The 288,358-nt window shown below is 38.9% G+C and overlaps 2 protein-coding genes across 2 annotated transcripts; one reads left to right on the top strand and one right to left on the bottom strand.

The window, feature by feature from the left end:
- Positions 1–93,516: 93,516 nt before the first annotated feature.
- Positions 93,517–182,263, top strand: CTTNBP2 (cortactin binding protein 2). The gene is made up of 23 exons (XM_051636337.1): positions 93,517–93,638; positions 106,059–106,166; positions 126,470–126,694; positions 131,912–133,574; positions 140,013–140,216; positions 145,495–145,594; positions 149,606–149,756; positions 150,888–151,142; positions 154,168–154,285; positions 156,702–156,977; positions 157,800–157,895; positions 158,314–158,393; positions 159,513–159,599; positions 159,683–159,782; positions 164,731–164,883; positions 165,154–165,341; positions 168,178–168,356; positions 171,812–172,017; positions 172,241–172,426; positions 174,193–174,253; positions 175,158–175,290; positions 177,213–177,314; positions 180,698–182,263. Exons 1-23 carry the CDS (start codon positions 93,570–93,572, stop codon positions 180,941–180,943), a joined length of 4,986 nt encoding a protein of 1,661 aa, XP_051492297.1. The 5' UTR covers positions 93,517–93,569; the 3' UTR covers positions 180,944–182,263.
- A 5,880-nt stretch (positions 182,264–188,143) lies between these two features.
- CFTR (CF transmembrane conductance regulator) lies at positions 188,144–275,728 on the bottom strand. The gene is made up of 27 exons (XM_051623145.1): positions 275,675–275,728; positions 264,966–265,076; positions 263,579–263,690; positions 256,565–256,780; positions 255,575–255,664; positions 254,046–254,209; positions 253,451–253,576; positions 249,533–249,779; positions 246,744–246,836; positions 246,031–246,213; positions 243,244–243,435; positions 231,989–232,083; positions 229,259–229,345; positions 227,802–228,534; positions 227,016–227,144; positions 225,147–225,184; positions 223,678–223,931; positions 222,543–222,622; positions 217,078–217,228; positions 215,753–215,980; positions 213,509–213,609; positions 205,636–205,878; positions 203,557–203,712; positions 194,593–194,682; positions 191,316–191,488; positions 190,854–190,959; positions 188,144–189,414 (listed from the first exon to the last, which is right to left on the bottom strand). Exons 1-27 carry the CDS (start codon positions 275,725–275,727, stop codon positions 189,208–189,210), a joined length of 4,458 nt encoding a protein of 1,485 aa, XP_051479105.1. The 5' UTR covers position 275,728; the 3' UTR covers positions 188,144–189,207.
- Positions 275,729–288,358: the final 12,630 nt, after the last annotated feature.

The following is a 288,358-nucleotide window of genomic DNA, read 5'->3' as shown; positions in this document are numbered from 1 at the left end:
AAAAGTTGTGATAAAAGAACAGGTAGTGTCACTGCCTGATAAAACCTATGTTAAAAAAACTACTATTCCTTCAAACCCAATTCATTCCAATAATTACACAGTCATTAAAAAACAGTGTAAAGGGAAAAATACCTTCATGGAAGAGTTCATGTGAACATTTATTCAATCTGGTTTTTAGTATATCTCGATGAAGTGCTTTTTTGCTGAATTTAGGACAGTCTATTATCAGACCTCTGCAGTCAACTATACTTAATTACTTTTCTGCCAGGATAATTTTTACTCCTAGATCTATATATAAGGATAGAGGGTGAAATTTTATTTTTGCAGCTGTAGGAGAGTCATTCTCATCATTTTGTGAGTGGTTTCACTCTGTATTTTCCTCACATTATCCAGCATTAAGTAGGCAACTTAATTTCCAAGTAGCCTCCTCAGTACTGTCTGAGAACTGCTGCTACAATCACATCTAAGCATTCAAATGCTGTCTTACAGCTGGTGTGAGCATCTCAGCTGCAAAAACAGATCATCAACACCCTTGGTCTGTTACTGCTCAGCCAGGTATGCTCTTGTATTCCAAAATATGTTCCTCTTACCCACCTTCCCTGCTGAGCACCCTAACAATCCAGTTACAGATGCATTTTTGCACTTTCATTCTCTCACGAGTCTAATGAATATTCATTCCATGAACAGTTTGAAAAGAAATAATGGGACACCTCACCCTTGGACCTTAAAATAGCCGACCTTTAGTGATCAGCATTTTCAACTCGAGCTGGGAGATGTCAGGTCAGATTCCCTCAGGCAGCAAAACTAATTTAACCCAAGCCTCCCACAGTCTTGCTGGGATATTTACCAGTGATAGGACAAGGAGTAATGGACACAAATTGGAGCGTAGGATGTTTAAGGTGAATATCAGAAAAATTTTTTTTACTGTGAGAGTGACAGAGCACTGGAACAGGCTGCCCAGAGAGGTTGTGGAGTCTTCTTCACTGGAGACATTCAAAACCCGCCTGGACGCATCCCTGTGTGATGTGCTCTGGGTGATCCTGCTCTGGCGGGGGGGTTGGACTAGATGATCTTTCAAGGTCCCTTCCAACCCCTAGGATTCTGTGATTCTATGATTCTGTGATTCTATGATAGGTAGGCTTTACGATGTGAGCTTGTTCTTCGTATCTTTCTAGTTAGCTTATCTACTTGTAACTGTTGATCTCTTAAATTATATTGGTAGTTTATGAAAAATTAGTATGATCACCTCTGTGATGCTCAGTTGGGCTTCATTTCAGTGTAAAAGAGGGTGCACAAAGCTGAGCCCCTAGCCTTGCCTTAGCAGGATACGGATACATACTCAGACCCAAGGATGTGAAAGTGGTCATTCTTTGCATGGTCTGGATGTTGGCATTAGGTAACCCGACATGCTGGATACTCTGGGAAATGCCTCTATTTCCTCATGTTGTGTGGAAACCAGAGCTTCACAAGCTTTTTAAACTGGAGAAACTCGTGACTTTTTGGAAAGAGGTCTGTCTTGTAGTGTTGCCACAACTATTTTAATTCACAAATACCTGCAAGTAGTTTTAGCCTAGAATGGTTATTTATTCCTCTTGCTCTCTTCAACTGTCCTTGTTTGTTTGCTTATGTGTATAACACTATATATACATGTGGTAGCAGAAGGGGTTCAGTTCTTGCACTGGTGTTGTGCAAAACCTTGCAGACTACCAATTCAGAGTTGTGGATCCTATACTATGATAGGGCACCTGAAAGCTAATTGTTCCACTACCAACATCTCTGCAGATTAGCTCTGATTCACAAACATTAGTGAACTTGTCTTCACTGCATTCACAGGAATTTGTGCAGAAATGGTTTGTGCTAATATTCCGTTGTCAGAAATGTACGTTACTTTTTGATAGCCAGCTTGGAATTCGTGTTTCAGAGCATTTAACCTTTTTATAAAGTTCTATGCAGTGAGAGCCAGCTCCAGCTGGAATTATGAATACTCACTAGGCCTGCAAATTCATCCCCAGCTGTTTCATATTAGATACCCAGAAAATGAGGAATGTATAATTTGTGGGCACTTTTTGAAAACTGTGGCTTGGGTGACCTTCTCAGGATCATGCAGGACTTGAGGAGACATGCAGGGACACAATCCCAGCTATCCATGCAGCACTCCGATTTGGAATGTAGAGGCAGGTGTTCAGAGGGCAGGTACACAACCTTCATATGACATGGGACAACACTGACCACATACATTAGGTGTGTCAGAATTCATGTGGACTAAATAGTATTTGATAATTGAAGTAAAGACTCTGTTGTAACACCTTTTTATAAAATCAAAATACTCTATAAAAGCAACAGTAGTCCACTAGCAGCCCATCTTGTTCCTTCTGAATGGTGGGCAAAGAGTGAACAAAAGAAGTTGCTGTCACTCAACTAAACATGGGTTTATCAAATGATCTAGTAATCTAGTTTGTTTTAGGTGATGTGAGAGAGGAGCCTGGCCTGAGGCTTTTATGTATCTTCAACTTTTGGAAATGAAGCAATGATATAATGAATTAATTTGAACTTCTTTACTGGGAGGTGTTACAGGTTAACTTGTAGGAGATCTGAACAGAAAAATGATAGCAAGACTCACTCCAAAGCTTAGTTCAGGCTCAACAAGAAGAGCAAGTAGATGCTGTTAGACAGGAGGAACAGACAAGAACAGTGGCTGTTATCACATGTAGTGCTGGTCTCCAAGTAACCTGGGGCTAAACTCAATGTTACCAGGGTGGCTTGTCCAGGAGCAAGCTCTGTATGTGCATACACGTGTGTGCATTTGCATGTGAGTTGAAGGAAAAGTCTGCAAAGTACCCATAAGCATGACCAAGAGAAGCAAAACATGAGACCTTCTGAGGAATAAAGGCAGGAAAACTTTCACAATTGTTTATTCTGTGTCTAGCAAAGCAAAATTCCCTTTTTTTTCCAAATTTTTTTTCCTATTTACTTATATTTGAGTGCTGTATAGTTACTCTGACCAATGAAGCAGCAACTGTAAAAGGCTTCAAGCCTGAGACAGAATTGTGAAGAATAACTCCTTGGAACGATGCAGAAAGCAACATGGAAAGCAGAGATCACACCAGATAAGCCTCTGAATTAAGGTAGTATGTTTTGGGTTGTGGTTTTTTTTCTGTGATTCTGATTGTTTCTATTAATTTGTGTTTCTATTTATGCTTTTTTTTCTCCCCCATTTTAGGATGCACACAACAATATTAATCTAAATTTATTATAAAAAATATGCACATTTGTTTTTATTTGATTTTATATTCTTCTTCACCTTCATGATTTTTAGAAGATGGTGTAAAGTATGTAAATTTAAATAAAGTAGTGCAGTTGATAGAAGATTTAGAAAATAATCAATTTATTGGAGCTGTTGAGATTATTAGATATGCCTAGACTTAATAAAACCTGATTTTAGGTCTTTGTGAAACAATGTGGTTTAACTGGCAACTTGACTAATTCAAAACTTGACCGAGGAAAATTAATATTGGGAAAAAAACACCCTTACTGATACTACTCAATAAATAGCAGAATACTGTGATGATTTTATATATCACAGGCTGGTCCTCAGTCTACCAGAACAGAAGTGGTAGAAAATTGTTTCAGTGGAGATGCTGAAAACAGCTTTCTGAGACTTGGTTCTGCTAGTTTTTGTGCTTTCAGGACAGCCCTTGAAAACAGAGATCCCTGCAACACATACTTGAAGTCCAGAGAAGCCTCATGTCCTTGTTCCTAGTGCAAGTCACCCAGGAATATAGAGTAAGAAGACACTGCTGGTACAGAAGTTAAATGCACAGATATTGTTCCAAAAGTGATGACTTCTGAAGGCTGTGCTAGATTATGCAGAGAGAAGTCATGATACGATGCTGTAAGCATAAAAACAGTAACTTACTTGCCACTTCTGTCTTTTTATAGAAGTGCAGAGCAAACATGATTACATGATTAGGAATATTTTTTTTTCTCATAATTTGTGGCCCACAAAAGTGCTATAGTAATTTATTGTGGATGTTTGTAGAGTATTCATTAATAATTTTGTGTTGCTTCTCTTGACATACAGGGAATGGGATACTTCATGAGTGAGAACACTAATTGATACCTTTCCCAGTAAGATTTAAATAAAGGAGGCCAGGCTTCTGCTGCAGCAATATCAGCTACCAATGAGGCCCAGAAAACAACGGGGGTCAGATCTCTTTAGAAGAGGCAGTTTGCTCTTCATATCTGTTTCTGCTCACCTCAGCCAAATAAAATAAGAATGTAGTTCAAGCCTATAATAATAAAACAATAGCAAAAATCAGACATGTGATGCGTGATGTTATTATAAACTGCCTAGAACACAGACAGTACGCTATGCTGCAACCAGTGCATTTATAGAGAATTCCTACTCAAAGCTTCATCTTTAATGCTATTAAGATGAAGGCTTGAGAAATCAGAAGGTAAGAATTACACTTGGGAAATCAGGGGGAAAAAGAGCACATATGTCATTTTGTCCTGGTTTGAGCCAGGATTAAGCCAATTTTTCTTTTCACTGATTTTTTTTCCTTCAGTAAGCTTTCTTTTAACTAGCAACTGTGTGTTCTGCTAGGCTGATAAGACAGTGGAATGTTTTTCTAACTACTGAGGTTTCAAGGTTACATCTTCACTCTGCCGGCTCAGACACTACAGGGAGATCTCTGACCCCCCCGTGGGAGGCTGAGTTAGACAGACAGCAAAATTGGCCAAGGATATTCCATTCCATATATCTACGTAAGCTCAGAGGAAGGACAGAGATCTTAGAAGACAGCTTCCTTCTTCTTCTTCGCTGCTCTTCCGTCCATGGCCGGCGTCCGGGGAGGACTCTGCTCATCCATCACCGCCGACCCTTAGGCTCAAGCTCTCCTGACCCTCATAACTCTCTGCTTTCTCCAGCAGCAGCTCCGGGATTCCTCGGGACTCTTCCCAGTTCAGGGGAGTGCTGTGGGAGTTGCTGGGGTGGGGGGAGGCGAGAGGCTTTTGCCCATATCTGAATATATCTGTATATAATTGTATATATTTTCTTGTGTGATTCATTAGTGTTTTAATTAAAGCTGTGTAGTTTAGTTTTCAATCCAGCCAAGTCTCTCTCCTTTTCTCTCTCTCCTTCCCTGACTGGGTGGGGGGGGGGGAGGGGATCGAGAGCATTGTTGTCGGACCTGAGTCAAACGGTGTCACATTTGCACAAACAATGAATAGGTCTCTGGTGCAAATAGTTACAAAGATAGGACTGTGAAACTTAGACAAGAGATGGGGTGTTCAACATCAAACCATGAACATTGTTTTGTTCTACCATAGGGCATTAAATACAGTGCAAAAAGATGTGAAGCAACATTTTCAGCAGCAAAATGTATCCTTTAGATCCTCAACATATGCCCTGGTTCCTTGTCTCTCTTCTGGCTGGCTCACCAATAATGTCGTGGTTTGGGCCCAACATGACAACAAAGGAACAGCCCCATGGCTGCTCACTCAGCTCCCCACTCACACACACCGGGATGAGAAGGACAAACCTCATGGGCTGAAACAAAGGACAAGGAGGGTTCTTCACCAATTAAGGTCCCAGGCAAAACAGACTTGACTTGGGGAAAAAGCAATAATTTAATTTCACACTACTCAAACACACACAGGACACAGACAACACAAGAGCAGGGCTTGCATATGTTACCCCACCCCTCCCTTCTTCTCAGGGCCAAATCACTTTGTTCCTGGTTTCTCTCCCTCCTTCCCCCCAGCAGCACAGGGGGACAGGGGATGGGGTTTAGAGTCAGTTCACAGGCTGCTGGTTCCTGCTGCTCCTTCCTCCTCAGGAAGAAGGATTCCTCACAGTCTTTCCCTGCTTCCCCACAGGGTCCCTCCCATGGGAGAGAGTCCTCCACAAACCTCTCCTTCATGAGTCCTTCCCACAAGGTCTGGAGCTGCTCCAGCCTGGGCTTCTCACGGAGTCACAGACTGCCTTGGGAACAGCCACCTGCCCTGGCACCGGGGTCTTCCAAAGCTGCGTAATCAGAGTCCACAGGCAGCAAATCCACTGGCCACAAAATGCAAGTCCAGTGGCCAAGTTCACCCCTCCTGGCACCTTCAGGGAATGTTCCACTGTGTTCCTCCATGAGTGCAGGGGGACAGCTGCCATCTCGCCATGGGTTGCAGGGAAACTTCTGCTTGGGCACCTTCTTCCCCTTCTTCCTCACCAACCACCAGCACCGCTTCTCCCTTTCTCTGCTTGCTCTACTCATGTCTTACAGCTGTTCTTTCATATGTTAATCTCTGAAGCGAATCTATTGTCCCTCTAAAGGATCTTTGGCTGGGTTTGGAGCAGGGGGAGCTTCTCAGCTTCTTATGGGAGCCACTCCTGGGGCCCTTCCCCCACTACCAAAATCACCACCAAACCAAAGCAGAACAACATAGCATAGAGAATATCTTTACGCTGGCAACACTACAGCACTAGTAAAAGGTACATAAGATGACTTGTGATCCTTCTTCAAGAGTAGCTTTTATTTACCCAGGCAGAAGAGATTACTTGCTTCTATTTTTTTCAGTGTTGGTATGTCTCGGTGAAGAAACCACAGACAATGGATCTGCTGCAAAAGCTAAAACGAGCAGAAGGTCTTGGACTCCTTCTATTTTGTTTGCTCCATGTAGAAAAAACAGGCATGAAACTCCATAGAAGATGGGGGATGAGTATTTGATTAAAATAAAGATGTCTAATGCTATGTTAGCATAAATATTAATCAGATGGAAGATAAATCTTATTTTTACTTTGCCTTTTATGTAGTAATAAATCCTTTTCTTGAATTATTTTCCATGGATAATCCTCAGCAGTCATTGGAGAAGTGATTTGAAGAAAAACTGAGCCAGGCTGAGTTTTATCTTCCTTTTAAGAGTTCACAAGCAGTACTTATGAGAGGTACGGACAAACTGGGAGGGCAAGAGATACTGGGAAACCTAAGCATAAAGGGATATGAAAGGTATGGCAAGAGAGAGAGAAGTTTTAAGTGGAATGCAAAATTATGCAGAAATCGTGGGTTAAACTCTCTCAAAGCTGAACATTACTCATCCCTTTTAAATGCAAATAATGTAAAGATGTCTTGTATCTAAAAAGGTAAGAGTGATCACTTACTAATGACACATAATATCAAACATATTTTAATTTAGGCTATCTGGAGTGTGCTAGTCAGGAAATTGATCTAGGCAGCAGCAAAAGTCATTAGAGATATTTACAGAGATTTCAAAAATAGGCTATACATTTTTTAGCAGAAGTCTGCCTGAAAAGGTGGTAACTAGAATTAACTTCAATTTCCTTGGTGACAGTAATGGCTGAATGAAAGTGTTCCTGTAGTGAGGTGAAGCTGATGCTATGGAGTCATCTCTCCAAAAAATTATTCCTTTTAACCCAATGCTCAAGAGACCTTGGATTCTAAATGAACCAAAGTTCCAGTGTGAGGCATTGCAGTTGCTTATGCTGAAACACTAAGTGAGGAGTTTGGGTGGGATTTTTTTCCATGTAAAATGATTGACTTACATGTGAAGAGGAGAAGGGCAATTGAGGTAACAATCTAATTAAAAGATCATTTATACAAAGTTAAAGTTTGAAAATTCCATGGCTGACTTGTTTTGGCACATTCTCCAGTGAATCACGAGTGCAGTTCTCTCTAGCTAGAAAATTAATAAACCCCTCAAGTTCCTTTTGGGATACATTCATCATGGTGTTTAAACAGTTAGTCGACAGAAATATTTGCAATTGTCAAAATGTCCAAGTGAGCTCTAAATAGCCAGAAATAAAGTAAAACATCTTGCTTTCTCCATGAAGTTGTACTGTTATCCCCTATGGTACTTCATGCATATCAGGAGATTCTTTTGTTATAATAAGGTCTCTGCTCCTCCACAGCCAAAAATAACTGGGAATAATTGAATTTGAAGACTACACTGTGCAAGTGTGTCCCTGCCATGTCATGGCCCTCCACCCTCTGCTGTCACCTGCAATGTGAATGTCCTCATTTTTGATGGAACTCATTTTGGCAAAAAGATACATGTATTTCAGATACTTCCATGGTCTTTCTTCCCACAGATTTCATTCATTGCCAAAATTGCTCCAATTTAACAAAATTTCAGTGACTTAAAAGAACTATCAACAGTTGTAAGAGATGAGTGTTAAGACTGCAAGTATGTGAATGTTGTCCTCTGTAATGGATCTGACCACTTAAAATTGTTTTCTAAATTTGTTAGGGGAAGAACATTCATAACAGATTCTGCTAATAGAACAAATGTACCTGCTGCTGCTTCTATTTTCCAAGGGTCACTGACTGCAGAGAAGTGTGGAGGAAGAGGACACTTTCTCAGGAGATTAAACGTGTTGCCCACCACTATTCCTCTATGTCTGCATGGCTCTCTTTGGACAAAAATAATAGAATTATAGAACCAGAGAATGGTTTGAGTTGGAAGGGACCTTAAAGATCATCTAGTTCCAACCCCCCTGCATAGGCAGGGACACCTCCCACTAGTCAGGGCCCCATCCAACCCGGTCTTAAACACTTCCAAGGATGAGGCTTCCACGACTTTCCTGGGCAACCTGTTCCAGTGTCTCACCTCCCTCACACTAAAGAATTACCTCATAATATCCAAGCTAAATCTCCCCTCTTCCAGTCTTGATCCATTCTGTTATTGAGAGGACAAGAGGTAGTGCTCTGGCTCAGTAATTTTAAAGTCTGATCCAAAGCCTGTTGGTCAGAGGTAGTTCTTTCACTTTGAGAGGCTGAATGAAATATTTTTGCATACCAGTAATATTTTTGCATACTTAAAGTTATCAGGTATTTTGCAAAATTGTGGTGGCACAGAAGTTGCAGAGGCAGTTAAACAGCTTTTGAATCTATAACCATGACAAGTTCATTGTTCATAACATTATGTTAAATTCATTTCATTGTATGCTTTTTGAGGGGCTCCTAGTATTTATGTACTATCCAGGGAGTCAATGTCATTCAGTGCAAGTGTGTAGTATTTGAATATTAAGAGGATTCAGACTGTTTGCTTCTCTCAGTGAGACTGAGTCATGGAAGGCAAAGTTCCCTCCAGATCTTGCAATAGCATTTATTATTTAACTCAATTTCATATTTTGGTTTCTAACAAAAAGATCTTTAAAAGCTTCAAGTAGAGGGGATCTCCGTTTTTGTATGGAAAGGTGTGGAAAACTGCTTGGCAGACTGTGACTAATGCTGAGAGGACCTGTTATTGTTACTTTGCTTAAAGAGGATTATGCAGTACAATTCTTTGATTTTAACAATCAGGAAATTGGAAAAGAAGCTGTCTGGTCATGGCAGGTCTCTGTCTCTCTGGAGTTGTGATATTCGACAGTAAGACAGGGGTTGCTATGGTAATTAAGCATTTTTCAAGGTTCTGGGTTTTTTTCAGGTTTCTTCAGTTATTAATAATTTTCCTAAAACAGTTTGGAAAAATACCGGTACATTAAAATATCACTTGTTCCTCATAAATGAGCTATTTAGAGTTTAATCCTTGTCTTTTAAAAGTTTGTGGTAAATCTCCCACTGACTTTTATGGAAACATGACTCGACCTTAAATATTTGGCAATTTCTGTATTATTTCCTCCAAGTATATTTATTTTTGTTGGTTTTGGCAGCACAGTTCAGCTAACTTGAGAGACCCTAGGGCTCATTTCACATCTCCAGGTGCACAATTGTCCTTGGTGGTATTGCAGCCACCAGGCATGGCCACTCTCAGCACTCTGTATCTGAGAGGCTGTGAAACCACCAAAAGTTCTTGTAGTGATGAGAAGAAGGAAAAAAAATGAGAGAGATTTTAGGCAAAAAAATGCCATAATATGACAGCTTTCACCAGTGGTGTTCCCTTGAGCCACATCTGACCCCGGGTGCCATCCGGTAACTCACTGGCAGGATGTGATGGACCTGTCCTTCTACAAGGAGATCCCGGAGGCACCTCCCAGACTGGAGGTGAAGGCTATGTCATCCATTGCTGCATCACCCAAAGAGAAGACTCTTTGCTCCTTGGGGAGCCCACACACCCCAGAGTCTGACTGAGGACCACCAGACACCTCAGAACAAGAATCACAGTAGCCAGGCACTGGGTTAGCCTGCCTGTGCTTGGGTCAGGCTCTCCTTTTGGATGTCCACCCACTCAGATACAGAGTGACTCAATCCTTTGAAAGGACAAACTGGGCTCTCTCCCATCTTTTTTATAGTAGCTGAGTGGTTAAATGCAGGCTGGGAAATGAAAAATGTGGAGCTGTGTCTTCAGTTTCCTCTTTACTTGGCAACTGTGCTAATAGCTAAGGTGTTGTATCAACAGTGATCAGTTACTGCTGCCACTGCTGTCAATGGCAGTGACTGCTGCCATTTCATTAAATTCAGTGTCTGTGCAGTATGTGCAGATCAGACCTCCAGATGGGTCTCCTAAGAGGCATGCCTGTTTTGTGAGTCCTGTTTTGATTGTCCCACTCCATGGTGGGGAGGAGGGCTGTAACTAGATCATCTTTCAGGTCTCTTCCAAAGCAAACCATTCTATGATTCCATAATTAGGTGGAAGATAGGTTCATATTAGATGTTCAGACCAAGCAAGAAAATAATACCTCTGGCCATTTCTGACAGCACAGCATTTGTCATCCAAATAAGTTGGTTGTTTTTATTAAGACATAGTTACAGACTCTGAGGCATAAGAGGGTCGGCAAGATTTTTCTTTTTGAATCACTGTCTTGAACCTTCACATCTTCTGCTTGAACAGTGCTTTAGACTCTTAAATGGGCTTTTTTTTTTGGAATTTGTCCTTAAAGAATTGGGAGACAGACAGTCACCTCAGTTTTGCCAGATACAATGTCTATGTCTTGTGTACAGCACTGGAATCTTTGTGAAACTTCTGCCATAAGGTGAGACAAATAAAGACAAAATTTTCAGTCTTATTTTTACTGATTGAAAATTCTAGCTCTTAATAAATAAATAAATAAAAATAAATTTGAAAAAAAAAATATCAAAGAAAGGAAAGAGATTACTTGATGCAAGATCATTCCTCGAGTTGAAAGAAACCCCTTCTCTTCCTCTGTGGTAGACTCCCAAGATCTGGAGCACATCATCCTTGAAGTAACTTCAGCCCAACATGATCTTTCCAGGCTGTCTTATACAGCTGAGGACAAAAATGATTCATTAACACAATATTCATTCTAGTCTTGCATTTTCAGCTCCTTGATTTTTAACACAGGGTTCCTGCAGTATTTGCCTCCTTTTTGCTGAGATAACATGTACAAATAAGACAAGTACTAGCATAGGTCTTCTCATCTTCTCCCCTCTTGTCCCAGACTAGTACTTTAAATTACTTTGATCTAGTGTGCCTTACAGTGTATCTCCTTGTTGGCTGACTCAAGAGTTAAGTATCTACATATTTAATTGCCTACAACATGAAGGTAATTAATTATAACCTTCAAGATTCAGTCTCCCAAATGATTGCACTCAGTTCAGCTTATTAAACAGGAAAAGCATAAACAAGCATTTTTCACTGAGGTGCTGCAGAAAAAGCTGTCTTCAGAGCTCAGGCAAGGCATGGGCCTCAATATATCACTGGATTTGTCCTCAGTGTTATGGATTGTCCCCTCAGTTGATTGATGAAATGCATAGTAATCCAAAGTTTGTATGGAGAAGATGGTAATTCAGCAGAGAGATAAGAACATCTCATTGACCAATCCATGAATACATGTCAGAGTTCAGGATGTTCTTGCCTTTTTCTTTTTTGGTCTCAGTGGTTTTCTTCCTTTTCTTGGAAAGTGTAGCTATTGAAAGTGCAGCCTGCAATGGTCTAATTAGACCTCTTGTTCACAGGTATCAGTACTTTAGGTAGGCTGAAACCATAACAAGAAATGTAGCACAGTTTGCCAACAAAGGTCAACAGTCCTCGTCCATCCTCCACTGCATTTTCAGGGAAGTCATTGATCTCTGGTTAGCTGGAGCTCCACAAGACATCCTTAAACCAAATAACAAAAAAAAACCTAAAAAAAGTTAGCTGGAATGCATTCCTGTGGCATACCCTGAAAATATTTGATGTGGTTGATAAGCATTCACAAAAGTCCATTTGTTGTCTTCTGACCTAGCCACACTTGAAAAGTAGCCAAACACTGGTGATAACATTGACTAATTTAGCTAAAATAAGTCACTTCCTGCCAAGGGCATTCACTGAAGGTCCTTGTTGTGAGCAGTTAAGGTTTGCACAAATGGAGGATGAATGACAACAAACCTAATGTCACTGTTAAGCAGAACAAAGTGTCCAGTGAGGTCAGACTTAACCCCACAACATATGTCTTCACAGGAACCTTTTGGTTTTTTAAATGAAAACTGTTACATGTGAGATTCATCACATGGATAGCTGTAGATATCTCCATGTTAGATGCATGGAGCAGAATCCTGAGGACATACTTGTCATTTTTAGGAGGTTCAATGTTGTCTTGTGACAATGGCTATTATCTAATGTGGACATCAGATAATAGCATGATCATTGTCACTGGGCTTAGCAGGACCCTGCCAGATCTCTTGCTGCTCTGAATGCTGTTAACTTTCCAACCTGCTGCAACTGTTGTCATGGGTGTTGGATTTACAAGTTAGGAGAAGTATTTAAGGAGGAGATCAAATATCTATCAGATTGCCCAATGAAGTATTATGTGATTCTTTTTTCTTCCTCAGATATTTTGTTAAGGACTGTATACTATTTTGTACTTCTGGGTCAATAGAAAAGTGCCAGTCACTTCCTTTCCTGTCTTTTTTTTTTTCAGTTCTGATGCTTACCTTGAAGCCTCAGATGATATTTTCCACTTGCTTCAGTTAGAAGCAGCATTAAAAATAAACTGTTCTGGGATTGTTACCTTATAAGCAGCAACAACGGAGCCTGGAGGTCCTGCTTTGGATAATGTAAAACTTACTGCTATCAGAGCTTCCACTAGTGCCCCATCCTAACACCGGGTAACAGGTTTATTGCATGAAATAAAGATACCTTCTGTAGAGCTGCTTGATGTAATGTGTCTTTATTCAGGTATTTACACTTCATTCAAATAAGAGGTACTGAGCATGCTGTTGATGTTGTTTAGCTTGTGTAATCTAAACTTCATGTAGACCTTATGTGGGGCTCTGGCATTTCCTTTCTTATGATTTTTAATAGCTTCCAGTTCATGCAAGCTGGAACACTTAAAAAAGCTCCTGATCCTCTTTTTATTATTATTTTTTTCAGTCCATGGTCAATCACTCTCTTGGGCCTTCAGCAATATCCAAAGGACAAGTTGTGTAGTGCCTTTCTTCAGCATATGGGTATCTTCCGTAATGTGCTGTTGTGAATGCTCAGGGATTCCTCTTCCCTGGAACTCCTGCTAGCTCAAGTGCAGCTGGGTGTTACTCAGGACAAGAACTAGGAAAGGCTTGGGGGGGCAGCTGCCCCACTGCTACAGGACCAACCAAATGGCAGCAGCCAGAAGCCACTGACACTGGCAGCTCAGGTCTCAAGCCCCAGAGATCACAGCAGCAGAAGGCAAACTTTGGCCTTCCAAATCACCCAGACACTTTCTTGATCAGAAAAATTATCAAGAATAATTATTTTAAAAGTATTCATTATAGAACCTACTCTTTTCTCAGTGGAGGACCTGGCACATGCTGACCCAACAACCAAGAACCAGCCACATGGCTGCTCACTCATACCCTCCCCCCCCCCGCCCCCCCACACACACACTGGGATGCAGTGAACAAAAGCCAACTAGAAGCTCATAGGTCAAGACAAAGGACAAGGAGGGTTCTCCACCAATTGAGGTCCTGACCAAAGCAGACTCAATGTGGGGAAAAAATAATAATTTGATTTACCACTAATCAGATGCACACAGGACACAGACAACACAAAGAGCAGTGCTTGCATATGTTACCCTCACCCCTCCCTTCTTTCCGGGCCCAATTTCTCTCCCTCCTTCCTCCCAGCCGCACAGGGGGACAGGGGATGGGGTTTAGAGTCAGTTCACAGTCTGTTATCTCCTGCCACTCCTTCCTGCTCAGGGAGAAGGATTCCTTATGGTCCTCCCCTGTTTCCCATGGGCTCTCTCCCACAAGAGAGAGTCTTTTAGGAACCCCTCCAATATGGGTCCTTCCCATGAGGTGCAGTCCCTCAGGAGCAAAATGCTCCAGCATGAGCCTCACACAGAGTCATGGACTGTTTTGGGAACAGTCATATCTCCTGGCACAGGATCCTCCATGGCTGCAGATCCAAGGCTGCAGGTCCACATTCACCTCTCCTGACACCTTCAGGGGACGCTCTCCTGTGTTTCTCCTCCATGGAGTACAGGGGGACAGCCTTCCATCTCACCATAGGCTGCAGGGGAACTTCTTGGGGACCTCCTTAGCCCTTCTTCCTCACCAACCTCAGGATTTCTGCTCTGGCACTGCTGTCATCTCTCCAGCTCTGCTCTTATTCTTTGTTCTTGCTGCTTTCAGGTCTTATCTCAGTTCTATCTAATGTTAATCACAGAGGTGCATCCCTTGCTTCTCTAATGGCTCAGCCTTGGCCACCTGAGCCAGGGCAGCTTTTAGTAGTTTCTTACAGGAGTTGCCCCTGGGGCCCCTCCCCTGCGACCAAAACCATGCCAGAACCAAACCAGCATAAGTCTGAATTGAAAATTATAGACAAATTTGAATGTCTTTCTCTTTAAAATTCTCTAAATATTTTTGTTTATTTTTAACAACATAAATAATTGGAATTTCATCTCACAATTCAAGATCTGTGATCTTGAGTTGTATTTACACTTGAGCTGACTGTGAGTTATTATAATTCCTGAAAGGCTAAGGCCCAAAGGCATGATGTACTTCTAATGATGACACTATGACCATATGTTGCATAATACACAGACAGGAAGAATTAGTAAACAATGGACCAAAGTAAGTGTATAACAATTCTGTATTATGAGACAAAGAGCTCCCTGGGTTTGCAGCTGGCAATGAAGAGTCAGAAAACCCCAGCTGTGCTTCAGTCAACAGGACTGCTTGTGAGTAGGTCTATAAAGTAAAAATACACTGGACTTTTGATGTTGGCTCAAGTGTCAGCTAAATTAGAGGAACTGAGATAGAAGATGGCTAAAATAAAATAGATCAAGTGAAATTCATGTGGAGGAAGATGGTTTAGTGGCAGGATGGAAGTAAAAGGGAAACAGGTATCAGTTAGAAAGGAAGGTCTTACAATGGGAGAGAAGGACAAATGAATCAAGGCTGAAGAGTGCAGCTTGATTAATCATTCATATATCAGCACATCAGTAGGAGAGAGGATCAAATGGCAAGAGAGGAGAACAGATGAGAAATCATCAGAGATAATGCCTGAGAAATTACAGAGAGATGAAGTGGTAAGACACTGAGGGAGGAAGAGGAAATCTGAAACAGAATTAGAGAAAGGAGTAAGAGCACAATGGCCAAGTTTGTGAACAAGAGCATTGAACTGGGACTACCTTTCATTCAGAGTAGCTTCTCTTAACTGTATAGAGATGTTTTGTGAAAACTTACCTTCTTTTAGGGAAGGGAACATCCAGTGCTTAGCTTGTCATGCTCTCTTTTTTCTTCTTCTGTCACTTGCAGAGGTATTGTGCTTGTCCTCTGGAAATCATCCTTCTCCTGTAAGATACTATGCAGCACACTTTACTTGGGGCCTGATAAAGAGCTGAAACAAGCTGTTTCAGACCAAGGTATTTTTAGTGCCTCACCAGTCACTGCTGTAATAGGCTTTTATGGCTCAGCATGAATTCCCTGCAGGTAGATACTAAAAGCCTAATCCAAAATTACATAAAGACAACTAAAAGAAGTACCATAATATTTGCAAGCATATCTGAAATTCCTTTGTCCTGCAGGAATGTGATCAGAGACTTAAGCTAAAAATACATTTGTTGAGTATGCTTATCTTAGCCTTTTGAGAAGAGAAAAAAAAAGAAAGAAGAGTACAAAAATAGATATAAAAGGGATAAAACAAGAAATAAGGGAGATTACAGCTAATACAAAGTATAGCAGAAGGATGTCAGGTGCTTGTAAATGTATCCTCACTGCTAGGTAGTTTCTAAAGGGCCATTTCTTTTTGGGCAGCACATCTAATGATCTTGAAGTTTTGGTCTTAATTTTGTCTGTGGCCACATTTAGGCAGTTAGCATCAGGAATAAATGCAGGAATAATAATGAATAATAGCATCAGTAAAAAATTAATCTTAAATCTCAAAATGTCCAGGTGTGACTAATCTATTCTAAAGAGGAATTAGATGACTAGCTACAGTCATCTTCTTTTTATTCAGCAAACACCTGTTTAATTGAAACTTTTGGAGGCTGCTACCAGCTGTGTGATAACTCTTTCAGAACACATTAGGTTCCTAATGGATAAAGCTGGTCAATCCAGCTTTTTGACTCATCAAGTTGTGGCATCTCCACTAGCAGGAGAGCACAAGCAGTTGTGGATCCCTGCTCCAGACTCATTACACATCCCACTTGTCTGCATTTGCTTGTGGTGGTAGATCTTGGCCACCAGACAGTCTGGCATGGTGATGGCCCCTGCAATTAATCAAAGCTCATTTTCCCTTGAATGTACACATTCCATGTCTGTCACTCAGCCTTAGTGTATATGTTACAGGGGGTGATCAGGATCTTCTTTTGAAACAAATTTCCATTGAGAAACACCAGTCTGTTGGAAAAGAGTTCTCAAGCCAACAATTTTGCCAGTTCAGCCTTCATTTTGATTCTTAGTTGCCTTCCGTATCTGCTTGTTTCTGGTGGGCGGGCGTTGTGCTGGGGTTTCTAAGTCGCCCAGCCAGCATTGCAGGGGATGGCTGGTACGTGAGCAGTACAGAACACAAGTCTCCACCAGAGCCAGGGTTCACAGATCCCAGCTGGCTGCCTCTGCAGAGCTCATCTCAAACAATGGCTTTCCTGGTGGCAGCAGGCCCTCAGTCACCCAGGGAGAAGATTGCTAGTTAACTGGGTATCTGCTGCCCAAGGTGTCCATATCAGCCCAGGGAAGGAGAGAGCAGTGGCCCCTTGGTTGATCTCTCTTCCTGGTCCTCAGCAGGCCTCAGGTTTTCTCCCTCGTGCTCTTTAGCTGTCTCTTTCTGTGGAGCTGGTTTTCAGCTCTATGGGAGCCTGCCAACGTAGCAGGCAGCCAGAGGAGCTGGGCAGCCCAGGAAACAAGCCGAAAAAATGTCTGTGTCCTTCCAAAGTGGAATTTTTTTCAGGCTTTCCCTCCCACAAAAATGTTCTGATTGTTAGCCTTTGTGCCCCAGCTCAGCACAGCTTTGCTCTTCTTTCAAAAATAAAGCAAGTTGAAATAAAATGCAGTCACCTGGCAAGGCCCAGTTATCTTATTCCCCTTTTTGAGCCATACCTAGGTACACACCAAGATACCCTGACCCAGGAGCCAGAGGCATTAGGCTCTCCTGGAAGCTAAGGTGGAGATTTTAATTTCTGGATGGAAAACCAACCCACTGTTAATTAAAATGACCTCTCTGGATCACAATAAAAGGTTGGACTAGCAGCTCTACAGCTCTACATGAAAGGAGAAGCTTAAACCAGGCAGTATTTGAGGGGTGGTGTAAAGCTGTTTTGGTCACACTCCTCTTCGGCTGATCTAATGATGTTTGGAATAGATAATTACTTCAGCTATTGTAATGACTGTAGGTACTGCAATCCATGCTCATAACCTCAGAGAGGGAGGGAGAAAATCAGAAAACTGTAAACAATTAAAATAGCAGAGCAGCAATTGATCATTGTTAGTATGCAGGCAGAAACCATGCTAGTGGAGATCACTGGTAATATTCAGCAACACTAGCAATCCAGGCTGCATCTGACAGGCTTTGGACCCACATAAAACTAATGCTAACACTGTAGAGTCTTGTGGTTTTTATCTTTGGGTTCTTGGGGTGGTTTTTTTGGGCTTTTTGCTTTGTTTTTTACGTTATTTAACTTGGGGACGGGGGAACTTATTACATGATGTATATTATAAGGAGTTGCTTAGGTGTTAAGTGTTTGAGATGGCTCTTTTTAGATTTTTAATGGCAGAAAGAATTACATACATGTACCTGTGTGTGAACAAGATTAAATAAAAAATATTACATGCCACACTGGATTGCTTTTTTTTGAGGTTTCCATTTCTTATCTTTTTTTTTTTTTTTTTTTTAACTTGACAACCTTAAAATTGTGCTGAATATATTCCTTATTTTTCATCCTCGGTGATTTTCATAAATATAGCACTAAAATGTTTGTAATAACTCTTCAAAGATCAGGCCTAAAAATGTGAAGGAAATTTGGAGACTGCCAGGTGTTTTGATGAGTCCATTGCCTGAAAAATACTGCGTTTGACCAAGTGGAGAGGAAATGGAATGTTGTGAAAAATAAAGCATTGAGCAATGTATTTAAATGCTTGGTATAGTAATTTAATGCATATTCTCAGCACACAATCTTTGGGGAGCTTTGCCAAATACTTAACATTTTGCCACCTTAAATATAGATGCCACTATTGCAAACCATATATGGAAATAAACAGTAGCCCATTCTATAAAAAATAATTTCAAGCACCTTCCACCTGCTTTCTGGATGGTTCATAAAATCAGCAATCTCTCCTTTATTTCAGTAGAGGATCACACTGGACATCTTCTAATGGGCTAGGAAGCTTCCCTATTGAGATGTCATTGCTTATAAAATATACCATAATTGTATTTTGGTGACTGATTAGCAACTCCATAATATCTGAAATGACATTAAAGAAAAGCTATCAAATGAAATTCAGTATGTTCTGAGAAGCATAGATTTCTACTGTTTATTGCTTTCATGCTCATGAATCTGAAAAAACTTAGCAACTTCCAGTGAGTCACCCAGATTTTAGTATAAAACACACAAGGTTCAACTGTGCTTGAATAATTAATTACTTTCGTACTGGAATAAACTTGAAAGAAGAGAACAAAATACCAGTCTGCATGTAATTCTTTTAGTATTATTTGAGACTATGCCATTATCTAAAAGCTTTGATTTTTCACAGTCATGTCTTTGTACTCAACCCTGAAGTGAAAAGTGTAATCTTCTGTTTCTTGTAGAACACAGCAGGGAAGAAATGAATGTCACTAATTAATCTCAAGACTGGGGAGAAGAAGTGGGTTTACTCCTTCAGCTATCTTATTTATATAAATAATATGTAATAAATGCTACCTCCCTTTTCTCATGGTGTGTCTTTTAGCTCTCTGACCTGAAATATTTAGCAAGAAGCTGAGCAATCTATACCTTGCAGTCAACAAGAGTTATGAAAAGAAAAATGGATGCCCTGTGCCTCTCCTGTGCATGCTCTGAAGCAGCCTTGGCCACACACTGAGCTCCCCCTCCCCCCCTTGGCCAGCACCCATCACCTCCAGCCCCCACACACTCCTGGCAGCAGGATATCGCCTTCTCCCGGACATCTCACACCACCTCCTTGTCCCCTGCTCACATTCATGATATGAATGGCTCATGAAACGTCTGTGCCAAAGCACTATGTGTACAAATAAGGGACAAAGCAGCTGCCCTTCCCAAGCCCATAAATCCTCCAGTCTGATAAAATCAGACCTGACTTTTTCTCAGTTTAGAAACTCACTCCCATCTCTAATTATACAGAATAATTCAGTGCAGTCACTGGCATAATTGGCCATCTGTGTACTTTCATATGTGTGAAATGAATACTGGGAAAGGTTAAGCAGGCTGGTGCTGCTAATGCTCAAGGAGAAGTGATGGAGACTAATCTTAAGAGCTGGATTTTGGAAATGAAATGAGATTTTTCTTGTTGGCTCTGAGAGTTATGAAAGGACCAGACAGTATGACAGCAGAGCCTGATGGCAGGTGGGGGAGCAAGGGTGGCACCAGAAGGCTTGCAATTTGTTTCTGGGGAAAAACAATTGTATTTGTCATGCTTGTTGCTCAAGTTTTTGTGAACTCCTGGACAGCTTCCACTGTTAATGAGATAAAGGACAGTGTTTCAATAAGGCATTTTCCAAGTTGCCTCTCTGAGAAACCCCAATAACAGCCTTACTAACTGTTTTATCTTTTTAGAAATTTCCATAAAAATGTAAGATTAGGATGGGGAGGGTGAGCAGAGAGGGGACAGTTCTCATCCTTTTTTCAAAAGACTTGGCTGTAACAAGGAATCACTGCACAAGGCTGCCAGGCTTGAAAAGGTTGTAATGGAATAGTGATACTTTTGACATCAGTTAAGACTTGATGAACACAAAGAGTGGACAGTCACATCAGAGCCACATCTCCATCCACAAAACCAGGCACAAGCTGCATTTTAAAAAGCAAGCCTGCCTAAGCAAGAGAATCTTGCAGAAGAGTCTGGTTCCTCTGTTAACACACAGAGGAATAATGGTTTGGTATAAGGTTAAGAGAGCACAGCCAGTTGAGATGCCTTTCAGAGCTCTGCAGCAGGGCAAACAGAAGTTTTTGAAGAAGTGCTTCCTGGTATCCTCTGCTTGCAGACCTTGTTGTCAAGGCTGTCTGTACAGTGTTCTGGGGAAACAGTTTCTTTAGTTAACTCATCTTCCTGGGTTTCACACCAGACATGATGGGTGAATACTTCTCCTTGGATAGCCTTCAGAGCAGCCAGTTTACTGTGATCCATTTTCCTGGTTATTGGGTTGCTAGGGCTCCTCTGCTCCATTGTTTATCTGCTCCTTGCCAGGTCTTCATGGTTTTGCTGATTAGCCTTTAATCATATAACCTAACAACCATCTTCTCTGTATCCGTGCCAGATGTCTGTGCCCGAAAAGCCAGGAGCATCTGATTATATACTGGATGTGAAGATGACAGCAACCCCATAGTCCTCCAGGAAGATGTGCTGCAGAACCTGGGAGTGCTGGTCTTCTTTTTAAATTCATTTTGATATGTTCAAGAACAGAGCTGGGGAATATTATACTCCTGGGGGATTATTTTCTGGAGCCTGCAATCTGTGTGCAAATATGCATACAGTGAAAACCACTGTGTGCATATCATGTGACAACAATGTCATTGTTCTAACAGGTCCCAGGATATACTTGGGTTAGAGTTGTCCTACCCAGATTCCAAATGGGATTAATATATTATGTCAATGAAATACCTTCTGTTGTCTCATTGGTAAAAACAATTAGCTCTCCTTTTCTAAAAGCTAGCATAGTAATTTGCTAAATGTGCCCTCACAGCCAAGAGGGCAAATGCCATCCTGGGGTGCTGGTGTGGCATCCCTGAAGACATTCAAAACCCACTTGGATGTGTTTCTGTGTAATCTGCTTTAGGGGATCCTGATCTAGCAGAGGATTTGGACTAGATGATCTCCAGAGGTCCCTTCCATCCCCTACCATTCTGTGACCTGTGATTTTGTGATTCTGTAAACAACTCTCCCATTTTACACCTTCTGATGGAGGACCCTGGAGGTGGAGTCAGGATCTCCATCACCTTTCTGAGCAGCAAACTGGGAACCCAAGCAGGCAGATAATGTTTAGGGTGTACAAATAGGACAGTGCTAGCTAGATGCCATCTCCTGTAGTTTAAAGCTACCTCACAGGAGGTTATGAGAGGAAAACGACACTACTGTGATGTGCCTGGTACCTCACTGAGTCCCAAACCATACTCAGAAAACTGCAGGGATGATGAAAAAGAGATGATGAAAAACACCACTGTCTTTCTTGAGGCAGAAACAGCTATATATGTTCTTGAATAAATCCCTTCTATTTGGGTATCACCACTATATTTGTCTCCATACTAAGCTGCAGTAAAAACTTTTGCAAATGGAAAAATACCAAAAGGGAGCTATGTGTTTTGTTTGGTTTGATTTGGGCTGAGTTTTTTTCGATGCTATTGTGGATATGAAAGCAAACAACAAGTTTGAATTTGTGGGACAGAGGTGGCAGTGCTCCTCTCAGGTAGTGATAACAAAAAATGGAGCTTGTAAACCAAGATGAGTTTTCAAACTATCTTTTGAAAATTTCAAATTTGAAAATTTCAAAACTGAGTCCTTTAGTGGCTCACTAGTAGTCCCATTAATGGCACTGAGAAAATTAGTTTTTAAAACACTAAACACCTTGGGTGAGGGACAGTTTTCTTAAGAAGCACTGTGTGAGAGGGGTTCAGCAGCTTGCACTAAAACACCATGCCTGTGAAAGCCAGTCACTCCCTTTCTATTGCATGTGTCTTGCCCATATTCAGCAGCACAGTGCCTGAGAGGCTCTTTATTCTGCATTTTTCCAAGGTTTTGTGTGCAATCAGCTTCACTCCAGACCACTCATTACTTTTTCCTTTAATGTCGCCTTTTTATTTTAGAATGTCACTTTACATTGCACCAGCTGGAGGCTTAAATATTTCTCCAGAAACTGGATCAAGAAACCAGTGCACCTTGTGATGAATAAATTAAGGCTACAGAGCTGTCATTTTGCCACATGCATTGTCATCTCACTGAGCGATTGGACAGATATACCACCAGAGCTGAGCAAACAGTCTAAACACATCCCTATAAATAATTATGCGAATCCCAAATCAAGTTCTGAGTTCATGAACTCTCACATCCACATTTAAATGAAGACAGGCTATCAACTTGCACACTTGGTCTAGAGGGATGTTTCAGCTGGCAATAAATTTCCAGCAGTGTATTTTATGACGGGGAGGAGAGGTTGCCATTTGCCTTCCTCTGTGTCCTCTAATTCTGAGGCAAACCCAGCAATGCATGAGTTACTCAATCAACAAAGCCCAAATAACCAGTGCTTTGTTACAAAACACTCTCAGGCTCTGCACTTGGGAAACATTCTGCAAAACAATGTGAAAATCACTTTGTCTAAAAAGTGTATCTGAGGATGTCGCAATCTGCCTGCCCACATATCTCAAACAGAGGAAGAGGTGAAAGGCAACCATTTACACATGATGGATTAAGCAAGGAAAGTGTCAGGATTTAACTTGCTTGGCAATGTGTATCTCTGTAAACCCTTAGGTGTGCCTCCACTGCTGACTTTGTGCCCTGATAAGCTTGTGATGGTGGATTAAATTTGGGCAGCTGAAGTTTTTCCTGTCCTTAAAGCAGGAATGTGTAATCTGCTTTCTTAATCAGCTCTTGGACTGATACAGCTTCCAGTAGGGTGCATGAGGATAAATAAAAAATTACTTTCACTGCTGAAAACTGCAGTGAATAAGAAACTCCTGCCTGGGGAGCAACCACAGCCATGAGAGAAAGGGTTAGTTGAGAGCAAAGCACTTTAAGTTGACCGTTCTGACTCATGCGCAGTTAGAACATTTTTCTTTCTCAGCTTTTTGCTCCTACTCCTCCATTCACCCACCCATGAGGTGTTTTCACTAGGTGGCACAAATGTATGCATAAGCTTGAGGCCAAGAATGTCTTTTCTTTAGACTGGTGATTCACCTACCTTGCAGCAGCCATCAAGGCTATCACACAAGTGCTGATAACCTCCCACCTGTCTTCCCACAACTCTTTTTGCATCCAGAAAGACAGACAAGTTCATGGGGTTAGTGATATGAAGCAAAAACTCTCTTTGTGGTTGTAGAAAGAGGAGACCAGTCCAAGTGCTACCAAGAACTGCCTTATTGGAGAGGGTGCAGTGAGTGAGATGTGGAAATGATCCATTGACACTGGCCTAACCCAGGAGTTCAGAACTGGATGGCCTCCTGACCTCATGGTGAAGATCCTCACAGACACAGGCCTTATCTGCTTGAAGACCCAGCCTCTCTATGCAGAAAGGCCTGTGGTGCCTTCAATAGTTGCACTTTCTGAGCAGGGGAGCACACCTGACGCTTGATGTGTGGGTGAGAAGTGTTGTCCTCTCCTCACCTGGTCTCCTTCAAGGTGAGTGGTTGATGCATAGACAGCTGCAGGTGGTGACTCAAGTCCTAGTGATACCAAGTAGTCTTCTGGTGATGTCTTCATCTCCTCACTGACACAGGGACACTGCAGATGAGCAGGCATCTTAGGCACTTGTCCTGGTTTGAGCCAGGATGAAGCCAATTTTCCTTTTATTGATTTTTTTTTTCCTTCAGTAGGCTTTCTTTTAACTAGCAACAGTGTGTTCTAACTAAGGGTGATAAGACAGTGGAATGTTTTTTCTAACTGCTGGGGCTTCAAGGTCGCACCTTCACTCTGCCAACTCAGACACTACGGGGAGATCTGTGACCCCCCCCATAGGAGGCTGAGTTAGACAGACAGCAAAACTGGCCAGAGATATTCCATTCCATATATCTATGTAAGCTCAGAGGAAGGTCAGAGATCACAGAAGACAACTTCCTTCCTGCTTCTTCTTCCCTTCTCTCCTGTCCATGGCCGGCATCCAGGGAGGACTCCGTCCATCTAGCACTGTTGACCTCCAGGCTCGAGCTCTCCTGACCCTCATCACTCTCAGCTTTCCCCAGCAGTTCTGGAATTTTATGGGACTGTTCACAGCTAAGGAGAGGGCTGTGGGAGTTGCTGGGGGTGGGAGGATTTGCAAATACCTGAATATATTTGTATATAATTGTATATATTTTTTCTTATATCAATAGTGTTTAATTAAAGCTGTGTAGTTTAGTTTTCAATCCATCCAAGTCTCTCTCTTTTTCTCTCTCTCCTTCCCTACCTGGGTGGGAGGGGGAGGGGATCAAGAGCACTGTTGTCAAACCCAAGTCAAATGGTGACAGCACCTCAGGTGCTTAAACTTAGGTGACATTCATCTCCCACTGCTCTGTCCCTTCTTAATCCACAGTTGCCATTTGTCACATCTTTATATATATAGCCATCTTCTAAAGAAAACTGTGAGCTAAAAATTCAGAAGGAAAAAAAAAAAAAAATGTTGAAAACTCTTTCATAACTAACACTCCCACAGAGAGGTAAGAACAAAAGAAAGGCCAAGACAAAACATCTGCAAGTGGTACTGGGGAGATGGAGGAGGAAGTCACATGCCTACATTTTTATTGCCAAGCAACCAGGAAAAAACCTCATATGATGTATCACTGATATAAGGGATTTTGGCTGGTTTTGGTTTGGTTTGGTTTTAATTTTGTGGAGGCTTTTTTGTTTTCCTAAGGCTTGCAAAGTAGCAATACATTTGCAGGAAACTTGAAAGATATCGCATAGACCTACAAAAGGAATAACTAGTTTAGCAAGATACTAAATAAAAAATCTTCGTGCAAAAATTTAAGAAAAATACCTAATGGGCAAAAGAAAAGAGATTAATATACAAAAAATAGAAATCTTCCAGGAATAGGCAGACAATTCTTTGAACTAATCATCTACAAAATCATCTGCTAATATAAGCCAGATTTCTCACTCATCAAACAGTGTTAGCAAGTGACATTCTACCCTGTACAGCTCAAAAAAATTCCAGATTACGATCACTGTAGGTCTGCCTCATACCATGATTGTTTTTGACTTTCTCTGTTTCTTTTTCTCTTTTTCATGAATAAATAGTCTGACAAGAGAACAAATCAGCCGTATCTCCTCAGTATACTGCATATACTAGTAGATGTGTAGATTTTCTTTGCATAGTGTTGTGTAAGTGCATCATTTGGACAGCATAACATGCTTTATTCATTACTCCTTAAAACGAGGCCCAGAGGTTTCTTAGGCATCAATAGGCTTCTTTTGGATATTTGTGCCATTTAAGATTAAATACATTTCTTTAGAACATATCTCTTTTCTGAACTTTATCAACCTTTCCAGTGACGGACTCCCCGGACAATACTTATTGGATAGTATTTACTAGGCTCCACAGCTCCTCTGTCCTCTTTTTTACCCTAAAATATAACTTGAGTGGTCAACTGCAGCTTTGGCATTTCTGCCACAGACACAGGGCAGTTTACTCACCTATTTTTCCAATTTTTATTATGTACTTCACCAGATCAACTTTATTTTCTTCCTTTTTTTCCCCTTGCAGATCAAATTTTCTATACACCTGACTAGTCTCATTGATTGCCTTGAATGAGACCTTTCTTGAAGAGTGGAACCTGTTGCAAGACACCGCCGAGCTGCCCAACTAAGGACCTTCAAAAGTAAAGGAGATAGATTAGTGCTTGTTTTTTGCAGCTTATGTCCACTTCTCGATTATAGTTTTTTCTGATATACATTTAACATCCATGATAGTCTACTCAATTGTATATTAAAACTGTAGAATATAGAAGAAGGGCTGACTACCATGAAGAGTGACCCTCACAGTTTACTTGACACAGTAACCATGAAGATTTGCAGAGTACATTGTGATCTTGAATGTCAGATGTGTGGTAGGAGAGAGAGGCAACCAAACAAACCCATACTCAGCTTTGTTCTGCCCTGGATTATACTTTGAGATACTAAGGCTACTTTGAATAAAAATATTTAAATAAGGCAAGTTAGTTTCAAATATTAATCCAAGTTTCTAATTTCAATGGCTGTTTAGAGGGTTATAAAGGCAGACAAAATCAACGGCAGTAGAAGTGCTTTTTCCAGAACTCTTTGAATACCAACCCACCAAATAAGGGGCTCTGATTTCTGTAATACCTGAGAAGTTCTCGGTATTTCTATCTCACACTGTTCCTTATACTTTCATTTCTTTTGTCTTCTGCTGTCTTCCAGAGCAGCTCCCTGGTTTCTCTTGCCCTTGCCTTGCCGTTGACCTTGCTGCTGTGAGGATGTCTTTCCAGTAAACACTTTTGCTGCTTTTGTGCTCTCTCTCCTGGCCTTAAGCTTCTGCTCCAGCCAAGTTTTTTCATCTGCACCAAGCCAGCCATACTCTTGACTTTATACCTGTTCAAGATATATCCCAGCTTACACTCACACAGCTGTGAGTCCCTCTGTCCGACCTCCACTGTCTTTGAGGCCATGAGACCATTTGCCATGCTACCTGTCAGCTCTGACATCTGGATTTCCTTCCTCTGCTCTGGGCTGGAAGGTAGATTTTGGTGAATCAGGGAATCGTAGAATGGGTGGGGTTGGAAGGGACCTTTAATGGTCATCTAGTCCAGCCCCCCCTGCAGTGCACAGGGACCTTTGTAACCAGATCAGGTTGCTCAGACCCTTGTCAAGTCTGACCTTGAATGTTTCCAGAGATAGGGCCTCCACCACCTAGTTCCAGTGCTTCATCACCCTTATAGTAAAGAACTTATTCCTGATATTCAATCTAAATCTATTCTGCTCTGGTTTAAGGCCATTGCCCCTCATCCTTTCACTACACCTCCCTGCAGACAGTCCCTCCCCCAGCTTTCCTGTAGGCACCGTTCAAGTACTGGAAGGGTGTTACAGAGTTACCTTCAGAGCACTCTCCTCTCCAGGCTGATCAACTTCAGCTCCCTCAGCCTGTCTTCACAGAAGAGGTGCTCCAGCCCTCTGATCATCTTTGTGGCTCTCCTCTGGACTCGCTCCAACAGCTCCATCTCCTTCCTGTGTTGGGAGCTCCAGAACTGGACACAGTGCTCTAGGTGGGGTCTCTTGAGAGCAGAGCAGAGGGAGAAAATCATGTCCTTCGACCTGAGCAATTTCCCTTGCCACGTATTCACAGATCACAGATCACAGAATCACAGATTCATTCTCTTTCAAAGCAACAACACTGGGTAGCAGCAAGCTAAATATGATTCAAATTTGGTGATGAGTTATTTTTCTACAATATATATAACACTATGATCTTGGGGTGGAAAATAGGAGAAGGATGCTTATCTCTAGCTGTGGCATCATTCTTCTTAGAAGCCTGAACACAGGAGTAAAGAAACTGGTTTCCCTCCTACACTTTTCTGGCTCGACATCTCTGAAAATCTTTCCAAACAGTAGTGCTTGCCTACAAGTAATACCCTGCAGGCAAAGAAAATGCTGCAAAGTGTTAGTGACCTCACATCTGAGGACCTGAAGCTAAGAACAGAACTGGCCATCACACACCATAAATACTGTCTCTGGAAAATGAGAAAAAGGCTTAAGGACAAATAGCTCTGAAAACTGATTGATAAACACTCCTGGAAAGTCCAAAGCTGATAAAGTAAAAAGCTGATAGCTAAGCTAGTAAGAAGGACTCAATACTTGGGATATATCACAAAAAGGAAAAAAATAAAGAGCCATAGTTGTATTTACATTGTGCGCAGTCATTCCCACCCCAGAGCCTGTTTGCACATATACATTCCCTATGGGGTGCAGAGGCAGTTTGCCACAGAGTTGCCACTCAACATCTGTGCCTTTCCTGACATAGATTAAGCAATTTGGAGCAGGAGAGTCTGATTCACTAAAAGTCTGATTAATTCAATTTTATCAAGCAGGACTGTTAAACACTTGTTCATGACAAAACATCAATCTCCATTATGACGGTAGTGACAGGGTTAAAAATAGACTGTGCAGTCTAGAAGTGTAACAAAGCTCTACTGAAGAATAGAGAAGTGGTGAAAAAGATTTATAAGGGTATGACTATGGGACATACAGGTTACAAAATGTGCACTATTAACGGTGCGCTTTCCTCACACAGGTTTCAGGCAAGGCATATTCAATAAACACCAATCAGTACCTAGATGATAACACTGAAAACATATTGTCTTGAAACCTTCATCAGACAACAGATCATGTTCAAGTTTACATTGCCTGCATAATTGTCACTTTGCATATCTGAGGCCCAAAATGGCAAACAGACTGTAGTGAGTTGGATGAGAGAATGTACAGCAAAAACTTGCAATGTAGCTGCTTTTGAACTAGAAGTCTTAATCAAAATAACTGCCTGATCACCAGTACACAGTACTTCCTCTGTATTCCAATAATTTAGTGGTGTGTATTCCTAAGACCTTTTGCAAAGAGCAAAAAAAAATTTCTTAACCATGTCTTGTCTCATTTTCCTGTTGTTGGAAGCAAAGCAAAAACCCTGTGCTCAAAATTTAGGAAATGACTAATGTGGTTACTGCAAATCTTTGGCATTTGTAATTTTCTTATGATTAATGACTTTACTGTTTCCTTACCTATAGTATCACAAAGTAATATCGCAAAGAGAAATCAATTTTTTTAAAAAGCCTATAGTACAATTAACAAGTGAACTAAGGCAGCATACTGTTAACATACTCACACCAGTTTTGCACAGACCAGCTGAAATCTGGCCAAGATTATTAGATTAAATGTAGTACTAAACAAATGTGGATCTATTGCAAATGTTCCTATGCATTCACGTAACACTTGAACAAATGACTCCTCCTTGAATCAGGAGTACAGAGCAGGGGTAACTTATCAGGGCAGCAGTACTCTGTAAATTTTCCCTCTCAACTTTAATGTGGCTAGAGGAGAATTTACCTGGGTTTATTTCTATTGTTTTGTTGCCATGAACAAATTATCAATTAGTAGTGAGGCACATACAATAAGACTTTTATTTAGCTCATTTCTTCTGTCTAGCCTGAGCAGTGTCTTCATTCTGTCTTCACGTTCACAAAAAGACACTATTTTCCTCTGTTTCCTGTATTTTTGAACTGCTGAATTCTGCTGTTGAGAAAAAAAAAAAAAAGAAAAAAAAAAAGAAAAGAAACAACTTTTTTGGCTATGTCAGACTCTTTAATTTCTCTCTTTAATCAGCTTGCTCCTGAAGTTTCATCATTCTTGCCAGTCAGAGTCTAGATGTTTTGAGCCGTATCATTGGCACACAGCCATCTTTCAACAGCTTCCCAAACATTTTCATTCATGTTTTTGTCTTTCCTCCATTTTCTGCAGTGCTTCCTATTCCACAGCCTCATTTTATGGCTAAGACTTCAAATAATGAAAAGGCAACAAACAAGGCATGGCAGTTACAGCAATTAAACAAAAAAATAACCTATTTGCTCACTCTCCCTTTGCAAATGCTTTTCAGAGACTGCTTTAATCTCTTCACAGGCAAGCAAGGCACTTGCAGTTCTAGGTATTTCTATTTTTACCTTAGGGTGGGTTTTTTTGTTCAGAGAAAATGTATTTGGTTCTTTTAAAGCTATGGAAATTTTCACTCCAATAAAACAAAGTTGCCTTTCACAAGGTAACACACTTGAGGTGAAAGCTTCAAGGAGCAGAAGAACCCTCTGCAGCTACAGGAACACTTCCACAAATGGAAGTGTTTGGAAGTAGAAAGTGTTTCTCATTACTTACAGTCAGAGTGCACACATATGAAGAATATTACTTTATCAAGGTACTGTGCAACAACAGAGAGAGGTATTAATAAGTGGTCTTTCTGCACAAACTCACTGGTCTTAATTGTTAATACCATTAGTGTGTTTTCACCAGAGGGCTCCCATGCTGGCATATGTAAGACAGCAAGGATTTGCATTGCAGTTCACAACCATACTGGTGTGTCCTGGTGAAAGAAGGGGTTTTCCATCTCCTTGCATTAGCTTATTTGGGATCTTGTCTGCTCTGTAGGTTGATGAGTATTGTTTCCCAATACACAAATTTGTCAGTTGGGAAGTTCTTCAGGACCCAGAGTATGTTGCCCCATTCACATTTATTTCTAAAAACATGAATTATTGCTATATTATTGGCTGAAATCTGCTTTTTCACTTTTCTGAGAAGCTGCAATACTGCAGAAAGTACATTAATGATGCAATTGGGAGTTGAATTATCTCTTATAGACTGCCTAACTAAGCTGCTCAGATTCAGCTAACAGTGGCCAAGAGGAAGCCTCTATTTCTAACTGACTTACACAGTTAGACACTCCAACTCTTCAAGACCTCTTGAGCTAATTTTTTAATGTATTCTAGTTTTTCTTTTTATCCTACTTTTGGCTACATGTGCAAGCATCTGCTCATTTCTTTGCCCATAGCAGGCCGTTTGCTGTGTGGCTTTGGTCTGTTGACAATTTTGTGTAACAGCACAGGAGTCGAGAGAAGAAATCCCATGAAAACTGTGTATGACTTAATCAGTGAAAAGCAGTTTTTAGACTATAAGACTTCCCTTTATGACTTTGTAGTCCCGCCCTAACTGGAGGCTATGGTGGGAAGGAACCAGGGAAGCACTGTTTAAGTTGTCAAGGGCCAACCTCTGAGTAAAAAGGATGTAGGCAAATTATCACACTTAGTGGAGGTCCTGCCCCAAAGCCAGCAAGCTGGTAGGCCTGGGAATGATGACTTCAGAGAATCACTTGCTCTACTGTTAATAACAGTAATAATACAAAAAAAGAAGAACTGGGGTTTGCAGATTAGGGCAAGGAACACAGAGAGGCTGGGTAAGAGGGCTTTGAGGTCACCCTGAGCTACAGTTGAGATAGGAAAGCATATATAGCATATTTCGAAACCTGTTTTCTCAAGAAATAATACTTGGAGACAGTTGGCTTGTTTTGATCACTCTTGTAATTACACCTGGAGGGAAAGAATTTCAAGCACTGAAAATAACTCAGCCCTGCCAAGGTAATCACTGCTAGTGCTGCTCTGTGGGTTAGTTAGTCGGGTGGCTCTGCTCAGAGGTACGTGCTGGTGAGAAGGGTAAGCTCTGGTGGGAGCTGGGCTCAGAGCCTGGTTTGTAATGCCCACAGGATAGACTGGAACACGGTCCCAATCATGGCAACACAGACATCTGCAGTTTGGTGGCCAGCATACCCAGAAACTACACCTAAACTGATTTTATATGGCAGGACTGAGGCATAGTGAAAGTCTGATATGCTTCCTGACCTGTCTCTGCACATCAGAAAGAATTTTGCACCTTGGACACCCTACACATCTCATTCACCACTACAGTAGGTGATGTCAGTATCCATCCAGGTGACAGCATCACAGGGCAGGGTAGGAATACTGAGGTTGCTACCAGCCTATCTGCCTCTAGATAGGCACTAGATTTGCTCTGTAGCTTGACTATATATTTGCCTGAGTTTTCTCACTTAGGATTCTCGGAAGCCACCTCTAGCCTGTGACCCGCCACACACTTGCACCACCATCTTGCATCACCACAAGATAGTTTCTCCTTGTTACTTGGAATGGAAAGAAGACATTTCCAAAGCGTGCTGAGACAGACAATACAAGGCCTTTCTAAGAAAGCCTGTGAGTGACTCCCCTGTGCATTATCAGCCATGTGAAACTTCAGTGAGGGAGTCCTGGACATGTGCCACTACCAAGGTCATCTGTGGTATCTCCACATAGCGGGGAGCAATGCAGCTAAATCTCAATCTGCAATAACAATAATGGAAACAAATCCCTCCTTCTCCTCTTCCCCCAATGTTGAGGCGCTCGTCTTGGAAAAACGTTGATGTGCAGATGGGATAGAGATTTGTTAGAGCTGGGGCTAAGTAAGGACTGGCCTGGTTTTGAAAAAGTTGGATGAATAAGAAGTATGGCTAACCTGATAATTGTGACATACTTCTTGGTGCAGGGCTTCTTCCACAGGCATTTAGTAGCATTTTGACTAAAACCAATAGGCTGCGCTATTACAGTTTTGCTTTGTTTTCTGTTTTGTTGATAGACACTGTGATGTACAGTAATTACAGTCATACTTGGTGTATTGATTGACAGTCGACTAGATACGAGTCAGCAGTGTGTGCAGGTGGCTAAGAAGGCCAATGGCAGCCTGGCTTGTATTAGGAACACTGTGGCCAGCAGGAATAGGGAGGTGATCATCCCCCTGTATTCGGCACTGGTGAGGCCACACCTTGATTATTGTGTTCAGTTCTGGGCTCCTCACTATGAGAAGGACATAGAAGTGCTGGAGCGTGTCCAGAAAAGGGCAACGAGGCTCGTGAAGGGCCTCGAGCAGAAGCCCTATGAGGAGCAGGTGAGGGAGCTGGGGCTGTTTAGTCTGGAGTGTTGAGGGGGACAGCCTCTTCTCCCTGGTGATGTGAGATAGGACCAGAGGGAATGGATGCAAGCTGGGCCAGGGGAGGCTTAGGTTAGCTATCAGGAAGCATTTTTTCAGTGAAAGGCTTGTCAGGTATTGGAATAGATTGCCCAGGGAAGTGGTGGAGTCACCATCTATGGATGCATTTAAATGGCATGTGGACCATGTTTAATTTGCCTCCTCGTTACCTGGTAGCAGCATATTCACATTAGATTGGAACTCTGAATTGCTGCCCCTGGCAGAATTCAATTCCATCAGAAACAAACACATTCTGAAACTGCCAGTTTTGAAGGAAAAATTTCCAGCACTATTTCACAGAACAAACCATTACAATACAAAATTTTGAATTTACCTTTTAGATAATAATAAAAAAAATATACTAGTATTATTATATTGTTCCTGCAGAATGTTATCTCGGCTTACCAAAATATGATTTTTAAGAACCTGAAATTGAAGCAGACCACTGTTCCACTTAAATTATTAATGCTTTTGCATAAATTTCCTCTAGGGAGGATTTCAGACTTTTTGAAGGGAGTAAGTGTTTCTAACTCAGAAATAAGGTAAAATTTCAGGATTTCAAATTTCTCCAAGTGTCAGGTCTTGGAAGCACATACATTTTAGATGGTGAAGGACAAAAGTGCACTTATTCTTAAATGGAATAGAAACCACAATATAGTCCCTTTCTGATGTAGCTGCTTGATACTGTAGAAGAAAGATAGCTGGCATGACTCTGCTTCACTAGCTATCTAGGTGTTCATCTTCTCAGTGGCTCCATTGAGCCACATCTGACAAAACAAGTCTGCAAGCAACCTGCCATGGCTGTTGGTGCAAAAATAATCTTAAGGAAGAAGAGGAGCATGAATGAGAGCATCTCAGTCCATAAAGTGCAGCAGCCTGAGCAGTGCATGTATCTTACATTGCAGACTAGAACTGATCCCAGATGCCCCTAAGAATTACAAAGATAAAGGTGCACTTGATTCCTTTCTGCCAAGCACTGAATACCAAAGCACAGCATCCAAACCAATATTGCTAAGCCCAGGATAACAGTGTCATGTGAAAGGTGCCTGAGCTATCAAATGACACTGCAGATGTTGAAGAGTAAGCCTGATGAAGCCTATTGCTGGGAAGTTTTGCCCTTAAGCCACTCTGAAGAAGAGAATTCAGAAAGGTGATCTCAGAAAATAATTAGGCTGTGGGTCCTCATTTTGTCTCTGTCTAGATGCTATACACACAGTGGCATTGTCTATGTAGTGATTATCAAGCATAAACTAGAGCTCTAGAAATCTTTGAAAATCAGGTTGGACTAAGAGCAATACCTTAAAAAAACATTTCATTTCTTTTACATTCAGGGTGTTGTTTGAGCAGGAGGCTGCAATTAATGACTGCATTAAAAGGCTTAGCACAAATAGGGTACGTGCACTTTCTTCTCCATTTGTAGAGCATCTGGTAGCAAAATTAACTGACCTTCTGTGATTCCTGTGCATTGTCAGCATGCACAGTACCAGTCTGTCACCTCCCTTATGCCTTCTGAAAGCCAGACAGCCCTACTTATTTGTAGTCATTAGCTTTTGTTTAGAAGGCAAAAGTTAACATTAAGATGGCATTCACATCATTCAATACTCGATTATCAGATTTCTGCAAACTTCAGGTTAAATTTAATGTTATTAAAGTGTTATCAAAGATTTTGATGAATTATCAAATAATTTAATGAGTAACAAGAGTATTTTATCTTTGTAGATGTTTCTTTCAGGCAGAAATATGGCATGAGAAGGAATTATTCTTTAGTGAGAATCTGAGGTTGTTTCTCAACAACCTTCAACAGATAGACAGTGGTTCTATAGCCATTACTGAAATTATGTCCTCCACCAAAATTTTAACCAAAACAACAAATATTGCACAGAACAAACCCTTTCTCTGCAAGTCACTGTGAGGACTAAAGCCCTGACTCAAATGATATCTCCTGAGGGAAAACATCAGATAGGTTTTCTTGTGATTCTTATTTACTAATATGTATGTGTATCAATCAGGTAAGTAAATGATCACAAGTTACTGTAGCAATAAAAAACTACGGAGTAACTGGAGAACTCATTTTCTTTAGAGTTGATTTTCATTTGTCCCAAACATTGTCCATTTGTTTATATTCTTTCCTGGAAGAAAAAGAAATAATATATATCAATCATGTTCAGTGAAATGCAGGCCCCCAGTTTGGCCCTCATTCTCATTCCAGTGATGCTACAACTGATCAGGTTTTCCTCAGCTCCCCTGGATGCAATGTTTGCCTCAGTATAGAAATAGTAAAACTGGGAAAAGAGCAAAACCTCTATTCAGGTGAGTGTTTTCTGGATCAGAAGTGTTCCTGGCTCACGGATTATTTACTATCTACCAGGACTCCCAGATCCTTCTCCTCAGAACTTCTTTCCAGTGGGTCCACCCCTAACTTCTATTGGTGCATGGGGTATATTAGTGCATATTGATGAATGCACCAACCTATATTGGTGCATATTGATGAATATGTTGAACGAGACCAGATCAAGTATTGACCTCTGGGGGACACAACTGGTTACAGGCCTCCAATTCGACCCTGCTCCATTAATCACAACCCTTCCCCCTTTCCTGGGCACACCAGCCTTTCCCCTCAGCACTAACATTACCCACGCCCAGGCACCAGGTGGCACGTTTCCAAATCAGAGAGAGCTTTGCAGAAAGCAGCCCTCCCCACCTTCAAATCTCGGGCTGAGACCAAAGCTGGGGCTGAGGGTTTGGTGGTCACCGGGACAGCCTCAGGGCCACACGAAGCCACCACCACAGGCTTGGCAGCAGGCTGCTGTCTGTGCCAGGGCCTGGGGGGACTGGGTCTGCACAGCAGCAGCAAAAATGCTCCTGTGCTTGTGAGGATCTCACGGAAGCTAATTTAAAGGCTTCACTGGAGGTGCTCCAGCTGTGATGCTTGTCTCTGTGCCTCCCTGGTAGGTGCAATGAAGGACAGTAGACACCTCTGGGACTAAGAATAAATGTGGGGCGAGGATGTCTTGGCTACATACTTGATGTTTCAGGGGCTGATCCAAGGCCCAGCGTGTCCCAGCTGGCAGCTGGAAAGAGTCACTGTAATCGTACCCCTTCCCTTCAGGATAGCTTCCTCTGCAGGGACAAACAAACGAACAAAAATGCTTGTGTACATGGTGGCTTGTCTGCGTGCCAGCAAGCACTTCCTGACCACAGCCTGAAGATGTGTCGGAGCGTGGGCAGCAGCAGAAGGCACCTTGCCTGCGACTGCAGCTGTGGATTTCAAAATTCACAGCACAGACTAAGCATGTCAAAGAGTATGAAGGTTATCTTAAGAACTGAAGAAACAGACGTTATCTGCAGTGATGAATTTTTTTAGCAAATTTTTACAAATTAGTGTTTGCTTCAGATGTCAAACGCTAGAACAGAACAAGGAAATAAAAGGTAAAAGCAGAAAAATCACAGGTTAATAAACAAATAAGATAAATTAATAGATGAAAGACTGGGGTGTGGGGCAGGAGGAGACAAAAAATATGTTGTTACCCATACCAGCTCCTTCAAGCAGGATCTTGCACTACATTAATCCCTGCGGGCTTTTATCAGCCAGTGTTTAAACTCCTCCAGTGATAATGATAAGCCACCTCACTTGGCAGCGTGTTATGCTGCCTCACTGTTCTCCCAGAGCAGTCACAAAAAGTGGGAGTGAAACAAAAAATGCAGGGCTCCTGGTGGTTAGGGTAGCTGTGCTTGACAGGGTGAGTGGGCAGCACTGCCCAGCCCCGCAGCTCTCCAGGGCCCTTTGTGCAGCTGTCAGCAGCCTGCACTTCCCCCCACACCACTGCCCCTCAGCTGCTCCCCGAATGGTAGAAGCAGAAAAACCAGTGGCCATCATCAGAACAACCCTGCTGCCCTCCCCTAGCCCCGTGGGAACTGCACTGTGGCGCCCCAGGGACATTTTACAATGCTTTTAAGGAGGTGGTTTCTACTCTTTAATTCATATCAGTCTTGTGTATTGCAGTCTCCTCCTACGAGTTAGCAATAATTCACCTTTTTGAGGAGCAGTCAGAGCCTCACAGAGCAGCCTGGTGTTGCTCTGCCAGTTATTATTACTTAGTTTTTTAATTGTTAGTGTGATGCTTTAAACTGATGAAAGTGGGATTTCCAAATAATACCTGCAAACAGTGAATATATTGAAAAGTATGTTGCATAAAAATGAATCCCACTTCAAAGGTCTTACTTCAGATTAATACTTCTATAGCTGAGAGCAGAATTTAGTTCCATGTTATTATCTCTGAAGGAAGATTAAGGCTCAAGATGCAATTAGTTTCAGTTTGGAGAAAAGGGCAGGATGGAACATGTATGCTTCCAGTAGAGTATTTTACGTAGGACCAAGGAACCACAGACCTTTTTCTCTTGCTGTCTGAATTATGCACATCTCAAAGTTTTGTCTTAACCTTTAACAAACCAGTCTTTAGACAACCAATACCTTTGCATTTCAATTCTATTTTGTTTTATATATTTAAATAATTACCTCAGTAAAATTCCTAGTTTGAACACAATAATATTGGTATAGATGTGTTTTTAGGAATAAAGCCTATCCCTTTCCAGTTTCAGAATATGTTCTGCTTATATAAGCACACTGATACTGAGTAGACACTGTTTTCTTAAATACAGCTAATGCAATTCAAATCTTTATGTCAAACAGAGCCTAGTCCTGTGTATCTCCTTTTCCCAGTCCTGTGTATCTCCTCCATCAGCATGAAAATGAGGAAGTACACGAGGCACTAGAAATGTGTTTTTTACTCTCCAAAAGAGTTAGATTTAGGAGGCCTAAAAAGTGTGTTTAGTTTCAACAGAGTGCTGTATCCTGGCCTGGCACTTTACTCAATGAAATTGTTAAACTCTAGCAGTTTTCTAATGCCTTAAAGCCAGAATGAATCAGGTCTATTCTTTGCTCTCTTTTGCTACAGTTGATCATTTCATGATGATTGGTTCCCCTCTCTCCTTTGTGTCAAATCAAATTAGAGAAAATGTTGAAATGTAAGAAAGATCCCAATGAATTTGTTAATACGGACTGTACATGGCTTTGAGCAGGGACAAGAGCAGGGACACACTTCAGGGTTGCTAAATTTCTCAGCACTGAGGATGACATATTTAGCTGGAATCTCTACACACTACTGTGATCCACATATTATGCAAGAAGTGTTTCATTTGCAAGTCATTCTGGAGGGTGTTTCTTTTTATTTTTTGAGAACAGGATTTAATAGAGTAGGCTAAGTAGAAAGTAAGAATGGTGAAAAGAAAAAAAAGAAAGGGCATTCTGAGAAAGTTTCAGCTTAGTCATTGTAAATATAATAAAGTAAACTTTATTGCATGCAGCAAATAATGTATAAATATGATTTTTTGAGAGCAGACTTTGGGCTTGCTAACACAATAACTGGTTGAGAGTAACAAAAGCAATTATGAAGAAGTCTGTATCAGAAGAGTGCTTATTCAGGCCCTAGTCACTTTAGAGACCAGTTTCCCTTAGAGATTTCAAGGTCTCTAAGGTCCCTAATTTCTGAAACATAAAATACCTTCCCACTGGTCTAACTGAGAGCATGCAGATGGTTTTCTGGAGAAAACATTTTTTTAAAATATTTCCTTTTTCTTGTAACTGCCTCCTTTCTTATGGTTAGAGTGAGAAGAAAAGGGTTCAACACCACCTGTTTCACTGTAGCCTCATTGATGGTGCAGTTACGTGTGTCCCTAGGCTGTCTGGGTGCAGGGCTCATGGTTTGTGTGCTGCAGTGGGCTAAGGTGCTCTGCAACTCTTTCTTTGGTGAATTATGAAGAAAATTGCCCATCTTTCTGGGCATTTGGCTAAGAAAATAAAGGCTCTGGAATGTTATCAGCACTCATATGATTTAGTTTGCATCTCTGTTTCAAAGTGTGCAGTCATCACCAGTTAAAAGTGGCAGCCAGTTCCCAACCCATCCCTGGAGACTGTAAGACCAACCTGGTTTCAGAGTGGTGTCAAGCTCAAACTCTTTGATTTTTGGCATCTGTGATGAAGTTTACAGAATGTCAGTACAAACCTGAGAGATATCCAGCAAAATCAAAAGCTTTTCAGAATGCATGTAAACTACAGCCATTTCTTATGTCAGCATAATTTATTTTATTCCACTGCCTATAGTTTTTCTTCATGTTAAAAGCAGAGTAAATAATAATTTTGTATGGTTTGGAAATTTAGAATCGCTTTACCGTATCCTGAATGAGCAGGCATACCCTTTGCTGTATGGGAATCAAATTACGTGAGGGCATTGAAGTTCTCAAGTATCATTTGCCAGCGCCTCTCAAACACATCGGTGCTTTCTATTTAGCTCTATTGAAAAAAATAATCTTTTGCATAATGAGGTAGGAAATAGGATAAAACAATCAAAAAGTTATAATTCAAACCTCTCGAGAACTTAGCAAAACATCATTTATCATCATCATGAATGTAATTTGTAAAAGTCTCAGAAGCGGACGTATTTCTAACGTTAGAGAAGTTCAAAGCCAGAACAAGCAGTTGTGTTAGATATTCAAAGACAAAGCTTGGAAAACCAGGACCTATGGTCAGCCAAAGGCTTTCACAGAGCCGAGAAGATTTCTAGAACATATGAATAGTCCAATAATCACTTGTGGAACATCTTCATGCAAAATCTAGAGCCTTAGCTATTTGCAGTTTTTTGCAAATACTGTTATTTATCTATTTGTTATGTTTGGTGTAGCTTTACCTAAGGATTGACTTGGGAGCCCATTTGTACACAGAAGAGCATATAGGATCTGCCTTGTAGAGCCTTAGAGGTGAAACAGATGTAGGGAAAGCATGTACCATGAAAATCAACATGGTAATACTTGAATGTAATTAGTTCTCTTGAAGCACTTTCAAGTGGGTTGCACAACAGAGTAATGAGAAAACACAAAATAAAAAATTATGTGTTGGGTAGAAGGAGAAAGGGAGAGGTAGACAGGATGAGAACAGAGGAGGTTTGTGCATATGCAGAGCACTCCTCATTACAGTGCAGTGGGTCCAGCATTCCAGCACATGTGCAAGTTCTCTGCACGGACACATGCACCAAGCCACCAGACTGGAAGCTCCAAGGGACGTGTTTTTTGCTGTTCTCATGCCTTTCTCCTCATCCTCCTGCATCTGGCAGGGAGGAGGCCACCAAGCAGAAGCAGGCTAGGAGGACTTGTCTTCTCCAAGTAGAAGTCTCAGCACTGTGCTGTACCCCTGCCAAGATCAGTCTTTGGTTTTCTCTCCTCTGCGATATTTTCTTGACGTAGTGTGCCATGAGAGACAGGTAGCACTAGAAGAGCTTGAATTGCCACTGATAGATGTATCTTGTACAATTATTTGAAGCTGCCTCTGTGTCTTAGCTCAGGTTTAATATTTGACCTACTACTACAAAAGACCCCCTCAGGAGTTGGGACTATCTTGCAATACAAGTAAGAAATACTATAAATACAAGTGCAATATACAGTTGGATATTATAAGAATCAGAAATAATAAATGCATGTTGATTCAATGTAATGCTGAGGAAAAGTCAGACTTATAGCCTATATGCCTTTGTGTCAGTCCAGCAATCTGAAAAATGCCCATGTCAAGTGCAATTTTTTGAAAGGTAGATTAGTATACTGGCAATCCAGATTTAAATTCAAACCTGGCCCTAGGTTCATACCTGTAACACTCATTTATAATGAACCTGGGAGAATATTGTATGAATGAACACAGTTTATACAGTACTGGAATAACTGATGTGCCACAGATGGAGAAATCATGGAGGCATCAGCTTAAGATGCATATATTTTTCTGATATATTAAGCCAAGAGGCTGACTACAGTACCGTTTCTCATGCTGAGGTATTTTTTTTCCTTAGGTTTACTTGTAAAGATGAATAAATTGTCCTGGACACTCAGAAACATATCTCCTCTGTCAGCCTGTGCCCCTTCCCTCTCTCTGCAATACCCCATGGACACAGCGCATGGGGGATGTCATGCTTAGTATTCTGTAGCACTGAGTGCCTGAGAGCTCTGAAATGGGAAGCCCTCCCCTCCAACAAATTGCTGCAGGGAAAAATAGACCATGCTCACTTTCAGCCCACAAATATTTGCCTTTCTGAAGTGAAATGCAGTTTGGGGAAACACTGCTGATGGCATTTTCAGATTAATCTGAATTTCTTATAGTACTGAGTAGTGAAGAAAGATGAAGAGCTGAACGATCCAGATTATTCTAGGTAATAGATTTGTCTGCAAATGTACATGCATTTTTTTGTATGTGTATGCAATCATGCATGCGTACATTATATAGCTTGTTATCATCAAGAAGCAAAGATCCTACTCCAGCATCTCATGATGCTATCTTCAGTGCAGCCTTCCTCCTTTTCTCACACTCACTTTATTTAAAGAGCTCATTTGAGATAGAGATTATGTATAGGCCTGATGCTGGTCCTTTGCAAATGTAAAACCATTTCAAAAATTTGTCTATGTTAATTTGTCACACAGGTCTTCCCTGCAAAATTGCCTGTCAAAGTCTCCTTTGCCATCCTGCTTAACAAGAACTTGAATGTTCAGGCTGATGATGCTCTAAGATCCCTGCCTGTCATGCTGACAAATACAGTTGCAGTGTTTCTTAGGGTTTCTCTGCCTGTCTGGATTAGCCTGCTGTCTCTAGTCTTCTACTGCTATTGCATGTTTTTTTTTTGCTTTGCTTTGTTTGGTGATTTATAGAGCTCTTCTGACAACGGAGTGTTGGTCCTTATGCATTAGGGTAATGCAAATTAATAATAATAAATGAAAAGTGAACTCACTAATAATGCACTCAAATGGGATGAGAAATGAACAGCAAAGCCTGAAAGAATGAAACTAAATTAAACCAGACAGACAAAAAGAGAAAGAAACTCGGGAAAGATACCCTGCGCTTTTTTTTTCTTCTTTTTCCCTTTTTTTCCTTTTTTTCTTTTTTTCCCCCAAAGATAAAGAATGCAATCTGTTTTCTATTTGAAGAATAACAGGATTTTCACAAGGTCCTTGCTTGCTAACTTAAACACACTAATGCACCAGAATATTATTATTGTCTTCTTACAAATAATGAGTATGGCAACGAACAGGAGGTCCCTAAGCAGCTGCCTACAGTGGTGGTTTCACATATTTACGCTCTTTGCACCTGGAGAAACTTTGGAATTCACATGAGATTAGAGGACCTGTGAAATATAAACTGCATCAAACACAGAGGACAGGTATTCTTTGTTCACGAAAACTATTGTGCTGAAATGCCACATGTATGGCTGAGCTGGGCTGGGCTCTGTGCTCCAGATTGCAATGCTGAATTGCAGCTAAAAAGGTCGAAACACCATCCTGCCTTTGCATTCCCCCTCTCCCTCTTACCCCAGGCAGGGCAGAGGCCGTCCACAAAGAGCAGCACTTAGTTCATCATCCCCTAGTTCCAAACCCACTAAAAATAAATTCATTGATAAAAAGGCAAGCAGAAGCTGGCAGCTGGTGCTCTGCAGCAAGCACGGGTGGGGCAGAGCCTGCGGAAAGCACGGAGGCGTGAGCAGGGGGAGCGCTTCCCACGGGGGAGACTGAGTCCCCAAAGGAAGATGACTGTCATAATGTGGAGATTGGCACTGCATATTTGCAGTAGGTAATCAGTTTAGATTGTGTGGAAAGTGAGGCCCAAACTCTGCTGTGCATAATCCAAAACACTGCATGTAAGACTCCTCTGCAAGCTCCGTTTCCATGGAAATGAATGTTGGCATTAGCTTCCCTCAGCAAAGTGAATCTATTAGATCGAGTTCAGTAAAACAGGTATTTTGTCCCATTTCACTCAGGGAGAAGATAAGGATCATTCTGAAATCTGCACGTGGCCTTATAAGAGCATGATTTGATTATTCCTTTGGGGCTTTAAGAGATTGGGAACTACTAAGCTGTATTATGTAGGTAGAACAATACTGATTTATGCTGAGGCTGACTCAGATGCATAGCTCTGCCAAAGCCTTATAAATCTTACAAAAGGAGCACAAAATTAATTTAATGTATCTACTCTCAAACTAGACTATATTACTGACATGATCTTCCAAAAATATAATTATTCTCATTTTCAGATGGCCTTCAGATTTTTTTTAGCAATTGGATCTATTTCCTATAATAAACCCTCTTCCCTACCATAATATTAAGTTACTGTATCACCTGAGTCAAGTGAAAAGCAGACCTCTTCTGCAGTGATATTAAATAGTAAGTTAAACTCTATCTCAAGCATGGAGGAAAGGCAGGATTTCTATGGATCTGTACTCAATATATTTTACCAGAAATACCACCTGATAGGTCTCTCTCCAAGCTGTCAAAGAAATGGCAAATCTCCAAGGAAACTTCTGGAAAGTAATTTTTTTTAAATAAACCAAAAGAGGTTTCAAGCTATTTTTGAAGCATGGTGGATCACTGAAGTTTGACAGAATGAGTACAGTGCTTACTCAGTTTTGGTGTGGTAATCTTATTTAAGGTGGTCAGTAAAATGACTAGTGGCAATAAAACGGAGCAATTTTTCTCAGCAATCTTTCTCTCTTTTCATACCTGTAGGTGCTGGAGAACCAGAATATTTGTGGGACAGGGAGAGCCATGTCCTGGCCTATGTGTCATTAGTATGATTGGTAATTAGAAACAGCTGCAGAATCATTAGTTTCCTTCTTTCTGTGAGAAAAAACTAATAAGACTTCAGATCCCAGACTGGATGTGGAATTTGGTTCACAGTTAAAGAAAAGAAAAATTTTCATAAAACCAAAGATGATTTTGCCCCTGAGACAGAAAAAAATTAAACTTGTATTTAATTTTGAGTGTGTGGTTGGTTCTTCTGAGGTGAGGTCTTGATATAAAAGAAGAGAAAGCTGAACATAGACTGTTATCCTGATATATGTCAGTTTGACACCGCGAGTTCAGGATATGTTTTCATAGAAAATAAAGGAAGCAGGAGCAAAGTTGTCCTTCCTGAAGTGCAGGAGTGCTCTGGTGATTCCTGAACAGCCTCCCCTCCCAACTAATCCTGCAGGGAAGAGGGTGCTCATCTTCCTATCCACATTTTCAGCATCTTACAGAACTAGGCTTCTGACAAGCAATGTTGTCCTATCAGGGGACTGCGTCAGAAATCGAGATAACCAATGTCTTTTTCTTTTTAAAGCTGAGGAAATGTTCCCTGTAACTCCACGTTTCTCTGGGGCCTCTGTGTAACACCTATACCCATAAAGTTTTCGGGTAAACCTACATAGTTTTTATTCCATGTCATCGTTGCTACCTTGCAAGCCTCAAAGTATACAGTAAACCTAAAATCCTTAAAAATGCATCCTTCTCTCCATCTAAAGCATGTACATAGCAAACCCAACCATTTAAAAATTCCACATAAGAAAAATAATTATTTCTAGCACAAATGAGGTTATGAGAGTGTCACAGTCTAACACAGCTAATTCTGTTGGGGCATAACCTGATCTCCTGCCCTGCAATAGCATACTGTTTATAACTCTCTCTTTTAAATCAGTTCCTGATCAAATCTATCCCCAGTTCATTAAAAATTATTCTATAAGAGTAGCTAATAAAAGAACTAATTGGGACACAGGCCAACATCTCCTTGCTTCCTTCTAGAGTTTTGACACTTTAGTACTTTTAATGAAGTGTATGAGCTCTTGTTACCATGGACTCTAAGTTGTTCAGTAAAGATATGGAATACATTTCAGAACTCTTTTTGGGGAGGGGATAGATTTTTAATTTTGGTTTTGAAACAGATGGACAAGGCCCTCTTAAAGTTCTGTTCTTGAACAAATGCTCCAGATTTTGGAAGCTTCTCTCCTACTCTTGGTCTCATAATCCTGCAAAATCTTTTTGCTTCTGTAGTTTTCTAGATTCCATTGCATTGCAGAAGGATAAGGCTATCTTTTTTCTTGCTTAGTTTTATTGCAGTATTAGTGATAGTCTGAGCAGAGATCTGAACATGAGAATGAATTCTGCAAATACACTGAATTTATGTTTTATTTCTGAGATCACTTGATATTTTAATTTCTCCTCTGTTTCAGCAGCCCACTGTGTTTGGGATGCAGAGTTTACTATTCTTACAGCACTTGCTGAAATCTTTGTTCCCATTGCCATCTAGGTCAGTAGATGTTCTGCAGCTGACCTCTGTGCAGGCAGACAGATGTGTGCAGGCAGTGGGATGGATCATGTACAGAAAATAGAAGGGACCTAAAATCACTGAGAACATCACAATACAGGTAGGCATCTTGTTCATGCCCTTTCTATCAACACACAAAACCTTCTTACTTGACCTTCCAGTGGTCCTTCCAACTGATACAGCTAAGTTGGGCTAAAACTTGGACTGGGAATTCACATGGACTAGTAAACCAACTGCTTCATAGCAAGGACAGACATCCACCATGCCACATGCAGCTTGTGTCTTCCCACTGTTCACTTTGTAAGCCAGAAGACAAAACAGGGCTTTCTGTAACTCAGCAGGAAGGAAGCACCAAATAGCTGCAGCCAAGGCAACACGAAGACTTGTACAGTATGCTGCCAGGGCTGCTGGCTGCACAGAAAGTCTGATGTGTGGCTCTGTGTATCCAGGTGTGATCCAAAGAGCAGGCTGCTTGCTATAGTTAATTTTCAGTACAGTTATAGTCTGAAGGCCATTGTCATGTAATAAATATTTCCTGAATTCCATCAACCGGATTATTTCAAACCATTCCCATTTCAATAAATTTATCTTGACTACAAAGGCATCACAGGTGTTTCCTTTTGCTTGACCTTCTCAGCTGAGAAGCCAATGACTGGATAGATAATAAGCAACTCCCATTTCAACCTTGTGGACTGGGTTTCAGCCTGCCTCTTTGCCTCTGTAGTGTGTGCTTGTAGTTTAAAGCAAGTTGGAGGAACAATGTGGAAAGGTGGTTCTGTGTCTGTATAGATCTATTTTATTGTAAAAAAAATTATTTCATGTCCAGCATTGCCTGCAGAATCCTTTTAATAGGCATATAAGTCAACAAAAGGAGATTCAGTGACATTTAAAACAGAGCTTAATACTTAATATATCAAAGTTTTAACTGTTTTTAAGAGTTTCTATTCTGAACAAGGATAATTGACTGTAATTATTATATCACATCTTGTAATGAAACAATTAAAATAAGAAACAAAGTTTTTGGGTATGAGATACATTTATCTATCAACTGCTGTGTCTGCTACCACAGTAAAAATCCAAGACAACAGCAATAAAATTCAGGTTAAGGAAAATGGTAGAGAGATTAGTATCTGACAGGCTTCTATAAACAAGTCATGTAAAAAAAAAAAAAAAAAAAAAGCTTTTTGCACATAAAGCCTAATTACTTTGGGAGAAAATCCTTCTTTGCACACAGAAGGACAGATCATGTGCTAGCTCTAATTTATGCTGATCCCTATATATTGTACAGTAGGGACCTCCCTTATTCCTTGGCTGTCTCTGCGTGACAAGCAATTTTTCACAGTACTTCCAAGTGATTTTCAGAATCCAGGAGCAATTTGGAATGGAGAACAATGGCAAGAAAGATATGGTGAGTTGTGTCTGCTCGTGACACTGCAGTTATGTTATCTTCAAGCAATACGAAATGAGATTGTGTGTCATCATGACTGCCATTTGCTCTTGTAACAGCTGTAAAGCAGAAAATACTTTCTGCCTTGCCTTTCAAAATCTAGCCATGTCTTCCTTCTAAAGTAATTTCCATCTTTTCTCTCTCATCCATATCAATATCTTAATTCATTAAGGAGACAAAGCCACATAGTTTCATGTGTGACAGCTAGCAGACTTACTGTATCAAATACAAAATGTTTCATCATTGTAACTTTTATGTTTATGATCTCTCTAAAAGAACTGCAAAATCTTTGAGTGATATTACTGGTACAGTAAGCACAGCTATTTTAGGCATATGTTCATATTTCAAGATTAGCAGGGGATTTTTTTTTAATATAGCAGTTACTATAGTGACAGGGACAGTTTCAGAGAGGAAAGATGGTATTGTGATAAAGATATTGTACTGAGATTCAGCTCAAATTGTCAGGAACTCTTCAGAGAGTGTCACTTACAGCTTTTTGTTTTCCAGTATCTTTTATTGTCATGGTGAACAAGTTGTTGATCTGAATTGCAGGGGTAGAACTGGCTGAGGGTTCTTTGATTCTGCATACCACTTCTAGAAAATGTTCTTATTCTGTAATAAACAACCCCAAATCTCTTGGAAGCTGTTTTGTGTAAGTAAACTAAACCATCCCAGAAAAGTCCAATGATGAAAACCCATGTTTTGTGCTGAAGGTGAACTTGATCCTAGGTTGCCCACCTGTCGCAAAAAGACATCCTGCTATAGTCTTGAGGAAGACCTGTGTTTTTCCTCATTTTGAAAATTAATTTCATTGTGCATTTGGAAAAACAATAACACCACACACACACAAAACTGAACCAACCAAACAACAAAAAAACAACAACATCCAAACTCTTTCTGGCAAAAAAAAATTACTCTAAATTACGTTTTCCTATGAGAACGTGAGCTTCTAATGAATTGGTATATTTACAAATACCTTCCCCCTGCCCCCTTAAACATACCAGTAGCCTGTACAACTGTGCTGGTCAGTTTATAGGTATCTGAACAAAAGATGAGAATTGATCTGCACTGATGTCCTGAAGTCTATGTGCATGCAATTCTACAACTTATGAGGCTGAGTTCAGGCTTGGTCAGTACTTGCCTGTTTACATGTCAGCTTTTAATCTATAACTAGCAAGCTGCAGGAAACCTGTCCTTGTAGTCACAGCCAAATATTCTCCTTGTGCTTGCCCAGGATGCAAAGAGGGGACTCCGTAGTCCAAACTTCTCCAAAGCACACCATGTAAGGGTCTGCCATCTCATAACGCATTGTCAATGCCCATGATAGTTATGAGACTAGCCATGGTATTATCAGTGATGGCTGAGGTGGTCCATTCTTGCTTTTTATGCCAGTAATACACTTGTTTTAGTGTGACAGAGCCTTTGACACCCTAAATTTACTGTACATATGGAATCATTCATGGCTGTTGGCAGCTGAAATGTTCATGGCTAAAGTCCCAGTGACAGCTGAGACAAGGTTCAGTCTGCTGGTCTCAGTAGCTGATTGCCAACTTAGAGCTGGTAATTCACTAAATGAAGCATTGCTCTCTATAGCCTGCAAGTGTAAGCTCTCTGTAAAGGACAGCCTAGCAGAGGAGTGCAGGATGCTAGTCACCAGCCTCAGCTAGACACCACCAGAAGTCACAGATTTTTTCAGTTGCCTCCAAAATGAGACCAGCATCTGACTGAGTGAGCTGGCAGTGAAGTTTTAAGACCAGAATTTTAACCAATTCTTTCTGGGAAACCAGATTTTTATCTCTTCACCCCTTAGCTACCTGTGAACACTCCAGGGGAAAGCCTACCAGCTCAGTTTGCACCAAGTTATTTAACATTGCCCTGGAGGGACTGGAAGTGTCAACATACTCAGTTACTGAATCACAGAACAGTTTTCCAGGCTACCTCTGTACCGAGGTTTTTGGGATATGGCCTCTGTCCGTTCCCCGTGCATTCACACAGCAAAACCAGAAGATTCTAGAGCTTAGTAATGCCACATAGTAACCTTCTGATAATACCACTGTATCCAGAAGCACCAGGATCTCCTATGACAGGGGTGTTGGGTTTTGGAAACAAGAAAAATTTCCTTTTTTTTTTGTTTTTCCCTCCTTTTGGCTTTGATAACCCTGCTTCTGATGGGGTGATGATGATAGACTCTCTTTCAATTCAAGGGAAAGAAACCTGATTTCCTTATTGCCACATAATGTTATTGGAGTGGTGTGGTGACAATACTGTTATTTCTTATTTGGAGGTGATTTGGACAGTGTTGGCGTTATTGCCATTTGGCATAGAGCTGAAAGGCCTAAAAAGCTGATTATGCTGAAGTATTTGAAGAAGGGATTCAGGACACAGCCCTGAGAGCATTTTAATCCTGCTCAAGCACAATGTGACTTGAAAGCCCACTGTTCCATTTCAGTCCTTTCCTCCCTGTGCCTGGAAATCTCTAACCTTCAGACCAAAGTGTACTTATTTTGACTGAGGTGATATGAGGTCTGAAAGAAATATTGTTGTCACCTGACCTTACTCCACAAATCAGCTTTTCAAAGGGCTACAGAAGCAGAGCAAGTCTCTGCTGGTTCCACTGGGTCTTAATATAATTCCATCTGAAATGGTTCTTCTGCTGAATCTGTAATGTTTAGTAAGATGGGTTCAAAGGTGTCACGTTACTTTGGGTGAACTGGTTCCCACTGGGGCCTTGTTCTGGTTGCAAACTCTGCAATCCATCAACAGAGGAAGGTAAATGCTTGAAATAGTCAGCTACTTTATAACAGACTAATAATAATCTGTTATAAGATGCAGGTGAGGGTTACAATGAGAAGAAAATAGTAAAGATTATTTATGGTGCAATAGTTTTTAGAGACCTATAACATCTTTAAGATTATAAGAGCAACGGGCATGACAAAACATAAATCCAGATACATCTTGCCCTGAAGACCTTGTCTGCTCTAAGTCCCTTTATTTAAAGTTAGGGGCATAAGACAAACACCCTAAAGCACAAGCTTTGTGGTGGGTCACTGAAAGCACCATCTTACTGTCATTAGTGCTCCACAGTGCTTTCTTGGGGAATCTGGTGAAGAAGCTTTAGGGTTGCTCCTTAAACTATCCACCTCGACTCACTGCTTATCAGGGGTTGTGGTGGACGTTCAAAGGCACCAGGGGAGTTCAGATTTAAGCTTTGGTTGTGGATTTTCTTAGGACTTTGTATTTGTTCCATTACCTTGTGTCATATAACCATCTTTTGGGATCATTTTACTAACCTGACAGGCTGTCATGTATAATGGTGAGCTTCTAGGTTGTCTTACTTCTTTTCTGAAAGGTTCCAGGACATTGTTTCAAGCAAAATACTTTCTCAGTTCTTCTGTTATCCTAAAGAGACTTTTTGAAACTTTGTACTCTGCCCTGCATACAGGGCCATGATACAGGACAAGGAGACCATCAGGGCTCTCACATTAGCAGTGCTATTGCCTCTCTCTGCAAACCAGATGTTACAGTGGCTGAGTGTCCCAGGGACTGGCTTGGAGTAAAAGTGGGGTGAAAAGAGATAGGCTGGGAGAAGACTCAGGCAAATGTTGCTGGGAAAAATTTACTACCCAGTAATCTGAGTGCCAGTCAGGTTACTGAAGGGATATTTGTGCCAAAAATGTACATAAGGAAGCACCTAATATCCCTGTTTCAGAAACCTGTAATTATTAGAGCTATTGTCAGCCCAGCTACTGGACTCAAAATGAGTCCTTAACACAAAAGAATAACAAGAAGAAATATTTATATCAATTCTATTTGGGTTTTACCAGGTCCATGATTATGGTCATAGAATTGTTCTCTTTAATACCTTCCAGCTGCGTAAAGAAGGTCTAAAAGGGCCTATGTTTTGTTTCTGATCTTGGACATGAGGACTGCCCATGAGACTAAGGCTTAAGCATGGTGAAGTCAGTAGTCCTCTTGTTTAGGGTCTTTTTACCCCTTCACATCCTGCATTCTTAGCTGCACAGTGGCCCAACTTAAAAATTGAACTGGAAAATAAACCCACCACAAATGTATCATTAGAGCCACCACTCAGAGTCAGGAGATGGACTGGAAACTATTAAGATTGAAGAATGCTTAGAATTGAGCTCTCTCCAGATCAAATTTTCATCCTGCCAGGCTGAGTGGTTGCTGCCTCTTATCCTCAAATTTATTCCTGTCTTGGCACCTATTCCCCAAAGAGATCAGGGTAGAGCCTGTTCAGACACAGCCTGTGCCTGGGGTTTCCTGTGAGTTAGTCCTTGGCATTTCCCTGCACAACATTCAGGATCGCTCTATCATGCAAGTTCCTCAGCACCCTACAGAGTTAGGAGAAGGAGCTAAAGATGTCATCTGAGGTAACTCTGTTGCACTGAAGTGATTGTCTTTTAATCATTTCAACATATGTGTTCGAAGGCGAGGGTTGGATTCATCTCACCCACGTTAGACCATCTGGAAGATAGATGCTTGGTCCTGACTAATCATTCCAGCTCTCTGTGTGCAGTGATGGCACACAGGTACCACCAGGGATCGGTTTTTCTCAGATAACTCTTCTAGTGTGATCTGAATCTGCCTCTGCAGCAGCCTGTCTCTCTGCAGTGATTTCTTAGGGAAGCTGAATCACTAATTCAGACTGGATGTCCACCTTCATGTGGGTTAAGGTGAGTGGTATATCATTCATTTCTACAGAACTCCTTCAGAATACGGTCCATTGTAGTCCATACATGATCCACAATGGACAGCATTCAGTGCCTACCACCTACCAGATGGACAGTGCCCACATGCTGCTTTTTCCGAGGGGCTTTCAGTTAAAAATCCATCATAACTAATTCCATGTAGATATTGGATAATAAAGTACTGAGCCCTGCCATAATGTTCATATTCAGGCTAGGTGAGACTTGAAAGGAAACGGAGAAAATGGTGATCCCTGATCTACACGTGAGCACACATGGCACAATGGACAGACTCTCCCTAAGGAGAAATTATGTAGTTGCAGCTTTTGCAGTGTTTGAAGTTTAAAAGAGGGCATTTTACAACACTCTCCAGACATAACTCTGCATCTATACATATGTAGGACACTGAAAGAATGTAATGATTTACTCAAGGACAAAATGATATCCCGCTTGCATAAGCTGTTCATCCCTTAGGCACTGTGAGATTATGCTGTCTTTTCTACTGAAGCCTTCCTTGTGGCATTTAACCAGATCTAATACACTTGCTACTAGACAAACACTGGGAGTTACAGTACCATAAAGATACAAAGAAGGCTGCTTAAAGCAGAGGGATCTTACCGTATTAGGAATAGTTGTATTTACTGCAGTTTAGCTCTTTGGATAATATTTAATATTATTAACAGATAGTTTCCTTAGCTTTAAAGGATATGCAAAGGCACATATTTAATGTCTGAGGGAAAGGATCATGCACATAGTTTGTGTAGAAACAGTTGTTTTCAAATGTTTCAAATGTTATCACAAGTATTTTTAAGAATTCTGTTGCTTAAGACTGAGAAGTTTATCTATTAACCAGCTTGATTATCTCAGAACAGGAGCTAATGGTCCAAATCCTCTTCTGGTACCTGAAGGGCAAAAGGATAATTCAGAAACAGTTTGCAGTGGTGGCTGTAAGCCATGTCAGTGCTGCTTGGTCCTAGACCAGCTGTGTGATGATCTACTTTCCAGTTTCAACACAGTAGCCTCAGGGCTGCTCTTGCTTGTACCAGTTTCCCAAATCCCCAGCAGTGTTGCTGCAATTGCCCAGAGCCCAGACAGACACATGGGAGGCTTAGGAGGAGGGAAGGTGCCCTCATCAGAAAAGCCCAGGTTCCGGAGCATTCCTCCAAGACCTCTGCAAAGTAGCAAAGTCACCTATTGAGTTGGACTGGCAAAAGTTACTTAGATTTTACAGGTTGCTCATTTCGCCTTTGGAGTGCCTCGGGAGGCTTTTTGTCTGATTTTTTCATAACACTGTTGTGCTTTGTATGTTTTCGTGCACAATGGGGTTGTGCTAATTAATATTGATCACTGTGTTTTTATGTAGTGTTCCGTTATAATGGGGAAGCTGGGATATAAATAGTTTTCTATAATTATTTGGGTATCTTATATATGAGACACTTCTAAAATATCGCTGTGATGTAACTAAAAAAAACAATCACAGAATTTAATTATTATTTTTCCTTCTCCAAACCACTTCTTTTTTCTCTGACACTCATCAAGTAATTTAGTTCCCTGCATTTTGCAACTGGAAATTGCTGTTCTGTTTTCAAAGAGGATGGACACTACAAAATGTTAATCCTAGGCAACTGTGACTGATGTTAGAGCAGGTCTTAGAATGGCATATACATAAGTTAAGTGTGGATGGAAGATGTAGAGGAATAGATGCAGTGCAGAGGAATTTCTTTATTGGTTTTGGTAGATTCTATGAAGAAAATTTGTATTAGGACTGGCTGGGAAATTTCTACATAAATGACAATCAAATGCAAATGTTTTGCAAAGGTTTATCAACACAATTTTAAACAGAAAAGAGAGAGAAATATTTTAGCAGTATGGTCACTGAAATACTGGTCCTAGAAGGTGTGAGGTGCCCTGCCAAGGCTTTTTAATTGCTTCAAGATTGTCTGTGTTTAAGAACTTTCTCTCACTGCATGTAGATCTAGATTTGAAGCTTTGTCCCATATCTTGGGCTATGTCCTAACCATTCAGACATTCTTCTTCTCGCTGGAGTTGTCAATATTTTCACTCAATTATGCTTTAGTGAATCTCTTGGAAAGGTTTTAGTTTCATTCTACTGAGCAGTGGAACAGAATTAAACAGAATTATCTATGAGTTTGTTCTGTTCAGAGTGGATGTAGGTAGGTCTGTGTATGGGAATAAATTTAAGAGCCTTTCATGGTGTCATTCCAAAGATGCATACCTGCAAATATAAATCATACCTGCTTACACTGCAGCCTTAGTAAATATGAGATTCACACATATAGCCACACAAATTTTAGTCTGTTTTTGGCATTAGCTAACAGCTCTTTCCAGAGCAAGTGCTTTTCCTTACAAATATATATAAAAAGGCATTCAGCAAATATCATTTCAGTAGCAGATTTTATGTTCATAAAATTATAACAGTTTTTCTATGAATAAAGTGTAATCCCTCACAACATTACAGGCCCAGAAATTTATCTTTTTAAGTACAAGAAATCTGCAGCCTACCAATGGAGCCCAGTTGGCTCCAGCTAGTTGTCTGCCTATGTCTCCAGACAGTGCACAAGGAAGGCCTAAGGGAGATTATTTTCAAATATTTTATGCAGCTCTGTTACAGATAAATAATCTCAATTTATAAGGAGAAGGATATGAAAAGTAGCTCCAGTAGCATTTCTAAAAATCCTCTTAAATATTGTGCTTCCCCATGCTCTGTAATGTATGTGACATCTCCCTACTGTTCTGCAGGGGGTGTGAGAATTTTGCAGACATAAGTTTGGTATGAATTGTGGAACTGATTCATGGTTTGCCACCTACATGTAAATACCTGTCCAAAAATCCTGCTGATATTACTTCTGTGTGTCATTGGATAATTTTATATTGAACTGCAGATAGTTTTATGTTGAACAACAAAGTTCTGGATAACTCATTTTAAAAAATAAATATCATGTATAAATATATAAGCATGTTTTACCTTTCCTGTTTTAGGCTTTAATTTTGTTCACAGACATCCCTTGATAGTCACTGTATGAACATCTATCACTAAAAGTTCTGCTCCACATCACACAGAACACAATGTGGGAAACTTCCGCAGTGGAATGGAGCAATTTATATGAGGATTAATACTCATGTCTAAATCTTGACAGTAGCCTTTTAATCACATTTGGAACAAAACTATCCACAGGATGAGAAAAAGGGTTAATGGCACGTCTTCCCTAGAGACAGCTTGGAGAAACATGGTTCACTATATAATTTCATTTTTAGAAAACAGATTTATAGATTACATCTCACTGAATCAATTATTCCTGTAAATATAGAGAAAATAACTGTCTTTCCAACAAGAAGCAGCTGTGTTTTTCCAATACTATTAAAATTTGAATTAATACTAAAAGGAACAAAAAATTAAGGTAATAAGTGGATTATAGGCATTACTTGTTCCAAATGACATAATTCCACCACAGGCTCCTCACTAAGTATTTATGGTAAAATGATACTTAGTCTTTAAACTATTATTGTTGAGCTCTTATTTGTATTTTCTGTAAACTCTTCTCTATGGAATTGGTAATCGCTCTCATGAACAAAAGAAAGAAGCAAAACTCAACATGAATGAAAAGCTTTTAGTTTAAAACTGTGATTAATTAAATCTCAGCTCTGTTCTTCACAGATTTCTTTCATGGAGGTGATGGTCAGTAGGGTCCTTTGTAATTAGTTGTTCTGACCTTCTCTGTCTGCAGACTTGCTCAGAAGTTGGATTAAAGCATGTTTCATGGGAAGACAGATAATAATTTCTTGAAGACCAAAGCTGTGATGAATTTACAGCCTCCTGATAAGCTGATCCAATGTTTAGCTGCCTTCACAGCTAGGAAATTACATCTCGTTTTAATGTTCAAAGTTGTATTTCTCTGCCTTTATCTTCAGTGCCAGCTATTGGATGTTGCAATGGAAAACCCACCACTACGTGACCAAAAGTTTTTTTGATGGATCAGGTCTTAAAAAAATCCAGTAACACTCCTCAGCCTGCACATCGTAAATTGAGTCTTTTGTGACCTGAATTATTTGTGGCCCACCTTGTATGCTATTCAGTTTCCACATGGTTACTCATATGGGATTGTCAAGAGTCAGAAATGGTTCTAGAAATGGTCCCAGCAATGCTGTGTTCAGAGGCCTTGTCAGCCTATTCTAGTATTACCCTTAGTGCATATGCAAACATCTTATTGAATTCCATGGCCACAACATGGAAATAGGTCAGTGAAGAGGCACTTGGGTTTTTCTGGTGATTGCTTCAATGAATCTCTTGCCCTGTGAGCACAGCTGGTGTTCTTTGTCCCCATATACACTATACGGTACTCGCCTGTATTATAGTACATTTTGTTGGACTGTGATCAGTAACTTGTCCCTAATCTCATCATTTACTGCCTCAATCATCTTGGCGAGATCTTTATTCTATGGATATGAACTGTATGTTCTATGGTTCATTGATAAAACATCAAGTAACTTTGGAACAAATCCTTTTAGGAGCTTTCAGAAGATGACTATTGCATTAATATCTCCATGTACAGTCCTGAACGGAGATCAGCTTTGGTAGATCAGGTGAGCATTTGTAGAAGTTTTTGAAACAGCTTTTGGCTTCCTCTTGACTTATCTGCATAAAGGTGACAGATGGGTTGAATCTTTGAGCCTACCTTAATAAGTACCTTAGATATATTCAGTTAATTATATACACTACAGAAGGCTTAGTTGTTTAAATCCTTACTTGAGTGCAATTTTCAGCATTATAGCTACTGCACCTGGAGGAAAATATGTGAGAGGAAGTCCAGGGAATGGCACCATATCCCAGGTACCTTGCTACGATTAAAATAATATTTAAATACTATCAGAGACCCAACTCAACATTTATACACTTTATTTATGTATTTACAATTATTTATTTTGAAATCTTTTAGGACTGTAGAAGAGTTAAGGTGAAACCTGTGAACTTTACTGTACATCCTTGGGGAAGGGCAGTTGTACCAGCATGACTTAAGGAAATTAGTTTATGGCAAAAGTGAAAAATATTGGTGAAGATAAGATGCAAAAGGAAAAAACAGTAAAACCCAGACATTTAAAAAGTAGTAGTGGTTGAACTTCTCCAGAACATGAAAGGGCCAGTAAGCAGTCAAACAATGTGATCAAAATGCAGATGGGTTTAGCTTGTGTGTGGTACCGTAAAGAAGATTAAGAATCAGGCAAAAGCAGTTTCACATCCTTCTTCACATGTTAAAACCTACTTCTCTTTCCAATACTTTCTGCTACACAGGTTGACCAAAGGGCAGGATTTAGACATGGTGTTGTTCTTGAGGCAGTGATTTTTCAGCCAGAGATGAGGGAATTAGCTTTTCCTCCTCTTTAATATAGAAGATTCACCACCAGCACAGAAGCCTTTGAGGCATTTTCCTCCTCTACCTCTAATGACACTGATGCCTTAAGTTCTTAGCCTGAAAACCTGAATTTACCTCTCCTTCAATATCCATGTAGGATGAATGATTCATTTTACTCTCTGATGCTTTTTCCAACTGCAGAACTCTTACGTAAAGGCATTCAGGCCTTCTGCTTTTTAGTCAGCTTTGGGAATTTCCTGTGTTCACCATCAAGACTAGGGTGTCTTCAGAGTGATTTTGAATCAAATGTCAGAAATGCACACAGGGTAAATTTTTCTTATATTTGTGCTATTTTTCCTAAGTAGTACACCTTCTGACAGTTAACAGCGAGTCATCCTACTTCAAAATTCAGTATGTTTACACTAAATACATCTTCATCTTCTCTGTGAAAGATTTAATTTTGTATTGATATGACATTTCCTCAGTCCCACTTCAAGAAGACTGTTCTGTTCAGGTGGAAATTCAGGCATCTGTTTAAATCACAAGGCCATCAATGGGAAGAATGTACAAAGGTATAATTAATTAATAAGAGTGGACCCCACTGGGAATGGCTTACTTGCCAAAATAGTTAGGTTTATTCTTCTTGTTGTGTATTTTTAAAAACAGAAGTGTATCTATTTATTTTAATTGGTAAGTTCTTCCTCGTTCTCATCAATATCTTTGATTTCTACTTGTCTATGGATTCAAAGGTACTCACATACGTATCCTCTGCCTAGGCTGGCCCCACACACTGGCAGCATCTGTTCAATACAGTGAGTCTTGACAGAGCTGAGGGCTGACCTGTGCAGAGAAAAGTAATAGGCAAATGAGATACCTTTTTTGCTTTCTGACACAAGTTTCCTTTTCTTGTAATACACTAGGATTCTGCTTTGCTCCTACCACAATGGTGAACCATTCCTGACAAGGTGATTTCCAGTAGGTGGAACTTTCCAGTTCATTAATATTATTTTGACTTTGGAAAACTGTTAATTAGGATAGACTGAGTTGGTAGACCTGATGCTTTCTACTGTTGCTTCTGAAGCAGAAGGAAAAAAGCCAAGAGAAATGGAACACTATTAAATTTAGTTTGGAAAGTTTTATTAATATTATATATATAAAATAAAAAAAGGTAGTTCAGTGCACTGTAAGCTGTTACTGAAACAGATTAGAGGCACTGATCACAGCATTCTAGACATCACACTATTCTCTGCCTATGTGTTATTAAATACCACTGTATATATGACAAGTCTGTTCTCTAAGAATTGAAATGCATTGTTTTGTTTGGGAAGGAGGGGATGTGCAACAAAACAGCACTATTGGGCACTATTTTTAGCTGCTGCAAATTAGCATAACTCTGCTGGGAGCAGTGCCAGGAATTGAAAATGAATGTTGAACTTACAGTAGAATCAACTACTGTGGTACTTCAATGATATGGAGGGCTGGGATGTAGGAAACATTTGAAAGAAAGCATAACAGATTATCTGGGGATAAGCTTCATTTCTGTGCGAGGTGAACTGAATAAAATATTTCAAGCTGCAAAATATTGAATGCCTGTAATATGTTTCAGTACTGGCATTAGAAATGCCCTATAGAGGAAAAGCTGGTGCATACAAAAAACCCATACTTTATTAATGCAGTAGAATTCCCTGTCTGCAGTCTCTGAAGTAACCGGTAAATCCCTGTTGTTTTTAACTAGCATGGGGAACCACATATTTTCTAAGGAAATTCCTGTTAAATAAGCCATATGGTCATTACACTGTGGTTTAAAGCAAGAGGGAAAGTATTATCCTGAATCAGAAATCAGATAAGAGGCAAAAGATGAAACAGTTAACCAATTTCCATTGTCAGATTGCAAAATAATATAGCAAAACTTGTGGTTTAAAATTAGGTAATAGAAAAATAGAGTTTGGAGCCATGGTATTTTTAAAAAGCTAAGACATGAAAATGCAATGTACATTGAAAGAAAGGTACTTAACTATTCATACAGTGTGGGTGAATATTAAATGAACTGTACCAGCACTGAAAAAAGCATTTGGCTTTTGACCACGGAGGACAGGTCAGTGGAGTCACAGCTATCCAATGTGAAGTCCTAAAAGCATAGTTAGAATATGGAAGGAACAGAGTAGAAAATACAACTGAAAGTAATCTAATATTGTGTAAACCAATCTTTCCTGGAATGCTGTGTTCAGTTCTGCTCAGCTTGCCTCAGCAGAGTTATAAACAGGAAGAAGAAGGGTTCAAAACTGGGTCAGTGACACCATGAATGCTAATGGAACTCATCACTGCCAGTCATCATTAAAATAAAGACAATTAAAAAAATCTTGTTATTATAGATTAATTATTAAAACATTAGCAGTTATAGCAAAGAAGGCACCATCACAACTCTGACAGAGAAGAATACCAAGTAAAGAATTATGAGGGCCAAGAAGTTTTCTTCTCAAAGATTATCAGTAATTTGCCCCAGCTGCTTTCATGGATGGCCCAGTAGCTGGCTGGGCAAGCCCCATCTGTGCAAACCAGGCACAGGAATTGAGACCTTGGTAACAATACCCAGCTCTGGCTGTAAATCTCAAAATGAGGAAAATTATTATGGAAAGGGAAACCAAGGCACTGAAGTAATTACTTGATTTGTAAAGGGGAGGATTCTTACCAAGAAAACATATGGAGAGCATGATACTTGTCAAAAGGCCTAGGACTAAATGAAAACAAAATGAAATTACAATCCTGAAAGAAAAAAACAAGCCTACAGCTCACTAGCTGGTGCAACTGCTGCCAGGTTGGTGCAAATAACGCACTCTTGTCTGAACTCATCTCAAGCATTACTGGCAGCAGGATCCTGGAATGAAACACATGGTTTTTATTCATTTCCAGACCAAATTATGGGGTGGAACACCTTAGGGTTCTACCCCTTAGAGAGTAGAAGTGAAATGAGGAATTTCACTCATTTAAGATGTACTATTAATGTCAGCCTTTACTGTTTTCTTTTAACACAAAAATATTTCTTCCTTGTTAAGATTCAATTAATTTGGGAGATAATGAAGTAGTTATTTTGCAGGAATTATTATGGAACTTACATTAGCTTGTCTTAATACAATGGCAAATATTACAGTCAGAAATATCTTGCTTCTTTGCTGTTTTTAGCTCTTTTGCAATTGTGTTTTACATAATAAATGTTCACTATTATAAAAAAAGCTCTCTTAAACCTTGACCATCTGTTGTGTAAACAGCACATCACTGATTTGTTCAGTGAATGGTTTGTTCTTATCAATTACAAATGTGCACATAATGATACTGTGGTTTGGTTTCATTGCTTTGTGCAGGCTTTCTAAAGCCACAGCCTGAGGAGTATAGTACAATCCTGCTGAGCCCTGGGCAGAATTATTTACAGACTGGTCTGCATTAACCTGTAATTTACACATCACTGAGTGTTTTGCTCCCCTAATTAGAGACTAACTGATTACGCTGTTTATAATTACTTCATATGACCAGGATCTATTTAGAGAGAGATTAAATAAAGAGAGATTTAACAAAAACACAGAGCACAGACTAAACATTTAATTAGTGGAGCAATAAGTGTCAGGAACCTAAAATCTTCAAAATGTGCTTTCTCTTTGTTTGTTCATTTGTTGTTTGAGACTGAATTCTCCAGATGGAAAACACATTGACGTAGCAAAAAAGCCCTCAGAGTCTTATATAGAAAACACTGACACAAAATCTTCTTGATATGAATAAATACGTTGATGCAGATAGCAGTATTTCAAGCTCTATCTCATAAGAAACAGGAGTAATTGTTCCATTTTCAAAGCTGTCACTAAATTCTGTTAAAATAAGGTGGGTAGGGGGATGGCATAGCTCCTCTTCGGCTTTTTTTTACATCAGTTTCTGTGAAGGTAATTCAATTATTTATTCATACAGAAATCTTGAGAGAAAAAACAACTGCAAAAAGTGAGTTTAACATTATGAGATCAGATGTGCTCTTGCTGCTTTCCCATGGAACAGAATTATTTCTAACCTAGTCCAGATCAGAGCTGAGCACTTCAGCTTTCTCAGTTTTCTTATCTTCTCTTTCCTTCCAACAGATTTCCTATTGCAGAGGCTAGAGCAATTCATGTTGGCTCAGTAAGAACAGTTGCTTGAATGATTCCTTCTGTAGTTAGATTAAATTGTTAATGATATGATTATGCAAGTAGTTGCTCGCTTGCCCTCTGTTGCAGTCTATCTGGATGATTCAGGTTAAAATTAGAAAAAAATGCTTAAAAGGGCTTAAATATAGTGTTTTTCCTAACCTAAGTCATACTGACAGAACTAGGCTAGAGTGCAAATGTCTTTGACATTACATCAACAGATCAGAGCTGAGCATCTGTGAATGTGTGAGAGGAGAGATGATGCTCCCATCAGCTGCAGTCAGTTCAACACCTCTTACCAAAGCAAAGGTCCCAGCAAAGGAAAATGTTTCTGTACTGTTTTCAAATATTTCTTACTTTTCTGGGCTCATCATATCTGCGAAGTAAATCAGAAGGTAAACACAGTTTTGTATAAAATCTGGTCTGGAAGTATCTTGGGAGGGACAGAACAAGATTTACATTCAATGGCAGAAATACTATATATAAACAAAGCTATACAATTTTGAAGCCTAGCAAAAGTAAGAAGTAGAAGGAAAGAGCCAAGATAACAAACATGAAGCGATATTAAATTTCCAAAATGAGAAACAAGAAGCTCTGGATGTTTTCGAAACAGCTAAGCAATAAAAAGCACAGCTCATAATTCACCAGCACCTTTTTGGAGTGTCTTCAAACACTCCTCTTTAACACTGCTCAACCTATAACATTTACACAAATACAAATGTATAAAAATGTACCACTATGAAACTAAGGGCTGAAATCTCCCACGTCATGGCTAACCTGTGCTATGGCTTTCTAGAGGCAAAAGAACAGGGCCCTAGGCAAGTGCCTCCAGATGAAGTCGCATAGGGGTTCCTTGTGGCCTCCCTCCTTCTGCTGATACTGACCAGACCCATTTGTTCCCTCAGAAACTAATGATCAGTGGGACACCAGCACATGTTACCATGAGCAGTGGTTACATATCAGCTATCCAGGGTAAAGGACTATAGGAAGAGAAAGTCTTTATGCAGCAAAGACATGGATTACCTAGATGAAGTGCAAATTAAGCTATAGCAGCATATACGGTGTATTTACTTTTGAAAAATGCATATGTAGGTCTCTGAAGACAAGAAATGAAACTTTAAGCAGCAGTGGGGAGACTGGCTTTGTGTGGGCAGCATACACCCTTCGGTTCTGTCAGAAAATAAAGGTGTGGCATTGTCCTCCTGGATGAGAGAAAGAGGGCTTCTGAGAAGAGGCAGAGGCATTCAATTAGCAACTGTGTTATCTGCCTGCAAGTAATTGAGAACCGGATATTTGTGTGTTGGTTGTTGCATGATGTTTTCAAAAAGATAAGGCTGTGTGTTTAACTTCAAAGACAAAGTTGCACAGCCGTTTAATCAACACATTTCCGAATGCTATCCAGTCCAATCTGTTGTATCTAATCTACCAATGCATAGCACTGTGAAAAACATTCATCTACTCTGGCCTAACTCAATATGCAGGAACTATGGACTTATTTCAAACTCTCTAAGGCACGTTCAGCTAAGAAAACATCCAAAACCACCAGTGACTTGCTACCAACACAGTTCTGTTGCAAAGCAAAATAAGGGGACAAAGCCAAGGACAGTTGGATTATGTTGGTCCTGTGGATTGGTGGGGAGTGTTGGAAGGACACACAGCAAGGAGGAAGGAAGGGGGGCTCACACTTAGGCTGCTGCCTGCCAGATGTCTCAACAGTTGGATTCTCAAACAATATGGTTGATGTGAAAGGAACGTCTGGCACTGGCTGGGATAGGTGGCACTGCTGGAGTTCACTGAACTATGCTTTCAAAATAGACTTCTGTTTGGGAGATTTAAAATGATATTGTAGTGACAAAATATTAAAGCTCTGAGCTCTGCTTTATGCTACTCTTCTCGGTAAGGTAGGTTCTTATGAATGCTTTGACTTGTTTTTGCCATTCTCTCTCTCCCTCTCCATAAAATGAAGTTAAATAACTCAACTATCCTACAGATGCTATGAAAGACTGATGAAAGTTGCTATATAAAGGAAAAGTACTAGTTTCATAAAATGTTGTACAAGATATGCCAAAGACTTTGGGCTAATCATGGCTTCTAATCTTATATCATACTTCAAAAGTTTTTGTTTCATAAGGTTAACCAAGATCAATATATAGTTTCTTGGCTTCATGCTGTGTGAAATGCTCGTGCTTGGAAGCTAAGGGTTTATTGCATATATTATATAAATTATAAATTTTATTATAAAATTTATATATAATTATATATATTTATATATATATAAATATATATTTATATATTATATATATAAATTTATAAAAATATATAAATATAATAATTTATTATAAATATCACAGTGATCATATGAATAATGCCTTTGACACAAAGGATTTTCCTTAATAAAGGATGATGTGTTAGTTTTTCCACCCAAATTGATCCCTTATAAAGCATCATGTACCTTCTTAAATGTCCTGAGAAAGTCTGTGCAGATACTTCATGGGTATTATTCTAAAAAACAAGGCTCCTTCTTGGGGAGGGGAAAAAAAAAAAAAAAAAAAAAAAATTAGAAGATAAACAACAGAATGATAAAGTCATCCTAAAGGTAAAAAGGTAAAGTAAGGGCAATGCTGTTGAGCCATCAAATTATTTATCCTGAAAAAAAAAGAACACTGACAGGCTGGAGCTAATCAAAGAGTCTGGTTGACTGAACATTGGCTAACATGCTATGACTCTATTGACTTTCCAAAACTTGTCAATCCCTTCAGCCTTTCCTGCATTACTGTAACCATGGAAGAACAACACTCATCAGGAGATCTGCTACAGTTCTAATTGTAAACAAGAAAAATATTTCTGAAATACTGCTCAGTGCCCTTTAAAACTTAGCACTTCCTCAAGCTGACAAAAAAGCTTTCTAAGACTAGTAAACTACTTGGAAAAAAGTCTCTTTGTTTTCCCAAAGAACCTCTGGAAAGTCATGTGGTCTTGACATGCCTGTGAAATAACATCTGTTGTAAAAAATCCTCTTTCTTTTTTTGTTTTCCTTTCTCCTAATCTTGCTAGTTCTGCAGTTTTAGTTACATGTTTGCACAAAATGGAATAGGCTTTGTAATTTAGGTTACATGTGATCTCTACAGCTATGTTTTCCCAAAAAAGGGAGTGCTTATTATCAGCAATTGTTATTGCTATACTCCCCTGATGGTTTACAAACAAGAATTTCAGTCTCAGCTTGTGTTTCACCTTTACTCCCAAAGACCTTTAATTTGCAAGCAGACCCTGCCACAAGACTTTCTTCCATTCTGCTGAATGAGGATCTTGTGGCTTTGCTTCCTTCCCTTCACAAACTGAAATCAGTTCAACCTTTCATATAGTCTCTTCAATTTAATGAAGTAACACCCAGTCAAGTACTGTACAGCTCCTGAAGTAATTAAAACTGTGATAAAGAGATCATTGTAGTCAATGGCAGGAATGGGGGAAAAATATCAAACCATATTCAATTGAGTCAGAAAACAACTGCCTAAAAAGCTCCTGCATTCTCAGAGAAACCAGGTGCTTCAGAGCTTCCATGGTGTGTACAGCTGTCCTGCTATGCTGAAAACTAGAGAATTTATAGAGCTGCTGGGCCAAATCCTGCACTCCCCAGAGCACAAATCTACAATAATTCCATTAGCCTTTGTTGATTTATATCACTGCAAGGGAAATCAGAATCTGTCTCTTTGTTATCTCTGATTTATGTGATGAACAAAGTGCTCATCATAAATACAAAGTGTCAGGAAAGCCCAATTGTTGCATCACAGGGATTATAATAGATGTCCTTTAAAGTGACTGGGCAGCAATTAAGACTAATAGATGTTCTTGATGAATATGCATCCCCATGTCTAGCTCCTGCTCTTAACAACATAGAAAGCAACACTTTTCTCAAACTTGACTTTAATCAGAACAGGAAGAAACTCTGGTCATTTACCAGTCTGCTTTTCCTAAGGGCTTTGCCCCTAGGCAGCTTTAGAATGACAGCTTAGAGAGTGAAATAAAGAATTTAAGATGACATTTTTAGTTTTCTTTAAGCTAGATTTCAGAATTTAAAATGTTGTAACCTAAGGATCTGACTTCATTTTTTTTAAGTATTAAAAAAGGCAAGGTCATAATAAAAAGCAAGATATTATATTGGCCCTTGTTCACCTTTGTCACAATTACTTTTAAGGTAAAGAAACTGAAAATTTTTATATGTGAATTCTGGATGTCTTCTGGTACTAAATACAAATTAGCTACGTAGTGGACAACGCTGAAAGGCGAGGGCCAGGGCTAGTCACCTGCCATTTGGCCATTTCAAAGCCTTCTATTATGAAAGTCACTAGAGTGGTGGCCAAGAAGGAAGCAGCTTGATACAGCCACATTTGGGAGAGGAGTCATGAAAGGATTTAGCAGTGGTGGTGGTAGGACATCAGGCCTGAGTTCAGGCTCATGGGCCTCCAGTTTCTGAAGGATCCTAGCCTGGGAACGGGGCAGGTCATCCTGAGCCTGGATGTGCTGAAGGTGATACTTCAGTGCTCTGTTTGGCTGCTCTGCTTCTGAAGCCGTGTGACCTGGTTTAGGGAAGAGCAGGGAGGTAAATAGGGATGCACTTATTGCATTTCTTTTCTTTTTTTTTTCTTTTTTTTTTTTTAAATTACAGCATCACTAACATGTAAACGTTGTTGTTACCACCAGATTAGTCTGATCTCTGGCTTTGTATCTGAATGTGCAAGAGCTGTGAATCATTAAAAATCAGTTAATAAACCTCAGTAGCTTCTTGTTTACCTAACAGGCAATTATTCCTATTAATCACTTCTGATAAACACTTTTAAGGCTTATGACATATTTCTATAAATACTATTCTTAGCAGCCATTACGAGGCCAGAAGCTAGTCATAATAATATGCATCCTAAAATATTGTGGATATAATATCTCCCATGAGTCAGGTGTGGATTTGCCAGGCAAATGCAGATTTATAGCCCCAAATTAGCACCATGTGAGGCACCATGTCCTCCAGTGCACACTGTGGAACAGGCAGTGCCAGGCTTGTCACCCAGTCCTGAAACCTCAGCAATTGAAAAGGGGACACATTGCAAGCAACTACTGAAAGATGGCAGGTTGTGGCAAATTGTGTTCTGAAAGGCAGATTTCTGCCACTGGGAGAGCTGGGGATAGGAATGTTGTAGCACCTAAAGGAAGAAAGAATGTCAGGTGTCACACTGCTGACCTCATGAGAACAGGGGCAGAGGTTCCTGTTCCCTGCCAGGTCAACCTGCAGGTTCTTGCTGCAAATGACAGGCTCCAAGGCAAACCTTTTGGGGTTTCTAATCTACACTGTATTTCTAAAAGCACGTGGCTCATTGCTGTTACAGTCCACCATTTCTGTCAGTGTCAAGTTGGACACTAGCACCAAAGGTTCCTGGTCTAACGGGCCTCTCTGCACTCTAGCTTTAAGTGAATAAGCGAGACTGCTTTTGTATTCCATATCATGGCTGAGGCAAAAGTAAGGTAGTGCTATTGGTAACACGTATATGTATCCATTTTTTTCACAATAAGAGATCTGCACCTTTCTTTGTGAAATCAAACGGAGCCTCATATTTTTACATCATTCATTAAAAAACAGAAGAAAAGCAGTAAAAATCTGGACGGTGCAAAATTCCTACCTTGATGAAGTTCAAAAGTGCCATGGACTTCTAGCTTTTACTAAACATACCTATTTCATGTGCTGATTTGAGATCATCTGCAATTCCAATGACATAACAGGAAACATGTATTTTGAAGTGCCTCATCTTAAGTATTCTAACCCTCTGACAAAAGACTCCTTAAACTACAACACCTTTATCCAATTGCCAGGAGCTGTATGGGCATTAGGTGCAGAAAATGGATACAGGATGTGGTGTCAGAGACTGCATGGGATTGATATTAGCAGAATCTCTGTTTATCTGAAATAAATGTTATTTCTTTGTTCTGCTGGATTTACTTGAAATATTTGCAGACCTGACAGTAATTCAGAATAGGCCCTATCCCAAGACCTCACCATCTGCACAGTTTATGGGAAATAACAGTGGATACAATAGGCTGGAGCTGAATGAAGAAATGGAGATACAGTGTAATCAGTGTATTAAGCACCGAGTTGAAATGAGCGAAAGACTGATCCTGCAGTGCTCACTTGAGGTGAAGTGTTCTGCTACCTTTATACACCCCTGTTTCACACTGTGTAAAAGGAAATCTTCTCAAAAATGTCATTTCCCTTTCTGGCCATCATTTGTTGTCAATGATGTCAGTGACAAAAAGAAAATGTACTTACTACAAAGAGAAGAGAAGGTTTTACCCTAATCCATATGATCATTATAGTATTTATTTTTTTTAATGATGTTTTCCTTCAGAAGTGATGTTTTAGATTTCAAAAGATGGTAATGCAGCAGAAAAGCAAATGTATTCCAAAGGAAAAGGGATGTAAAGTCAGATTTTCTAGAAAATTAATACATGTTCATTTCCACTAAATAGGACTATTTAGATCAGGAAAATTGTAATTTTCTTTATACATATTTAATGCTGTCAACTTCAATAAAGCTTAGATTGGTTATAGCTAAAAGTCTCATTCAGTGCATGAGGTGTGAAAATGCTCACTTTGTGGTATACTTTTATTCACATCCTTTCAATGGCAGACTTTGTTGCCTCAAACCAACTTCTAGGAGATGATTTTCACAGTACCAAAATCACAATGTCTGAGCAGAAATGATCCCTTAGGTTGTCTTTTCAGGCAGTTTGGTAGCTGCCAACCTATTGAAAGTTACATAAATTAATCTATTTTGTGGTAAAAATACTTTCTAGATAGGAAAAAATAATTTGACACAATTCGCAAAATTAAAAAATTAGGCTTTTGTCTTCTCAAAGAATAGACAACTTCTTCAATTTTATAAATCAAAGGTAACTTCCTCCAAATATATATCATTAAGAGAGATTTTCCCTATGCATTTAATACATAGCTAGTGACTTATGAATTGTATCTCTTAGACACTGACTAAGGTAGCTAACAACCCAAAATAGAGAAGCAAGCCATAGAGTGAGAAAATGCCTTCCATCTTCTAGTGGACAACCTTTTCCTAGGGCTTCCTGACAAATGAGAAGAAAAGGTTTTGGAAAAAGTATTTTTTCCTAGGGGTTGCGGGTAGATTTTTATTGAATTCTTTATTTCCTGATTTCACATGCCATAATGAACCATGGATTTCTCTACCAGTAGTACCATGAGCTGAGGTGGGTTTCTTCATGCTTCTCTTGTCCTTTTTAGGCTATCCTGCTGCTCAGCCTGCTGTTCTCAAGGGCCCCCACACAGGGAGTCCCATCAGAAATGGATCTCATGGAAATACACTTAGAACAGTGCTGACGACATAGCAAAATTAATATGCTGTCAAACTCAGTATTTCTTTTAGTTATTGAATGTAGGAAAATATAGCTATATATGGCAGCTATGTAGTACAATAATATAGCATCCAGACCTCAGTTAATAAATTTATGTAGCAAATTCAAAACATCACATAATCAGTAATCCACTACTTGGAGTGCATAATGCCACAGCATGATGCAGGGGCTAGTTCTAGGTCCATACGTGGGTGAGGTTTGTCTGAGGACATACTCATGATTGCAGAAAGACACAGCTTTATGGTTACTTTTTGAAATTGAAAACAATCCTTTCCAAAATATAAAGTTTTGCATATGTAGTGAGGAAAGGAAGGCATGTGCCATTCATTGGATAAAAAGATGGACTAATTATCAGGCAGCCAGATGGCAAAACACAAACTATAATTCACAGGCGAGCATTCAGCACAGATCAACGCCTCCTGTATGGCTCCCACACCCCAACAGCAGCAAAAACATGGAGCTACAGAAATGAAATGCCACAAAGGTCTCAAGAAATCATCTAATCCATCTTCTTGCATTCAGAAAGGAAATTGTGTGTCAGTGCAATACAATTTTATTCCACAGAAAGACTGTATGGACAAAAGGTTTCATTAATTAAAAACTCAAAAATGGACAACCAAAAAAAAACCACCCCAAACTCTTAGAGCAATACCTTGAGAAATTCACTGAAACCCAAACCACAAAAACCTCGGAAGAGAGAATAACCACAGCACACATCCTAACTGCTGCAGACCCATGTGGCTCTTTGATGTGGTTACAAGCAGAGCATGCAAGGGGAACCTTTTATTGCACATGGGATCATTCACACACATACCAAGCAAACAAAAAGTACATTTCCGTAACATGTGCAAAAACCCCAGCATCTCACACAGACTGTAAAATAAGCTTTTCTGTAATGGGCTCACAGACAGCAAAGTGATGGACAAGTAATAAGAACCTGAATAGAATATGAACAACATCCACCACAAATCACTGCCAAGAAATGGCAACTGATGAATCTGCACAGGCAGGGATGCAGCTGCCATGGGCTGGGTGTACGTGGGGCTATGCAGGTGCTCCTGCCCTGCACCACACTCGGACCATGAGCTGCCCTGGGCACTGACAGTGAGGACAGGGTCCCAAACCCTACCAACACTTGTAAATGTTATCCTCTTAGAAACTGATCTGAAACTCCTTTAAAGATCTGTGACTCCTGCACTTACTCTGGACTCAGACACCCATAAATCAGGTGTCTTCCTTGTGTAACTTCTGATTTGCCCAAGTGCACCTGAGAAGCATTGCTGTGGCACCCAAGGCCTGGGGCAGAGTTTTGGGTTTGCTTGCCTTCGCGCCGCAGTGCTGAGCACACACCACCTGCTGATTGCTGAGGACAAAACGGAGAGGATATCTTACTGCACTTTGTGGTTTTTAATTAACTTCATATTTCTGCACTAGGTTCTGTAAGGCAGAAAACGGTACAGTGGAAGCCTTCTTCTGCATTCATAATTGTCAGCTGGGAATATATTTGGGGTTGTCTGCTCTGTGTTCGGAAAAGAATATAAGGAGTCAGAATGTATGTATTTAATTAGTGCCGTTTCTGAACAAAATTCCCAATTGATCTACAAAGTAGTCTGATTTATTTTTTTTTCCAATTTCTGACATTTGCTTAGGTTATTTTACCACTCTGAATAAGAGAAAGCAGCACAGGAAGCTCAAGTTTCTTTTGCTTGAAAATGGTACAAGTGATGAACACCGACCAGGGCCACTCCCGCACTGATGCTGTTGGCAAATGGGAGCTGCAACCCTCAAAGAGCCCTGGCCTCCTCAGCAGCTCCAAGAATGGTTCCATTTGTATTCTCAAGGGCTTCATCCTTGCAGCTTTTTTATGCCCTCCACATGGACTGTGGGGGACAAAGTTAGCTCTGAAGCTGCCACAGCTCAGCATCCTGAAAGCTTGACATGTATACGGGCTGTGAAGCCAGTACAAGAATGGTGAGCACAGGGGGCTATCCTCAACTGTCAGCTGCCTGGTTCTGCAAGCTAGTGGGTTTTGCCTGTCACCCTCAGATCCAAATCCAGTGCAGTTACCTGGCCAAATTCTTGAAAAGGTACACTAGAAGAACACTGCAACTAGATCTTTACCTAGAGCAGTATAGGAGGGAAAGGAAATTTTTTACCTTTGAAGTTTAGCCATCATACATTTTCACAACTCCTGTGGCTATCAGTGGGTGCTAAGTTTTTGGTTTTTTTCCTGGCTGGTGCTTTGTAATGTAACTTTCTATATGAAATGGAAATGTAATAGGCATGTACCTTTTCTTTACACTTGCACTTACAAATGAACATGTTTGGAATATTTTTGTGACCTAATGATATAAAGAAAAAGCAAAGTACAACAATGAACTGAACATATAAAATGTGGGAAATATATTTGTGTATGCATATATAGTGTAAAAAGCAAATTTAACTACATTTTCTACAAGACTTACTGAACTGCTGGTAGCAGATTTATTTAAAATAGCCTGGCTGCATGAGATTTAAAACTGGAAAGCAGCAAGGATGGAAATGTCATTTTCTCAGCTGATACATAGCTATTTTTCATATTCAGACTCTGCTGGAATGTTAATTGGAAATTTGAATTTCAGACCCTTGTTAATAGACTAGAGTCTGAGAGGTACCTCCGTAACAACACTTTGCATCCTCCTCAGTTCTTCCAGCTTGAGCTGATCTCTGCCTGAGTTCTGGTCATTCTACAGTGCTTCCAATACATCTGGATGGCCTGGAGATAGGTTGCAGTAAGCTAATAACCCAGAGGAACCAAGGTGGCTCTGTTGTATAACATCGAAACACTTAGCAAGCCTTTAAAGTGGGTGCTGTGCACTTAGTTTCTCTGGAGTTTTATTTTCACAAGATTGCAGAACTGTGTGTTTCAAATGATAGACCAGAAGGGCTGTGTTTCAGTGACTGCACAGAATTCATGCTCAAATGTTCCCGACAGCTCCACTTTCTAAATGGGAATTATTTTACTGCTCCCACCATGAGCTGCCCACCTCTATATGCACAACATCTTTTTGAGGATTCATATTATTTGTCACAATATTTACATGGTGCTTGACATCTGCAAACTACTTTCATAATCTTAAGAAATGTATTCAAATAACTGTATATTTCTATGCACTTTCTTCTGCAAGAAGCCTTGTATAAATCAAGGGGCTTTTTTAGAGAATAAAATGCCACCCAATGTAGGAACAGCATCAGAAACATGTAATGCAAGTGACCTAAGTACTCCAGGAAGATGGTGGTTGTTCCTGGCATTTGAGACTTACCCCAGAAGTCCTTGATTTTCGTCTGAAATGAACACTACCGTTGCAGCACAAATCAAAGGTTTCTGCAGGTTTCCATCTAAGTTATCATAGTAACCATTGTAACTGAAGAAGATATTTTAAAATATTGTAAAGAAGAGGCTTCTCCTTCTTCTGAGTAAGGTTTTGTCTTTACTGGAAAAGTAAGCCAGAAGATGAAGTGTAATATCCCCCTTGCAGCTGACCACTTTGCTGGGAATAAAATAGAAAACGGATCCCATAGCGATGTCTCAGTGGTACTCAGGGTCTGGTACTAATCTCAGACAGACATAATTACTGTGTAATTATCTCCTCTGTAAGGCCATAAGCAAGAACTGATTTTGTAAAATCTTTTCTGTGTATTTACTGAGGATTAAATGTGATCCTCACTGTGAAACTATCTTGCTAAAACAAAGGATCCTAAAAAGTTAAGCCAAACATGGTTTGGAGACAGGATATTTTTTTTCTGGAACACCCATATCTACATGAATTGTTATCTTCAAGACCATGCAATGTGTGCCATATTCAGAGTTGTGACCAAAGTGGGGCAAGAAGCAGCACTAGATGGTGACAGATGTGAAGGCCACCACCTCGGGGTGCTCCACAAGCCCAGGGCAGACTCTGGGAGAAGCATTTGGCAGATTAGATGAGCATAGAGGGCAGTGAGATCAGGAGGGAGAGAACTCCAAAGAAAAGACCACTGGAGGGAATACAGCAAACGTGTCTGGTGTACTAAGATGTCCTGCCCTTGTCTGAGCACAACAAACAGCTTTGTACATGGACCTACAAGCCCTATGTATAATCAGTGCTCTGTTAGTTTATCCTATTAAAATAATTTTATCTGGAGAGAGAGGAAAATCCATGAGCATTTGCTGCATCTGAAATTCACTTGAACAAAATCTCTAGTATTGTTTTACATGTGATTTCACTTACCAACCCAGTCATTTCAGCAGATGTTTTACACTGTGACATCTGAGGCCAGAGTGGGTCCTTTACAGCAGACTTCAAGTGTTGTGATCTTGGAGGGGATCTTAAGTGTTGTGGGATACATTTTTTTACTGGGAATATTCAGACCATAGTTTTTGTAGATATTTTAAATGTTGTGTAGAAGGGGTCATAAATAGCCTCTGTGGAAATGTGAGTTTGAAAGCTCTAGGCTGAAAGTTTCAAACACTTGTGGGTTTCACCATTCTGAGATTCATTAGATGTACAATTCCACTAGCCAAATGGTTTTGTTCTCTGCACATTACCTGGTTTTCCTATTAATGCATTCCTCTCCCATAAAGCATGCATTACATTTAGAGTTTTGTCTGTTTAATGCGTAGGTCAGTCATCTGTAGTTTTGAGGTTTTATCTTAATTTCTCTGTCCACAGTATTTGACCTTTGAGCAAGATTAGGTTTTGCATATTTCAGTGTGGGTGATGATTTTATCAGAACCTTCATCAATGTACTCCAAGATGAAATTTAAATTTCTGTCATACCTAGCTTGTAGCATTCACAGACGAACACAGTGTATAGTGTGCATCTTTACAAGGGAACTTCTTTTTCCTTAAACTTTTTGCGTCAGCAACATGGTCCCCTGCTAAAATTAATAACAAAAAAAGTCTGCACAGGGAAAGTGAATTGTGTAACTCCACTAACACCATCCCTCTCTCAATCTGTACTGCATCCTGCTGTGGTCATTATTCTGCTAAGAAATATCCTCTGGATTGCTCAAATGTTGTTAAAATGTGGGGAGCATGTCTAAAACCACTGCAGCCAGCTGCAACGGAGCAAAGTCCCTTAAGAACATTTCTCTTAGGCCACACTCCTGACTGTAGCACATACATTTAGGAGACTCCCCCAGGCACTGCACGACATTGTGAGGACGCAGCGATTGAAATAATGAGTGGCCACTGTGCAGTAACATGTCATTTTACAGCAGGGAACCTTTGTATGGTAGGCATGGTGCCACACAAAGATTGATTAGAACCAGATGGTAAAAAATGCATTGCATCTGGCACCCTGATGAGCTTGCTGGAATGATTATTTGAATGGTAGATGGGTCCTAGTGACGCATACACACATTCCCTAAGGCATTTTCTGGTGTGGTCCAAGTTCCAGATGTCAATATTGGGATGAAAAGGGTCAACCACACTGCTGTAAATATGTAATTATATTGATGGTGTACAGTACAGTAGTGAGGTCACAGACCTACCAAACTCCAATCAAGACAAATGTTCCAACAGTCTCTTTTTTGGTCCAGAATTCAGAAAACTTGCATTCAATTCCTGTCTCTACTATATACTGCTTGTATCACTGCAGTATCATTCTTGTGGGTAAAGCCCTAATCCAGTTGTTGTTTCTGGCAAAATTCCTACTGACCTGTACAGAGAGAGATTTTAATTCTTAATCTTCATGTTTCTCATCTAGCAAATAAAGGAGATATTCCATTTATGCTAGCACATCTGTCTATTGTTTCTTTATTTAGACTATAATCCCTTTGGACAAAGACTAATGCTAATTTTGGCTCTTCTGTAAAATTAATTCAGTAATAACCTGTGTCATCCCCAGTAATATCAGCATGTGACAGCTCCAACATCAGTACCATGGGTTTCTAAAAACCAAGGATGATCACCATTGGGTAGAAAAATGCAGCTAACAATTAGTCAGAGGCTTAGATGATCATGCTGTGGTCCTGTCTTAGGGTTAGCCCTCCAGTGCTTTTCCCACACCTTCACAGTCAGCCCTACACTAAGTGACCGAAAGAATAAAGATGTTCTCCTGTAGTTTACTGGGAGCTTGGAGCAGCTCAGCTGCCCCAAGCACATTGAACAATTAGGCCATTCTCTATGAACTACTCTCAGAAAAGTCTGGTCATTGCAGCACAACTGATACTTTGTAAAGTGGCCATTCTCAGTTGAGCTAGATTAATGTGGTTAAGAATATTAAACTTACTGTTAGATAATATCCAGCACAAAGACCCTCAGTCTCATCTGAGATCTCTCTGGGTTACAGTGATATAAATAATACTTAAATAATTTCTGTGGGAATTAACTGATATATAGTAATTTCAGTTTTATTACAGCACTTGTCCTTTGAAAGCTGAAGATGAAGTGATAGATTCTATAGGAATACTCAGTGCTGGAGAAAACAGAACTGTAATTAATGATAACAGCAAGATCTATTGAGTACAAATGGTGATGAAATCTCATAGCATGTTTGCAATTAAAAAGAAAAAAAAAATTTGCAACATTAGGAAATTTAAAAAGCATTTGTCTTGTTTGTTTTACATGTTCAGCAAAAGTTTTAAATATGTAAGTATTGAGAACATTCCTTTTTTGTCCAGAACTGATGAATTTTAAATTATATTTCAAGTTCTCCCTTCAATGAGAAAATCTATCCTACTGGTGAGGCCATGTATTTCTACAGTCTAGTAATTTCTTCTTCCAGTGTGAAAGATTTTGTCTTACACTACAGTACAGAGTGAATAATTTTCCATTACAAGTAGGACCGTTTTCTCACTTCAGCAGAGAAAAAAATGCTTAATTTTTATCCCACCAGCATTTAATTCACTTTGGGTCTATTTTTCATTCTAGCTAGTTGTGTAATTCAAGCCCATCTGTTTCTCTGCAAGTCAAGTGATAATTTTTATTTTTTAAATGTGTTCTTCCTTTTGTATATTGCAATAAATCTTAGAATAATATTTTGCTGACTGATTGACTATCTCCACTTGTTACAGAAGACATTTAGAAAAGGAGAACTAAAGAGTTTTCTTGACACCCACAAAGTTCACAGTGAGTGCAAAAATTTTGTTTGGTCACAGCAACAGTGAAAGTAATTATTGTCAGAAGAGTCAGCTTTATGCTATACATCACAGTCAAAGGCAAGATCTAATTTCTAAATCCAAATTATTTTATATAGTCTCTCAGCTCTAGAAGAATATAAAAGAACAAGGGACAGAAGAATCATATCTTAAATCCACATGGCAGCATTTTTCTCAAAATAAAATACACAAAGAAGGAAAAGCAAATCAAAAGGAAAAAGGAGATGCAATTATTCAGCAGTAAAAAACAGTTAAATTATTCTTGGGTGTCACTTATAATAGAAAACTGGATTCTTTATTTTCAGATTAAAATATGAATGTAACTCAGACATTGCAGAACATCTTTATTATCATATATTACACTGTTTTGACCCAACATGTCCTGGCTCTTGTCTATACCAATGGGAAAAGACTACTTCCTTCTGACCTTAGAACCACTTCTCAGCTTGGGCTCCAGCTGCTGTGCAAGAGTGAGATCTCCTTACCTCATTCCCTTCCCGCATGGGAGAGACCAGAGCAGCTACTAGATATAGATGTTCATGACAATTTTCTCTGTCTCATATTCTAGGAGAAGAAGGAGAGCGTGGTGCTGCAGAGACACACCACCTCCAAGGGCTGCTCCTGGAAGGAACAAGTTAACAGGCACACTGCCCAGAGCTACCACCAAAGACACAGCCTAGCCTTTTGCTTTGGGGTTTCTGTGACAGTTAGGCTTTCTATTTTCAAATTTACAGAAAAAAACAAAACAGTTGCTTTAATGAGATGCTTCAAATAACATCACACACTGGTGAACAGCTCTCTTGGCAGCAGGCTACCACTTCACCGTCCTTCCATAAATATAGAAGATATAGAGGGGGTCTGCTCTCAGCTCTCTTCCATTTGGAAATAAGCTATTGACTCCCTAGATTTGTGTTTTCTACTGCTGGGCTCCTGGAGCAAAGCCAAAGAATCCTTCCTAAGCAACTCTGAACACACAGTAGATTCAGTTTTGTCTGTTTTGAGGCATCCTCACTTTATTTTCTAGCCTATCTTTATAAGGACATGAAGTTTATGAAAATTACACCCTTTGTTTCTTCTTTTAGCTGTCTGGTGGGCAGTTCTCCCCCTCTCCCTTCTCCTCATTATTTTTCATAGAATCATAGAAATTTTTTTGTTGTGAAAGTCCTTTAAGATCAAGTCTAACCATTAACCTAGCACTGCCAAGTCCATCACTAAACCATGCCCCTAAGAACCACATCTTTATGCCTTTTAAATATCTCCAGGGATGGTGACTTAGCCACTTCCTTGGGCAGCTGGTTCCAGTGCCTGAAGACCCTTTTGGTGATTATGTTTTTTTTCCCTAGTATCCAATCCAAATCTGCCCTGGCAAAACTAATGACCATTTCCTCTTATTCTATTTCATGTTGCTTGGGAGTAGAAATGGACCCCCACCTCACTACAAACTCCTTTCAGGAGAGCAATAAGGTCTCCCCTGAGCCTTCTTTTCTCTAGGCTAATCATCCCCGGTTTCCTCAGCTGTTGCTCATAGGTCTTGTGCTCTAGACCCTTCACCAGCTTTGTTGCCCTTTTTTGGACACTCTCCAGCACCACAGTGCCTTTCCTGCAGTGAGAGGCCAAGAACTGAACTGAACTGAACTCGAGGTGTGGCCTCACCAGTGCCGAGCACAAGAGTGCTCCTTCACCAATTTCACACCCATATAGCAGATGGTAAGAGATCTCTAATACAAGAAATGCCTGCACTGAATTCTAAATGCTGATTAAAGAAGAGAGACACTACTGATGCTTCCTCTGAAGTAAAGGTAGAGACAATTCAACAGGGTCACTTTAGCAGCCCCTAGCTGGTCAGTCAGCATGCACCCGCTGTCTGGCCATTTAGCATGTGCATTTTACCAGCCTTCGCAGCTAAAAGCTGAAAAAAAAAATAGCTTGGACTCATAAGAAATGTTGGTGAGGGGAGACCTAGGTTAACATCAGCAAGCTGGAGGACTCTATTGTGGTGTGCAGATAGGGCATGTGGCTTTGGGAGGAGGCTGCATGTACTGCAGGGGCAGTTGGGAAGACAATAGGTATTGTGGCAGTGAGGCAAAGGAACCTAAGTGTGAGCTGACTGTGTTGTGGTGAGAGTATTTTAAAGGATATAGTACACAGAGCCACAAGAAACCCAGCTTTGGCAGTTCTACTGGCTGTGGATTAACTGCTTTGGCATAGATACCTCACCAGGACTTCAGGAGTGAAATAGAGCTCACAGTTTGGAGATACCAATAGAACTCAGGCAACTGAGTTTGCAGCATCAGTCTTCCTGCTGTTGAGTAGGCAGGATGGAGAAAGCCCACTAATAACTTCAGGAGCAGCCCCGGCTCTTCTGATTCAAAGGGATTCCAGAAACCTCAAAAAGATCTGATAAATTTTATTTCCCTGTTCAGATAAGTCAATCTGGGCCTAGACTGTGTGCCTTTTGTGTTGTGTGACTAAATTTTACCTGGCTCATAGTTTTTCCTTTTCTGTTTCATGGCTTGCTTTTCTGCTATCTTAATTTGTATAACTACACTTCTTCTTAATTTCCATGGATCTCAACTGAGAACACGGAACAGCAGAACCAGAAAACATTTTCTAGTTTTGCAGGATCCCCAGCCTTCCCCCACACCTTATCTGATAGAAATTCAAGTGTTTCAACATCAGAGGAAAGAAGACCAAACATATAGCTCCATGCTGGAATAGCCTCATGATGTGGGCATTCACACAAGACCTGTGTCACCACCCCACCATCCAGAGCAGTTAATTTAGAAGGATTCAGATCCAAGCTTGTAGCACTTTATGAATGCTTGATCTTTTAATATATAGTGTGTGCATGTAAGTAACACATAGCTATGGATGACTTACCTGCATGATGTGTGATACACAAAAATTTGCAAAACCTGTCTTCCCAGCCCTGCCATCAAATGCAAGCTTTTTAAATTCTCAGGGGTTTTTTATGTATACACATATTACATGCATGTTTGTGTTTGTGTATCTGTAAATCTATAATTACAGATCTGTGCTTCTACAAAAACTGAAAATGTTGTCATGCTTGCAAGTATGATTATGGAATAGCTAAGTCAAAATGAGTGGTTTTGCATGTGGTGCCCAGTGCAGTGAGGTTGGACACCTGGTCACCTCAGCCATCAGCTAAGCCACAGGACTGGGATAAATCTAGCCCCGTGCTGTTAAGGTGCCTTTTTGTTTGTCATGAACACGGTTTCTGTTTATTTTGCCAGGGAAGGTAATCTGTCAGGGTAATCTGAATTACAGGATGAAACAGATGGTGGTTGCCTCTCTGAACAGATTCATACAGTCATAGAATGATAGAATGTCTTGGATTGGAAGCCAGGCTTTTTTCAGTGATGTCCAGTGATAGGACAAGGGGCAATGGATGCAAACTGGAACAAGAAGGTTCCATGTAAACATCAGAAAAAACTTCTTTACTGTGAGAGTGACAGAGCACTGGAACAGGCTGCCCAGAGAGGTTGTGGAGTCTCCTTCCCTGGAAATATTCAAAACCCACCTGGACAAGTTCCTGTGTGATGTGCTCTAGGTGACCCTGCTCTGGCAGGGGGGTTGGACTAGATGATCCTTCAAGATCCCTTCCAATGCCTAGGATTCTGTGATTCTGTGATTGGAAGGGACCTCTAAAGGTCATCTAGTTCAACCCCTCTACAATAAGCAAGGACATCTCACACTAGAACAGATTGCTCAGAGCCCTGTCAAGCCTGACCTTGAATGTCTCCAGGGATGGGGTCCCCACCACCTCTCTAGGCAAAATTTTCCAGTGATCCATGACCCTCCTATTAAATAACTTTTTCCTAATGTCCAATCTAAATCTACCCTTCTCTAGCTTGAAATCATTACTCCTTGTCCTATTGTTACGTGCCCTAGTGAACAGGTCTTTCCCAGCCTTCTGATAGGCTCCTGAAGGTATTGGAAGGCCCTGTAAGGTCCCGCTGGGGTCGAGTCTTCTTCAGGGTGAACAACCCCAACTCACTCAACCTGTCTTCATAAGAGAGGTGCTCCTGCCCTCTGATACTTTTTGTTGGCCTCCTCTGGACCTGCTCCAACAGGTCCACATCCTTCTTGTGTTGGGGGTTCCAGAGCTGGACACAGTACTCCAGGTCTCACCAGGGCAGAGCAGAGGGGCAGAATCACTTCTCTTGATCTGCTGGTCACACTTCTTTTGATGCAGCCCAGGATGCAGTTGTCCTTCCAGTCTGCAATTGCACATTGATGGCTCATGTCCAGCTTTTGATCCACTAGTACCCCATGGTCCTTTTCCACAGGGCTTCTCTCAAGTGTGACCTTTCCTTATCCACTGATGCAGTCAGTCCATTGCAGAAAGCCACTAGGCTGGTCAAGCAGGATTTGCCCCTGTCTGTCCTGAATCACCTCCCTGTCCTCCATGTGCCTTAGCATGACTTCTAGGCGGATCTGTTCCATGATCTTCCCAGGCACCGAGGTGAGGCTGACAGGTTGGTAGTTCCCAAGGTCCTCCCTTCTACCCTTTTTAAAAATGGGCACAATGTTCCCTTTCCTCCAGTCACCAGGGACTTCACCTAACTGCCACGACTTTTCAAATATCGTGGAGAGTGGCTTGGCAACTACATCAGCCATTCTGGACTCTGGGATGCACCTCATCAGGTCCCATGGACTCGTGTATGTTCAATTTCCTCAGATGGTCCTGAACCTTGTATTTACTTATGTTGGGAGGGACTTTGTCTCCCTGGTCTCTGTCCTGTGGGCCATCAGCTTGAGAGACCTGAGGAGAGAGGTTCCCAGCAAAGACTGAGGCAGAAAAGTTGTTGAGAATCTCAGCCTTCTCCTTGTCTGTTGTTGCTAGTTCACCACTGTTGCTCATTGAGGGGGATACACTTTCATTGCCCTGGCAGGCTCTAACAGCCCTTGGTTGGGTTCATCAGCCAAAAGGGAAAGCAGTACAGAACAATTAAAGAGAGTTACATTCCTGCTGAGTTGTACTGATCGGCCGTTAAGTTCCTGCATTACATACATGTCCTTTAATGGATTAAATAATTAAGCGATAAGTAGACATCTCTTCCTTAAAGTTTAAGATCATTAAGCAAATGTACTTGGAAGCATTCCTAGACCTGCAATTATTCTTATTAGATTTAACAGTATCACAGGATGATGTGGGCAGCCAGCATCTTTCCTGATACTGGGCTTCATGCTGTGTAATTTGCAGTCAAGTCATATTACTGCTTGTCATTATTTTTTTTTCCACACTGAAATATTTTGCTCTTGGCCTTGTGCATACATGGTATCTTAGTGCTGGGAAGCATTTGTGCAATCTGCCTTCCAACAGGCACTCCTTATTCATCAGCAATCCACTTGAAAAGTAAATAGATCTATAAAGTGACAAAGCAATTGAGCAGAAGAGTTGCCATCACTGACTTCTTATTCCTTGGTAGCTGTCACCAGGCAAATATATAGGTATGACTTTTCTACACAATAAAGTGAGTAAAAAGGAAGTTATAGGCTACATGTTTTAATGATTGCCCTATCTCCCTTGGAAGAGATCTCAGGCTATAATTAAATACTCACACTTTATCTAAAAGTAAAATATTCTATGCAGTGCCTTAGCAATTTTGTAATATTGTTGTTCCATCAAATTAGATTATAAAAAGGGATTCTATTTTCTTTACCACTACTCACTTCACATTATAGCCAGAACTTGGCTGAGATCCACCTTTATACAGAAGGGTGAGTGACTGTAATTCCAACACAAAGTGTTGCCTTCTTTGGTTCCACCTGTGTGAAGCAATGGGAACCACAGTCATTGGTATAGCATTTGAAGTGGTGGGATTCCTTACTGCCTTGTCAGTGGAGGTATTGGTAGCAGCTTTCCTTCTCCTCTGTTGCACTAACAGACTTTGTGCCTCCCTTCAGTTGATTAGCATTTTGAATTTTGCCACTAGATCATTCTGTTTCTATAGTGATCTTGGCACCACTAATGTAGGCTCATTTCCTATCAGTCATGGTTTACTTACGTCAATGAGTGCATTATTGTCAACTGCGTTTCTTTCATTCCTGCATCATGTAGGTCATTATATTTATATGCAGCAAATGACACCAGCAAGTTTCCAAAATTCCCAGAATATTTAGAACAGTCTTACAAAAAGTACTATGTTTCTGTCTATTAATGTGCCATTATGTTGTGAAAACAAAGTGTAAGAGAACACTAATTAGGAAAGTAGGTAAATACAGACAAGTTCAGAACAGCAGTCAGAAGCAAAAAAGATATGGAAGTTTAAAAGTCAGAGCGTGATATTTTTGCAGAGACAGAAGTACTGAGTCCTACACCAGGGGCTTCAGAAGAACAAAAAAAGAAGGCTATGAAGACCTCAGAAAATCCATTATTGTTGTTTCTGTGAGGTGCTGGGTATTAAGTACAGTAACGTGGTTATCGGCACAGGGCAGAGTTCATGTTCTGATGTACATTTTAAGAAGGCAGCTGTAAATCAAATAAATGAGCTTTTCTAATTATGTGTACTGAAAACACTTTGCAATTGTCTATACCAATCTGTCTTTCTAGCTTTCAGTAGCCATTATAATTATTTTTTGTTCTCTTGGATTATGAGTGTGTATGATGAAGGAGGCCTCTGTTTCCAAACAAGGAGGGAATTCAAAAGGAATTTGTGAGTGCATGGGACAGCTAGCAGATAAAGACAAAACTTTCTCTAGAAATGTATTATTGTTCTTCCATCACAAGTAATACAGAATGTACTGATGTGGCTTAGCTATGACTGAGTATGGAAATAGGGATGTTGTTCAGAAAGTTTATTTAAGTATGTTTTACTTTCTCTGATTTTATATCATGTTTTCAATAAAAGTAGAGGAATTCTAGGTTATATTGAGGTAAACATTTGCAGAGGAGATAAAAGCAAGTAGCAAATGTTCCCCTTTCAATGCAAGACAAATAGAAAAATGTGAAGTTTTGTAATAAGGATGGGCTGGTATGAATGCAAGTGTATTCCTTAATGATCTCTGTGCTCTACTTTTAAGTAACAAGCATGAGGGAAAAAAAGGAGAACGAGAATGAGTTTGCAGGGACAGAAATTGAGGTACATCTATTGAGTGTCATGTTTATATCACTTCAGTTAATATGAAGCTGTGAAATCAACTTGAAACCCTAAAGAAGGTTATTTGACTTTGAACCTGAGTCTGTCTCCAGCCCTGCCACAAACATTTCTGGCTGTTTTATTAGAGGTACATCCATTAGAAACAGACTTAAGGACTTTATACAGCCTCTCCCCAAAGCAACATCTCTGATGAGAGGAAAAAGCTTTATTTCAGGATTGGCAGGGCAGGGATCTGTTATGATTTGCATTTTTATTATTCTCAGCTCTTGGAACAAGTGATTTTTTTTGTATTGTAATCTTGCTGGCTAAACTGTGCAGGAATGGTTCATACTGTTAAACAATAGTATAGCCTTCAGCAAAGCTGTAAGAAAAAGTGAACTAGAGGGAACAAGGGGTTTAAGCCCTTATTTCCCAGCACTGTGGAACACATAATTGAAATTTTTTATAGGCTTTTTTTTTTCTTCTTTATTTTTCCAGGTAGGTCAATGAAAAATACCAAATCAGGCTAAAGCAAATTGCAGGTTGGGGTCAGGTCTGCAGCTGATTGGCATTGCTTTCTTTTGACTGTTCATTTCATACAACAGCCAAGAATCTGGTCTCAAATAAATGTGGAATTTTATTACATTAACTCTGCCAAAGTTCAAGGATACAAAAGAAGGTTAAATCGCACTAGACCTCGTACAGATTCTCTAAACTTCATACCCACAAATTTGGACTAGGGTTTCAGAATCCTAAAAAGCCCTGACACTGCTTCATCTCTCCCAAATCACCTAGTTTTGTAGGTGTAAATATCTAACCCAGAAGGATTTTGCTTTTGGATTCAGGCACCTCCAAAGCTAGCTTCTAGCTTGCTGGGCAATGAGACCCAGGTCCCTTTGTGGATCTGGGCCTGAGGGAAAACATTGGTGAAGACAACTGGATTAAGCACAACGATATCACAGACAGACACTGAAGGAGAAATGAGATGTTTTAGTTAGAGTTTGTAGCTAAATATAATAGCTGGCTCAGGAAAATTTCTGATCAAAGAAACATAAAACAAGTCTAAGATATTTCTAATGAGAAAAATGAAGAAAGTGAAGAAGATACACAATAGTAAATAAATAACTTGAGGCCCATGATTCACTTTGTCAAATGCCTAGAAATGCTGCAGAGCAATTCAAAGGAATATAGCTACATCCTGAAATGTAAGAAAAACAGAAAACTTCAATACACAGTTCATTTTTATCTAATTTTTTCAAATCAGACAAGTGAGATAAAAAGACAAACACATTTATCAGACAAATATCAGGTAAAGAGGAGGAGGTTTTATGAAGACTCGTAAGATTGCAGCAGGTAGTAAATAATCAGTATTACAAAAAGGCAGGATGTGAGTCACACTTATTTGTAGATTGTTGTGTGAGATCTGTTACATAAACAAATTGCATTGGTCTGCCACTAGTACAGACACACATCCTGAGCCAGCCTGAAATTTGCAGTTGCCATCGTTGCAATATCTCCTGGCTCCTCAGAAGTAGGCAATGACAGCAAATCCACCTTCTTTGGAAGCACTACCAAAGAAAAATCTCTGCTAGCTGTTAGAAAGATATTCCACATGACAAATGTTGGAGCAATATGATGTTACCAACATATGCATTCACATTCATTATAAAATTATATTACATTACATTATAAAATTTCTTCATTTTTGAAAAATAACCGATTTTCCTACCCAACCACTTAATTAAAAAGTATACACACTATTGGTAAGATGCTATGCTTGAAAAAACATTCAAAATTATGTTTTTCTAGCTTTCATGGATGAACACTTGTCACAATGAATGGCCAAAGGATAGTAATTTTTTCTCATTTGTGTGTCCATCAAAATGGTGAATGAAATGACTGTTCCTCATACCTTTCCAGTTGGAAGCAGGGAAAAGAAAAACAGCCAGCAGCCTCAAGAACTGGGCAGTCATGTTTTGGATCTGAGAACTGCAGTGAATTTTTCATGCCTTCTGCCCACCTCTGATCAAAATTGAATGTCTGGACTCTCCACTGCCCACTGAAGACAGGTTCAGACTTTTTCTGATTTTATCATTTTTCTTGCCTGCCTGATAGTTTTGTTCACTAGCATGCTCTATGGCCATTTGAAGCAACACAGCACCAGTCTGACTAGTGTTCCCATTTCTGAAGCAACCCAAGGAAAATTATCAGACATCAATATTCATGACAGTTTTCTGTCACACACCTATCTAGAGACATGACTAAGGAAAGAGAACGAGAGTTTTATACTGTGTCATGTGCCTCTTCTACAGATGGGACAATCCCTTTTGCTTCATTTCACTCTCCCTCTGCACAAATATTAGTGAATTTAAGATGTGGGAAAAGGCATCCTTGTGTGTACAGAGATTTTCAGCCTCTAATAAGTGTCTCCTTGAGCCTCCTACATCCATAGTCTCAACTTCTTTCTCAACTGAAAAATATTTAGCACTTTTTTCTCTTGCAATAATTGGTAAAAGTCTAATGATTTCTTTCTCTAATTTTCTTATTACTCAGTTCATGTGCTGAGACAGTAATTTATTTGCTTTGGTGTTGGTTATAGTTTGTCACTGTCGCTTCACAGGAGTTTCCAATATGCTGCTGCTTATGTTTTTACCTTTGATAATTACTTGCTTTACCACAAATTCCATTTTTCTTTGCACTGACTGGAGTTTCTTTCTGGCTGCCCAAATTATTTTCAGGGGGTATAGCCTGTCTCATGCAAAGGAAAAACATTCCCTTAAAAGCTGAATGTACCATGTATACATCCCATTACGCTAGTGATGATTAGTTAGGTAGGCAATGCTAGAGAAAGAAGAGCAGCTGTTCTTTCTCATAAATACAAACTGGTGTTGTGAATGATATGAAGAAACTTACCTCAAGGACAACACTGCAACGCTGAACTTTGCCTCTTTCACAAGATTAAATATGTTGAGCTGTTTGTTTCTTCTTCTGTGTTGTAGTATGCAGCAGCTATTAAATATTTTATTTTATAGCTTTCACATTCAAATTCTAAGGCTTCCTTTTTTTCCTCAACTACTGACCTGAACCACTCAAAATAAAGTGCTGGTAAAGATCAATTTAGGGTTAGGCACTTAAATCAGGAAAACAAATTAATCAATATTTTATTCTAGTTCAGAACCTTCAAACAGTTTACTGTAACCGTATTAATGCTCAATCCCCTTTTTGCAGTTGTAAAAAAACCAGCATGACAAAAAGAAAATATTAGACTTGGCACAGTTAGTTCACCTTTGAACAATCTGTCAAATTCTGAATTTTCTGCAGATTAATAATGCTTGTCCATCAGAATGCAAAATTACTTATCCTGTGACATGTCTAATTGCATATTTTCAGGATCTTCAGTGGAAAAGGCCCATGACAATAATTAATACCTAATGCTATAAACACCACAGCTTTGGGTGTTGCCTAGCAACCAGCATCCCGTAGGCTTCCTAAGGGCCTCAAATAAAGGCAGGAGAGGGATCATTTTGTACCACCATGGGTGAGAAGCAGCTTTGTTCTAAGCCGCTGCTCTGTTCTGGTTGTTTCTAGAGTGATCTCTGCAAAACAAATCTCCCTTAAGAAGCTGCATGTCTGAAAAGCCTTTTCAAAAGCTACACGGAAGCCAAATGCTGCTCATTCTGATTTTTTTATACTTCAGAATACCTTTAGCAATCATATATATAACCACTATCTTCTTGTTATACCCCAATAACAGAGTCTTACTTCCAAAGTAAGTGTTTATGTGGGTTCATTTCTACTTCTGGTTGGAATAGTTTCCCCTCAGTGACAGGGAATCAACTCTTTTTTTTTTTTTTTTTTACAAACCCTACATTAAATTTAAAAAAGAACTTGGGCTGTGAAGGTTTTTACACAAATACTGTTGTATCTCAGTGGTAATACACAGTGCAGAGTAGAACAAACTTACTTTTAAAGTAATCACTTTATTAACAGCACTGAAAAGCATGTTTTCTTTGATCTGGAAGAGGCCAGACTAACTGGTTGGCAAGACAGTCCTGTGCTTCTATGCAAAAGATCTTTTGTAGTTGTTTTAAAATAACAAGATTGAATATTAAGTAAATATTCCTCATTCTAAATCCACTTACTTTCCTTTAATTCTGCCTTTGTCCTGCAGCAAGATGATTTGGTCTTTTGAGGTATTTTGTGAAGTCATTAAATGCATACAGATTTCTGGCTGCAGCAAGTCTTCCGTAGAATTTTAGTTTTATATTCATGCCCTGTCTTGAAATCCCAGAGGAAATTGTCAAGGCACAGAAGGCAGGACAGTCCCCAGCATCCACTGAGAGCTGATGAAACTCAGGAACCTAAACCCTCTTAATTTTTGCAACACAGCTAGTTCATGCTTATTTTTGAAATTTCATTCCCACTTAATTCCCAGTAAGGTAGGCAAAAGACACATTGGGGACCAAAGTCCCATTCAATCTAAGTGATGGTGTAAAACATCTCAATCTTGAGGGACATGCCAGCAAAATCCTAATGAAAGATAACCTTATGGATATCCAGAATTTAAACAGTACAGCAATGGCAGAAACCCCAAGTCCCGACTTAAGGATTCAATGCAGCTGTAGATGGAAAGATGCTTGTGCTTGACAAGAAAGACTAGGCAGGGTTATCTCTCTCCTGCTCATTGCTTTTTCTCTGTCTGCTTCATTTACATGCAAATAAGTGAATTTTGCACACATACTGAATGCCTCATGAATTACAATTTCACCTTTTTTACTTGTGATTTCACAATGAAAGCCTTACTGAGGGATTTTTTCTGATTAAAACACTCATCAGCACTTGTGTTACCCATAAACGTGAACAAGACTTAAACATGAGTTTCTTGTCCTTAGTTCTGGTCACTATGAGACTTGGCAAGATGATCACATTAGTTCAGCTTACAGAACACACACACAGATCTCTTGTTTTTTTCGCAGTATTCTTTTTTAACTTTGAGAGTATCAATAAAGTTACTTTGCAAAAGCTGAATTGCATCAGTGAGCAAGCGCATCCCTTTCCTACAGGCAAGCAAATTTCTTCTTTTAATCTAGCAAATGTTTGTTTTCCAGGAGGGAGTTAACTCCTCAGCACATTGATTTCTGTTCTGTGTCAGCAGCACAGGAGCTAATTCTCCTGAGTTGTGGTTCTGTAGTGTCAGTGATGGAGCTAACAACCTATTGAAGCAATTTTGTTTCATTAGCAAGGGAATTTCTCCCTAGTGGAGCATTTCAATACAAGCAGCATTTCATTACCAAGTCCCCATATAAGAAGTTCAATCCAAGTGCTAAGGTAGTTACCACCTTTGTGAGACTGATCCTTCTTGGCAGTGAATTGATTAACCTCCCTTGAGATTTTATTTCTACAATTACAGAGTAAAGGTCCTCTTGAAGCTGTTTTGTGTGCTGAACGCCTGGATACAGTACTGCACTCACACTGTGAGCTCTTAGAGCAATAGCTGAGCTTTGGCAGAGAGGAAAGCTTCCACAGTGTGAGCTATCATTCCAATTCCAGCTGAGTTTCTTCCACGATACAGAGATTCATTTCGGCAGCAGTACAGTTCATCCATACAGGGGAGCAGTTAGTGATCCAATTTTGTTCACAGGATGTTGGTGGCATAAGACAACTTCAAACCAATCAATGGATTCTTCTTTAAAATAAACAAATAAACAAACAAACAAACAAACAAATAAATATTTTATATTTTCTGCAATAAAATGATTTAGCAACACCGAATAAATTAATTTCACAGTATACTGATTTGTGGGCTAAGAGTTAAATTCCAAAATGAGGTAGTGTACTTCCCAGCACTGCAGATCACTGCATAGCTCCTGCCAGTGAAGGAACAAACTCTTCCACGTCTGGCAGTAGCAGCATGAATTCCCCTGCCTCCTGCCTCTACAGCAAACATGATCACAGCAACGTGCATTTCTTCTGCATCCAGAAAAAAAATGTGTTTTTAGCTTGGAAGATCTGATGCCTGTAGAAGTACATTAGTCATCATGCCTGCTCAGGGAAACTGGTTCTGATAGTTCTTGATTCCTGCATCCTTATTGCTTGTGTTAGCATTCTCTTGTGGATCTGCTTCACATTCCTTACTGGTATCCATGAGAAGAGGAGCAAAAGAAAGAAATAAGAAAGAGCATTTAGCTTTACTGAATATTTTCATACATTTTCAGTCTGAGAATTTAAACTGTCCTATACCTTTCTGGTATTTAAAAAGCTGTGCACTCTTTTTTGCCTTGACAACAAATGAGTTATCATTGTGTTCCTCATAGGGAAACATGCAAAAGAAACAAACATCCAACTTCTTCAGGCATTGAAGCACAGACTTGAAATATACTGATACTCTACTAAAAGCCTATGTTACTTCAACTCCAGGGAGATCAGTGTGTGATCTTTCCTTCTGGCATAACACAGACTGCAAGACTTCTCTAAAATAAATGTTTCAAATTCATAAGCTGTACCCATTTTTAGTTTCAGGATTCCATTCTGGGCTCAGATTTCTAAAAGTTAGGCACAGCAAGTGCTCAAATTTAAGATTCCAGTTGGAGCTATCTTTCCCTCTTCATGTGCTAAAATGAGGATTAATTAAGAATCTGCTGCTCATAAGGTCAACTTTTTTAATTGTCATCTGTAGTTTTTAGACACTTCTGGGATGTTACAGTATTGACAGAGTGGTGTAATTCAAGGTGAAGCCTCAGCAATAACACTTTTCTTGTTCTATGTAAAAGATACTTAGAGAACTTGCAATTTTGTTCTTTAGTTGATGTGGGGTTTGCAGTAGGTAATGTCTGATACTTTATTTTATGTTCTAAACATTAAAACACAATTCATAAACATTCAAACAATCTTTCCCGAGCTGTCAGTAATACTGACACACAGAACACTCTATTTGATAGTTTTCCCTTCTTTTTGTTCATTTATTCCTTTATAAGCAGATTATAGCCAGTTTTCAACATTCCAGTCATGTGAATCACATCACTAGCTTATAGTAATATGCAGCACTACTGCATTTATGCTCATAAATCAGCAATTCCAACACTATTTATTAGATATGCTCCTGTGCATAGTCAATTAAAACATCTCTTCTGCTGATGCCACTGAAGATTCCATTTTGTCCTCAATGCTTTGATTTTTATTTCCTTTTCACCTTTCTTTTTGATGTTAACATCCATCTTTTTTTGATGTAACATCCTCAGAAGCAGCCAACATACCTTATAGAATATTGATTGTTTTTCTATTGAATTTCACCCAGGGATGTACCATCTTCCAGGGAAAGCACTCCTTTCCACAAAACCCAAGCTAACAGTTCAGTTATCAGAGTGCTCTGTGTTGTTTATGGATCTCCAAGACTGAAGCTCTCCAAGGAGGAAATCAGTCCAGTATTCAAATTTAACTGTTTGGCTTGGCTTGATGAGACCTGGATGGGGATGATAACAGAAATGCCTACAGTTAGCACTGAGATGACCTTTGAAAAGATTGTGATGACACAAAGATTGTTTTTTCTCAGATACACAAAAATTTTGTAAAAATTATCTCAGGACTTCAGCATCCCTGACTTGCTTTAAATTCAGACACAGGCTTATTTTTTAGAAAAGGGTGACTAAAATACCATTTTACTTCTGTTGTTTTTTTTCATGCAAATGGTTACTGGCAAGGCAGCAAACCCTCACTACACTGTATGATTTAGATAGAGAGCACTTTCCTTCCCTGTCAGTGTAAGGCATGCATTTTCTGTCACAGCAGTTGTGTGCTAATGGAGGGAATGAGCTCCCGTTCAGTCCAGCAGCTGCATCCTGTACTCCTGTACGGTGTGAACATTCCACTGCTGCATGCCAGGTCTTTAATGATAGGAAAGGAATACATTTAAAGCTCTGTTGTAAGGCCTGCTGCTAGACTTGGCCTTTCCTTTATGTCTCTCAAGCCAAATAAAACTGAAACAGCAGAAAAAGAGTTAATTGCATTTAGTTTGCCAGCCATGTGCTACAAGTAAAATGGTGAGCATCGTCTTCTGAGAAAAGCAACCCTTTGCCTTACTGTAGTGACAAAATGCTTTGTAAAAGCACAGGGAATTTCTTCTCCTAGAAGAGCTCTGGCTTAGCAGTGCATTAAAAAGTGTTTTACCCTGTATAATGCAGGCATAGCAATGGACAGTGCACTACAGGAGCAGTCACCAAGTCATGCTGTCCCTATTTCTGTGTGTGTAGATGTTATATTATGGAGAGTTTAAAGTCAGTTCTGAAAGAGGATGGCAGTAGCATAAGCAGAGAATAAGCAAGACCTTAGTCCTAGTGATACAGTACTAACAATCAAGGAGAAAACATTTCCTCATTTGAAGATGGTCCCAACTCCAAAGGTGGTGTTCATGCAGCAAGATCTCAAAGACACTGGGGCCCTACCGCCACCACTGAAGATGCAGCAACATTTGCTGCGCAGCATGAGATATCTAACTGATAATATCTAATACGGATTCTAGTGCTCTCATGTCAACAGCAAGCCTTGTTGCTGCATAGAATCATGGCATGGTTAGGTTTGCAAGGGACCTCAAAAATCATCTAGTCCCAGCTCCCCTGAATGGGCAGGGACACATCCCACTAAATCGGGTTGCTCAAAGTCCCATGAAGAAACACAGACATGCAGTATTGGCTCACACAATTACAAAAATAGATTATATTTTCAAAACGTTGTGATGATCCATTTTATGATATAAAGAAGAAATATACATCATTCTTCCTTCAAAAGCATGGCTGTCATCTTTCTGACCACAGCTGCAGGCCTAACTTTTTGGGGTTTTTTTGTTTTTTTTACTGTAAGAGTGACAGAGCACTGGAACAGGCTGCCCAGGGAGGTTGTGGAGTCTCCTTCACTGGAGACATTCAAAACCCACCTGGATGCGTTCCTGTGTGATGTGCTCTAGGTGACCCTGCTCTGGCAGGGGGGGTTGGACTAGATGATCTTTCGAGGTCCCTTCCAACCCCTAGGATTCTATGATTCTATGATTCTATGAACTGCTTCCAGTGCCTAGATGATCTGCTGGATAGTAGTTGTCTGTGGGCAGGCTTTTAACTGAAGTGTTGCTGGTCCATCCCTCCTATTACTTTTTTGCTGGCTGAGATCTGAGCACCCCCATCTCTCTCAGAAATCATTCTAAATTAATCTGCAGATGAGGAAAGAGTTCTCAAGTTTGAGATGGAAAGCTATTACTAATCTAATATTCATTGTTATTTTGATAAATGTATGCTTGGTAATTGATAAAATATCAGTTAAACCAGAGTTTATGGTTGCAGCAGAGCAAGAGAGAAGTGGTGCAGCCACATCATTGCTGTGATGCAGATGGAGCTTAAAAAATAGTACTTACACAGTACGTTGTGTGCATGCTTTGTAACCACCTCAGTTAGAAAAACACATAACTGTGATGATCAGCAGGTTATTCTAATGCAACAACAGATACAGGAAGGAATCAGTAAGAGAAGATTATCTCAAACCAGTTTAAAACCATCAGTGTTTAAAAACATTTTGGAGAGCAGTAAGGATGACAAAGTTCACAGGAAACAAATGACTTTTTATTGAGTTTCCTGATGGCAAAGAACCACATGCTCTCCAAAATTTATATAAGTAATAATTATGAGTAATGTATGGTACTTTGCTGTCAATAAAGTAAGGAAGCAACAATATGTACTAAAACAAATTAAATGGTATTAGGATTCTGGGAACTGAGAAAAACAAGTTGTTTTAGGCTCTGTGTCATCAATGGAGTTTCTCAGCTTAGGAGGTGGAAAGGATGAGAGCACTCACTATAGCTATAAAAAGTGTAAAGCTTGAGTGGGATGAGAGCTAGATGAGTTTTAAGGAAAAACAAACCCTAAACTCGGAAAACATCTGTTTGACTGGATTTTATGTGCCCTGTAATGGATCTTATGCCTTTTGCTCACTCTGTTCAGTGTACAATTACATTACAGTTAGAGTTTATTCTACAAATCACTCATTGGTTCCCCTTCTGGTAATGTAAAGGGGGGAAAGGATCATGCACATTTTTACTTACATCCTTTGGTACAGCATTCTTAGAATATTTGCTGTCTTTGAAGGCAAGGGAAGGCATTGGCACATTTATGTCTAGTCATGGAGCCAAAGGAGTTCAATATGAACATAGACCTGAAGAAGCCCTATGAAAGGAGGAGACTGGCAAAGCTCAGAGAAGCCTGCTCTTGCTGGAAGTTCTATGTAGCTGCAGAGTAAACAGTGTTGCAAATCCAGTTTATTATCAATGCAAATTGGTCCCAGTGGAGGCTACATTTGGATTTGACTGTGTGGTATAGCTCACTGGGTAAGTCCCCACTGCAGGGGGAAAGCAGTGGGGCAAGACCTTGAGGAACGGCCCCTGACGGCAGACAGTGCTGCACAGATGGAAGGATGATCCTGAAGAAGGTTTAGCCTGTGTGGTAGCAGGTTCAGCTCAGCAGCCCGAACCTTCTTCTGGGGGAGTTAGAACAGGCTTCAGCTTCTTTACCAGCCTGGAACAGTTAAGGGCAGCCCCAGGCCAAGGATGGGCTCCGGGGCTGGGGCTGAGAGGAGCCGAAGCATCGGGCCTGACACGTGGGGCCTGGCGGAAGGCCCCCGCTCACACGGGCTCTGAAGCCACCCTACCCTGAAAGTAAGCCAGTAGGCAAGGGCTGGCCGCAGACACGTCCTCCCCAGCCCCTCCAAGAGGACGGGGAGGCAGAGGTGACTCCCTCTGTCAGCACCTCCAGAAGAGGCCAAAAGATGCCCCTCTCACAGGCTTCAGCTGGTTCAAAGATCTCACCAATCAGGTGAGCCACGCTCGTCGTAAAACCCGTTCTCTTTTCGCCCCATCCATAACCTTTCCTTTCATTTTACCGTTCCCAAGCCGTGGGGGAGAGAAAGGAGGAGCGCGGTGCCTGCGCGGGGCCCGGGCCGGGCGGGGGCACTTCCCTCGCTCAGCCCGCACGGAGCCCCGCCAGCCCGCGGCGGGGCCCGGGTCCCGCTGCCGCTCCCGCGCTGGGCTCTGGGCGGGGAGCGGGTGGGTGGGGAAAGCCGAGCGCCCGCCGGCGGGACTCGCTCGCCTCGGCCGGCGGAGGGGGCGGCTCGACTCGGGCAGCCCCGCCTGCCCGGCGCCGGAGGAGTTAAGCGGCCGCGCTGCCGGGGGGCTGCCCGCCGGCGGGGAGGGGGTTAAGCGCCTGGCGGCGGCCGCCGCTCGGGGCCGCGCAGCTCCGCGCGCCGGAGCCGTTACAGCGGGAAGATGGCGACGGAGGGCGCGAGCAGCGAGCCGGGCGCTGGCGGGCGGGAGGACTCGGCGGCCACGGCAGCGGTAACCGGCTGGGCGGGAGAGGGGGCATCGACCCCGCTGGGGCGAGGAGGGCTCCCCGGGGGAACGGGATGAAGCGGTGCTTGCAGACCTGCCCCCCCCCCCCACTCCGTCCCCCCCCGCCCTCTGTCTTCTCCCTCGGGGCGGGACAGGGCTCAGCTGCAGCGTCGGGACCCGCCGCACCCGAGCCCTGTCCTGCCCGGGGGAGAAGAGAGAGGGGCGCGGGGTCTCCGTCCCTGTCGGCCTCCCTCTTTCCCCCAGCGGGGTCGGTGGGTTCTCTCGCCCATTGTTCCTTCCCGCTGCTCTGGCGCGGGGCCGGCGTGCGGCTCCCGGGAGGGGGCACGAAGCGGGGGGTGGGGAAACCGCTTCCCGGTTTCGCCTCTCGCGCCCACCCCCCTTTTCCCGCCGCTCGCCCCCGCCGAGGCGGCTGCGCCCCGTCCCCCCCGCAGGACGGAGGTGGTGATAGCGGCCGGGGCGCTGGGAGCTGTCAGACCAGGGCCGGGGGGATTGTTGGTCTTTAACCCTTTGCCGGACCCGCCAAGAAGCTCGCTTTCTGCTTCCTTCTCCCCGTGGTGGCGTTTTCGGCGCAGGGACAGCGGTCCCTGCCCTTCCCCTCTCGCCCCCGCCCCGAGCGCCGGCGTGTGGAGATGTCTCCGTTCCCCGAGCCTGCGCCCCAGGGTCAGGATCTGACTCCCCGCTTAAAATATCCTCAAAAGCCGAGCAGAACCCACACCAGCGCCCCCCCCCCCCCACCTCCCGGTGTGTCTTCGCTGCGGGTGGGTGAGGCGCCCGGGGCGGCGGGGCGACGCGGTGCCGGGGGAGGCTGCGCTCCCTCCCTTGGCGAGCGGCGGGCTCCGCTCCTCGCCGACCGAGCCCCTGGGGGGAGCGGGGCTTCATCCCGTCGGGCGGCTTGATCCCCTGGTGGGCCCCCAGCTCCTCACCTGCGGGGCGGCAGGGCCCTCAGCCCGGCAGCTCTCCCTGGCCCGGCGCGTCCCGGACCTGGCGTGGTCAAACCTGCCAGGGACCGAGGGTCTTGGTCAGCCCGTTATTCGCCTGGCTGGGAGCCGTCCTGGGAGCCTGAGCGGCCAGGTCCAAAGCCAGGCTCTGAGTCTTCGCCCTTGTAGCCACGCGCAAAGTTTAGGGCAGCAAAACCGTCGTGGTGCACGTTTCACTTAGGACCGTTTCTGAAGGTGATGGCCCCAGAAGGGAGGGGACGCAAGTTTCTGTGAAACTGAGGTTATTGCTGCCATTTTAATTTTATTTTTTAATTTTGTTTTCTTTCTGACAGACACTAATTCTTATCTGAAATCCTGTTCTAACTTAGTCTTCCTTGTGTGTTCTAACTTCTGCAGTGTTGTGGAAATCAAATTTAAACTTAAAAAAGTAAACCTTGCACAGTGAATATTTATGACATCACTGTCTTTTCAAACAATGACATAGTCATGGCATAAATTAAAAGTAAAAAGAACTCTGTGCAATGAAAAGATTAAAAAAAAATTATACAGTACTCCAGTATTCCTCTTGAAGGGTTAGTGTGAATAGCTTATTTTCTCTCTTTAAAACTCGAGACACATTATGAATTAGATCACCTTGATTACTTATAAGATCACAGTAAGCATCCAGCTGACGGTCTTGTAAGTCACGCTAAACTTCAGCTTGGAACTAAATATGGTTTTCTGTACAGTTTTAGATTATTTTTCTTCAGTTCTCAGAATCCTGATTGCAGAAATGGCAGGTAAAAAGACCTGTAAGAACAGTATTTGTAATAGTAATGTATCAATGTAAATTTTAACATGTAAGCAGGAGATATGTAGCGCAGGAGATATGTAGCACAGGAGAGTTTCTTGATACTAAATGCTCTTACTGCATCTTGGTACACTAAGTAAGATCACTGGCAAAAAAGATACTTTTTGCTGGTTTTAGAAGCACTGTAGAAAAGGATTAAAAGTGCCCCTCTCCCTCCTTATTTTACATTCACCAGGGAATTTGACTGAAAAAGCCTAGACTGTTCTGTGGTGTGTTACATTTCGGAACAAAGCCAATAATCTTGTCATTTTGACTTTCCTTGGATGGGCCACAGCATTGGTAAACCCACCACTTCTTTCCCACAAAATATTGGTATTTTTATTGTAAGAATGACAAGGAAATATGGCAGGGGAGTGGTTCTGATCTTTTTTCATACCTGCACAGCTTGATTACACTGAAGCCAGTGATTGTTGGTGCAATTTGGACTAGAATTGAGAGAAGACATATGTCTGTATTTTAAAACATCTTTGAATGACTTCCATCTGCATAATGTCTACCAATTATGATTATATGATAGCAAAAAATAATCCAATTTCACAGTCTTTTTGTTGAAATATTGAACATCAGCCTGCAGCACGGAGAGGGCTTGCTTGTCATGCATTGTAGGTTCAGTGTAGCTTTAACAAAGCCTATGAAAAGCCTGTTAACGTCAAACATGAAGTTTTAAAAAATGATTCTGTAGAATTTCTGGATTTTATTTTGCTTTATCAGTGATCAAAAGTATAGATGTTATTTTTCTCTGGAAGACAGTACATTCCACTGTCTCTAAAGCTGTACATATAGAGGAAATGGGCAGAATGGAATCTTGACTCCTCTGAAGTGAGTAGGGATTTTGCTGCTGTCTTCATCAGAATGATGTGTGTGTACCCAAGACGACCAGTCTCAGTTACTCTGGGTCATATAACAGTATAAAAAAAAGTTGCACTATGGAAAAACCAGTCAATACTAAAAAAAATAAATTGATAACTGGAGAGAAATTCCATGACACTTTGTGGTGATGTGTGAAATGTTATGGTTAGCTTGATATCTTCACTATCAATCGATCTGCAAGAATGTTTGCAGTGGAACTGCCATTCTGGTCAATACAGTGAAATGCTAAATAATGGTTTGATCTGATCAATTATATGTGCTGATTTAGATAGTTTGGAAAGATTCTTATCTGAAATATATTGCAAGTAGCAGAAAATGAGAGCATAACCATTGGAAAGCAAAGATTATGTCTGTTATTAGGAATTACATCCTGGAAAACGGTCAGTTGCGAAAGGACTTGTACTCTGATGAGGACAGTGATCATTAATCAGAGTTCTCAGTGGAGTGTCATTGCTCATCTAATTTGATGCGTGAGGCTGTTGTGTTACAACAGGAAGGTGAGATGCAGAGACACCACAGTTCTCTCTTAGTCCTGCTGCTCCTCTGTGAGGAGAGATTGCTCTTGATCCATCTTGCAGTGATATACTTCAAACCTCCTTTCTGCCTCTCCTCACCCTACTCCAAACTACACCATAGCTTTTCTTGTGTCTTCTACTCCATGACCTGCAGCCTCTGTTCCTTTGTTGTGAATGTGCTTGGGTATGAAAAGCAAGCCACTGAATGTAGTCCACTTTGTAAATGTTCCTTTCTCTTCCAAATGTGGACTTGTCACACTGCCTGTCATTAAAGGTGAAGTGCAGAGGGGCAAAACTGTGAGCCGGATTGATGAAAATGGCATGGAGGTGCAAATCTGCTGCATGCAGTATGTCCTGTTGTTCTTCCAACCACTTTGACTTCATTTGTGTGGTTGTTGGCCGTAGCAAGATAGGAATAGAGATGGAAATTAGGACAGGAAGGAGAGAGTTTGAGATCTGCCTCTGCACCCACTCCTACCCAAGAAAGGGATCAATTGATTTACAAAACCTGTGTAATCCTTGAATATGTAAATGGAAAGGTGTCAAATAGGCTTAGGGAAGAGGTACTGCCTCTATGGCACCTGAATTAAAGTTTTCCTGGCCATTGATTTTTTGGTTCTTTTGTAGCACAGGGCAAGGCATAAAATTCTGGAAGGCTTAAACTGGAAAACTTATAAAGGTAGCTTCAACAACGTGTACTTCTATCTGGATCTAATAGTATACTATTTGCCTTAGAAGTGACTTAGCTGAAAGCGACTTTCTAAATATTGAAGGGTTGTGGGCCTAGATCCATAAAAAAAGATTTAGTTACCTAACTTGCACCAAAATAAAAAATTACTAAGTTTCTTTGTGGCTGCTAATAGATTGAAAACATGTTTTAACAGCTATGACAATATCTGTGTGTCTGTAAAGGTCAGTGTCTTACTAATTTTGGAGGGGTCAGGGGCTGAGTTTTTTGTTTCCAAAATAAATTTACCGGTTTTGAGGTATGTTTACGGTTAATGTTGAAGCTGTTAGAAGTTTTGCACTTAGCTCAGGCAAAAAAAGCCCCACAGCAACTTAAACAAAACCTCCTGTATACCTTTTAAAGAAAACCTTTGGAAAATCCAGAAAGCTAGGGAGCTGTGCTCGAGGAAGAGAAGAGCAGAATAAGCATGTAGCTTCATGTGGTGATCAATCCATTAAAATTCATTGAGCTAGTGGATGGAGATGATTAAATGCATGTAAAGTCCCCTCATGATCCCTCAGATATGACTGTATGACTTTTTATGCATGTCTTGGATGTTAATATTGGATGATATTCTCTTCAGCAAGAAGCTCAGTCATAGTTGAGGAGCAAGTTCTATAGTATTCTTTTGCTTGAAAGATATTTCTTGATACTCTTTTTTTGTTTCTGTTGCCAAGTGCATTTCTATAGGTCACATCTTACTTCTAAAGTTCATCTTGAATGAGCTGGGAAATGGACTGGTACTTTTCCACCAGATAATTTCTGAAGAAGCGTGGGATCACAGGCTCTTATTCTAGTTTCAGACTAAAGAACAAGTGCTCCACAGCCAAAGCAATACATTATATTTTTCCCTGAAGTATTAAAGAATACTGTAATAGATATTATAATCACTTCCTTTAATCCCCTCTCTGCAGAGTTTTCTTTATTAGAAAAGGGTTAGGATTCATTTCACCACAGAGCTGTGTTTATATTGAGGTAGGTCTTGAAACATCCTTTCATAGTTGGTGGCATAAAGTTAAGTGGTTAGGAGGAATAACCTGTTTCAGAAACAGGTTTGTGAGCTTCTCTTTTTGAGTGAAGTGACTTAGCTGACTCTTGGAGGTATGGATAAGGTTCAAGATACTTAAATTTAAGTGTCTATATATATGAACAATGTTTAGTATCCCATTACAGACAGTAGAAAATCTGGTCATACAATTATGTCATAGAATCATAGAATGGTTTCAATTTAAAGGGACCTTAAAGATCATCTAGTTCCAACCCCTCTGCATTGGCAGGGAGACCTCCCACTAGTCCAGGTTGCTCAAAGCCCCATCCGACTTGGCCTCAAACACTTCCAGGGATGAGGCATCCACAGCTTCCCTGGGCAACCTGTTCCAGTGTCTCACCACCCTCATAGTGAAGAATTTCTTCCTAATGTCTAATCTAAATCTCCCCTCTTCCAGTTTTAATCCATTACCCCTTGTCCTCTCACTACATACTCTGGTAAAAATCCCCTCCCCAGCTTTCCTGTAGGCCTCCTTCAGGTACTGGAAGGCCACTCTAAGGTCTCCGCAGAGCCTTCTCTTCTCCAGACTGAACAACCCTAGCTCTCGCAGCCTGTCTTTGTAGAAGAGCTGCTCCAGCTCAGTGATCATCCCCATGGCCCTCATCTGGATGTGCTCCAACAGCTCCATCTCCTTCCTGTGTTGGGGGCTCGAGAACTGGACACAGTACTCAAGGTGAGGTCTCAGTGAGAGCAGAGAGGAAGAATTGCTCCCTTAATCTCTGACCACGCTTCAATACAGTCAGTGAGGCCAATAGTTCTGGTGGCTGGTCAGCTGAATAGCTTTCTTGGCTCTTTTGACTAGGTTGATCAGTTCTGTGTTGAAAATAAAGGGACATTAGATACCTAGCTTACATAGCTGAGACCTACCTTTAAGTGTCTTAGTTCTATCTTGAAGGCTACCGAGCCTTCTTACTTTTAGAACCTCATTTTGGAAGTCGTCTTTGGAATCCTCAAGAGGATTCTTGTGTGTATTTAATGGAACTCGATATAAAATATGTAACAAATATAGATATGCACCTTTCCCTTCCCTTCTGAAAGGATTCTTTTTTATTTGTTCATTTTGGTTTTTTTGGGGGTGTTGTTGTTTTTGTGACAGCTTTTCCCTATGTGTTTTCCTGTATACCATTTTCATACCTCTTCCCCCTGTATTTCCACTTCAACCCTTAGTTATGCTCCTGAAGTTTCTCTCCCAAGTGCTGGATTATTACACAGCTCCATGTTAAAAAGGCTAGGTAGCTGCTTTCTGAGCAGGAAGGAGCTTGTTTTCCATGGTCATGGGAAAGTACAAATCTGTGGCTTTTACGCATTACGTATTCATACTTCTGCTGAAGGCAGCAGAGTTTGTAAGAGCTGCTGTGGTAGCACAGTGAACAACACTCTTAGCTCCTGAAGTTGCAGGTGCTATCAGCTGGGCTAGGTCAACAAAACCAAACCACTGGCACTGTCAATCCCTCACAAGCATTCTTTTTTAATTTTTTTTTTTTTTTTTTTCAGAGGGGTGGTGATGGGATAAATGTAACCCTAAAGATTTTTACCATCTCTGCTCTATATAGCTTCATATGTGGGAAAGAGTCTTTTCTGTTCCTGTGCTTCTTGGTGACCTTCCAATTTCAGCCTTCTTCTGTCTTTTCCAAATATGATGGAGGTGGGAAAATACCTGTCCAGTTTGATCACTGCTGTCCTAAATCGTCCTCCTCTTGTTTGGAAGAGATGCTTCTGGGTTTTTCTTGGTTCATGTTAGAGCTTCTTTTAATCTTCAGCAATGCAGGTTATAATTTTCCCTGTACTCTTTTTGCAATACATGTACAGGTAATTGAACAAGTATTAGCCAATTAGCAGTTCACTCTATTCACAGAATCACAGAATCTTAGGCATTGGAAGGGACCTTGAAAGATCATCCAGTGCAACCCCCCTGCCAGAGCAGGGTCACCTAGAGCACATCACACAGGAACATGTCCAGGTGGGTTTTTAATGTTTCCAGTGAAGGAGACTCCACAACCTCTCTGGGCAGCCTGTTCCAGTGCTCTTGTCACTCTCACAGTAAAGAAGTTTTTTCTGATGTTTACATGGAACCTCCTTGTTCCAGTTTGCATCCATTGCCCCTTGTCCTATCATTAGACATCACTGAAAAAAGCCTGGCTCCATCCTCTTGACATTCGCCCTTAACGCATTTGTAAACATTTATGAGGTCGCCCCTCAGTCTCCTCCAAGCTAAAGAGACCCAGCTCCCTCAGCCTTCCTCGTAAGGGAGATGTTCCACTCTCTTAATCACCTTTGTGGCTCTGCGCTGGACTCTTTCAAACAGTTCCCTGTCCTTCTTGAACTGAGGGGCCCAGAACTGGACACAATACTCCAGATGCAGCCTCACCAAGGCAGAATAGAGGGGGAGGAGAACCTCTCTTGACCTACTAACCATACCCTTTCTAATGCACCCCAGGATGCCATTGGCCTTCTTGGCCACAAGGGCACATTGGTGGCTCATGGTCATCCTCCTGTCCACCAGGACCCCCAGGTCCCTTTCTCCTACACTGCTCTCCAGCAGGTCAGCCCCCAGCTTCTACTGGTGCATAGGGTTGTTCTTCCCCAGATGGAAGATTCTGTCGTCAGTACACCTGCTGCCAGGCAACACACACCCCTTACAAAACTGGTATGAAAAAAACATGGAGTTTTTTTTAGAGGCATAGAAGACTGAATTGTAGTCATTGTCAGGTACTTTATTCCTATAAATCAAATAAACCAGACATTTTAAAATCCAAAAGAGGACAAAAAAATTATCTTGTGTTTTGGTTGTGTATGCCAAATTTCACTCTGGGGCAGTGTATTGGGTATCTCTGTTATAAAACCATGGCTCAGTTACATAGTTGTTAAATTGTTACTGCTTGGCACTTTAGGAGAGGTATTGTAGCTAAACCCCATATGACACATAAGCCATCAGCTACTACTGCAGTCTTTATTTTCTGGGGATCTGCTTACTGCTCCACTGGAAGATGTGAGGAAGATTACTTTTGTAGATCTAAACAGTAGTTTATGATCTAGGCAAAAAGTGCTCCAACTGAATAAAAACTTCAGGCAAGCCTTCTGTGACTGACATCTTGTTCCCCAAAAAATGGCACTGAAGTGTTTAGGAGGGAGTATAGTTTTATTTCACCATACATTTTATCTGTCCAGGTCTTAAAAATGTTTTCGCTACTATGCTTGAGAACATGTTACATTTTTTAACTCTATATTTTGGTCCATTTAGGGTAAGCTATATTGTAGCTACATAAATGCTGCTTCAGAGATGTGCATGGGGGAAGGTGTAGCAGTTTCTTCAGCAATGACCACGCACGCACTCTTATCCTGGATGAGGCGTTTCAGGGTTGCTCATCCATAGTCATGAAATGTTAAGATGTCCGTTAAGTACTGGGGAAAAAGTGGTCATTCTAGTATTGGAATTTATCAGATAAAGTTATTATAAAAAAAGCCTCGATGGGCATAAAATTATTCAGAAACAAGACTTGAAAAATGATGGCTTATATTTTTATTTAATGGTAAAATAATGATGCACATCTGATTGATGCCATTTTTCATACACTAAAGTGACTGTTCTATAAATGGATACAGGTACTTCAGCCCAGATACTTCTTCTCTCTTTCATCCTAAAAAGCTCTTAAATTCATTATTTCACTTTTTCTGTTTGTGTGTCTTTTCTGGTTGATTTTGGACGTAAGTTTGATGAGCTTTTGTTCTTCGTATGTGAAGACTTGTCTGATAGAGTGTATAGCATGGAGAGTGTGGGTAATAATAGATTGCATTTTCTATGTGTAGTAAAACAAAAGGCATCAAACAAAATTAAGCTGATGGCAAACTAACCACGAAGGCTGTGGTTCTTAATAAAATGTGTGGAATGTTGTGGATGCTAAAATTACATAGGGATTCAAAAAGCAACAGGGGTAATTCATAACAGATACATCAGCCAAGGGCTACTACATGCAAAAATCACAATTGCTGGTTCAGAAGGTGCATAAGCTGAAAATTGCTGGAGCCTTGAAGAGTATTTCTGGGAAGTATTGTCATGTGCTTGTCCTTCTCTGGTACTGATTTCAAGGCATCTATTGGCTGCTTTTGGAGACAGGATGGTTGGCTAAAAGGGTTTCTTGTCTAAGATGCTAGAGTTGTTCACATATGGAGTGGTTTTACTAGTACTTATTTCAAGTTTTTAAAACTAAAAAAATATAAAAGCTAAGCTTTGTATTGTGTTTTTTTATTAACACTTTCTCGGTTTTATTTATATCTATAAATTATCAGACAGCACTTTCAATTGCTTGTTATTGCTGTCTTTTCATATGTTCTAGTTCAGGGCATGTACTTGAGCAAATTTACTTTAATTGCTTCATCAGATGCTTAGTTAAAAAAGCTTATCACTGCATCACATATGTTGAAGAATGCCTCTGGTTTGCTAAGAATGTGTGTTTTCATTTTTGTCTTCTGGAAGACTGTAGAAATGAAGCTTCTCCTGCTATTTACAATCAGTCTTTTGACAAAGAGCTGCCTTGTGTTAAAGCTCCTGACAAGCTGAATTGACTGACTTGAGGAGTAGAATTATGTTTCTTGCACTGTACTTTTTTTTTTTTTTTTTTTTTTTGGATGCCCCTCTTAACTTTGTCTATCAGAAACCTTCAGTGCCTTTTTTGACATATTTTAGAAAGGAAAGATAATGTCATGGTTAAACCACTGAATGGAGACTTAAAATAGTGTTAGTGAATATAGTGTCTTAGACTACCTGCTTTCTCTATGGTTTGGAAAAAAGCCCTGATAGCTCTCTGTCAGCTTTCCATCTGAAAAATTGAGAGTTTTTCTTTATTACAAAGGAAGTTAAATCAATTGCTGTCCTTGAACTATTAGATATTATGAAGTGGTTCATAGAAGAAGAAGGGTGTATAAGTGAGTCCTCCTGTCTGCCTGAACTAAATTTAGTAGTTAGGAGTGCTGGCAGTGAAATCTACTGCAGTCTGTAAGGTTAAATCTAGATTACTGACACCATATTACCTGAGGAACTGTGTACATTTAGTAACTTTTCACTTTATATGTGTCCATGGATTGATGAGGACCATACTGAATATTGAGGAGCACTGTGTGAGGCTGCTGCAACAACGTATGCCAGGAAAAAGCCTTCAGAGAAATCAGCTGTTTGCCTTGATCCATTGGCATGAAGAGTAAAAGGTACCTTTTGAATTAGAGGAACAATTGACCCAGGTAGCAAAAATAGATAACTATATTTCAGTCTAGAAATATTGGTTGGTGCGGTTGGTCCTGTGCCTGAAACAGTTACACTTAATAGAAATCATCCTGTTGTTGATCCATGTTGTTTGTATAAATGAAGAAGCTCAATCCAGTGTACCTGGAATTTAATATGAGGGTGGTGGATCACTGGAACAGGTTGTCTAGAGAGGAGGTGGAGACCCCGTCCCTGGAGACATTCAAGGTCAGGCTTGACAGGGCTCTGAGCAATCTGTTCTAGTGAGAGATGTCCCTGCTTATTATAGAGGGGTTGGACTAGGTGAGCTTTAGAGGTCCCTTCCAACCCAAGACATTCTATGATTCTATGTAACTAAAGTTCTGACATACAGTTCTCACTAGCCATTTGTGCATGTCTGTGTGTTTTAACTACAAAGTAAAAACGGAACACATAGGAAATCTAAGCACTTATAGCTTTTGGATAGTTTTGGTTTTCTAGCCTGAGGGAAGAACAACTGTTTTTTCTTGCCTTGAGAAAGCAAGAATTGTGCTTGCTTTAATTTTAATTGGATTTTCCTGTGATGAAGTTAAGCTTCTGGGTAGCTGAACTCTTAGATTTTCCGTCGTTCGGGGGCAGTATATCCAGAGAAACAGGTCAGCTACTTTGGCAACTGATGACTTCATACTGAAGACAGCTGAGTGTCCACATCTCAGGACTCTGTTAGGAGACACATCTACACCATAGCAAGAAATGTAGTATTTCATTTGCAGTAAGTGGTGTGTTGGAAATAAAGCTGGTCAGCTGCATCTGGCACATGGAATAAGGATTGTTTTCTCTCCGTTGAAATGACCCCTTGTAATTTCACTAAAAGTGTCCTTGTGTTAGCATTGTGGATATTGGTAAACAAGAGATTTGTATTAATCTTATCTACTACCTTTATGATTTGTAAATATTAATAACATTCACCCTCCCCAGATCCAAAACCAAGACTTCCAGCCTTGTACTCTTTCCTCATGTAATAGTTACTACTTCCCTCTTCACCATTTTAGTTGGCCAATTTAGATGAGGACTTTATGGAGTACTTGAGGTGTGGCTTTACCACAGCAAAATGAGAATGTTAACCACAGGGAAAATGAGAATGTTAACCTTGTGTGTGAGGATTTGTCTGCCAGCTTCCCATGTGAAGTAGATTTTCCTGCCACTTGATGAAGAAGTTTATTAAAACTGGTCCTAGAGGTGCCCCACTACTTATCTGTCTCCATCTTGAAAAGCCATTGTTACCCATAGTGTTTGCTTCCTACCCATGAAGTGTCTCTTCATCCAGTACTGTTGGATAGGAATTTCTGTAATATTTGGTATGGGAATTTGTCCAAAACATTTTCAAAATCTAATGTAATAGTGTTCTGTGGATTTTCTTTACCATGTATATTGACATTGTTACAGAACTGTAGCAATTCTTGAGGCGGGTTTTGGGTTTGTGGAGGCCAGACGGATATTCCCAGCATACAGTGTTTATGCGTGTGCTCAGTGATCTTGTTCATTATGAGTATAAACTCATTCTTCTGTCTTGCTAGGTATAGAAGTCAGATTTACATCAATCTTGGTAACTGTGGAGAGAGAAGATATTGTTGCTATGAACTGTTTTTGACAGTGCCTCTTAAGCCTGAATCGTGCCCTCCAGCTGAACAAATGGGACTGCAAATAAAGCACACAGATAAGAATTCATGTATTTTCACAAGCTTCAGAATTCATGTATTTTCACAAGCTTCAGAAATTCACATTCAGTCCGGTGTACTGTGATGACTTGGTAGCTCTTTGCAAGGGAGGCACAGTTTACACAGGATTAGGTGCACTGTGGTTTAGGTTCTTTCACCCATTCTTGCTTTCATCCCTGATGGGCTAATTTAGGTCTGCGGAATTGTTTCACTCTGTGGCTGCATATGGGAACCGTTTGTCACAAAGTTTTGCCCCATCATTCACACACTTTGCAAGATCGATTTCTTGCAATGGTATAAGATTTGAAACAGTGTCATACTGGTGGGCTTTTAATTTATTAACTTGAAATAAAAAGTATCAGACTATTTGCTGTTCATTTCAACTTTATAAATGACAAATCAAGTCACCTCAGCTTTTGACAGTTATAAATGTTTGAGGAACCCATAATCAGCATGCTGATACATCTACGTTTCAGGTTTACAGTGTCGCCAACACTTAGTGTGTTGTGTTTTGTTTCTTACAGAAAAGAGAGTTTGATGTGGATAACTTGAGCAAGCCAGAATTGCGGATGCTTTTGAGTGTAATGGAAGGAGAACTAGAAGCACGAGACCTTGTAATTGAAGCTTTGCGGGTAAGTTATTGGGTTGTTATGGTTTGCTTTTCTTATTATTCTCTTTTACCACTTCCTTTATACTGTGCATAGAATATTATTAGTGGACGAGTAAATTGTGATTTTTAAGTTTTAGGTTGACTAGATCTCAGTAATGTTAAAATATGTTCATGTTTGATTGTTGCCACTCTGTAATTCTGTGTAATTTTGGTATAAAATACCATCAAAATTTCAGAGAAATAAGTGTGAAAACTGAAAAATTACTTCCTCTTCAAATTATTTTATATTGTTGAGTCTGTTATTTGTGAAAGGAAGGAATAACTTCCAAGGAAAATTAAGTCCATTTATCACTTATTCTAATGGTGTGTATATTTGTTCATCTAGTCTATTAAATATTTTCTGTGAGATGGAAGGGTGGACAAAGTTGAATGGTCATGACCTCTTACGGAAAAGAGGTTTTGTTTTTTTTAAAATAAAATGTGAAATACGCGATACATACTCTTAACAGCACTCACAAGTACTTGATTAGATTTTTGCTGTGCTAGGCACAGGTAAATGTTGTTTTTCTGCTTTAGAAGGTTGCACTCTGAAAGGCAACTTAGAAAGACAACTGGAAATGTACAAACAAAACTCTATTTTAATCAAAAGATTATACAATTCTTTATGGCTGTAATGAAATTAAAATTGATCTGGATCAGAATAAAATCTAATAGAGCTGACAAACAGACTGTATCTTTAGGGAGGAGAACAGCCTTACATGGTTTGAAAATATTTATAGCTTCATAGTTGGATAGAGAGAGGTTATGCCCTTTAAGGTCTGTTACAGCAAAACCTCAATGTAATAAAATATATCTAGTACTAAGTTTTAGTACTTTGTGTAATGATTATCAACTGGTCTGGGAAAGATTTTCACTTTTAATGTGACAATAACAATTGTAAATGCATTTTTATTAATTTTTAATTTGTTTTGTGATGGATTCAGATCACTTGATGCAAATGGAGCTTTAAAGTAGCTGTCATTGATGTACCTGCATGCATAACTAAAGATGTTATTGGTATAAACTTTTATAAAAAATAGAATTTGCATTTAGTGTAGTGACAATACGACATTGGAAGCAATATGTTACTGGAGGATTACTGCACTTTGAAGTAATTTAGTGTTTGGCCTTCAGGTATGTGCATAGGTTGAAATGTACTGCCTTTTCAACTAGCTGTTTTACAATTTCACACCTCATTTGCCTGGACTAGGACTTTTTATTTTTCCTGTCTGCCTTTTAAGGTTTTGTAGAAGGGGAAACAATGTGCATACCACATTCAGTGTATCTTTTTTGGACTATTCTAACTTTGGAGGAATGCAAATAGAATACTCAGACAATTTTCTCTAATACATGTTCATGAACAAGCTACTACACTGCATACCAAATAATGGATGTATTGAAATTGAAAGAAAGAAGGAAAAAAGAATAACACAGTACACATTTAATGATAGTAAACATTAAACTTTCAGGATAGTGCAGTTCCAGGAGAGGAAAAAAAAATCTACATCAGATTCTGATACACCTACTGAGTGGGTAGTATATACACAGTGTTTTTTGATGACTAATATAGATCAATATAAAAAAGGTCCATTTCACTTAAGGTATATAAATGTTGGAAATTGGTTTGGTTTGGTTTTGTCTTTTTATTTCTTCTGCCTCTCACTTTCTAGTTCTCATATTTTGTAGTAAAATCCTCTAAACAAAATCTACATGGAACTCCAGTCTTTCAGGTGTCTTACCTGGTTAGCTGTACTAGTATTGGAAAACTTGGAATTTATACTTGCTGAAGAACTGAAGACTGGTATCTTGGAATATGATAACTCTTGGACCTTCTGGCTTCCTATTTGGTAAGCCAGAAGTCAGCAGTGTTAACAGTTAGAGTCTCCAAACAGCACACAAAATAAGCTATAGATAGCTAAATATAGATCTTTATAAAAGGGAGTAACAAGATGATTCCATTGAAGTTGTATCAGACTTGGTATTTTGTTTTGTTTCAACAAATTGGCATATGTACTTTTTGTATCCTTAGAGAAAGAAGGAAATGTTTTTCATATAAGGGAAAAGAGTTCTTATGTCATTATTTCAAAAGCTGATAAAACTGTTTAAAATTAGGATAGTTGATGACTGTGTGTTGAGTAAGTTTTTGCTTTGGTTTGTTTTTATTTTAAATCCTACAAGTACTGCAGGACTGTTTTAAATCCTAATTCTTCTTATAGGTCAAAGCCTGATAATTTCCAGCCCTATATTAGATAATGTATAGGTTGTCTTTTCCTCTTAAAGGATCTTCTGTCAGTTTTTAGGCATTGTAGCATATACATTTTTATATGTTTTTTAAAAAATTCATATATATATATATATATATTTCTTGGTCTTTTTGTAAAACTACAGATTTGAATCTTCTAATCTTCTCTTAGAAAGTAACCATTCATTCTTGTGGTTATCATCTCAAATTTCTCTCTGTAATCACTTACGTTTAACTACACCATTCCTAAATGTGTGTTCTCTTATCTCTACTCATTTTGCAGGGTTTCACTGAGTATTTGTAAAATTTGTGCAATAAGTAGTACTCATGTATCTATTGGAAATACCTCTCCTGGAAAGTTCTGGCATTAAAGTGAATTAGTCTTGACTGATCACAGAAGAACTGATAATACTGAATATAATTAAAGACTGACTGACATGGTGCTTCTCTTAATCTGCACCTAGCATAAAGTTTCTCATTTTAACAAGACCTTTTTGATGCATTTCTGTTAGTCTGTCCTAGTCCCATTGTATACATTTTTACACTGACAGCTCTTGTTTCCCACTTCACTAATTTTATGTGAAGCCTCACCATTTGCTTTATTAAAGATCTGAGACAGATCTGAAATTTTTTCTCTGTCTATAAAGCCAGTTAAGAAAAAGAACTCACGTCTACCTCCAACATTGATAGGTAGGATTTCTTTTCAGGCTGACTCTTATAGGAGGAGGGTTCTCATGATGCCAAATTTTTTTTCTCTTTGTATACATGTCATATCATCACAAGCCACACAATTCTCTGTTGGAAAGGAACAGAAATTTCTGACAGAGTTAAAGGAGCAAGAACTAGGGAGCAGGAAAAGTATTTTTGGAGAAGGTAGAGAGTTAGAAGTTGTGCCTCACTGGTTTGTGGTTTGTTTTGGTTTTTGTTTTGCGTTCTTGTTTTTTTTCCTATGCCATGTTTATTGTTTGTATATTTGTATTATGGAGTTCTCCCTTAAATAGCTTTTAAAAACTTGAAATGAATTCTTCTTACTTATTTTAGAAAGATACTTTTGGGGAATACAGTTTAATGCTTCTTGATATATCATAAAAGTGTAATTTGCCTGTATGGATTCTGCTGAATTAAGCAGAAAACATTTCTGACCTCTTTGTTTTTGTGGATCGAGCTTGTCATTTATATAGAGCAAGCCCTATTACTTAATAGCTGGTCAAAATTTAAAACAGTAATATTTTGAATATGTTGTGAGTTTTGTGACCTACATGTTTTGGGGTTTTTTTTGTTATTTTATTTTTAAAATAGCTGTCAAGTTATGCACAATTTGAGATGTTAGTGAAAAAAATTAAACTCCAGAATGATACCCTGTATCAGTTCATACTACTGTAATACTGCTTTACTGACAGGGACACAATGCCCTTGGATTTAAAAATTCTATCGTCTTCCAATGCTTGTCTACTGGCTGTTCATTCACTATATCATAAAATGAATTTGTATTTTATGAATTTTAGTTTAATTTCTCTTGGTACTTGTATTCATCAGAAAAGATGGCTATTAACTCCTCAATTAGTGCTTCTAAGATCTTGCATAGTTTTTCTGCTCATTTAAAGCTTAGTTTTAAGAAGGTGCAGTCCAATGATGAAAAAAGAAGAAAGGCTTCATAGTTTGTTACTCTGCTTTGAAAAGACTAAATCAGGGAATTTTAAGTCTGCCTGCTGCATATTGTTCCTGTGTGCATGCTGTCTATTCTGTGTAAATAAATAAATACATAGAGAAAAGCCAGGAGTTTGGGAGTATGAGAAGAAATCTTGTTACATTGGCTAGTGATCCCAGGGGGTGAGGGATGGGGGGTGAGAGTTAAGTAAGTTCAGTTAGTAAAGTTAATAGTGTTGATGTGATAGAGTTTTATTAAGGCAGTTGAAGTTGTGCTACATGATAAATTAGAGAGAACCAAACCTAAGGTGTCACATAGAACAATTAAATCCACCTATTGCATCCTTGTACAGAATGCATTGTTGAGTTTCCATTGGATTTTATATAGTTTTGATAACTTGAAGCCTGCTTTTGAAACAAAAACAAAACTTCAAATCCAAACTGCATTCCTAAGAAACATGGAGATGATTTCTCTATACTTCCATGTTTTCACAATGCATCATTATTCCTCTATAATATGCACAACTGCACATATGTAAGGACACATAGCATTTCTGTTTCTAGAAAAGGGCTGTCGCTTCCTGCTTCAGCAATTAAAACTTTGTCTAACTGGTTCAGTGTCTCCTACAACTGCTGTGAAAGTAGTTTGGTGCTATGATATAAACAGAGAAAGCCAAGGGGTGTTTTGCCCTTAGCAGCTATAAATTTGTTACACTATGCACTGAGTTGTACCATATAGAACTAACAGATTTTGCAGAATTAATCTCTATCTGAACTACTTCTTTTTTGGGTAACATTGACTGTCAGGAATTTGGAAGTTGGAAAATTCAGATTTGAAAAGTTACAGTAATTATCAACCTGAGCAATTTAAGTTGCTGGACAAGCTCAGCCCTGTGAGGACCAACAGCTGTGGAAGAGCAGACCTTTGTCATGTCTAGGGTCAAATTCCCAAATTTATTCTTCAAGTGAACAGTTAATTTGTTGTGGAGGGCAGCATTATGATTCACCTGAAAGGAGGTGATCTTTCTGTAAATCTTTCTCAGTAGCACTCTGATTTTGTATAGCTGCTATACCAAATTACTTAAGATGGTTATTTTTGAATCTGCTATTTCTTTGTTTTAGTAGCTCCATAATCAGAGTTGCACTGCAATTAAATTCAGATTAACATTTACATCATTAAAATTATGTCATTAGTGAGAAATAACATGCTGTTTAATTGCTATTGGGAATGCATATAGTTAAAAAATGAGGGAGACTTAGCTATAGCTTCTGTCTCCATCTGTCTCGATTATCCAAATGAACTGTCTGCCTGTAATAAGAGGATAATATATTTGTAATGGGGAGGTAATGTGGCCGCATAATCAACGCACAGGGCTGGTCTCCCACAACTGTGGTCTGAAATACAGCATTAATTTGTTATGTTTTTCTCCAGCTATGAAGTGTTTGCTGTATCTGTCTGCTTTCTAGAGGAATTTTTTAAAGTGCATTGACCCTCACATAATGAATTGAAGTGCTAGTGCTAGCTGTTAAGCATGGAATTACAAATACTAACTGCTGCTTCTGGTGGTGATTCTCTCTAAAGTTAAATCATTAGCAGGTTATTTTTAATCTGAAATTTTAAAGCCCAATATTAGTTGGGATTTTTGTTTATTTTTAAAATACTTTTATTTGCCTATATGCATTTCATTAGGTAGTGAATGGTAAAATGAAAATTTATATTATACATGTTTGTATGATATGATTAATGTGAACAAAAAATGCGAACTTCTGTCATACTAGATCCTTTGAAATATATACCACACTGCATAGATTTAGAACACCTTGTTTGGATTGCTGAGAAAAATCACCAATGAAATAAAAAAATGGCTAAAAAACTTACAATGCTAACAATGGATATATTTTTGTTTAATAAAAATTTCCTACAGTATAAATTACATTTCTGTGGAGCAATGTCTGAGCTCAAGTGAGTTCCTAATGAATGGATTCTGTGTGTATGACGGCTGGGCCAGGAGGACAGCATGAGGATGGCAAGGTGAATTTGGTTGCAAGTGTTTATTCAGCATTGTAAAGCCCTGCTATAGTTAATTTTTACCATAACAGCCTAAGGCAGGAAAGCTTATCTTCTGTGTATGTGCTTGTACCAGTGTCTGTTTAATCTTTTAGCCAATTTCTGCAACTTTTGAAAAAATGCTAAGCATTTCAGAAACAGGCAGTGTCATAAATCTAGACAGATGGGTGAGAAAAGTCGTACTGTTGTTAAGGCCTTAGCTGAAGGAAGGGCAGAGATTTGTGGCATCTGTTGTTGAGCACTGTGGATGAACTGCAGAATACAGAGTTAGGGAAAACCAGACTTCTTTAATTTAGCTGCTCAGAGAATTTAAGTTAGACTATTTAAGTTTATAAAAAGATAGAAGAAAAAGATATCTTCTGTAGGAGTTAGTACTGCAGGAATTGTTAGTACAGTCTGTCTCTCTGAATCTGAGCATTTTGACAGGCCTGCAGGCTAATCAATAGAGCTGGAAATGGATAATACTTTCTATATAATGTCTGAGTAGAAAATCCATATAAGATAATTTTTTACTTTCCCTAGCAAGGTATGTGAGTTCTAGAAGAGTAGTGATTGAATTTTGTAATGAGGGCCTGAGTATTAATGCAATGAGACAGGTAGGTCAAAAGAAAGAATTTAAGACATCAAATACCTCATAGCCACATTGTAAGTTTAATAACCCATTCAGTTAGCTTTACCTTTAAAAGCTACCAGTCTAAAAAGACCATATTTTAAAATAAGAATAAGCAGCTTTTAGAAAATGTAGTGATTACTGTGTGGGTTACACAATATTTATTTAAAATAGATAATTCATATTATGTTGAATGCCAATTTTCAGGTTCCAGCTCTCCTGTTTATAATTTTAGAACTTCTAGGATATCAGTATTTAATTCCATGAGAAATTCAGTAGTTTAAAGGAAGTCTTAAAGAAAGTTTAAATACTTTTTAGGAGCAGAAATGGTCAGATTCTTTCTGAAATGCCTTAAATAACTAGCTGCAACAACAAAAAAAACATTTTCAAGTCTAAAATTGTACAATGCAACTTTACTTAAAACACTGATCCATTTTTTCTGAAAGTATATATATAATCAAATGCATGTTGTTTTGCACAGTATTGTGTTTCAGAATAACAAAAGTTTGTTTGTACTAGCATTCAATTAGAAAATTCCGGTGATACAGGTAGCTTGTAAGATGTTTGGGTGCATTATGACAAAGGCCATTTTTTGCATATCTACAGAAAATGTGTGTGTAAGTGAACTGTTTGAGTGGATTTACCTTAGCATTCAGATCAAAAGCACACTTGAAGAAACTGCCCCAAATGCCTCCACTTTATTTTACTTCAATCTGCCTCACAGACCACTCTGGCTGTGTTAACTGAACTGAGAGCAGAGCCAGTCCTAAGTAACACCTCCTTCCTAATGACAGGACTCCAGGCATATTCCCAGTACTGATTGTTTTGCTCTACAGACATTCCTGTTGTGTTGCACTACCTGGTAATGTGGACATAGTCTCTGTATACCTACATATGCCCGTTACCGGGGTTGTTTCTGTAAACAGTAGGAAATATGAGTTGATTTGGTCTAGATTTAAAAACAAAAACCCAAAAACCTTTATATTCCCATGTTTGCTTTCTAAAACTAGAAATTTCCCAAAGCTATATACCATTATGATCATTCTTGAATTTAAGACAGATGGACCTTGCTTGTGAAATTGCCAGATGGGTCATTGTAAAATGCCTTTCTGGAGTCTCCCCAAAGGGCAGAATGCATTTTCTGCTCAAGCTAGTTTGATTTCAGGTCCTCAGCGGTGCATTGTGGTAGACTATTATTGGTAAACTTGTCTTTCAATTTCAGCCAAAAATGATTAAGCACAAAACAATATAGTTCTATTTTAATCTTACTGAAAAATGAACTATTTTGATAATAACTGTCATATGTACATACTTATATACCATTTTTGAAATTCTTTAAGTGTTTGTGAACATCAAACAATATTTTAAAAATCCAAAGCTCAGTGTATAATAGTTTATCACGACAGTATACTGTGTAACAAATTTAGGGTTTTGGTGGGTAACTGAGCATGATACTGGAATAACTTTGAAAAATGTGGAGCTTTCATGCCCCTGGCTCTGCATTTTCTGGAATGAATTAGCTGTTCCTTGAAAAAAAAATCAGATAAATATCAAGTAAAATATTTAGAAGGAGAGCTGTAGATACTCGCAAGCTATACTTGCCTAATCTGTCAGCTCCACAGTGAGTTCTCTCTAGCAAAAGACCTTCCTTCACTTAGCCACTTAGCCAAGGCAGCCTTTCCCGACTGCAAGTTGACTCAAGAAAACTTAATTTATCAGTTAAAGTTTTCATATCCTTTTTTCTTCTGCATCTTGTCCACAATAATTTTACTACAAGACCTAGTACTTCTAGAATGAACCTGGGGGCTAGAGTGGAAGGAACCTGAGAGCTATAAAGCAAAAGGGAATGAATACGTATCATTTAGTTTTTCTCAAATTGACTGATAGGTAGAAAAATTACACAGATATTAAATGTAATCTGTCAAAGGAAGATACATCACCTATACATTAGGAAGACCCTTACCTGCAGTAATTGTGCGATGTTGTGAATTTAAAATGCAAATCTGAACATCTCCAAACATGAATCTCATAGTGCTCTCAAACCAAAGTATGTAGCTAAGAGCACACAGAAGGCAGCTTCAGAGGTTTTTGGCAACAGTAAGACAACCTGTTTTGTAGCAGGTGTCTTTAAAAATGATCATTAGGTAGGAGAAGCAGAAGATGTTAAACTGTATGTAACATAAGGTTATTGTTGTAGCCAGTGTGATGGCAGTCGTTGGCTTTGGTGGCAGAACTGAAACAGAAGTCAGATAATGCCTTGTTTGCACTGTCATTTTTGCATATTGCAATTTCTTTGCAAAAATTTAATTTTTACTAAATTGCTGAGAGGTAGTGACCTGCAGTTGCTCATCTGATCATGGCTTTTGATTTATTGACTTTAATTATGGTTGCATATGTATTTTTTCTGCTCTTAAATATAGTTTGTCTTTACCTGTCCAATGATTCTGGTTATGATTAAAGCATTTACTTTCTTAATATTAGTGCATTGTAATTTCCTGAACATGGCTGTCAAAGAAAATAATTTCACTATTGCAAGCTTTAAAAAATTTGATTGTAATGAAACAATGAAATATGAATAAACCTCTGACAGGTTAGTAGAGGAAATTATTTTTCAGTGGTTAGTTTGGATTAATTTATTTATCAGTGGTTTATTAAAAGTTTTAAAGTAATGCAGCATGCTTCTTCACCTAATTGAGAAAGTGTTGTTAGACACAATCTTAAAGAATGTTCAAATTTAACTGTTGGTTTGGTTTTTTTTCTATCTCAATCACTGTTTTTTTAGTTTATATAAATTCCGCTAATTTATTTTTATAAAATCACTATATATGTTTTGATACACTGCTTTATTACCAAATAATTCAAGAAACTCAACACTACACCAGTAAATATCTCTGTGGACCTTAATGTTTGGGAACTGCATGACTGGTTACAATGCAAGAAAATATATTTTGTTGCATTCAAAGAAAATGCCCAAGTCTGCTTAAGACAGCAAAACCTAACACTGTACTTCAGCAAATGCTGTGAAATTAAAGAACAGTCTTTACCTTATCCTTAATACTGCCAGGGTTCACATTTTAATAATTTGAAAATATTGTTTATAGTATCGGTGGCTTGGCTTTATATATAGTATCTTATTTAGTTATTTAATCTTATTCTTATATTCAGTGTTTTTTGTATTAATAGTTTTGTAGTCATGGATAACTAACAATGAATAAGTTCTCTGCATGATGTAAGGTACCAAGTGAACTGTATTTGGATTTTCCTTCAAGTAACACCTTAATTTCTTGCACTCCATTATGAATGGAACCAAGCATCACCTTTTCCAATAGATGTTGGGGGTGTAGCAGCAGCAGTCTCTGGACTGATTGACTTTGTTGATCTGAGGGATCCTGGTATTTTGACACATCTAAAAGCCTCTTGTAGAAGCTACTGACAAAATAAGTTTCTGGTAGTGTTACATCACTTCCTGTGGTAGTTATTTGCCAGAGGGAGATACTAAGCACTGAACAAATAAAAACCTTTTGGTGAACTATATTGAAACAGTCCTGCATATATGGTGTTATAGTAAGCTTAAGCTTCACTTTCAGGTAAATACCCTTGGGGTATTGGGGACTACAAGTATGAAAATACGAGACTAGTTTCCTAGTATGAAAATTCTATGGCCTTGCATTGCAAACATTCTTTTCACTCTGTCCTTTCCAGAAGTGACTGTTCAACTGATAACAGTTTTTGTTTTTCACATAAGATCTGAGTATCTTTATTGTTGCCAGACATGTAATTACTAATTTAGCTGAAGGTGTTCTACTGGTTGCTTATTTGGATGATTGCTTTTCCTTACCCACTTGATTCCTCCTACCCTTGTTTGATCTTTCTGCATAATCCAACATAAAGCAGTGAGTAGAAATTTCTAAAATGTACAATACAAAATTCCAGTATCGTGTTAGTGTAACTGTTTCCCAGTTTCTGTGATTCTTACAAATACAACTGTGACTTCATTGTTAGAGTGACTTATTTAAAATGTTTTATCTGTTTGCCATCTTTACTAACATTGCTGATAAAGGGAGAAATGTGACTGGGTCATCCTATCTGTATTATTATGGTAACTGAATTTTTCCATTTTTAGTTAAGGGAACATACACATGATACTTCCTCTTTGCCAATAAATGGTAACACTAAAGTGCAACTGGTAACATAATACTTTTTTTCTTTAGTTTGTGTGTCTCTTCATGTTACTGTAGCTGAAGAAAAAAAATCTATAAGGTGTGTTACTGAATCTTCCAAATAAATTATTATAGTAATTTATAAAAAGTGTTTACGAATAAGATATTTGATTGGATCCTTTTCAAATTCAACACTCCTGAAAATACTCACATAGTAGCAATTACTTTTATTATGCTTGGGTGTATGTGTTTCCATGGTTTCCTCCCACTCCATTTTTGATGCTGTGCTGATTGGTGGATAGGTCTCCTCACCTGCAGTTCTCCCAGAGAGAAGCATTTGCCTTAGAAGCTCTGGTAGCGTGCTAAGAATACTTAGCACCAGATCTCTTAGAAAAGCCAGTGTTCCATTTGTATGAATACATGGAAAAATTGAGAAAATAGAGCAGCAGTGATTACAGTGAGTTGTCTCTGAAATATCAGAGTAAAATTTTAGCTAGATATCAAGGAAATATAAGCTGTTACTTGACAATTTTAAAATTGATAACTTTTAAGTAATGATATCTGTAAAGTTAATACTAGCTGGAAAATAGTTTTAAAGATGCAATAAAGGGCATAAAATCCAAAGTATACAACACGGATGAGTATTCTGCTTACTTGAAAATGTTCCATTCTAGGAATCACAATTATTTAGTTAAATCCATTCATTCAGCCTCTTCACTAGGGGTAGTAGGAAGAATAAAATTCTTCCTTGAGGTAATACATATTGCTCTCACAATTTACCTTCCAAAGTGAATACTGAAAAGAATTTGAAAACATTGAAATATCTTACTATACCTCAAATAAATCTGTATTATGAAGACTTTAGATCTGTTGAATGGGACCTGCAGAATCATCTAGTCCAACTGCCTGACCAATTCATGGCAGACCAAAAGTCAGAGCATATTATTAAGGGCATTGTCCAAATGCCTCCTAAGCACTGACAGGCTTGGGCCATCAACCACCTCTCTAGAAGCCCATTCCAGCATTTTACCATACTCACAGTAAATAAATGCTTCATATTGTCCAGTCTAAACCTCCCTTGGCGCAGCTTTGAACCATTGCAACTGGATCCCAGGGAGAAGAGATCCACATCTTCCTGTCCTCTTCACCTCTTCAGGAAGCTGTAGAGAGCAATGACATTGCCTCTCAGTCTCCTTTTCTCCAAGCTAGACAATCCCAGAGTGCTTAACTACTCCTCACAGCACATTCCTTCCAGCCCTTTCACCAGATTTGTTGCCCTCCTCTGGACACATCATTCTTTAATGGTGGGGCCCAGAACTGCACACAGTATTCAAGGGGAGGCTGCACTAGTGCTTAGTACAGTGGGGCAACCACTTCTTCTGACTGGCTGGTTTGCTGCACTTAATGAATGTTGTTTGCCCTCTTGGCTGCCAGGGCACTTTGCTGACTCACATTGAGCCTGCTGTCCACCAGCACCCCCACACCTCTTTCTGCAGGGCTGCTCTTCAGCTACTTCTCTCACAATTTTTTACTTGTTTCCAGCATTACTCTATCCTAGGTGCATAATCTGGCGTTTAGACTCATTAATTTTCATCCCATTTATCATACACCAGTGCTCCAATCTATCTAGATCCCTTTGCAAGGCAACTTTCCCCTTAGCAGAATCAACAGCACTTCACTTTGGTATTATCAGCAAACCTGCATTCAACTCCTCGACGATGAACACATTGAACAGAACTGGCCCTAGAACTGAGACCTGAGGAACGTGGATGGTGACTGGTCAGCAGCCAGATGTAGGCTGATTCACTACAGCCCTTTGAGTTCTGCTCTTCAGCCAGTTCCTCACCAAGGGCACCAGGAACCCGCTCATCCCACATGAAGGGGAGGGAAGGATATCAAATTAAACAGGACTGTCCCTTTGTGGATCCATGTTGACTGTGCCTGATGATTGTCTTGTAAACTTGTAATTTGCATACCTTTTCATTAAAATAATTAAGGCTTGGTAATCATGTAATTTTCATACAGAAAATATAGAATAATATCTCAACCGAGATTTTGATAGCTTAAAAATATGAAAGTCTAAATGCTATACATTAAACAGCAACAGTGATTTAATTAAGATTTTTCTGTTATGTCTTTGGTATGTTTTGTCTGATTCTGAGCTGAAAAAACTTTTCTGCTGCACAGCATGGAGGTTAAAGTGCTCTTTTTTGGTTAGAGGTGAGGTTGGATTTCCTTCAGTACTTCAGAAGGATCATAGAATGATTCTATGATTGGCTGACAGATTTCCATGCAAAGAATTATGAATTGATTTGCATGAATTAGAACTGTAAATTTGAACATGCAAAAAAACCTAGATGAGGAATGGTTATTTAAAGCAACCAGAAAGCTCAAGTCTCTTCAGTCCGTTGAGACTCATTATCACTATAAAAACATGTATTATTTTCAGAAATAAATGTCAGGGTGGTTAGATAATCAGAGCATCACACAGTGATACTTCCTTATGAAATATTGGCCTATAATTTTCAAATGTTTAAGCATCTGACAACAAAGCTGTCATAAAATAGGTCTAATGTCATCTTTATATAGAACATCTGGATGGCTCTTCTCAATTAAAAACACGTGTTGTTTCATGACTTGAACTGTTTCTCCTTCCTCATTCAGAAACAGAGTGCAAAGCCTGAATTTCACCTTTTACATCTGTAAGAAGTGAAGAATATTTTATATTGACTGTATTGTTTTTTTCTTGTTGGTGCAGACCTAAGCTTTATAATATGACCTTACCATTTTTAAATCTGCAAACTGAAAATAGTGGATTTTCATCACTCTAAGCAAAAAAATTAGTAATGAAGAATTGGAAGCATATGTCTGCCTGCCCTCTCTTTTCCTCTTTCTTTCATGGAAAATTTTTCAGGTAACAGGAAGAAAGGGAAGGAGATGGTGCTACTTAGAAATAATTGGTACCAGTAAATTGGTGACACTCTTTCTATGGAGCTAGAGCCCTAAGGAAATCAATGTTTGATGATTACCTTGGTTGTATAATGCTTTTTGTTATATTGTTTAATTTTGTCTTAAATGTTTTCACTGTTTGTCCTATACACTGAGAGATTTCCATTAATTGTTAGGCTTGTTGTACTTTTTTTGAGTCTGCTCTTTAGTGCAAAGGAGAGAATACAGCTTTTTTGCAAACCACTTTAATATCTGGATACTTGGCATGAAATAGAGAAAATCTGGTTTGCTGTTGTTTTCATAAACTGCTAGGTAACATCTGACCTTTATGTCTGAAAATGGTGGTTTTGTGTATCTTCTTAAATGGACATTAAAGAGGATAGCCTTGTAAAACAACATTTTTAACTTGAAAAATGTTTTTTAAAAGCTCAGATTAAAAACTATGTGATTCTGAGAGAAAGGAACACTTTATGAAGTACAATAAAAAAAACCAAAACCTGTATGGATTGTGCATGAGCCAATAATGCAACTTTTTTGTTACTCTTATTTTAATGGTTCATGCTTGGGATCAGTTTTCTAGAAAAACTGATTATATATCCACTTTCATGCAACCTACTTATCTATAACAAGTTTCATTGCTATATTTGTGTTGCTTATGACTCGTATGAGACACTGCTCCAAGATAGTTCTGAATGCTTTTAAGAGTGTATGTGCCTTTCATTAAGAATTTCTAAACTGGTATATTTTATTTTCTTTATTAGTACTTGTACCAAAGGACTTGAATAATTTTATGATCCTGATCAGTTATCTGTAAATAGCATTTTTTTAATAGTATGTAACAACTATATAGGTCTATCAGAGCATAATCAATTTTTACATTGTTTTTTGTTTAATTTGCTGGTTGCATCCTCCTACTTCTCAACTCTTTCTACTGTTTTTACTTTTTTTGAACTAGCAGCCTGTTATGGTCAACATTCTTCAGAGAATTTCATTTTTTTCATCCTTAATGTGTACACACAAGTTTTTTCATATGATACTTTACATTTAACATGGAAAATGTTGAGTATATTGGTCAAATATTTTTCATAGTGTATATATATATAATATTGAGTTAATTAAAATCTAAATGACTGATTAAGCTTTGCATAGGTAAGCCCCGTTGCAGTGCTGAAGAAAGGAATTTAGACTGTAGCTAAAATTGTAAGAAATAGAGCATCGTGTGTTCACTGACAGAAATCATGCTGGAGGATACTGTTTCTTCAGCAGTAATTGGTATTTACATTTCCATTTTTGGGTCATTCTCTAAAACTTTATATGGAAGTGACATCTCATACGATACTTAGAAAACATTAATTGTCATCTGCATTTAAAAACAACAAAAAAGCCCCCAAACTCTACTGCATAACAAAACTGATAGCATTCTTAATTATTCATAGTAAGACATCCTATCCCCCACCCACACTCCAGTATTTTGCAGATGTCTGAAAATACTTATCTATACTCTTTTTCTTAAATTAATAGCTCCAGCAAATAATTTCAAGACACTCCATAATGCCACTGAATAAGATTAATATACATTTTCTCTTTCAGCCCCCTTCCTCTTTTAAAAAATTTGTTACTCTTTCAGTTTTATTTAGAATGAAAGGTTCTCCCTTGTATTCAACACACCACACAAAATAAGCTTTTACTGCCTCCTCTTGTGTGCTGGTTAGTTTTAGAAAACTTTTTTTCACTTCCTAATAGATATGTCAAGAGAAGACATTAATATGAACCTATCAACATCTGTTGAAACAATTTTATTATATGTGGAAAAGGAAATTAATCAGAGGAACAAACGCTCTTGAAAGGAAGGAAATTTTAAGGCTTCTGAGGTAGCTTTAATTCAGTTCCATTGTTCCACAGCAGTGTAGGACATGAAGTCCTATTTTTTATGTTTATCATCAGTTGCTGCATGGAAGACTTGGACTTGCTGAACTCTTAACTTGGCAGTTAAATGAAAAGAAAACTCTAAGATACATTGGGGGAAAATGCAGTATTAAGCTTAAAAATATAATTACTTATATATTGTTATGATTATGTAAGCTGATTACGAAAACTCATTTCAGCAACCAATTTCTATGCAGATTATTACCAAAAGAAGTCTAACGATAAATCTTATTTTATGTGATTATTTTGCATTTTTTTGTTAATGGGCCTATTTCTTATACATAAATTGGTCATCTTTGTTTTTCCTAGCTTATTTTATGCTTTTAGTTTTAAGTCTACAGTAAGATGGATACTATTTGAAGGCATCCCTGTCACCTTACATTCCTGTTTCAATAACGGGGGGGAAAGATCTAATTAAACTTCATAATGCTTTCTTTGGTCACTTAAAATAGTTTTGTTTTTTTCTTCTCAAGTGGAACAAAAGATACAAATGACTGCAGGCCAATTCTTGCACTGAGTTTGCAGCTGTTTCCACAGCTTATCATCTGGGTACTTCCAATCCTTTTGTTTCTCATCCTGATGCCAGTCTTCATCTGCCAGTAGATAAATGGGGTCGGTGACTGCAAAGGGTTAGCTTGACAGATGGAAGTGTCCAGAAGGGAGCTGGCAGATAGATGTATAGGGATGACTTGAATAGTGTGAAAAAAGCTGGTGAAGGGGTGAGTAAGGTGTCTTGCTGTATTTGGTAGGAGACAGGCTCCCTGAGAGAGTAATAAAAGATGCGGTTTAGCTTACAGCTTGATCCCTCAGATTCTTAAGGGCTGCAAACCTCAGAGAGAAAACCTTAGTCTTGTGTTGCACAGCTGCATAATCCCTAAGATTGGTCAGTACTGTTTTTTTATTTTTGAAACTATCACAGACTAAAAGTGACATTTTCTAAGTGATAAAAAGTGTTTTCATGATCTGAAGCAAGACATAACACTTATACCACCAATAAGAATTTGATGGTTTTACCTTTCTCTGAGAGCTCTTTCCTGGTGTTTGTTCCTTTAGAAGATTGCTAGCATCTACAATATAAAAACTAAGTCCTAGAAGAAATCACTAATCATACAGTAATTTAGGTTGGAAGGCATCTTGAGAGATTGTTCAGTCTGATCTTGTGCTTAAAGCAGGACTAACATCAAACATGGATCAGGTTGCTGATGCCCTTATCCAATCTTGCTTTGGAAATCTCCCAATGACAGAGCTTATATATTTTCCCTGGGTAACACGTTCCAGTGTTTATCTGCTCTCAGCAAAAAGAATTTGTCCAACTCAACCTTCCTTCATTAGATCATGGACAATCGCTACTTGTCCTGTCAGTGAGCAGACTCCAGCATGTTTCTCCCTGGCTGTCCCTGATTCGCATTGAAAAGTTGTATTTCTATTTAGCTCTTCCTTGAAGACATGTTGTGTCGTACCTTTTGATCATGTTTCACTCCTCTCAAGGTGTTTTTTCAGAGTTGTTTATTTATTTTTTTTTTAGTATAAGCTTGTATTCTATCCTTGATCTAAAGTACTGCCATAGACCAGACTGTCTGCAAAGGAACTTTGGGGTTTCATTCTTTTAAAGTAGTAGTGGCACTCTTATTTTTGTCTCCTTTTTAAATGTTTCAGATCCTGTGTAAGGATTTAAAAGCTCTGAAGAGATGTGATGTTCTTGAACTAAATTAAAAAGCTGTTGTAAATAAGTTTAAACTTTTGCTCTACTGCAGTAGTGAATTCCATGAATTAACTCTTTAAAGATTTTTTTTCTTTGTTTTCAGATATTTTGTCTTCATTTGTGTGTGCTTACAGTCAGTTTCCATTAGCAGTTACCTGTTGGAGAATTTAGTTTAAGTCTTAATTCTGTGTACCACTGACTGCAAAAATAATGATTTCCCATGGACATCTTTTTATACCTTTAAATACTTTCAATCTCGATCTTTTCACTAAAAGACTAGTCTCTGTGCAAATGAGTATGTACAGAAAAATAAAGCTGATGGTTTCGTATATTCATATAGCACCTTTCACAATGCAGCAGTCCTGATTGCCTCTTGTAGCGGGTGTATATTCTGTTTTTGAACACTTTCTGTTTGAAAATGCATTCAGTTAATTATTCACAAATCAACATTTTAAATGTTATTTTCTGTATATATTGCTGTGCAATTGAAATTAATATAGGAGACACCACTAACACAATCACCGAATTATGCAGAGACTATTTTAATGGATTAATTACCTGTATGACATTAGACCTTATATTTCCCAGATAATTAGTGCCAAAAAAAGCAGTTATCATGATGTTGCTACTAACTCTTGTGACTTTAAATTCAGTGCTGTAAGATGATGTAACAGAGAAAAATTTTGGATTCTAGTATTTCTGTTTCTCACATCTGATGTATGTCAGTGAAATGCAAAAGGACAGAAGTATTATTCAGTAGATGGAGAAATAATGTAGAAAAAATGAAGCCTAGCTGGTCTTTCTGCCACTTTGTGCCTAAGTTTTAGGGAACTACTCTTTGCTTCCCTTCTACCAAGCTTCTGCTTTACCTTTTTTTCTGATAACTTCATTTGAAATTATGCATCCTCATCCCAATATTTTATTTTATAGTTTTAGTCCTTGTATAGAAACACAGAAACATTTGTTTTAATATTTTGCATTTAGCTCCCTTTTGAATTGGAAGTGTCCTGAGACAACTTTGCTGCTCATGGTTTGAGAATTGCCAGTCTGTTTTACCCTGTGCTTGAGGGTGTACAGATACAGATTCAGCCCTACAGGGTCTGTCATCCCAAACAATGTCATGTTGGAGAGCTACTGCTTTTTCCAAAGTCTTTAGCTTTCGGATTCTTCTGTTGACACTTTAATTCTCAATGCCAGCTGATTGTTTTGATTTTCTATCTGATTGAGTTCTTCTCTTCTATATAGTTTCATCTTTTCCTTAATTGATGGATCTGAACACCCATTATCATTTTGGCAGGTACATGCATACAATATGAGCTGAGAGGACAGCTAGTGATAGGCTATAGAAAAAAAGGAAAATGCACATGATGTCACTGGTTGTCTACCTGTATTTCCTTAACAACATGAGTGGGGGTGCCTTTGACTTTTTGCTGTTGGTCTCTGGATTTAAGGATGGCATCTCTGGTGGTCTGTCTTTTTTTGGTTATTGTTTAATTTTATTTTATTTACAGCTGAGCTGCTATATCAGTGTTTTTTCCTTTGATGGCTCACTTTTGTTATATAATCTAAGTGACACTTAAAATGCTGATAATTTCTGTATGGATTGTGCCTGTATCTCCAATTAAATTTTTAACTTGCTTGGGTTTGCCGTTTTGCTTGGCTGCTTAGCACTTTAATCCTTTTAGGGCCAGGTTTTTTGTTTTGTTTCTTTTACATGTGGATTGAAGTCCTAAGCTGCATGGTGTCCTGTAAGCTCAGCATCTAGAACCACAAGCTACAAATAAAGCCCCTCCCCATGTGTCTTTTTAATATTACCTTTGAAAGTAGCTACTTTTATTCATTTTATTTTACTTTATTTTATTTTAAAATCTAAGTTAAACCAAGGGATTAAAATATTAGACTAATTATGGGTTATTTGCAATGGCAATTAATAAGAGATGACTAGGTTGTATCAGCTTAATTTTGCCTCTTCAACCAGTCACTACCTGACTTTGTAAGCCTGGCTAGACTTTAGGTCTGAATAAACTCCGTGAGCTTCTAGTGGGTTTTTTTTGTGTTGGTTTGTTTGGGTTTTTTATTTGCTTGCTTGTTTGCTTTTATTTGATTGTTGTTTGATTTGGTTTTCTTTTTCCCCTACAAATTAGGTGGGTCTTAAGCCTGAGATTTCAGAACAATGTTTTCTGTGAAGGTTATTGGAAGACAGTACTTATCTCAGGCCTTCCTGTGTACTATGTATTAATGTATAAAATGTATAAATGTATAAAAATACATTTTTTGAAACTGATCTCATTTTCATTTTGGACTGAAGAACCAAAAATTTGTCAAGCAGAACTATCTCTGATCTTTATTGTATAGCGTTTTTTGTTATGACAATAAAGCATTATATGGTAGTTTGAAAATATAATTGTTTTAAAATAATGATATGAAGAAACATATTATCATTAATTTCTCCCTGAATTAAGTATCTTAATTTCAGAAGATACTTTGCAGTATTTTTCCTCTCTGTCTGCCATTACTTATGAAAGTCTCTTTATGTGCAAATATACTGTCAACTTTTTATTTGAAAAATACTTTGGTAGTACAGTAAATACACAAGGCATATTTTAATATCTTTTACTAGCATCGTTTTCATACATAATAATAAAAAAACTTTATTTTAGGGTGGTTTTCTTCTCTTTCCTCTCCATGTATCAGCCAATTTACAATATATTATTTTGTGATACTTCTGAAACTGCTCTGGATTGATATTTCTGTATTGAATTGAGAAGGGAAAGGGGTTTTTTTATCTAGTGAAATGTATTGACTCTAATGAAACCTGTGTGCACTGTATCTATTTTAGAGATTGTAAGCAAATACCTAACAAAAATATTTAAAAAACATAAATAACATAGCTCTCCCTGTGGTTTAGATCTCTTCTATATGTGGAGGTGCTCTAAAAATGCATTTAGTTTTATTTCTTTGTCTGTTTGGATTTTTTGTTAGGCCCGGCGCAAAGAGGTTTTTATCCAGGAGCGATATGGAAGATTTAATCTGAGTGACCCATTCTTGGCTCTTCAGAGAGACTTTGAGGCAGGAGCTGGTGATAAAGAAAAGAAGCCAATATGCATGAACCCTTTGTCCATTTTAGAAGCTGTTATGGCTCACTGCAGGAAAATGCAAGAAAGAATGTCAGCTCAGTTGGCTGCTGCTGAAAACAAACAAAAGAAGGTATCCTGCTACCAACTTCTTTTCCTTTTCCCTCTCTTGATTTGTTCTTTCATACCACTTACTTAGTTTCCATCTTTGTCTAACTTGGTTGTCATTACAAGTGTTAAAATGTCATCGCTTCATTGTCATAAATAGTGAGGTGCTGATTTTCAGGTAATAGTTTTTGTGCGCACCTCATTTGATCCCTAAATTTGTCTCTACTTATGGAATAAATGAAATATATAATCCGACATGTCAATGCAGTATAAAACTGGATATCTCAGTGTGAGCTGAGAAGGCATCATCACAGCTATGTTTTTAAACTGACACCACTAAAGCCTAGAGGAGCTACTGTTATTTTTATTCTAACCTAAATAGCATAAAATAAATTATTTATTTGCATTTTATATTAGGTGGCTTTGCTTCCTAAATCAGTAAAAACGAAGTATAAGTCTAAATTTATATTTTTTTTTTTGGGGGGGGGGGCGGTATTTAGAACATTTTCTGTAATGAAAAAATTATTTTGGGACAAGTATGTTGCAAAGAAAGTCTCGCTGAAGATAAAACAATGTCATTCTGAAAGGGAATTGTTTGTTGGGTACACGTTTCACTAATATTCAACCCATAAATTCCTAAAGCATAGCTAATTAAAAATACATTGGAGAGGGGTTTCTGAGAAGAAAGAGAGGAACAGAAATATAATAGACTAATCTAGACCAGGTATTTTTGAATAATTGGAAAATAAATGCTTGCTAGGCATTGAATCATCCTCACTGGGTTTAAGATGGATTGAACATCTTCAAGCAGCTGTGAAATAACATTTTGGTGATGGTTTTGCATTGATGTTTAAGAAAAAAAACAGTGCTAAGGCAATAGGCATAAAATTGATTTTGGTAGTAATTGCTGTTTGGAAATCACATGCACACAGAAGGACTGGAAGCATGCTGGAAATACATGCTTAAACTCAATCACCAAACCTTTTCGTGTTATCTTGGTTGTTTAGTTTAATCTAAGCATCCCTGCTCGTTAATACTTCAGAAAAACAGAGGCCACATGCAAAAAAATGAATAATGCTAGACTGTATGCAAGATAGTCAAATATTAAAAGAGTGTAATGGCCTATGTAGTGAACTGTTACTTGTACTTACACCACTTCTTTTTGAAGACACTTAGATGTTAATATTCTTCTTCTTATGCTTTGTAAGTTGAGATTTTGGGGAAGAGTTTGTCTCACCATAGGAAGAGCGAGTAAGCTTGCTTATTCTGACTGAAGAATGATATTGGGAGAAACCCTGTCACATCTGTCTGGACAATAGGATTAGTTTCTTGTTTCAGTGCATGGGCACAAGTCTCATACCTAAATTCTTTGTTTAGCTCTAGCCCCTTCAAAGGTGAGCAACAGAGTCCATGGCTTGTGAGAAAAGGCTGAGGGAGCTTGGTTGTTGTAGGTTTTTTTTGCCTAGTGTTATTTCCCAAGTCTCTTAAGTCTGTATGTACAGAAAAGGATGCCCTTGTCTTTTGTTTCCTGGAAGAATACATGACGTATTTTCTTTAAATCTGAAGTAGTTTCATCTTGGTTTATTTTGCAATGTAAGTCTTACCTTGAGAAGTATTTAAGCCTCTAGTACAACTCAATTCTGAAGTCTGTAACTTTCAAGCTAAACTTTCAAGCACCACACTTGAAAAAACTTACATTGCTTTGAAAGTGTGTCCTTATGTCTACTATTTTTGCTCCTTGTAACAAATAGGAAAATTATATAACACAGGATGCATGGTATTGAGCATCTGTGTGCATGACTCTCTACAGAACTTACATCTTCCTCTTTTAAAGACAATTTGAAATGCTATTAAACTGCTTGGGTTTGTGGCAACAGATGACAAATCTCTCAGCCATCTCCATTAATTCACAAACTATTTATTCAGTATTTTACTGTTCCTTAGTTCCCCATTTTTCTGTCTATTCTCTGTCTCTCAAATATCTCTGTTGTAAGTAGGTGATGAAGGTATTCTGAGTTTCTAGAAATGTTTGACAAAATAGGGGGACCCAAAGTAAGAAAAAAAAATTAAGCCTCGACAAACATGACCCAAATACTGAGCCAGCTGTACATCCTCCCTCCAAAAGTGGTTCCTCCTTCTCTAAATGCATGATGCGTCTATCTTCTTGTTTGGAATTACCTCATTGTCTCAGTCTTACACAAAGAAATGAAGTCTGTGTACAGAGGTGTTTATTTTCTTTGGATATTACTGGACTTTAACAGGCTCAGACTGAACTGTTATTCCTGAGGACTTTACTATCTGTGAATATAGTGATCTTAGTTGTTTTTTTTTAATAAAATTTTTATTTGATCATAAAAAAGCAAGTCATAACAATGTGCCAGAATGTAGAAAATGAAAGATGTGTACAAAATGACTGTCAATCACAGGCTTACCATATACCAAACATCTAATCCCCAGATCCCATCTGCTTAGTGTTAAATCTCCATGTGCTTCCATCTCTGTGAATGCCTTTTCTTGGAGTTGCTATTTAAATTAATTTTGATGTTTCCTGGGAACTCAAAGCCAGATAATCAAAATTTCTTGATTTGTCAAGTGTTTCAAGAGAACTTAGTATTGGGATGCATGCTCAAAGACAGACAGACGCCTTGGTTGGAAGAGGTCCATTGGTGTGATTTTAGTCTAACCTTGTGCTTAAAGCAGATTATCACCAGCAGTACATCTGGTCATCTGTCAGTTTGTCTAGCCGAGTCCTGAAACGCCCAGGAATGTCAGTACTGCAGTCTTTATGCACTGCTAGCCTCATTAAGAACTTTTTTTTCAAGACTGAGCCTCTTAAAGGGCAATTTTTGATCTTCACTTTTGTTATGGGGCCCCACCTGCCACTACCAAGAAGAATTTGGCTCTGTCATCACTGTAAGGGCCCTTCAAATGGAGTGAGTGGTATGTTGCCGTTATATCATCCTCCAGGCTTTTTTTCACTCAACTAGGCAAGCCAAGCTCCCTCGACCTTTTCTCACAAGGCATGAACTCTCTCACCTTTGAAGGGCCTTTGCTGGTTAGTTTGTTGTGGGACACTCATTTTTCTCTGTAACATTTTTTTACCCCTTTTCAAATCCCTCTTGGACACGTTTCCAGATGTTTACATTGCTGATATGATTTAGTGTATGCATATAGTACAGTTTGTGAAAGTCAGGTCAGAGTTAGTTCATAAACTCATAAATAATTACAGCTAACTCCAAATCTGTCACCTAAAGGAAAAACATGCAGTGTGAATATTCAGAGATTTTTTTTTCTATTCAAGGTGATGCAGCCAAAACAAGGGCAACGGAGCAGGGGGAAGAGACAGTCATGAGAGACAATGTAAAACAAGGAACTAATGTTTTGTCTTGTCAATTTGAAATCAAATAGAGGACTTGTATTTCTATTATGGATTTTTTATTTTTATGCAATGCTTACAAAGAATATAATGTAGTAGTATTGTAAGCTGATTTCATCCCAGCTATAAGTTAAAGTCTGCTTGTAATTATTTGAAAGTAATATAAACTCACAACAGCTAATTTATAGAACCAGTCCCTCCTCTGACAGCAAAAAAGGAGGAATAATAAAGTATTGAAAATCTTGATTAAAATATTTTCACTGTAATCTTATTGCATTTCCAAGCTTTAAAAATTGTGAAAGTTTCACATTATTTTTTTATCTGTTTTAACAAAAAAGAAACTGTTAGATGCTCTACTTGCTTTGAAATGCTTGTGAAGCATCCAAATGCTGTTGGATGCTTCAAAAAAAACCAATGCAATACTTGGGAAAAAAATATTCCTAAATAGAATGTTGTCATACTAGCTTGTTAATTAGATTTGTAGCTGTACTGTCAACATAACTGATGAGGTTGTTGCTGGTATTGTTTGTTTAGCAATGACTGATAGTGCAATACCTTATTTTTTATGTATTTAACACTGTTTTTAAGAAAAGGTGGACTTTGTTTTGTGAAATGCATTATACAGAGTGTATTGGTTAACCTGAGATGAAGCTCTGAAACCCCAGTGGAGCCCCTCCACTGTGAAACAGATTTTGAGTTATATCATAGAATCACTTAGAAAAGATCTTAAAGATCATTGAATCCAACCATTTACCCTGCCCTACCAAGTCCAGCACTAAGCCATATTCCCAAGCACCACATCTAGATGGCTTTTAAACACATCCAGGTGAGGTGACTCAACCACCTCTCTGGGCAGCAGGTTCCAATGTCTGACAACCCTTGCAGTGAAAAAGTTCTTCCTAGTGTCTAGTCTAAACCTCCCCTTGTGCAGCTTGAGGCCATTCCCGCTTGCTCTATCACCAGTTACTTGTGAGAAGAGATCAGCACCTACCTCTTTCGCCTCTAATTCACCTTGCCTGCTGATTATGCTTTTATTCAAAGACCCTGTTCTAGAAAAGCAATTGAAAAAAATATACTATTTTAAAAATACCTACTAATAGTAATGCAACCCAAATTGTTGGACTTGGAAGTGCTGGACTTGGAAGAGCAGGGTTAATGGTTGGATTCAATGATTTTGAAGGTCTTTTCCAACCTAAGTGATTCTATGAGTCTATGGGGGGGGGGAAATTACTGTTACCTAATACATGCAGATAATGGATAGGGTTTTTTTATTCTAGCTTATAATATAATTTATGCATCTCTGATGTTAGTGAGATCTTCTGGAAGATATTTGTGCCTGTGCCAAAAAGTTGGTCTTAGGAATGAATGTCTTATTTATAAACGTTAAAGCAAGATGTAAGACACTTATGGGCATGATAGACTCAGTATTTCAGTCTGAGGAAGAGCTAGAACCTAAACCTTTCATTTCTAGGCTCAAAGTTGTTTTTGCAAAGCTCATCTCTTGCTTCTGTCTGGTTCCTTTACTGAGAAGAGGACTTCCTGTGATGTCTTTTGTCTAATTTCTGGAGAACAGGTAGTTCCTCACTTGAGAATCACAATCATTTAATCACTTTGGGTAATCTCTGTGTTGTCAACAGAGGGAGCTAGATGGGCCTACTTAGTTTCTGAATTGCTGGTCAAAGATGCCTGTCTGTCTTTTGCTTGTGTAAGATGATAAGCACTTGTGTTAAATATGACAAATCACGTTCCTGGAGTGGATAGGTTCCTTTTAGGCATCCTCTCAAGGTTAAAATGTCAGGTTAATACTAGGTTATGTTGAAAGTCTCCATCTTGTTCTTGAGAATTTTTATTTATGCTTTCTTACAGTTGGAAATGGAAAAATCTCAGTTACAGAGTCTTGAGCTGGAGCACAGAAAGCTATCCGCTCGTCTTGAAGAAGAACGAGGAAGGAATAAGCATGTAGTATTGATGCTGGTGAAGGAGTGTAAGCAGTTGTCTGGCCGAATTGTAGAGGAAGCTCAGAAACTAGAAGAAGTGATGGCAAAATTTGAAGAGGAAAAGAAAAAGGCTACTGAATTGGAGGAGTGTCTTGCAGCTGAGAAACAAAGGAGTACACAAATGGAAGCTCAAATGGAAAAGCAGCTGTCTGAGTTTGACACAGAGAGAGAGCAGTTGCGTGCCAAACTTCATAGAGAGGAAGCGCACACCAGTGACCTCAGAGAAGAGAGAGATAAAATGATCAAACTGATTGAGCAATTAAAAAAGGAGAATGAAAGTAAAGCTAATCTTTCTCTCAAAAACAAAGATAAAAATAAAGATAGGAGTCTTGTTTCTGTTGCTGTTGAAACAGAAGAGCCAAGTTCAAGAACTGTTGCCTGCCAAACAGATACTGTAGTGATGGACAGTAGCACAGATAATGTCAAGAAATTGCCTTTGACTGCATCTGTAAAGCCTTCTACAGTGAACCCACTAGTGTCTGGCAATATGAAAACGAATGTGTGTGCCAGTGCAGCGTTTGGGAAGCCTGTTATTGATAGGCAGTCTTCATCTAGTGAACTTCTCCCTCCCACAACTCCTGTTCTTACACAGAATCAAAACAGAATTGAGGAAAATGGACCAAGTACAGGCTCATCACCTGATTTACCAAGTAGTGCTTCCCCTTTTTCAAATAGTACCTCCCTTTGCACCCCTGCAGCACCGACTGCTGCAGCTCAGAATTCCTCACTCACTTCATCTATGCATAGTTTGCATTCACCATCTGCCAACACTACTGGGCATCCAGGCCTAAATCCACGAATTCAAGCAGCTAGATTCAGATTTCAAGCAAATGCGAACGATCAAGACCAAAATGGAAACACAACCCAAAGTCCACCCTCAAGGGATGTATCCCCTACTAGTCGTGATAACCTAGTTGCCAAACAGGTAGCTCGAAATACTGTTACCCAAGTCCTTTCAAGATTTACAAGCCCTCAGGGCAGTGCTCCATCACGGCCCGGGACATCACATTCAATGGAAGTTGGCACTTACCCCCCAGTTGGCAGAACCAATTTAAAGACTCCCAGTGTATCAAGAATTGACAGAGGAAATCCTCCACCTATTCCTCCTAAAAAACCAGGGCTTTCGCAGACTCCTTCTCCACCACACCCACAGCTTAAGGTTTTAATGGATAGTAGTCGATCCCCAAATACAAGTGCAAAAACTGACAGCAAAACCATGACCTCACCTCTTTCAAGTTCACCACAAGGAATCAGGGTAATAAATGAGGAAATTATTTCTAAGTCCTCACCTCAGCTGCCACCAAAACCTGCTATAGATTTATCTGTGGCACCTGCAGGCTGTGCCATACCAGCCATAGCCTCATCTCAGGTGGGTGCCTGGCCTTCCCACTTCCCTGGACTGAACCAACCTGCATGTTCAGAAAATTCCTTTGTCATTCCCACCACCATTGCCTGTAGCTCCTCCATAAACCCTGTTAGTGCTTCATCCTGTAGACCATGTGATTCAGACAGCCTCCTGGTAACAGCATCAGGTAAAGGGATTGATATGCTACAAACTGTCTCCCTCTAAAATAATGTTTTTGTTTTCCTATACATCTCTTGTTTGCTTTATCTTCTATATCTGTCTCTGTTTTACTTTCTGAAAGCTGAAATTCTAATTTACATTTTTTCCATATTCCAGGGGTATGGGAATTCCTTTGTTGATTTAGTAATGTCACAAATTAGCTTGCTTCCTCAAGGAAGTCTCCAAATTGAAGGGTTTTTTTTAAAGGTAACGGGGACTAATGTTAAAAGTAAATGGGCTGCAGATTATTGTATATTAAAGAAATTCCTTGGTTTTTTTGTGAATGCTGTTAGTTTGGACTTCAAAATCCTTATCAGTCTGAAGTAATGTTGTGAAAATTATCTCTGCTGGTGATCTTCCGTGAAATATGTATTTTAATGCTTATGAATCTTTTTGAAAACAGGACATAGTTGGGGCTACTGTATTCTCCTATGGCATTAGATGGTTGCACATTAAGGTATATAATTGCCTGGATAACAATGCAGCTTCAAATATATTTCACTTCATACCAGTACAAGACATTTCATTTTTATTACCATTTTCCTATAGTTACGCTTTTTTCTGTAATTCTTTGTGTAGTTCTTCTTCTATAGTTCTAACAAAGCATATAGATGTAGGCTTTGTTAGTACTTGTGTGTGACATCTCACAGGTTTGCCTCAACAGATATCAGCAAAGGTTTTCTAGAAATTTAAAATCTAAATATTATGTTGACAATCTCAGTCTGTAGTCAGTGCATGTAGTTTGCTATTCTTTTTTGCATTGTGGTAGGGACTTAATTTGTGTCCCTAATTTGCTGCCAACTTCAGGTTATCTTCTTGATGGCAGTTAAATGAAGAAAGACAGCCCTGATCTAACTTCAAGTTAATTGTAGGTCTCCTATGAAATTTTTGTCATCATTTTTCCCTGCTGGGATCAATAACACTAGCTAGAAAAAGCATTATGTAGAAGCTCCTCTTAAGCCTAACTTGCACTGCAGTGAGGAAAGATGAACACACAGTTATGGAGCACCTTAAACTTTCATCAGCATTGAAGAATGCTTGAATGGTGTCAAACTTTCAACAGTGATTTTGAGTTCAGTTATGCTGCTTCAGTACCTCATAACTTTAGTCCACTCATCATCATCTATTGGGTATAAAACCCCTGCACAGCTGGTCTGCTTCCATCACACAACTAACCACTTTCTCTTTGTAGCTGCATCACTGTCTGATGAGGCAGTTGAACTCAGTCACCAGTCTTAGAGAAGGTGTTCCAAAAGCAACGTGTGGCAGACTTTTATCTGTATGTATAGGAGAATCCAGGGTTCACAATATTAAGGAATTTTATTCCCATTCCACTTCATTGAAGACTTTCTGTATGTTTCTGGAGTACCGTAGACATGATTTTATTATTTGGATGTGGCCATAAGAATATGAGCTCATAAATCTTACCTTCCAGTTGTCTACTACGTGTCAGACTTAAACAACTGTGGTATTTAATGTCTGCCTCTTAGTTTCCTGTTTTTCATATGGATGTGCTGAATTTTCATCTTAAATTCTTATTCCTGGCTGAGTCTGACTGCCATGTCAGCTAATTAGTCTCCAGTATTCCAGATGTTCTCCAAACCTCATTTGTCTTCAGATGCAAATAGCCTCCATAATGGAACTAAAAATTCATTAAAAAATTAAAAGGATTTTATTAATATACAATAAATAATTGGCAAAATCAACTATTATGTTAATAGGTTTTGCAACCAGGTGGCTGTCTTGCACAAATCCTATCAGCATGAGTTAGGGTGTATATTTGTTAGTCTTATATTAAATAGATGATGTTTGGTAATAATTTAGGACAGTTTTTTATTATTCTTAAAAAAAAAATAAATCCTCTATCTTAAAAATTAAGTTAGCATCACTTGACTTCATAACTCCATGAACTGGTTTAGTTTGTGCTTTGAACTTTGAAGCATAATTTTGTTTTTCTTAGGAGACTAATCAGCCTTTTAAATAGGCCAAATAGTCAATTTTGGTTTCTTATAAAAATTGTGACAGTTCTCAGAGGCAATTCTCAAAGACTGGATTTTTGTAAATAACTGTCTTTTTTTTTTTTTTTTTTTTTTTTAATTCTGCTAGTTTATGTGTTCAGATTGCCTTTCTTCCTTTACACTCCATTCACTTGTTTTTGGAAGGGATAAAAACATTTGGGTTCATTTAATCCCCTTATAATCCTTCCTCTGAACATTTGACACTGTTAGTATTTTTAAGTGGCACTGCTATTTGTGAATTTTTGCAATTGCAAATGGGAAACGTATCCCATAATCTGAATTCCACAAAGAAAGACTGCTTAAACTCTAGTTAGTGGTCTACTGATTTTTTTTTATTAATACAGATATATTAATTCAATATCCCTCCTTTACTGACTACAAACAGGCTCAAAGAACTTCAGTAACTTTATCTGCAATATTCAGGTAAATATGCAGGAACTCCCTTGTCTTTTATCTAAACTAATGCACTTATTCTCCAATCAGTTTCATTTATGTGTTTTAAGGGAACTTAATCTCTTTTGGCCAAGGGTTTTGGCAAACTGCAGAACTAAAAACAGATGTTGTGCAAGAATAGAAAGACATTTCCTTCAAGATTATATGTTGAAAAAAGAAAAAAATAGCTCTTATAAATATATATGTATCTGGAAATAGTCTTTTTCTTAGAAAAGATAAACCAAATTTAATAAAATCTGTTCTCATTAAGACAATGTGGTCAGTAATGCCTGAATTCATATAACTTACTTTCTAGTTTCAGTTTCTTTTTTTTAAGTATGACTTTTCTTGAGGTGAACAGCATCTCGCAAACTACAAATACTACTGAAACCTCTTTGCTATACCTGCATTTTCATGCCCTCTAGGCACAGACTCAGTTTTATTAATGTTCTCATTGATTTTAATCTGCTTTATTTACTTCTTCTGGAAAATGTTTAGAATTTGAATTTTGTTTTCAGTTACAGCAGAGAATTGTATCATATTATGTTCTATAGTAAGTAGTGAGCTTCAGCCAGAATTTGTCAGTATTTTTAAACAAGGACACAAACAAAATTTAACATATTAAAAAAGACATTGAAAATCCTCTTTATTTTTTTTGTTTGTCTGTCAATAAACTTGCATTTCTTCTTACTGTGGAGACAGAAGAACTGATAATCACTGAAGTATTGTATTCATTAATTTTAAAACAGTTTCCAAGTTAGCCCAACTTGCTTTAAGAACATATCAACAGCCTGATTTTCAGTTAGGGAGTGCTTTGGTTCTAGGAAGAGCAGGTACTAAGAGCAAACTTAAAATCAGAGCACCAACTGTTTCAGTTACCTGTTCTACTAAATTAATATGATTATACCTTCTTTCAGAGATGGGACAATGAACGGGGTGTTGCTCATTTAATCCCTGGTAGGAAAAGACACCAGCTTTTGTCATTAATGTTGAAAAGACTGCACATAGAGAAATCACAATGAACATTTATGGCCTGATTCAAAATCTGCAACAATGTTTTCATTAACTTCAACAGCCTTTGAACTGGTGCCAAAATGCTTCTGCTCTGTTTGGATTTCTACATTTCAATGGCTGTAAGACTTCAAACTGGAAACGCATGTAGGCAGTTGGATTTTCATGCCCCTGGGATTTCTGCTTTCACTTTCTTCTTGGTTTTGCGCTTTTTATGTCACTCTTCAATGAAGCAGGTCTTTTATTTTGCTCATTTCTTTAATGATTGATTTATTCTCTCTGTCCAATTGGCTTAGAAGATAGAAGTAGGAGGGGGCTGAGAGACTGATCTGGGCTATGGAATTAACCATCTCACATTCTGAAGCTGATGCCAGAAGCTGTTTTTGTCTGTCCCTCTGCCCTTCATCACTGCATGCCCTACAAACTCACAGATGCTTCACATCTCCTAGCTTTTTGCATCTGTAATGGTGTGCCTTATTTATTGGTATTTTCTAATGTTGGTGTATTGTGTCAGATTAATTCAGCTTTATTATATTGCTTTATATTGGTAACAGAAGATTTAGTTATGTTTATATTATTATCTGGTTTTTGTATCTTTTTTCAGTAGGTTTTCATCGAATGATATCAGAGTAAAATGAATTTCATCACTGAATTGCAATAACATATTTTTTTATTTCAAGGAGTTGAAATGAAAATTGTTACCGCATACAGCACAAAAAAAATTTCCTTTTATTTTGGAATTTCTGTTTAAGATGCATTTAAAAACAAAAAAACAAAACCAAACAAAAAACCTGACAAATAAAGCGTGCACTATTTTCAATAAGGAAGGGAACCCAGAAATACTATTCATATTACAAAATTGTTGGCAAAGTGAACTTCATGCCTAAAGCTTGGTGTTCGGTTCCCTAAATTCCCCCAAATAATTCCAGTATAACTTGGACAAAGAATGTTAGCATCTGGAGTGCCATCCAAGCGATGTCCACTGTAAGTTAACTACCATGACAAGACAGTAAAAACTACACAAGTGCAAAAACCTTCATATAGATTCATATATTTATGTATATATATTCACAGCTGCAGCAGTGTTACTTTTAAGGAATAACAAAAAGATGGAAAAATAAAAATGCTTTTATAATGGAAAGGAAGAGCAAAAGTTTTTCTTCAGACTTTTGGTTATTTTGTGAGAATTAACTGTTCTCAAGTATTGGAAGTAGAAAAAATATTTTTTTACAACTTAAAGGATGCAGTTTACTTTTTATATGGCTTATTTTTTAAAAAAGCTTAAGAAAATAAAAATCCTTGATTAAAAATATTGGAGAAACATTATTAATAGTCAGAGGGTAGCTTAAGAGTTGAATGATGGAGTTAACTTAATGGTTTATTGTTGGTTTAAAGTTGGATTTGTAAGGTAACTTCACAGCTGCAGTGATTACTTTTTATAATCAATATCAAATAAATACATTGAATAATAAGATAACATTGTGAAAATACTACAAGTACATTCCCTTTATATACAAAAGTACTAAATATCATTTGAAATTACAAATTTAGCTTACTTTAGAAACAAATATGAAAATACTCCAAGCATTTAGTTTTTTGTTGTTCTGAGCTGGGATCAAACTCTGTGCTCTTCATTGAAGCTGATCAGATAATATATTCTTATATAAGTCTGGACCTTATTTAACATTTACCTAGATCTTGCGAAGTTCCCAAATCTATAGAAATCTGTTGGGAACTTCCATATTTAATTTTCATTTTCCAATATGTAGAACAGATTATCCCAGCCTTGTAGACTACTGCCACATGCTTTTTATAGTTCTAGGTGCTATCTATTGGGTAGCACTTGATCAGCCTGATGGAGCTGGAGGTGTTGTCCTGTAGCTTCTTTTCAGACTTGGGTGTTGCAGAACCACAGTAAACTTGATTTGCATTGTCAGATTTCAGCCTCATATAATAGTTTATGTGTGGCCACAGATTACAAAATTATTTATTCAAGAGAGAAATACAATGTGGATTTTCTAAAGGTAATAGTGACAATAAGAAAAAAAAATAATTCTCCTATTTTCTCTTGCAGTCCTTAATCAAGGAAGAATGCACAAAATTTTCTATGACTTATGCAGCAAACTTCATATTCTTAACAAACTCCCTACTAAAGCTGAGAAGTAATGAACAGAACATTTTACCAAGATCACTCTTTAAGTTGTCAAAGCTTTTAATTTAATATTATTTTTTAACAGGGTGACTTAAAGCTTTCACTTGGTAAATTTTATATAACCTGTTACTCATTCACACTGGAGCATTTTACAGTATATTGTTTAAGTATTGCTGAATAAAAGGAACATAACCTTAAGGTACAGTTCAATAATAAATATCTTGATTTCTGTATTATTTTTGTAAATTATTTCCACATTTTTTTCAAACTTAGTAAAAGACACTTGTAAGTTTTTAAGGGCTCTCCCTGTGATTTATCTGTAGAACTGCAGGTGCGATATAAGTACTAAAGTTTGCACTAAGACAGTAAAGGAGGATGAAATTTTGTACTAAATTAAGTATTTGGTTCCAAAAATCTTTCTTTACATACTTAAAAAAACCTTCCCAGCATATCAGCAATTAAAAAAACCAACACATGTATAAAACTTTGTTAGTTTCTGATTTTTAATAGTATGAAGTTTTATGAGTCACCCAGCTGCTACTGCAGCTCATTACAAGTTTCACATTAACATTTTGTAATGAAATCCTGTTCATTTGCATTAACAACCATAGCTCCTGCACCGAGTTTTTATTCTTCAGAATACTTTCTTATATATAGACAACGCATCATTCCAAAACCTCAGCTAACTAATCTTGCAATTTTGAAGATCCTTTTTAATTTTTAAGAGAACACAGAAAATGCAGAGCTTTTATTTGTATGTTTTCCATCTAACTTCTGTTGCTTTAACTCACAGGCTGGTCTTCCTCCCTAACCCCTTTGTTAACAAGTGGTGGTCCTGTCCCCCTGGGTGGCAGGCCCACCCTTCTTCACCAAGCTGCTGCCCAGGGAAATGTCACTTTATTATCAATGCTGCTTAATGAAGAAGGACTGGACATTAATTACTCTTGTGAAGATGGCTCTTCTGCCTTGTATTCTGCTGCTACGAATGGACATACAGGTAAGCGATTCTAAATTTTGTTACAACATTCAAGTGAAGTAGTGAAAGCTTATTTCATTAATTTTAAATATTAAATTAGGTCATATGCATGTTTGAGGGTTTTTTTAAATGTGAAATTGAAACCAATATATATAGATGATATTACAAAAGTCAAAGTATAGCATATATATAAGTGGTACTTTCAGAGGCAGAATTTTGGAACTCAGAAAAAATTCTTCCTTGTGCTAATATTCTGCAGGAACATCTGTTTTAATTCTCCACTCCTTTCCTATAAAAAGCTACCAGATATAATCACCCCATGTTCTGTGACAAGCAGAGGATCTTTTGTAGGAAAGGCAACTTGAAAGAAAGAACTTTCTTCTACAGGGAGTAAGCAGAAAAGAACAGGTCGTCACTAGTGTTTTGATCTTCTCCAGCAGAGGTGAAAATGATGGAACATTGTTTCAGAGTCTTGTGTTACTTGGGAAATAAAAGAAACTGTCTTTATTTTTAAACTAGATGAAATGGCCTTAGTTTGTTCTCTAAGCTTTACTGAGGTAGTTAACATTTTTCTTTTCCCCACTAACCCAACCGTCAGTCTTGAGGAGGTAGCACCCTTGAACCACCCAACAGCCAGTCTTCACATTTTATCAGTATTTTTATGAAATATTTACAAACTCCAAGCAACAATTTTCAGACTGTTAGCATAAGGCTCTCAAAAAGCAGCTTTCTTTAAAATTCCTGTACACATTATTGTAGGTTTTTCTACTTATGTAAAAATTTCCTAGATTTTTATATTGCAAATAATATAATTAGGCTGTTTTGGACACTACAGATGAAATCCACCAATACCAATGACAAAACTTCTGTTGATTTTTAGTAAAATCAAGATATTACTTCACAGTACAACATGGAACAAAGTGACTTTAAAGCCATTGCTTTCAAGAGTACTTTGCTGTTTTATTTAACCATGTGTTTGTTAGTGACACAATTGGAAAACCCCAATCCAATGTTCAGAATAGTATTGAGAGAGACTATTTTAAAGGTCTAAGTTAGGATCCAATATCCATAGCTAGGCAGAGAGTGTACATCTTTCTGACAAATTCGGGGTTAATTTTGTGACCAGGCATAGGGATAGGCAGAATTTTCCCTTTGTTCAGCATAGTATATTTTATCGTTGCTTGCTAGGTGCTATGGTTTACTTCATGGGAACATCTGGACCTTTTCATCTGACAGATTCTTTGCTGTTGCCAGACCCTTAGAATATATGAAAAGTTATTTTATTTATTATTTTCTTTATCTGGCGTTTTTTTTTTTTTTTCCAACTTTTAATCTTCAGTATTAAGAGTCCAAGTTTATTACACTGTGTGACATTCTTTCCCCCTGCCTCACTCTGTGGATTCTTTTAGGCTTACATCTATTTATCATTGCTGCTGGCTGTAAGAGTCAGTAATTGACCCAATTCTTCTTTACTCATCTTGCATTCCTGAAATCTTTCAAGCCAAGCACCCTCATTTACAGTTACAATTACTGAGCAACTCTTACTGACAGCAAAGGCAATTAGGTTTTTTGGTTTATTTTCAAAATTATAAGTAAGAGAGGCACTTGACACAAGTATGAAAACACAATAATAAATACATGCATATGCATCCTGTAATTGTTTAGTATCTTTTACTTTCTAAAATAAAAAATAAATTACAAAAGTTTTAGTGTTGCTCTTCAATATATAGTTGACAAGATATGAAAAACACTTCATTGTACAAATAATTGCATAATTCCCTCTGAATGAGGGAATCACACAGCAGCAGTATTGCTGTCTCCTTACTACATTATAGTAAAATTCAGAGTAGTAGTTTTATAATCTTTTTGGAGAACAGTTTTTGTGCTTAGTTTTAATCTATAATCCTTTCTTTTTTACTTGGAGTTGTTCCCAAGCACATGAATAGATGCAGCTCTTTAAAGTGGAGACTCTTAAAAACAAATTCATGTAAAAATATATAGGCTTAAGAAAGGAAGTATAAGAATAAATATCTTATTTTTAAAAGTCATTTTAATAACCTTTTTTTTAACTAACCAGGTGTAAAGATATTACATTTATATAATTTAAGAAGGATAAAATAATATATTGTATAATTGTTTTTCACTGCCTTGATTAAGATTTTCAATGGTAAGTTACTGTCATTGTGCTAGTTTTTTTTCCCCTTGGAATCACAAAATCATTTAGGTTGAAAAAAGCCCTTAAGACCTTTCAACCCTAAAATTAACCTGGTGGATGATCACATCATTATTTAATTTATTGAGAATACCTTTAATCTGGAGTTAGGAACTAAATAGCTTTGGAGATTTGCAGGACCCCTTATTTCTTCTAAGTCAAGTCACCAGATTTTCTGATTTCTCCTGGGAAATAGTTTGTCAGAAGAAGAGTAGCTCTGAACTTGTTAAGAGCCAGAACAGTGAGTGGTTCAGAAACAAACGTGTTACTGAGAGACTGAGAAAAGTGGAAAATGAATGATTTGCACACATTTTAAGTAAAGAAATACCATAGTTGAGATGTGTAGATAACTAGAGAAAGGTAACCAGATACATGTTATGTACTCCCAGTCCAATCTGCAGAGAAAATGGAGTTTCATGAGGAAAGAGAGCGCTCAAATATTCTTTCCTAATTGTCCTATTTGCAAAATGTGTAGCCTTCCTGTTTTTAAACAGTTGCCTTTTTAGAGCTGCAGCTGAGGGTTTTTCCACATGAAGCTCATAGCAGCTACTTTGTTTCCTGCACACACTGTCCCTAATTCTGTATGTCTGAGAGAGAGAACCACCATAAAAAGATACACTGAATAATTTCTTTGTGTTTGAATGGACATGAAGAAACTGTTGACTTTATGATTTAACCACTAGACTGGTAGAGATGAACAGATTGTTTTGTCAGGCTGTCTTGGTTTGATCCATTAACTAACTACTTCAGTCTGTTCTGCACTTGATAACATGTACAGTAGTTCACTTAGTTAATATATCTGCATATCTGTATTGTCCTGCCAATCCTGACCATTCTCTGCCACACACAAAGTGGTTGAGAAAGAGAGAAGGAAATAATAAGAGTTCCTGAAACTGAGAGATGTGAAAAGAATAATATCATCATCCTTTGGACTCAGCTATGTGCTAATCATATGCATTTATGATACAACTTCTATCCTGAGTATATGGAGGCTGTGGCAGCCTGATTGATAGGAAAAACTGGAATTTTGTGGAAAGTAGAAAGGAGCAAGGTGCAGAGACTTACAGTCCATGGAGTCAGCTCTGCCAAGCCACTGGATGTATGCGCATGGTGTTTGCCAGCACTCTGGAAGAACTAACTACCCAGCTGTGGTAGGAAGCAGTAAAGTTTCCAGGTGCTTTTGCTACTAAGCTTCCATGTTTTGCTTTTGCTTTGATCAAACCTTGGAATGAGTAACAGCATCAGTATCTGTTTTGTGCCTGCCCTTCTGACCAGTCCTCTCCACATCGGATTACTTCTGTGGCAGACAGCAGGGAACTGGAGTTAATGAGTCTGGGCTGACCCAAATTACCCTTCTCCAAATCCCCACCAAAAGTCCATGCAGAAGATCCAGGGTTCTAGGAGGTTATTGCTCTTTTACTTGATATGCCACCAGAACAGGTTGTGTAGAGCTTACTAGCTCACATGGTAAGTCTCATGAAAGTCACTGTATTTTCTCATGCTTGCACCTACCCCTGAGAATAAATATCTCTTTTCAGTGATCTTCGTAAGAAACAGTATTTTCACATAGATAAGCTACCACCTGAATGATCTGCCAATCAATAATTGTGAGTTAATCATACCTTTCTAGAAAGGTGGCTCTCGCTCTGTTCGTTCTTCATGTCTTTTGCATGGCTAATATATGCTTTGTGAAGAAACCAAAGGGTATTCTAGCAAAATATTAGAAACTGCCAGAAGAAAATGTTTTCAACATCCCCCATAACCTTTAGAAGTATTTTAGGATATCAAGCAGGAATCTGTATTTTCAAGTTAATTGTTTATTATAAAACTGGGATTGACAATGGAAAGAGGAAGAAAAATTATGTATTTGTTAACAGAGTATTATTTCTGTTACAAAATTATTAACAATATAATTTTATTTTATGTGGTATTATCTTACATGTGAAAACACTGGGTAAGTTAGTTAACTGAGAGCTTTATGACCTAAAAAAGTTATTACAGATGAAGTCCTGGTAGCTAATCCTGACAACCAATTAAAAAAAAAAAAAAAAGCGCCATTTCAGATGAGATTAATTATTTAAGAAACTGAGAAGATGTTTAAAAATCTTATTTCTTATTGTTAAATTATGTATCCAGTCAACTTCACAACATCTGTATATTAATATTTGAAAGAGTTGTAACAGGAGTAAATATATTAAGGAATGGTTGAGATTAGTCAGATTTCTAAGAAATCCTGAATATATGTTTCTGATATCTAGAGATAAGCTTCACTAGCAAAGCTTGGCTCTGGGATCTTACCCAGTACTGGAACAGAGCACATTAAGCTTGCTCAGAAATCAGGTCAAGAGTTTGTAATTGCTGTTCTAGCTGAGCTTATTTTTAATGTAGTGGTTTCAGTTACAAAAGGCATGTTTTATTTTGGTCTGTAAAAATCTGCTATAGAGCAGATTTAAGTGTTTTTTTTCAAAATTAATTGCGTCAAAAGATATTCCAATTTGTGGATGAAAAGCAGTCCAGTTACTATGTAATTAAGTAATTAGGATGCTGGAATCAGGCTGGTACTATTTTTAGCATGTCATTTTGGAAAATATGAATGGGAATGGTTTGGGGAGGTTTGAGTTTATTTATCTTGCTTGTCATTGCAATCCCATGTCAAAGTGTCCTTGACACAAGACTGGCCAGCCTGTTGTTTGAGTTACATGTTACTTGTGAGCATCTCCCCCGTGCCTGTGGTGTTTAGGATGTGTCACATGGCTGCTGCTGGGACTGTGCTGCCTTTGGGGGCTGTGGATAATTTGAATTCCTCACTTTGGAGATGAATTAGCTAACAGTCTGGGAGTTGCCAGCAATGGGCATGTATTTGGATACCAGTAGAACCTGAGGCCTTTCTGCAAAAGAGTGGTGATCCCCCAGGGAGTCAGGTCTCACCTCTCTTTTGCACAGCACTTCTGAGCATCTACTTTGCTAAGGTGTGTGATGTATAGTCAAAAAATACCAACTGCTTTCACCCATTGAGCAGATTTAACTTCTGGTAGCTTTAATGTCTTGTTCTTGTTGCATCAGTTTGTGTTTATGCTCAATTTATAGATTGTGTGAGATTGCTGCTGACTGCAGGAGCACAAGTTGATGCTGCTGATAAAAATGGCTTTACACCCTTGTGTTCAGCAGTTGCTCAGGGACATGTCAAGTAAGTGAAGTCTTAAGATTTTGCCCGTCACTTATTACTTAATGTTATGCTCTCTTTATGTTATATTATATACCTTTTTCATTACATAACTGTTGCATTCTTAAGTATAAATGCATTTAACTATCATTTATTGAAAGCATCTACTGAAACTGGTATTCATCTGCCATTCTGTTTCTAATATTTTCCATTTGTTTTGTTTCCAATTGCAGCTATTATGTTGCTGAACATGTATTCTTAGTAACCACAATATGATACTGTTCTAGTTGGGCATCACACCTTTGAATTTCTAATTTTTTTTTGAGTTGTCATGCATAATGCAGGATTAACAGAGGAAGGAGGAAAGAAATTATTTTGGCACTGATTTTTTTTGAAGCATAAAGAACTACAAAATCATATTCAGACATAAAAGAGCATTTGTCTGAGTGTTCTTCTGGGAGGTGTTTATCCAGATGATTTTTTTTTCTTCCCTTTTCCTCCCTCCATCAGAGGACATGAAGGCTGATGTTGCATTTCCTCTCTGCAGCTTTACTGTGTATCATAGAATTGTAGGAATTAGAACTGAAAGTTTGAAGCAACCATTGGATAACCTCTTCCAAAGCATGCTTTTCCTGATAAAACTATTTTACATATGAAAAAGGTCTTAAACAGCATGACTGTTTAGGTCATTTAGATTCATTAGGAATCTGTATTACAAACAAAAGATACGGATTTATATAACTTTGATTTTGCTTATCTTTCCATTTTTTATTCTTTCAATGTTGCATTTTTTAATTGTTAAGGATTTTACTCTGGTATAGTAACATACAGGGGTCAGAGTCTTTGAGTGTTATTATACCATGATAGACCCTGAAAGAGAGGGATCCTTCCCCTTCTCATGGTCTTCCATAAGTATGTAAGAATCATCACAGTTTCTTGCCACTAAGAATGAAGGACTTCAAGCTTAACAACTAGTGGGCATCCTTTCTTGAAGTCTTTATCCAGAGCTAGCAGATTCCAAGTAGGAGTTTTGAGAAAAGAAATACAAATCTAAATGCTCCCGCGTTTTACGTAAAATCTGTAAAAATTACATGTGGCTTGACAGGACAAGCCAAAAATACTTTTCATGTTATCTCACTAAAATAAATACATTAGACTTTGTTTAAATAGGAAGCTATTTATTTCTCTGACACCCTCACAACACTTTGCTGGATATCATCTGGTGCATGATGGTACTGCAGACTTTATATGCTTTTACCCTTACAGTTACCTATATATAGTATGACATCCCTAACCACTTCTCTTAACTTTTTTTTAGATACTAAACATGAACTGAATTGTAAAAGTGAGTGGAGTAATAACAGAGCCAGCTGAAAAAATCAGAGACTGTGAATGCTTCCAGGCTGTTTGATTTGTTGATCACTTCAAAATTCTGGCTCAGAAGAAATCTGTTGTAGGCAGAATTTGGGGCAATGGTACAGTCTGTGCCCTTGGAAGAGTTTTGTTGTGTAGTCTGTGTTACTTGTACTGCAGCACTAAGAATCTGGGGTTAATACCAGAGCTAAACTACTATCAATTACCCAGTACTTGTCTGTGGCAGATTTGCTAGCCAGTCCCCTGTGACCCATCTGTTAACCTTATTCCTGAATTGGCTCAATACTGTTGTTCCAAGTCCAGAAATAAATTGTAGTTATAATACCACCAATTCATACAGTGCTTTGAGGAGAAGCTTTCAAAACCATTTCACGTGTGGTCCAGTCCAGGCTGACCTTAAGTGACCTTGAGATGCAAAGGCAATGTAGCATTTCCAGAATCACTGAATAAAATGCAAAATAGCAAACTATGTATTTTCAACATAGCAGACATAAATCTCAGTCAGTAGTTTCTTTATGGAGGTGGTTTCTTAGAAGCCCATCTTAAGCTGACTTTTGTGACTGTATGTTTAGGATACATGTGCAACATTTGTTAAGGCAGAGCATTAGTTTAATTTGCATTTTTTTCTATTCATTTGAACATTTTCAGAAAGTGCAGCTAAACAATTCAGATTAATTCTGGTTTACTCTTTTCTAAACTTGGTCATTTTATCTTGAACTTAATTTTCTGACTGAATAAGAACTTATTAAAATCATAGAATCAGACAATGTTTTTAGTTCGAAGGGACCTGTTGTGGTTTGGGCCCAACATGACAACAAAGAAACAGCCCCTTGGCCGCTCACTCAACTGCCCCCCGACACGCACACCAGGATGAGGAGGACAAGGCTCATGGGTCAAGACAAAGGACAAGGAGGGTTCTTCACTGATTAAGGTCCCGAGCAAAACAAACTCAACTCGGGGAAAAAACAATAATTTAATTTCACACTCATCACACACACACAGGACACAGACAACACACAGAGCAGGGCTTGCATATGTTACCCCACCCCTCCCTTCTTCCCAGGCCCAAATCCCTTTGTTCCCGGTTTCTCTCCCTCCTTCCCCCCAGCAGCACTGGGGGACAGGGGATGGGGTTTAAAGTCAGTTCACAGGCTGGTGGTTCTTGCTGTGCCATCCTCCTCAGGAAGAAGGATTCCTTACAGTCCTTCCCTGCTTCCCCATGGGGTCCCTCCCATGGGAGAGAGTCCTCCACAAACCTCGCCTTCATGAATCCTTCCCATGAGGTCCGGAGCTGCTCCAGCCTGGGCTTCTCACAGAGCCACGGACTGCTTTGGAACAGTCAGCTCCCCTGGTGCTGGGGTCTTCCAAACTATAACAGGACCTTAAAGATCATCTAATTCCAATCCCCCTGCATGGGCAGGGTCACCTCCCACTAGATCAGGTTGCTGCAAGCCCCATGCAACCTGGCCTTGAACACTTCCATGGATGAGGCTTCCACAACTTTCCTGGGCAACCCGTTCCAGTGTCTCATCACCCTCACACTGAAGAATTTCTTCCTGATGTCTAACCTAAATCTCCCCTCTTCCAGTTTTAATCAATTACCCCTTGTCATCTTATTACAAGCCCTTAAATGATACTTTTACTTTTAAAAGGATACACTTTTTTAATGATATTTTTTTCATCTATAATTTCTTATATGCTTATATTCTTCTAGATACCTTACTTTGTTTTAAATATTTGGTCATCCTGTTTGCTAAAGTAGGTTCTCCTAACCTGTAGTTATATGGCATTTCATTAGTTGCTTTGAGGCTTTATTGTTGTTATCCGTTTATTTTTACAAACTAATAAATATTGAGCCAGAGAAATGAGAAGTTGTCTTTGTTTAAAGCTCTTGTTTGAAGTGCAGAGGGAATAGACTGGAATTAAGATTTTTCTAATGTCTTAAGAGTTGCTGAAAAGCTGGGTTTGGGAAGGGAAAGTAAGCCAATCCCCTGGCACAAAAATTTGGAAGAAAACTATCTACTCCTACACAGGAGGAAGTGAGGAAGTGCAGGATCTTGGATGCGAATGCTGAACTCTAGTGAGTTGCTCTTTAGCACTCCACCTCATTTTCTATCTTCCTTAATCCAGTATCTGATACCAACACACCCCAAGCTATCCTTCTGGAGTAGCCTCCATTCAGGGATCTGAGTGGTGGGTAGTGCCATAGCGCTTTTACTGTCCCTCCCAGCCTACTTCTCTAGGCCAGTGTCTCTCTTGCTGGTATCTAATGCTAGTCCTACTCATTTTTTTTCCTTTTTTTTTTTTTAATATATTAAAACTATTTTAAATATTAGTAGTCAGAAAAAAAGTATCACGGTCTTGCTCAGCTGAAGGTTGTGGGGGTTTTTTAAGCAGCTGTCATCAAATTTTCATTAGCTTTGTGAAATAAAGTATTTTACATTCACAATTTTTAAATGCAGCTACAGCATTTTAAGATTTTCAGATCTAAAGTAATCAGATTTTCTGTCTTTATAACTATATGTGATCGATGAAATAATGGGTAGATCTAAATGTATAAAATCAGTACTTTACAAAAAAAAAATTTAAATGTATTAAGTTATAAAGAAGTTTTGGGTGTTAAATATAAGATATTTTTTACTAACTTACTGCTTGCTGTAGGTGTGCAGAATTATTAATTATGTATCAGGCTGATGTTAACCATGCTGCTGAAAGAGGATGGACACCTTTGTTCCTGGCCTGTAAAAATGGAAATAATGATTGTATCAAGCTATTGTTGGATGGTGGAGCAGATCGAACAGTAAAAACCAGCGTAAGTTAAAATAATTTGTAAAGTCCTTTGTATAGTAATGAATAACTGCAAACAGCTAGGATACCTTTACATTAAAATATTTATTTAAAGTTTTCTTTAAAACTGAAATAAGCCATATCATTTGAAATTGACTTTTTTTTCATCTTACATTCCAGGGTTTTTTTTAAGCTGTATATTCTCTAAAATCTCCTCAATTATGTGACTTCCATATCATTTTACAGATTCTGCCTGCAATTCACTGCAGACTTTTCTTCAGCACTGGATTTGCAAAGCAGAACTCTTCTGGTTTGACTTATTTTTAAGGTGGAGAAATGGAGATAGGGATTTTACTTCTAACTCTTACGCTAGGGTGCTTTATTGTTGTCCTTGAGAGGACCTTCACCCTGAAATTTGCCAGACATTATTGTAAAGTCTTCTGTATCACAAAAGGAAGAATATGGCAAAAAAAGTTGTATCAACAGAAGAAAGGGAGGAGAATTATCTCACAATTCATGTCTAGGTATTGCCCTTTTCAGATGCTTTCCTGAAGTTTTTCTTAAGACTTTGACAGAAACATGACAATAGATGTGGGGTGTAGGCTTGTCTAAAAGCACAGCACAGAGAGTACTAGCTTCAGGGTACATTTTGCTTCTCCATTACACTGAATGTTTTTGATTAATTTAGTTTGCATTTGGAAAGTAAATATATTTACTTGAAACGAGAGAAAGTTATATCAAAACCATGAAAATATCTGACTGATGTATTGATTAATTAATTGATTAATGCAACATGAAAGAAATTCTTTATCGTTAGAATCATGTTAGTGTGATACATAAGAAAAGTCTGTTAACAGCATGTAAGTTCCATATCACTTAGACTCTTGTAAAAATTGTGAAGTCTCTGTGTGTTGGACTGACCTTGGAAAAAGCTGTAACATTTTCTTTCTGCTCCGTTTTTTTTCCCCCTCTCTTTCTTCCACCCCAAATACATACAAGCAACTCTGTTTTCCCGAAGGATTATTATGTCAATCTTGCTTATTTTTTTAATTTCCAAACAGAGCCTTCCATTCAGATTCATTGCTGACATAAGTCCTGCAAACATGTATCTATGTGTTTGGTGGGAGTGTGCTTTTTTTGCTTTTGTTTTTTTTAGGATGGCTGGTCACCAATTCATGCAGCAGTGGACTCTGGTAATGTTGACAGTCTCAAGCTCCTTATGTACTATGGAGAGCCAAACAATGGGAACTCTTTGACAGATATAGAACCTAATTTAGACTACTTTGATTTGGAGAAGAGAGAAGACAGCTATAGCAATAGAGTAAAGCCTGTTATTTCTGCAGATCTCATCAACCATGCTGACAAAGAGGGATGGACTGCTGCCCACATAGCAGCATCAAAAGGCTTTAAGGTCAGTCTATGTGGAAAAGTTACAGTAACCAGATAGAATTTAGGCAAGATAAATCCTTTTTTATCTTTGAAAAACTGAAACTTAGATGTCAAATAAAAGTTTTTTATCTAGCTTATTGTCATACTTGGTTTAACAGAAACAGAGAGATACTTGCAGTGGAAAATTTACCCCAGAAGCTAGATGTCAAATGGGATGAATTATCACGTTTATATGTCTGTTACTCTTGGGACAACAAAAAAATAGAAAAAATGATTACTTGAGATTCATATTTTCATAAATGCCAATTCATTTAGTGTCATGTACTGAATATAGTTACTAGTTGAACATAATTCTCAATTATGGTTAGGGATGATGTAACTGAACCATTTTTCCTGTGAAAGGGAGGGAAATAAAAGAAATATGAGGATCAGTTTTGTATGTTGTTTAATTTGTTGTTTTGGGCAACCTTTTTAGCAGGCAATGAAGAAGTCTTTTTGGGGTTGGGTTAACTGATGATACGGAGAATGACCAGACAGGTGCTATTGATGATAAACAGGAAGATTTCAGGAAATTGACTATTACTGGAAGGCTTTGACATCAGAAAGCTTACATTTCTAATGCTGACTGTTTAAAGTGTTTTTCATTTTATTGCAACTGTCAGCCAGATCTTACCATGAAACTTTTACCTAAGGAGAAAACAGAGGGCGTACTAAACACAGAAAAGGTTGAATCTTAGGAAGATATAGTTGAATACTAAAAATCAGCCTGTGATTACACACCTAATTCAATACCAATCGTTATGCTTGCTTTTTTTTCCTGTTAAATATACCATGATAAATTCAAAATAGGCACAGGTTTAAGATTCAATTTAATAAATTACATTTTTTTAGGGACCAGCCACTGTTAACTCAGAATTTTATTATAAAGTCAATGTTACATTACCTGTATCTGATAGACATACATTTTTCTTTCAGTTTCCACTTCTCTCAGATGAACCTTAAGGTGTTTGTTATAGTGTGCAAATACCTAAATAGTATGCAATATGTTGCTTCTTTCTGCAATAATATAATCCTTAGGAACTTGGTAACTAGGTTTTATTTACTGTCTAAAAGAGGCTTTGGCTAGGTGTTTGCTGTGATGGCTCTGGTGCTGGAAGTCTTCATATACACCTTTCATGAATAACTCATGGTTTGGAGTTTCTGAGTACACTCCAGGTAAACTGTTTAATAAGATTTCCATGGAGGCCTGAGGGTATTCTCTAAGGTGATGAAGGCAATATGTAACTGGCAGTTAGATTCCTGGTTTTGGTGTTGCAGAGGCTTAATAGAATTGTATTTGATTCATGACATTTATTGACTCAAGATGTGTTTGTAATATTAAGAAACTAAAGAAAGCTTAATGGCCGTCTTCCAGTACTGTTAACCCTTCTGCTTCATTCTCTTATGCTTTATCTGCACTGCATGTCACTCATGACACTATGTGATAGTTGCATATAAGTAGTGCTGGCACTTGCACCCTTTTGACATTGATAGGTGCCATTCTTTACAGATTAATTAAGCTAGGGCACCTTAGCTGCTATTTCATAGGCAACAGAGCCAACAAAACTTCCCATTATTACAAAGGAAGTAAACCTCATTTTTTGTTCTCTTGCTCTTCTTTCTTCCTACTTTACTTCCCACTTTGAGACTCACAGTTCAGTTCTCTGCCTTATGCTGTTTTTGCCAAACATTGCACACATTTGAGAGTTTACTAACCTGGCAATAAAACTTTTCTTTTTTCTCCTGGTTAATTTTCTTCTGGCAAAGTTAGTGACTGACTTGATTTTTAAAAAGTTCTTACAGGTGCTATAGCCACAATCTAGTAAATTTGAATCTTACCTGGAAATATAGCTTGCATAACTGTTATGTTTATGGAAGTTGTCAGACTATCAGGTATACTGGCAAAAGTCTTTCTGTTAGAACAGAGGTAACAAAGATGTAAGAGTAGCCAAACCTGCAACAAGCCACTGTTCTGAATTAAAATACTTAATAGCTTTTTCTCTGCATTTTCAAGGTTTGGTTCCTCTGCTACGATTAACCCCAGAGGTTATCAATACAGGATTAACTACTATATGATGATGGTATATATATTTTTAATATGGATATTTGTCCTTGAAAGGCATGTCTGAGGATGATAAAGCTTTCATGAAGGCCACCTGCATTGTTGCTGAATGGATGATCATTTGAGATCAGGACTTAAAAAGTCTTCTGATTGCTAATCAATCAACATTTGAATGTAGTTTGTGAAGGCTTTCACCCCCTGTTCCCAGTAGTTTGGGAGGATCTATATAATTAATATGTTTTTCATGTTATACTGTGATTGTACCAATCCAAATTTATCTGCTAGTAGCTTGTTTCTAATGAACTGTAATGATTTTTTTTTCTATTGTTGAGTAAATTATATGGTTTTTTGTCTTTGTATTTTAAGAGGAAATATTTTGTTGTTGGCATCTACAAAGCGTTTGTGCTCTGACTTTAATAGCAATACATTTTTATTTCACTTCATTGTTAACAACATGATGGAATTGATGAATTACAAAGTGAAAACTGGTTTTATGGATTGCCATCTGAATAGATTCACTAATTAGTCTGTCTTAAGCTTCAGAATTGCTTTTTTTATTGTTGCTTGAACATTGAGGCCAAAACATTCAAAACAGGATGCATAGTTGGGCTTCTATTTCCTTATGATAATACCTAAACTAGTGGTCAGATGTTCAGAATTTCTCAATGCAGTCCTTGATGCTTGAAGACTGTAGAAGCCTGGTTGTGGATGTTCTGCATTTCCAAAATCTCGACTTGAGACTGTAAAGTCTGATATAAAGTATTTTTACTCTTGGTTTTCAGCTCTGGGAGGACCATAATTTGAACATTTGTGTATAGAAACTCCATAGCTGAGTATCTTTGGAAATACATGTGTAAGAATTTAATTTAGAAGTCTAACTGCATATTGGTAGAATACTTCAATGCAGCAAATAGATAAGTAAATAATACAATTCTTACTTTTTCAGAACTGTCTAGAAATTCTTTGTAGCCATGGTGGACTAGAGGCTGAGAGAAAAGATAAGTGTAATCGAACATTGCATGATGTTGCTACTGATGATTGCAAACATCTCCTAGAAAACTTAAGTAAGTAAATGCTATCAGCACTATATTGAAATGTTTTTAGTAAAGAGCTTGTGAAACAAAGATGAGAAATATTAAAATGGTAGTTGTCACTTTGTTGACACCACAAAATTAAGTTTTATTAAGCTAGCAAGTTTCTGTACTCAAGTTTTGCAAAAGCATATAATAAAATTTTGTTGACAGTTAGTAAAGGACTTACTTCTTTGATTTTAAACCATTTGAAAACATGGTATCTATTGGACATGTGCAAACATCCATATTCTCATAAAATTTCTGAATTTAATATTAGTAACTGCTTTTTCTAAAGATATTATCCTCTTTTCTTCAAAGTCTTGCAGAAAAATCACTTCTTGGTGAATAGCTGTCAAATTTCCTCAGGCTAAGACAATTATCCAGTCATATCTTTTTAGAGCACATTTTTATTTTGTCACTTGTTTATTGTTTGGTTTAGTCTTCAAAAAAAGCCTTAGAGACAACATCAAACAACTTTTTTTCCTACGTCAATAACTGGTCAGAAGACTGTTCTTCTGTTGGAACCTACAGTCTTCTTCCTTCTCAAGTTTTCCTCAAAATTCAGTAGAGCAGGCTGACCTGTGTATTTCTTGAATTAGAACTTCATCCATCCACTCACAAGTTCTGTGTTTTCTCTTTCTTTGTTTAGTCAGAAGTATTGTCTTTGTATGCTTTGTATTTATTCATCTTTTTGTGTTTGTGCTATGTGATGCAGGGCTGTGGATAGTCAAGTTCACTGATTATGAACAAACTAGAGAAGCTTTCTGTGTGTTAGTTCTGATTATTTTTTTCTTCAGCTGTTATGTCACCTAGGTTTTTAATTTTTACTGCAAGTGCAAAGGGGAACACAACTCACTTTCTGTTAGAAACTCCTCTGTGGTCTACTTCTTTATCACACTGAATCAAGTTTCTGGTGGCTGACTCTGTTAGATTGTTGCTTCGATTATTTTAATCAGTTGTAGTACTCTGTTTCTCTGGTCAGGCTTATGAATCCAACTACTTTTTTCAGGTCAGAACTGTCAGACTCTATTTCTCTTCTCTTTTATTTGTTAAGCCTATAGTTAGCATCAGTGCAATTATAATTAGCTTTTCTCCCCCGACAATATCTGATTTGTGGAAGCATGGAAACGCCACTCTTTCATCTGAGTATGCCTGCAGACAAGCCACAACTGCATATTGGGTAAGCCTTGTATGAACCATCCTTTACCTTCCTCACAGTCCAGTAAGGTTTCCATTGTAAGGAATTACATGTGCCTAGGACGTGTAGGAAAGGAGGATGCATTCGAGCAGATCTGAAAGACTGGGGTCCAGGTTTGCCAGCTAATGCCATAGAGGTCACATGCACTGAAATATGGGCATACACTGTATCTCTTTCCTAGGGGCCTGTTGCCTTGTAGAGAATCATTTCTTACAGTCTTTGCTCATTTCCCTGAGGTCCAGCCATAAGAAGGGCAAGCTTTGTGATACATTTCTCACAAGCCCACATCTGAAGGATGCCTCTGAGTTATCTTTTCCCTCTGGTAGGCTAGTGGGTTTTAATCAGAGCTTTTCTGACATCTGAAAAGCTTAATTTGTTTGCATGAGCTGAAGATTTGGCTTCTCAGCTCAAAAACAAAACTAGTATCATGTTGCAAGATTTCATAATAAGCTGACATCCTTTTTTGTGGTGCACTTATTTTTCATTTCAAGGGTAATTTCTGAAAGGTATTGTTTTGGCATTAAAGTTAGAAGGTAGTTTCATTTTCACTTTTAGTCATTGAAGTTATCCATATAGACTGCTGCTGCTGCTTCTGCTGACTTGTACTCCATTTTTCAAAGACCAAGATTTAAAATTATTTCCTTAAATTTTTTTTTTTTCTAGAATGTGCATGTAAGTTTCCTACTTTCTTTTTAAAAAAGACTTTGTCAATTTATTCCATAAAAAATCAAATCTACACTTCTAAGTGAATTTTCTCTTAGTGCTTAGCTTTTGATTTAAAGACATTTGGCTCAGCTAACACTGTTTTCCACTTGTGCACTGGTGCCAGAGAATTCCTTTCTGCATTGATAATAAAAGTGTGCACAACCACAATAAACTGAAATGTTAGGACACCACCTACCATCTGTCTTAATTTATAAGAAATTAGTATAAAAGATTAAGCAAGTTTTGTCTCGTGTCCTGTTTTTTAAGCAAAATAATACTGATGTTTTGTAATGTAAAAAAAGATAGATACCTTGACATTTGTTTTTCCTCACTACTCTGATTTTGTGGTGGTGAATTGTGCTGCTCTTTAACCTTTGCTTTTCTGTAGCAGTGGTTATTTTGCTGCTTTCCTTTGCAATATTAGTTGTTATTAGACTTTAATAATAGGATTTTTAAATTGACTTTTATAGATTTTCACATTCTTGGTTTTGTGTTTTTCAACAGATGCTCTTAATGTACCTGTAAAGATTTCAGTCAGTGGCATTGAACCAGCCCATTGTGGTAAAGAAGAATTTGATATAGAAAACACAATATGTGCTTTAAATATCCGCAAACAGACATCATGGGATGACTTTTCAAAAGCAGTGAGTCAAGCAGTGACAAACCATTTCCAAGCAATCGCTTCTGACGGATGGAGGAGCCTAGAAGACCTGTCATTTAATAGTGCTGCAGAATCCAACATTGGCCTCAGTGCAAGCAGTATATTATCTGTCAAACTAGGTATCTATATTGGTGTAATAAGAAATGCAAAAATCGGTGATTTTCTTGAATTTGGGAAATTTTGTAAGGAAGATTAAAATATCTTCAGATTTCTGGATCTTTTAAAGCTTAGATGAAGAGACACCAATACCAGCTATGAGTCTTTGAACAGTGCTGACAGGAAAGTTTCTTTTCTTGTAGCTATGTGTATGGTACAATTCATTGAGCACTTTAATATCATCTCGGGGACCATGGGGTCCTATGTTAATTAGTCCTTTACTAAATTTAGTACTCTAGAGGAGGGATCTTTATTACAGTTGAAACAAAACAAGCCCAAGCAAAGCCCATCTAGAATGTACAGTAAATCCAGACTGCAAATCATGAGCGTAAGTAGAACAGAACTGCTCCTGGTTTATGTAACTTTACTTATCAAGATAAAACAGAAAAATCTTTAAATTAGGAGAAATTGCTCAAAATGTGGTAATAGTGGTAACAGTTGCATAGAATAATGAAAATTCATGTGCTTAATCTTAAATCCCCTTCCCTCCCAACCTGCCCAACAGCCCAAAAAAACCCTTATTCAAATCAAACTGGGCACATAACCTTATTTTACACATAAAAATGCAAGGGCAGGCTAGCTATTAAACTTGTGTCTTAATTGGCATAAAATATCCATATTTTCCATGTTGTATCAAATAAAAGTATGATTTAGTACATGGCACTGGTTTGCTTGTCAGATTTCTCAGTGTACGTACACAATCTTTGTAAGCAACTGAATATGCTTGAGTATAGGACACTTTATACAGATACAGGGAATATCTCTTATTTTTTTCTTTTCAACAGGAAACATTTCGTGGTCAACTGGTCAGGTTTTTTCCCAACCACCATGGGACTTTTTGAAGAAGAACAGAGCTGAGCATATAACCGTGTTTTTGTTCGGTAATTTGCTATTGATAATTTTCAGATTTGAATGTCAAGACACTCCATATGAAATACAGAATTTAAGAATAATTTTCTACTGGTTTTATTCTTCAGTGTTTCTTTATCTTCAGAAATTTCATCTCTTCAGAGATGTCATAGATTTGAAAGGGTCTGCAACATTTAGAAAATACGCTGGCACCTAAAAGCCCTACTACATTTTCCAGCCATACAGTAGTATCCATTTTACTTATGTCATGGATACCTGTGCATCTGTGTTGCTAGATAAATGCCTTTCAATTCTTCACCATTTTAATTTGCGTAGCCTCTAATTTTAAGAGGTCACTATAGAATGCTACATGAAATTCATGTTTATCCATCATACATGCTTATAAACATGAGACAATTCAAAAAGTTATTTGTGTAATTCTTTTTAAAGGACCTCAAGAAGGCTGCCTAAATAGTGTGACTTACGCATCTATGATCCATCTTCAGACACTTCAGAATTACCTCCGCCTAGTAAGTACTAAGTTAGCTTCTCTCTGCATGCTATTGACACCTGAAAATATTTCTGTAAGAGTGGACTGAAAAAAAAAAAAATTTCTAAAAAATGTCCTCTATGAAAGAATATAAAGACTTCTAAAAAATTAAAAGGGAAGAAAGCTGTTACTTGAAAATAAAGCTTTCTCTAAATCTTACCCCAAATATTTTAGTCACATGAGGGCATTAACTTTCTCCTTTAAATAGCTGCCATCTGATTAATTGAACTGCTTAAGAAAATATATTGAAAGCTGTATGATATCTTATTTCTTTCCAAAGTTATTTCATTCCACTTTTTGAGGAGAAAGTAAGTTAGAATAACATCCATGCAAGCAATTACTTGATAGTTGAATGTTATTATTAGCTTATATATCTCTCCGGTAACTCTTAAAATTTAACACCTCAAAATGTAAGGATAATTAGATAAAATTAGTTAACTTTCATAGATAATTTGTTTTAACATTGCTAATCAAATCAGAATTAATTTGAAATCTGCATAATTTCTGCTGTGTCCTTGGATACTATTTTATGTTGTTAGAAGAACAGTTATGTGCCAGTTTTCTGTGGTATGCAACAATATTGCACAGTGAAGTGAGAGTATTCCCTTCTGACTTTTTAGAGATAAAGTAATTTTACAGTTAATATAGATTAAATAATTTGTATAACACATTGATAGCATGATCTCATTTCAACTGGAAATATAGTCCTTAGTTTAAGTCCTTTATTTAAGTTAAGTCCCTTTAGCTGTGACTTAACTCTGTGATCATTTTAACATAATTCTGGTTTATCTATTTTAACTCAAAATCAATAAACTATTTATGACTCCTGAACTTATCTCTCCTACAGGAATTTTTCAAGTTTAAATTACTTTTATAACGACAAAATACCTTTTCATTTAGTTTCATAAATTAGGATATCAATTGATCAATGTATTTCCAAGGTGTCATATGCAAATACTGTCTGTTTTTAAACTAATATAGTAAGGATTATCAACTCCAGTAATGCAAAACAGAACATTTTGTCTGTTAGATACTGATTTTCATCTAGGTAAAAAAAAAGTCTGTGAACTTTCAAGAATAATGTATTGTCTGTCTGTAGGTTGAACAGTACCGTAACGTCATTTTCCATGGTCCAGAAGGAAGTTTGCAAGACTATATAGCATATCAGATAGCAGCCTGCATGAAGGTATCAACACAAACATATGAAGTAACTTAGTTCATAAATTAGGCTCTGCACTATTTCACCAAATCTATGAATTTTCAACACAGCAAAAACAAGTGGCTGCAGGATCCACATGTGAAATCATTAAAGTTGAAGTGGATGCTGGTTTCTCCAAGGAGCAGCTTGCAGAATTGTTCATCAGTAGTGGTAAGGTTCTTTCAGCAGAACTGATTTCAGTAATTTTTTGGACAATTTTTTATCATTCAAAGTAAAGAAATACATTAAAACACTTTGCATAATAGGTGGTATGTCTTAGCAGAACCCATAGTTTTCTAGGCACTTGGGGAATCACGATAAGAGTCTAAACTGAGGTAGAACCCGGGTGTGACAATCCAACAGGGAGCTATGTGATGTGTTAAGGGGCAGAAGAGTTTGGCAGCAAATAAACGCCCTTGTGTTCCAGCTTGTCCTTGGATATCAGAGGGGCCAGGGGTGGCTGTACTTAGATTCTGAGTGATGTCCAATTAGATGTCACTTTGGCAGAAAATAAATCCCTTTGCATTCCAGCTTACCCTCTGATGTTAGAGGAGCAGGGGAATGGGGTTGCCCCTGAAATGGTATCTTCCCTGACATTTGTCCCTTCTCAGGCTATTTTATAGTATTTTACCTTACAGGTGACACTTGAATTACTCTAGTCACACAGACCTTTATCATGATTGGTGCAAAATTCTTTCACTTCGTCTTTAAAGGGTTAGACTAGAGAAAATTCAGTGTGCGTGCTCAGTGAGGGTTGGTCGCACCTTGGGAGGCAGGTAGCTTTGGGATGGGGGTGTGTTTTGGTATTATGAGATTATAATGAGCAATGTTCACCTAAAGGATGCTATTATGTCAAAAGGTGACAGGTTGTTGGCCCAGACATGCAGCTGATTTGTTCCACAGTACCTTTGAACCCCATTGATGCCACAAAGCATAAGCATGGTGTCTCCACTCTGTTCTGCCCTCCATGTGATTGCTTGTAGAGTTAGCACACCAGGTTCCCCTGATGTTGCCAACAGCTAGGGTTGCCTAGGGAATTGCCATGGTACAAACTAGTTGCACATAAGCTGCATTCCACCCTGCCTCAATGCTGTACCTTCCCTTAAAATGGGAACATAAGTTTAATTTTTAAGTCACCCCAGCAATTGTTCCACATACAGTCAAAAGTGCATACTATTTAAGGAAAACTAATAGTTCTCACTATCTTTTTCTTTCTCACTCCTTTTCACATTGGTTTGTGAGCCTTTAAAAGCTGATTGCTATGGCTGAGATCTATTGAATCAGAAATGAAGGTGTATTGTTGCCTTATTGTAGCTGTTCTAATGTTTGGTTTTGAAAAAAAAAAGTATGAGAAGTTAAAATTATTACTTTTCTGGGAATAAAACAAGCAGTGAAAGAGTTCTTAAGAAGTCAAGCCACTTGCTTTTGATATATGCTTGTTTACTAAATACTTGTGTGAATCTGAGACAAACTATCACGCTGGCAGGCAAATGATAGTGTGTGGGTGTATTCTGACCCATTACTACAGGATAAAGTTGAAGTTACGTTAAAATAAACAGCTTTCTCTTAATGGATGTGAATAGCTACATGTTGATTAAAGTCCTGTTACTTCTGTGCTTTACAGTGAAGTGTTCTTAGACTGGTCATTAAGCTATACCTGAGTATATTCACAAGAATAAATGGTAACAGTAAAAAAAAGGCAAAGTAGCCAAAGATAAGTGACAGTGGAAATGGACAAACTAGGTATGTAAGCAGAGGAATGGGGGCATGTGGGCTAGTCTGAAGTAGAAAGGGAATGAAACAAGTTACAGAATAGTGCTAAAAGTGAAGGAAGAATCAATAGTTTCTCTGGAGGGCTTTTTCATGGGCAGATTGTGCTGAGTTTTGCCCATACTCATGCATTCAAACTCTGATTTCTTTTATTTCACCATAGTATTAACCATGCAATAATAATATATAGTAGAAATACATAATTTATAAAATTATATTGCAATAATATAAAAGATTACACATACAGTAATAATGTAAGACCCTGAAGAGTGATATGATTACTTTCCTTTATATGGTTCAAATTTTGGCTTAAATGCAGTTTTTTTCTGTTTTTGCCAGATTTGCCAGTTGTCAGATATTTAGCTGCTTTCACCCCTTGGCAGCTTACTTTTTTTTTCCATTTTTGTTTTATGAGCATTTAGTTTTTGTTGTTGCTGACAAAAATTAGCAATATAGTTTGAATCTAAGCAAGACTTCATTTCCAGCCATTTCCTTTTTTTTTTTTTTTTTTATGGCCTCTTTACAGCTCTGGGATCTTAACTTTACCTCTCATTCAATATGGTTATTAACATTAAAAATAAATGTGATAAATGTAAATACTGCTTGGAATAGCCTTGTGTTCAGGAGCTATATTTTTCATATTTCACTTTCTGTGCTGAGAAAGGGTGGGTTTTAAGCATTTGAAATTGTACCCATTTCAGTTGTACCAAGGCAATGGCTCTGGATGCTTTCTCATGTGAAACTGAGAAAGCCAGAGCTTTGAGAGGATCAGCCTTTTTCCTTCTCAGTGTGGGCAGTCCAGAAACTTTTGAATCTCATAAACAAATATTTTATTCAGACAAACTAGACTCACTAATTTCTTAATAGACTGGGAGAAGAGTGGCTGGAGAGCAGCCCGGCAGAGAGGGACCTTGGAGTACTGGTTGACAACTGGTGGAACATGAGCCAGCAGTGAGCCCAGGTGGCCCGGAAGGCCAATGGCATCCTGGCTTGCATCAGGAATAGTGTGGCCAGCAGGAGCAGGGATGTGATTCTCCCCCTGTACACAGCACTGGTGAGGCCTCACCTTGAGTACTGTATCCAGTTCTGGGCCCCTCACTTCAAGAAGGATATTGAGGTGCTGGAGCAGGTCCAGAGGAAAGCAACAAGGCTGCTGAAAGGACTAGAGGGAAAGTCTTATAGGGATAGGCTGAGGGAACTGGGGTTGTTTAGCTTGGAGGAGACTCATGGCGGACCTTATCACTCTCAACAACTACCTGAAGGAAGGCTGTAGTCAGGTGGAGGCTGGGCTCTTTTTCCAGCCAACTAGCAACAAGACAAGAGGGCATAGCCTCAAGCTGCTCCAGGGGAGGTTTAGGTTGGATATTAGGAAGTACTTCCTCAGGGAGAGGGTGATTAGACATTGGAATAGACTTCCCAGGAAAGCGTTGGAGGCACCGTCCCTGGATGTGTTCAAGGAAAAGCTGGATGTGGCACTTAGTGCCATGGTCTAGCCAATGTGGTGGTGTTGGTCATAGGCTGGACTTGATGATCTTAAAGGTCTTTTCCAGCCTTGGTAATTCTGTGATTGCTGTCTTCTACCTACTGTGCTTTTTGCAGTATGTTCCTGTTCTTCGAGGATGCTTTCATCCTGTAGCTTTCATTGGCTTTCTTGGTTGCCACAATCTCTGCATAGTCTGCTCTGACACCTGTGCTCAAGAGTAAAAGCAGACCCATCCCATGGGCTCATACAAAGGTGTGCCCTGCTCCATTCATTTGTTTATTTCTTCCTGGTGTAACTTCAGTTAGTGCCAGTTTTTTGTCCAGGAAATCCTGGACACAGTTTGGAGAATAGCTTGTGTCAGCGATTATTCCCACACGTCATTCTGAATGCCAACACATTGCTGGGAGAGAAGAGACCATTCAGCTAGGGTTTGGTGTTTCGCCTGCAGGCTAGAAAATCATTCATAATTTGGTTTATTTACTATCCACTGCCTCTTAGGAAAGCTGCTTCATGTGGATGCTTGCTTTACTCTGTGTCAGCAATGCACTATTCTTCATAGTCTGAGCGCGCATTTCAGCATTGCACTCCTGGTTGTCTCTCTCATTTTTCTGCCTGTTTCTTTCTCCATTTTTTCTGCCTCATACTCTATCCTAGATGAGCACTTTCCTTTACTCTCTAAATAACCCCACCAGACACAGAGGAGGTACCCATCCTCCCTGGTATCCAGCTATATGCTCTTAGTAAAACAGGGCAGTAAGAGTCAAGAAACTGCAAATAAATAGCAGTCATCAGCTACAGTCAGTTGCTGTTAGTTTTGCCCTTTTACTCATCATTTTCCTTAATTAGCATCTTGAGTACCCCCTCCAATGAGCTCTGAAACAATGCAAAGCACAATATACTAAAGACAAGCAGTTTTAAGGGAATAAGATATTAAAAATAGGAAAGCCAAAGAAAAATATCTGACAAGTGAAAAAAGGAGACATATATATACAGACATACACACGATTTTAATGCCTTTTAGATTCAGGTATTGCTGTTTGTGCCTCAAACTAGCTCTGATTATTTGAATTAGTCTTAAATAAATTGAAGTTGGTTTTGAAGAGAGGATAGCTGCAAACAAACAGGCAAGCTCACAGAACCATTAAGTTTCTTATAAGCATAGAATATTCGGAATGCTTTTATCACTATATGGTATAAATACAACATGTTAAAAGTAAAATCTTTGAGTCATAGAATGGTTTGGTTTGGAAGAGACCTTCATCTAGTTCCACCCCCCCTGCATGGGCAGGGACACCTCTCTCTAGATCAGGTTGCTCCAAGCCCCATCCAACCTGACCTTTGACGCTTCCACAACTTCCCCAGGAAACCTTGTTCCAGTGTCTCACCACCCTCACACTAAAGAATTTCTTCCTAATGTCTAACCTACATCTCCCCTCTTCCAGTTTTACCCCTTGTCCTTTCACTACAAGCCCTTGTAAAAAGTCCCTCCTCAGCTTTCCTGTAGCCCCTTCAAGTACTGGAAAGGTGCTTTAAGGTCTCCCCAGAGCTTTCTCTTCTCCAGGCTGAACAACCCCAGTTCTCTCAGCCTGTCTCCATAGTAGAGGTCATTACAGCAAATGAAAGAAAAGTTTCCAGAGATAATAGCTTTATTTTATTTTTTTTTCTTATTGTACTTTATTATATTCTTTCCATTGTTTGTTTTTATGCTTCTAGTTTTGAACATATTATACAGTGTGTCTGCTTCTGTGAACAAGTGAAAAGGCAAAAAATAAAAATTCCTTTGTTGCATTAATAGCAGTAAAGCTCATATACATAAGTAAAAATAGTTTTTCATAAGTGGACATTAATGGGATTTTTGTATTTCAGCTTGTCTGGTCCCAGTTAAACAGTCTCCTGTAAGCAAGACAACCATTGTGATTTTAGAAAATCTGGAGAGAGCTTCTTTATCTGAATTACTAGGAGATTTTCTGGCACCTCTTGAGAATCGAAGTTCAGAAAATCCTTGTACTATTCAAAGAGGTACTGAAAGAATTTGGGATGGCAAAATGTTTTACTATAGTTCAGTGATATTATAATACATGTCAAATGGGGAACTTAGAGGAGGAAAAAATGTAATTTGTTCACTTTTTATATTTTATTGCAAGCAGTTGTTCTTAAATATAGTCTGTTTTAAGGTTAATTTATGGTGCTTTTTCTTTTTTTCTAATTATATCACTGCTTCTTGCTTTTATATGAAATCACATCAAAGCTTTGAGTATTTCAGTTAAATTTTTTATGGTTTATTTTTAGCAAATGGAGATTCTGGTGCCTTTTACTTTCACGAGAACTGCTTTTTACTGGGGACAATTGCAAAGTGTCATCTTCATGGCTCTGACCTGCTGGTTCAGCAGCATTTCCGTTGGGTTCAACTTAGGTGGGATGGAGAACCGATGCGTGGCTTGCTTCAAAGGTTTTTAAGAAGAAAAGTTATAAACAAGGTAAGAACTTGGATCAGCTTCAGCAATTTTGTTCATCACCAGCTCTGTGAAATATGCATGATAGTAATGTCAGAAGCTGAGCAGATAACTAAGATGTTTCAGGAAAAAGCATTCATTTCTGGGAAGATACAGGCTGTGCATCTGTAAATGTTGTGCTTGGCCTCATATGGGAAGTTGTTGGGCCATGGCTGATCAGCATAAACACGAGCTGGCTGCAAATAATGATACTTGTTTATCAACTGTATGAAAACAACCTTCAGTATTTTTTTTCATCTTCTACGTGAGGGACCATGATAGTAAGAATCCGTTCAGCAAATGTAAAATCAATTTCTCGAGGAATTTATTCTATGTATCTAAAACAAGATAGTTATATGTCCTGTGTGTATTGTCTAAGTTTTAGGCAGGAAAAAGTTTTTTTATTATTTTCAAATCAAAGAGGAAAGAGAGGTGAAAATAGATCAGTAGCAAAGTTGTTTTCAGCCAATAGGCCTGCTGAAGCTGGAACAAAAGTCTAAAAGTGAATTAAGATGGGAAGTCTGTTTTCACATGAAAAAAAAAAAAAAAAAAGGAGGAGGACAAATTAAGAAAAAGATGTGGGCAAAAGCAGAATTGAGGAATTTTTAAAGTTATTTGGAAGGAAACCATTCCAGTGTGATACTATCGCAGACAGTGAGGCAGTGTTAGATGCTGGGAGGGGAGTTCAATTGAAACAGCTGCAAAGGAAAATAGTCTTGGCAGCGGAGTTTTGAACAGGCTTAAAAAGGGAAACTTGTTCTAGGAGTAGAAAAAACTGTCAGTAGTAAAGAGTCCTGGTCTGGGACAACAGACCTGCTGTTGGATCTGAGTGTTCAGCTGAATGTATCCTTGGGGATGTCATCTCCTGTACCACAGTTCTCATCTATAAAGGCTTACTGATTCAAATAGATCCTAAAGAGGAAGTATGTGGTAAATGAATGTTTCAGTTATGATAATTAGGCAATTCAGAAACACTCTAGGTGTTCTTTAATAGCAAGAACAGGAAAACAGAATCTTAAAAAAGAATTATGTGAAATGTGTCAATGAAACTTTTACAAGATTACTTTTCTTAGATTACATTTTTCAGTTGCTCAGTTATTTAAAGTACTTTCTACTTTATGAAACTTTGTTTACTTTTTTCCTATCTGCTTGAAATATTTGAGTCCCTTCGGACATAGTAAACTGGAACCACTATGAGTGATTGTCTGGTTGAGGGTGTGAATGGTTTCCAGAATCCTTGCACAATGCATGAGGCTGATATCAATTCTCTGTAGGCAAGGAGGTGGGTTGGTTGAAACTGGTATCTTGCAGGTACAACGTAGTGCTGGAATGAGGTATAGGCCAGAGGACAGTGCAATAGCAGTATATAGCAGAACTCTCCTCCAAGTTCTTGAGGGAGAAAGATTGCATTCTTAAACCTACACTGGAGAAGATATCGTGACCTAAGCTCCTTTGTAAAAGAACAAAATCACTCGGATTGTCGATCATTCAAGATCATAGAGAAGGACTGTCTTCAGTTGAGCATAAGGACAAAAACATACAGCAGTGCAGACACTTGCAGAAACAGTGGTATTCTGACTCATTCAAGACAAAGGCTGCATCAAATTTATTCTGCCAGACTGCTTTGGCTACCAGAATTTGCAGCATCACATAACAGATGTAATTTTCAGACTGTTTTGTTTAGGCTCAAAAGCAATCCTTATTCTCAGAGGTTAGAGATTAACAATCTAATAGGTTCCTACCTCTGACTGAATTTGAACAGAATTTCAGTAGTAATCTCATGAATTTTATTTTCTCCAAACCATACAGGCAGATAGTGGCCTTGGAGAAAAAAAGCCATATGCCTTTCTCTGTCTTCCCTAATTAAATAATGAATAAAAATGCCCAGTGTGTTAGCACTTTTTAAAAAAAATACAAACATTTGCCATATGCAAACTCAAATGCCTCTTGGTATGGGACTTAAAATAGTGGGTAAGTTAAAGTAAAAGCACTTGTATTTTTTGAACAATAGGCTATTTCAAAGATCCTTGTTCTGTATTCTGATACCTTGTTTCTGCCTTAATATTCATGTTTTCAGACAAAAAACACTTTTCCCTTATTTTGGGCCATTAGGATATGTGTGAACAGTTTAAATGTTTTTTCTAATTTAACTTTCTCTTGTGCACCTGTAGACTCTGTCAAGAAGCTCTGTCTTCAGTGCTGGCAAATACTATCCCTAGTGTATTTTTAATGCTTCCTTTAATTCAAACTGTTTTTGAGGGTAATCCTAGGATTAGGATGATGAAGACTGTAATTTAGAGTCAGACGAAATGGAAGATTTTTCTAGCACCAGATAATTTGCTTTTAACAAGGCATACTACATAATGTAACTCTTAGAGGAAGGCATCTTTCTCTCATTGCTAGTAAATCTAAAATCAATATGGAAATCGACTTAGGACATGCATGAAGGAGACATTCCTGTTCAGTGTGATTGTATGTTCTTTTATATACCTTATTTATATCATATACCTTGGATAGCATATGGCAAGTGTCTCTTGTAATCCTAAACACCATAGAAAAAGCTGCCAAATTTGTGTCTCAGTTTTCCACAAGAAAGTAGAGGCCTGTCAATAAGGAGATATCTTTTAAGGTGTAGTTGGGGAAATAAGTTTTTAAAAAAAATATGTCAATATACTCTATAAAAAGTTTTGATAAGTTTTTGACTGTTCCTGATTTTTGTAATAGCAATACTAGAAAAAGAACCCAAGCCTTCTTGCGGTTTCAAGGAACATGTTTGCAGCAGAGGTTTGTGTGTCACGTAAAACATCTTTTCTCTCTGCAGTTCAGAGGCAAAGTACCTCCCCCATGTGATCCTGTGTGCAAGATTATAGACTGGATTCTTGCTGTTTGGCACCAGCTGAACTCTTGCTTATCACGTCTAGGGGCGCCTGAAGCACTTATGGGGCCAAAACCTTTCTTCTCTTGTCCTGTCGTGCCAGGGCATGGCCATGCCACAGTGAAGTAAGATTTCTCTTTCCTGTTTAACACTGGTCAGGGCTAACTCAATACTCATTACAAATGTAGTAGTTATGTTTCTCCCAAAACCCATCTGACTCAGCAACCTTGAAAGTATTTTAGTGGAAGTTATTGAAAATCTTAAGGCTTTTGTTTGATATGAAATTACTAGAAGAGCAATTTTGAAAGACACAGGAGGGAACTGGGTGTCTAACGGTGGCTGAAAGTCAACCTTCTGTTGTGATCTTTTAGTTATTTTCTGACACAGAGGTTGCAAAATATTCCTTGTACTGGAATGGCTGATACTGCTCAACCCCTCAAAGGTTTTGTTCTTAATTTCAGGACAGCTCTGTAAAGAAAGCTTTTTGTTAGTCAAAAGACCAAAAAAAGGTTCAAGAATTCTGAGCTTGAAAAGTTGCCAATGTTTTCTTTTGAAGTTTTATATGAGGTAAATTTGGAGACTGATTTTTCACTCTTTTAAATATCTGGTATAAATTTTAAGCATACATACAATGTTTTATGTCACAGGTGTATAAGCTCAGTAAATAAGGCAGATATAGACATTTTAGCTATGCACGTGGTTAGATGTCCAGCAGCATAAAAGAAGAATGACGAAAATGTTTTCTTGCCTACAATTGCATGAACATATGCTCACATTCCAACTTATCTGCAAATCCTAGCAAGTGATGCAAGAAATAGTTATAGAATTTTAAAATAAACCACTCAGATATATTAAAAAGGTAATGAGCCTAGTTAAGATTTAAACTTATTCAGAACTGAATAATAATTTTGGTTTCTGGAGATGCAACATTACTTTTCTCACTCTGCTTCATAGCATTCACCTTGATTGCCATTTCTCTTCCCTCTCTGACGTTTCTCTCTTCTTTCTGCTGACCTTTCTTCCAGGGTCCTTGCTTGGCATGTGTGCTGGTTTTCTCATCTTACCTTCTTTCTGCAGATCTTCACATTTTGCTTGCATATTTTGTTCTGTTTAGTTTTGTTTTTTTCCTGAGAGGAGAGATTATCTCATATCCAAAGTAATTATTAAAGTCTGAATGTGCACCATTGACTGGAAATTTTATGGGTGCAGTGAAATAAAAATTAAAAATAAAAATAAAAATAAAAATAATATATCTATCTCCTGTCATCCTCCTGCATCGTGTCCTTGGAAATGTCTTAATCATTATTGCATTAGTAGAGGACTGAAAAACTATTATTTAGATGCCTCCATTATGCATTTCTGAGTTTGGATTTCTCCCAAGTGTAGCTTTGACTGGATTCACAATGCTTTATTTAGAGCACAACCCCAAAATGTCATTTACAGTAGCCATATGCTCTCTGACTCCACATTTTACTGTAGGTTTTGCCCAGTGAGCATTTACTCTGCGGTGCTAGTTGAGCAGCGTGTGGGCATATAACTAGCAATAAATAGGTTTAATTAGCACTTTGCTGGCTGCTGTTATTTGAGTCTAACTAAACACTCCTGTCCTCTTGCCCCTCCTCTCCCCTGTGCTGTTCTGCTGCATTTAGCAGTTGTTAAAACACCAGTGAGTCAGTTCAGTTGCTGAAGGCAGCAGGGTTGGCACTGGGCTGAGCAGCGGCAGCAGGCAAAGGGAGGAGTCAGGCAGCTGGGAAGGGAGAGGGAAGGTGGGACTGGGAAGTTTTGCCTGCTGTGAGTGGTTCCATGTTTTGGAGAGCAGAGTAAATAAATGAGGAAAAAATTTAGCCATGTTTATTTGCTTGTGATCTAGGGCATTAAAGGTGATGTTCCAACAGGAAACGGTTTTACTTTACAGCTCTTTTCCAGGGACAGAGGTGTGTTGACACCTTTCTTAAGTACCAGCTATGCCAAAGAACCGGGTAATTGATCAAGATGAGCACAAACCTGAGACTGAATTTAAAAACCAGGTTGGAATTTTATTTAGAGAGGATAGCATTATACAGCCCATCAGCTCTTAACTATTAGATTAGAATGGGCACAATTAATTTTATCTTTGCAGTGCTCATTTCTGACCTTCTATACCAGCAGTATTGCAAAATGTTAAAAGCTTACAAGTAGAGAGATGAGTTCTTTATTACTGAAGTTAAAGCAATTGTTTATTCTGGTAGCTTAAGTCAGCTAGCTAGACACACTGTATCTATATGGAATGATATCTACAACATTATACTAGGGAAGCTTCAAGGAGTATCTCCAGTATGCAATTTACATCTTATTTTTACAGGTGTACTAATTATCTGATATTCCTCAGTGATGTAACTTTTATCAAACTTTTACCAGCCCTTTGTGGCATAGTTATACACCATATAAATTCAATCTTTTGCTTCATATCAAGCAAAAAATACATCTATCAAATGATTTATGCATTCTAACTTTTAAAAACAACAACAAAAAGAAAAAGAAAATAAAAATTGTCATGATCTTTTGGGTAATGAGGTAGCTACTGTGTATCAACATATTCAACAAAATAGCTCATTTAAGTCAGAGATGTTTTATCCTTCACTTTTTATGAATGCATTTCTGCAAAGCTGGAAGTCATAATAGCCTATCATTTCTTATAGATCTTTAATATAAACCCTCTGACTTTCAATCTTACCATCTTCCTCCCATAAAAGGGTATAAGGAGAAAAAAGAGTTGTATTTTATCTAAAGAAGATTGTCTCCATGTCTATTATAGATGTGAGCTGACACTCGTAGCCTTTATCCCTTGAGAATTATAAGCTGTAAAAAATAGCATTTATTTATTTCCTAATACACCTTTTTCATTTCTGTGCTAAAACAATGCAATATTTCTCTCTTACAAAAGCAGAAGTTCCAGAAGAGCCACATCCCTTTGAATCAGGTTTTTGTAATCAAATGCAGTCTCTAAACCAGACTATCTGGAAAATCCACAGCATCCTGGAAAAACAGTTCACCATAGATCAAATAAACAAAAGCAGTGTGAGAGCAAGGCAGCTGCACCAATAGAAAGGTCTTGTAAGCTGGACAAGATTGGAAATGGAAGAATACTGGAAAGGGTGCAATCATAACTGAATACCTCCTTTTTCCCACTCTGACAGCAAATAAGCTATGCATTAACACCTGCGGGCATGGGAATTTCTCCATGCGCTGGCAGAGGTGAAAGGGGATTTTTTTGTATATGCACAAACCACAGGTCTTTCTGGAACATTCTTTCTTTTAGCCTTAAAAAGAAAAGGATGTTTTATAGTCCCTATCAGAAGGAGGAAAACATCAGATGGTAAATAGTTTGCCAAAGCAACCTGAAGAAAGTTAGGTAAAATAATCTAATATAAAAAAACCAAGCTCTACCTTAAATTCAGTTCCTCTCTGGCCTGGGATACAATAGGAAGTCCAACATATCTCTGCTTCCTGAAAATGGAAAATCTGATATGTTACACGGAGTATAAAATCTTGAGTTTTGATAATTGTCTCTGAAGTTAAGGGATTGTTTGTGTGCCTACAGGTGGATGTCCAAGTTATGGAATGCTGTGATAGCTCCCAGAGTTCAAGAAGCAATACTCTCCAGAGCCTCTGTGAAAAGACCTTCCGTACCAGGACAAGCAATAGCCAAAAAAAATCCTAGCCAAGGTCAACAGGCTGTTGTTAAAGCTGCTCTCAGTATCTTGCTCAATAAAGCTGTTTTGCATGGTTGTCCTCTACCCAGAACAGGTAACAGTGAACAGTTTGAAAGGCAAATAGTTCTGCATTGCCAAAGTGGGGCTATTAACTGTTTGATTCCTTTCTTAAAATTTCCTCAAAACATAACTGCAGTTATGGTGGGAGGTGTGTGGTTACAAGCATTTGAAGTCACTAAACTAAGTAGTTGTATAAGGTAGTCAAAGAAGAACCATTTGCAAGTCAATCCTTCTTAACACTTCTACTCTTGTTTCAGAGCTAGATAACTACATAGCAGATTTCAAGGGAGGAAATTTTCCTTTATCTGTGGTTTCAAGCTACAAAAATTGTAGTAAGAAAAGAGGTGAGAATGCTTCTTGGAGAAAAGTGAGCACAAGTCCCCGGAAAAAGTCAGGCCATTTATCCTCCCAGACGTGGAATAAGCAGGAGACAAATACTGAAGGTAAAGCTTTTTATTTTTAGTTCTGAAAGGAGGTCTGGGGGGTTGAGCCGTTTAGATACGAGTCTAACTTTTCTTGTACATCATTAATTAAAAATTCTCAATTCAATGACACTTACGTTTATGTTTACAGGTAAAAAATAGTTTGCTTCTCCCCCCCCCATTATTTCTTTGTTAACATGACGTATCCAAATTAATTTTTGTTTGTTCTAATGCCCTTGTGTTTTCTGATAATGAAGTAGCTTTGGCTCAGATGATGGAAGAGTGAGCAGTGGTTCCACCTCATGTTGCAAGGAATGATGCTTTATGGTTCTCTTCCTCAATACAAGATGAGGGAAAGTTTCATTACTTGATTGGTACTCCTTAGTTCTGTGCCTAATTTACAGAATATCTACTTTTTGGGGCTTTTTACACATATTTTTGTAGCTTCACTACAGTAATTTCAATTGTCTGAATTCAAGTAAAAACAAATTAATACATGCATCCTCAGATCATGCATTCCTTGCTCAGTCCTATTAGACAAATTGATGAGAATAATCTAAAAGCTATGCAGTGGGAGGGAGAGATCTTTGGTTTTAAATTGAAGATTATTATTTTTTTTAATCACTTTAATTGCAAAAAATAAATGTAAAAAATGTTGTCTATTCACAGACACTGTAGAGTTTTTAAGAAGTTTCCACATAATTTTCAGGATGCTGCTTGATAAAGAAGGCTTTATATGACTATGCTTGTGTATAAATGTGAAAGTTATCTCAGTAGCTGACCTCAAGAGCATAAGCCATCTAACAGGCACTTTACTACACAGGGATAGTGTTTGGATATGTGCAGAAGCAACATCTCATTCCTCTAAATGTACACATCTGTCTAGAAGGAAAACTTAGGAATAGCATAACTGAATGCAAAATCAAACAGGATAAATTCTGGAGGACAAAATCAAATTACTTGGTGTTCAAAACAGGAAGGTCATTCCTTCAGATAGAAGAGTTAGGAAGAGATGTGGAGAGAGAGAGGCTTATATCACAAACACACTTTAGAAAACAGATTCTAGCCTCAATTACCTTCTGTGGAAAAGCCTGAAATACTTGATGCCTGGTACTTTGAAATGTTAAATTGAGCTATTCAGTTCTTCATCTCATCTTCAGAAAGAAGTCTGCTGTTTCTGAGCTGCAACTCTAATGTCCTCATTTTGCTTGCTTGTTTTCTGTTTGAAGTGAGAATTTATCTAATCCACTAAGAGGATTTAAGAAATCAAATGAACATAACCTGAAGTAGGATGGTTGATACTGTATCTTATACCTGAAAATGTTCTTGGAGTCCATTTAAAATCTATGAATATAAGTAAAAAATGGAATGGTGAATTTCATTTAAGTAGCCTTCCATTCCTGACTATCAGAATCAAATATTGTTCCCCATTCCAAGTAAGGGTAAGTTGTTTGATTTTACTTAAATGAAGCGAACTTAAATCTATTTGTTTTGATAAGTGATTTTTCTTTGAGAGAACCAGTGAGGGTTCAAGTGCCTCCCACAGGAACCTAGTTTTGTCTTGCACAAAATCTTGGGCAACCCCCCATTAGCCGTTTTAGCAGTTCCGTGTGGCCCTGATGCTACTCTGAACAGTTGCAAGGGATGTATTCTGAACTTTAACAGACTTTATTGATATAATTAGCCAGTAAAGGGGAACATGTTTTCCCTGTTTATCACAGACCTTGGAAGGAAGAAATCAACACACATGATAACACGCTACAGTAAGTCAATCTCTCTTTGTGCAGGTATAAAATCTAAGACTATGTTGCAACCAAACTGTAAGAAAAGAGCTTCCCTCACCACAAAGTAAGTTTTAATTTCTGGTATTTGCAACACTTAGCAAAAAATAAAGATGAGAAATTTTTGTTGTAAACCAGCACATGACAGTGAATAGATGCAGAGTTTGTATTTGGTAATGTTTTGGTTCTGTGTCAGAAGAAAGGAATCCTTTTAAATTTTCATTTCTGAGAGAAAATAACATGCATGTACTTAAATATAATTTTAGAACCTCCTTCTGTAATTCAAACCTTGCAGCACTACATGTCTTTTTATGTAACAGAATAGTCTATGACTTAAGAGTATTATGTAAGATATTATGTGCTCTGCCATGAAAAGCCAACCATATACGTTTTTCACCTGGCATTACATTTAAAAAACTCCTCTGGCTCTTTTAGCTTACTGAAGGGCTACTCAAAATGGTATAGTACATGCACTTTAGTCTAAATGATACAGTTTCTCTAAGAGAGAGTATGAATTAGCCAGAGGGAACTGCATTGGAGACTTCATTTCAGACTGAAACCTTGTTTCTACCGTATTTAGAGGCAGAGAGGACATAAAATACTTACACTTCCAGTATGCCAGGGGTTTTTTTTAAGTGTTTGGAATTAAATCCAAAAAGAAGAGTGGAATAAAATTGATTGCTCCATCTTAAAAAGAGGATAATTTTTGAAGACAGTAGGCAGAGGAATCCTTTGTTAGAATTTCAGAATGGAGACAATAATTTGAATAAAGAAGATCTTCTATGATACAATGACTGTTCACAACTATTGTTGACACTGAATTAGATGTTATTTTCTTTCTGTTTATGGTAGCAAAGCTAATTTGAAAATAAATTACCATTTTCCAGGTGTGTATATTATTTATTTTTAAATTCTGTATCGTAGTTTAATTTTTAATTGTTCTCTCTGTTTTGGGGATTATTTTTAACCAGACCTTCAGAGAAGGATCAATTTAAAACACTAAATCTTGAGCAAAGGCTGTCCCTTGGTTCTGATGATGAAGTAGATCTTGTACAGGAACTTCAAAGTATGTGTTCCAGCAAATCTGAGCCTGATATAAGCAAGGTAAACACAAGGTTTTTAAATAATTTATGTCATTACCATATGCAGTTGTTTGCTATGTGTTTGAAATATTTTTTTAATTCACAAACACTGCTTGAACTGAACAAAATTATTGAATTATTTGGGAATAAGCCAAAGTCAACTAATAAATTATACATTTGAGTGTAAGTGTTCTGTTTTAATATACATTATTTTAAATTACACCCTCACTGTTCTCTTCTTGCAGAGATTTTTGCAGTGGAGGGTGAAATTTATAAGTTCATAAATGCTAGAGACATTAGCTTTCCTGCAGTATTGCTCTCCATGGTGTCTTTCATGCTACTGTAGCTTCCCCTGGGAAACTGGTTTGTAGTCTTAAAGACACAGGAGTTTTTTCTAACATACATTGGACATTTTGCTTGTTTAATGTCATCCCAGCAGCCCTCACAGAACTGGCTCAAAGCTCCTCTGCTGTGCAGGCAAAATGCAGGTTTGCTACCCCGAGCAAGAACAAATGAACTGGCCTGATTCTTTTATTGAACAGTGGCAGAAGAGGGTGAAGGATGCTTCCAAGCCTCCTAGATTTGGGGTCAAGCTCTAAGCTGGAATGGGTTGTGGGTGGTTATGGGAAGCCTGCTGGAGCAGAGGGTGGAGCCATGGTTCTCCCTCCTTTTGCCTTTTACACCAAAAGCATCCCGCTTTCCCTGTAGCTATTCATTCTTTTCCTTCTTTGCTCCTAGTACAGCTCTGGTAGGTGGCTGTGAGAGCAGGCTGCCTTCACACCTGAGCAGTGTTCCATATCTTTTGAAATACAGATGGAGTCAGTCTTGGGCTATTGTCCATCTTGGGTGCACATAAACATCCCCTAGGATCTTCCCAGCTCCATTTTTTTCCCTTATTAAGTATTCTGGTTAATCTTAGAAGTCAACAGTTTTTATTAAAAAAAAGAAATACTGTGTTTGAGAAGATTTTTCAGCCTTTTTAATGAGATCCGTTATTATGGTGCTTTGTTTTGGATTGGTTTTGTAAAGTGTTTCCAGTACTTGCATGAATCACATGCCCCAAGCTGGCAAGCTAATTGCTAGTCAGTTAGCAGGCATTTGCCATATCTACCCCTGGAAGAATGGGATGTGCTTAGAGTAACCAGCTAAAAATCGTGTTTATAACATGTAAAATATAATTGCTCATTGTTGACAATTCAAGGAAATATGAGTTAGATAAGGAAGGAGATAGATGTCACTGTCTTTTGTTCAGTTTCCTCACCATGGGTGGAACCATCCATGGTTGGAATTTCTGTTGTTACTTCCATAGCTGCCTAACAGAGCCTTGCAGAAGTGAGGATGCTGTTGCATGTTTTCTGTGTGTGATGTAATTTCAGGCAGCCATCAAAATAAGTACTTCTACTCTAAGAATTGTCCTTTCACTCGAATATGTCCCTGCTCCCTCAGTTGTGTTGGGATTGGGAGCCTTTGTGCTTGCAGAGTCGAGTCAGATCAGTTTGCCCCAGGATAACTTACCCAGTCTTCAGTGAGGACAGAAGGCTGATCAGACCCAGTCAGCTACTGCAGGGTCACAAGGTTTGATGGAAAATATTAGGGAAGAAAGATGGCAGGAGGAAGAGAAAAGGATCATTCCTTTCTGTGGTGTTCAGAGGCTGGATAAAATTAATGGGAAGCTGCCCTTAAGCTCTTCTGAATAGTTTTGCTCTGGAAACGTATGTTTAATCTTCCTGTGATGATGGTTGATGTGAAATTTCTCTCTTTGTTTCCCATCTCCTACAAACACACTCAAGAGTAAAGGAAATATATTTTAATTGTTCTTTGGATATTTATGCATTGCCTTGCACAGAAACTACATGCAAATAAAAACGAGACTCCAAAATGTGGCAAATTGAAACATCTCTGTTGTGAATAATTTAAAAATCACCATTTTCTTCTCTTTTTCAGATTGCAGATTCTAAGGGTGAACTATTAATGTTCAATAACTCTCAGAGGAGTCCTGTCTTTTCAGCAAGTGGTACTAACCCAAGTAAAAAAACAGCACAAAAGGTAGGTGAAATGAGTTTTGTAGTAGGATAGGGAAGGTGTCTTGAGTTTCTCCAAAATCTGAACTTCCTGATTGGATCCAAAAAGTTAGTGTCCCAGTGCCCTGATTATTACAAGAATAAACTGTCATGATTCTTAGGAAACTTGCTAGACATACCATGCCAGGTTTCTTCCACATGTCTTAATGGAAACTAAAGATTGATTAAACAATGGATGCATTTGCTTCAGTTTTCATGTTTACATAAAGCCATCTCCCTAGGCCAAGTATTGTTAACATTACTTTGACAATATAAATTATCTGCATGGGATTTTGAGACAAATAAAACCCCTGAATTCATTTTTTTTTTCCCCAATAGATGTTATTCCGTAAGTTTGCAAAAGCACAACATTTTTTAAAATCCCTTTCTGTGAAATTGTTGGGTAATGATTTCTTTTTTGTACCCAAATACAAATTATTTCAAACCACTGGTTTCCTAAGTCTTGTTATATAAGTAGAACTGAGCTGCTTTGGTGTAAAATCTCTTAGTGGTAGAAATATTGAGAAGACATGACACTACCAGTCATTGTAGAACAGCACTTCTTTTTTCACAAGAGGATTTAGTTCCTTTTTTTCTACCTAGTTATTTGTTGTACTATACAGTTCTCTTGCCATATTATTGATGAGAGGTCAAAAGAAAAACCCTATAAATTTGGTGATTCTGGGAACAGGTAGTCTAAATGTAAGCTTTACGAAAGTCAGAGCCATTTCAGAGTGGGAAGGTAAGCTGCATACTACTGAAAAATAGAACAGGTCCACTGTCTTTCCTTCTTCTTTTCAGAAATGGAAATTAATGTTAGTGAGTGGAAACCTCCCTAAGAAATATTAAGACAAAATTGTATCCTGCTTAGTTTTGATTCTTCAGATAATAAAGTAAAAATTATGATTTCTCAGTTGTTATACTTTTTCCCCTATTTTGCTTCTCCTGGTATTGAGCATTAAGAGAGCTGCTCAGCACACAGCTTAAGCATCTCAGCCAGGTAAGGATCTACTGTCTGTGCCCCCTCACTGGGCCCTCTGTGTTCCCTCTATAGGGGTCCTCTAGAGTCCAATCGAGCTGCTTTTATCTGACTGTGATAAAGTGCTTCCTGGAGACACTCCATCTGTTTTCTGCAAGTACAATGAAATAGCCCTGAAAATATCTTGACTTCACACCTCAGCATTAAAACAGATAAGCTGGATGACACAACTTGCCACCTTTACCATCATATTTTTTCATAGCCAGATATTCAACATTAGAATATTTTCTGTAATTTTACTTATAATCCAGAGAACAGTCTCTGCTGAACAGAAACAATTTTAATACTGCAGATCCACATTTAGATACACTGCTTTTGAGTATTTCCCTAAATACATTTATTTCAGACATTCCAAAGCAGAGCCTTATAATGTGGTAAGTCAGCTGACCTACCTGTTCCTGGTGTAAATTTTTACTAGTGATTTTTTTTCCCTTTTAAAATTCCTTCTAACAATGTGAGGCATAACTATATTGACTGTGGAGGTAGACAAGCTTAGCTACCTTTGGTTTTTGAAGAATTTAGTCAAAATATTTCATGCAGAATAAAAAAAACCCCATGATTTCCCATATCTTTATTGGGGAAATGTTGGCTAAAATGAAGAAAATCCAACCTTTTGCTAAAGGGGAAATACGTCTAAGGGATTGAAACACTTTGTTTCTAGATGTAGTTATCACTACAAACAATTTCTCAAAACTCTAGAGGAGCACAGTCTCAGTTTGGAAGCAGAAGTCAAAGTCTTAGATTTCTCATTGCTACAATTGCCTCTATCTGCAACAACTGGTGCCTGAAAAAGAGTCTGAGATTGGAAATGCATCTTTTTCCAAAAGTAAATAAAATTCTGTAGGTAACAAAAGCAACACTGAGCAGAGGAGATCTTATCAACAGTAATTAGACAAATTACTTAAAAGGGCAACATGCCCATAATTAATTAATTTTGTTTAAATGGCTGGAGGAAAAATCTGAGTGAAGAAGAGGAAAACTGGTGAGAGATGCAAAATCTTTTATCCAGGATACAAATAGACGGAGAAAGATGAAGAGAAGGCTGAGGGGTGACCTCATCATAGTCTACAGCTTCCTCAAAGGGAGGCAAAGGGGGGGAGGTGCTGATCTTCTCTCTCTGGGGACCAGGAACAGGACACGAGGAAATGGAATGAAACTGCGTCACAGGAAGTTCAGATTAGACATTAGGAAAAGTTTCTTCACTGAGAGGGTGGTGGGTCACTGGAACAGGCTCCCTAGGGAAGTGATCATGGCACCAAGCCTGGCAGAGTTCCAGGAGTATCTGGACAACACTCTTAGTTATATGGTTTAGTTCTACGTAGGTAGTCCTGCAAGGAGCAGGGTGTTGGACTCAGTGATCCTTATGGGTCCCTTCCACCTTCAGATATTCTGTGGAATCATGGCTTAATAAGGAGTAGACAGTGATGACCAGTATGTTTCCATGCCACCAACCTTGGTGTGAAGAGCTGAGGCTGATTGGGAGAATGAACTGTTTAATAACTGCTTTCCAGAGGATGATCTGGATTCAACTGATGCCAAAAGTTGAGGTCCTAATTTTCCTTTCTTGCCAGGCAGGCATTTCTCATGAAATATAAAAAAGTGACCATTATAAAAAAGCTTAACTAACCTCTCTCTGCTTGACTATAAAGGACCAAAAAGTGGCAAATAGTTTGGCACTTCAGGTATCTAAATTCGGGCAGGGTGAACATGGTACAGCTTTTAAGAATTAAAGAATTTAGCTTCTTACCATAAACAATTTGAGATGCTAAAACCTAATTTATAATAAAACAATCTATAAAATTATGTAAGAAAATGTAAATAGCATTTTAATTTCCATTCTTGAAGTATTATCTTCTGTCATTATTATTTTATTACTCTTTATGGCCCTGACAGTGCCAAAAATGGGAATATGTTTATTCAAGCTGTAACTTGAATTTTGCTTGTAACTTCCTAAATTTCTGTTTTTTCCCTTGTAGCTGTGGCTGTAGCTGTCGTTTTTCTACAGTAATGAAAGAAAGAACATGTATTATTTTTAATTTGAGTACTTCTGAAATTGAGACCTCTCAGAATTAAAGATTTTTTTCCATCACAGTGCAAAAACCCTATAGACTGGCTTTGGTGTTCCAGGATGCTGAGAATATTTTCTTTCAGGCAAAGAAGCAAAAAAAAGCTACAGTTTGTTCACCAAGCAGCAAGAAGTTGTCATATTAAACTGCAAAAGATTATAAATAATAAGGGTTCCATGGGGCTGGTAGGGTTGGTTGCTTTTCAGGTCAAATAGCAATAAATATTTACACAGAAAATGTTTTGTTTTGTTTTTTAATTCACAGGATGGAATGCGTCCTCTCAGCAGCAGCCGAACTGTGGAAAGCAGCAACACTAAGTCAAAGACAGAGTTGGGTGCTTCAAGAGTTAAATCTTTTCTTCCTGTTCCTAGAAGTAAAGTCACCCAGCCTTCTCAGAACACTAAAAAAAGCAGCAGCAGTAATACAAGGCAAATAGAGGCAGATAATAACACAAAAAGAGAGATTTGGAATTTGCACAAAAAAGAACAAACAGAAAAATCTAATAAATAAACCTGCCTACCATACACTTTTCTGTGTTTATATAATCTCTATTGAAAAGAACCAAGTACTCAAATATGTAAATATTTTTTAAAAATAAACTGTTTCCCTGTAATGTAAAGTTTGTACAGGACCACAGTTTTATTTCTATGTAAATAAGCTCAAAATTTTATTGATTTAAACTTCTGAAATAGGCAGTTTTGCCACCTTCATAGATGTTTGGGGTTTTTTTCCTTCTTATGAAAACGACTCATTTAAATGATAATATTCAGGGGTGTTACCACAGGATTCTGTTTGTGTATATACTGTATATAAATATATTCTATTCAGTTCACATGTTAAACTGCATTCAGATGAGTTGCACAACATGTACATCAATGGCTTAAAGCTATTGTACATGCATTTTAAAAACATGTTTTTACCTTCACTTAATGAAAAATGAATGGAATGTGGCAATAATGAAAATTATTGGAAATGCAGATCAATTACTTTCAGCTACAAGCCATATTAAATACTTTGATTTCCCCATCATCTGCCTACTGATTAGAGATTTTTTTTTCTCCCAAGCTTCTCTTCATCTAAAATGTCATTAATTTCCATTTTAACTTTTATCTTTTTTAAAAAAAGGAAAGAGATTGAGAAATGAAAATGCAATAAAAGTTATTTTTCTCAGACTCTTATTCTTTGATAGAACTGAAGAAAATGTGATCATTTATTAACTTGGTTTTTTTTCTTGTATCCTGTAAAAACTTTTATATACTTCATTAGTGTTTTAAAAGTATCCAAGAAATAATAGTGTTTTACAGAAGCAGATTTTACTGAAAAGGAATTTGAGCACATGCTTAACTACAGTATTATCAGAGATAATGTAGTAGCCATAACGTGAGTTACTATGTAATTATCAGTTTCTATTGTGGATTTAAGATGTAATTGCTGTGATATGATACTTGAGTTGCAGTTAAAATTAAGCCTTTTTCATTTTTCCCCTCACTACAGAGGTAGATCATGTTCCCAGGAGGGAGAGTTCCTACAGAGGGAATATTTCCCCATGTTCTCCTTGTGGTGCTGCAGTTACACACCTGTGAACTGCAGTAACTGGTACCTCATCTTGTGGGCAGAGGGGAGTGCAGAGTTTTCTTAGATCAGACTTAGATGCCTTCTGAGGGGCAACAAGGAGATGGTTTGGAGTAACATGGTCATGCCTGTAACTTCCAAAGTAGTGTTTTCTCAGGCTAAGCCTGGAAGAGGACAGGATTACCTGTTTCCTGACACTTCACCTTTATATGTAAAACTGTCATCCCAAACTCATGTCAATAAAATTTTTGTACTGCATATTGTCTGTATTTCTGCCTCTTAGTGTGTGTGTGGCATCTCTATTGATACAGAATATTACAAGCTTATTTCCATCATAATTTCCCACAGAGCATATTTAGAAAGTACCATGCCTTTTGGTAACCTCTGTTGCATGAAAACTTGAATTTCATGTGTGATAGTAACACATAACTGGATACAGGTGATTTCTCCAAAGGTGTTTTTTTTGTGTGGTTTTTTTTTTTTGCCGCAATTTGGGTGCTGAAAAAAGGGATGCTGCATTTGCAGCTGGCTCTGAGCAGAGTCCATCAGCTGCAGATCACTGCAGGTCAGAGAAATATGTCTCAGCAACCAGGGTCCCTCATGTGCTGAAGCAGCATGGGCAGGACTCTGGTAGCTTGTGTGAGAAGCTTGGGCATGGAGTTCATGGAGAGGAGCAACACAGCATGGAAAAAAAAAATTGTAGTGATCACATGAGTTGCAACATGGGAATTTGTAATACTGATGATTTTTTTTATTATTATTTTTAAAAGCTATAAGAAAAGAAGAACCCTGGTATGCTTCTAAGCTGGATTTGTTCCACATTGAAAATACACCTTGGCAATGTCAGACCTCATTTAGATCAAGAGTTAGCAGTGTGCTTCTCTGTGGGAAGGTCTTAGGCACAGTGTCCTAAAGCATGTTCTGAGAAGTACTTAAAGACTGTGTATTGTCTGTGAGAATCAAAAGTTTCCTGTGCTGTACTTTGAGATACAGTTGTAGAAGATGGAGGATGGAGTACCTCTGGTTATCTGTTCATGGTTTGAAAGTTAGGTCTCTTGATAAATTTAGCATTGGCTTTGAGATGGTGAGTGCCACACAGCTCTACAGCCATTTGCATGTGACCATGACCACCCCAGCTCACCCCCTGCTTTATCACGAGGGTTGCGGCAGCGCCTGGCGAGCAAGGCAAGGCTCGGCTCACCAGCTCAGCTTCACTATGTCTTCAGTCTCCTCCTGTGATGCTACAACCAGGACTCCTCATGCATGACTTACAACATCAGCTTCTCTCATTTTGAGTTAGTAATGGGCAAAATCATTTTTCTTCATTGCTTCCTGGGTCTTAAACAGAGAGGTCTTAATCCTGCTCTCTGGTGGACCATGCTACTCCAGGCTGCGCTGCACTCCCATCTATTATACCTTGGCATATCTTTAAAATGGTGAGGTAAGCGAAGAGAGGGATACCCTCGAAAACCTCCAGTTGCATTTACAAGGGCTATATTTTGAGATTGAACTAAGTCCTCGTGAATAAAATGAGTAATGTTGTTTATTCTAGGAACAGGAAATTGTTTTTGGAGAACATGAGGCTTTCTAAAGTTACTCCGTTGCATCCCATGTTGCTTAATCTGCAAGCTTGTCCATTAGTGAGCAGTTGTACACACAGTTCTAATGTGATTTTTTTTCTTCCAATGCTAAATCATATGCAACCAATGGTAAAGCTAAAATTTCAAATCTATTTCAGAAAGGGGAAAAAAGTTATCAGAATACTTTTTAGATAAAGTAAATTAAATGCAACAAGTTGTATAGTTCTGAACCGAGCTCCAACAGTTCATGCCCGTTCAGAATTAACTTGAATGTGAGGAATTTTCCAAGAGAAATATCTTAGACCTGTTGTTTGAAGAAGGCAGAATTCAAGAATTGCAGAGGCCATCAGGTGTTGAGCAGCGCTGATGCTGATGAAACAGCCCAAGGGATGTGAGGCTTGTGGAAATGGAGGAGGTTGATCCTGATAAATACTTTTGATATAGATATTTAATGAATAAAATACAAAGCTGGTAAAACAAACGTTAAGCAACTGTGAAAGCAAAAATTTTTTTTTTTTTGAATAGCAAGCTTGTCGGAGCCCAGTGAGATAATAATTAGTTCCTCACCTCCATCCCTGGAAAGGTGATGGAACAACTTGTCCTTGGCACTATCTCTAGACATATCAAGGAGATGGGGGTCATCAAGAGCAGTCAACATGGTTTTACCAAGGGTAAGTCATGTTTGACTAACCTCATAGCCTTCTATGAGGAAATTACTAGGTGGATAGATGATGGTAGAGCGGTGGATGTGGTCTATCTTGATTTCAGTAAAGCATTTGACACTGTCTCCCACAGCATCCTTGTAGATAAGTTGATCAAGTATGGGTTTGATGATCAGGCAGTGAGGTGGATCAAGAACTGGTTGAAAGGAAGAAGTCAGAGAGTTGTAGTCAATGGGGCAAAATCTAGTTGGAGGCCTGTGACTAGTGGAGTCCCTCAGGGGTCGGTACTGGGACCGGTGTTGTTCAACATCTTCATCAACGACCTGGATGAGGGTACAGAATGTACCCTCAGCAAGTTTGCTGATGACACCAAGCTGGGAGGAGTGGCTGACACACCAGAAGGCTGTGCTGCCATTCAGAGAGACTTAGACAGGCTGGAGACTTGGGCGGGGAAAAACCTGATGAAGTTTAACAAGGGCAAGTGTAGAGTTTTGCATTTGGGGAAGAAAAATGTCATGCACCAGTACAGGTTGGGGGCTGACCTGCTGGAGAGCAGTGTAGGTGAAAGGGATCTGGGGGTCCTGGTAGACAGGAGGATGACCATGAGCCAGCAGTGTGCCCTTGTGGCTAAGAAGGCCAATGGCATCCTGGGGTGTATTAGAAAGGGTGTGGTTAGTAGGTCAAGAGAGGTTCTCCTCCCCCTCTATTCTGCATTGGTGAGGCCGCATCTGGAGTATTGTGTCCAGTTCTGGGCCCCTCAGTTCAAGAAGGACAGGGAACTGCTTGAAAGAGTCCAGTGCAGAGCCACAAAGATGATTAAGGGAGTGGAACATCTCCCTTATGAGGAAAGGCTGAGGGAGCTGGGTCTCTTTAGTTTGGAGAAAAGGAGACTGAGGGGTGACCTCATCAATGTTTACAAATACGTAAAAGGTGAGTGTCAAGAAGATGGAGTTAAGCTTTTTTCAGTGATGACCAGTGATAGGACAAGGAGTAATGGATACAAATTGGAGCATAGGAGGTTTAAGGTGAATATCAGAAAAAAATTTTTTACTGTGAGAGTGACAGAGCACTGGAACAGGCTGCCCAGAGAGGTTGTGGAGTCTCCTTCTCTGGAGACATTCAAAACCCGCCTGGACGCCTTCCTGTGTGATGTGCTCTAGGTGACCCTGCTCTGGCAGGGGGGTTGGACTAGATGATCTTTCGAGGTCCCTTCCAACCCCTATGATTCTATGATTCTATGATTCTGTGATTATGAAGCTGCTAATGATGATTTATGAAGCTGCTTTGTGTAGCTACTGTGTATGTAAGGTTTGCGAAGATGGCTGAAGGTGCAGTTTGTTGAGGCCCATCTTGGGTGGACATTGCTGTCCTAAGAGCTTCTTTGTGCTGCCCTGGCCCTTTGGTCACTCATCTCCTCTGTACTTAGGGAGAGCTACAGATCCTTCGCAGATTCATTCCAATCTTTGCAACTTCTTTGGTTTCTTCTTAGCAGATTATAAAATTAGATCTCTAGATGTAGTGTTCAAGTCAGCGTGCTCTTCTCTTTGGACATATATTACACACACACACACACAAACACACCTTTTAATGGTACAAGCATGTGTTTTCAATAACAGTGCTTTGAGAGGGGTATTTTTTATATTTGTTTGCATAAATTGTATGCAAAGGCAAGATTCTGAAAAGAAAAAAATATCTTAAATAACACTTGGCTTGTGTTTATTAAGGTTGTTGGTCTTCCATCACACTTGAGCTATAGCCTCATGTTTTATTTTTATTTTTTTAATTTTTCCTCTTGTGCTCTGTTTTCCACCATGAACAGCATGTGCAACTTCCCAGCTTAGCTTCAGGCAAACAGCCCTGAGAGCTGTTATCCCACCAACAGCAAGTACAAGAACACTTCTTGAATGTAGCGTGTTCTTCTCAACTTTTGCTGGGAAGCAGATGCCATCCCCCTCTTCTTGGAGCCTGGTACCTGTTCCAGCCTGAGCTCCAATGTAGTTTAAGCAGTATTTTGGGACTGAAAGAAATAACACTTTCTTCTGCCTTTTTCCACTTGCCCATAGAGGGCAGAGAAAGCAGTGGTGGCATCTGGGTGCTGATGGCAGAAGCTTCTTCACTGAGCATCGTGCTGCAGGGCAGGGGAAAGCCAACTCACTGACGGGATTTTTGCTTCAAAGTGCTCCTGACTTACCGTAGCAGCTGCTCCCCATACAACCCCTCTACTCCATGCTCCTGCTCTCTTTATCTTTTCCTTTCTTGAAATGTCTCCTTCTCTGTTAAGTGAAACTTGTCACTTCCTGACTCTCCTTCACAACGACCCCAAAAAACTGACACTATTATTGTGCAAGCTTTGCTACATGCACTGATTCCCATGACGCAGTGGTTCTTTTCTTGCTGATCTTTCCATATCATCTTGTTTATTTAGATCATAAACTCTCCTGCATGGTATGTCTGGTCCTCTGAGTAACATCCTGAAAAAGAGTGATCCTTGGCATTCCTCCTCCGGCTTGGCCGCCCTGCAGCCCTGGCTTCCTGGCCAGACTTGGCTGCAAACACTTGTACAAACGGAGAGCTGGCTGCATCAGACAAGGGATACAGTGTGAGGTGAATGATTTGAGGGGGGAAGAGGGATGTTGATGGCGATTCCAAAATGATGCTGGTTCAATAGACAGATGGTTTCATTTTTTTAGAAATGCTAAAGCCAGAGTGGTAGAGAAACTGTGGCATAGCAAATCAAGACTCCAGAGTAGGAGAACTCTCTGCGAGAAGAGTCATGGAGAAAAATCAAGCAAATCAAGATCTTCAGGCAGACAGGAAGGATGGAGACCCCAGGTATATGCCAGAAGACAGACAAAAATAAAAGTACAGTATGAAAGAGAAGGTGGGAAAAAATAATATCCAAGCAAAATGCAGATGAAATATGTGATGTGGGACAGAAAGGCTGTGATGCGGAACAGAACTAGTGGACAGTACGCGTGGTGCAGAGTGAAAAGCCGCCCCAGGGTGAGCTCCAGAGCCCGCAGGCTCAGCCTGAGCGAGCAGCACGTTCGTCCCCTGCAGCGCCCAGCCCAGCCAGACTGTTCCCGGCGAGGGGAGTTCTCGCTGCTCCTGCTGCTTGCCTTATGCCTGGAAGTTTATTTTCCAAACTTGCATGTGCTGCTCTTCGCAGTGTAAGAGGCAGTGCGTTTAGGGCAGTGTGAGAGCTAAAGCTGATTTATAACCGCTCCATATCAGTCAAGCATTTGAGCAGTGGTGCTGCTAACCAGCTGGTAGCGGTGGCCTTAGAAAGGCTCTTTTTAGAGCCCTTTTCCTGCCACTTCCCCACCCCACAGGACCAAAGGAGGGCCCCAGCTGCCTCCCACCGCAGCGGCGCGTTGCGGCTCCAGGAGCGGAGACGCCGGCGGAGCCCGCCCCGCACCCCGCCCCGGTGCTCCGGAGCCCCGCACCCCGCCCCGCACCCCCCCGGGCGCTCCGGAGCCCCGCACCCCGCCCCGCACCCCCCCGGGCGCTCCGGAGCCCCGCACCCCGCCCCGCACCCCCCCGGGCGCTCCGGAGCCCCGCAGCTCCACCTAGTGCCGCCCGGCCCGGCCCGGCCCGGCCCAGCCCGCGGGGTCCGGCCACCGGGCTCGTAACAGACAACAGGTACCTGCTGAAAGCGCCGCACGTTTTGATAGGCAGCGAGGACTGACGTGGAAGCAGCAGAATAGGTCTGGGGTGGCTGCTCCATCGGGGGGTGCGGGGTTGTAACGTGTCGTACAGGCAGTCTCTTTTAATTTTTTTTTAATTATTATTATTTAAAGAAAAAAAAAATCAAAAATGTCTGTATCACTAGAATACTTTAGTGCACAAAGACAGCATTGGACAGTACCTGGCCTAGCTCTGGGGCTGCCCTCGTCTTGAACAGCTCTATCATCATGTGACATCAAAAAACAGTAGCAAAAAAACTCCCAACAATCCAAATATAAAACTTTTTGTACAAATATATTTTTCTTTATAGAACATAATCACTCTTAAAATACATAATTTCCTTAGTAAATGTCTGCAACAATATTAAAAATAAATAAAATATCCTAGAGAAAGCTCAGTTTCATCATAAAACTGCAAACCAGAGGAGTATAAAAATTAATTTTATTATTAAAGTCTACTTCAGAGTGGTTGCTGCTTCTCATTTTTTTTGACCAGAGTAAATAGTATATAAAGGTGCCAGACCTATGCAGACTGTTACAGGAGTCCTACCTTTTGCTAGATATTGATGTCAGCCTGTACCCATCCCACTGGGAGCGTGTGCAGGGGAAGGTCGAGTATCTCCTAGGTTTTAAGAGGAAATGCCAATTCTTCCTTAATCATGGAGGTGTGACAGATGTTGACTGGCTTGCAAGTCAATATCCTCCCTTCCTTCTCACCTGTTATGAAAGGGCATTTGGCCTTTTCTGTTAAGCTGAAGTTGGAGTTGCTGCACGAAAAACAAAGAGGAGGAAGTTTTCTGTGTGCTTTGCTGATACAGTCCTTCAACTCATTTGCAGGAAGTGAATCCAAAGGAGCTTTTTTACATTCTGATTTTTTCTACTTTCCACTCAGGTTTTCTTATTTTTCCCACATTCTTCCTGCTGTCTGGACCTCTCACCCCAGCAAGAACATTTCTAAAAGTTTTCTGAAACAAGTTATGTCGGGCTAGGCAGGTTATTGCTGCTTGCCATCTCGTCTGTACCAAATCAGAGCAGCTTTTCCAAGGAAGTCTAGTTTTACCATTACAAGTGGCAAAACTCCGAAGAATGTCCTAACTTGCACACGATTAACCACGGAAGGGAAGTAATTCCCACACGCACATGTAGTCACTGCAGTGAACACCTCCTGCGAGGTTCAGTTTGCACGTGGCTCCCACAGGTTGAAAAGTGCTGGACCTTTCACCATGGGGCACTGCTGGCAGGTCCCTTGACAAAGAGGGTGCCCACACTGCATCTCACAGCCTCGTCTCCTGCACTTCTTCCTCCGTCTCCTCCTGCAGTGCCGTGATTTGGGGCCGGGGTTTGCGTTTGCTGGAGTTCCGGTGATGCACCGGGAGTAGCTTCAGGCGGTCAGCGTGGCTGATGGCTTGTCTGAAGGAGCTCTTTTCATTCAGCAGCTTCTGAATGGATTCATACTGCCTCAATTTATTGTCCTCAATTACCTGAAGAAACATTTCACACCATTAGGTGGGCGATGGTGGTGCTGACAGAATTCAACTAACACAGCTAGCCGAGCAGGGAAGAGATAATAAAGACATAACAGAGATCCAACGGGAAAAGCCCAGTTTGCAGCCTGCCATTTCTAATTACAAGCATTAAAAAATATGTTAACATTTTTATATGTGAGAAAGGTGCCTATTGCTCAAGTTTCAATGTGCTGTTGGGCGTGCTGGTGTCTCTTGAGACTTGATTTTCCCTTCAGCTCATTCACTGAAGCCTCCAGGTATCACGGCATTTCCCTGGCACTTCTAAGTTGCCAGGTTAAGAAAGGGTTAACTGCAGGAAAGGGAGTTGTATCCAAGCAGAGAGAAAGGCTGCCAGCAAGGTGCCGGGCCTTCTTTGCTTTCTTCTCGCCAAACAAGGAAGCGCTGCTGGTCTTTGTTTGACGGAGACAACAGGTTTGCCCTGTATGGCTGTGCCAGCCTCCCTTTGTCAGGCGGCAGAGGGAAGAAGCGGGCTCCTCGGCTGGCGCTGCAATGCCAGCACCTCTCGGGTGAGGGCACAGGCGGGAAAGGATTTTTAGCAGCTCCGTTGCTCAAACGTGGTTTGGAGGGTGGGAAACCTGCTGCGGGCAGAGGCTGCCTGCCCGGGTTCTGCCGACACAGAGCCCAGCACACGCAGAGGAGTAGTATGTCTGACAGGACGTACAACCTGCCGACGGACTGGCTTGCTGCAGCTCCAGACTGTAGTCCTGCTGCTGTGCTCACACACCCAAGTAAATACACCTGGAAAATCATGTTTCACTCTGCTAATAAAATTAAGATCTTCTCTTATGGAAGAGTCAAGAAAATACAGAGGAAGGAACCTAATTTTTAAGAACAATTACATAACTTGCCTTTTATTTCCTTTATTAACCACTTTTATGTAACAGAGGAAATACCCCAGGACTTCAATAACTTGTCACCTTGATTAAACAAGAAAGGAATATTCAAGTGGCTTGATGAAAGAAATCAGCAATTCTGACTATGTTTTCTCAGGAAATCCCTCTGCCCCATGGAGCCTCTTATTGCTCAAGAGCAAGTGCAGCTGTTTCTGCATTTACAATGTTAAAACTCTGTGAGATGCTGGGATTTTTCAAGAGCTCCTGAGCCAATCGGCCATATAAGGTACCAGGACCAGCAGCAGGGTGACCTACACAACTGTCCTTTTAGTTGAAAGAAGGAATCCAGCTCTTTCATGTGACTGAGCTCACCTGAACACAGGTGTCTATGACAGCTCGCATGAAAGCACCAACTGGAGCCTGCTGCTCTTCCGCAGGTGACTAGGTTGCTCAGCTGCCCCAAATTACCCCCATCCGACTTCACCAATTCTGATTGGTCTGTTTTGCATGTACATCAAATGTCATGAAACAACAGAACGTGAGATTATGAGAAACACTCACCAAAAACCGCTGGCACTCCAGCATTGCCTCCAGCCTGTGTTCAGAGAGGATCACCGTGCAGTTGGCAAATGCATGCTTCAGAGTCTTCCTGATCACCTGGGAAGTCCTGAAAGGCAAAAAAGCATCAGCATTTAGACTGCAGTGCACATGCCAGCACAGCTCACAGGGCTATCAACAGACTAGTAAATACAGCCTAGCTGCGTGTTGTAAAGCTCACGTGCATGGACACCAGCACTCCACAGTGTCTCAGTGGGCTGCATTTCTGTTGTGAAATGCATATCAGTCATAAAGCTGAGGTTGCAACTAGGTTTCCCTGATCCCCCGTGCAGAATTAATAACATACATGGCTGAAATCAGGTTTCGCAACAGACTAGATGTCTGAAGTTACAGAAGGTCTCTCTTGGTGATGCTGCCTCACTGATTTTCTTATTTCATATTAGAAGATAAGTGATCAAAACATACACAGGGTCCAGGTGAGCACTCGGTTCATCGAGGAGCAAGATCTTTGCTTTGCTGAGAACTGACCGGGCAAGGCACATCAGCTGTTTGTGGCCGTGACTGAGGACACAGCCTCCATCCACAAGAACAAAATCAAGCTGGCCTGGAAATTGCTCAATTACAGACTTCAGCCCAACCTGCCAGAAAGAAAAAGGACAGGAAAAATCAGTGAGATATGGTTGCTGTTGACTGTGGGTATGGCAACCAATGCCTTTAATTTCCTTGCCTTTCATTTCTGACAGCGAAAATATAAATTGATGAAAAGGGGAATTTGTCCTATAAAGACTACAAGCTAGTAGCTGGGTGATGTGAAAAGCACTGAAGTATTTCACTCTTACAACAAGCCTGGATTTATGTTGGGAAGCTGGGAGTTAATGCTTCATTTGTTTGTCACATACAATGGCTTTTGGCATTTTAACCAAGACATTCTGAGTGAGCAGGCTGGAGAAAGCAATATGTTAGAAACTTTTTATCCAGGAGTGATGAGTCATTGGAAATGTTAGGGAAAGGTGTTTTTTTTAAGGAAACCAGGCCTCTTTGGTTGCTAGGAGAGTAAAAAGAAATTACCAAAATTCATTACATCCTACATTACAGAAACAGAGAAAATAACGCAGGTGACCACGGCAGTTGTCTCTTCAGCTGTGAGAGCATTCCCATCTGCTTCTTCTGCTCCTTTGCTCTGAACGTTTTAGGCACTTTGTTCACACTAACGGCATCACAGTCTTCCCTCTGGCACTGGTGACAAAACAGTTAAGAGCAGTGCCTGTGCCAACTGAAGCTGCTTCCCTTGGACCAGAAACCAGAACCCAGCCCAGGAGACAGATGTCTCCTGACTTTTTCTTCCAGTGCTCCTTTCTGCTCTTATTGGGGGACACATTTTGTATGCTTCAGAGCAAAGCTTTGCATTTTCCATAGGTCCAAACCATCCATGCTCCTTGGCCTAATCACCAGTGCTTATAGAGTATTTTTGTAAAACATGAGAACTATGAAACATATGTTAGTTGCATTGCTGCAAAAAATGTTACAAAAATGTGATGCCACCTGAGGGGTTTATGAAGAACCTTTCTTGGGTAGGTTTCCTGTTTTGGTTTGGTTTTTTAAGTATTACTGATCTGCAATTAATTTGCATTCCAGGGCAAAAAAAAAAAAGAAAAATTGAATTGCTCCTTTGTCTTTCCATTATTCATGGAAACCATCTCAAACTGGGGTGTGTGGGTACATCTGCTGAGTTCATTAATTTCTTCATAAGCAAATAAAGGCCAGTGCTTTGTTCTTCACTCCTCTTTTGAACACACACCATGTTCTTTAATCAAATTTTGCACCTACTGGCTGAAAAATGTTCTTTCTTCTCAAAACTGCACAAGGTCTCTCTGTAGGGTCCAGACAGCTGACTGGAAGAGTAAAACTTAGCCTCAGAAGTTGACACAAGTCTGACAGATTCAGGTGCTGAGATATGGGGGCAATAAAATGTGAAACATCTGACATTGGTTCAGACATCTCGCTCTGCCACTTGATTGCAAGGAATATAAAAAGCTGATGCTGATCTCAGCAGGATCCTCTAAACCCTCAGCAGCCACCGCGGGTCAAGGAAAAGCTGACAGTTAACTTTATTTCTGTGCTGTGCTCCTGAAATTCCACTGACTCACTGTCACTAAAAAGCCAGGTTTCAAGAGTATGAACTTTGTAAACAATCCAATCACTCCTACCAAAAAAAAAAAAAAGTATCACAGCTCTCTTTTCTATTTGCTTTGCTCTCTCACCTGTGCAATGAAAAATTCTGTATCACATACAGATTTGCCAAACTCCTTAATGATAAATACTTCAAAGTATTTTTTTCACGTCACCATAAATGAGGTTTAGGTCTGTAAAATCCCAGGCTAAGTTCACATGTACAGTGAAAACAATCCTCAAAAACACAAGTAGAGCTTGTCTTTTTCAAGAAAGGAGAATGTTAATCCACACTCCATTTTCTTCCCCAGCCTCAGAGAAGTGAAGCACAGCACTGAGCACCCTCTTGCCTCTGCTCAGACTGACTGAAAAGCTGCTGTAACATCAGTTAATAAAAAATGTCATGATGTCTTTATTTTATAGTAAATTACTCATAGGAAGTGTCTACTTTTCTCTTTCCCAAACATAGGGAAGAAACTAGATAAACTCAAAAGATAGAGCAGAGACAGAATTAACCTTCTGGATGACAAAGGAAGAAGCTTTTGGATTAAGTCCCACACTTGTAAGCATTTTCTGATACTTGAGTCTTGCCATGAACACAGAAAATGGCACCAATTCATTGTTGAGTCTGTAACAATTAGGTCACGCCTACCTTGGAAGTCTCCTTCCTAGACTGCAGCCCTTTCCCTCCCCTAATTCTGCTCTGCCTTTTCTCCAGGCACCTGTGCAACCATTAAGCACTGTCAGAGCCAATAGGTGGCACCTGACAACCATAAAGCAGGGGATTCAGCTCAACATGGCAACACAACTGTAAACATCTGGCCCCTAATCTTGAAAAAAGCTTCACATTCCTAAAACCTCAACATAAAATTGTAAGTAAACTTTTAGGTCCATAAAATCGAATATTCCATGATTCTTATTTTCCATGGAAGAGGCAGCTGTCCATGGAACAAGCAGTACATAAGCCCAAATGTGGTGTCAGAGAGTGCTCCTTCTCAGCTGGCTTTATGTTGGCTTGAGAATCACAGTAACTAGGAAATACTTTGAGGAAAGATTTTTCTAACCCGAATATAAATATTTCCTATTGCAGGAACACCAGTTTTATTTCTACAACAGGCCACAAACATGTTTTACTTTTTTTTCCTAGCCTCCAAAATGTTTACTAGTTACACATTCCGACAGAAAAATGCCTTGCAGAGATTTCATATATTTGGCAAAACATTAAAATGAGAAAAGATTACAGGACATTTTACTTGCATCAGCTTGCTCCACTTTTTTTCTCACAGAGTCATGCAGAAGAACCAAACATAAAACCTCACCTATGCTAAATCACCACGTGAGTAATCCAGACTGTGCTGCATGGATCTTTTTTTCTTTCTTTAACTAACTGACAAAGGTGCCTTTTTATTAGGTAATAAGGAAACATGGTTTATAGCACAGCAATTCCTTCCATCAGCACTTTTTTCCCCCTTAGACTCTATGTAAATGTAACATATGACAACCATTTGACCTACACTGCACTCTGCTGTGAAGACATCACCAGAGGGATACAAAAAATATTGAACAGTTTTACCTCCTCTGCAACTTTCCATATTTCTTCATCACTCCACTGACCATAAGGATCCAAATTCATCCGAAAAGTTCCAGAAAATATGAATACTTTCTACAAGAAAAAAAAAAAAGATATACAGATACAGGTAGATAGATACCCTGAAACATTGTGTAAAGCGCTGTAACCAATAAAGCATAGACAGAAAATAATAACCCTCTACAATTCCAGATAGAGCTTAATTTAGATTATTAAAAGTTTTCTAAAACATTGCTCAAAACAGTGATTTTTAAATTCCTTATGTTCAATTTTTGCAATTCTCTTAATAAAAACTTAGTGCAACTTGTCAAAAACAGTAAAAACCAAATTTCAGCAGTTTTCAGAATTAAACATTTGCTGTATTTCCATTTTTTAATAAGCCTTTCAGAAACTACTTTTGATTCTTGACTATGTGAAACATAGTCAAGAATAAAAATATCACTAAACCAAAGTTTGTGTTTCAGCAATTTTGTTTTGAGAGAAAAAAACAGTTGGATATTTGTCAGTATTCAGGGACATCGTCTTAAGTTGTTTTTCCTTAATTAATTTCTCTTTTTTAAACCAATTGTAGCTAAGTATATATCAGCATCATTCAGTTACCCAACATCTCACCAATCCTCTCTCAAAAGAGGTTTTTTTTCCTTTTTCTCTCTCTGTCCATCTCACATCACCAAGATGTGACACAACATGACCCAATTCACAACTGTAGCAGCAGCAACCCACTTGCTGGTGTGCAAGGCTTCTCCCCTGCTGGATGCTAAGGCCTGTGCCCTCTTCCTGCTCTGTCCTTCCATTCCACGTGATGAAGAGAATGCACATTTCCTGGCACCAAGAGCACATCCTTCATAGAATCATAGAATCATAGAATCATAGAATCATAGAACGGTTTTGGTTGGAAGGGACCTTACAGATCATCTAGTTCCAACCTCCATGCTTGGACAAGGACACCCCCCCACTAGATCAGGTTGCGCAGGGCCCCATCCAACCTGGCTTTGAACGCATCCAGGGATGAGGCTTCCACAGCTTCCCTGGGCAACCTGTTCCAGTGTCTCACCACCCTCACAGAGAAGAATTTCATCCTAATGTCCAACCTAAATCTCCCCTGTTCCAGTTTAAAGCCATTACCCCTTGTCCTCTCACTATAGGCCCTTGTAATAAGTTCCTCTCCATCTTTACTGTGGGCCCCTTCAGGTACTGGAAGGCCACTATGAGGTCTCCCCAGAGCCTTCTCTTCTCCAGGCTCAACAATCCAAATTCTCTCAGCCTGTTTTCATAGGAGAGGTGCTCCAGCCCTCTGATCATTTTCATGGCCCTCCTCTCGACCTTCTCCAGGAGCTCCACGTCCTTCTTATGTTGGGCACTCCAGAATTGGACACAATACTCCAGGTGGAGTCTCATGAGTAGAGGGGGAGAATCACCTCCCTTGACCCGCTGGCCACTCTTCTTTTGATGCAGCTCAGGACATGGTTTGCTTTCTGTTCTGCAAGCAAACATTGCTGGCTCACGTTGAGCTTCTCATCTACCATCATCCCTAAGTCCCCCATCACCCCCAAGTTCTTCTCCTGCAGACTGTTTTTGATCCATTCTCCATCCAGCCTATATTTGTGCTTAGGATTGCCCTGACCCAGGGGCAGAACCTTGCACTTGGCCTTGTTGAACTTCATGCAGTTTGCACAAGCCCACTTCTCAAGCCTGTCAAGGTCCTTCTGGATGGCCTCCCTTCCCTCCAGCATGTCGACCTCACCACACACTTTGGTGTCATTGGCAGACTTGCTGAGGGTGCACTCAATGCCACTGTCCATGTCACCAACAAAGATGTTAAACAGCATTGGTCCAAGCAGTGACCCTTGGGGAACACCACTTGTCACAGGTCTTCATCTGGACATTGAGCCGTTGATCATCACTCTTTGAGAGTGACAGTCCAGCCAGTTCCTTACCCAATGAGGGATCCGTTCTGTTTTTCTCATCAGTTGGGGCAAGCAGATTTAAGTGAACATCCCTTAGATACATGTTTTGTAGTTAAAAAGCAATTACTCCGAAAAAATTAAATATTTGTTTAATCTCTTTTTACATTGAGTGGGTGTACCAGATGCTGGTGAAAATTAGGTTCTTCAAGGGACACTGATGTTGCACAACATTTCTTGTGAGACAAAACCAAGCTCTTGCTTTCTATGCTGTGAGGTACACCTACTGCTTCTATCAGTGAGAACTTGCTCTCAAAGAACGTAAGTGCCTTGTTGAGAAATATTACCATTTGCTTGTACATACAGAAGAAATACCAAGAGGAAAGATTTGAGATAATTCTTTTCTTATCTTTTGTCTTCCTAAAGAAAATATTTATTCAGAGAAAACGTGTTGAAATGCCAGTGATTCACAGCCACATCATTTCTTGGAGCCATGGTAGTCAAACGCTACTGAAAGCAGCTGTACCAGAGAGAATACACTCAGCAAGTACTTTCCCAGAGTTAGTCAGTCTACCACAATTTGCACCTGGCTTAGCCTGGAAACTTGGCATTCTTTCATCAGATTTCAAAGAGATTTACACCCACATTAACCATTGAATTATGATTAATTAAAACTTTAAATGAGACAGATGAAAATAAATTACATTACTTGCATTTCTTAATTAAGAGATGCAAACCATCACCAATAAAATATTTGGTGCAAGAGAGAAGGAAGTACCTGATTCAAGAGACCAGAGGAGAAAAGCAGCTGCATGTGGTGCCCTGCAGCCAGTGGGGTGGATTTAAGTGTGATGATGATATCTTCACCACACTGGCAGCAACAAGCTGCCCAGGCTGGAGTGGAGGCAGCACCCCACACAGATAAAGCCATTGAAATACTTTTGGTACAGACTAGGGGAAGAGTAGACTCTTCCCTTTATAATTATGGCTGTTAATAGCAACAAATGCTTTGCTGAAGTACAGAGTAGCCCTTTTCCTGTGCCCTGCTCTGGATAGAAGGCATGAGCAGGGCAGCGTGTTTGCAGCAGGATTAGATTCCTGCTGGTGGGTGCGGTGGAAATAATAATGCTGTGGAAACAGTGTCAGACATGGGGTTGTTCCCACTTTGAGCACCATACATTTAACTAATGGAATAAGTATTTTCATTTTGCAGTGTTACGAACAGTTAACTGAACAAACCAGTTTTAAAGAAGATAGAGCTGAATAACATTCCTGCTGAAGTGCAGCAGGCGGAGAAATAAAGGGTACTACTTTCTTCAGAATCTGCTGTTATTCCTAGTAACTGTGCTTTCAAGAAAGAAGTAGTGCACTAAAAGCAAGCTATTCCCAAGAGAACTTTTTTTTTCCCCCACAAGGTAAATATTTCATTGTCCTGAAATCTGGTACTTCTCTCTTCATTTCAACACCTCCTTCCTCCCAGCTCACTAGAAAGCACATAGGGTTCACATAAGTAAATATCATGTGAGTCACATAGGCAGCGTAGAGTCCACTTAAAAAGAAACAGAAAAAAAAAAAAAAAAGAAACCAAAAATCCTTAAAAGGTAGAAGTCTAAAGTAAAAGAAGCCAAAAGTAGATTCCATGGACTTTCATGTTGTTTATAAATATGGAAGAAGCAGAAATTAGGAGAATGTGGGAAGGGGGAATGAATGGCTGAGGAAACCAGCAGCAAATTTGGAACTGTTTCCTCGTTGGTCACTTGTTCAAATTCACCCAGGATGATCATGAGTGTGATCGTACTACAAATAGTTTCTCAGACCTTACATCCACCCACAAGCAAAACACTCAGGAATATAAATATGGTCATGTTTATGTTCTGACCACTCCAAACACTGTAAATCGGTCTCCTCTGAAGGGCATTAATCTTCCTCAGAGGCTAAAGCCTCCAAGTACTGGTTATGGTGTGGGATACAATTAGCTTGGCTCATAAGCTTCCTAAGCGATTTAAGTGTTATGTCAAGAACCAAGACCCCGGAGTACCTAAGCAAACACATACAGAAGAGTGAGGGATCAGTTGACAAGAGGCTGCCACGGAATGAGAATATCGTGGCTGTCAGTAGCTGCTGCTGCCACGAAAGACAACCCTTGTGCAGGTCTTCAGCCAGACCCGCGGACCCTTGTTCCCATATGGCCCAGGGCTGGACAGCAAATGCAACTTTAACAGGAACCAGACACCAGCTCCAGGCACAGAGAAGTTAGAGCATCAACAATACGACCTCCATGTAACCTCCTCTGCTTCATAAATACTGTGGCAGCAGTATCAACATGAAAAAAAATCTGATTGCTATGTGAATGCTTTAGTACTAGGTGCAGAGTTAGAGGCTTTGTTTTCATGTGTCCTCTAGGGACTTTACATTGACAAAATATTTACAGAGAAGAATAAGAGCATGGGAGCAATGAAGACCTTCTGCATGTTTTTTTTGGGACCAGTGTTCTAACACTCTCTCCTGAAGATGTGAACATCTCTCCCTCCCATAGAGCTCAGTGGTAGATACAAGTGCTTCCCTCCTGATAGCACTGAACCCATGATGCAGAAAACAACCTATAAACTGCCTGAAATGAGCATGTGGGGTTGTCAATTGATGTTCCCAGGTGCTCTGTGCCTGGGTCTGGTGCAGCAGGTGCACCCCGCTATGGGGATGCTGACCCATCGGCTGACTCGTGGGACGCTCTGTGGGACCACCGCTGGGGAGCAGCACTGCCCAGGAGGCTGCACCAGTGCCCAGGCACACTGCAAAACAGCCACCCCCGCCACCCCCAAAAGTGAACAGTCCTGAAGTGTATGAGTGCGAGGACAAGGTGCTGGAGACAGACGGGCAGAGACAGACAGAATGAAGTGAGATGGCTACTGGAAAACCGGAACTACAAAGTTAAAAGTTGCAAAATTTTACTTTTGTAAAATTTTACTTTTGCTGGCAGTCCCACAAGCTGTAGTAATCCCATTCTCCATAATTATCTTGATTTTAACTCCATATAGAGTATTTATACGTAGAAAGTGCCGTAAGATCTGCCAGGATGCAGTGAAATAACACTCAAGAAAACACCAGAAGTCATTCCCTTCCCTTTGAACTAGCAGCACCTTCTAGGTCTCAGGTTTCTCCTCATTTATTTAATAGCAAATTGGCCACAGGTCTGTTCTCCATTCAAAGCCAAATTTCTGAAGGCATTTTCTCAATTTGATTCCATTAAATACTTCAGGATGTAATCTGCATGAAGACTTGTATGCAAAAGAGCTTCAGAATGTTGAAACCAGATACAGCTGCATGTCCTCATTTTGGAAATGTGGTGGGGAAACTCTTGCAGAAAGAGTATCAGAAAGGACTTGCCAGAAAGAAGGGATGACAAGGTTCGAATATACTTCAAACAGCCTGTTATCGCTGGAGTAATTGCTTTGCATGAGAATGACAAACATCCTGGACGCTGTGGTCAGACTTTAGCAGTGCCAGCATGTGAGGAGCTACAGGAAAGAACTTCCTTGTAGGTGCTCCAGGAAACACGTTTTAAATTATTTACCCCTTCACGCCACTGCAATGTGCTGACAGCTGGATCTGAGATACTGAAAGAAATAGGGTTTTGCCTTTGCTCCAGCTCAGCATGATCCCTGACCACACCACAGGCTGTTCCAGCATCACCTGTGTGGAGCAGGTGTCAGGATGCTGCATGTGCCATGCAGGCAGGCATCAAGGAGGTTCCCACAGAGGAAAAGCACTTCTTTTCCTCTAAATTGGGACATCTCCTGATAAGGAAGAGGTGTGTTGGAATGTTTTCACAAGGAAGCATGCCTCAGGTAGAGCTCCATTCTCCTTTTGCTAGCAAAGCCTCCCCTCAAGAGGGCAAATATCCATGTGCTGCCATAGGGCAGCCTCCCGGGAGAGGAGAGAAAAGGAGAGGAAAGGAAACTTTTTTTTTCCCCATTCTGAAGCCATAGGTAGATGGCAAAGAACAAAAGGCTCCCTTTGTTCTGCCAGGAAAGGCAGGGTGGCAAGTGCAAATTCTCTTCCCTGCTGGGAAAGTGCTGGTGAAAACTTCGTTTTATTCTGAATGTGGGAACTTTTGAGGCATAATGTGTAGTTCCTTGGCAAGGCTTTGGGACAGGAGCCATGAGCTGAAGCATGCAAACAGGCTGGCAACTCCCATGACCTTCCAGAGAATGAAGGGCTGGGATTTCTTTTGCATCGATTCATGTATCAGGGACTTCCAAACTGAACTAAAGGTGTGATTTAATAATGAACTAACAATGCACCTCACTAGCAGAATGGCAAGTTGCACTGCTCATGTAATAAATGTCTCTTAGGCTTTGCTGGTGGCTGCAGAATGATGTTTCCTATATCACTAGTGACTCTATAGTAAGTACTCAGCTATGAGAATTAATAATAATATTTTCCACTGGGACAATGAGGCTACTTGTCAGAAAGCATTCAGCTTTCTCCTCACACGATCAGTTCCCAAGGACAGTTGGAGATGAAAAGCTGGAAACCCTGCTGGGTAACCACAGCTCAAAGGATGAAAGGGCTGAGAGCAAAAGGGTGACTAGGGGAGAGACAGGGAAGCCTCTTCCAATACAGAAAGTTCTACCTGGCTGTATAAGAAAATTTCTCAATGAAGACACAGCTTATACTGGTAAAAGCATCCTTCATCCTACACAGCTGTATAACACCTGTCCTCCAAACTAAATAGGTGCAGCTGCATTTGCAGTTCACTGTACTACTGCCTCGATCTGAAGGGGTGACTTTTTTCATGTTTGCAGCCAACAATCATGCTACAGAACAGCACCAGCAGTAATAAAGAAATAAAAGTTTACAGGAATGGATAGATGTGAGAACGCTGAAGAGAGGACAGAAAGGATGACAATAGGTCAGCTACAAAAGGGCAGCTTGCCAAGCCAGCCACAGCTCATCAGGCAGCAAGTGACTGCCCAGGCTGTCGATAGAGCTCAGGCAAGAAACAAATCCAACCATCGGTCTCAACACCGCTCTCTGGGTTCTGCTTTGTTGGGAGTGTAACTTGGCAGTGAAGAAACAGTCTGTTCTGGCAAGGTCAAAGTGCTAAAAAATCACTATCTTTGAGGAAATTTCAGAGCATGATTGTGGAAATGCACAGAGGGAAGAGCATTGTGTCTTTTTTGCATGCCTACTTTAAATAAATGCCATTTAGGCTACCGTGGAATAACAGTTTTGGAAGGGAAGCTATCAAAACTGAAAATTGATCATTAACTAGAGAGATTAAATTCTGAGTCCCTCTTGTATTTGCAAAAGCAAACCCATTGTTTTTTCCAGCATGAGCATTTCAGCATCTTCCAGCAGCTACCAAAACTAAGGCAGTGCCAGCAGGAACAGCATGGTCAGAGATAAATCCCACCTCCATGACACTGAAATATATCAGAAGTGACTATAGAGGCTGAGTGACAATCGTATTAGTGACTTCATTATAATTAGTTTGGTTTGTTGTATTGTGGTAGAAAATGGAATTTAGCCTACATACTCAGCAGAGAGTGAAAGCAAAAACAGACCTCTGCTCTGCTATGATTGATATGGAAAAGAAAACCACTATTTTGAAAATGTAAACCTGACAGAATATTTTTCAGTTAGATCAGCTGCTGTTCCAGAGTCTCTCCAACTGTTTTAAAGCATCTCATGTAGTCAGTGCACAACAGCATCATACCACATGCATATTCACTGCTGCTTACCAGCTTTCTAATACAGTAACCACTTCTGTAAGACAGTAAACTATCTGGGAACAAACCAATGTGCATAGAAAGCTGCTGGCAACTCCTTTACGGTGGGCGTGGGATTGAGGGAATCGCACAATAAGGGTTCTACAGCTAACAGTCAAAAGGAGATCCTTGGTCACCCCAGCTGGCTCACTCCTTGGCCAACTAAGATGACCTAGGATCAAACCATACTTATCAATCTCTGGAACAAGTAGCTGCCCCTCAAAGATGGAGTAAATCGGGACAGACCACATGTTCCCTCCCAGTTGCAACTGGTGTGCCTCTGCCTCCCAGTACCACAACTGACAGACTCATGGGTAACATTGCAGTCAATTGTTATTTGAATTATTCTGCCACACTCACAAGATTTCCAAAGAAATGAACATTGTTATGGAAAATACTGTGTATGTTTAGCAGCTGAAGAACTACCTAGCATACAGGTTTCAAAGAAGTGAAGGCCTATGTGTGTTACTCCTTTATCACTGTTGTTGGAAAGGACTAACAGCTTTCAACAACAAATATACAACACATGGCATTAAAATTATGCAGTTTATTCAATCAGTTTTCTTTCCTACCTTTACAGTGAGCAATCACTTTTTAGTGTTACTGCATGCAGTGAATAATGTTCATTTTTGCAACACATGTAACTAATGTAGGACAGTGGTCCAGTGGTGGGGACATTGGCAAGGGACTGGGAAGCCCTAGGTTTAGTTGTTTGCTCCTCCTTAGACTATTTTTCTTGTTCCAGTTATTTGAGATTTGGGATACCTAAACACATGTGGTTTAGGTATCACAGAGTTGTGGTACTCCAGAGGTTGTGGAGTCTCCTTCTCTGGAGGCTTTCAAGACCTGTCTGACTACATTCCTCTGTGATCTGCCCTAGGTGTTCCTGCTGCAGCAGGGGGGTTGGACTTGATGATCTTCAGAGGTCCCTTCCAACCCCAGTGATTCTATGATTCTATGAGGAGCAGCTTCCTTTTTCATCTCTGAGATGGTATTAATTCCCATATATCAGCACTGCTGCAAGCATAAATAACATTAAGTGCTTGTTTATACACAAACCATGATATGGTAATGAGAAGTGTTAGCTAAAAAAGTGGAGTCTAAGTTTGGGATCAGCTAGTGCTCTAGTGAAATATGAGAAAAGCAGTAATTCTTTGCTTTTGTTTCTGTTTCCCAGCATAAAACAACTAACTTCCAGCTTAAAGGTAAGTAGGCACAAATGGATATAGAACCAATGAAAATAAAGGCACACAAATATACAATAATCTCATTACCTGAGGAATCACTCCAAATGCCTTTCTCCATTGCTGCACACTGACTGTGTTCCAGGAGACTCCGTCAATCTGGATGTCCCCTTCTGTGTTAAGCAGTCGTAAGAACGCAAAAAGTAAAGTACTTTTTCCTGAACCAGTTCTTCCTAGAAGACCCACCTGCAATGCAAATCATGAAAGTAAACAGTTAATACTGCTCACATACTAGTCACAGATTAAGGCATAAATGTCTAGAGATCTCAGCAGTAGAGAACAATCCAAATAGATCTCAATGGGATAGTAAATGTTGTTCATTTGGAATGATGAAAGCCTATAGCAAGAGCTGAATGAAACACTGGACCAGAGTCTGTTTTGTTAGAATTAACTAAGAAAAAAAATCAGTTAACCTACCCTTAACTGAAGAACAGGAATTTGCTTATATGTCATCTTGTACTGATTAGTTTGGCTCTTTGTGCCTTTCCCCTTTCTTTTGCTATGAAGTCCTCTTCAGCAAAACCCCAACCAGTAGACAAAAACAAACTAGGGCATGCTCTTGAATCACACTACTGAGCTAATCCTTTTCCATATAATTCAAAATAGAGGGCCCAACTCTGATCAGGCCATGAATTTGTGGTGTATCTTGGGCCTGAGGCAGTGATTACAGTACACACCATGCCCTCCCCCAAGCAGCAATGCAAATTCTCAACCCACCCAGCTGGTGCTGCCTTTATTTACCTCTTTAGGTGGGAAGAAACATAATGTGTGGAGGTTTTTTTTAAATGTTGTGTTTCCCTCATGGAAACTTAAACTCTCCAGTTTAAGGAGCATACTCTTAATTCTGAACATGCTACTTTGAGTCCTGGCTTCATCACCAAAATTAGATAGAGTTCCTAGCTCATAACCATTGAATAAAGGATCTTTGTTTTAATTGCTCTGCCTCCTCTCTGTAGAATACAAAAGTATCTTTCATTTTCCATACTCCGTGGCTTCAAGGGATTTTCCAGGAGGTAAATCCACCAGACCACAGCAGCACCCACACCTCCACGCTCCAGGAATCACAGATGCCTATCTTCCAAAGGCAAAACAGTTTGGGGATGGTGCTAAAGGAAGACTGACCTCTGGTTTCTAAATTTTGGTGCCATCAAACTTAGTAGATGAAATGTTCAGTTCATGTAAAGGAAGACAGATCTATCAAACCTGGCAGACACAGGTGTTATCCAGACTAGGAGCAAAGAGCTTCCTTGTGCCCAGGCCAGGGAGCTGTTACTGAACCTGTTTTCATATCTACGTGAGAAAGTTAAAAACTTCTCTCTGTCCATAAAACTCCAGCTCATATAAGCCTTTCTTCCCACCCCACCAAGGATGGTCTTTCAGCATGAAATTAAGGCAAAGTGTTAAACCTATGACTAATTTCTATCCTGAAACGAAAACTCTTTCTTGAACGCAACCCAAACAGGCATGAAGATTAACTAGAGGTCTGTCAATCTTCTGAAGAACTGAGCTGTTTATGATTTGTTATACAGTCATTCAGGGTAGTGCAGAGCCGTCATCCAGCAGGCAAGTCAGCACCTCCACCCTCCGGAGCCAGCGGTGCGTTACCCTTGGCAGAGCGGCCGGTATTCTTTCATGCCCTGCTCCACCTGGGTCAGGCTGCCCCCAGCACCTGCACTCACCAGCAACCTTCCCTCTCCCCAGGAGAAGGCAGATAACTTCAGATATAGGAATACAACTTAGGGAACTGCTGCATATGCTTTTCATTGGTGTATTCTGCTTCTCACAGCCAGAAAAGATCCTCAGCATGCTTCTTCACTAAGGTGTAAACAGCCTCAACATTTCTAGGATAACTAAGCCAGGTTTTCCTTATATTATTTTTGTTCATTTGTTTTTAGCCAATAATCATACAGATTAGGTCTTTTTAAAGTGAGGCACAAGATGTTTCAGTTCTTCAGATGCTTTAGATGATTACTTTGTTTTGCAGCAATTTCATGTTTTAATTTACAAAACCTTACTGTACTCAACTTACTCTTTAGTCAATGAATAGGTTTGTAATGACATTTCTACAGTTAACAGAAGTCAGATAAAAGACAAAAAACTGTGTCTCACCCTCTGCCCTGAACTTATTGAAAAAGAAATGTTTTCTAACACAGCAGCTCCTCCGTCACCATATTTGGCTGTAAGGTCCTTCACAGTCATTTGACCCCCAGATGGCCAGTTCTTCTCTTCTTTTGCATGTCTGTTTTCAATTACTAGGGCATCTGACAACTGGTTATTCTTCTGTGGCTTAATGGTTTTTGTCTCTTCTGTTGGCATGTCAATGAACTTGAATATGCGTCCAACAGACCTCATCTAAGAATCAAAACAAAGAGTGTTCCAATTGTAATTAATACTTAGTTACCAAAGCAAACTAAATCACATTATTCCGAATTCCTAGCCAGAACAGCAAGTCTCTTTTCTGTGTAAGTTACACCATGATACTATTTTCAAAGGTAGGATACTTTTTGTATATAGCTCTACAGTCTGTTGCTCTTCTACTACTAACATCAGTCAAATGTGATTCTACTTAAGTTTTGAATGGCTCTTTAAAAATGTGCTTTGAAAACTGTACATGACCTGTATTTAAGAGAACAAAGAATGATCATGAAAGCCTTCTTGGAGTCTTCAACTCCTTCCTCCTGTAAAAGGTTGCCCAACCCAAAACCTGAGGTTCCTTGAGTTGAGCTCCTAAGATCAGTAGAATGGATGGAATGTAAAGATGTAAAACAGTAGCATCAGATAAAAAGGAGCAATTATCAGACATCAACATACAAGAGCATTTAGTGATAGGATGAGGGGCAATGGCCTTAAACAAGAGCAGCATAGATTCAGGCTGGGTATCAAGAAGAGCTTTACTATGAGTGTGGTAAAGCACTGGAACAGGTTGCCCACAGAGAAGTAGTGGTGACATCATCCCTGGAAACATTCAAGACCAGGCTTCACGAAGCTCTGAGCAACCTGATCTTGTTAAAAAGGTCCCTGTGCACTGCAAGAGAGGCCTGGAATAGATGATCTTCAAAGGTCCCTTCCAACCCTACACATTCTATGATTCTATGATACTATGCTCTGGATAATTATGAGAAATTACTATACCTTTTAACAAAAAAGAAATCAGTAGGAAGTTCCATGATAACTAGTTTTATATCTCAAATTATATATATTAGGTGAAATAACCAAGTTCCTGAACTTCAGACAGAAGCTGCTAGTAACTGTCTTGGTGAATTTTTCAAAAGAGAATGGGACTAGAAGGGATTCTCTTGATTTTTTTTTTAATTTGTAGATATATAAATGGGTCAAGGGTCAATTAATAAAGAATTAATTTACCTTCACAAGTACTTTGCTGCACAGGTGGACAGAAAACTAATTTTTAAGTCTATGGACTAATTCTGTCTTCTGCAGTTCTTAATTTTAAATGGATTTTTAAATTCTAAAGAGTTCTTTTACCTAACTGCTTTCCCCATTAATTTATAGAGGGCCATTATAGATCCAGTCACCCTTAGTTCTCCAGGATCAAAGAAAATCCAGGTTTAAGCCTATTTCTTAACATATGTTCTCCTCCAAACATCTCAGTTCAAATTAATCTTTCCTGTCTGACCAGAATGTCCACAGTATTTTGGACAATGATTCACAAGGACATTGTACAAAGGTACCACTATTTTCCTATCTATATTAGGAGTATCTTGATTAATGAACCCTAGGATCATATGATCTGTCTTAGAGTCACATCTTATAGTCATCCTCTGCTCAAGCAGTGGTCAGCAAAGCTTTCTTCCATCTTAGCCAATTCTAACCAAGGAGATCCTTACAACAGGTTATTCTTAGCAGTCCTGAAATTCAAGCCTACACTTTGGCTACTGAATTCTATTTTATATCAGCCATTTGAGGTCACCTAATACCTTTCAACTCATGGCATCCTTCATGTTAACATTGCCTTTCAGCTTTGTGCCTCTGGCAGGTTTCTTCAACATAGTATTCTTTTCTCTGTTGAGAGCATTAATAAACAAAGATTAAAATGAGTCAGTCACAAATCTCATCTTTGTTGAGTCGCCTCCTTACAGCTTAGTACTTACAGCTTAATGCCATTTCCTTTCTGTCCAACTCATTAACTAGTTTACAGTTCTTGCAATAATTCTGATCTCCTTCATTTATATAATTTCTGAAGCAGAGCCACAGTCAATGCTTTCCTGAAGACAAATGAGATCTACTACATTACTTTTGTCTGGAAAAAAAATCATCACATACAGTTATCAGGCTAGTCTGATGCAACCGTAATGTCAGCAAACCTGAGTGGATTCATTCTGTAAGCACTGCATCTTTGACTACTTGGCAGATCCCATTTCTACCCTCTGCTTCACTTCCAAATTCCCAGATTAAACACTGTCCTTTTTCTGAAAACTGACACCAAGTATGAATCCAGAATTTGGACTTTTGCAAGTGTAACTCTGATTTTGTCAACCCTCTCTTTATCTGCCTCTTGACCTCCAATGTATAGTTTGTTTTGATTAACAAATTCACTCTGCAGAGGCTGTAATTTCTAATATCCTCTTGGAGAATTTTGCTCACCCTGGTAGTGCTAGAATTTCCAAAATTTCCTCCTGTTTTACTCCTGCTATGCAGGAAACAAATTTCAGCCCCTCACTTGAAGAAGACATGACCCCAGCATACATTCAGGTCCCTAAGTGCCTTAGGCCAGATAATGTAGTTATCTGAATTCCTCATTTTACAAAAAAAAATGACCTTTATAAACAACAAGAATAAAGTATAACATAGTGCCAATTATTATTCTTTAGAAATTATTTAGCAAAATAAATAAATAAAAAGAGAGAGACCTTCATAGCTACTGTATCCAGGAGTTTCAGGGGCTTATTATTAGCATTTGTTCTCTAATCTGTACTTCAAATAATACAGATCTCTTTAGGGACATTATGGAAAACCCTTTGCACATCTTCAACCCTGTTACACTGCTTTTGTATTCCTTCTGCAAAGTGATTCTATTTTAATATATCATCCCTTTCTCTACTTAGATTGAGACTGAAATACTGTTAGGTGGTTTTTCTAGGTGGAAGCATATATATATATATATATATATATAATGCAAGGAAATACTGGGGTAATTTCATACATCTCAGCATCTTGAAACACAACTGTAACAGAAGTTTTGAAAAGCATGTTAACATCTAAACCTATCAATGACAATTTCCATCTCAACTCCTCTGCCATGATGGGAAGCCATGGTCATCACCGTGTTGATATATGAAGGTCATCTCATTTTGGTGATACAAAAAGGAAGACCCTAGATTAAACTAACAGGTTTCTTCCTGTCTGTATGTCTGTAGTAAATCCCCACAATGAGCATCATACGTGCATTTTAATTAGTGTTGGTGGTACATTTATCCATAGGAATTTTATCCTTTTAGAAATATCACTGCTTCAGAAAACAGGATCTTTCTCGGCTTCATCAAGACCTGTGAACTTTTGTACAGACAGGGATTCCCTGAAATTGCCCAAGAGATCCTACCATTATATGCTAGCTAAAACCTGCTCTGAAGCCAGGTGGACAAAGAGCCTCTTGCCATACAACAGAAAATTTCATCTCTGTCCCAGTTCCCCTGACAGATTTATCAGTCATGTTACATGTGCAGATATTTTAGACAGTTTAATACTTTGAATCAATTCAGAAGGAAGCTTTGCTGGCTCTGTAATTTGCATTATGAAGGGTAGAAGGTAACATAAATGTCAATAACACTTTACAAAGCTATCCATTATTCCATTCACAGGTAGAAATCTTCTGTCATTCATAATGACAGGTATAGTGTAGGTGATGGCAAGTTTCTTATCCATTATTCCCATCAGCAATGTGCCTGCTGTATTCACATTCTCTAACTAGTACTTTAGAATAAAAGATTATATTTACTACTTTCATCTAAAAATGTCAGGAGCATAATACACTATTTTTAGCCTTGCCTAATTGTATTTTACTGAGATTTTAATAACATTGAAAATTCTTTAATTTACTTTCTCATTAATATCACTTAAACTCTTCTTATTGTTGGAGAAGAATTCATAATATAATTATGTAATGTTAATTTCCAGAAAGTGGAAGAAGTAACTCTTCTACAAGTAATCTAACACAATTAACTTCATCAGGCCGTATATTCTCTTCTGCTAGAAAGAGAGCAGGCCAGATAGGCATAGTATTCAATTACCACATTGGAAGACACCATCTCCTCAAAACATGCTGTCTGCAAATCACAGTGTACAACTGAGAAGTCCTGTGAGAGGTTGGTCCAATGGCTCATGTTGTAAAAAAGCCCTGCACACTCTCTGCAAAAAACTGGGTCAATGAAAAGGACCATATGGCTTTACTGAGATTTCACATCTGCCGTTACATTTTGGATGCACTTATAGGACATATATACCTCTTCCAAACTGCAAAAATGAAATATTTAGATCATATCAAACTTGTACTGAGTTTTTTGCTCTTTTTCACATTGTTTTGAAGGCAGAAAAGGAAATATTCTAGCAGATTTTTCTTGGTTCTGTTCCCTTCCAGATGACCAACACTTCACTTTGACAATTGTCATTCTGATTCAGGCTTTACAGTATTAAGTCTATTTAAACTTTGGTAATTAAAAATTATCTCAAGTTTTCTGCTGATAGTACTAAAAAGCCTATCATGTCCTAGTTAAAAAGAATATCTATTTAACAGGTGAAGTAGCATGGGAAAATAAAAGCATGATAACCAGAGGTAAAACCACCCTTATTTTTCACAGTCCTGGTTTTTTCTTTGGTACTCTTCTTCTACCATGTACTACTTTAATTCTTCAGCATCCCTGATGCACAGGGTGGGGCACTGTGAGGTTTAGCAAATGTGGTTTTACTATCTCTGTGGGGGATTCTTTTTATATCTACTTACGTAAGTAATCCTGGCAACAGCAAAATCATGGCATTTTCTCTTTCCCTGATAAAAGGAATTGTCCTTCCCAGTTATATTACTGCTACTGCAGGATACACATCAGTCAAGGAGGAGTTTGTAAAGCATTAAAACAGTCCACTGGGACTAGCCAATGCTTATCTGTGAAAACAGCACTCAAACAAAAACTTATTTTCTATTTCCTTATGAAAGAAAAAAATTAAAAATACTACAAGGCTCCCTGGAGAAATAAGAAAATGACTGAAAAGCAGCTAAAGGGGTATTAGCAGAAATGATCAAAGTGAAAAGATAATTCTAGCCTAACTGGTAGCTTTATATGAAACAATGGATAGCTACCAGAGTGACCACATATGTTTTTAGAACAAAAACAAAAAAGAAAGAGCAGATAAAGTATCAGGGTTGTAGAGAATGAGATGCCAAAACCATTATAGGATATTAAAAGACAATAGGGATTTTTCAGTTAAAAGCAAACCAGTTCAACAGAAATTGCTTCAAAAAGAGTATCAGTGTATATAAAAACAAAATCCAACTGAGAAACTCAGATTTCTTCAATATGTATGCTAGTGTCATAGAAAGCTCAAGGAGATTGTGTGGAATGAAGTCAGATTTGCCCCCTACCCATCTGTTTTGGCCAATGTTTCTTCTGGTACAATTTTTCCTTCTTCACGTGATCCTGCTTCCCTAGTCTCCCGTCTTCCTGTTCTTTTGCTTACATTCATCTCACTGACATCCCAAACCTTGCTTGTCTTGTAAAACAACTCAGCACAAGCTTAATATTATGTATTAATTGCAGGAGCTATGCCTTCAGACATAGACTTCAACAACTTGCAGGAAACTATCTTATCCGACAACAAAAAATTGCCACCTCCAATGTGCTATTCAAGCATGCTATGTGCAGGCTTGTAAGCAGGTGTGTCACTGCTGCTCAAGGAAGGGCAAAGGGTGATGAGATCTAGAGCTGTGCATACATTTATGTAACTGGAGACACATGGAGATGTATCCATTTTAGCCAATCTGGTCCTGTAGGGAGCTTCAAAATACCCCTTGAGAGAAAAGCAGAGTACAACTAAACAGAGTACTAGGTGAGGCACACATACAAGTCTTTGCAGGACATCTGTAATCAAATATTGCAAGTCTGTAAAGAGGGAAGTGCTAAATGTAGAGAATGCAAAAAGTGGGAAATAATACAACACATCACCTAGTGAAGCAGTTTCATTACCTTGACACTGTTAAGCTATTCTAATGTGCTTGTGCAGAGAAGCAGCTTTTGAATGTCAGCAAAACCATCTTGGCAGCAAAATCTGCCAGTCATCTGGGATACCTAAAAATCCATGGTATGGGGGTGGGGAGCTATTCAATGATGAAAGAAGCCCGGAGGATCCACCTATAAACTGATACACCTTACAAGGCTATCAAGTATAATATAACTGCTGGTACAGTACAGATAGAGGAAAGTAATCACAAACATCTAAAGCAACTTGAGACTTTCTTTTCAGGGGAAAGGGAGTTACTTCCTTATTGCTACTAATAGATTACATTCTAATCTAAATGTATTTTTAAAAAGGGGAAGTCCTTCTTTATTAAAAAAACTAGTGTGCCCAGCAGCCTCTGAATCCTACAATAAGATATTCTGTTGCTCTTGTGAAACACCTTCATTTTGCATTATGCTGTATAATACAGGCACATAATTCTTATACTGATTGTTATACATTTTATTTCATTATCAGTTGACAATTGCTGTTCAGAGTGTCTTGCAGTTGCAGCAAAGAACCACTTTCTCAAAGTGCTTGCCCTTCAAAGCAGGCTGTTATAACATGCAAAGAAAAAGTCAGCATAAAACAATTGGTGGATAGGGAAAAAATGTGTCCCTGAATGGCAGTCAGCTTTCTGGACTATCACCAGGCACACATGTAAACAAGAGATTAGATGTTGTAAGTGGTTAATTCCCAGTTTTGGGACTCTTCAGGATTTCCTTCAGGATGGGGGTAGTTGAATTGCTTATTTAAAAAAAATAGTCAACCTGGCAAATATTCTTTCACTGTCATTGTCCACCCCCATTTTTTTTAAACAACTGATTTCAGCTAATCAGGGTTTAATGGTCTCCAAGATCTGCTGTAAAAGCTGCTTGTTTTCCAGTATTGAAGTGGTTGGCTCAATAACATAATTTAGGGTTCAGAGAAGGTATGACTGGATGTGGGAGATTTTTTTTTCCTCAGAATTTCTTTTTCAGTTATTAAGACTACTTCATTTTTTTACAAGAATTCTGTCTAAAATAAAACCTAGAATGCCTAAAGTGCAAATATAACTATTACATTTTAAAGTAACACCTAAAACTTTCACACATTTAAGCTAAGTTATGATGCAAACTGCAAGAACAAACTTACTTTCTTAATGAGTTTCCTGCCTGCTTCTCATGTCTCAACCAATAGGTGATGATAAGTTAACCTTGTGAAATACTGGTTTTAAAGCCAGTGCTAACTAACAGACTAACTATGCAAGTTAAAGGGGTAAACATGTACAATTCCAAAGCCTTATCTCAGAAGTTATTTTACACAAAACCAGAAAAAGACCCCCGGGACAGTCTAGGACAGATTTTTAAATCATTATTGATTATGTGGGGAAGGAGGTCAAAAATATCCTAATGATCTGCTGTGTGAGGACCTTAGGTAGACCAGGTAAGGTATATTATATATCTTGGTAAGGTACATAATAATAGCAAATTAACTCCAAGCCTCTGTGTAGTTTCCCGTCACTGCTACATCTGCATTCTGAATCCTCAAATGCAATTATTTGCTGTTGCCTGTTCTAGTCCAGAAAAATGTTTTATCATAGTAAAACTCAAGTTTGTGCAGAGTCAAAGCCAGTAGCTTGCTATAAAATCTCTGAAGGGAACTTTTCTGACACATCTGCCTGATACACAACTCTGGAAACAAGTCACTGAACCCCCATAATCAGCAAAACAAGGCAATTCCTCAAAAGAAAGCACAGCACAGGGCATTTTATGCTTACCAAACTATCCACATCTATGCTTGAGTTTACTGCCCACTGCAAGGTTCCCATGATGTTCATAGCTAACGTAAGAATAATGCCAACTCTACCTGGTCCATCACCTGCAGAGAGAAAAACACATTACAGAATAGTCATGGTTGGAAATGACCTCTGAGATCACCAAGTCCAACAAAAATTCAATTTATATGCAAATAAAAAGCCAGTAGAAATCAGAAAACTAGCATGTGTATCCTAAAATACATATTCACATTCTCATCTCTTTTATTTCATGGAGAAAATGCAGATATTTTAATTACACAAACAACTAAGAGCATAATCATCTGTTAAACACCTGGCTTTGGCACTGATTTCACTGAAAACCCAGATCTCTCTTTGGCAGAATAAAAAAAGTAAATCTTGGTACTTAAGCTGTGAACAGAATGAGGCCTCTGCAATCTTTATTTCAGTTTCCTTTTTTCAACACATATGAATCTGTGAAATAAGTCTTAGTCAGATAATGATCAAAACACCACAGGTAGCAACTGTAAAATTTAAAATAGTTGCACCAGTTTAAATTTTCATTTCTTGGACAAATAGAGGACATGTTCTTCTTACTGTTCCACAAAGATGCAAATATAATTTCTTCTGCTTTAATTCTCTGTTGTGACAAGCATGAGATTTTCCAGGGATTTTCCTTTACTATTTCATACCACACTATATAGGCATTTGAACTACCCCTCTGTTGATTTTTAATCTCACTGTGTTAAATGGAATTGAGAGTTTAAGCTAACTGCCTTTCTATAATTTCATCATTTCTTCTATGGCTTTCTTCAACAAATGTCCTCCTGTTTTGCTTATAGACATCTCATTATCAGAGTAGTTACAAAGCTGACCAATTAAGAAAACCAATTTAGTGGTGCTCCAAGGACCTATTACCTGTAACAGTGAAGTTTACAGGTGGCAAGATGACAAATTTTCACATTTTTTAAAAGGACTTCTAACCCCTTTTCTCAAATAAATAATTGAGAAAAGCATTAACACAAGAAACAGTTTTCCTGAAAAAGCCCAAAATACTAAGCACACAAAGTAAAAACTGAGAATGGCAGCAGGAGATACTGTTTCCCTATGGATTTTAGGGGAGTAAGGTCTCCTTTGTAACATAAGTACTGTAGGTGCATACTTTCATACAGAAGTATTTAGGAAGTTGGATTTTTTTTTCTAAGAATCAGGGGAACTCCTCATAGAAAAAATAGAGGCTAGCATTCTGTACACAATACAATATTTGATAAAATGTACACTTTTATGTAACTCTTTTTCAATACTGAAGTATGATCAAATTTCTGATATTGCTAGAACTAAAAACCTCCTCCAGAAAATCAGCATATTCTTGTTTATCAGCAACCATAGTACTGAAACTGCATCCAGATCCTACACATAAAGTTGAGTGTAAAACTTGGGAGAGGGAGAATAACGCCCAAGAATCAAAATAAAAAAATATACGTAACAAAAGTACAGTAAGCTAAAAACTGCATTCTAAGTAATCTGTAGCTATACCTAATTAGCTTTTCCACAGAACAGAACTATTCCAACATTTTGGGGATGTTCACCTCCTATTCTCTGCTTGTTGGAAACTGCCTATGACTGGCCAGCTACGGGCAGCATTCCAAATAGAAGATAGTAATGCATAGAGCTATTTTCATTCTTGTACTGCATTTACTAGGAGTGCTGAGACATTTTTAAGGGGATTTTGAATGAAAATTCCAAAACTTCACTTTGGAAAATACGTCAGTGGGTTGAGAATTAGAGGACTGGATGACTATTTCGGCTATTGATGTAGTTTTAAAAGATCATTAAAACTTTGCACATCTTAGCCATTTGCAAATAAGAGGAACATTAACCTCTATTTGAGCTACACAAGTGATAATCAACATCCACAATTTTCAGTACACTAACGTGATTACATGAATGTGATTTAAAACGCATCTTAATTTTAGAGCAATTACAGTCAAAAAAAGCAAAGTTCTGTCCCTTCAGATGGTATTTTCAGATTAATCCCTATAATGAGTTCTCTACAACATCAGTTTGCAGATAATAATTGTTTAATTCCTATTTTAATTAAATTGTGTTTACTATTATGACATACTTAAATCAGTGACTCGAATGCTATATTTTGCAATGGTTTATTTCCCTCAGAAGTTTCTAAAGCTGAGCTGGTAAACAGAAGCAGAAGTATTTCATTTCAGTACTCCAGTAAAGTTACTGTACCTGTAGTTATGATAGAGATGAATGCCACAGCAACAAAAAAGACAACAAAAATCATTTCTATCCTCATCTGGAACCAGCGCAGTGTTGACAGGTAGAGGAACCAGTTTGCTGTGTGTAGGTTCAGAGCTTTGTGAAATAAGGTCTCAAAATACGGCTGCCGCCCAAAAGCTCTCAGTGTCCAGAGCCCCTTTAAGCTTGTAACAAGATGGGTGAATATTGGGCTCCGAGCTGTAAAGTGTTTAAATTAGAAACATCATAAACACTCATAAGCAAATATGTGATATAATGCAAATATACAGCTTATGCTCTAAGTCACAGCAGTGTAACTATTGTCAGTGTTTAATTTGCATATGTTATTGGAGTACATGACTGAAGTAATCCTAGCACAGGATATACAACAACAGTCTTTCCATGAATAGGTTGAAATTCCATGCAGTTTATTGCCAGAAAGGGATCACATTAATTCTTCACAGTTAGCATACTATTTGGGGATTCTCCTGGTCTGCTGTAAGATAACCACAATAGAAAGGCAGCTCCTCCCCAGCCAAAATTAATTCCTGCAATTATGATAACTTCATCAAGTGAAATTCTTTTTAGCACAGAGTACTTTAATGCTGTGGATTCTACTATACTGACATGGCAATTCTAAGCAGATCTAGTATTACATAAAAAGTGGTGAGCCAATGCTGGATCCCTGTGAACATCAAAGAAATTCAGATTTACATCTGAGGAGCTGCAGAATTACATGTAAGTAACAGGGAAATCGATCATCACTGTTTAAGATTCAGGACTGATTTGCTGAGGATCTGCCGGTTTGTTGTAAAGACAGGCCACAGGGCCTGATCTGCAAACCCACATTTCAGAATAAGGGTTTCCACTTTATTGGGAATGTATTAGTCTTTTAATTGGGGAGAGAAAGGATGTTTAGTCAAATAACTTATTCAGAAAAAGAATATCAAAAGCAATCAAGATATATCCATTCTATTTTTTTTTACCAAGAAACAAACTTAAAGGGCACATGCCAAGTCTGACCACAATTTTTCAAGTTATGTTTACTCTCAATAAAACTGTATGTCAGGACTTTATTTGTTTTCAGCTGCAGTGGTGATAAAGCCCAGCTTTAAAAAGATCTCCATTGCTCTTTGTCAACAGAGCACTCAGTAATGGCTGGATCAGTAACAGCACTGGCTTTAAGGAGGTATGTGTTCCACTCCTGGAGACAATGCTATCTTGCAAGAGAAAAGGCAAAGAAGAGGTGAAAGGGTGAATCACTTCTCAATCGATTTGTTGTGGATTTAGAAGTCTACCAATTTTGCTGCTCCTACCTTCAGACTCCAGTTGTTTCAGCTGCTGAGAAGTGTGGAGGAAGTATGCCCTTAACACAATAAAGGCTGCTATCACAGGCACTGATGCCAGGAAGATGTAGGGTTGTAATATTGAGACTACTGTTATAGCGCCAATCACAATCAGTATTAACTGTAGAATGAAAGAAAAATACTATTGATATAGTAAACTTGTCATTTTATAGACTAGAGATTGGTGAGGAATCTCCTTCCCATGGCAACTACGTATTGTTTTAACAAACATAAAGTGCTAAACTATGTAGGATTTGCAGCTGAGAACAAACATTCATAAAAAGATCATGAATATCTGAGACCAGATCCATAACCAGTTGGAATAAGCTGCCATCTTTTCTAATGGATGGAAGATGTGTTTTCTGTAGTGTAACAAGTATTGCAGGTGTCTAAATTATGAAGCCACACAAAAACAACGTCAGCTAGGCCCTCACTTTCCAGTGAAAATTGTACGGACATTTGTAATGTCTGCAGCCACCTCCCAAACGTACCAGTGCTGTCCCTGTCTTGTCTGGACTAGGTGTGACAGACTGAGTGCCAGTCTTCTGCAGGTTCTAGGCCAAGCAGTTTTTCTGAGGGTCAGAAAAAGTGGGAAGTTGCACATCATCACTTGCTCAAGGGACTGTAACCTACATATGAAGCTAGCACTCCTACCTGTCCTGATCAGAAGACAGGAAATAAGTTGTAGCAGGGCTTGGGGTAGGAAAAATTAGTGGTTTCAGAAGAAAAAGAAATGTTTTAAGGTGACAGATTACTCAAAAGAGGAAAAAAAAAATCAGTCCAGAGTTAATCTATTAAATCCACCAGAGACTACTAACATTCTTATAAGACTTCATCCTCAGTAGCTCCAGACAGATTCAGCTAAATCAGGCCTTGGTCTTTACTGTAGAAGCACCTTTAAGCACTTAGCCTGCTTTTGTCTCATACCTAGTCTAATGAAAAACAAATACATCTGTGTACATGGAATAACAAAGCTCTGCTTTGTATCAGGATGTTATCTTTCACACCAAACAACTACTTCGAACTGCAAACTTTTGAGCCTAAAGCAATTACAAATGGACAATTTGAACAAAATTATGAATATTACATTAAAACATCACTACAAATTACTAGCCAGAAAAGAAACAGAAAACAAAATTAATTTCATATTAGGAAGAAACCTGCAGTTGGTTCTTTTGCTACTACATCCACATAAATTCAAGGAAAGATTTAGATTCCTAATACTCAAACTCAGAGGTGTTTCACAAACAAGCATGTTCCAGGTTTCCTACCCTTTTTAATTTTCATCATAAATCTGAGCAATCCAACAGCAGCATCAAAGTTCATGAAAATAAATACTGTAACAGCTCAACTAGTTAAAGTTTTCTGACACTATTTTCCTCATTTCTCTTAAAATAATGGTGACACACATGGATTATGCCTATGCAGGCTGTATAGCACTGGTCTGTAGCAATGCAAGAATGGATCCATGTTTACTCATTTCAAACTGCAGTATTTAGTTCCTCTTATCTCTAATTGTTACCAAGTGAATGAGCTGTTCAACTGATACTGACGCAAGTTATACAGCTCTCACATTCCTTGAGATTACACAGTCACACAGTGACTCTTTTAATTCCTGTTTCCATCATTTGCTCAAATTTTGCAAAGGCCACCATGATGCCATGTTGTTCTCACTGCTGGGCCAAGAGCTATTTCACTAAAATGTTGAATACAAATATTTGTGCTATCTCATAAACTCCAAACACAAAGTAAGTGTAAAGTCAGAATATAGACTGCATAGAAGATGACACCTTCTCAAAATAGGCAGTAATGAAAATCAACACACGAGCCAGCTACATCGGCCTGTGGTTGGGGAGTGGGAGCAGAGGCCTCACGCAGCCAGTGAAGAGCCACAGTGCTGTGCTGCATTGAGTCCAGGTGCTGATCTTTCAGGCCTGGGACAGAAGTTGGACAGGGAGATACATTACAGTGTTTCCTTTGTATCACCAGTTTGGAAAATGCAGCTGGTGACAGAGACAGCAATTCAGCAAGGGTTCAGGCTGGCAATGACTGCAACAGCCAATCTGGTTAATCAATGGGGATTCATCGTTTAGGGAAAACCAGTTATGACCATGGGTATAAATGTCCAGTGAGTTCACTATGAGCTTTTGAGTGTGACTGTATTAAACTCTAGGGCCAAGCAACATGTGCTAACGGCATCTCACATGGAGGATCTCCAAAAATGATGACCCCACTGTAAGCACTGGTAGAACACTGAGATGGATGTTAAAACTAGCGGTAATGCTACTGCAGTCATCAGCTGGCTACAACTCATACCTGAGATGTACAGAAACAGGTCAGATGGCTACCAGAGAAAACTGACATTGATGTAAAGGTTAATACTGTTTTTTTCTGCTATGGGCAACTGGGTATATACCAGTGACTGGAGAGTAACCCTGGTCTCTTTCATCCTGAAGGCTCATTCATCCTGCATGAAAAGCATTGCTCCCTATAAGGGAAGGCCCCCTAATATGTAAAATACCCATAAAAGTCCTAAGAAAAGCTATGTCAAGACATCCAGAACTGCAACAGAGAAGGAGGCAGCGGCCCTAAACAAGAGTTTGCCAGGGTCATCTACCAGCTCATTTTCATAGAAGAGAAAGAACCAGCTCTAAAATTTTGTGTCAAATTATTAGGAAAATCTCAGAAGTCAGAAGGACAAACTTAACAAACATAAACTGAAGACTAGCAGAGACCAAATCTCCATCTCCACCAGACTCAGATTTAGGCATCCTAGGACATTTAGAAGCTAAGCTTTTCTGTAGATCTTTGCACCTGGGAAGGAATAACCATATGTGCCAGCACAGGCTGGAGGCTGACTGACTGTAAAGCACCTTTGCAGAGAAGGCCTTGAGTGGTCCTGGTGGACCATGAGGCAGCAACAACCCCTGTAAAAAGGGAGGCCAACAGCAGCAGAACTGTCAGAAGACCAAGAAAGGTGACTGTATCTGGAAGGGGTACTCCAGTGCATGAGAGATACAGACATACTGGAGCAAGGCCAGGGAAAGGTGCTGGAGCATCTCACATATAAGGACAGGCTGATAGGGCTGAGACTATTTAGCCTTAAGGCTTAGGGGAATCTTATCACTTTGTGTAAGTATCTGGTAGTATTATAGTTCTATAAAGTATACATTTGTGTGCATATGCAAATAATTTTCACAAATAATGTATATACATCATATGGTTTATATATATTTATGTACATATAAAATTATATTCTATTTATATAATACCAATAGGTATTTGTTGTGGAGCAAATAAGCCTGATCCAGATTCTTCTCAGTGGCATGCAGTGGGAAGATAAGAGGCAATGGGAATAAGTCGAAATGCACAACATTCCATTTAAACATAAGAAAAAGCATTTAAATTGTGGGAATGGTCAAACACTGGAACAGGTTGCTGAGAAAAGTTTCCACCCTTGGAGATATCAAAAATCCATTATAGCCTTCAGCAACCTGGTCTAGCTGAACCTGCTCTGAGCAGAGGGTTTGGAGAGGTCCCAGGCCCTTAGTCTCTTCCATATTCTGTGACTGAAACAATCAGCAGAGGAGAAAGTCTTAAGTATAACATCTCTGTATCTTTCAGAGGAATCTGTCTTTGTTCATCAGCAAAGTCCATGGAACTCTGAAGCTGCAAAACAAGTGTGAAACTATGGAAGATCAGAAGCAATTTCTTATGAAGGGATGACTGGTAAAAAGCATTCAAGACAGTGGGCAGGTTCAATGATCTTCTCCAGAAGGACCTGGAAGAACAAGGGCAGCTTATCGTGCATGTCCAGGAGTCTCTGCATTTGAGACTGAAACAAGAGGTGAACCTATGGAACATTAGAGCACAGAGTAGCCTCTGAAAGGCATCAGAACAGAAGAGCCAAATCCTCTTTATCCTTGAAACCATGAAAAAATAGTCAGTTTCTTGTAAAGAGTTTGAAAGGCAGAGACAGACTAACTAAAATAAGATTGAAATAACATGCCCATGGCAGATCCTAAATGTTAGAAACAAAATCACAACACCATAATAGATAGTAGCGAATCCTGATCACACCAAAGATGAAATTAAGGATTCAGAAAAAGTCTCAGTGTCCCTGTTTACTCAATCAGCAAATCTTCAGGTCATCGGCGGAACATGAAGTAAAGCTGTAATGTCCTTGAACATCTTCAGGTGGAACTGCACTGACCTCCCTAAAGTCAGGAGCCGAAGTTATCTGTTACTAAGATACAGGGAAAGTATTCAGTTTTGATAAGACTGTCATGTTGGTAGGGACAGCAGAGCAACTCACAGACAGAAACAGGCAATCTGTGCAGCAGGGCATTTGGGTTGATTAAGTCAGGCCTGAATATCTCCTAAACAAAGGTAGAAAAGAGGAGGGCTGGGGAAGACTTGCTTTCATTTTTCAAATGTTCTGGGAACCAGCTTTATCTGAGGAAACTCTGCAGCAGCTGTGGTGGGACACTAATGAGAGGTGGTGGGCTCCAAATAGAGCTCAGAGTAGGCAAGATGGAGAATAAGCAAAGGCATCCTCCTTGAGAAACACTGGAATTGCCTCTCTTTGTACTTCAATTCCCTCCTCAGTGTGGATGAATTGAAAAGTCATTCAAAACTCAGGATTTTGCAATGCATAGTTTCCCAGGAGGTATGCTGGAAACAACATTTTCCAAAAAACAAAAAGGTTGCAATTCTACAATTCATAGGGATGTAAAATTCTGCCAAGGAGCAATCTAAAGCTCTCCTCTATCACAAAGAGTTATCCAGTGCTTGACAAACTCAGCTAAAACCCAGAGACAGGGAAAGCCACAAAGATGTGAAGGATAAAAGACAAAATTAGGCAGTCAAACTTATGAAGCCTAACTGAGAACTGAAAGCAAATCATCAGGGATTAAACTGCCCAATAAGGCAGGCCTGGAAGTGTTTCTACAGAAGATAAAAGAAGAGGAAAAACTAGAATATAGTCAACAAAATAGAAGTAAATTGAGAGTGATACGAGCAAACTGGGTGAAGAAGAGGCTAAGTAGGTAAAGAAGTTAAGCTCATTGAATGCAACCAAGGATACCTGAAATAAACTAAGGAATGTCCTTTACACCTTTAAAGTTAAATGCAAGCAGCAGCAGGGATACTTGTACTGTAGGGTTTTGCAGAGAAAAAAAATGTTTCTGAGCCTGAGTACTAAAAGTAGTTTGCACAAACAGTGAAAGTACACATATAGGCAAGTACTCAAAAAAAAAGCAGTGAAGTTGGCTTGAAGATAAGCAGCTCTGTAAACAGATATGCAAACTGAAGAAAAGAGGGAGTTAATTCCAGTTGTTACTACTGCTTATTAATAGGATTTCTTTTACATTACGTACAATTTAAACTAAACAGTGCTATAAGACAGCAAAATTTAGACCTTTTACTCTACAAACCTGAATGAAGTCAAATACTGTGAGTGGAAGTAAGTCATCCAGTACTGCTGTGTCTTTTGAGAATCTGTTAAGCATACCACCTATGGATAAAGAAACAAAACACAAAACAAAACAAACAACACCAAACATTTTAACACCCCAAAATCCTACATTTTTTACTTTACAAAAAAAGTAAAACATTTTTGGAATACAAAATATTAAGGATAACTACAAGACTTCTTCAGTACAAGCAATATCATTACAGTTTAATGAAGATAGAGCTCCTTTCCCCATGGAGGAATTTGGCTCTACAAGTTCTGTTTCAGATCTTCGAATCTCAGAAATAAACCGAGGAAAATTTAATAAAAGCAAAGAAACATAATTAAACTGGACAAAAACAGGCACAAAGCATAAGGTCTGTAGCCATTATGCAGCAGGCTCTGCTGATACACATAAGATCTGCACATCAGCATTTGTATGAGTTAGTACACTGGCTTCTTAGCTTCTGAGCAGAACTGCTGTGTAATCACCAGGTAACAAAAGAATTAAGAATCTAATGGGAAAATGAAGGAGAAATCATATGTTGTGTTGTTATTTACCAGTGCTTCTTGTAATCTAATATGCACCAGTAAGAAGGGTATGGAATAGAAATTTAATGTACAGCAGGGGATGGAACTTATTCCACCAGTTATATAATGAACTCTCTATCAACTCCAGAGCTGATTATGAATAAACATAACATTATTCACAGTAACTGACATTTTATGCCATTTTAGGAGAACTGCTCATGAAATAAATCTTCCGCACCTGACTCTTTGTCACTCATCACATAGCTGACAATATATTTTCTATTGCTGTTTTAGACAGTCTATACATTAGAAGTTATTTTAGTTTTATTGTCTCAAACAGTAAACAGTTAACTTTCTCCAACTCACAAGGTGATATTTAAGCATCAGAATTGACAACTGAAATATGTCATACTTAAAGTGCAACCAAAATGCATTAGAAGATTCAAAAAATACTTAATGTGGCAAACTTTTAACATTTAGCTTGACTGAAAATGTAAACGGAAAGCAACGGTATCCTTTCACAGACTGAAAACTGTTTATATGATGTGAAACCCATACATGACTCAATTTGTTCCCATCTCAGTTACCTGCTTTCCAAGAGTTGAATGTTGACATAGGTGCATGTAGGACTGCATGCACCATCTTTTGATGAAGGGTTTTAGACACTGTTATAAGCGTATGCACAAGGGGCAAACCTCTGAAGATTCCCATGGCAAGCAGCGTATCTGCCACTCCCACATAGATATAAACGATGTAGTAGTCACTAGTGTTCGTGACAATCACAGGAGGTTTATCAGAGGTACTGTTTTCTGATTGTGTTGCATTTGCATTCAAAGCTGTCCTGTGTGATGGAAATTAAAAATAAAGGCATTACCAGAAATTGTGGGGGTTTCTCTTTTGTTTCTTTACTAAACAAACAGTACTGCAGTGTTTATTTGTTTTAAAATTGTGTTAATAGTTAGTTATATATACATTTCCAGTCACTTCTAAAAATCTTGTCCTATATAAATGAATTATAAATTATGAACTACCCCATGTTTCACTAAGGCCAAGTTACTCTACATGTGTTCAGGGGTCAAGGCAATGAAAGGCTTATTCATCTCCTCAGATACCTTTGGTGATTCAGACACATATCAGCATTTGCAGTAATATCTGAAATCAGCTGCAATTGTGCAGTGAAGCATTTTTACCAGAATGGAAATTAAGCTGTTAGTATGTAACTATGACCCCTCCAACAGTTTTCCCCAAACTGCTGTAAAAATGTACTGCTTTGGTAGTTTCTTGCAAATCTACTGCCTGTTTAATCACTGACAAAACTAGCCTAATCAGGGAAAACGCATTTACTTCTTTTCACCAGAAAAAAAATTGTTAAAGTGCTGAAAAAAGTAAATTATTATGGAAGTAAAGTGCTTTACCTATACTATAAAAGTCAAAGGTGTTCATGACCTATTTTAAGGAGACATCAACACAAACCTACCTCCTCCAGATCAGACCTAAGTCACCATATGCTTTCTATGCTCAAACATACAGAATTAGCACTGCTGGACTAAAACAAGGATCAAAAGCATGAACCCAGGAAAAGCCATACTGCTGCTCAGTATATTTTAACCTTTATCTACCTGACTCTGAAACTTCTGGGAGTTTTTCATAGGTTAGCAGAGGAAATTGTACAAATGGGGTGTTACAGAAACTGCTGTCTTAAAATGTTCCTAAGCAAATGTCTCACCTGAGGCCTCTGAAAGACAGCAGTGAACAGCAGTGTATTCAGGATAATTAAGTCCATGCCTCTCTAGAGTGAGCTGACCCGGGAAGGTCTTGCATCCATTGCTATGTGCTCAATAACAAGGCACAAACCATTTGACTGCTAGCATGTAGACAAGTACAAGCTTAAGATACCACCTACGTGAGGCATTTGGATCATCCATCTAAGAACCATGTTATTGAATAAAGCTAGTGCCTATCCATATAAACTTCTGACAGAATTTATTCATTATTTCTAGCAAAAATCAATAAAAAGGGGACCATAATCTCTCAATAAATGACCGCCTGTACTTACGTTTTAAGAAACCATAACCCAGCAAGAGAGGCAACTACCTGTGACCAAAGAAAAAAAGGTATTTTGTCGTCTTGTCATAGCATGTACTTTTTCTTACTTAACTACTTTCACTGAATTTCTAATTGTTTGCGGAGAGAGCATTATAAATAGATGGAAGTCAAACTTCCCTGAAACAAAAATCCTGTCATATCTGCTCCTCTTTCCACAGAAACCATTTAGCGCATCCCACCAGGAAAGCTACATTTAGACTTGTATTACAGGAGGCTCTCAAGTGCCAAAATATTCTTTTATTGTTTTCTGCTGTACTATTAACAAAGGCTTGCTAATGCATTCCTAATGACAAGGAACGTTCACTGTGTACTTTAACATATTTTAAGTTTTATAGTTTAGAGTTTCTTGATGGCCCTTAAAGAGTAAGTCTATCAATATTTTTAATGGTAGCTATTCAAATATGGATATCAAACCTTTAATATCGTTTTTTGTTGCATCTTGATGAAGATTGTGTAGTCTGTGCCATGACTGAATATCTACCAGCCCATTAATTTGTCAATAAGTTTTTACTTCAACAACAGTTAGAATGGAAAATTTAACTTAGATGGATATATTCTTTGACATAAGATTTGTTCTTCCATTACAAGGTGAGGTTTTTGAATTATCTAAAAAGGTTTCAGTTAAATAAAAAGAAAAAAAATTGTAATTAATATTAGAAATGCATGCTGAATATATGGGAATAAATCTGATATAACCCAAAGTTAAATTTTCCTTAATTTTCCATGTAACTCACATTCAGCTTTGCTGTTGTATGTTTACACAGCCATTTTCCACTGCCACAAAAATAAAACCTACATAAGAACAGCTACGCATCTAAATATTGTCATGTTTTTGGAAGTGATTTAAAAATTTGTATCTCTAACCAGATCTAAACTCCAGGCTTTGTTCCTGGTCCAAAAGAACTAATTTAAATCACCTGCAACATAACATTATTGTAAACTCAGGATACCATCAATTGTATCCTTCTCCAGGTTTGATGATACTAGAAATTTGAATACCACCACAGTACTGCTAAAAACATTTCACTAACAAAATCAGCCATAATCCAGTCCTATATTCTTAATGGAAGTTCAAGTTGGAAAATGCCAACAGAAATTGGTACCATATTTTATAAGTTGTCATACGAATACAGTCTCATTAATCTCCCAGTCTTCTCTTCAAAATATGGTCCTTCCCTCAGAAAAACATTTGATTTAGGATAGTTATTGTGAAAGAGGACACTATGAAACTCTGAACACCAGGCAGATGTTCCTCAGCACTTTTTCTGACAGCATCTTCCACGTACTGGGAAAAATCTTCTCTGCATGCTGCAGGAACAGCTCATCCATCTTTAAATGCCATCACAGGCATTTGGCCCTCTGCCTTTCTCCTTACTCTTCTTTCACTAGGAGCAGAGCTACGAAGTCATTTTTTAAAGCAGTTCTCTAGAATTTATGTATATGTTCATAAAAAAAAATAAATCTAGTTATTATTGTTATTAATCGCACAAAGGTCTAGAAGGGTACCTCTTAAAAGAAAACTAATCTCTGTGAACAAAAGACCTGACTAGGTCAACAATTATTACTTATTGTTCCAAGCAGCAGAAAATAACTGAGATAACTTGAGAAGGTGGCTCTTTCCCTTATCACTACCTTGGTGAGAAATGCTCATATAAACAGAAGAAAAGTCATTGCAGTATCATTTAACAGGAGCTGCCAATAAGTGATACATACATGAGCTAATGTATGGTGCTTTGTCCATTTATCCTTTTACCAGAAACAATATCGTTTGGATAAACATCATTTGTATTAACATGACATCAAGTGCAGATTTTCTTACCTCAATTAAGAAGACAGTCACGCACAAAATCAGAACAAAAATAAAGTTTTTGTGAATGGTAACATATCTGAAATAGGTATTCCATGTGGTAACTGTATCCATGCTTTCAGCATCGTTAGTAAAGCATTCCTGTCAAAGAATTGGTAGGATCATAGTCAGAAAGATAATAACATCTACATATTATAACTTCTGAAGTATGAATGCTGTAATTCTTTCTGCTAAGTCTTTCCAAGTAATTGAACTGCAGCATTCAAATTTACAATAATTGCTGGAGAGGAAGGTACTGCCTTCACAGTTTAGAGATTATGTGAAATTTTAAGACAACACTGAAAGAAAAAAAACCAACAAGATTTTTCCAGCACTGCTAGAAGCCCAGAAATGGTTAATCAATAGCTATTTGATTTCAATGGATATCATAGAATCATAGAACGGTTTGAGTTGGAAGGGGACCTTAAAGATCATCTAGTTCCAACCTCTATGCTTGGACGAGGACACCTCCCACTAGATCAGGTTGCGCAGGGCCCCATCCAACCTGGCTTTGAACACATCCAGGGATGGGGCTTCCACAGCTTCCCTGGGCAACCTGTTCCAGTGTCTTACTACCCTCACACTAAGGACTTAAGACTATATTTGAGTTTAAAAAGAATCACAGATATTACAATAAGATAATCCACAGACAAATATTGCATTAGGAATTACGTAGTCAGGTAGAAAAACAGATAAGGAGTACATTGCACTGAACTACCACCCTACCAAAAACCAAGATAAATGCAAACCAACACACACCTTCAAATCCTCTTCATTTATTTCATCGGTTATGTCTAAGACACTATCTCGAGACAAGCGCCTGGTGTAGATATCTATCTCAGAAGACAGGTTTGCTTGAGGCACCATAGACATTTTCCGAAATGCTGTACTTCCCTTTTTGGGAAAGTTTGGACCATAGTTCACAGATGTGCCTGTCATGAGGTTTAACACAGATTGCCTCCTCCGACCTTGCAGCATATGTTCAGTGTTCAGCATGTTATTCCGAAGCAGACCTACATCTCCCTGTTCTAAGTCAGGCACCAGCGAGAGCCTCCTTTCTGGCTGGTCATTGTGGCCATCTTCTAACCCATTGACCTGCACTCCATTCCTCTGCACTACTGAGAACTTCCTGCTTGCATTAAGGGGGTTGATAATTATGGAGTTCTTCCTTTTGTCATTAAAATCTGATGTTTGTTTAAAAGATTGTTTCTTTATTTCATTTCGTGATCCTATGCCTTCTCCTTCAAAGGAAAATCGTCGGAGAGTCTCAGTTAGAATTGAATTTCTTCTCTCTGCACTGAACTGATCAAAAGAATCAAATCCCATCAGCTCTGAGCTGAAGTCTGGCCGTTTACCCTGAAGTTCAGAAAATGTTCCATAGAAGTAGCAGCTCCCCTCATGTAAAATTAATATTTTGTCAGCAATCTTTAAATGTTCCAGTTTTGAAGTAACCAAGATCCTAGTTTTATTCGCCATCAACTTGCACACACAACTGTAAAAGATGAAAGTGTTGAAAGTTAATATATATATAAAATATTTTTTTTTTTTTAATGATTAAATGTTGCTTTTATCCCTTTCCATCTATTTGCTTTTACCTGTCCCCCTCCCATCATGAGCAGTCTTGGGTGCTCCCTCAAACTACAAAGGAGGTGGTAAGGCTGAGATGTGTAGAGGGTGAGCACTTTAGCACAGGAACCAAAAAAAAAGACGAAAATGCAATCATTTTTGGGGCAATCCAAAAAGCACAGTTTAACATGAAAAGGAAATGTTCCTTTTCATCTTAGGGTTACTCACATATTTTTCTATCAAACTTTAAAGTATGAGCTCAGTTTCAAAACTTAAAAATTACAGTGACTGAAAAGCTCATGGATGGAAGTGTGTCCTTACTGTTTTGAGCTACCCCACCAGGAAAAGCCAAAAGTCTCTGTCTTAGGCTAACCTGCTGCCAGTCTCTTGGTCAGTGAGCACTCTCAGGCAACCAGTCTTTCAGTGATTAGAAAAACAAGACAAAATATAGCTTTTTGTGTAAATTTATACTTAAAAAGCAGGTAAGTGTTTTAAAATGAAAACCTTTCTGGTACACAGACACACCAGATATAAAGCCATGCACTCTGGGAGTAATAGAGTATAGCAGGCTCAATCCGTTGAGATGGAAGAGGGAGCAGTAATGCAGCTTGGTGGGATTCTTAAAGGCAATATATGAAAATATGTGGTACCTTTCGAATATCTCTTTTTCTGTAAAGATGTCTAAATGTCCAAAAGGAGAATCCAGGAGATACAAATCAGCGTCTTTGTACACTGCTCTGAATAGAGAAAATGGAAATTACATTAACTTTCAGTACTATTATAAACGTACATAAACAAAATTTTAAAACAATGTCTCTACAGTTTTGTCTCAAAGCTTTTGATGGGCTTCTCTACAGCATCAATATGGAACTGAAGTTCAACATTAAATATGTTTGTAAGACAACTTTCAACAAAGCCTTTGCTTGCTGCAGACCACATTACAAACTAACTCAGTTTTCCATTAACTTCTGTGCAATCAAAGGAAGCTATACAGCTGCCTTTTACACAGGTTACTCTAACGATCTGTTTATGGCCTGAATCTGACAGCCCCCATCAGCCTACAACAGACATTTAAATGGGGCTTTAGTAGCTATGGTAACATCTACTGGTGCCTGAGGGAATATTACATATATGTGTGAAAAGACTTAAGTCTCAACACTTAGTTTTAAAAGTACTTCAGAAGAACTGGTGAGCAAAGACAAGTGTATAAGTGAGCCTCAATCTTGCAAACATTCTTTGAAATGGGACTTTACAATATTTTGATTTCAGGTCTTGGAGAACTCTTTGTAGCATTAGGACCTTAGGCTGTATGTGTGTGGACATCGGTCACTGAGACCTAAACCTGCAGTTAAGAGATTTCATTTTTAAAATGAGTTTGAACAGAAGTTCAAAAAGGCCCCTTGCCTTTCTCTGTATGAAAACCACTATGTGATATGAATCAGGGTATAACAGTAAAAAACATATGGACAGCTGCATTTCAGTACTTTTTAAAGTACTCTAAAAGGGAGTTTTACAATCACTATGTTAAACAATGTGAAAATATTTACACGTCAGGATGAAAATCCCTTACTTATAGCATATTATGTTAATAAACCAAGCAACTTTATTGAAAAATCCTCTCTCACAATGGATTTAACTGACCGTACATTATGATGTGGTGGCTGCACAACAACAAAAAGTTCATACTGTTCCTGGCACTTTAATTAGCAAAAAGCTTGCAGGTTTTTTTCCTGGAATAATGGTAGCATTCAAATTATTGCTATAATTTGTATGTTGGGCTTGGTACCTATATATGGCTAGCTTTAGGGTAGCAGGCCAGTGAGCTAGCTCAAACCCAGGGCATGCACTGCTTTTGTCCCCTGGTCCTTTCTTTCCCCCAGTCATAGCTGCAGGCACTGGCAAGTGCTCTGGACTTGGCAGTCTCCATCTGCTTCCCATGATGGCTGGTTGATGGCACTTCCAGCAGGGATTCTCATTTCACTTGACTTTGCACAGACTACACCAGACGTGCGTGCAGCCAGTTCAAGCAAATAACATCAGCTATTTATAGCCAGTTCAGGTAGGTACAATCTGGGGCTATTATCCTAAATTTTCTTCTCTAGTTTTCTCAGAGCTGCATCTGCAACCCACGCCTCAACACTTGCACAACTTGCTGTATGCTGAGCTCAGACTGGAGCCTAAATAAAATGTGAATCAGATATAGCCACTGTCTTTGGGACATTTAATTGTTTTAAAAATAATTATTATATAGTCGACAATAAATATAACAGTTCTGTGACCCTCCAGTAAATGAGCTGTGACCATCTGAAAAGTGACAGACATCATTATGCATAGAATCTGTCAAATACTTCATGTAAATATTGCATTTTAAATTAAAATTAAAGCGGTTGCTGTTGGTTGGGGTTTCTTTTGTGTGAAAGCTTTGCCTGCTTCTCCCCTCCTCTCTTACCTTACTGCATAAAACAGAACGATCTATATGCCTCTTGCCTCTCAGAAATCCACAAGAAAGATCCACACTGAAAGTCGCTCTGTTTTAATCAACCCTTCTTTTAGCCTTACACATACATGCACATCTTTCATGGGATGCCAGTGTGGATCCCCATAATGTGATTTTACTTCTACACAGTGTTTCTGAGCATGGGAACCAGCACAATTTGCACTTGGCACAGAAATAAATGGGGCCATTTACACATCAGAGCTATCATTACTGGATTTCTGGTGATAGCTAAGTGGTTCTACTGAAACACAAAGCTAATTTATTGGACAAACACCTATGTTATAGTTCTGTAGACCTTCAAAATTACTTACTGACATTGGAAGGTCAAACAGACAAGGCCAGATCATTAATCATAGCTACTAACTAGCAGTTCCTTTCCACTTTTTCTTTTTACAACAGGAAAAGACCAAAACTATTGGCAATGTTTTTTGAAACATGGTCTTTTTTTCATTTTTGTTACCTGTGGAGAGGGAGTATGTCATTAATCAATGACAGACTGCTTTGTGAAAGTGTCATAGTAGGGAAAGATCCTGGAATATTTCTTATTTGTATCTTTGTAGGGGTTTCTTCAGTACTAAGAAAGCTACATCTAAAGGTCTGAATCTCCAAAAAACATCTTGCATCAGGGAGGGGAAGATTCATCTTCAGCTAAGCCACAGCATGTACCTAACACCAAACTTTTAAAATTCAATAAATAATTATGCAGGTGTATCACAAACACAATTGCATAGCAAAACTCAGATTTCTGACACAAAAATGAAGTTCCTGTTATACCTGGAGGATATTTATTTAGCAGGACTTGGTCCACATGTATTTAAGTGCTTAGTCATAATACTTTCCTCATTCATTAAACAGTACACAATTTTAAAAGCAAAATACTCACCTTGCTAGTGAGATTCGTGCTCGCTGGCCTCCACTCAAAATGATCCCACCTTCACCCAGCACTGTATAATCCTTGTCTGGGAACTTGGAAATGTCCTGTCAAACAATTTATTTTTTTTTAAGATTCAGACATGTATTTTCCACATCCAAGAAAATCAAGCTACAGACTGGATGGAAGCATAGTGTACAACAGTGCCCAGACAGGTTAGACAGCAGTTGTATAAAAAAAAAAAGGTGATAAAAGAAACATATCATACTATAGCAGAGAGCAATCATGAGCTGCAAGATTTCAAGAGCAAATATTTATCTTAATTGCTAGATCACCACAAAAGCAAGGAATGTACATTCATACAAATCAATCCAAGATGTTAATGTTTGAGTTTTCTGTCAAATAACAATGATAAATGCACTTGTCACTGAAGTTAGGGAGCGCAAGAAGCAAAGCCTGGATCTGAGCTCTTCAAAAAACAGAGAAATTTGTACTTAATTTAGGTTAATTAAAAAAGGCTTGCACAGAATTCCTAGCAGGGAATGCCAGGAAGGCCGAAGTTTTGCAAAAGTTTTAGGAGCCAAGTTCCACTTCTTGGGCTATAAATTACTTACAGCTCATGACTACAATGAAAATTAATCTTTAGCCAGTGATATAACCAAAAATACCATTTCACTTTCATGTGAGACAGAGAAAGGAGAAAAGGAAATCCTCTGCTGTGCTTGCAGAAGTGGCCCGAACTTTTCTTGAGAGGAGTATTTAGTGCTGAAACTGAGGATCCATGCAAGCAACGATTCATGGAAGTGGAGACATGAAGAATGTCTTGTGTGTCTAAAGGACATCTAATTTTTCTACTTTCACAGTGGCTCTAAGAGAAAATATTAATTCTGCCTTCAAGCCCTACCTGGCCTGTGTCTTTAAGCCCATACATTGGCACCACTATCACGGTGGTGATGGTGGTGGTTTCAGGGGATTTTCCCAGAACCATGAGCTGGATGACCTCCCTGTGCCTCAAGGAGCCTAGGTTTCCAGCAGGTACTACCCCTGGGCAATTTGCCATGTGCCAAACTGGAAGCCCTGAGTGTCCCAGAAGTTCCCAGTGCCTGTGCATCCCACTTGGCAGCACCAGACTGCCACTCTCACTGCCTGTGCATGTGCTCCTGCTCGCAAGGTGGGGATCCTCTGAAGCCAAAGAAGCTGAGCAAGGCATCTGATACCAGACAAAACTGGCTCCTGTGTTCTCACACTTTTCAAATATTTTCCTTTTATTCAACTTCTGGGGGGGAAAAAAAAGCGACATGCAAAATCCCCTGGAGCAGACTGTAGGCAGCATCCTGGAAGAGGGGGCCTGTTTTAGGGTCTCTCTTCCACCAGGCAGCTGAGGGACATGCAGAAACTTAGCTGTCTGCATGTGCTCTGCAGCACCCACAGAAATTCTGTGGTTTCTGGGAAAAAGGCTGGAAGACAAATGAAGCGCTTCCAGGGAATCTAAGGGGATTCTAAGTTGAGCTGCTCTCTGAAAGTTCACATTTCACACAAAGTCAGATACAATCTAATTTTGATCACCCCTGTTGTGATTCTGACAGCTAATCACTCCCAGTTGGGCAGCATTTTGGCATTCCAAATCTCTGAGGTTTTGTAGAATAAATAAATAAATAAATAATAAATAAATAAATAAATAAATATACTTCCAGATAAATGTTTCCTTCTTCCTCCCCTGTAAATTGGCCTGACCTCAGGAAAAGAGTGAACAATGCTGTTCAGCCCTGGATCAGTGACAGATGAAAGGTCCAGCCACTCAAGGACTAGACGTTGACTGCCTGGTCTGTCAGGAAATGGGAGATTCTCCTAACTCTTTAATTTGATAATAGCATTAACTTCCTGACTTAGAGGATTCTGACCTTAAAATCAAGATGCTCTTATGTATGGAAAAGCTATTGCAGGTGACTGTTAAACTCTTCTCATGTTAACTAGTTATTTCCCTAGAAGAACCACACAAGCAAATCCCTGGTACTAATGTAACAGCTCAAGTATTTGCAGAAAAAGGGATGTAAAAAATGGTGCCAGCAACGGATTTAAAGGTTGATTTTCTGAACGTACAAAATCATCTTCCTACAGGTCATGAAGTATTTAGAAAGAATATGTGAAATTCTGGCATAAAAGCTTTTCTGGCATTTATTTGAGACAACCTGTTCAGATCACTTGTGGTTTTACTATGCATGTGGAAGTCATGCTATTTAACTTTGACACTTTCCCAATATCTTCACCTGAACATTGGGTTTTATATGGTCAAGTATCTAGATATCTAAGCTGATTTCAACTGTTTCCTATTCCTACCAGTATTACTGCCTGTATAGTGCTGGTGCCATTGCTGTTTCCTGATCCTACTTCTTCCAAAAATGTTCAGGTGAAGAACTGGGCCCAGTGTATCTTCCCCTTCAAACAGGGTAAAATCCTTGCCCTACTGAAATTAATTCCAGGGCTCTCATTGTTTTAACTGGTGATGGGATTTTGTCAGATATATTTCTTTACAGGTGTGTCAACATGGAATTTTAATCAGACTTCTAATGAGTTCTCCTTCTGTTCTCTTCTACCCTTCACCTCAGGATAATACATGGCATGGAACAGACAAAGAACTTTTCAGGCTGTTAATTATTAATTAAAAATGTTTAGTAATGTCTTTCAAAGGCATAAACAGAGTGATGAAGTCCAATAGACACACAATGCTATTTGCTGGAACGTGCATTACCCATTGTAAAAAAGTACATAGGGTTGGTCCAAATACATCCTCATTGTCATTTTATGCAGGAAGTGAAATCAAGCCAGGGACAAACTAATATAATGATGCTGAACAGTACAAAACCCAGCATATTAATGAAGCAGCCACTGGATTTTATTTAAGATATCTATTCCTAAATACATAAATTGAGAAACCTATTGGTAACTATTCAGAGAAACAAAGAAATTCAGAGTAAACCCTCACAGTTCCCAAGACCTTAGCTGCTTTTGTGGATGCTTCTAATATCAAGAGCTAACAAATCTCAAGTTGCACACCCAAGGAGAAGGTACCCTTTTCAACATCTCTTTGAATTTTTATAGTGTAAATGTCATATTCATCTATCTCAGCAGCAAAGGGATGACCCTCATAATACCTTTGAGCTTGATATGGAAGAACTGAGATAGTTCAAGGAAATATTTTTTTTTTCAGGGTAAATAGGAAATATGGTCTCATTATTAAAAAAAAACAACAAAAAAACCCAAAACAAACAAAAAACCAAAAACAAACAAAAAACCACCTCAGAATGTACTTCACTTTCCAAGTCTTTTCTGTAGACATGGTTTTTTATCAAAATAATTTAATAAATAATTAGCAACAATTTAGATAATAAAGCATGACAGAAAACAGTTTCTGAGAACCATGCCTTGCAGCAAATAGTTGCTTTATGTATCTGAGGCTATTCAAACTACTCAAACAGTTCTAATGACATACTATGTGTATTTTACTTGTAGGGCCGCTTTCTTCCTTAAATATGCTCTTAACAATGTGCATTTCAATCTTCCTTCTTCCATGTCTGCTCCAAATAGATAAAACAGTCATGAAACTTACAGTCTTGACTCTCTCCATTTCATCTTCACTAACCTTTTCCTCTATATCACTTCCATTTTTCTACAGTCCCAGGGTCTTCACCACCTCTATCCCTTTCCTTCTCTTCATTGCCATCATCATTCTCCATGCTTATTTTCACACTTCCAGAAAATCCCCCCACTCATATTGTTACCTCCTTTTCACCTACCAAAGTACACCCTTTTTGCCTTCTTTCTCTTTGTGTTTCAAAGAAGCTACCTCTGAATATACACTGCAATTTTCTTTCTGTAGTGTGGACTATTTGCAATAATTTAGAAGAAAAACTCTTCAGCATTTATTCTATAAAATGCTGAAGCTGAAAGATGTAAATCTTTGAAATCAAGTCTTGTGTTTCAGACTCCTACCTACTAGGGAACAATTCTATTAGGTTTTAAAAGAGGAAGAATTTTTAGTAATTTTTTATATCTTGGCTTTTGGGTAACCAGCTTGGACATACTCAAGTGCTCACTTCCTGGGCCAGAAGCCAGAAAACCAGATCTCTTTAAGGTATTTCAAATCAAAAATTACTTTTTAAAATTTTATTTTATTTTAAAAATAAAATTATTTAAAATTATTTAAAAATTATTAAAAATTATTTTAAAATATCTACTCTCTTTGCCTATGATTCCTGAAACTGAGGCTTTTGTTAGATTTCAACTGAATCATTTATGAAGGATCCATGATCCAAAAGCATAAGAGCTTTTTTTTCTCAAGAGCTTGTGACCTTGAGCAGAGTGTCAGGCTCACCCAAAACTCACACGAATGCTGGTAAAACTTGCTTTCTCTATGGTGAAACATTCTTGTGGAACAGATTTTTAAACCATGAAATAGTAAGTATGCTGTGTGTAGGTAGGTTAAACACAGGGCAAGGGAAATAAATACGATTCCAGAAGTGACGCAGAAGATAGGACAGGGTCCAAGGTAATCAGTCCAGAGCCCTGTACCTAAGACAGGCAAAGAGGTGGGGAAAGTTGTCTTGACTGAAACAGGTTTATAATTACATGATATCAACACAGAATATTTCAGAGGGGCTCTGTTAAACATATTTACTTGATTGCTGATAAACTTCTTGAAGTCAGTGCATTTGGGAGTTTGAGTCTATATTTTTCTCTAATCAAGATGCTCCTCTGCTCTAATGAAACTGTGCTAGCCAGTTTCCCCAGGGAATTCACTGTGTCAGCAGCTTCACAGCTGAACTGCCCGTTATTTTGGGCCACAAACAAGAATTTCAGTTAGAGAAGTCTGCTCACACCAGTGCAAGGTGGAAAAAGTATAAAGGTGGCCAGATTTTAGGCCCACATGTCTGAGGTTCAATGGTTGTAGTGGGAGATCTGTCATATTACATGGATTTTCTGCCTAAGAGAGCCATTTATGCTACATTAGCTGCTTATACCAGGTTGAGATGAACATGCCGGTTGTTCTCACCAGCTATAAAGACAGGCTAAGTGACTTGCTCTCATACAGTTTACACTGTAAACATGTACCTGATCAGGTAACCAAGCTACCTCTTAATACCTTCTAGTAGAGAATTACCTACTACGAAGCACTCATTTCCAGACTTGAACTCTTATTGTTCCGCTCTTCCACACTTTGTAATCTGCCAATATCCCTTGTGAAAAACAGGTACAAAACAGGGCACAAAATATTTGACTCCCTGACATAACCACATCACAGCTCCTGATGATCTAGTTATCTGCCAAAATAAAACCCCTACTAACAAAAACCAAACAAACCCAAAACCAGCACAGATAAAAGGGGCTGGAGCAGTAGTGTGAGATGCAAGGATATGTATTGCTGTTTCAGGGCATCCTTGACATTGCAGTGAACTTGTCACCACGGAATAGTTATTCTCTCTGTAATCGAAGTTCTTAGATGAAAATTAATCTCCTGTACTTCCTGTAAAACCAGCTCAAAAAAACTCCCACGGCATCTAGCCACACATTTCTTTAGTAGAATCATAGAATCATTTTGGTTGGAAAAGACCTTTAAGATCATTAAGTCCAACAGTTAACTGAGCACTGACAAGTCCACCACTAAACCATGTCCCTAACACAACATCTACACACCTTTTAAACACCTTCATTGATGGTAACTCAGCCACGTCCCTGGAGAGCCTGTTGCAGTGCCTGACAACCCTTTCGGTGAAAAAAAATCATTTCTAATATACAAACTAAAGCTCCCTCTGGCACAACTTGAGTCCATTTCCTCTCATCCTATCATTTGTTACTTGGGAGAAGAGACCTACACCCACCTCACTACCACCTCCTTTCAGGTAGTTGTAGAGAGTGGTAACTTGCTTTTATCTGCAAACTTACTGAGGGTGCACTCGATCCCTTCATCCAGATCACTGGTAAAGCTATTATAAAGATACAAGAACTATCCCAAATACTGAGCCTGGAGAGCACCATTTGTGACCTGCTGCCAACCGGATTTAATTCCATTCATCACAACCCTTTGTGCTCGGCCATCCCGCCAGTCTTTTATCCAGCAAAGAGCACACCCATTTAAGCCATGAGCAACCAGTTTCTCCAGGAGTTGTGTCAAAGGCTTAACTGAAGTCTAGGTAGACAACATCTACAGCCTTTCCCTTGTCCGCTAAGCGGATCCCTTTGTCAGAGAAGATCAGGTTAGCACTATGATTTGATTTTTCATGGAAACACTTCCTCTATTTGCATGCCATGTTAAACATTACATTCATGAGCAGCTGGTGGCTCTCAAATCAGAACATGTGTTTACTTTATCTCTTAAAGGTACTTGGCCGTTATGTGTTTATGGCCTCTTAGGTAACTACTGAAGGATCAAATGAACTAACTAGGTAGAAAAATAACTATCTTACCTTGTAAAAAGCTAAAAACAGAAGTAATGGAAGTATGGTTTTAAAACTAATTAATTACTGCACCCCTTCATATGCTTGTTTATTTTTTAACAAGAATAACTGCTGCAGGCCTGTGTCTGCTATCCTGTCCGGAGAAAAGCATTCTCTTAGGATTATTTTCTTCAATATTAACAGCATTTAGACACAAGTTTCAGCTGTTCAAAGGTTTTACCCTTTCAATTTAGCAAGTGCTAAAAACAAACAAAAATCCTACACCCTCAGTATTGTAGGCTATTAATACTGAAACCTAAACATCTGAAAATTAAGCTTTCCTCATTTTAATTACATCAGTGATGAGGATTTTGCAAATCCAATTGGCTACTACAAATTCACATTTATATTTGTGCTATCCCTGCTATGACATTAATACTCTGGGAAGTTACACTTGTGGAATTACTTCAAATTTAGTAGCACTCACACAGACATATGAACTCATCCAGTTCACATCTCCCAGTGGCTTTTGCTGTTGAGCAATGAGAATAAAAACCAGTTAATTATGCTGGGCGGTCCTCAGTGTTAATTTTGTTAATACTTGGTCCTTAATTTGTAGTGGTAGGCAGAAGTCCACCTTCTCTTGAAGACTGTTATCATGAATGTGATGAGAAGTACTTGATAAAGAGAGTAAAACACCTTGTCAAAACAAAACAGAAGGTAGCATAAGCCAAGGCAGCACCAATTCATCTTATTTTTCAAGCGCATTCAGCATCACACAAGAATAAGGGCAATGTCTACACACCACTTACATCTCATTGCAGCCATAGTTAGTTTGTGCCGTGTTCAGAAATATTTTTTGCCAGTAAGGCTGTTTCCATAGCACAGCATGAACACTAAGGTGCTCTTAGTTACAGTCCCTCTATCTCAACTCCAAAGCTGTTGTTCTGTTAACTTCCACCACTCTTCTATTAAGCTCTACCCATTTCCAAACTCCAGTAATTAGAACCACATTGTAAAACATTGTTTTAGCTCCCCTGATGTTCAACTTGCCCTCAAAGGAAAAATATAATAGAGAAATGTAATTAAGTTCTTAATATTTTTTCACAGAAACAGCAGGCTAGAATAACATAAAAATACACATATAAGCTGTTTAAAGAGAAGTTTAAAAAAGTATCTTAGGGCTGCTTTTACTGATGCACACAGAGATGCATACGAGGTCCCTTCTTATGCTTCTTCAGTGTTATATATTTATACTTAGATCTGAGAAATTTCCCTCACTGAGCCTTTGATACACAACTGTCTTTCGTATCTCATACACTCATACAGGGTTGCCCTGTGGGGCCCCTTGCCATCGGTATCCCCACAAGCCAGAAAAGAGCAGAGCTGTGAGGACCAAGCACCATGAATTAATTACATGTGGCACCAGTATGACACTATAGTGCTGCCACGTGTGCCAGCAACTGGGAGTACACTCAAAGGAGGACCATTAAAACACATGCTTCACATAGATAGTCCCACAAAACAGTATCTACTGCATCTATGAAATAATTCACTGCATCATTCATCAGTTATGCATCAATATGATGGGCATTGGATAAGACAACATTTATGTTATACATTAGAATAAAGGATGTTTCAGAAATGTGTACACACATAAAGCCAGGCAACAGACTGAGATTCTAATCTATTGTGCAATACACAACAGTTTGACACTTTGTCAGACTATGCTGACAGAGTATTTACAAGGGATGTAGTTCTCCAACATGTCATGATAATTTTCTTTTTAATTTTCATCTGCTGTTTCACAGAATGACATCTTGAACAGGTGCACTGGCACAACTGGAGGGCATGTGAATTGCAGCTAGGCAATAAGAAGCTGAAGACAGAAATCTCTTAAGCTTAATATACGTCAGGGAAGTTCAACACCTGAACTCTTTGGACTAAAAAATTTCCTATTTTAGCATTCTAAATTTCTATAAACTTATGTGAGCTCATAAAAGAAAGGAAAGAAAATCCTTTAATTGCTTATAGTTTCGTTGCTTTCCAGTAATGTTTTAATTGTGAATATTCAAGACATTAGAGAAGAAACCATCTTTTTAATCTTCCTTTTGATGGTTCCATATACAAATAGAACAAAATGTAAAGCTGCAAAAAGATCTTTTAGAAAAACATCAAAAATTCTTCTTCCATCCAAGAAAAACCTTAATGGTTAATATAAACATACACTTAATGGTTAATATAAACAAGTTTCCTATTCTTTAGGACTACAGAACAAAAATCTAACACATAACACATTCTTACCTCTAAATAAATATTTCTATCATGTGAAAATTTCATTCTTGGACACCTTAAAATACAGAAAGCTCTGTGAAATATTTATTTGCACATTTCATAATTACTTTGAGATAAATTGATCTCTGGTACTTGACAACTCTAAAGAGGCTGTAAGCCCGAGCAAATCAACTATATACCAATCCAAAAGGTCAGGCAGAAAAATGTAGTGCTGACTTTTTTTAATGTTCTCATAACCCCCTAAATTATTTGTTACACTTGCTTAACATCATTTGCATATCTCCATAGACCTAAAACAAAGTGCAGAGCACCTTGTATAAAATCTCCCAGCTTCAGTGTCCTGTTATCCTGACAGACAAGAATGAGCTATTTACTGCGTCAGGAAGCCCCAAACCTATGTTTATAGGATGTGACTCACACAGCATACAGAACCTGAAGTATTTTATTTGCCTTAATGCAGACAAAGGGAAAAAGACATCAATTTTAGAAACTGGACTAGATCTGCACTTCCTCCATAGGGTGATGGTGGAAGCAAATGGGGCATTTCACAGATATGTTACTTCTTGTAGTAGTAACATATCTCTTTGATCATTGGGTCAAAGAATATGGCTTTGCATTCCCAAAAAAGTTTTGTGAGCATGGAGCCTGGAAGTAAATCTCACTTACCCACTGTTGAGAGCTGTATGTTAATTGACTTTCAGCATTTGTGCAATAAGGAAATAAACTTTTATCACCAATCCTTGGTTCACCTTGAAGAGCCCATACAAGACCAGCAAAAGCCCCACATTCAGGAGAATTGCATAACTATGCAGGAAAGCTGCAGAGAAGAGGACAAAGGGAGCTCCCTTAGGCAAAGCCCACTTGCACCTCTTCTTTCTGAAGAATGAGAACACACTACCCCAATCTGACAAAGCACTAACCCTTGTCATAATAAACCCCTAAAAGGTGCACAACAGGCAATAAGCAGGGAATATTTGAAATCCATCCTTAAGTCTGCCATCATAAGTCTTGTTTGGTAATGAAGATGTAAAAGCTAACACGACTAGAAGGCATACTAGTAATAACATAATGTGCTTGGCTTCTTTCAGACCATTCAGCCTTCTCTTCAAGCCAGAAGAAAATATCCTTATAAATAACAAACTTGGTCTCAAATAATGAGCCCTGCTGGGAGGTGAAGCATATCATTCAACACGGAGCTGCACCAACACAGATCAAAGCTGTCTTGATTAAGCCTGTTCGGAGAACAAAGGAACTGCAGCCTGAGACACTGAGCTGTCCCACCAACACCAAGAAACTGAGCCGTGCCACTAACACTGAGACAGTGTCCCAAAACCAGCAACATGCCAAGCCTTCCCACTGACATCGAGATGCAGAGTCATCATTAACCACCTTCTGTTCTAGGAAGGGCCTGGGCTGGGAAGCCTCCTTTGACAAGGACTGTTTTGAACTGCTGAAGCCAGTTGTTGCTGGAAGCTTTGGTACTAACTAAAACTTTTGAGACCAGGGTTAAGTACTACTCTCTTCAGAAAGTCTGACACAGAAGTTGTTAATCGTCCTATCTTCAGAAGCTTTCAAAGATTTCCTGTAAATCACAATCCAACCACAAGCTGAAATGGCCATAAACATATAAAAAAATATTACTCTTATTATTTAACTATACCCAATTCTGAGATAAAGCACACTAACCTCATCTTGCTTTTAAACAGACTGGCTATTGTTTTCTTGCTTGACTGGCACTAAAGGGAAATATATTTAACTGTGTGGCCTAAAGTCAGATCCTGTTCAGCACAGCTAAAAATTTCTTGTTTTCATCTACGTGTTACAGACAAAATGCCTGATCTTAAGGCACAGCAATAAGGATGGAAAGGTCTAAAATGCTCTCCTTTTGTATCTCGCAATGTGAAAATATTTATTTTTCTACACTATCCTCTGGCAACATCAAACACACACAAGGGCATTTCCACAACATTGTACTAATTGCAGGCTACATGTCACATAAAGATCAATCTTGCAGTAATTTCCAGTGAGAAATTGTCACTGTGCACACAGAAAAACCCAAATTTGGTCAAGAGTTTCCTCTAAGCAATTCAGGTTTCTGGAGTTCTAATTATGCCTGGAGCCATTTTTGAGGTGCAAAAGAAAGGAGGAACGCAGGTTAATTTCCAAGATTGTAAGGAAAAGCTTCTTTATGCACAAGAAAGGTGGGGAAAAAAATTGTAGGAAAAATATTTTTTACATAGTTTCTTTAATATTACTATGTTTACCCAGGTTTTGAACTAGCAAGGAAAGCTGAGACAGCCAACACCTTTCTGAGCCAGCTCATTTAGCTCCTGTTGTGTAAACTATCACAACTGGCACCATCAGCACACCTCCCAAGGAGCAGGCAACAACCTGACTTGCAATTCCACAAAACTGGGATGCCAGGCTGAGTTCCTTAAATCTCAGAAATGTCTTGATTACTTAAAGCTCCACTCCCTGACTTTTCTTTGTTGTTTTTCAGTTGGGTTGGGTGACAGGTCTTAAGAGTCCTAGATGACTGACCTCTTCTAGTTGGCAGGCTTTGATGACACTTCTGTATCGGTACTCATCGTAGGATACACCAAAAATTATGTTTTCTTTTATTGTTCCAGGCATGATCCAGGAGACTTGAGGTGAAAAGGATATTCTTCCACTGTGTTTAATTTTACCTTGTGAAGGCTCCAGTTCTCCCATTATCAACATCAGAAGAGAAGTCTGAAAAAACATTAACACTTGGTTAATATAGCAGAGATGTGTACAAACATAAGAAACGTTAAACAAAAGGAAAATCACTCTGCTAAGTCACTTAAATGCCACATTTGTGTTTTAAAGAGTGTCCCTGTAAGCACTGATCCAGTGCAAGCTGCAATTAGTGGAGATTTTCATAATACATACAGTTCTGAAAGGCCCCCTGTGGGAAACTGAGAGAAACTTTTGTGTAAGGTATTTTGTTAAAAAGGCATGCTGCTGTAAAAGTATGTATTTTTATTTAAACTTCCAGTAGTTATTCAAGGTAAAAATGTGAGGATCTGTGAGACATACAGTTATAAGGTATTAGTATTATGGAGAATGTTATTTGATTTTTAAATTATCAGTGACTATTTTTGTTTGTTCTTTGTTCAACACTATTCATGTTTACAATTTTGCTAGCGTTCATAAGCCTTTTATTTATATTGCCTTAAAAAAATGCAAGTTCTTTGTATATGTGTATACAATTACTCACAAACTGTTCAGTGTGATCTGAATTTTCCCCTGTAACAGTTAACTCATTTACGTGAATACATGACCTAAGTATATATACTATTTCCCTTCATAAAAGAATTGATTGCAATTTCAGTACTGACATGTTATAATTTCAAAGTTAATCAGTAGCTTGTAGTAACCTTGTCACACATCATTGGCTACTAGATCAAAGAATAGAATTGAGAAATACAAGGAAAAATATGTTACAGAGCCATTCCAGTGGTGTTCTTATCACTAATAAACAGTCGACAAAGCTGGAACATAACAGCCAAAGATCTAAAAATCTGTCTAAGTTACAGATTCATGCTGTCAAGCCCAGAGATCTTGTGGCAACTTATACAGTACATGGGGATAGTTTAAGGATATTATTTCCATTATACCAGAATCTGCATCTTCCAAAGTGTTGAGTAATAAGTTTCTGATCTTGCAAAAACAGATGCTTAGTGTGTTTTGCACACTGGATGTTAAACTACTGTACCTTGTGCCATATCATATAAATGGAAAAAAACCCAAACAAAACCTGATGCAGTATTAAAGAGCTGATGTCAGGCTTCAGACCTGTTATAGATAAAGATAAATGTGCAGTACATTCCACAGCTTGACAATTCCTGGAATATACAGTAACAGCTTCAAGCAATATGAAGGAAACCTTAAATTAAGAGGATGTAAGGAAGGGAGAAACGATTTATTTTTCTTTGGGGAGGTTTAAATATTTTTTTTTCCTAAATCTTCCTGATAATATTATAAGCCTTTCATCTTTACTGCCTTGAAAAGTGTAAATTTGTTCTATTTATATAGTCACATAAAATGCACAGTTTGCTCTGAACTTTTGCCAGTTTCCTAAGGAGCTAAATAAAGAAGATACACATACATCCTTCAGTACTTTCTCATTGACATTTTTGTATTAAAAGTACTAGCTTTAGCAATAACCATCTGACGTTATCAGTAACATAGGAAAACTAATCTGTTATTTCAGAGGTATCACGGTTAAGTTTACTTATCAGCTTACCAGCCTGAGGACAACCTGTTGTCCTGAATCCCTTACTCCTTCCTATTAGTATCATTACTAAAAATAATACAGAAGCCTTGATCATGTGGAAATTGATGGGTTCTTTGCCATTGACTCCAACACCTCAAAGATTTTACTCCATGCAAGTAAAAGAAATCAGAATATGTTCACCAATATTTTGTTAAACAGGAAAGGAAAAGCTGCCAAATGCATAATAAATATTTGTTTTTACTTTCATATCTCATAAAACACAGTGAAGATGACTGATCTAATTACTTACTGTTCAAAGTGATTAAGAGTATCACATTAAGAGCATCATTTTATATTAACGAGGTTAACTGGATGTGTTATCTGCAAACTAAATGCACTGAGAACACTTTGAGGTTCTAAAATAATGATTCATGTAAACCATAACTTTTCTTAGAAAACCACCATTTTCAGCAGCACCTCTCCAGACTTTCACATGGGACTCGGGGCGCTTGAGTGAAGCATTGTAGGAACCACAGCACAAGAGACTAGAACCACATGTCCAGAGCCTGCATTTTAGTTATATGGCTAATCTGAGTCAGGCTTGTCAGGTTACCCCTCATCTTCGGTTCAAACTTTTCCTTAAAATGTTAGCAAGACAGTAAAAAAACCCAAAAATCTGCATTCTGGGTATCTATGCTGTGTTTTCCAGTTTACTGTTTTAAAGACAGGGAGTTTCTCACCACGCGCATTAACTTTAGGTTTCATTCTCCATATCTACTTTTACTTCCCATGAAAAAATAGATTTGTCATTTAAATTGCTGTTTTTAATAAGCCCATTTCCTTGTATGCACAAAAAATATCCAGCAAACTCTTTCTCATATTGCTTGCAGAGTAAAACTTGAAATAACTATTGGCCATTTTATTGAAACTTAGAATTTATTGATACTTTTTTCTGCAGTCATCATTTTTACAGCAAGAACAGGATAGCAAGGATACAGTAACAATACAGGAAACAATACAGATTAACAACACAAAATTATTCCTTAAAATTATTAGGACTTCTGTTGAAAGAAAAAAAATAGAAATACCTTGCCTGCTCCAGTAGATCCAGAAACAGCTAATAACTCTCCCTTTTCAATCCTGAAATTTATATCCTGAAGAACAGGAGAGGCATGAAGGGGAAAATTACTGAAGAAGAGATTGTTATCCGTGCTAGGAGCTTTGCTGTTGTTGTTTTCCTGGTTTGCTTTAATAAACAGCTCTCCAATTCCCTGCAATATACACAGATGTCTATTTTTATGTACATAAAAACACATAAAATATGCATATGCAGATGTGTATCATACTATAGACTTATGAAAACATATGGACTTACTTTTCTGATGTTATTTTCCCTATCTTTAACATATTTATTATATTCTTAAATATAGAGATTTTAATGTATGTCTTGGACTTGCTTCTAAATTTGTGGACACAAACAAAAGTTGCCAACACAAATAAAACTTGCTTATTATAGAACCGTTTTCTGATGTTTATACATGCCACACTTTGATTCTGTTTTCAGGCTGGCTTAAATAACTACTTAGAATAAGCCTTAACACTTATTAAAAAGTCTCTTCCAAAGTTGCTCAACTGTGGCTAATTTGATACCATGTATCAATTACTATATATTCCTTGCCTGCTGACAGCTGAAGCCAGTTAAAACAAAGGAGTGCAGGCTGCTCTTTTAAAGGAACATTAGGCAAATGTTGATAAAAAATATACATTCTGTGTTTTAATTAATTTGGGTGAAAGTACTAACCTCATCCCAAAAAGCTGTTACTTTGTCCAGCTCTACACCAGTGGTTGTTAGATTATACTCCAGGGCTTTATACTCTTTTTTCAGCAAGAAATCCTAGAAACATCATGAAAGCAGATGAGAGGAAACAGTAAAGGATGACAGCTGTATCACGCAAAGCAGTACATTCAAGGTCACATCTGAAATGCTTTGTCCAGTTTTGGGCACCTCAATACAAGAAAGACTTTGAGGTGCTGGAGTGTGTCCAAAGAAGGGCAATGAAGCTGGTGAAAGGCCTTGAGAAAAAGTCTTATGAGGGGCGGCTGAGGGAACTGGAGCTGTTTAGTCTGAAGAAAAGGAGGCTGAGGGGAGACCTCATCACCCTGTACAACTACTTGAAAGAGCTTTGCAAAGAGGTCGTCACTGGTCTCTTCTCACAAGTAACTGGTGATAGAACAAGAAGAAGTGGCCTCAAGCAGCACCACGGGAGGTTTAGACTAGACATTAGGAAGAACTTTTTCTCTGAAGGAGTTGGAAAGACACTGGAAAATGCTGCCCAGGGAGGTGGTTGAGTTACCATCCCTGGATGTGTTTAAAAGTTGTCTAGATGTGTTGCTCGGGAATATGGCTTAGTGCTGGACTTGGTAGGGCAGGGTAAATGGTTGGACTCAATGATCTTAAAGATCTTCTTCAATCTAAGTGAGTCTACAATACTATGATTCTATGATCCTTGCCAATGCTGAACATTATTTAATGTGTCTGATGGTGCTATCGCATTGTAATGTCTTAGAGAGCAGCATATATATAGCCACTCAAGTTTACTTGAAAAGTATTAAAGTTGGCAGTTCCTTTGCTTGCAGGACTTCTATAAGGCAGCATTACTCCTCCAACTTCAATACTTTTCAAGTAAAGCTTCAGTTTTGGAGTAGTATGTGGAAGGTTACATTCTGGTAAATTGTGAAACAATGTAGCCAGATGCTGCTATCTCCCTGTTCCAAAACTGTGGGAGTTTAAAAGTTTGAATGATGTCTCTACCAACAGAAAAAAAAAAGAAAAAAAAGAAAAAAAAACGGGAGGGGGCGGCGGGGGAGCGGGCAGGTAATGATCATGCCAGTGCAGCACTGAAGTTCTGCAATTTCAAGTGACACAAGGCAGCAACCCAATGCTTGTGCTACCTTCTGGGAAAATACTATGAAGAAAGAGTAAGCTTATGCTAATGTAAGAAAGATAACTTTCTGTTCCCTTATTTTGTTAAAGTTATGCCATCTGTAGCTACCATCTCCTCTAAATTGTCTTTTTAAATTACGTGGAACCAAGTAGGCCTACCTGAGCAATACAGGGGAGAAACTAAGCAGATGGCAAGGGGGTAAGTTAGTTCTCTACAGTAAGCTTGGAAATTTCCCAAGTAGAAAAAATAGAAGTGAAAATCAGATGATTGAAAGAGCAAGAACCAGAAAACTGGAAGGTAAAATACAGACAGTTTATGCAAAAAACTAAGGAAAACATAGCTAGGCTTTCATAACCAAAGCAGTGGGGTCATCCAGTGGAGATGCTGGAGCTGCAATAGTCAGAGAAAGTACACTGATCCTGAAAGACTTCATGGTCTAGAAAACATGGGTATAGCTATAGGGCAAATTCAATAACACAGGGGACATATTTGGCCCAGTGAAGTCTCTAAACTGCTGAGGAAATTAAATCAGAGAAACGTATGAGTGGTTTATTATTTTTGTATGTTTCTTGTGACAAGTAAAAGGCGTTGGTGTTCTGGAATTCTGTGCACTGACTATGGGGTCTATACTGCCTGCCACAACGATATGATTACTTCTGTGACAGGGCATTGAATGGACTTTTTCAAGAAACATGAGAGATAGAATACTTCCACTAATACCTCAGGAATCAGAGCACAAGGATTGCCTAAATTGGGACCCAACAAGGCAGCCTGCTGCATGTCAAATAGGAAGACTTACGCCTAGACTTATTGAATTTTCTGCTCAGTTGAAAATCATAAAAACCCAATACCTGCTTCTTACTCTATATTAAGGTCCAAATCTATGAATAAGAACTTTAAGTTCCATATTAGGTATTTTTATTACTCTAAAAATAATAAAATGTATGTTTCATTAAAAATATATAAATATGTAAAAACATCTAAGATTTCACCAAAATAGAATGAGAATCTTTTCCCTGAAAAGTTATTTCAAAATAGCAGAGGAAGCAGATGATAGAGTTAATGGGAATTCACCCTGATTTGACTCTGCAGATAAGCCTCTCATGCTGGTATATGAGCAATTGATCTCAGTAGGCAAGGTAGGTAATAATTATTTGACCAGTACCTTAATTATGTTTACTGCTCATAATGAATGAGATGTACATTTGCATAAGATGCACAGTGTCCTGCTGTTCTTGCCTCTAATAGCTAGGAAAACAGAAGATCTGTGACTGCAACAACTGGAAGCTGTGCTATATATATAAAACATGTACTAATTTTGCACTTCCTTTTCTGAAGGAAAGCACCACAACTCATTATTTGTATTTAGTTCATTATTCTGCAATGAGAAGAAATAACTAAATCCCACTGTTTCAGAAAAAGCAGCATGGAGGTAGCATAAGACTCCTGTGGTTATGCTGCCTGGGGAACCATATGACAGTATCAAGATTGATAATGACATTTCATGGTGTGTAGTCAAAGCAACATATAATATAATCGGAAAGTCTGCACGAATGGTGCGTGCTTGTGTTGATCAACTGAGAAGATAACATGCTATGAAGAATTAGCTTACGTACTTGGGAAGATTTTAGTGTAAGTACCCTACCTGTATTTTGTTTATTGCTCCAATAGAGTCATACCAGGTCTGTACAGACCCAGGAAACTGCCTGGTCACTGTCATTCGAAGAACAATGCAGAAGGAAATGGTGGTAAAAATTTTTCGAAGAATAATTCCTTTAATTACAGCATATGGAAGCACAGCTAAAAACACCACAAAAAAGCCTGAAAAGAAGAAGGCTGAGCTGTTGAAATATCTCACATAAGCGGCTTTTCGTGTTAGCTTCAGTTCAGTTCTGTCAAAAAAACAAATACAAATAGTTACTACAAGGTTCTACAGTTTACATCCTACAAATATTTTGGATGGAACTGCTGGCAAAAAAAATTAACTCAGAAACTCAGTCACCCTTGCTTTTTCTAGGATTGCAGTTAAAAAGCAAGATTCAAAACAATTTTTGGATGAAAAAATAATCTGAGCCAAATTTTGCAACCAACATTCAGGGATGTCAGACAAAATAACAATGATCTAAGTCAAGATCTATATAAATAACCAACCACAAGCCTCTACAATTCTTGACACAACCATCCTTAAGCATCTAATGCTCTTGTATATTATATACTCCTAGAAGCATCATTCCATACTGATCTGGGCATCTAGATACACAACTCCCCTAGGAGGAAGATACTTTGAAATGCTAGATTTGCTTTACATGACCATAAAAAAAAATAAGAACATTCCACAATCTGATTATAGCACCATCTGCTTTTACAAAGCATTCTACTAACAGCTTCACCCATAAAGTAAGGTATTAGTTAATCTCAGCTTGAACAGGTATAAGGCAGGGAGTCTGCTCTCCACCTTTCTTTCTCCATAGAAGTTCAGTTTATAGAGTAGCTTATTGACTGCTGTGCAGTCAGGAATACAGTTGGTCATTACTCTTAGCCTCTTCCACAATGTCTATGCATCTTACAACAAGCTATTAAATAAAAGAGAAATAATCCAGGGAGTGTAATTCATTTTCTGAGTCAATAGCCCTAACTCACAGTGCTGAAGCTTTCTGTTGATTGCTCTCTCATTTTGACCTCATTCACTTCACATTCCCCAGGTGCCCTGCAGCTCAGCTTTGCCTGAACAGAGGCACATCTGCTGCAGTGAAGAGCAATTGTTCTGCTGCAAGAGCAATTAACTGGGGTTAGAGATGGAGCTAGACCCCAGGTGCCCATTCACTGGAAGAGTGCTCTAACAACCAGGAATCTGTGCAGAAGTTCCAAGTAACACATAGTGTGGCAAGGCTGAGCACCATAATCTTTATGTGTTTTCTGGTATTGAACCAGTTTCTGCATGCAAAGCCCATCCAGAATTTTGGAACTGTGTGGAACCTCCTTCCAGCTCCACACTACACATGCATGAGACTTCCACATGCATCCAGCATCTTACCAACTTTTGTCAGCCAAAATGTTCTTAGAAGTCCCTGACAGAAAATCTAGGCTCAGCCATTTTTTGAGCAGGTGCCTGGCATTTCTTGTTAAGGTTGTATTTCACAACAGGCCTGAGAAAGCAGCCAGGCATACAGGTCACCACCAGTGTAGTAGCCACTGACCCAGGGAAAGGGCCTTGTAAATCCCTCCAAAGCTTGTATGAGACTGCGGGTGGCAGCACTGATTAGGGATTTGTAGGTCTGATGCTTGTCCAGTTCCACACAAATGCCTGGGTAGAAGATATCTAAAATCCCCCCGGTGCTGAAACACAAAATCACTGCTCTAAAGAGGGAGAGTCAAAGCACTAACCCTTTTCAATATGGTCCTGAGTACCAGCCCCAAGCTATCTCAGCCACAAGCAAAAGTTTTCCAGAGGTGAGCCTGTGTTAAACAGGTTGAGAATTCTGTAAATTAGGCAATCATTTAAGACAGGTCTTGCTGATGAATTTTGAGAGAGATGTACGGGACACTATGAACCTCATAGATCTATAGAATGTTGACCACTGTATGTTTGTATTTGAAGTGATGCTGCAGGAATCAGTACAAATATGTGAGCTGGAGATCCTTTGCTTTGTATAAATATGTGTCTTCTACTGATTAAGTATAGACAATGCCAGCCTTGAACTCCATCTTCTGCAGCACATTGGTTCAAGGGAACAGTTTGGTGGTGTGTTTTTTTATTTCTCTGAATACACTGAATAGATCAGAGGAGCCCATAGTGTTTATTTAGACACCTGTTACAAACAGTTATCAGTGCAGACTTCAAGAGGCCACACAGGAGACAGCCCATACTGGTGCCTCTGAACTGTGAGAATTCCTTGGGGGAGTTTTCCTGCAGCCGTGTCACACCTGCAGGATGGCAAGCCCTGGCAGCTCAAGTCTACCAGTGTAAGGGCACAGGTCTATCAAATTCTTAGAGTTGATTAAACTGGCATCAGAAAATGCCAGCATGAAGAAGCAGTTTGGCAAGAACTGAGTTATAATGCACTGTTGTGAAAACACAGGCATGGCTTCATGCACAAGGTCTCATTTCCTATCAGCTTGACAAGCCAACTGACTGGGAGGCCCTGCAGTGCTGGCTCAGCAAGCAAAATTCAACTGAAACTGTTACTCCTGGTTGACCTGCTCTGGTGGTGTCTTCACAAAGTGAACTGTTGGATCAGTCAAACAATACTGTATTTTGTTGCAGAGAAGTAGGAGAGATACTTGGATTGTGCAACATAGCTAGCATTCTTTTTTTAAATAAATCCATGCATAATATAATTGAAATTTATTCCAGCATTACAAAATTCAGTATAAATTATTGTAGAAAATATAAATCACAAAATGACAGTCCTTTTTCCAGGTTTCTGTGATGATGTTGTGGACTAAAATTAGCTTGTCTCAATTCTACAGGATTTGCTCACAAGGTGTGGTCTCAAATTTCCTACAAGCAATGTATGTGACTAGTGACACCAGAGGAATCCTAACCTGGTTCCATTCTTGAGCTGGAACTCGCAGCCTAGATTCAGACTGAGTTTTCTCTGATTGTTTATAGTAAATCATTACACATTTGGAGATCTTCCTCATTCTAAAAGTAAAAAACACTGCACTTTCCCTGGATTGTCTTTCAGAAAGCAGCTGAACAAGAAGTGTTTGTGTAATAATATAGTTTAATCTCTTTTATTTACATGATAATATGACACTTGTGTTTATTTTATTTTCATTTATTTTCCCAATCACACACCTGGCACAGATTTTTAATTATCTGTAAAGAACTAAACAAACACAAGGTGCACATGGAGCACAGCTTTGGTTCAGTGTCACTCATCAATCATTATATCACTTCTCCCTTCCCCCACAACTCCCTGTTGGTAGCGAAGACCTTCTCATAGCTCTCAGCTAACTGAGATCAGCTCTTCTCCTCCTTTCTGCTTCAGGTCTGCTGCTTCCAGTCCAATCTCAATATTAATTAAAGCATTATACAAGACTGTCTATAGACGGTAAATGTTAATGTAATTGTGCAGTATGAATACATGAAGATGCACTACTTTAATCCTTTCACAGGCTGCATGTAACATTTAAAACCTGCTTTATTGCATTTCTCAGAAAATGGCTGCAGAGGACTTACACTGTTTCCTCCACCACAGAATAGGAAAGCCTGTAAAGCCTTAAGTAACCATCACAAAAGGGCTTTTTATTGTAAGGTGAGGATAGGGCTGGCCAGAAACAAACACAGATGCCACAATTGTTTTACCTGCACAAGCTAACCACTGAAATATCATTATAACAAATGAGGAAGCAAATAAAAATCCTCACCTCCATAATGAACTTGACAAATTGGGAAAAAATCCAAGCTGCAGTGTGGGAATGCACAGTTAGTTTATGAAGGATTAATATTTGTTTGCTCTACTTCCTAACTCACAAGATCACAGATGTTGTTCATAGCCACCTAATTTATTTTTTTTCTGAGTACAAAAAAAATTTACTAGCAAATGAGGACACTTACTCACGGATGTTTTGAATCATTTTTTCCATTGCATCTTCCCAACAATAGGCTTTAACTGACTGTATATTTTCAATTATTTCTGAGGTGATGACAAGTCTCTCATTGATCTTTCCTGCCCTCTTATTCCTAAAAAGTAAAAAGGCAGTAGGTAAATCCTCCTCTTTTTCATATAGTTAGTTTGTATCCCATTATATCTTATGAAAGCACTTTCCATATATGCCTACACTTAAAATGTTTATTTTAACAGAATTTTTATGAAGAATGTGAAAATAATTATTATCAATCTAGTGACTGTTTTACAAACGAGAAAATACAAGCTCAAAAAAGAATTAATCAAGTCATTAACAAGGAGTTTTAATTCTACAAAACATTATCACTATTTACTGCATGTTAGACCTTTCAATTTGCTACATTTAGACAGCTGCTGCTAAATAAGTAAAGGCTTGTCCGTGACTCTCCCAACACAGCCCACACTCTTTAGATTCCTCTTTTGTAATAATGTCAGAACTAGAAACCCTTAATCAAGTGGTATAAACTTCTTAAACCAACATGTTTCAGGAAAATATATTGAAATATTTTTAAACACTCTTGTCACCTGTATTTCATCATCATTTGTCCCAGCCAGGCTTGGAAAAAGGCCAAGACTATTAGAAATGCAAGTCCAGAAAATGCAGAAGCTTCTAACATATCCCAGAGCAGTCCCATGAGCAGTGCCACTTGTAAAGGTGCAATCCATACAAAATGAGCCAGAGCAAGACCCTGTGGAAGCCCAAAGCAGAAAATGATAACAAGTTACAGATGTGTTCTGAAAGCTACATGAGAAGGAAGGAGTCATTAAAATGACACTTAGAAAAATGTAATGAAGAATGGTACAAATATTTTCAGTAGTAAAACAAGTTTATAAAGAAGGATTTGTGTGCACATAGCATTCTGGATGTTAATTATGATGACAGTGCAGCAATACATATACATTCCACACCTAAACTAAACTTGATTTTTGTAAGGCAAAGTTCAGACTGCAATTGTCTCTTCACCATGTATATGAACAAGGAAAAATGTCAGCTTTGTAGAAGTAAACAGAAATTGCCATCCGATGCTGGCAAGTACACAGGAGAATCTTCTGAGAGTGATTTAATCTGATATAGGAGGAATCTGATATAGGAGGTAAGCATTATTTTGCTGAAGAGATTACTGTTGTATGAACACAACCAATTTAAATAAAGATTGCTGCCTACTTCAGTTGTGCTCCTTCACATTGGGTAGATTTTGGACAGAATCCAGTGATGAAGCTGCACAGGGTTCTGTGCTACTGCAGCTACACTGCCGTGACGATAGGGCACTTGCCTGAGCTTGTTGAGTGCTCTATATAGTAAGTGCTCTATATAGTAATATAGTGCTTAAAGTAAATACATCCTACAGTTCCAGCCATGTGTCTATAGTCTCTCTGACCTTGCTTCTTTCACAGGAAGCAAACCTCATACTATTAATGGGCCAATTAAACACACACAGTAAACAGAAGTTCATCGAGTCTCCACTCCCCAAAGCCATTAGCAGGGATTTGCCTCTGTGACTTTAATGAAACAGAAGTTTTACAAGAGACTCTGAAAGTATTGTATAAGATGGATGTTTTAGAATGATTCCTAATAAGGTCTTACATCAAGACTTACACAAGACTTTTAGGAGAGTGGGTAATAGTAGCAATAGGATGCTGAACATCATTGCTTGTTCAATGGCAGGAACAGAATGGCTCACCTCAGTAAAAAGGTATGGTGGGTCAGGAAAAGAGGATGGAAGGACTGAACCAGTAAGTTCTGACCTTTATGAAACCAACTGCATAACCTAGAGGTGGCATGGAAGGTTCTCACCGGACCATATAACAAGCATGTTTTTATGGTATAATTTGTTTTCAGGTTTCCTCTACTAAGCAGCACAGGAGATAAAGGACATCATAAGTATCAGAACAAGCACTTCCATGACCACGTGCCAAGACATTTTCATAAGGTAGGGATTCAGTTTATATATGCAACACGCACTCAGTACAGCCTGTTGTTTATGCTCCTTCCTCCCTTAATAGTTGTCATGAACAGCTTGAAGTATTGCATTTTTATTTGATGGATCACCTACCTCATCAAATTTGTTCAGATTGTTGGAAAGAAGACTGACCAATTGTCCAGTACTTATTTTATCTAGAACTCTGCTTGACAGTTTTAATATCTGCAAAAGAAAACAAAACCACAGACAAAGCCACATAACTCATCCCCATAGAACAGAATAAATACAGATAAAAATAACATGCAATTGTACAGTAGTATAAACAACAATTCACTTATCTGCTTGTGCTATAAAGAATGTCTCATTAAACTTGTTATTTATGTCACTTGAATTTAATGTAGCCATTAAATTGCTTTACAAATATTGATTTATCGACTTAGTCCTTGCTTTCTGTTGCATATTTTATGTATATAGATATATATGCAAATGCAAGTTTTAATTAAGTATGCATGCTGTGTGCTGCTGTGCATCCTTGAAAATCTCCTGCTGTGCCTGTCTTGACAAATATTTTTGAAAGATGTTTTCACAGTGAGCTTTATACTGGAATACCTAAAATGTTTGTTTAAATTAGCTGCTTTCTGTGTTGGTAAAGCCATACACCTTTTTTAATCTTTGGATTTGTGAACATGTGATGACACAGTACCTAGAGATCTCTTACAGTATCATTCAAATTCAATCCCTTCTAGGCTATATTTACTTTTCAAATCTTCACCTCTAATCCTTTTTTGAAAATATTCTTTGCCCACCAGCATGTGTTATTCTCCCTTTGCGATACACGTGCGTAACAGGAGCACAGTGGTAGAACAATTAAGGCATCTCACCACATACCCAGCAAGTCTGAACTCACACAGAGGCTGACTTCTGTCAAATCAGCTGTAGAAGAGTATTTAATTTTTAGACTTAGGAAGCGGAGAACTGTCAGAAACTGTTGTCAGCCACATTATTCTTTTGTGCACTTGGTGTACCTTGACTAACAAAACTATCAGTCTTTCAACAAATTGGCCTAAAAGTTATGAGGGTTACAGACAGAGGTTTGGCTATGAGTGTAATAGAAACACTTGCCTTCTTATAAATCAAGCTAAACATTGCTATCCTCATTTGCATTCCAATATGATGAAGACCAAATATAGCAGGGTGTATTAGCAGTGTTCTCACAAGGAAGAGAAGGCACAAGCCAATGCCCAGGTAGTAGGCTATAGATCTTTCATCAGAGTTGTCTGGATCATAGGAAGCTATTATTCTTCCCAACAGCAGAGGTTGTACAGATTTGGTGACCTCCTGCAGATGAAAACAACAGAAAAATTAGTTTGGTCCGTAGTCTTTTCATTTGTTTCAAAATGGTTAACATTTTAATTTAAAGTCTCACCAACTGAGACTTACAGCTTTATATCTTAAATAAGGAAGCCAGCTCTGTTTGCTGTGCAAACCACAGAAAGTTGCAGTAATTGCACAGAAGAACTGACAAGAACATAGCAGTCTTAATCTGTGATGCTCCTGCAACTCCACCAAAGCAAATCTAGTTTGTAAATGTTATTTTATTGTTTTCTACAAAAGCGACAACTGAGATTAGCTTCCAAATTTACTTTCAGAGTTTTAATGGATTAGCCACATCATATGACTGAATCCAGTTTAGCAGGCTGGATCTCTGTTTTGGCCCCTATGGAACAGTTCTCACCACACTTCACACATCACAGGAAGACTCAGAGCTCCTGAAATGAATACCAACAAAACAGCACAGTGAGAACACAGATGAAACATAAAGTAAATGGAAATAGCAACAGAATAAAAGTATAAACAATTTGCATCATCCAACCCAACAGTTCTCGATGTTGTATCCAGGGTTGTAACAAAAGCAGGTTGACCGGGTGTAAATGGTGAGGAAGGCAAGTTTAATGAAAGCCTCAGAGAGAAACCAGTCTTTCCTGTGCTGGCAGTCACAGCACTACCCATCCCGGGATAAGCATCATGGTAGCAGTAGGAGAGGAAAAAGTGGCAGTATCAAAGGCTGAACTGCAAGACATCCAAAAGACCTGCTATAGTCCTAGCTTCAGTCTGCTATTATATTTGTCCTCAGCTTCATTTTCTGTTGTAATTAAACCCCGCTAGTGTCTCATCACCTTTGCCTTCCATTTCCCTTTGCACCCCCATCGTTCTCATACTTTCACTCCTATAACCTCACCCCTTTTTCATCTCTGCCTCTTTCTCCTTCTTTCCTTCCTCAATCCTTCCCCAAGAACTTCAAAAATCATCATTGTGGTGTAGTATAAAACTTACTACATCTTCTGCATGAGCTTCTGAAGGGTATGAAGCATGTATGTGCTCCTTTGCTCCATTGCTATATTCACTGAAATACTTAGTGATAAGAACTTGTATGCATGTCTCCTTAGCCTTCTGTCTGCTACATCTCAGCAGAAGACACCTGCTACTTCAAAAACAGCAACAAACTACTGAATTATTTTTTGTATGATGCATTAAATTCTTCCAAAAGTTTATTAGTACTGTCTTCCAGCTGAAAACCACAGAAACCACCAAACAGAGATTGGTGAAGTTCAGCTGTAATTAACATTTTACAGTGATAAACAGACTGGGAAAATCTCCTTTAATTATTTTTTCCTTCTCCTTTGGGTTCCTTTTGGTCTCACACAAGTACTCTTATGCCAAGTACGTCTACAACCTGTACCGTAACCCTTTTTGAATGTCACTGTTGGTCGAACTGATATTAGTCATTCATTTTTTTCACAGAAGAGATGAAATCTTACATCTCAAACAGCATACCTGTGCTATGCACTGCATTTCCCCAATTAAACACAACTCTGCCCCAATACAAATGCTGTAAACCTAGAATCAGCTTTGACAAAGACTTCAGTGTTATTAGTAGGCAAAGGGAGGAGTGTTTATTAAAACACACATGACCCAAGGCAGCTGTGCTTAGACCATATGCATCCCAAAGCAGCAAACCAAAACTCCCCAAACCTCACAAAATACAAAACAGTCACCTCTCAAGGGCAATGTGGTGCTTTCATACTCTCAGAGATTACAAGATAAGATTTTATATATAGCTTAAAATAGCAAGTTGGGGTTTTTTTTGTACTTACTCTTCTTCCAGTGAAAATGCCACACTCTGCTTTTGTGTTTGTTGTGCCCATAAAGGTATTGCATACATGCCTAGCTCGTTAGAAAAAAAGGTGATTTGCAGACTAAGGGTACTCTAATGGCTGGCAGTAAGTCAAAGATCATTTGCTGTCTCATGAGACCTAAAAATCCTTTGGTTTACAGTGGAGATTTATCAGCTTACTTATCAAAGATATTACTATCTAGTCTATACACAAATGAAAGCGGAACTACCTGTTATTATTTTTCCCCCTTGTAACCTCAAAATTACCCACTGATCCAAACAAGGATAACCAAACTGATGAGAAAGAGCAAAGGTCTGGAGAGAAATGAGAGTACGACAGAGAATACTGTGCTAATCTGAACTGTTACGACTATTCTTACACAATGAGACCTTTTTATGTTACGTGTATCCCCCATATGCTCAATCGCTCTGCAGTTGAAGACAATAATGCACATCTCTGTCTTGGCATACACCCAAGAAGTGCTTCAGGACTTTCATATCCCTCCCTGCCTCCTCACTCACACCCGTGACCTATATGCGAGAACTTCAGGAAATCCTCATTAGGGTCCTTCGGGATATGACACGAAAACCATTTTTAAGTTAATGTTAGCAGCTGTTGTGCCTGAGTGGAAACATACATTTCACGGGGATGAAAATAAAAGAAAAATGTAAGTAAAAGCCAACTTATCCTCACAGCAAAGCACCAAATTTGCTAGTTGGTATGATGCTAAAAAGCATGATTTTTATTTCACCATCATACCACCACCTTTTCTTTAAATTGCAAGACACGTCTGCTGATGAGGTGAAGCGTGGCAGCTGTTTCAAACAGCAGGGGAGCAGATACATTAAGTGCAGTAACTCAACGTGCCTAACATAACACTGTTTATGAGGGAGAGTCATACTCTAGGGGGCCAAAACACAAGTGTCCACTCTGCAATAACATCACTACCCACGGCGCGTGAGAGGAAGGCAGGGATTCAGAAACTACTAGACCTAATGAGAGCAAAGCTGTGATGCTAGTTGCAACAACTATACAAACAGCAGGGATGTTAGCAGAGTTTACACCACACTCCAAGAAAGGTGCTGTGAAAACAGCTCAGGGCTTAGACAAGAGAAGAGCTGAAAGGAAAGTGAAGCTCAAAAGAGCACACAACTTGGTTGCACCTATGCCAATACGGCACAACATCCTGTCCCCATTCAAATTAATGGCAAAGCTCCCATTAATTTCCGTGAGTAGGGCCTGAAAAGAACACCAGCAGCTTCAGCAACAAGTTTTTCCTCTTACAGAATTCAGTAAAATGAGGACTAATGATAATGGAATCAAGAATTTAAACTAAGATTTAATCTTTCCATGTTCATTATGAAAGGTGTAGATTTTGTTTCCTAGGTGCTGAATTGCACGTCTCTCATTTCTTAAGGAAAATTAAAAAACAAAACAAAACAAAACAAACATCCCCAAAAAATACAACTGAAGAATATGACTTAAAAATCCTGCAGCCTTCTTCTGTCCTCACCTGGTGTAAAATTGTACTCCATTAAAATAGTCCACATGGAAAAATCAATCCTTTACAGCACCACAAGTGCATGTCCACAAACAATTAATTTGCCTGTACCCTGAGAAAGGAAGTTATCCTCAAAACTGCCTGAAAAAGCCCTCAGACATGGCTTAACTTTTAACAGGAATGCATTACTATTATAGTTTTGTCTGGCAGACTCCACAGGAACACCTATAATAGTGTATGGTAAACTAAGTTTGTAGAACTGCTATTTGTTTGGTTTTTTTAAATACAAACTCGACATGAAAAAGGAATTGCTGGTTTGGTGAGGTAAAAGGTTGAATAATTAAAGGCAGTAATGAGATGGAAGAAGCAAATAAAAGACAGAAGTGTGTAGAAGTCCACAAAGAAAGGGTATCATCCCAGAGAAGTTGCCAAACAGGGTTATTACCCAGCTTCATAGATACCAAGAGGCCCTGTTAACTGCCATGATTAACTGCCTGACTGTCTAAAGAAAATTTCTTGAGTCAACAGCTTCCATTCTAGCCACCTTTTCTCCTACAAGCCCTGCACAATGGTCAAACATTCCAGTATTTGACACAGAAAAGCACTCCAGAGTGAGCACAGACAGCACTGTAACCATCATCTCCTCTTTCTATTTCTGCAGCCCTGTATAGAAGACTACAAGAACAGCACATCTCTTGGAACCATATCTGCAGCAGTTGTGACTTCAGACTGAAGTAAGTGGCAGTGAGAGGAGACCTGAGGCTCTTCACTAGTAAAAAGAGTCCAGCAAATTGGAGAGACTTAAACTGGTAGAAAAAAAAGTTGCCTTCAGAGCTAATTTCTTAATTCCTCTACTTTTAATCGGAATTTGTGTACAAGCATGTGTGAATGTATCCACAAGAAAGAAACAGAAGGAGCAAGAGACCCCCTTGGCTTAACTGTGAGCTTCTGTCTGCTCAGAACCAAAACGGAAATGTACCAGAGGTGGAAAAGTGGAACAGTACCAGTTGAAAATTACAAGGGCATTATCAGGGTATGCAGAGATGTAGTTAGAAAAGTAAAAGCTCAACTTGAGCTGAAATTGGCCATAGGTGTCAAAAACTTCAAGAAAGGGTTCTTCAGAAATGTTAACAAGTAGAAACAGAGGAATAATATTGACCCACTATTAAACAGGAGAGGTGAACTCGTCACCAACAATGCTGAAAAGGCAGAGGTCCTCAATGCCTTCTTCACCTCTATCTTTACCAGTGCTATGGGTCCCAGGCCATAGGAACAAAAGTTCAGGTTGATGCAGACACCAACCCATCATCAGCAAAGGAAGAGTTGGTGTGTCAATTATTACAGGAGCTTGACCCATAGGAACTGTTGGGTCTGGATGCCATCCACCCTAGGGTGCTGAGAGAGCTGGTGGATGTTGTTGCAAAGCCACTGTCCATAATCTCTGAGAAGTCGTGGAGACTGGGAGAAGTCCCTGAAGACTGGAGGAAGGCTAATGTCACCCCCACCTCTAAGAAGGGTCCAAAGGAGGATCCAGGTAATGACAGACCCATTAGCCTCACTTCAGTCCCTGAGAAAGTCATGGAGCAAATCCTCCTGGGGACAGTCACAAGTCAATTGAAGCACATGATTGGGAAAAGCCAACATGGATTTACCAGGGATAAATTGTGCTCGACAAACCTGATCACCTTTTATGACAAAGTAACCTGCTCGGTTGATGCAGGGCGAGTGATGGACATCATCTACTTGGACTTCATCTACCTGGACCCTAAATAAATTTACCAAAATTGTGAATTGCAAGATGTGCCTGTCTCTCATGCAGCCATAAACAGGAAGGACTCCACAGAAGTTTATTGGGTTGGAACCATTCCAGCATAAAACTAACACAAGTCAGGCTCCAAATTCGATGTTTAACCTGAAAAACCTCTTTGACTTGAAACACTGCCTGATCATTAACTTTTCACATTAAAAAGTTTGTTTTTAATGCTGGAAAGTGTGCAGGCATTTAAGGGCTTGCATTTTCATTTTCAGGATATTCTTATTTATGTTTCAAGTGTTTAATGCAAAACTATTAAAACTTGAGGGTATAGGTATTGGCATGGTTTCACTCACCATACATCTGCCATAGCTGCCATAGACCTGATCATGAACTTTCTTCTTCTACCTACTAGAAGATCTACTTAGCCTGAAATTTCCCTTCTGCAGAGTAATCAGTAGCAAAGTTCATGGGAATGATGACAACTCTCTACACTACTCTCCCCTTTCTGCCTGGGAGTTGGGTCATTCTCATAGGCATGAAGGTTTGCATTTCTAGAACTCTACTACTCTCTTAGAATAGTTCCTTGGGATACTCAACAGAAGGCTGGACAAAAAGAGAAGTTTGAGTTTCTAGCAAGCAATGTGAACTTCTGAGATGTTTTTGGACTATTTTCCATACATTCCCCTTCCTCTTTTCTTCTGCCCAATACAGGATCTTGAAAGTACAGCTAAAATAGATCACATTCAACACTAAGGCCAGTGGAATCAGTTCCTTTCTGTATCAGCTTTCCAAAAATCAAAAAACTGGCCTAGAGATTTTTCTCACATCTGAAAACACTGAGTACATTTGACCACTTCAGGCCATATTGGCTATCCTAGCTGCAGTTTCTGATACCATAGCACTTTGAACAGAGAAGCATGAATTTTAGTATCTCACTTTTACTACTGAATTGCAGAAACTTGAAAATAGGATGTTTATGTGCAGATAAGTTAACAGTAATTTTCAGATTTACAGTCTGGCTATCCAACACATCTAGTGAGACACCATTAATAATAAACTATTATTTCCTGGTGACAGGATTGTCAAACAGGTGGCATTTGGTAAATCAGGGTAATCCTGATTTACCTCACTAACATGTTGGAAAGGTGATAAACATAATCAGTTCAGACTTTCACATCAAGTTCTTGATCACAAATTTGGAGCACTAAGAGCACCAAGACTCAAGGATATTTCACATGGTTATTTATGCAGCATTGCTACCATAAATGAAGACAACTTGTTTACTGCATACATAAACCCGAATAAAGCATTTAACTGTGAAGCTAACTGATAGCCACTCTGACAAAATTGACCAGATCATGTGAAATTGCACTGTTATTTTTTTTAATGCAAGCTTAGAAAATTCCTTAGAGACTTCCTGAAAAACATAACATGAGAAAATAATTGCCTTAGTTAGTGGAGAGGTGTGTGACCCTAGCACTATCTTCGTATTAATAATTTTGAAATGTATATTTTAAAGATATTAACACATTGTCAGAAAATACCTTTTTTTATTAAGGTCCCCAGGTATCTCTCTGCATTTATCTTCTTTATAAGCAAAATCTGCAGTTATTCACAGGATTCTGTATTAATTTAGCAATCCCTAAGACCTGAATTGATTTATGGAACACTAAAAGTTTACTGAACAGAAGAACAAATCTTACCCCTAAATATAATATTAGTCCATAGAACATAAATTTCCAGAAAAAGCATCGTCGAAGAGCATTAATAAGTTTGGGCTTTTTCTTTGAAGTTGCCAGCTCTCTGTCCCATTCTCTGAAAAGGAACCAAAACATAAGGCCATTAAGTTGTGTGAACAAATGCATGGGTCTACGGCTCTGACATGCTTCAATTCATTCCAGTATATCCAAGGAGATCTAGCCAAGGTGACAAATGAAAGAAAGCTTTGCAGAGACCCCAAAGACCTGGCCTTCATTGATTTGATAGATCAATAGAAGTTCAAACCTAGTTCAGTCCCGTATTTGGCAGTTTTAAATACCCAGCAACACATCACCCCACAGGGAATTAATTCATGAAAAGGTCACATTGTCTGTTTTAAAGAAACCTCCTGTACTTAAGACCAAAGCACAAATAATAGGCAAATCAATGTTTTGGAGCTCATCCAGTCTGCAAAAAAGACAACACCAACAACAGAAAAAATGTAACTTTTCTACTGCACAGCATCATTTTTAACCTGTGCTGCTGGGACAATAATTTTCTATTTTATAATAAATTGCTGATCAGAAGCAATGCTTTATACAGAAAGTATATCTTCAGTCAAAGTTTAACTCACAGATTAAAGTACTCCTAAGCTAACTCAGCTAACTCTCTTCTCCATTTTTCAAGCAAATACTAAATAATCAGAATATTACATTTATAAACTCACAAAATGCATAAAGTGTACCAATGTTCTCAGTACTTTCCACCAGTTTTTAATATATATGTTACACAGTAATTAAGTTTAATGGGATGGGCACAACAGTGCAGATGTGAGCTGCCCCAACAAGCCAGGGAAAGCTACACCGGGCGCTGGGGCTGAGGGACTGGATTGACACTTGTAACTGTAAGAGTTCATCTCAAGTGTAGCACAGTTTCAGAACTAGGACCCACTGAAATAGGGCAGAGAAGAGGGGATGTCTAAATGAGGAAAGTCAGGGTATGATTTCTGCAGAAGCAGTTAGTCTTTCAATAGGGGTATCAAAGGAATTTAAGAAGTTTATTTAACTGAAGAAAAAATAAAACCAAAGTTTTACAAGAATACTTTGGGAAGAAGGAACTAACATTGAAACAGTGAGACTAGCCTCTCTAGTCAACAGGGAGATGTCACAGGTAGCTCTAAATAGTAATTTAGAGCACCTAGGTGATAAATCTGCACTAGGGATCCCAGTCAGCTCTGAAAGACAACTCTGCGTTGAATGAGAACACACTTGAGCCAGTCAGTGGGTGCAACCAGCTTGCACCCAATGCTATCGTAACATTTTATCCAATATCTTTTTAATGAAAAGTGCAATGTGATTTCTGAAACAAAGTTACTTCATGAATCTTTCATACCTTTCTAGTTTTTCAGACAGATTATCAGCAGAATCCGCAGAAGGGATTTGGTAAATATCTGACAGCTCCAACCGTCGTCTGTAACCCTTTTTCAAAATTGGTTTTGTCCATCTAAGCAGAAACAAAAAAAAGTTACAGAACCAGCAGTTCCTGAGGTTAACACTGGAGTTGCATTGTCTCACCCTGAATATTCTGTCAGTTCAGAGGTGGGATCATGCCTCAAACCTCCATTTCAGTCGGCACCAGAAAAATTAACAGTGGACTGAGGCCTTTGTACTGTATTTCCAAGTATGTACTAAGACCCTATAAATTAATAATAGATCAGAACTATAGTAAATTGGATATATAAGTTTCATTCATATAAAACAGAACATCTTAACATAAATTGAGTGTTCCTTTGACAGATTACATTGCTGTATGCACTAAACAACACACAAATCTTTGCAGGACTCCTCATAAAACCTTCATTGCATCCATCATATGTAAACATTTTGCATTTATTTTTTCAAATGTCATGTTTAAAAATGTTATACCAGTTTAAAAGGCATGCTGAATTACAGTAAAGTATGGAAAAATCCAGTAGGACTACTCTGCAGAGAAAATCTTTATAAGGCCTACAAATCCCCAAGTGCTAACTTGAACAACATTTTGCAGCAGGTTCTGTTTGAAAATCTTTTTGAAAGCACAAGACTAAAACAAAAACATAAAAAAGCAACCCTAAGAACTAACAGTGTATTTTGAAAGTGAGTTTCTACTTTACTGCCCTTGTTACAAACATTTCCTTGAGAAAACAAAATCCCTGCAAAAGAATTAACTTGTGGTTGATTGCAGTTGGTAAAAAAAAAAACACAATCCGACATTATTTATGATTATGATAAAAGTTAAAATCTGCAAAACTTCAATGATTTAAGAATTTGTTGTTGTTGTTGTTTTAGTTGTCTTTATAGGCAACAGTTAACAAAACTGCAAGAGAAATGCAAGAACATTTCCCATGATCACTTAGAAAATACAAACAGCTTATTGGAGATGCTTACCTATATGCCTGTAAGAACATGTATCATACACACAAAGTAATCCACATTCTCAATTGCAGCTTCACATGGTACAAAGACGTTGATACAAAGGTAAAATAACATCATTAGACACTACACAAGTGCAAAAGACCTTAGTACTCTTTAAGACTGTGATAAGCAATTCCCAACTTGTCTTGACAGAAGAGAAACACTTTACAGTTTCACACTTTATATGCTTTGGGAAAACATTTTTCATTGCACTGTTTCCGTCCACATGTTTGATTTTATTTATACTTTTGATTAGTACCTACCCTGGCATTTTGCCACTGCCTGAAGTAACAAAACACGACTGAATTTAGAAAGTGATTAGAGTGGCTGTTTTATCATTTGAAGAAGGCAGCATGCTTAGCAGATCTACTCTACTCCTAGAAATGGTTATTGTTCTACTCAGTGCTTAACAAAGGTCAACACCAGTTAAATTTGTGGTCCATAAACAACACTCTTCTCCCAGTGCAGTCCTTGTCCTCGTATCTCCTCTCACGACCGCAGCTGCAACCATGGTAGGACTCCTTCAGCCAGCTAAAGGAGCCGTGCTGACACCTCCCCCCAAGAACTTCCTAGCCTGCAGCCAAGCTCCTACCACAGGTTGCTAGCAGGGCTTGCACAGAGATGTTCATCTCCCAGCTGGGTTGGTCTTGCTCGGAAGTCCCACCCTAATTACATCTGGCCAATTTGCAAGCTGTGCCAAGCAGCTTTGGGGTGAAATGGTAATTGCAGGAGGAGATGGGCCATCACATGCTGTATGTCTGAGGCAGTTTTGAGTTGTACTGTTAAAAACTGTGAGATAGTACATATTTACTGGGAGTCAGTATATATTTATTGAAAAGAAATGTACTAGACCTACAGGCTGAGAGATTTGGGGTTGTTCCATGTGGGGAAGAGAAGGCTCCTGGGAGACCTCATAGCAGCCTTCCAGTATCTGAAGGGGGCCTACAGAAAAGCTGGGGAGGGACTTTTTACAAGGGTTTGTAGTGAGAGGACAAGGGGTAATGGATTAAAACTGAAAGAGGGGAGATATAGGTTGGACATTAGGAAGAAATTATTTAGTGCAAGTGTGGTGAGACAGTGGAACAGGTTGCCCAGGGAAGTTGTGGAAGCCCCATACCTGGAAGTGTTCAAGGCCAGGTTGGATGGGGCTTGGTGCACCCTGGTCTAGTGGGAGGTGACCCTGCCCAAGCAGAGGGCTTGGAATTAGATGATCTGTAAAGTCCCTTCCAACTAAAACCATTCCATGATTCTATGAATACGTTAGTATCTCTTAAAACCCACCTTTTGCTAGATTCCAAAGCATCCAAGTCACATTTAATCTCTGGATTATTCGCAAAGTCGTGAAATGCAAAATGGCTATACATTTATTTTGACTGGCACTATAATTTGCAGTTATCAATGTTTCTTTACCACCAGGTAATGCAACTCAGTCAGAGTTTGTCAATAAATATGCATCTTGTATTTTTTGGCCTCATAGAAACAATTTGCCAGAGTTAATTCTGAGATTTTTTAGTTTTCGTTGTTGATGAGAATGAGAAATTTCTTTTGAAATTAAGAAAACGAAAAGGAAGGGAAACAGATTGGCTTTATAGCATTACATTAGCAAATGCCACCGGATTACAGGCTGGCATTTAACGAACTCTTCCACAGAGAAAACTGTAGCGCTGTCAGAATTTTGCCACTAACTAGGAGTGTTATTGCCAGTACGGACACACATGAAACCCAGCAGGGGACAAGCTTCAAGAGTATGCAGTAGGAAAGAAGAAAAGAAGGAAAACAAGTTCCACTTCTATTATTAATTGCCTGGTAGCAAAAAATACCTTACAAGCGTGATATATAAATATCATATACATAACATACTGCTTTAAATTCTCTTTTGCAAGATTTCTAATGCCCATTTCACTGTCAGTAACTTTAGCAATATATAATACATTTCCTACTACAGCTTTTTGTTTCTCCAGCATGTTCAGCCTCATCCCACTCCAAGAAATTGTACCACTAGGACAGATGTCTTTGGCTTTCCACTGAGTATTAACACAGACTGTTAACTTGTCAATAGGATTTGACTCTCCCTTCAGGCTGCTTTGTATGTCACTGAAGACAGAAAGAGCCTTTGTGTTGCTAAGCTAACTGCCCAGATCTTCCTCCCAGGCTAATGGATTCCCTAGCTCCATCTGACTCTCTTGATCTTCCAGGAAGCACAGGGCATTGAGACAGTGACAGAGCAGCAGGGCTATGCCATCTGAGATGTAGAAAGTGAAGCTGCTCTCTGCAAGGGTCGCTGATCAGGCTGGTACCATTGCAACAGGTGTCCTATGTGAAACATAGTGATACCCACTGAGCAGCACAAAGACAACCATGGCATCATCCCCTTGTGCATGTAACACACTTCAGCATAGTGCCTGCAGCTCCTAAGGGACTTGGCTTAAATCTTGATGGAGACACAGCAAGGAGACTGCCTCTGGCTTTATCTTACCGCTTCTTTTAATAGTTAAGGGGAGAAAAACTTAATAAATGAGCCATGATTATGATGCTTTGGACCCTAAGTTTTGAAAGGTATTTGTAGAGCCACAAATTCCTATTGACTGCAGTAAAGGACTGAGGTACCATGTATGTCTCAGATATTCCTGAAAGGTCAACCAAACTGGATTCTATGAGAGGCTCTGCACTCCCATCCTCTCCCAAAAGACATCCATCAATCTGGTGGCAGAACAAATTGAAAATTGTTGCTTACTTTATACTGGAGGTGGCAGCTCTACTACACTTGAAATGTGTTTCTCCAAAAGAGTGTTTGCACCACCAGCCCTCTTCTCCCAGCATCCTGCAGTGCAGCCATAAAAGGTGACCATAGCTCTGCATGATCCTTGCTAAGATACGAGCCAAGTCAGCAAGTCCACAGGACTAATTCCTGTACCTTAGCTACCCTCAATAGGGTGAGGTTGCAGTTACTTTGTTTCAAACAGTAACCGACTAAAATAGCACATTATATATTCTGAAAACAATATTAAACCTTCATCATTTCTCCCTTTAAAAACAAACAAATCCATCACTCTGAGCTTAATATTTACACATAACTACTGCAGACCTTCAGCAATGGAAGGTAATTGCTTTGAGTTTGTTTGTTTGTTTTTTTCCCAGGTCACTAAAATTGAGATTTAAATGTCTTCACTAATAAACAATTCTTCACTATGAGGAATTATTTGACATGGAATATATTTAGCTGCAATATCATTGACTCTGCCACCAGCTGTGAGCAGCACCATTTCAAGAATAATCCATGTTCTGCTGAAACCCCAGGATTTCAATAGTGTATCTTAATTGGGATTACTCCACAGCAATTCTTGGGGAAGTCTTGCATTTTTATGCACAGCTTTCACAAAATGACACTTACTCAAATTATTATCTAATCTCTAAATGCTTTTTGAGATCCAAATTTTTAGCAGAAATTAAGTACTTTTTCCTTGCAGTTAGTAAAATATTCAAAGTATTACAGAACTAATGAGAGCTATTTTTGAGGAAAAAATTAAGTACATAAGGAGGTACGAAGATCTTTAAGTAGTGTTACATACAAGTATAGAATACATTCTGTCAATTGTTTAGATACCAAAATCAAGTGTAATATATATATTGCAGTTTTTTTAACAAAGTTTTCAAAATAACATAGCAGTGATGATGTGCTATGAGCAGGGCTTACAATGCTGTTTCAGCACATACCTACAGTGAGACTGGCTAGCAGAGAATGCATCTTCATCTTCATTCTCTTCCTCAGTTATATATCCCATAGCAAGAAAAGAGCAGCATCTTTATTTCACCTGATTCTTTGAAAGACTTAAAATGGGCAAGGAACATTGTAAAAAGTTTGTATCAGCAAAACTTGAAGTGCTGTGATATTAATAACTGAACTGCATTTATAAAGCTCCCAGATGTGTCACCTGGGATTTTCTCCTAAGGCACAGCCTTTCCCATGGAGCCAAGATATTAGTATTGCAGCAGACCACGTTAAGCACTGCCTTTCAGCATCAATCCCCTCTACCACCCACCCTCTTCCATATCTGACAGACAGGAGGACTCTGGTTTCAAAACAAAAACAATGCCATCTCATAATTTGTCTTAAAAGCCTACTTATTCTCTCCTAATTTGGGGAGCTTCATAACAATGTAGCTTTGGATTAGCTACTTGCTGACTGTGAAATGGGTCAATGCAGATGTTTTGCTTATATGAGAGGGAGTGATACAATGAACACCACCTGAAAAAATTGTACCCCCTCTCTCGTGGAAGGCAGTTGAATTGCATCTATAAGTTTACACAGGAAAATTTTGTAATGTGCATCACTGAAATATTCTTATATGTTACTGTTCAACTTGATCTCATGACCAAAGACACAGTATCAGGCTGAGTGAAGGACACAATTTACTCTTATTATTAGACAAGGTATTCCTGTGGCTTCAATTATTTTTGGAGTAGGAGTCTCAGCCTCCTTCCTCCAGTTCACTTCAAGTTTCATATTTTACCTTGGAAATACCAATAGAAGTCAAATTTTCAAAAGGAGTCCAAAACTTACACACACATCTTTGAACCATCTGAGGGCTGACTTTCAGAAGTACAGAAAGTTTGCTGTTTCAAACAGGTCTGAAGGGCTAGCACACCAATGGCTCTCCAAGGACCACTTGTGACAACAGACAAATGACCAGGCAGCCTCACAGGACCAGAATTCATGCTGCAGCTGCATCTGTACTTAGTCATCACTAACAGCCAGGATTTATGATTACCTGGGATCAGGGAGAGACAGGCCCTCAGGACTAGACCCATAAAGGGCCTTAGGAATATACTATGAGAAATTTGTCTTGCTTAAGTGTCTAACCCAGCTGTCTCAGCAACAGTGGAACACCATCACACTGTGCAGTTCAACCCACTTGCTCATGGCTACCAATGTAAACAGAGGCTCCCTGCTCAGAAAGAAAAGATGGGCCAGATGTTACAGCTAGGTATTGGTAGAGGATGCTTCAAATATATGTTTGATATGACCATTTCCAGACACCTGCCCTCCAGAGTGAAATTTATAGATACAAAGAAGGTCTTTAAACTTCCTGTGCAAAACCTGGTATTCTTAGGAACTCAAGACAGTTTCAGGAGAAGCTTTGAGGACAAATGTACACATTACATCCCAAACTTTTCCAGCAAAATAGGCACATAAATGGTTCTCTATTCAGGAATCCAAATTCTAAGTACCTTCTCAGTATTAAATCATGCAAGTGCAAGATTTATATAGTGCAAGGGCAGAGCAGGGACTATCTAGGGCAACACTGACTTTTTAATTCCTTTCTCTGAGGTGATTCAAACTGAATCTCATGAGAATGGCTTTTCAAACAAGAAATTATCCTGGTTAAGACACTCTCAAACTTGCAATTAAGACTGAACTAAGCTAGAAAGAGTCAAAGAATGACCATGACTGTAGCTCACAGGCTAGGTACTCTCAAAACGTAAGTTCTGGATTCTCTTATCCACCCTAAAGGTTATTAACTTCATTAAAAGTGCCCTGGGAACAGAAATCAAGACTTGGAAATATTTTTTTTTTACCCAGTAGACTACAGAGTCACTCTTGCTCTTATGCTTTAAAAAGATTAGCTGAGCCAGAGATACAGAACTTAAACACCTTCACTACCATACACCGGTAACACTGGTCCTACTGCCTAGAAGAGGGGAAGTGTAGAATTGAATTCTTTTTCTTACCTGTCCCAGCACATACACAGCAGAAAAAGGAATCCAGCACTTATCCCCTACATGCTAAATTGTTCTAGGAACCACTGGACAGCTGAAGAAAAAGGCAGCAGGTTACTTTTTCTCTGGTTTAGAAAGAAAGAAGCAACTAGAGCAGTTCTGATCACTGAGCCCTTGTGAAGAAGTAGGAAAAAGATGACTTAGTTTGTATTTCTCGTTTGAATTTTATAATAAATCAGGCACTGAACTAATTGGTCCTCCCAAGACAGCAGTCATATTTGGTACTTGCCAAAGCAAAAGCATAGGCTTAGAGAGTTGGACAGGGGCGCAGTGATTGCCTTTTGTAAACTTGTATTTGAATATCTACATTTGCATGTAAAAAAAAAATAATTAAAAAAAACAAAACAGACTTCTCCCAAAGTTGTAGCTATTTCTGAAACTCCAGCAAGTACTCTGTGTTCTGGTACTCAGCTAAAAATTGATTAATTCATTAACTTGCCTTAATAAAACCATAAGAATACTTCCTCTTTTCAGTTAATCTACAATAAAAAGTAGGTGATCACAAAGTACTCTGGTGCTGTTTGCTACAAAACATATGGCCTTGAGCCTGCAAAACTCCAAGAACATAAGTAACTTATAAAGACAACAGTGAAGCTTCACAATGAATGTCAAGTTAAGTATACGACCATCTGGCTGCTTCTGCATAAAACTCCATTCTCTTTAAACAAAACAAAAAATTGTGAGAGTGCAGGTAAATGTATTGCATATAGTTGAGAACAAAAGGAATCAACTCTAAAGATACAGTAAGGAAAATAAAACAAAACAGAAAAAAAAAAACAACCTGAAATCCCAAATAGTTAACATCTAGTGTTTTTAAATGGAAGATCTTAGACTGCTTGTCTTCACTTCTTAACCACCAAAATCAGTTTCTAGATTAAAATTGTTGAAATTTTAGGAAGAAAGATGATTTTGAATGTCTAAATACTTTCCATCATGACCAGCCCAAGCAATTCTCTTTTTTTGCCCCATCAGAGTTGCTAGTCTTGGAAATCCAACAAAAGGGTAAAATTTTACCTAAGACACTACTCCTTGTATATATGTGATTCTTTCTCACTTTTTGGCATAAAGAATTTAGAAAAAATGTACAAACAGTATTAAAACATGTCTAAATTATTCACTTATGAGCAAGGAGCTCCATTCTTACTTTAACACATGTAAACCTATCTCTCCAGCCCAAACAGGATACACTGTGTAGCAATAAAACCTTGCCAGCAGGTTTATAGATATCCGTAACAAGAAGCTGACAACAGTTTGTACAATATTAAATATCAGTATTATATTTATCAGCAAGATTTCCTGAATAATAGCAACTAAAACCTTTGCATCATTTTTGCCAACACGACCTTCAGCTTATTGCCTTATGTTCAGATTGGTACTTCACAATAACTGCATAGGAGCCTCCTAGAAAAGTTACTTCACTGCAGCATTCTGCAATGTTGTATTTTAAGGCGACAATTTCATAATAATTGGGAAAAGCAATCTTTTTCCATACACACCTTTCTGGTTTGTATTTTTTTTTGTAATGAAAGAATTGGCTACTTATGACAGATATAATGCCCCTGAGTTCTCTCACACACATTTCATGGAAGTAAAGCACATAAGAAACTGTAGGCATGTCCTGGAGTGCTTTACTAAATATGATCAGTATCAGAAGCAAATTACGTGTGTAGATTCAGTTAAACACTAACAGAATATTCTGACATCTTAGAAAACTTTGTTCCAATCTCTCTCATTAATCACTACTTTGTGAATGTTTCCAGTTGAGTGGACAGGTCTCTTGTAACCAATATGTAGCAAATGTTTCTGACTTTGTAAAGCTCAACACAAATACCATGTCTTAAAGTGCTGTGAAATGTTTATACTTTGATAAATCTTTTATCTGTGCAACTTACCTTTTAATTACCTTTAGTTACCTTTAACTTACTTTCTGGCTTTCACTTTTGTGGCCTGTTCAATTATTTCATATATTTGTCAAGAAACAAAGACATTCATAGAGTATGTGGTAAAACACAAGTAAGCAGAGACACTGTCATTCACAGAAACATCTCTCCTAAGAACCGTATTAGGCACTTTATACATGTACACATATTTTGCTGTTCTTACACACCGAACTGAATGTTTACATTAATAGCCTGGGTTTTCTATGAAACAATGTTACCATAAAGTTTTGTAAAGAAATGTCACTGCTGTATTCAATATTAATTATAAACACCTCTTTAACTTTATACACTTAATTATTATCATTTCAGTTACAAGCAGATAGCTGATGCAATATAATGTATCATGCATGATAAGGACAATTCAAATGCCATCTCATTGACTTAAACACTTTGATTTTAGAAGACCAGGTCAGGTCCAAGAACAGTTAAGTATGCTCTTAAAGAGCATGAACTGCATCTGGTTTCAGCCACAGAAACTTTAAGCAAGGTAGGAATCAGAAATATATTTGCTTTAGCTTATCGGGTCTTTTCCTGACACCTTCAGCATCACAGGTTCTAGGAGAGCACTCCTCTCTCTTTACAAGTAAATAACACTCAACAGAACAAGAGGCAATTAAGTTAATATGCAGCCTCATCTCCTATGGATTTGTATCTTACACTTGACAGGAGCACTGTCTGAAGCTTCTTCTGTGAAGAATTTGTAAAGGCTTACACTCCCATCATCCACACTCCCTGGCACTAACAGCATCTGAGAGCAGGTGTGGCTTCCTTCCCACTGTAGCACCACTGTAGGACAACTCTAGAATTCTCGCCTTTACCTGTATGCTTGTAAAACTTCAGGAAAAGGTTACAGTTGGGATCCTTCCCTGCTATCACATCTGGCTAAAATGAGCCAAAGTGGGTGAGACAGGCAAACAGAGTGATTCATACAGATCCACTTCCCTTAAGAAATGTTTAAAAAATGTCCAGGCCAACCTGCTGAAAATGAAAGCTATCCCAAAAGGATTTAAAAGTGAGATAAAAGTCTTCAGTTGCACAGGTAGAGACCTCATGCTACTGTTATGGTTTTACTCACATGTTCTCATTTCAGTGACCACGTTCCTATCTTACACAAGATTTCCTCCCTCCCCGCCCCTGCGTTGTAAAAGACCCTCGAGTAACTAAAAGGGGGGAAAGCACCCTCATGAAACAGGTGGTGTGTGGGCCAAAGCCTGACAGATTATTTACTCTTTCCAGTTGGCAGTGTCATTTCTAGCAATGTCACGTAAAACATGTTCAGGCTTCTATATTGTCTTTAAAAGTACATTATGCCTAGGCGTTAGTATTGGCTCCTTCTCTTTTTATTTGAAGTTGTGAGAAAGAAAAGGCACCAGGGACTTTTCTTTTAAGAGAACACTTTCAAGGCTTATAAGGAACTGTTTCCAGTAAGATCTTACATTACACTCACACACTGAGCTAAACACCCGAAAAGCCAAACAGAAGGAATCCTTGCTCTGAGAGCATTTCCCCCCTGCACCCGCCCCTCGCCCCCCACCCCACTGTGTTCTTACAGTTTATAGTGAAATAACAGATTAACTAGTTGAGCAATTTACCAAAGGTTGCTCAAATTATGTCATAAATTCATCTGTTCGGGTCCCTCGAGGGTTTATGGCACCTGACAGACAAAGCCCATTCCTGGCGCTAAAATCCCAGCAACAACAACAACAACAACAAAAAAAAGAAAGATCTCATCGTTTCGGCAGCAAGCGGGTCTCCCACCGCTCTTCCTACAGAGGTTTCAAGAACTAATTGGCGCCTAGAGCTCTGCCCCTTTCTCCACCGACCGGGGGGAGGGGAGTGGCCCCCTGAGCCCCCTCGTTCCGCCGCTGGCCGCCCCTGCCCGAGCTCGCTGTCCCGGGCAGCACATGTCCCGCCGCGCCGGGGCTCCCACCTGAAGAAAAGTTTGGAGAAGATGTTCGCCTTCTCCAGAGGGGACCTCTGCATGGTGCCCGAAGCTGCGGTGCGGTGCGGTGCGCGGGGACCGGCGGCAGCCGCTAATCGCTGACGCCTCGCTCGCCCGCTCCGCTGCTGCGGCTCTCCCACCTTATCCGCTCGGCCCGCTCTGATGTCACCGCCTGCCTCCTGCCCCTGTCCCTCTCCCCGCCTCTGCTTTGCCCAGGTTCAAAAGCGGAGGGCTGGGGGCCCAGCCCGCGCTGCCTGCTCCTTCGCCTCCTCCCCCGCCTCCTCGCCGCGCCCGGCACCGCACACGGGGCGCGCCCCGAGGCTCCCCCCGCACCCTCTCCTCCCCAGCTCCCCCTCCTGCCCGGCTCCCCGCCGGCTTTCGGCCAGCCCGTTACCTCCTCCTGCCGACTCCGCCTCGCTAGTCACCCCCGCCGTGTCCCCAGCCTCCCCCCAGCACTAAGCCCCTCACCCGGCCAGGGGCCGCGGGGGACAAACTGCCCCTCCACACGCCCCCACCGTAAAGCCTGCCCCAGCCTACTGGCTGGCTGCTCGCCAACCCCTGAGACCCGTGGGAACCGCAGCAGGGTTTATCGGGGCTTGGTTTGGGCGGGCATCCGGGAGCCTAGCTAGAAGACCCCGAACTCCCCTGCCCTCCCACCCCCTCTCCATCCCGATTGCCCCTCAACCTGCGCAGGGAGTTTGGGGCAGAGAGGAAACGGGAACGACGAGCGCGATCATGTCCCCTTTAAAGCACAACTGCTTCACTTTTTTTCAAGCTTTCTGGCAGGCATAGCTACCTGCACCGAGGGGAATGGGAAGTGAAGGTACACTCTTAACAAGCGCAGCCCAAACACCCAGATTTACCACCAAAGCTGTTTCTGAAGTGCTGTACAGGCGCCACACACACGCACCACTTTCAGAGTGCACCGTAGAAGGTTTGCTTAAAAGAAAACAAAAGTGACAAGAAGCAGGGATAAGAACTTGTGTTTTAATTCTGTATTAGACTTAATATTAGCTAATATTTTATCGCAATATTAGGCACTCCAATTTCCTTTCACTTCTGCAACTTAAAAAAAAATCTGGATGGAAAAGGTCAGTCTTTCCTAAGGATGCGGCCGTTCCCTGCTGAACTGGCCCTGTAAAGAGGCAAACGTGCTTCTCTATGGACTTGCAGATTGCACTACAATTTAACCAGCTGTTACTCTTTGCAAACTTTGCAGAAATTTTTTTATTTCACTGCTTCTTGCTACACCCCACTGTGTTTTCACAAAGAATTTATCTTTGCCTTGGCAATTCTTCCTCGCAGACTGTAGATAGCTAAGAGGTGCCCTCTTACCCTGTCACCGCACCGGGCTCCTTTGTATCTCAGACCTCCCTCGGATCCTTCCCGACTCTGCTTTATTAATGACAAAACCAGTAAGAAACAGGGGGCAGGCAGGACTCCAGGAAACTGTCTGCACTTTATCATGTCCTCAGACAATGTGTAAGGGCAGGGCTAAACCCGGGCGGACTTCAGGACAGCAGCGCGGAGCCCTTCGGCATCCTGCCACCTAGTGGAGCCCGACCCGGGGCGGCAGCGCGCACCGCACCGCGCCGCACCGCACCGCGGCCGCCGGGGCAGGCGGGACCAGCCTCAGGCCGTGTGGTACCGGGCGCCAGGGAGGCAGCTCCCGCCACTCCGTGGTGCGGCGGGGAGAGCCGGGCACCGCTCCTCCAGCCCCGCCGCCCTCAGTGAACAGGATGCTCCAGCAGGAACACGCATCAGGATTCAGCTCTCTCTGTCGAACCCGAGGCACATGCTCCATTCACCTCTGAAGGAAGTTCTTTGGGTAAGCCCTGGTCTGCAGATCACCTAAGTCTCCAAAATGCTCGAAGGGCAGTCTTGTGAGTAATACACAACACCCTGCTACAGGCTCTTTCCCTTTCCAGCCTTTGGATCTTTACTGCAAGTGAATAATGCAGAAACTGAGCACAGGATTAGACTTTTTAGTAATTTACATTAGAAAGTGAGGTATGTTAGCAATGTAAAACCTTTCGTGGAACAGGTCCAAACTGCTTAAAATGTCAATGGCTTACAGAATGTTTTTCGGAACAGTTGCTATTACCACCAGAGCTGATTTAGGAGCACTTGGCGCAAATTTGGGACTAACAAAGACATCCCATAAGTTCCTTACGTAATTTATGTCATTTTTTTACATTAAAAATTCCACCAGTTTTCATATGTAGAGCTCTCGAGATCTCTAATTTTGAACATTTCTTCTCCAAACTTAGAATAATTTGTTTGCCTACTTCCTTCAAGTACCAACTATGGTTATAGTTGGCACCACCAGAACCTGAGGAGTGATTATTTCCCTGCTCTGTGATCTGATACTTTTGCAAATAACTCCACTACTTTCACATATACACACAACCCCTGCATCACAGACTCCTAACCAGTTGCATTTTACAGAATTATTTCTTGTAATTTTTCTCTTGACATTTTCCACAAAGTTTCTACTTGTACATTTCACTGTTGCCCTCTCCCCCTTTCTTTTTTTTTAAAAAAACTGAACATTTTGTAGCTTCAGAACAACTGTTATTTCAAATTCTTTCAGGATCTTGAACATACTCAACTGACATGAATGTGAAACATGTCATTAGCATTACTGTGAATTGGAATAAACTGTAATATTTCTATTCTCTCTAGGGACTGATATACCTCCAATTTTAGTATTATCTATGAATTTCATTTACATAATCTTCTTTTACTTCTACAGAAATGCAACGTGATATGACAACAGCTACTTTTTCCTTGAGTTGTATCTACCTCCACCATCCATCCGACTTTACTTTCATCACTGTAGGAAACATAGGCTGTGTTACAGAGCCAGGTGGCAGGTGGAATAGGAAGACAAGCAAAGGCTGGTCTCCCATGTCACCACCACAGTAACTGGCTACCACACTTGGGTGAGAGTACCTCAACCAGGCAGGGATCAACATGATGTGGTCACTCTGAAGTCACACACATGAGAAACAGACTGGCTGGTTAGATGCCTTCATGCACTCAGCAAGTTAAAATTGATCTCTGCTGCAGGGCTGCGAGCCTGGTCTCTCTCCTGCCCTTGGGTACACATTCCCATTCCCCCCCAGGACCACTATACCATATGTAAGGCTGCATAAGGCTTACAGTTTAGCCAAAAACCCCACCAGACTGGTGCGTTTTCAGTGGGATCTGAACTTAGGATGAGGAAAACCCACTTAGCACAGTAAGGGTATGAAGCCCACAGCAGGCGGAAAGGCAAGAGAAAGGCCAGGCAGGGGGAAGATTGGCTTTAGCTGCCACAGATTAATCCATGGATTTTGCATTCCCTTTCTTAGATAAAGCAACACATTAGTGGTCTGGAGCCTTCTTGGTTTTTACCCAAGTGCTGATTATAAAGAAGGGTAGAAGAAATTAATTATATTTGAATCTTTGATTAACTGAAAGAAAGGAGTAGGAATTATTGGTAGAAAGTGAAACACTGATCATATTAAATATCATCTCCTTGGAAAATGAAGCTAAGTAGCTGCCAAAAGTAACACCTGAAGTCACTGATGTTTTTGCTTAAAGAAGTATTTTGTTCAGTCTCATAATTACAAACTTCTGAAAACTTTACTCTTTAAAATGGCCCTGGGAAAAAAAAAAAAAAAAAAAAATGTCCATTGATGCAGGGACAGGGAGAGAGAAACACAGTGTCACAGTAAAGTTTATTTTCTTTGTTCAGGGGTTGAAGCAACCAGACCTTACCAAAAAAATTCTAATCAAACCTTCAAATTTTCCAAATCTTGTAATTAACAGGAAAGTATTTTGGGTGCAATGTTTCATTCAATCCAAAAGCAGTCTGGTTTATTCTCCAGCTTTTTTTTTTTTTTTTTTTTTTTTTTTTTTTTTTTAAATAAAAGCAGAAAACTCGATCTACAAATCTGACATTGGTCTTTCCCTCAACCATCTCTGTGTCTGGCCAGACTCTAGCACACCTGGATTCACTTCCTCATTCCCAGTGATTTAAATAACAGTGGGAGGCCTTGCTTCAAATTCTGGATAAACACCCTTAAAATAAGGGTCAGGTATTGCTCCTCAATATCTCTTGTGACATGGTTTAACTTGATCTAACTTCCAGCTAATCTTGGGATCAGGGAAAGCAGTCTGGTCACCTTTCCATAGGGTATGGCTTTACTGTACAGTTCTTGTTTACAAAACAACCCCAAGACAACAGACAACCTTAAAAAAGGGTTCAAAACAGTAAAGCAGGAACAGTGAAATAACTTTGTCAACTAGCATTATATGTATAATGTATTATCCAAAAAAGCACACCACCTGATGGCTTACAAATATCTATTTTGAATTGTCAAAGTCCCCATGCTACTCTCCAGTTGTGGATAAATTAACACCACCTCATTTTCCATATTGCTTGTCAGTTTTAGCTTATACTACTATGAATTCCAGAGAGCTTCTCTATTCCCAGGAAATATAATGAAAACTGAATCATAACTAAGACAAAAGCTACAGCAGCACTGGAATATATATTTAAAAAAAAAAAAGAAAAAAAAAAAGAAAAAGAAAAAGTTAACTATTCACAGATATTTACCAGGCAAACAGATCTTGAGTCCACATTTGTAATACTTTTAGAATACAGATGGATGGAATATTTTGGTTTTAGGTGCAGAAGGTGCCAGGCTGACATCAGTTGCTGGATCCACTTTTACAAACAAAAACTGTGTCCAATGCATGGTGTTAATACTGCTAAAACTGATTCAGTCGATGCTCTCAGTATCTGCAGATTAACATTCTTAATCTGTGTGCACCAGATACTTTTGTCAAACGGTCATATATGCTTTCCCACACATCAATATCTGACTGCAAATTCAATGCACGGTCTCAATAAATCCTGAAAACGGTTTAATATTCCAGGAAAACCAAACATATCTTCTACCAGACGAGTACCTTCTGTGATGCAAGTTACAGAGCTGGGAGGTAAAGTATTGTGAAAGTACCAAACCTTTCATTCTGGACAAGCAAAATGGGCAGAAGACCACATTTTTATAAGCTCTTACACAGAAACCTTGAAAGGAAAACCAACGATGAATACATCACAGGCCTGATGTAAGAACAGAAGAATAGATGCATGTTGGTGTTTAGTGCAACTTATACTGCATTTGCAGAGGCTGATTCTACAGATACTTCAGTCTCGCTTTTTCAAAGAATGTACTTTGCAATAAAAATTATCACACTAGAAGAAACCATGAGGCAAAAATCTGACATGTTCATATGCTGCCATTTGGTCTATGAAGTTACTAGCAACTGCAAGATTAGCTTTTTAAACTGGAAGGTATTTTTAAGCCTTTTGAAATTATTGATGCATAACAAGAGAAGTGAAAATGTACTATTTCATTCAAAAGCACAGGATTCTGTGGCAACACATTTCTGTTTGTACAGATGGTGAACCCCAGTCCATCAAAACCAGTAAAAACTGCGGAAGTGTCATCTTGATCTGTCTTGCTACCTGATCTATCAAAGCATGCACTGAAGTCTAGCTGACTAAGCTTGCGCCAAATAAAGTTGTGCAGGAACTGCAATCTGTGACAGGGAAGTTTAGATTGTGGCCTGGATTACTTAAGAAAGTCATAATACCCATTTTTAAGCAATAATTCTAAAAAATGTGTTCAAATGCTGAAAGCCCTGCTGGTAGTAACCCTCATCAAGATTTGTGGAGGGTTTTATCTGTCTGAATGCAGCTTAATCAGAAATGAGAACTACCATGGAAGACCGGGCACCTGCACTGGGGTAAAAAAAATAGGGAGACAAATATTGAAGCTAATGAAAAAAATACTTCAATCAAGATGATGCATATAACAGAACAGTTATCAGATGCAGGGGCACACTTTCGCACTTCAGACTTGAGAAAAAATATTTGTCTCTCTGGAAGCTGCAGCAGAAAACAAACTGTGAAAGGTTTTCTGAAGACTTCAGGGTTTGCTTGCTTTCAGTCTAGAAAAAACACAAGAGGAGTTAAGAGCCTGAGAATCCAAGTCTGACAAGCTTGCAAGGTTTGTTTCCAAAGATAGCTTTAACTTCTTCCTCTTCATACTGTCATGTAATAATCCTAGAACAATGATATTATTGAGGTTAAAAGGGCAAAAATCCAAGACTGATACCTTACATGACTCAGTAAAAGGCACATGCCAGCGATCTTAAATAGTTGAGCAACAAAGATTATTGAACACCTAGAGCATAACAAAAAGTGCTTAATTATTTACAACTGTTTAAAAGGGAGAGAGACTGAGTTCCTGACAGCACTGAGATTGGCATCTTCTTTACTGGAATCTTACCACAAAGATCATGCAGTATGAACTCTGCCATGTGAATCCATGCAGTACAATGGATCCTCAAATCACTGCTTTTTGAAAATGTGCATAGCTTGGTGTATGCTATTCTTGCCTAAAATAATTTTATATGGGTGCAAATATTTTCTGATCTTCATGGAAAAAGTTTGATGCAAACACCATTACCCAAGTTCCAGAAGCACTGTAAGATCTGGGGTTTTTTCTAGTCTTGAAATAGCCTAAAATTGCCTCTTGCAATTGCTTCTTCTGTGAGGGAGTTGCCTCAACCTTCAGAATAAAACTAAAACATAAAGGAAGAATTATTGCCCCCCTAAAGGTACCTAAGGACTTCAAACTCAGTGTGGGGTAAGGTGACAGACAGTGGTCCACATGAAGACAAAGGGCTGGGTGACATACAATCCCCCATTCTCCATGTGATTTTCTCAGCATTCTCAGTCCATGTCCATCCTATCTCCAGAGACATGCTGAGATCCAGGTTAGTAGGTTAAAGCCTTGTGTTTCGTCAGGCTTCAGAATACCTATAATCTTAACAAGTACAAAAGATCAAGGATTGGGCTCACTGAGCAACATTTTCACAAAGGATTTTCTCCCAGCCAAAATGAGAAGGGATTTTTTTTTCTTTTAATGGCAGCTGACAGCAGAATATTATAAGTGACTGAGTTTAATTAAAAACCTTTCACGTTGGACACAATGAAAAATTTATGAGAGGTGAAAAGTGTTTCTCATCATGGGATCTTGCAGCTGCTTGTGCTAAGCCAAACAGGTGCAGCTGTAATTTAAATAGTTAAGATTTCTGAAGCTAAAAGCAAGACCTTTGAATTTGTATAAACTTATGGAAAGCTGTGATTTACAAACTGACTGTAGGGGAAACCCACAATTATGTAGCTATGGAAGATAATTGCCATTATTTTTCTTTACAAAAAAAACTTTGTGATTTTCCTGCAGGAAAAAAGCTTACACTACATGAAAATAAGAATCACTTTAGACAATCACAGCACAGTGATGTCAGTGATAACCAGGTATCAGCCTTCAAGAAGTTGCCCACAGAACTGGACAACCTCTAAGAATAAGCATTCCTCCACTTAAGAAGTAATCCTTGAGATTTAAGAACTCCTATTACACATTTTTGTAAAAATCGCTAAAGAATCAGAACATAAAGCTTGATCATCAAGCCCAGTCTGCCACTGTTGCAAGTAAGCCTGCAGAGCAAGTCAACACTGGAGACTTTCAGATGCTACAGGCCAAAAAATACTTCCCAGTGTACTAGGAAAATCAAGGTTTATTGTAAAATACTGGCTACCACAATTAACACTGCGAAAATAAGGGAGCGAGGTACATTAAGGGCAAAGCAACTCAGGCCCCTGACTTTTCACTTAGTTTTCTACTAAAGAAACAAACTTAATATACTGAGGATATAATGGCTGGTACATAAAGGAATAAAAAGCTGGGCAACCAAAGATTAAGGATTTATGCAGACTAAAAGAGTCAGCAATGAAATTCATGCTCCACTAAGTTCTGACCATGAACTTGAACCACAACCTCCCCCACTGTAGGAGACCTACTTCTCATTTGGAGATGAGTCTTCTGAGTTTGCCCTGCTAAAGCTGTTCCACTTGTTTGGTTTTGTTGTGTGTTGTTGCTGTTGTTTTGGGAGGGGGGGGGTTGTTTTGTTTTGGTTGGTTTTTTGTTTGTTTGTTGCGGGTTTTTTATTTGTTTGGGTTTTGTTTTGTTGGTTTATTTCCCCAAAAGAAAGTAAACCAAAACTCCCAACATGTCAGGTGTCTCAGTTTCTTCCCACAGCAGAACGGGAGAATGGATAAACTTAACTGTTTTCTTTGGTATGAAACTTGAGAGAGCTTGTAACAATGGGTTTTGATACAAAATAAGGAAAAAAAAAACAACAACCAGTACTGACCATTGAAATGACAGATTATTCAAGCAGTTCTAAAGAGTTTATGGGAAAAAGCATTTTCAAATTAGACTGTAGAATCTACAAGGATCTTTTAAAAGTTCATTTCTATATTCTTACCAAGAGGTTTCTATAATTAGCTAGCTTCAATAAGGACTGTTACATTGCTCAATGTCAGCTTTAAGTGGACAAACGTTACCCAAATACACTCATAATTACCTCCCAAAACAGCCAATATTCACAATATTTTTAAAATCAAGTTTAAAAAAGCCAGGGATGCATTTAAATAATTATTATTAAGAAATGGAAAATATTTGCAGATATAACAGCTTTATTTCTAACTGCATTTATCGCAGAAATTAAAAATAAGAATTTAATACTCTACCCTTGGATAGACTTCTCTCCTGCTGGCACACAAAACCTTAATTTACACTTCCCTGTGCCAGTAAGCAAGGAACAACATGATTTATTCATGCACTCTAATGGGTTATAAATTAGTGTAACCATTGAGAGAAAGAACCAGCTGTGGGTCTAGTTGTAGACAGCACAATGAAACAGGAGTGGACAACACATGGTGCAAGTTTGAGATAGAAACTAATAATTAATATATTTCATTATATTAGAGAGAAATTTAACAATTTCTCATAAAATACCTATTTCACTCTCATTCATCTTTTCTCAGAAACAATGCAACAGTAGAGGAGAATTTAAAGAACTACTAAAAAATTACATATTCAAAATACTATATGGGAAGCATAAGGAGTATCAAGCAATTCTGTTTACAGTTTTGCATAATACATAAGTAAGAGGAAATGCTTTGTTATCTAACACATAATTAAACTGACCCAGGACTTTGTTTAGCTTACAAGGACTCAGGACACAAACAGATTTTTACATATAAAGTGAAATTTTAACATAATTACACTGGTTATTTATGAAAATCTGAAATTCCTCCCTCTTAAGACAATGACTATTCATATGAATTTAGGAAGCAACATCTGATATATACAGTCCATCATAAAACATTGTTACTGTAGCTTTACTCTTTTTGCTGTGACACCCTGGATAGGATCCTGGCTAGGGTTGGCAACCACAGTAGACTGGTCTGTCATATGCATTGGGCTGCATGAAACTAAAGAAGCTTTTATCGACACAATTTAAGACAACCTTATTCTGACAGAAGTAGAGTACCACTTTAGACTCTCTTTTTTTAACTAGAAAAAAGGGAACAACATGTGAGGCATCCCTTGGCTATACAATACTTTTATTTTTTAAATCAGAAATAAGATACATTTTCAGTTGATTTTTCTATTATCTTATAAGTTGATTTCCCTATAACTGTGGTACTACCTACAGCCAGCTAAATGTGGATTCTATGAAACACATAGAAAATTATTCTCTTGCCTCAAACTACTTCCAGTTTGAAGGTAAGATACAACAAATAATTGAGACAAGCTTTCAGGTTGTGAGAAAACCTGTAACAAGAAGCAGCAGCATGCATGTTAGAGGCCTCTCTTTTAGCTCACCCTTTTCCCAACCTCAACCAGCTTTCTGCTTCTCTGAGTAAAGCAGATCAAACATGCTTTTGAATTACTAGGTCCACCCGGTTAGGGCACATCTGGGAAGCTAGGAGGATGCCAGGGACACATGAGAAGGGAAAAGTCAGAAAGAGAACTAGACATCTGCAATTTTTAGAAAGAAGACGTTAAACAGAGGTGTGATGCTATTTCTTACTTCCTTCCTTAAGAGATAATTAAGAACACCAGCAAAAAGACCAAAGCTAGATAAAACGGTTGAAGGTTGTGTTCCCTGAACTCCATATAAATGCTGAGGGGAAAATAAAAACACTGAAGGTTAGAAGGAATTAACAGAAAACAGTAACTTTGAAGTATAAAAGATTAAGCCAGAAAAGAAAAGGAAATGAGAATTTTAAAATAGATACCATACTGAAAGTTACAGCTAAAACTCTACTGGGACTGCTTACACACTTCATTTCATGTACATATTGATAGGAAAAAACACTATAAATGTAAAAAAACCACCAAAAACAAACAAAAAAAAACCACCAAAAAAACCACAAAACACACACCCAAAAAAACCCCCAAACCACCACCAAAAAACCCGCCCTAAAACTGATAAATCTGTCTTGTGAAATGTCATAGAGTTCTGAACACTGAACATACAAAGAGGAGGCTTTTCTAAGCAATGAGACATTTTTTACCATTCAAGCACCTTCTTGTCTAACTACAAATGTCTGTATTCTACTACAAATGCCTGAGGGAAAACTCGCTCTCAAAACAGAGGCTAGAACATCAAGTGCCTACACCGAGTCTAACACGTTCTCTATATTCAATGAACCTAAGTTGGTAGCTTGTCATAAATACTCTGCTTCAGCAGTCAGGAACAGCAAATAGATTCCATTGCAAAAAGAAGGCAGCCTTTTAAAAGGAAAAACAGAAAGAGTCACTTACCCGTATTCAGACATAGCTGACCTTCAGCAAGCACCCTGTTAAACCAGAACAAAAAGTTGACCTAAAAAACAATGAAGAAGGAATATCTTCCACATAAAAAGCTCACAAGAAGGGAATGCTGGAATTTTCTCTGTAGCTGCATCAGTTGTAAATGCATAGAGCCCAACTGATTTCTGCTTGGGATATCTGCAGGAATATATGCACGAGAAATTAAATTAAACCAGGTGTGGATCAGTGCTGCCCTAACAGAGGGGCAACTACTGAGTGATATTTCATTGCCCAATGCATGACTTTCAGGCACTGAGCTTCTATTAAAAAATATCTTCTGTGTTCCTCTAGGAGGCTGACATTTTTTTTGCATCATGCAGCATAACTGGAGCCAGGATCCACACCCGTCAGAGGCTTCAGATATCATTTATCTAAAAAGGGCCCTTAGATCCTACTTCCTGCAATTTTATAGATTATTTTTTTAAAGTACTGAGAGAATGAAGGCAGTGAAAGGCAATCAACAGCCTGTGTAACCAAACCAAATGGGATATTTCTAAATTTTCCACTGCAACTAACAGATAAAACACATGATGCAAAACCCAGCCTTATCAATAAAAAAAAATCTCCTTTTTTTGCTTTTCAATCATCTCTGAATCAATTACATCGAGTACTCCCACATATGATCTCTTTGATTAAATTTATTTTCAAACAGCAGTTGCGATACTGTTAACTGAGCACTACATTACCGAATCAAAAACACTGCCTTCCTTTATACTTAACCCACTGGTCTCATTATACTTTTACCATCACTGTTTTGATCACTAACTGTATCACTAGAAGTGGCTTAATAATTACTCAGTGCTTCTAGAAGCCTCAGAATAAAAGTTTTCCATATTTCTTAGGGTTTCTGGAAAAAAAAATTAAACTTTTTATACTATCATGTGTTGAAAACTTTTAAATAGCATTTCAAGTCAGTTACAATTTTAATAGAGTCTCCTAGAAGTATTGCAACAAGTACAGCAGTGAGGTTAACAGTTCAATGGAGCCATCAGATCTTTAGGTTTCTTGATCATAGCATGAGAACCTTTCTGTAATGAAAATCATTTTTTTCCCAGGTGTCCTCTCCAGTAACAGTGAAACAAGACATACTCTACTGTTTTGCAGAAAAACTCCCCAATCCAAGATCTGTATTTATCATCTTGTACTCAAATTTGACACAGTTTCTCACTGGACCTGCTGGTAATTTATTAGATAATAAATACTCCAGATGATTAACATAATGCACTCATGTCTGAAAATATTCATTCTGCCCTTTTGTAAAAGGCTTAAAAATGTCAATCAGACCTTTCTAAGCTTTTTTAAAAAATTATTTATAGGAAGCCAGGCATTTAAAATTCTATTTTAATGTTGTAGTCAAAATGGCTTTTTTGCACTTGCATAGGTTTTATCTATATAAAATTGGTATAATAAATTGGGAAATTACATCTTTTATTAAGGAACAAATTAAGGTGTAACTTGTTTGATGGTCTTGAGGTAAATGCTTCCTCACATTTACAAAACAACCATCACTGTAGCAAATCTTGAATGTCTAACAAATACTTCCTCAAACACTACACAGAATACATGACATTTGAACTTGTATCACCAGTTGCTATTGAATTAGGTAGATGCAGATTCAAATTTGCAAGATCATGAATACCTGTTTTTCCCGTTCTTTCCCAATAAGATCTTTTTGTGACTAGATAGGAAACTACATGTTAAAAATATCAGATATAAGAAAGGAAATAGACAACAAAGATACAAAAAGGAGTATCTTCCTGTTTGCTCACTGCTACAAAAAGAAACACTGGTTTATAGGAAGAAAAACTTTGGTGCAATGCCCAGTGTTTCAGAACCGATAAATCTGTAATGTAAGCAAAATGATCTTGACGAAGAGGAGAAA

This window comes from Apus apus, chromosome 1 (genome assembly GCF_020740795.1).
Source record: "Apus apus isolate bApuApu2 chromosome 1, bApuApu2.pri.cur, whole genome shotgun sequence".
Classification (NCBI taxonomy): domain Eukaryota; kingdom Metazoa; phylum Chordata; class Aves; order Apodiformes; family Apodidae; genus Apus; species Apus apus.
This window is presented reverse-complemented; position numbering and strand designations above follow the sequence as displayed.

Coding starts and splice junctions, on each gene's coding strand:
- CTTNBP2 (XM_051636337.1), top strand. CDS start 93,570: ATGGCGACGGAGGGCGCGAGCAGCGAGCCGGGCGCTGGCGGGCGGGAG. Junction 164,884..165,153: donor TCCTTGTACTATTCAAAGAG/GTACTGAAAGAA, acceptor GTTTATTTTTAG/CAAATGGAGATTCTGGTGCC. Junction 172,427..174,192: donor GCAGGAGACAAATACTGAAG/GTAAAGCTTTTT, acceptor CTCTTTGTGCAG/GTATAAAATCTAAGACTATG.
- CFTR (XM_051623145.1), bottom strand. CDS start 275,727: ATGCAGAGGTCCCCTCTGGAGAAGGCGAACATCTTCTCCAAACTTTTC. Junction 217,229..222,542: donor CAGTATTTGACTTCATTCAG/GTTTGTAGAGTA, acceptor TTCATTCTACAG/TTAATACTGATTGTGATTGG. Junction 190,960..191,315: donor AGTGCTCACCTGGACCCTGT/GTATGTTTTGAT, acceptor TTTGCCTTTCAG/GACTTCCCAGGTGATCAGGA.